Raw genomic sequence first — 288,358 nt, forward strand, 5'->3', positions numbered from 1 at the left:
GCTCAAGGTTTCTGAGCCTCTTTAGCTAGTGCTCAAGGTTTCTGAGCCTATTTAGCTAGTGCCCAAGGTTTCTGAGCCTATTTAGCTAGTGCTCAAGGTTTCTGAGCCTCTTTAGCTAGTGCTCAAGGTTTCTGAGCCTCTTTAGCTAGTGCTCAAGGTTTCTGAGCCTCTTTAGCTAGTGCTCAAGGTTTCTGAGCCTCTTTAGCTAGTGCTCAAGGTTTCTGAGCCTCTTTAGCTAGTGCTCAAGGTTTCTGAGCCTCTTTAGCTAGTGCTCAAGGTTTCTGAAGATGCATACATACAATAGAAATAAATAAGCACACACACATACGAAAACACGCACACATGCGCCTCAAATGCACACACACGCATAATGTACTCTCTCCCCTCTCTCCCCCCACACAAAATACTGTACGTTTTACTCCATACATTTCCCCTGACACCCAAAAGTACTCGTTACATTTTGAATGCATAGCAGGACAGGAAAATGGTCCATTCACACACTTATCAAGAGAACATCCCTGGTCATCAGGTGGACTCACTAAAAACAAGTGCTTCATTTGTAAATTATGTCTGAGTGCTGGAGTGTGACCCTGGCTATCCGTCAATAAATAATAATTGTGACATCTGTTTTGCTTAAATATAAGGTATTTGAAATGATTTAAACTTCTACTTTTAACAATTAACAATTACATTTACTTTTGATACTTAACTGTATTTAAAAACCAATACTTTACTGGGTGACTTTCACTTTTACTTTTACTCATTTTCTGTTAAGGTATCTTTACTTTTACTCAAGTATGAGAATTGGGTACTTTTTCCACCACTGTTATGTTCTAATCTTGCTGGTCCTGGACCCTGTACCATGTCAGTGGGGCAGAGAGAGACGCAGATCCCTACTGATAGTCTCACACATGCACGCACACACACATTCAGGAACGCACACATGCACAGCCCTGAGCGCACAAGCATACACACTTGCATGGAAGCATACATGCATGCACACACATACACGCACGCACGCACACATACATAATACATACATACATACATACATACATACACATACACAGACACACTCAAACACACACACACTTGCACGGAAGCATACACACACACACACACACACAGTAGGTCTCCGTTGACGACCCTTGTCTGAATAGATCCTTGCTCTCATTACCATGCCTTTGTGTGAGCCACATTCATTCCCACATTGTTTTGTGTGTGTGTGCATGCCTGCGTACACGTGTGACTGCTTGTGCGAGTGTGTGTGTGTGTGTGTGTGTATGCGTGCTTCGCAATGTGTCCAGAGCCCATTAGGGGACTCCAGTAGACAGACTGTACTGTGCTGATACGGAGAGTCTTTTGTCTGCCTTAGCGGGATTCCATAATAAAAATCAAAAAGGTGCAAATCTCTCTGAGTCAGTTCATTACTCTGCACTCCAACTGAAAAATGGGGACCTAATCCATTAGCCATAACGGTTTTGATACATTCTGAATTTACAAGCAACCTTCATAGTATGTTTGTGTAAGGCTGTAGAATATGTCAAATCTCTTAGAGAGCTGAGTGGCTTTATATTATATTCCCAGTTTTCTTTAGCTTCTTTTATTACGCTCAATTCAATTAAGTATAATTGAACAATGGATTTTCAGTTTTGTTCCTCTGTGTTTTAATAACAGGGTATTTATTGTGTGTGCTTTTCATACCCTGGGTATTCCCCGCAGAGCGGAACAGCAGTGTGGATGAAACTTTGTCTTAGAGCTCTATTTAATCGCTGAAGCATTACAGATTGTGTGATAGAAACGTTAAGGTCATTTCCAATTGAGCCTGCGTAGGCAGCATTTGCCGTGAGAGTCTCCGCTAAACGCAGGAACATTCCTTTTAAATGTCAATCACGCTGTAACGTTGAACTTCCCCCGTACGGGTTGAATAGAGCCCCTTACATTACTCTCAAAAATCAACATCTAGTCATGTTCAAATCAACATTCCTGTGTCCCTAACCTCGATACAGAAATCAACATCTACTCATATTCAAATCAACATTTCTGTCTCCCTAACCTCGATATAGAAATCAACATCTACTCATATTCAAATCAACATTTCTGTCTCCCTAACCTCGATACAAAAATCAACATCTACTCATATTCAAATCAACATTCCTGTCTCCCTAACCTCGATACAGAAATCAACATCCACTCATATTCAAATCAACATTCCTGTCTCCCTAACCTCGATGAAAAAAATGTTATTTGAGGCTGACATTTACTTTCTTTTCACTGCCTTTCGTTGTCCCTACGGTGCAAAGGCAGACGGTCTGCTTATCGAGGACAGATCTTGACGGGAGCGACGGGTTTCTCCTCCTCCACTCTGACTGGACCTTAACAAATTGACCTCATTACCTGGTTGACCATTGGAGTGCCTGTCAGAAAATCGCAGGTATAGACTAAGGGTTCCCAAACTTTTTCACTTAGGGCCCAACTTCCAGCAATGGGGAACATCCCGCGCCCCCACCGGCGTGCGCACACATGCACAACGTCTATTTCCTTGGGCACAAGCACCGCTCATGACACAAACTGTTCACACCCCTCTTGTTGGTGGAGAAAATTTTGCAGGTTTAAGCTTGTTTCCTGCAATTCTACACATTTGTGTTCATCGGGTGCAAAGAAAATGTTGCAGTTTAAAGCAAAGTTTCTTGCAATTCTATACGATTTTACATGTCTAATGTGTATTCATGTGATTTGAGTGACAAACAAATTACAACAAAAAACAAAATAATGAAACGTTAGCTGACATGGGCTAGTTGATCTAGACATTTCTGACAAGTTATAAATAGCTCTCTACGGTATGCAATGACTGACATGAAAAGAGGATAACTACCCAATTTCGAAATTGCAGCTTGTGCATTTTACCATTACAACAGTCAAGAATAAGTTTGAAGCTGGATCGAGTTTCAGACTGAAACACTGGAATAGACAACGGCCTAGCCATTTGTGTGTGCTCGTGTGTTCAGAGCGTACAGGGGTGGGGCCTGCTTGTGGGCCAGGATGTGGACATGAAGCTAGGGTAAGGGTTAGGGTTCCAAGCTCACATCACAACTTCGTTAGTGTCTTAAAGGACCCAAACTATGCCACTGCTTTTACTCTTTGCGCTATTGTCAATTGTTTGTTCATGTTGTTTTGTCTTTTATTGCATGAATCTGTTGTTTGTCCCCCACCAGGTGGAATGGTCTTACACAAACAAAACAAGAAAAACGTCAACAAAAGATATGAAAAGAAAATAGGATTAGGGTTATGTTTGAGGCTAGGGTAGCAGCTGAACTGAGATGTGGACATAAAGCTAGGGTCAGGGCTAAGGGCTAGGTAGGGTTATAGTTAGAGACGATGGCCTTGTGTACTCTCTTCCTTCTCATGGTCAGTGCTGCCATTTTCCATCCTTTCAGCAATCCGCAACCTATGCTGTCGGTGACAGGGGGGGAAATCATTAGCATCCAATCTATCTGAATGTCACATGGCAAATATAGTGCTTACTCAAACAAATGCTGCTGTAGATGGCAGCTGTTTATGTGTTTGCGTGATCATACATATGCATGTGTCTCCTGGGCCAGTGCTGCCTAGATTGACTGGTGGTTTGCCCTCATGAGGAGTGGGTGTAACCAGACTGTAACAGGCAGGCTTGCGTCCCAAATGGCACCATTTTTAGTGTAGTATACCCTGGTCAAAAGTGGTGCACTAAATAGGGAATGGGATGGCATTTGGGACACATTGCAGCCTCCTGTTTGCCTGACGCACAATGTAACCTTTGAGATGATGGATCCTGACACAGCGGGCCATATTTGACTTCACAGCCCGGGAATGTGAGAATCCAACTGTCAGCAGCGAGAAATCATCAGCACAGCCAAGCTTGCTTCACCGCAGACACTGCCCTGAACACAGACGCACACACGCAACATGCGCCACACACTCACACACAACATACACCACACAAACACGGCCGACACTCGGAAGGAGTTTTTTTTTTAGCATGCCATGTTGGAGAAGTGAGGTGAATGATTGCTCTGCTTCTGTGGGCCAAAATGTTTTTGCTGTTTAGGTTCAATCATATAATTAAGAGAATCTTAATGGAAGGCTGGACCTGTTGAATATTTATTGCTTTGTTCTTTTCAATGATTCTGTTAAGTTAGGGCCTAAATGAAAGGAGGACTTGAGGTTGGGCTGGGGCTTAAAGAGATAGTTATAGGACTCAATGTGGATATAACCCGTTTTTTGAATGGACCTTACCATTGAGGGCTTCCACCATTTTAAAGTAGTCGACTGGGTGGGGATTCCTATGGGTTGGAAGCAATCAGTCAATGAGTAGAGCATTGTCTTCTTCAAATTGGATGCTATGGTTTGTAAATGGCTTTAAGATATATCACCGCCGTCTAGTGGCCACAATAAATGAATGAATAATGATTTGGTACAGAACTCCAGCACTGCAGATGGCAGTATATCACCAATATTAGCTTTACACTTTTTTTCAAACACAGAAGAAGAAAATATACTACTTTAAATGGAGAAAGCCTCAATGGCACTGCCCATGCCATCACAGACGCCATAATGCCACAGATACAAGTTTAGACCTCTTTCCATATCTATGGGCTGGGGTTAGATGGTGGAGAATGGATGTGTTTCATAGGTGGATGAGTTACAGGGGGAACCATCTTGCTGGCCGTAACTGAAATAAGAGCAGGTTAGAGAATTATGTCTGTTCTGCACAAACTGTTTCTGTCTGCAGTGGTCTTTAACATTTCAACCACATGAATGCACCCAAGGTATGAGGGTATCTGCAGTGAAGAGGAGGTGGCACACAGAGTCATCTGCATTCAAATCAAATCAAATGTTATTTGTCACATACACGTGTTTGTCATGACACTAGGCGAGACACAAATGCAGACACAGGAGGCAGATGGTTGGAGTTTACGATGTTTAATAAATCCAAAGGGAATAGGCAAGAGAATGGTCGTGGACAGGCTTGATTGTGATTTCAATTCTATGCATAGGGCAGCAGCCTCTAATGTGCTAGTGATGGGTATTTAACAGTCTGGTGGCCTTTTCAGTCACTTGGTCCCAGTATTATCGCTTCTGGATAATAGCGGGGTGAGCAGGCAGTGGCTCGGGTGGTTGTTGTCCTTGATGATCTTTTTGGCCTTCCTGTGACATTGGGTGCTGTAGGTGTCCTGGAGGGCATGCCCCTAACGTTAGGCAGACCGCGCCACCCTCTGGAGAGCCCCTGCTGTTGCGAGCAGTGCAGTTCCCGTACCAGGCGGTGATATAGCCTGACAGGATGCTCTCAATTATGTATCTTTGTGAGGCCCTAGTGTTGAGGATCAGCGAAGTGCAGGTGTACTTTCTTGCTGCTGTTTGGGGTTGTATAGCACTTTTTGACATCTGCGGACGTAAAAAGGGCTTTATTAATACATTTGATTGATTGACTGGGCCTTGACGATGGTCAGAGCGACCACCCTTTGGGGACCACTGTGATCAATGATGCCATTACCTGTCCTCAGCAGCCTCTCCGGACCAGTACACCTCTAGTCCATCTCAACCCCCCCACACACACTTAGGGAATACATGAGTGTGGTCAATGGTCTATGAAATAAGTAGGTCAGTGCTGTATGATATAGTATATGCCAACCGGGATCTCATCCATTAACCAGGCTGCAGAAGATGTTGACATCTGAACACACGGAGGGAGAGAGGGAGAGAGGGAGAGCGAGAGATTTACTATTTTACAAAGGGAATCCAACAGAGAATGGCACTATGATTCCCTGTAGACATCATTACAGACATGCATGCAGGAGCAAGGTCAAATATTAGCACCCCAGCAGGTGTAGAAATAGTCTACTGTTCCAACAAACCTACCTGTTTACCGTCCCAGATGGTACGCAGTGACCTGACAGAAGTGTTATCATTCCAACACTGTGTGTGTGTGTGTGTCACTAACCACGTATCCATTCACAGTTTTTAAGTAAAGTCATACCGTATTTAAAAAAAAAACACAACGGCTGTGATGGAAACAGGAAGTTTCGGTACAATTTTAGAAATGCCAACAGATCATTTGTTAGTTCGACATGGTGGGATCTTTTTGTGTGGTAAATTGAATTATGCGAGAAATGGCTAATATTAACCATCATATTGAAGTAAACTTGGAGTCACGCAATGATATGGTGTGTGGTCCTCCCACTACGACTCAGGAAACCATGCAGTTTATGCTACAGACGAAACAACTTATGGTGAACTTCGAAAGTGCAGTGTGATCTTGATGCTCCTTTCCCTCTTATTTTCCAATAAATATTGAGGGTCTTTTCCTGGTGACATGATGGTCGATTCTTGACGTGTTTTGCGCTAAACTATATTGAATGTTGAACCTGTTGCAAACTACAACTCCCTACTACATCACACAGTTCAGGCTTCATCTGATTTATCTCTACAGAAACTCCACATCTAGCTCACAGAAAAAACCCTAAAGAAATGGAATTTAAATCATTGAACTGACATTGGTCAATTAGTTGTTTAACAACAAAAAAAAAAGGTCAGTTACTCGTTCAGCACTATGTTTGACAAATTGAAACATTCTTATCCATAATAATATGATTATGTAGACTTGCCTGAGCGCGCACCCTACCTGCACTGTATAGGTACATTTAGCTATTTAACGCAACCGTTTTTGTGACCAAACTAGTTGAAAATGCGATGGAAACACATTGAACTTTAGATTTTTTTATTCGGTACACGGAATCTTAAGTGAAAAAAGTACATTTGTGTGCACTACATCATCATGCACTGATTTTCATCCGCAACAAGTCTGTTCGGTGAAAAACACAACACTGGCAGGAAAATGTGCAGATTTTAGAATATTCACATGAAAGTCTGTCGCCAATTGGATTGGAAACCTAGCTAGTGTTATCATTCCGTGCTGTGTTCACACTCCAACACACCTAGCTAGTGTTATCATTCCATTCTGTGTGTTCACACTCCAACAGCCGCACAGTATTTGTGGATCTGGATGTTCTCTTTGCTCATTTTAATGGGTTCAAAGGCACGGCTCCAGGTGCATGATAAAGGGGGAAAGACTGTAGAGAGACAGGGAAGGAGGGAGTGAGACGTAGGAGAATGAGAGGGAAATAGGCAGGGTAAGAAAGAATGAGAAAAGAACGGGATTGAGAGAGGGTAGAGAGTAGAAGGGGGAGATACACGAGAGAGAGAGAGAGAGAGAGACGAGTGTCGAGAGAGAAGAGAGAAAAGAGAAAGTGACAGGACAACCTGAGGGGGGCACTGTAGGACCATCTATCCTCTTTCCTCTTCTCTCCTCCTCTCTCCTCTTCTTTGCACAGACAGTTTAACAAATGGGGACGGCAGACTCAGGGACATGTCCTCTCTCTCTCTCTCTCTCTCTCTCTCTCTCCATCTCTTGGAGAGCCAGGTTGGGATGATTTATTGTGCCGTAAAGAGGAATAGGATGTGGCTGCTCTCTCACAACAACGCTTCTTCCCTTCCCACAGACAATGTGTGTGTTTGAGTGTGTGTGCCCTTGCTTGTGTGTGTGTGCGTGCTTGTGTGTGTGTGTTTTCCTCCCCGACACAGATAAAAATGTCTCCGTCCTGGAGGTAACGTCAGTTTAACCCCATCAGATAATGACAATATTTGTTTGTCATTGTCATGCTGTGCTTCCAACAGGGACCTTTCCACTGACGCAATGGCCCATGATCCCCATCAATGACAAACAGGAAGAGAGTCATGTGAAATAAAGTGACACAGGAGGGGGGAAGAAACTAATGTATTGTAAACTTCTAATCAAACATCCCCAAGCTCTATGAGACCAATGGAGAGACAGAAATTGAGGCAGGGGAAGAAGTACACTATACATACAAAAGGATGTGGATTCTCTGCCTCTAACCCTATTACAGGGGCTGAGTCACTGGCTTACTGGTGCTCTTTCATGCCGTCCCTAGGAGGGGTGCGTCACTTGAGTGGGTTGAATCACTGATGTGATCTTCCTGTCTGGGTTGGCGCCCCCCCCCCCCCCCCCCCTTTGGTTTTGCCGTGGCGGAGATCTTTGTGGGCTATACTCGGCCTTGTCTCAGGATGGTAAGTTGGTGGTTGAAGATATCCCTCTAGTGGTGTGGGGGCTGTGCTTTGGCAAAGTGGGTGGGGTTATATCCTTCCTGTTTGGCCCTGTCCGGGGGTATCATCGGATGGGGCCACAGTGTCTCCTGACTCCTGACTCAGCCTCCAGTATTTATGCTGCAGTAGTTTATGTGTCGGGGGGGCTAGGGTCAGTTTGTTATATCTGGAGTACTTCTCCTGTCTTATCCGGTGTCCTGTGTGAATTTAAGTGTGCTCTCTCTAATTCTCTCTTTCTTTCTCTCTCTCGGAGGACCTGAGCCCTTGGACCATGCCTCAGGACTACCTGGCATGATGACTCCTTGCTGTCCCCAGTCCACCTGGCCGTGCTGCTGCTCCAGTTTCAACTGTCCTGCCTGCGGCTATGGAATCCTGACCTGTTCATCGGACGTGGTACCTGTCCCAGATCTATTATTTGACCATGCTGGTTGGTCATTTATGAACATTTGAACATCTTGGCCATGTTCTGTTATAATCTCCACCCGCCACCCCTCATAGCCTGGTTCCTCTCTAGGTTTCTTCCTAGGTTTTGGCCTTTCTAGGTAGTTTTTCCTAGCCAACGTGCTTCAACACCTGCATTGCTTGCTGTTTGGGGTTTTAGGCTGGGTTTCTGTACAGCACTTTGAGATATCAGCTGATGTACAAAGGGCTATATAAATAAATTCGATTAGATATGATTTTGATTTGATGTGGACACCCCTTCAAATGATTGGATTCGGGTATTTCAATCAAGCACACCATACACACACATGCAATCTCCATACACACACATTGGCAGTAGAGTGTCCTTACTGAAGAGCTCAGTGACTTTCAATGTGGCACCGTCATACCATGCCACCCTTCGAACAAGTCAATTCGTAAAATGTTTGCCTTGCTGGAGCTGCCCCGGTCAACTGTAAGTGCTGTTATTGTGAAGTGGAAACGTCTAGGTGCAACAATGGCTCAACCTCAAAGTGGTAAGCCACACAAGCTCACAGAACGGGAGTGCCTAGTGCTGAAGGGCGCAGCACATAAAAATTGTCTGTCCTCGGTTGCAACACTCACTACCAAACTGCCTCTAGAAGCAACATCAGCTCAACTGTTCATCGAGAGCTTCATGAAATGGGTTTTGCATGGCCGAGCAGTCGCACACAAGCCTAAGATCACCATACGCAATGCCAAGTGTCGGCTTGAGTGGCGTAAAGCTCGCCGCCAAATGGACTCTGGAGTAGTAGAAACACGTTCTCACGCTTCACCATCTGGCAGTCTGGTGGACGAATCTGTATTTGGCATACACCAGGACAACGCTACCTGCCCGAATACATAGTGCCAACTGTAAAGTTTGGTGGAAGAGGAATAATGGTCTGGGGCTGAAAATGTCTCTATTTCCTCCAAGGTAGCCTCTAAGGTTGTGGTGATGAATGTATAACAATGCACAACATATCTTATATCAACTGCCTAATGACATAAATCCCTTCTAACCAATTGTTATGCTGTAGTTGTTTTCTATCCAACCATGGAATCTTTTAGATAAACCTTGTATCCGGTCAATTAAACTCTCAGTGAACCGAGCCTCATTTGAGTTCAGTTGCCTGAGAGTCAGCAAATGCAACATGGTTAATAGCGTCATTTAGAGGGGAATGGAAGACATTGAGTGTGTCTCAAATGGCACCCTATTCAACTTTTGACCAGAGCCTTATGGGCCCTGGTCAAAAGTAGTGCACTAGGTAGGGAATAGCGTGCCATTTGGGATGTATACATTGTTCCCATTGGATTGGGCTGATCTGATGGGGCTCGGTGAAGGGGAAAAAGGAGGAACATTACGAAGTGTAATTACTTTAAGCACCATTAGGAATGCAATAACTTGGAGTGTCTCGCTACAAGTTCAGCTAGGCTGGTCTGAATTGGACGGAGAAAAAGCTACGTTGTTTCAGTATACACACAGTCCTAATCAACTGACTAACTGTCTTCAGTTTACTTCCTGAATTGACTGCTTTCAATAAAACATTTACCTAAACCCTGGTACCTGCAGTAGCCTGTTACTACACCTGAGGGTAAATTGCTACAGGCAGAAAGGTCTCTGCTCACCTTGCCATGTCATGCATCATCTTCTGTTTCGAACTAAATAGGAAGTAAATGACAGCAGCAAATATCAGTGTTTTGGGAATGACATCTGACAGCTGATTATTGTGGATGACAAATCATTCGACTGCAATGAAGCATGGCTCCAATCGTAGACAGAGACCGGTTCTTTACCAATACAGTCATTTACTCACCACACTCTCTACAGTGTTCACTCCTGTCTGTGACCTCCCAGTAGGTAACATTCTCCCCAGCCAGTCCTGTGAAGCTTTTATTAGTGTCCCACTGAGAGGCTATGAAGGGTTACACTGTGAGGGCCGGTGTAGGCCCAGCAGGCACTGAGAGCTAGGGGTTGGGGTAATTGGGTTTACACGGCTCTCATAGCAGGCTGCCTAGACTGGCACAGTGGTTTTTGTGTGTGTATGTACTTGTGTGTCCGTCTGTGTGTGTGGATGCGTTTTTGTTTGTGCGTGTGTGTCTTGTATGTGTGGTCAGTCCTCTCATGGTCTGCTGTGATGGGGGCAAGGTATCATGGTGTTTGAAGTGAGAGTGTTATAGACTCATTGATCTGTGGCAGTCTCACAGGAGTTCATTGCTGAGACATGGAAACGGGAGGACTGCTACAATCAATAGACAGATAGAGCCCTGTGGCAGCCAGCAACAGTTTGGGTTCACTCTTCTGATCCCGGTTCTCTCTCCTCTGCTCACAGCCACCACCTCAGGAAATACAAAACACTCTTTCTCCATCTCTCCCACTCAGAGGCGGTGGCAGTTGGCCCTGTAACTGAAAGGTTGCTGGTTCAAATCCACGTGCAGAGCAAGGCTGTTAACCCCCAACAAGTACTCCCCTGGTGCTGATGATGTTGATTAAGGCAGCCGCACCTCTCTGATTCAGAGGGACTGGGTTAAATGTGGAAGACTCATTTTGGTTGAATGCAGGTTTGCTTACCCAGTTCTGCGTCACATGGCCTTATGATTCCTTCCACATCGCTGCATTGGCTCCTTACCCAGAGTGGCTGTTTCTCTTGCCCATTAGAATGCATTACCTGATCCCAGCTGTGGCTCTTTAAGACCCGAGACCAGGGATCAGTGTAGACAGGTACTATCCTGGGATCTGACAGAGCGGAGCGGTCTCAAGGTGGATGGGAAAAGTAGCTCATCGACTTGATAAAAAATGCAAGTGTAATCACACTCACAAAGAGTTGTCACCAATCTCCATCCAGTTTAGGTGTGAGCCGAGGACAGGAGCTGGCTGTGTGTGTGTTTATTGTGGTGTCTCAGAACAGGTTCTTAATAAGGAGAATGGGACAGTGGGTCCCCACGGAAGGCGACCCGCAACCGCCTTCAATGAAGACACAGTTAAGCCTGAAAAACGGGAGAGAAGGGAGGAAACCGAACGTACTCTGCGGGTTGGAAAATCGGACAATTACCTTGCTTCATTGCCATGCCGGTCCAGATAGCACCATAATGTATGGGCCATATCAAAACAGTGAGCGAGACTGGGTGGATGAACAAATGTGGTCGAGGCAAAATATCTCTCCATCGGATGCCAGGGGAGAAGAGAGGAGCCAGAGACAATTTTTTTTTATCTCACCTGCAGTCATTTTTATGTAATAAGCCTATTAAATGCTGTGGGCGTCTCATTCGTCCCTTGCCCCAGTGACGCACATTTGTCAGCGGAATGGGCTTTGCGGCGCATCCGGCATTATGGAATACCCTTAGAGAAAACAGGGAAACATGTATTGGTTTCATGTGGTATATTTGTAATTACATCCTGTAAACAATGCCAAGAGAGGATAGGGTTGCCTGCCACAGACAGGGCTGAGTCTGGGGCCTGTTTTTTCGGACTGTGCTTTTGTGTGTGGAAAATGTCCTTCCCTGTTAAAGGAATAACAAGAGAAGACACATTGAGAATAAATGAACAAGCAACATACATAAACCCACTCCAAAACCTTCACAGGGTTGATGAAGGCTTTACGTTTCTTCAAAGTCTCAAAGACTACTATAAAATATCTCACTTGCACTTGACACCAAAATCACAATCTTCAAAATGCCCTCCCCCCATTTCTAGAAAAAAGAAATCATGCTAACAAGCTAATATTAGTTTAAAACCACTATATCCAAACATTCATACATATTCAATGTTTATCAATTCCTAATCCACATCACAGGTTAGTTACACACATCTTGAGACCTGAAATGGATTACATAATATTCAGTCATTATAAACTCATATCCATACAAGACCCATGTGCTAGTCAAAACGTTCCCCCTAGTCAGCTGGCTTAGTGAGTCAGGGTGGTACTGACATAGCACCTTTTGGTTCCACACAGATATATGTATTATACAGCAAAGAGACTAACCTCAGCCAGTTCATCAGAATCTGACAGCCACAGACACCTTACACCCACAGGGAACATTATAGCACTACCTGATTCACTCACAGCTCAGAGTTGAAATATAATCATGGCCATTCACAGCAACCACTAATGATCTTGGAGAGGTTTCTAAAAGAAAAGGCAGAGCCTCCCACGGTGTTGAGAGTTTAGGTGTGTGTGTGGTTTCACAGTGGCAGATGATGGATGAGTGTGTGTGTGTGTGTGTGTGTGTGTGTGTGTGTGTGTGTGTGTGTGTGTGTGTGTGTGTGTGTGTGTGTGTGTGTGTGTGTGTGTGTGTGCATGGATTGTGTGTGTGTCCTAGAGTTGGCTGATGTTTTGGCTGTAGGAAGCAGCATCTGTCTGATGGCAGTCTGGTGCATAATTGTAACGGAGCTAACTCATTATGATGGCACTCTCACAAAGACATTACCCTACACACAAAGGACAACCCACTGGCAGCATCCCACCCCGCTAGTGAGGGGGGCTACTAGTCTTAACTAAATAACTTCTAAATAGACAAACTGTTGCTTTGTGCCACAGGTGTGACACTTCCTGGGGAAGCAAAATCACTCAACCTCTGATTGCCCATGAGTCTCTCTGCCCTCACATCGTATCACAGTGATATGCGGAAACAGTAATGCAATACTGACAGTCTAGCTAGGTGATTTCTACTTCCTCACATTGTCTTCGGATGTCCACACAGAATATCAGTCACGTACTTGATTGAGAAATATAGAACAGATTCCTTCTTTTCTTTCATCTCATTGTGGGTATGGGTCTCCATAATCTCGGAAACCTGAACTAAAATATTGCATAATTGTGTCAGAAATCAGATACTCGCAAACAGTAAGTTCTGGGGGGAGATGCATCAAGCAAGATACTTGACTGAGAAGGGAAAGCACCATGTGATAGCCTATATATCTTGTCAAAACCGCAACCTGATGCTAATTCTCATCAAATAAATGGGAAGTCAAATACGTGACAAATTGACTTTAATTTTTTTTATGTTATACTTAAAAAAATGAATTAAATGCAGGACATGCATGTGTGGTTAAAGGATGAGGGCTAAAGGGCCCAAATGCAGGACTATCTAGCACAATTCGGGACAGTTGCTTGCCACGAGAGATTTGATCCTATTATGGTCCCTCTTTCAACACCTCGGGCAAATAGTCTGATCAGCAGGCAGTGAACACTGTGGAGAGACACACAAAAGGACAGCTACACATTTATCAACATAATGAGTGTTCGTTTCCAGTCTGTCTTTACGGTCCATATCACAGATGTAAAACTAATGGAATGCAGATCAAGTTCTAAGTTCAGAAACTTTATTGCCCATTTTAGAGTAAAAATGGAGATTGGTATTTAGATTTCACGTGGTTTGGTGACAGAAACACTGGTGATGGGACTTGGAATGGTCCGTTAGTAGTGAGACAGTTGTTAATGCAGTATGGAGACCCCGACTTTAATAAAAACTAAACTCAGATGATGCTGCAAGGACCATACAGATTTTAGTTTCCAGTCAGTCACACTGTTGATTCAAATAATATTTGAACAGGCCCAACTGTGCATGCACTGCCCATCAGGCAATCCAGACAGACGCAACCAAACACTTAACCATATTTACTTAAACAAATATACTATTGAAGTCACCTACTAATATTGTGTCTAGCAGTGAAAGAAAGCAGCCAACTTCTCTCCGTCTTCTTTTTTTCTTCGTTTTTTGGGGGGAGATCGGGGTTATCACCATCAATTATCTCAGCCGCTCATTTGCTGACTCATTCCAATAACAATTACTAGAGAGGAAAAAGCAATAAATGAATGGACTTGTATTTTAATTAAAAGGGAGTAGGCTCTTAACAGTGGAAGGGATATTAAATTAGATAAACTAGAATTACACAGCCATGCCTCATTGGCAAAGTATAATGGAGCATAAAGTAAATGATGTGTTCAGGAGGAAAGCCACTGTTGTACTATATAAAGACCTCTACTGAAATGGTGGTGGTGGAGGGAGAGCCACCATCATGCTATAAAGAGATCTCTACTGATGTTGTGGTGGTGGAGGGAGAGCCACCATCATGCTATAAAAAGATCTCTACTGATGTTGTGGTGGTGGAGGGAGGGCCACCATCATGCTATAAAAATATCTCTACTGATGTTGTGGTGGAAGATATGGGACCACTGTGTGTGTGTGTGTTTGCGCGTGGGTAAACCTCAAACTCCTAAATCTCTTAACAAAACCAACAGATTCAAATTACGAATAGCGTACCTGACATGTATAGCCGCATGAGGCATGATCTCTCCATCAGAGTTCCAGTTGTTATGGCCTGTGTCGTAGCTGGGATGGGCCATACAGACCTGGTTACAGATCTTCTTCCCGCTGGTCTCACTCGGGTCCACTTCTGAGATCACATGGCTGTGCTTCGGAACAAACCAGAACTCCCGCACACGGTGCACCTACATGAAGGACAAACTGTGGAGGCAGAGAGGGAGGGATGGAGGGAAGTTAGGGCAGGGAGGAATGGAGAGAGGGAGGGATGGATAGAGGTAGGAATAAGGAGAAGGGAGTAAAGACAAGAGGGGATGGATAGAGAGTAGGGAAAAGAGGCAGAAAAGAAGGGGTCAATCAACAGTACCAAAGATCTCAATCTTTCACTGCCCCAGAAAACAATCTCTTTATCCCCCCCATCACTACTCAGTTCTACTCCACAGACTGTCTGAGAGGAGAGGAGCGATTTATTCTCCATCAGACTTACTTTATGACTGGACCTGGTTAGTATTTCTACCAAGTTTCCCCTAAAAAGTTTTCTGTCAAAACGATGAACACACTTAGTGGCCTCTCACTCCTTGTTTCTCTCCTTGGTGGATGGGCTATGCAGATATTACAGAGGTATTATGCAATGAACATCCTACCATCCCGCGTGTGCGTGTGCGTGTAGGAGGATGATGCAAGCTATCCAGAGCACTTTGTAGAATTGGGATATCACTTAGTAGAATTGGGATATTTACGAAAAGTGAGAGCGCAAGAGTGGGAAGCAAGAACATGTCTGATTTGAGGTATACCCCGATTTAGAAGGAGCTGTGTCAGCAAACTAAACCATGAGGTGTGCAAGCAAAGTACAGGGAAACTCTCTCCCACTCAATCTCCATCTCTCTGTGAAAGCTGAGTAACCCATGACATGCAGTACATGGGAGTGACTGAGTGAGTAAGTGACTGAGGCATTCTCCATCTCCTCCTGAACTCCTTGTGACTTTCAAAAGTTTTACTGGCTTGATCCATAATACATTACCTGAGATTAATATGGTTTGGAAAAAATGTGTACTTACTTAGCAAGTAACTTTGCTAAATCTTCTAACTTTTGGGGGGGGGGGGGGGGGGGGGGGGGGGGGGGGGGTGATATCCCCCTCTGATTGAATCATCTTACATCTAATTATATTTTATGATTGCCTATGTCAAAATCAATAAATAATAGCAAAATAATTATCATTAACAACTCAAAGAGTTCCCTACATGGTCATCCTTGTTGGTGTGTCGTATAAGGTGTCGGAGGAAGTCGAGGCGGGAAGCCTCGCGTACTAGGATGAGGTCCGTGGTGCAGAGGATGAGGTCCGTGGTGCAGGGCAACAGGCAGAGCCGGTCCTGGCCTCCCTTGGGCCTTAAACAAAAATTCTGCTAAAGGGCCCTCCTACCTGAACCGTGAGCCATGTCAACCATTTGCCATTGCCACACAGTCACACCTGACCCCCCCCCCCCCCCCCCCCCCCAGTGCTCCCACTACAATCCCCCCTCCTTTAAAATAGTTTCCACCTGTCAATCTAAGAATAAGTAGACCTATACAGACAAAGGTATAAACAAACCATTTTAATGAATAGAATATTTTCTATAGAATCTTAAGATAAGTGAATGTTAACGTGAACATAAATAAGAAATTGTAGAAAATATCAAACGTAGAAAATAATCAAATATAACACTGAGCTTTGGCTCTGCTGCCTGGTAATTAGTCCAGTCCTCACAGTATTATACAATTAGCTTTGTCTATACAATGTAAACATAAGCCTATAGGCTCTGGCTGCATCTGTATGTCTTAAAATAGTAAAATAAAACCTATACAGCTGTGTGATTAACTTTGGTTCCCTCTGCAGTCTGGGCATTTCCAGCCTCAGCACCAGTCTATCTGGACTGTCTGGAAGAAATTGAGAAAGTATGTCACATAGTTAGTTAAGCAGTCATTTACACAAATGCACTTCTGCCATACAATCTTAAATGTCACGAAGAATGTAAACATTTCAATGTTTGAATTAAAATCTTACCATTAAAATATTCCTCTTCTGCACTTTGAGAAAAATCATCAATGATGTCATCATAGGACATGTGTTTCCCCACGTCGTGGTTTATGCTCATGATGGCCAGACCACTCAAACGTTCCTGTGACATGGAATACCTCAGGTTGTCACATTGAATGACGCTGGAGAGACGAAGCATGTATGGGGAGTAAAACTTTTAATAAAGAATGGACATGGAACGAGACAGTAACAGCGTCAGCAAACTAATAATACAGACAAAAAAAACAATTAATGCAGAAGCGGGGAAAAGAGGGGGGAGCGGGAGCAGACGTGACAGTATCCCCCCCTCTAAGGGCGCCACCCGGTGTCCCACCTGGGCGAACCGGCCGAAGCATGGGCGCTGGGCAAGACGGTTGGGGCTTGGAAGCGTGAGAGTCTGGCGAGCCGTGTGAGGCATGGAAGCCCGATAATCCGGCTAAAGCAAGACGCCTGTCAACCCCGCTGCAGAGGGGGAGCCCGAAGATCCGGTGGAGTGTGAAGTTTGATGGGAAGCCGCTGAGCCAACCGAGGCAAGGAAACCGCTCGAGCCAGCCAGGGCGTGAAAGCCCGACGTGCCGGCTTAGGCACCCCCGGGTCCATCGACTGCGGAATCCACCCCGACGTCACCAACAAAACAAAAAAGACTCCTGGACCGGCCGGGCGAACAAGAACTGACAATCCGGCTGAGGCCCGACGGGAACAGACGTGTCACAGGTAGCTTTTGATGAGCTTTAATTTTGAAATGCTCCTCTCTGCTGATGCAACTGTTACTGGTAGGGTGACTGCAATTCTTAGGGCTATCCAAAGGTTAGACTAGAGTTCCTCCAGGTTTTTCTCACAGAGAAAGGAAAGCAGCTCAAGGCAGTCATCTTATCTGATGGAAGATCAGGTAAATTCTGAATCTCGTGTGCCAGATCCATTCCACTGATGTCACAGTTGTCTCTGAAGGTTAGAGTGTTTTCAGCTTCCATGCAGTGAACCTTTAAAGATTCACTGGACATCTGAGAGGCAGTGCGGAAGTTCAGCAGCACTCCATATTTGGTTTTCACCTGGTTGAGTGTTTCAAAACTCTCATCCATGAATATCACAGCAGTGACATGAAGTAGTTGACTTGAAGGTTTTTCAGTGCATCAGTCACTGGTTCATCAGCGACCTCATAGATGAAATGCCTCTTGCTGTTTCTCAGTCTCTTCTGTTTCAGAACATCCTCCACATTCATTTCTTCAAAAATGCTTTTGGCTGTTGTCTGGGTCACAGAGAATCTAGTTTCCCGGTATGTATTGGGGGAGGCCTTTGCATTTGAGATTAAATTCACTGCGAATTTACTGAATTGAGACATATTGGAGGAGCTTGTTCACCTTGTTTGTCATTGTCAGTATCTCACACCATACGACACAGCAAATCAATAAGCGGTAGGACCCAACTTCCTCTGCAAGTGCTTGTGCTTCCACTTTGGCCACAGGATCGTTGATCATCTGTCTGGCTTCCAGTAATGCCTCCCGAACCTCAGAAGCCTGATACCTGATTGCATGAACACTTTGTAGCCTACTCTCCCATCTTGTGTCACTCCATGACTTCACAGTTATGTTCACGTGTTCCTTAAAAACACTCTTAAGTGTGAATCTCTGAATGCTAGGCTTCTGCATCTTTTGAAGATTTGGCAGCATCTGTAATGATAAGGTTTAGAGTATGTGCTCCACATGGGACGATTTCTTTGAGCAGTCTGGCTTGTACTCCTTGGTGCTTGCCCTTCATGTTTGGCCCCATTATCATAAGCTTGCCCTCTGCAATCTTCAAATGGAATCTTCAGCTCGTTCAGCTTATCTAAGATGACAGTGGACAGGTTCAAGCCTGTTGTAAACCTCAACATTCACAAAGCCGAGGAAGTGCTCCTTGATCTCTGGCTTTCCCTTTGAAGCCACACTTCTCAGAATAATTTACATTTTCTCCTGGTGACCAATGTCAGGTGTACAGTCCAAGATGATGAAGAAGTACTTTGAGTCTCTTACTTGAGTCACTATTGCTTCCAGAATCTTGTCACTCACAATCTATATCAGCTCATTCTGTGTGCGCTTCCCAAGGTAATGAGCATGTGTCTCTCCATCTTTAATTTTGCTGAGAAGATTTTCCATAATGGGGTCAAATTTGCTAGCAATTCAACCTCTTTTAGGAAGTTTCCATTATCTGATTGGAAGAGTTTGTCTGATGAACCCCTGAATGCTAGGCTTCTTTCAGCCAGAGACTGGGTGATACGTATTAAACGTGTAAAGACATCTCACCATCTCTTTCTTTCAGCCTCCAAAATGGTCAATTGTATCTGGTCGAGAGTCTGTCCCGACTTCGGCGCTCATCAAGTTCTCTCCACTTAATCATATTGTTTGTGTGTTCAGGACGACCCCCATGGTGTTTCAGAATGGCGTTGATATTTGAGCAGTCATTCACGCCTTCCTTAATTATTTTGTAGTCTTTTGTAGAAAAAAGCTTACAGCTAAAACAATACACAACTTGCTCAGCTCATCTTTCCCCCATTTGACAGCTGTCTCTGTAATAAGCCTGAATGGAAACCTCTTCTAGACTTGTCTTTAGGGTAAGAAAAATCCAGTCCTGGTTTGAATGGACGACTGAGCACTAACTCAGTCCTCATAAAGTCTGTTAAGACTGGGGGCCAATCTGCTGGGGCATTTTGTGGAGCAGCAACTGTTCTATTGATGTGCGCCTATGAGGAGTACTGTCACTCCCATATATTTTCTGGACTGGTCCCCACAGAGGTTGCTGCTGGAAAGCGCGAGGTTAATTTCGTGCACGCACATATGAACGCATGTTCACGCGCAACGCGGTTATCTTTTCCGAGCTGCAGTTTATAAACACCATTGTCCGTTGGCGTTTGTCAAATGTAATAAATAGTTTTATTTCACTCTCACTTTTGTTAGGCACAAGGTCACAGAACACAGCCTTGGAAGTGGCTAGCAAGCAAGCAAGACACAGACAGATCAAGAGATGCACTACCCAGCTAGGTTAGCAAGACAGACAGACTAGAGAGAGATGCACTGCAAGCTAGCACATCAACTGAACGTTACTGTTATTTGCTGACATCAAACTTGGAGAGGAGAGAACACAAGTTTACCTGATTGCTGTTCCCACAATTCACTCTCATGGTGTTTTGTTCTCTCTTTTCGTGAACAGAAGGATACTTCCACTTCATCCTCTCATCGAAGTTGTAAACATTGACACCCCCTTTGATACAAGGGGGAGGCGGGCCCTAGCGTAATTTGCAGGGTTCTGGCAACAGGCCTCTTGGGCTGCAAGGACAGGCACAGTTCATGCCGGCAGCGTTGATTGCTAGGAACTTCCCCCGGATCAACCGCCATACACAATCACCGCTCGTCTCAATAAACACAAGGAGTTGATCGATTAAATGTGTCATTCCTTTGGGGAAATTCTTCCTGCATTGCTGTGCCTGTAATACAGGAAGTACCAGCGACTCACTCAATACGGAAGTATTGATAACGTGGATGCTACACTACAGGACTGTTTTGCTAGCACAGACTGGAATGTGTTCCGTGATTCATTTAAAGGCATTGATTAATACACCACCTCAGTCATCGGCTTCATCAATAAGTGCATTGATGATGTCGTCCCCACAATGACTGTACATACATATCCCAACCAGAAGTCATGGATTACAGGCAACATCTGCATCGAGCTAAAGGCTAGAGCTGCCGCTTTCAAGGAGTGGGAGACTAATCCGGACGCTTATAAGAGATACCGCTATGCCCTCAGACGAACCATCAAACAAGCAAAGCTTCAATTCAGGATTTAGATTGAATCCTACTACACCGACTCTGACGCTCATCAAATGTGGCAGGGCTTGAAAACTATTACGGACTACAAAGCGAACCCCAGGCGTGAGCTGCCCAGTGACGTGAGCCTACCAGACGAGCTAAATGCCTTTTATGTTCGCTTCAAAGAAAGCAACACTGAAGCATGCACAAGAGCACCAGCTGTTCTGGATGACTGTGATTTCGCTCTCGGTAGCCGATGTTAACAAAACCTTTAAACAGGTCAACATTCACAATTTCAATCACACTCCACACTGCCCTTTCTCACCTGGACAAAAGGAACACCTATGTGAGAATGCTGTTCATTGACTACAGCTCAGCATTTAACACCATAATGCCCACAAAGCTCATCACTAAGCTCAGGACTCTAGGACTAAACACCTCCCTCTGCAACTGGATCCTGGACTTCCTGACGGGCCGCCCCGAGGTGGTAAGAGTAGGCAACAACACGTCTGCCACGCTGATCCTTAACACTGGGGCCCCTCAGGGGTGTGTACTTAGTCCCCTTCTTTATTCCCTGTTCACCCACGACTGCGTGGCCAAACGCGACTCCAACACCATCATTAAGTTTGCTGACGACACGACAGTGGTAGGTCTGATCACCGACAACCATGAGACAGCCTATAGGGAGGAGGTCAGAGAACTGGCAGTGTGGTGCCAGGACAACAACCTTTCCCTCAACGTGAGCAAGACTAAGAAGCTGATCGTGGACTAAAGGAAAAGGTGGGCCGAATAGGCCCCCATTAACATCGATTGGGCTGTAGTGGAGCAGGTCGAGAGTTTCAAGTTCCTTGGTGTCCACATCACTAACGAACTATCATGGTCCAAACATACCAAGACAGTCGTGAAGAGGGCATAACAACAGCCCAGTACATCACTGGGGCCAAGCTTCCTGCCATCCAGGACCTATATAATATGCGATGTGAGAGGAAAGCGCATAAAATTGTCAGAGACTCCAGACACCCAAGTTATAGACTGTTTTCTCTGCTACCGTACGGCAAGCGGTACCGTAGCGCCAAGTCTAGGACCAAAAGACTCCTCAACAGCTTCTACCCCCAAGCCATAAGACTGCTGAACAATTCATCAAATCGCTACCGGACAATTTACATTGACACCCTCCCTTTTGTACACTGCTGCTACTCGCTGGTGGTTTGTTACCTATGCATAGTCACTTCGCCCCCACTTACATGTACAGATTACCTCAACTAGCCTGGTACCCCCGCACACTGACCGGTGCCCACCGCCTTGTTATTGTTATTCTTATTGTGTTACTTTTTATTATAGCCTAGTTCGTAAATATTTTCTTCTTCTTGAACTGCACTGTTGGTTAAGGGCTTTTAAGGGCTTGTAAGTAAGCATTTCTGTCACGGATCCCTTCAGAACTTTCATTGCGCACACCTGTCCCCTATTCCCACTGATTTGTACTGGCATAAGTGTGCCCTTTGGTTTCCACTGGGCTGTCGATTATTGTTACAATGTCCGTTGGTGTGTGTGAGTACCTGTGCTGTGAGTTTTGGGCTTTCGTGCCCTTGTGGATTACGCATATGATTACGTGTCTCGTCCCATGTGTTAATCATTGTGCGCGTGTGTCTTTATTCGAGGTACTCCTCGCTCTATTGTTTGGGTTTCAACCCTGTGTTTTGTATACGTGTTTGTTTGGTCTTTGTCCCCGTGCCCTTACACGGCACGCCGTAATTTGGGACGTAATTTTCAAAAACTATCACGCATTCCTGCGCCTGTCTCCTGAATCATTGTTATCAACGTGACAATTTCACTGTAAAGTCTAGACTTGTTGTAATTGGCGCATGTGACAAATAAAGTTTGATTTGATTTGTAAAATGCTAGTAAAATATAAACACTCTTGTTAACTCTTTGGGGTACTCTAAAATCAGGAACGAGGCTGGACAAAATATTATGTGTTATTACACTCTTGTGATGCCACTAGGTAACACTCAGGTGAATCAAAGTCTTCTGCCATTCAATTAGTGGTTGAGTGGTTTAATGGGGGATATACAGTAACTCCAAAATGCCTGAGTGTTTTACAATATTATATCTGATCGCAGGGGGAATATTATGTGATCCGAGGCCATAAAAGCTTAATTCTTCTTCTTCTTATCTCATATAACAAAATCACAGGAGCTAAAACCTGAACCAACATGAAGTCCACGGGGATTAAAAAACAAATCATTGGGTATGTGTCCCATTTAATTGGAGGGTAAATGATTAGATGTCTTAAAAACGACCAATCTGATTATGATGAGACATTTACAAACTTTATTGTGGGACTTGGCATTGTCTTAGCTCGGGAACCTCTCAAGTGTCCCTTACACATTAGTATTTTGGGAGGCTTGTTTTCAACGAGGCACCCAGCCGGTGTCTTGCCCCATTGTTTAAGCAGTTGTTGGAGATTTCCTTGCCAAAATGAGCGCAGCAAGTTCCCCGCCAACTCTGATTAGTGGGGTTCGGTCTCCCTCTGTGTGTTTTGTGTGTGCGCGTGTGTGTCCCAGCTCCACAGGAACCTGTCGCCTCAGCCAGCGCTCCAGCCAGCCTCGACAGAGAAGCCTGAAATTAACACCAATTAGAGTCCCAGGAGAGGAGAAAGGGGATCTCTCTGTGGCTCTCAGTAAACATGACTTATCCTCCTATCTGCTGCTCGGAATAAACAAATGCTGGATGAGAAGAGAGTTTCCAATTTCCCAATAGTGGGGACTGTAGTGTGTGTATGTGCGGTGTTAGTGAGTTTGGGGGGGTAGATAATGGTTTGTGTTGAGAAGAGTGGGCTGTGAGGAGTGTGTGTGTGTGTGTGTGTGTGTGTTCAACACCAAACTGTCTACTCTGACTGTCTGTAGGGTGTCATGGCAGTGAGGGAGAGACAGACAGACGAGGGACAGACGTGGGGACAGGAAGGACATCATGCTTATGACTGGATAATGGGCAGCTTTATTAACAGACATGGCAACCGGGAAAAGATTACACACAGCACAGACTTACAGAGGGATATAACCTCTTACCCTTGTCAGAGTCCTCTTCAGCCATCTAGCAGACATGATCCCCTAAGAGGGGCTGCCTATTGTTGGCAACCTGCTCATAGATATGGCACCCAGTTCTGCACTTGACCTTGTCTCTAAGGTTCCCCAGGTTTGTCCTCAGTGGGCAGGAAAGCGACAGTCCCTTCATAACAGAAGCAGTTGTGTGGCTTTGGAAATCATGATGGTGACATTGTGTGAAATATTTAGTTTTATCCACTCATTCCTCCCTTCCTCTGTTGGTCATATTTGGAAATAGATTTTTTTTTCAATTACATAACATAGTAACTAATAATAATACCATTCTTACATTGTTTGACTGCAATTGTGACTACATTTTAATAATGTGGTAATTACATTGTAATAACAATTATAACTCCGTTATTTACCTGAGAGATCGTATCTGGGAGGCCCCATCCAGCACTTCCTTTCGCAGTCCGTCAGGAGGTCTCCGTAGAAACCGTATCCGAGCAGCGAGACTTACCTGAGGAAGGTGTTGTTGTGACGGACAGAACACACGTCCATGAGTTGGGAGTCACCTGGAGGAGGAACAAACAGAACAGACAGAAAGACCGACAGAAAGGGCCTTATTCAACGGAATGGAATGGAATACTGTCACAGAGCACTCAAAATAGAATAGTATTGGAGTCAGAGTCGGGGTGAATTCCAATTCAATATCAGTCACCCCCCTCCCCCCGTAACACTGCTGCTAATCTCTGTTACTTTCTATGCATAGTCACTTTATAGTCACTTTAATAACTCTACCTACATGTACATATTACCTCAAATACCTCGACAACGGGGCCCCCGCACATTGTATATAGCCCTTCTATTGTTATTTACTGCTGCTCTTAAAGTTGTTATTTAAGTTGTTATTCTTATCTCTTACTTTGTTTTAAGGTATTTTCTTAAATCTGCATGGTTGGTTAAGGGCTTGTAAAGTAAGCATTTCACTGTAAGGTCTACACCAGTTGTATGTGACAAATAACATTTTAATAGATTTTTTATTAGCCAGAAAAGAGGTGATATGTATCAGAGCCAAAGAAAGATATCATAGCCAGTGGGTCTGTCTGGGTCTGGTCAATTAGCACTCACTACACAGTAAATGAGGGGAAAGTGAGACGCAGACCCTGCCTGGCACTTGAGAGAAATGTTCAGTTTTACTTTGAAATCTCTGATTTTATATTATGGTAATAGGTCTCTATCGACCGTGCACTACCGTTTAGCCGGGGGACAGTAATTTCAGGCATATCTGTCACAGTTTGATAATTCACTATCTGTTGAGACGCACCAACGACACCAAGACAGACTGGTGAGGAGACAGACTTATTTCCTATTTCCATCTCTACAGCTAGACAGCAGACTGATGCTAGGTGTGCTTCCCAAATGGCACCCTATTCCCTAATAGGCCCTGATCCAAAATATTGTACTATATAGGGAATAGGGTGCTATTTGGGATGCAAGCTAGATGTTTTCAGCTGACTCAGTGAACCGTGACAGAGCAGAAAGCAGCCAGGGAAATCAGCCCTGCCATTTACAGATGGACACAGAGATAAGTACGAAGATGAGTTATCTTCCTCTCTTCATCATTGCTTAGTGATCACACTCCTCCCTTTTCATATTGCTCTTATGAAGAATCTTTGACAATGACACAGCAGACTGACTGGTTTGCTTCTCCAATACTTTCTGAAAAGTTCTTGAATTTAAATGAAAACTTACTGTAGTGCTACAGACTGGTTTACACTTCCTTATTTCTTACTCAAGTGAAGACATCTGAATGAAGGAAGCCTGGCTGCCTTAGGTGTGTAACTGTGTGAGCCAAGCATGTATTCATGATCAAACAACAAATCTTAACAGCCAGCCAAAATATTCACAGAAGAGAGGAAACTAGCTACTCTCTCAGCTAAATATATCCCTCTGTGGATTTCCAGATTCTTATCGAAGAGATATTTTCTGCAGTTTTGACTCACTTCCTCATTTGAATCTTTCTAAAGCTTCTCTCACTATCTCTGTCTGCCTAACTAACAGACTAACAGTCAAGGTTCAGTCATTTACCTGAACATAGTACCTAGAAAATATGTGATAAGACAATGTGTTGAATTACACACAGCCACTAGGTATCTAAGTAGGTTACCTGATAAAACTGGGGGGACTTGGATACTCTAACCAAGGCTGTATGTGTGCTGTGTTGCTCATATTAGTCAGTGAATGTCTATTTGATACTGAGAGGTTTTGTTCGCTATCTTACGACATGTCTACTTAATACATCATTATTACTTTGTGTTATTATTATCAGCCTCAAAAATTATATAATGATTGATTGATAGGTAACAATATTTAAAAGGTTTATACAGCCTGAGCAGTGGCAGCAGAAGAGGCCACACTTGACCTCATGAAACCTGTCAGTGAGAAACCAACCAAGGCAAATGCACAACAAAAACTGTGATACTGTGAGTCCTTTTCTCTAGATAAAGATGTCAACTGGCTTGTACTTTGGTGACAAAAAATGATTTCACCTTCATCTGACTGACCGGGAAAAGGCTGTAATTCTGGACCCCAGCAGCAGCAGGCACTTGATGCTAAGAAGTAGCATTAACCTATAGAATCACTGAAGCTATAGGAAAGGGAATGGGGGGATACCTAGTCAGTTGTACAACTGAATGCCTTCAACTGAAATGTGTCTTCCGCATTTAACCCAACCCCTCTGAATCAGAGACGGGGGCTGCCTTAATCAACATCCACGTCTTCGGGGAACTGTGGGTTTGTCACGACGTCTGCTGAAGTCAATGCCTCTCCTGCGCTGGGTTATGTTAACCCGTATTGTTATTTCGTGTTCACTTTGCTGTGTTTTACGTTCGCCTAAATAAAAGGCTCCGTTGGCTACCCAATATCTGCTCTCCTGCATCTGACTCCCTTACAGCCATTTACGCATACCTGACAGGGTTAACTGTCTTGTTCAGGGGCAGAATGGCAGATTTTTACCTTGTCAGCTCGGGGTTTCAATCCAGCAACCTTTCGGTTACTGGCCCAATGCTCTAAGGCCTAACCAGCTGTGATTGATTCTCCTCCTCTATCTTCAACCTTAGGTATTGTGAAGTAATGGATTTTACGGTGGTGAAATATATTATTTTAAAATGTGTCAGGCAGCACAACAGGCCCCCTCTTAATGCAGTTTTGAGTGATAGAGTCTTCACAACCCCCTGTAGGACTCCGTGTCCCGTTGCTATTGGGATTCCTTCCCGTAACTCAGCAACAGCCAGATAACAGAACATGGGAGCTGAAGTTAGCCACTGTGAGAGTCAATCATAGCCATGGCCACTAACAGTTGTAACACAGTCTATGGGCTATAGCTGGCCTTTACCTTACCTTCTCCCCTTCTTTCCTCTTCTCCATTTCTCTCCTCCCTTCCCCTCTCTTCTCCCCACCCCTCCTCTCTCACCTGCAGGGATGATTCCAATGCGGAACACACATGGAACCAGGTCCTGGTTCGATTGGTTCTGGTCCACTCTGGAATCACTCTGGGCCCAGGCCGTGGACAACCTCACTGAACATCCCGTCCCCTCCCACACACACCACCCTGATCAGGGACACACACACCCACGATGCATGAAAACCCTACTTTGAGACCAGCCTTAGAGTGCCTGCTGGTTTTTGTTATTTCCCTTCAATTTGTGTCCTATTAAGACCTAGACAACCAGGTGAGGGGATTTCCTAACTAATCAGTGACCTTAATTGATCAATCAAGTACAAGGGAGGAGTAAAAACCCGCAGACACTCTGTCCCCCTAAGCTTTCGTCTTAATGTTGTTGTTGCATTGATGCTGCCATTAATGTCCACTTTGCTCTCAGCAGTCCCCTTTCCTCAGATATGAATGCATTGTGGTTGGACATGGACTGTTTTGTACGGAGATCTTCACTTAGTCTTTTGCACCAACAAAGTCATTTCTGACCGAGATAATAAAGTCTATGCCAGGTGATTGAAGTGTCTTCCTGCAAGGTCTAAAACTCACCCGTCACATTGCTTCAGATCTACCTCCGTCTTCAAGTGATCCCTGGCATGATTGGCACTCTCCGTAACTATGGCAACAAGTTATATGGTCAGTATTAGAAACCCATGACGAATATCTCACAAGCTTGTCAAGATGTTGCACATACAACACAAAATAGTTAAGCCAAGAATCCTGCACACAGTATTTCTCCTCCCATTGTCTAAAAGGAAAAAAAGGTGTTCCAACTAATGGTGAAATGCCCACACCAATTAAAACACCTTGAGCTATGGGGCTGGGTCCAGACTTAAGCCCATGACGGTTCTATGGTCGGGAGATGCCAATACACTGGCAACTCCAGTTCTCGGGGCCTGATTGGTGTCACACTTTTGCCCCAGCCCCAGCTAACACACCTGACTCCAATAATCAACTAATCATGATCTTCAGTTTAGAATGCAATTAGTTTAAATCAGCTGTGTTTGCTAGGAATGGGGAAAGGGTTAAACACCACTCCAGCCCCTGAGGACTGGAGTTACCCATCCCTGCCCTAGACGATCCTTGATCTTCCCAACTTATGTGATGCCTCCCCCTGCCAATACCCTAGACCCGTCAAACTCAACTCTGGACCTCGAAGCCAGTTCCAGTACTCATTTTCATTATTCCCCTCTAATCAGGGTTCACAATTTAGACCTGGCATAACAAGTGGGTGCAATTAATTATCAGGTAGAACTGAAAATCAGCAGGCTCAGGACCTCATAGGGTGAGTTGAGTACGCCTGCCCTAGATGATCCATGATCTTCTCAAAGCATCCCACGAATCATAGATGTGTTTGGAATGGATTCTCATGTTTATCGACTATCACAGCTTCCATTAGTGTTCCCTTGATGGATGGTGCTATAAATAAAACCATATTCTTGGGAGTGGTTGGCGGGTATAGGCTGTTTGCCAAGTCAACAAATAAATATTTGCCGGCCATAAATGCTCATTTGTTATTTAAATGTTAATGTAGGCCCTATGACAGTAAGTCACTGATCACGTCGGTGGAGATGGAGGCTCGGGAGAAGAGTGGTGCTGCTCTCTGCTCGTAAAGCCACTTCCCACGCTGTTTTCCACCGTAGGGATTGATGTACACTAGCAAGCGTTTCGGTCGGCTGCCTGCAAAGTGAAGAAGAATCTGGTTTGGTCATTAAAACGGAGGACTCAACATTTAGTTTAACGGATGGTAGTCTGTGACTGTCTGACAACTTCATGAAGTTTTCATTAACCAACAAAACTTTACAGAAATGCTCCGTCATCATCAAACGGAATTCCTCTGACTGATTCTCTCAATGTTCTATGGGAATAAATTGTTGGGATATTGAAGGCTAGATGAGCAAAAAGCATTGGAAAGGTACTTCTTTGTAAGATGCTAAATAGTATGCTAATGGTTTGGGTAAATGGTCCCACTTTACACAGACAACCCATTTATAGGGTTAGGCCTTCATAGATGTTTCACAAATTATGAACCTTTAAAGTTGGCGTTTGTTCAAAGTAGAGCCAGTAAAACAGTCTGCATTGAAAGAGGACATACTGAGTAGTGAGAGCTGGTTTTTGATGGTCTGGACCCACTGTTGACGCTGTGCCTCATCCAAGCAATGGAAGATGATGTCTACACCGCCAGCAGGGATGTTTGGTCCTCTCCATGTAGGACACTATAATTAGAAAAAGGTAAGAGAAATAGAGAAAGAGAGAGCGATAAAGACAGAGACTGAAAAACTGTAAAAAGTCCAGAAGGATTCTATCATTCCAACAAAAAAATGAATTTCTGTCTTGTTAGGGTAGATTAAACAAAACAAAGATTTCTGCCTCCACAAACCATCTCATGACAGATGATGTATCCCTCCCCTACCTGTGAATGCAGATGGATACAACAGAACTTTATGCTTCTTTCGACCATTTTAGTTTGTTTGGTCGTCTTCTTTGGTCTCTCTGGCACCAACTATCTCAGACACCAGGAGAAAATGATGGTCTGCTGTAAATGTTAAAAAACAACCCAGAAAAACAGTTTAGTGGCCCATAATAACACATCAATTACAGAAAGGACAGTTTACCTGCGGTCAGGATTAACAATTCAACGATAATAGAGATATGATATTAAAAGGCAAAGATAACCTGGGGTTAACTTGGGCATATTTTTAGGGTCTTATTCCCAGTGGTTGTATGACTTAAATCAAGGCACATTGTATCTGTCTTGGGACCATGTGAATGCTTGGAATGAGCCTTCCTGTTTTGTTGACCTTCCTATGAACAGGCTGTGGGCACTACAGTTTGCGTCACTGGATGCCAGTAAACATCTCATGTGACTGTGACATACTGGGGGAAGGGTGACAGTGGTTATGGCTTTGCTCAAGGGAGTGGAGGGTTTAGACCAGGCACTAGGTGACGTTAATCATCTACCTCATAGTCATACACAGTTACCACCTAACGCTGACATACATAAACGTCTAGGTCTACAGTACAGCCTAACCTGCGTCATGATGAATGCTATTGGAGGAAGTTAGCTGACACCATGAAAATGATAGAGGGCAGCAAAACAACACTTGAAGAATGGGTGCCCTCTGGATGAATTTGCACTGCGGGTGATTTTGTTTGGCCCCCAAAGTCCTGACCCCCCCCCCCCCCCCCCCCAAAAAAAAGTGTTTAATTGTTGTTGTTGTTGGGCATAAAATACAATAAAACACCCTGAAATAAAGAGATATATGTGAACGTACACAAATGTAAGCAAGGTTTGAAATCATTGTTTTAGTCAAAAGTTATATCTGTTTGGGAAATATGTTCTGACCATCCTCTCAGGAATCTAGTTGATTGAAACCTGACATTTGTGTGTGTTGTACCTTTTAGTGTTGTGATATATGCAGTCAACCAACTTACACCCGCTTGGTCAAGTAGTATAACAATTGGTTATATTTTTATTTAGCCTTTATTTAACTGGGCAAGTCAGTTAAGACGGAATTCTCATTTACAATGCCGGCCTACACCGGCCAACGCTGGGCCAATTGTGCCCAGCCCTATGTGACTCCCAATCACGGCCGGTTGTGATACAGCCTGGATTCGAACCAGGGTGTCTGTGCCTTAGACCGCTATGCCGCTCTGGATAATATCACACATTATTCTCAACATAAAGAACAATGGAGCTTTTGAAACATTCCAGTACTGACAATGCTAAACAATGTGAAGGGCGGTATTGCTTGTACATTCTCCAGTATATTAGCAACAGTATATCAACAGGAGGGGTTATTCTTTAGTCACATGTGGACTCTGATTAGTGATAGCAGAGAGATGGGACGGGTGACTCAAGGTTTACAGCCCGTCATAATCATAAGGTCTTGGGCTGAATCTGTTGTATCACTGTGACGCTACGACTCTATGTATGACATGATGGAATAAACCAAACTTTGATTCACTCCACTAAAAATATAATTAAATACATTGATCAAACACTATGCTAGGCTCCTATTTTTTTGTTCAAATGGGTCAAATAAGAGAGGTGCCTGAGAATCAGTCAGGCCGTCTCTGGGGCACCCCAGTATGAAGACGACAACCCTCACTAAACTGGGTAAGTGGAAAGTTCCGCTGGAACAATGGCTGACATTCCAACGGACCCAAAGATGCCATAACGCCTAAGAACAACAAAAAAATCTGGTCAGCAAGAAACTGTCAAAGTGAGGATAAGTGAACTACAGTGTCACGTGTGCATTGCCTGGCCTCAGTCTTCTGTGACTGGGTCTTCCTCTTCAAGATATGTCAGCATTAGGAACTGATGATTATAGAGCAGTAAAGCCTCTAAAGCAGGCGGCTAAGTAAGCACGGCCTTGAATCACTGACTCACCTACCAGCACAACTGACTCACCTACCACGCTGAACACACAAAACAATTACTGTTGCTGGACAGTATGTGACCTGACCTGATGGTGTGACACAGGTTAGAAAACACAGGAGCTTTTTACACACACAATTCACTGGTCTGGCACAGCTATAACCAAGAGAAGTTGTCTGACAACTACTGTGTATAGAATGCACAGGATTTCGAGATTGTATTGGCACCAAGACCTAACTGGGACCCAGAGTTTTTATAGTCAGGTCATATGGTCAGGAAAAACAACTTAGTCCTAATGAGTACAGTCAAATATAACCAAGGGAAGAAGTGTGAATATTATCTCATAATATCTGGCTTATACAAACATCCCAAAGGGGGAATTGGCAGTCCTCCAGCTACAACTAAAATAAAGAACAAATCCATAAAAAGGTGAGCTGTGTAAAACAAAGCATGGGTTTTTTATAAAGTACCAACAAAGCAGTTTTTAACCTCAAACCCATCTAGGAGCAACAGTTGCAACGCTCACTACTGAGTTCCAAACTGCCTCTGGAAGCAACGTCAGCACAATAACGATTCGTTGGTAGCTTCATGAAGTGGCCGAGCAGCAGCACATGATCACCACGCACAATGCCAAGTGTTGGCTGGAGTGGTGTTAAGCTCGCCGCCATTGGACTGAAGCAGTGGAAACGCATTCTCTGGAGTGATGAATCATACTTCACTATCTGTCAGTCTGACAGATAAATCTGGGTTTGGCGGATGCCAGGAGAACTCTACCTGCCCCAATGCATAGTGCCAACTGTAAAGTTTGGTGGAGGAGGAATAATGGTCTGGGGCTGTTTTTCATGGTTTGGGCTAGGCCCTTTAATTCCAGTGAGGGGAAATCTTAATGCTACAGCATACAATTACATTCTAGATGATTCTGTGCTTCCAACTTTGTGGCAACAGTTTGGGGAAGACCCTTTCCCGTTTCAGCATGATAATGCCCCCGTGCACAAAGCGAGGTCCATACAGAATTGGTTTGTCGAGATCTGTGTAGAAGAACTTGACTGGCCTGCACAGAGCCCAGACTGCAACCCCATCAAACATATTTTGGATGAATTGGAACGACAACTGCGAGCCAGGCCTAATCGCCCAACATCAATGCCCGACCTCACTAATGCTTTTGCTGCTGAATGGAAGCAAGTCCCCACATCAATGTTGCAACATCTAGTGGAAAGCCTTCCCAGAAGAGTGGAGGCTATTATAGCAGCAAAGCGGGACCAAATCCATATTAATGCCCATTATTTTGGAATGAGATGTTCGACGAGCAGGTGTCCACATACTTTTGGTCATGTAGTGTAGGTTCAGATTTGGTCCAGTCCGGTCAGTCTGTGGACGTTAACATCAAGGCCAGGGGAACTGACCAAATCTCAACTACTTTTAACGTCAATCGGTGCTCAGTGGGTGAGGATGCTGGTTGAAATAAATGGAAAGACAGATGGCTAATGGGTAGGTGTCAGTAAGAGCTGGGAGAGGTGACATTAACGAAAGAGAGATTGTCAAACTCTTGGTTTGACCACCAGACAACAGAAAGATTAAAAAAACAGTTATGAGCTGAACATAACAGTATGGCAGTGGAAGGGAGGACAGTAGAAGGTGACTCAACTGTGGTTTGTGATTTCCCATTAACCAATTCAGTTGCAGTAATTCCGTTTAGGATTTTTTTGTAATTCCGTTACCAATTTTGGTAAAATAATTATGAATTTTAATCACTTAATGATTAGTAAACAAAGTTAATATCCGTAAAATCACTATAACTAAATGGTTATAGTCTACCATTATTTGTTATTTTCATTATCCTCCCTCCTCTTGAGGGAGAGAAAGTAAAAAATATACTAAAGGTATGTGTGTTTTTGGTAACGGAACTACACGGCACAAGGTAAACAATTTCTACAAAATGACATATAAGTGTTGATGTTAGTTGTCAGGGGTTTTACATCAACATTATTGTGTTTGGATGTATTTCTGAAACTGTTTAATACTTTTTCTGGTAGATGTTTTCTATGATCCCTTTCCCCTCTATTCATCCAGAAATCAAAGCCTTTACTTATGCTTAGTTTTACTGGATGGAAAATGGTTGAAAAATGTATCTATAGGCCTCCCGGGTGGCGCAGTGGTTAAGGGCGCTGTACTGCAGCGCCCAGGCTCTGTCGTAACCGGCCGCGACCGGGAGGTCCGTGGGGCGACGCACAATTGGCCTAGCGTCGCCCGGGATAGGGAGGGCTTGGTCGGTAGGGGTGTCCTTGTCTCATCGCGCACCAGCGACTCCTGTGGCGGGCTGGGCGCAGTGTGCGCTAACCAAGGTGGCCAGGTGCACAGTGTTTCCTCCGGCGCATTGGTGCAGCTGGCTTCCGGGTTGGATGCGTGCTGTGTTAAGACGCAGTGCGGCTTGGTTGGGTTGTGTATCGGAGGACGCATGACTTTCAACCTTCGTCTCTCCCGAGCCCGTACGGGAGTTGTAGCGATGAGACAAGATAGTAGCTACTACAACAATTGGATACCACGAAATTGGGGAGAAAAAGGGGTAAAATTAAAAAAAAAAAAAAAATGTATCTATGCCTGCATTTTCGAAACAATATAGACTCTCAGCTTTCATTTGACACACAATTTGATATGCACCTATGAACTTCATCTGTTGGTGCTCAGGGGTCCTTTTCAATGGAAATGCCCTAATGAGTTATTAGCCAGGTTAACACCCCGACTCCCCAGGCCCTTGTTTAGTTTACAGATAAGGACAGTGACCCTTATCGTCAGTGTGCTGGTCGAGGGTATGAATCTGTGTGTTTGATATTGCTAGTTGAATATTGACCTAAGAGCTTTAGAGGGTTATTAATGGACATTTGGTTCCACTTAGAGAAAGGCCAATGGCAGTGTGCAATGTGCACAGATCCCGTTGAAGGGATCAAAATCGACAACATCCGCTGAAGCTGGAGCGTGCCAAATTCAAATGACAAAATCGCAATATTAAACATTCATGAAAATACAAAACACAGCTGGGAAAAGGCTACCTAAGTATGGTTCTCAATCAGAGACAACGATAGACAGCTGCCTCTGATTGAGAACCACACCTGGCCAAACACACAGAAATAGAAAACATAGAACACAAAACATAGAATGCCCACCCCAACTCACGCCCTGACCAAACCAAAATAGAGACATAAAAAGGATCTCTAAGGTCACAACATTGAGACTGGTGTTTTGTGGGTATAATTTAATGAAGCTGCCAGTTGAGGACTTGTGAGGAGTCTGTTTGTCAAGCTAGACACTCTAATGTACTTGTCCTTATGCTCAGTTGTGCACCGGGGCCTCCCACTCCTCTTTCTATTCTGGTTAGAGCCAGTTTGCGCTGTTCTGTAAAGGGAGTTGTACACAGCGTTGTATGAAATCTTCAGTTTCTTGGCAATTTCTCGCATTGAATAGTCTTCATTTCTCAGAACAAAAATGAGAACAATGAATCAGCTGTGCTAACATAACTATAAACAGGGTTTCTAATGATCAGTTAGCATTTTAAATTATAAACTTGGATTAGCTAACACAACGTGCCATTGGAACACAGGAGTGATGGTTGTTGATAATGGGCCTCTGTACGCATATGTAGATATTCCATTAAAATCCTGCCGTTTCCAGCTATAATAGTAATTTACAATATTAACAATGTCTACACTGTATTTCTGATGAATTTGATATTATTTTAATAGACAAAAAAAATTGCTTTTTTTTTTTCAAAAACAAGGACATTTCTAAGTGACTCCAAACTTTTGAATGGTAGTGTAATTAGTTTATTCGATAAATAACAGTCAACAGATTAATGAAAGTAAAGTCACGACAGAGCCTTTGCATGGTAGGCTAGGGCACATATCAAACTTCTCATCCGGTCTTGCTTGACTGATAACCAACATTAGGCTGTGTATCTCTGAAATATGCCACATCTCATCACATTTAGATAAGGAGGAAGGTTCACAGGTTTGCGAGGGCAGGATTTATCAGGCCATCAATGGTCGAGAAGAGTATTCTCAAATGAGTCTGATTAATAGTGATCACGTTACAAAAATGTGCCTGTGCCTTCTAATTGCTTTGTAATATATGCCAAGTTTCCCTCTCAGAATATCATAATGGACCTGCAACTTTGACCTTCTCTACTTCCAGTCTGCCTTTCTGCAATTTCTCTTTAATTGATTAGTTTCCTCACTCATCCAAGGCGCTCTCCATTTTTATGTGGCCTTTTTCAACTTTGCTGGAGCTATGGCATCAATGGTTGCCCTTAATTTGCTATTAAAGTTATCAACCAAATCATCACAAGAGAATTGCAGAATAGGTGGTGGAGTATTATTCACACACTCAAAATCTGTAGCAACTTCAGAGGTAAGATTACGTTTTAATAATGCGTTCAGTATTACACTGTGCTATGGGCAGCAAGGTACTAAAAAATACAGTGGTGATTAGATAAAGCAACATCAACAATAGAGGATATGTCAGTAGAAAGCCCCTTGGTAATAACCAGGGCCAGAGTATGGCCGCGTTATTGGTAGGCCAAGTAACATGTTGGATAAAGTACATAGAGCTCAAAAGATTCATAAATTCAATGGCCTTAGAGACAGTCTCTTTGTCAACATGAATATTAAAGTCGCCCAACACAATGATTTTATCATAGTTCTCAAGGACATGCAATCAACTTTGCGCTCAGTAATGAGGTAATTTACGAGAAAGAACAATCACCAAATGATTAACATTACAAACACGTTTTCTGACCGTCTCCAATCTATCAGAATGGTAGGAGATGACAGTTTGTACCGTATAAACTCAATAGAAGGAGGAGTTAAAGGAACGTAAATAAAATTACTCACAATAACCATAGTGCCATTTCTAAAGGAGTTGATATGCTTGCCAAGTCCTCTCTTGATTTTTCTGACAGGGAGAACTGGAGTACTACCAGACCCTGTCTGTCTCTAAAACTCGATGTTGCTGGAAAAAATCCTGGAACCCCATGCAGTTAGGATGAGCCTCTTTTAAAAAGTGCTGGTTGCTCCCACATCAAATCAAAGAGACATTCCTGTCGTTGGAAAGTTTCTATAGGTACTCTTTCAGGGCAAAGAATCGGCTAAAATGTTCCGAATCCCTTCAGTAGCACTGGAGGGGGCCAGAGATAATTATTATCTTCCCTGTGCTAGCGAGGGTGTTTAAAAATGTTTGCAGTCCTCCCTCAGTTCCTCAGATCGCCTAAAACGAAGATCGTTAAAACCTACGTGAGTGAGGATGGTGTCAATATTGGGGTAGTTGGCCAGAACCGTGGGCAGGAGGGAGTTGACGTCATGGACATGGGCTCTTGGGTGACAGTGGACCTTCGTTGATCCACAGTTCAATAGGCAGGCCAAAATGTCTCACCATCGAGTTTCCCATGATGGTGGTCGTGATGGAATCCGATGGGGAAGAGACCTGCTGAACTGCGGTGGCTGTTGTGGAGGGTGCCACTGGGCGGCCGCCGGCTGTTGGTATATACCCAGGATCCGTGCTGACTCCCGGGGCTAGTAGATCCGTCTCAAGTGGGGGAAAGCTGTTTGATAGCTGGGTCATATCTTCTCGGATAGATGAAGAGTGGCCAGACTGCCTCCCCGATCTCCTACGCCTTGTGAGTTTCCAGTCTCCCATGGGCTGCGGAGTTGAGCTTAACATCTGTCCGTTGGATTGGGACAACGCCACCCGACTCGTCAACAGCTTTGCTATAGGAGGCATTTTAAAACTGAGATTCGGTTTGCCTGGATTACAGCAAGGTCGGTGTACTTAGAAAGCAGTTTATCCTTTTCTCACAGCCGAGCGAACAGCCAGAGGATCTCTTCCCTAAAGCTGCTTGATGGTGGTGCATTTTGGGCAGACAAATCCATGTCTATTTTCCAGTTCCACCTTATCTTCATTGTGTAATTGTGTGGAAAACATCTGACACCTGATACATTTGTGCCCAGCTGTGGAAAAAACACCGGTGGGCTAGCACTGCTAGCGTTAGCCTGATCTGTTTTCATGATGCCTAGCAGCTAACTGCTACTTAACAGGAATCCGGGAGAAAAACTTGCGGTTCCAGCCATAAAGCCTGACCGCATTGCAGAATTGGAAACTTGCGGAAACTTTAGCTATGATTAAAAATGTTTTAATTAAAACTATTTCATAAAAACAACAAAGTAAGTTTTCTGCAATTCTACAGATATTGTCATGGGGTGGAGAGAAATAAATAGCAGTTTTAAAGATAATTTCCTACAATTTTGCAATGACTTATGACATGTTAATGATATCAGTGAGAATGACTGGCAAAATACATGGCATGGCTGACAGATAATTGAGTGACTGTCAGTGACTGAGATAAGAGAAAAACTCCTGAGGCACAACCAAATTTCGAAATTGCACCTGGTGTATTTTACTATTCTTTCTCTCAAAAGTAAGTTGAGACCCCGACTGATTTCACCCACCCCTGTCAAAAATGTGCTCATACACAAAGGAAAGTATGTGGACAGCTCAGTAACTCTCAACCTGGCACCGACATGGGATGCCACCTTTCCAACAAGTCAGTTCGTCAAATTTCTGCCCTGCTAGAGCTGGCCCTTTCAACTGTAAGTGCTGTTATTGTAAAGTGAAAAAGTATTGGAGCAACAACGGCTCAGCCGCGAAGTTTCCAAATAAGCTCACTAAACAGGACGGCAGAGTAATGAAGCAACTAGTACGTAGAATTTGTCTGTCCTCGGTTGCATCACTCACTTCCGAGTTCCAAACTGCCTGTGGAGGGAACATCAGCACAGGAACTGTTCATCGGGAGCTTCATGAAGTGGGTTTTCATGGCCGAGCAGCCGCACAAGCCAAAGATCACCATGCGCAATGCCAAGGGTTGGCTGGAGTGGTGTAAAGTTTGCCTCAATTTGATTCTTGACCAGTGGAAGTGCTTAATCTGGAGTGATGAATCACGCTTCACCATCTGGCAGTCCGACAGATGAATCTGGGTTTTTGCGGATGCCAGGAGAACACTACCTGCCCCAATGCATAGTTTCAACTGTAAAGTTTGGTGGAGGAATAATGGCTGTTTTTCATGGTTCTTGCTGGGCCACTTATGATTTCCCTTCACTGGAACTAATGCTACTGCATACAATGATATTCTAGACGATTTTGTGCTTTCAACTTTGTGGCAACAGTTTGGAGGCCCTTACCCTTTTCAGCATGACAGTGCCCCTGTGCACAAAGCGAGGTCCAAACAGAAATGGTATGTCAAGATCTGTGGGGAAGAACTTGACTGGCCTGCACAGAGCCTTCCCCTTAACACCTTTGGGATGATTTGGAATGCTTGAATGCGAGACAGGCTTATTCGGCCGACCTCACTAATTCTCTTGTGGCTGAATGGAAGTCCCCACAGCAATGTTCCAACATCTAGTGGAAAGCCTTCCCAGAAGAGTGGAGGTTATTATAGCAGCAAAGGGGGGACCAACTCCATATTAATGCCCGTGGTTTTGGAATGAGATGTTCGACGAGCAGGAGTCCACATACTTTTGGTCATGTATATCCAAGATGGTGTAGCAGTGGGATGTCTGTTTTGATTGTTTTGTCCCGTCCAGTCTATATATAGTTTTTCTTTGTGTGTATTTCATATATATTTTTTATATTTTTAATCTCAATTTCCATCTACGGACTGAACATACTCTCATGCAACCCGCCTCACCCAATGTGGTATGGATCTGCAACCCGCCTCACCCAATATGGAACCCCCTTCAGCCAGCTAACTATCTACTAGCTAGTAGTCAGTTAGCCACTGCTAGCGGTCATCATCATTAACTCAAACATCTGCCAGCCTCAGCCAGGTCAATTCCTGCCAGTCTGCACAGCGCGATATCAACCCAGAGCACATCGGACTGCTTTTCTCTACCACATCTCTGTATTCCTACTGCAAGCTCTGAACCTTTACTCCGGATCATCGCAGCTATCTAGCTGCTATCCGAGTGCCTACTCCTGGCTGACGTCTCTTTCCTGAAGCCAGCACTAGATAGCCTGGAGATAGCCTGGAGCTAGGCCCATCTCCCGGCAAGCCGAAGAGATCCATCAGACAATTCCTGGGCTTCAATTACCTCTTTTGCCAAGGGGCCTGGACCTTTGCTGCCAACACGGAGCCCCGCCAATCCATCTTGACTGGTCTGCTGACGTAACCGTCCGAGGGGTTTTCAACAGGCTCTCCCGTTGCGATGTCCCCTGAGGCTCATCTGCTAGCCTGCTAGCTGTCTGAATCGCCGTGCCTCTAGCTCGCCTAGCTACTCACTGAACCTATGATCACTTGGCTACACATGCCTCTCCCTAATGTCAATATGCCTGGTCTATTGTTGATTTGGTTAGTGATTTTCGTGTTATTTCCCTGTAGAGCCTCTAGCCATGCTCAATATACCTTAGCTAGCCCTGTTGTTCCACCCCCCACACATGCAGTGACCGCACCTGGCTTACATGGTGCCTCTAGAGACAAAACATCTCTCATCATCACTCAATGCCTAGGCTTACCTCCACTGTACTCACATCCTACCATACCCTTGTCTGTACATTATGCCTTGAATCTATTCTTCCGCGCCTAGACCAGTTCTTTTAGCCTTTAGTCGTACTCTTATCCTACTCCTCCTCGGCTCCTCTGGTGATGTAGAGGTTAACCCTGCAGCCCCCAGCATCACTCCCATTCCCTTGCGCTCTCATTTGTTGACTTCTGTAACCGTAAAAGCATCGGTTTCATGCATGTTAATATAAGAAGCCTCCTCCCTAAGTTTGTTTTATTCACTGCTTTAGCACACTCCGCAAACCCGGATATCCTAGCCCTGTCTGAATCCTGGCGTAGGTAGGCCACAAAAAATCCTGAAATGTATTTCCCTAACTATAACATTTTCCAACAAGATAGAACTGCCAAAGGGGGCGGAGTTGCAATCTACTGCCGAGATACCGGGACATGCTTAACACCCCGGCCTTCTTACAATCTAAGCTAGATGCCCTCATTCTCTCTCAAATCATCAAGGAACCTACCAGGTACAACCCTAAATCCGTAACCATAGGCACCCTCTTAGATATCATCCTGACCAACTTGCCCTCTAAACACACCTCTGCTGTCTTCAACCATGATCTCAATGATCACTGCCTCATTGCCTGCATGCATAATGGGTCTGCAGTCAAAAGACCACCCCTCATCACTGTCAAGCGCGCCCTAGAACACTTTAGCGAGCAGGTCTTTTTAATCGACCTGGCCCGAGTATCCTGGAAGGATATTGACCTCATCCCGTCAGTACAGGATGCCTGGATTCTCTTCAAAAGTGCTTTCCTCTCCATCTTAAATAAGCATGCCCCGTTCAAAAAGTGTAGAACTAAGAACAGATATAGCCCTTGGTTCACCCCAGATTTGACTGCCCTTGATCAGCACAAAAACATCCTGTGGCGTTCTGCATTAGCATCGAATAGCCCCCTGCGATATGCAACTTTTCAGGGAAGTCAGGAACCAATATACTCAGTCAGTTAGCAAAGCTAAGGCTAGATTTTTCGACAGCTGGCCATGCTTTCCACCTGGCTACCCCTACACCGGCCAACAGCTCAGCTGTTTCGGAGCTGAACATGGGTGCACCTCAGCCACGCTCAAGGTCCTAAACAATATCATAACCACCATCGATAAACGACAGTACTGTGCAGCTGTCTTCATTAACCTGGCCAAGACTTTCAACTCTGTCAATCACCGCATTCTTATTGGTAGACTTGATAGCCTTGGCTTCTCAAATGACTGCCTCGCCTGGTTCACCAACTACTTCTCAGATAGAGTTCAGTGTGTCAAATCGGAGGGCCTGTTGTCTTGACCTCTGTTAGTCTCTATGGGGGTGCCACAGGGTTCAATTCCCGGGCCGACTCTTTTCTCTGTATATATCAATGATGTCGCTCTTGCTGCTGGTGATTCTCTGATCACCTCTACGCAGATGACACCATTCTGTATACATCTGGCCCTTCTTTGGACACTGTGCTAACAAATCTCCAAACAGGCTTCAACGCCATACAATACTCCTTCCGTGGCCTCCAATTGCTTTTAAATGCTGGTAAAACAAAGTGTATGCTCTTCAACCGATTGCTGCCAGCACCCTCCCATCCGACTAGCATCACTACTCTGGACGGTTCTGACCTAGAACATGTGGACAACTACAAATACCTAGATGTCTGGTTAGACTGTAAACTCTCCTTCCAGATGCACATTAAGCATCCCCAATCCAAAATGAAATCTAGAATCGGCTTCTGATTTCGCAACAAAGCCTCCTTCACTCATGCTGCCAAACATACCCTCGTAAAACTGACTATCCTACCGATTCTTGACTTCGGCGATGTCATTCACAATATAGCCCCCAACACTCTACTCAGCAAACTGGATGTAGTCTATCACAGTGCCATCCATTTTGTCACCAAAGCCCAATATATTACCCACCACTGCGACCTATATGCTCTCGTTGTCTGGCCATCACTACATATCCGTCGCTAAACCCACTGGCTCCAGGTCATCTATAAGTCTTTGCTAGGTAAAGCCCCGCCTTATGTCAGCTCACTGGTCACCATAGCAACACCCACCCGTAGCACATGCTCCAGCAGGTGTATTGCACTGGTCATCCCCAAAGCGAACACTTAATTTGACCGCCTTTCCTTCATGTTCTCTGCTTCCAATGAATGCTTCTTAAATCTCCCTCTCTAACTTTAAGAATCAGCTCCTGTATGTACCTGTACACAGCCAATCTGTAAATAGCACAACCATTCAACTACCTCATCCCCATATTATTACTTACCCTCTTGCTATTTTGCACCCCAGTATCTCTACTTGCACATCATCATCTGCACATCTATCACTCCAGTATTAATGCTAAATTGTAATTATTTCGCCAAAATGGCCAATTTATTGCCTACCTCCCTACTCTTCTACGCTTGCACACACTGTACATAGATTTTTCAAATGTATTTTCTATTTTGTTATTGACTGTACGTTTGTTTATGTGTAACTCTGTGTTGTTGTTTTTGTCGCACTGCTTTGCTTTATCTTGGACAGGTCGCAGTTGTAAATGAGAACTTGTTTTCAACTGTCCTACCTGGTTACATAAAGGTGCATTTTTTTTGTATATATCTATATCTATATATATATATATATATATATATATATATATATATATATATATATATATATATATATATATAGATATATATATATATATCTATATCTATATATATCTATCTATATAGCAAATATTTGTGTGAACATAAGTTTCAACAACTGAGACAAAAACTGAACAAGTTCCACAGACATGTGACAAACAGAAATTGAATAATGTGTCCCTGAACAAAGGGGGGTCAAAATCAAAAGTAACAGTCAGTATCTGGTGTGGCCACCAGCTTCATTAAGTACTGCAGTGCATCTCCTCCTCATGGACTGCACCAGATTTGCCTGTTCGTGCTGTGAGATGTTACCCCAGTCTTCCACCAAGGCACCTGCAAGTTCCCGGTATTTCTGGGGGGAATGGCCCTAGCCCTCACCCTCCGATCCAACAGGTCCCAGACGTGCTCAATGGGATTGAGATCCGGGCTCTTCCCTGGCCATGGCAGAACACTGTCTTGCAGGAAATCACGCACAGAGGAGCAGTATGGCAGGTGGCATTGTCATGCTGGAGGGCCATGTCAGGATGAGCTTGCAGGAAGGGTACCACATGAGGGAGGAGGATGTCTTCCCTGTAACGCACAGTGTTGAGATTGCCTGCAGTGACAACAAGCTCAGTCCGATGATGCTGTGACACACCACCCCAGACCATGATGGGCCCTCCACCTCCAAATCGATCTCACTCCAGAGTACAGGCCTAGGTGTAACGCTCATTCCTTCGACGATAAACGTGAATCCGACCAGCACCCCTGGTGAGACAAAACCGCCACTCGTCAGTAAAGAGCACTTTTGCCAGTCCTGTCTGGTCCAGCGATGGTGGGTTTGTGCCCATAGGCAATGTTGTTGCCAGTGATGTCTGGTGAGGACCTGCCTTACAACAGGCCTACAAGCCCTCAGTCCAGCCTTTCTCAGGCTATTGCGGACAGTCTGAGCACTGATAGAGGGATTGTGCGTTCCTGGTGTAACTTGGGCAGTTGTTGTTGCCACCCTGTACCTGTTCCACAGGTGTGATGTTCGGATGTACTGATCCTGTGTAACGATCCTTACATGTGGTCTGCCACTGCGAGGATGATCAACAGTCCATCCTGTCTCCCTGTAGCGCTGTCTTAGGTGTCTCACAGTATGGACATTGCAATACATTGCCCTGGCCACATCTGCAGTCCTCATACCTCCTTGCAGCGTGCCTAAGGCACGTTCACGCAGATGAGCAGGGACCCTGGCATCTTTCTTTTGGTGTTTTTCAGTCAGTAGAAAGGCCTCTTTATTGTCCTAAGTTTTCTTAACTGTGACCTTATTTGCCTACCGTCTGTAAGCTGGTAGTGTCTTAACGACAGTTCCACAGGTGCATGTTCAATAATTGTTTATGGTTCATTGAACAAGCATGGGAAACAGTGTTTAAACAATTTACAATGAAGATCTGTGAAGTTAGTTGGATTTTTACAAATTGTCTTTGAAGACAGGATCCTGAAAAAGGGGCATTTCTTTTTTTGCTGAGTTTATATATAACGCTAGTAAAACCAAATGCATGCTTTTCAACCGTTCGCTGCCTGCACCCGCACGCCCGACTAGCATCACCACCCTGGATGGTTTCAACCTAGAATATGTGGACATATATAAGGCATGTGGCAGGGTCTACAGTCAATCACGGACTACAAGAAGAAATCCAGCCCAGTCACGGACCAGGATGTCCTGCTCCCAGGCAGACTAAATAACTTTTTTGCCCGCTTTGAGGACAATACAGTGCCACTGACACGGCCTGCAACGAAAACATGCGGACTCTCCTTCACTGCAGCCGAGGTGAGTAAGACATTTAAATGTGTTAACCCTCGCAAGGCTGCAGGCCCAGACGGCATCCCCAGCCGCGCCCTCAGAGCATGCGCAGACCAGCTGGCCGGTGTGTTTACGGACATATTCAATCAATCCCTATACCAGTCTGCTGTTCCCACATGCTTCAAGAGGGCCACCATTGTTCCTGTTCCCAAGAAAGCTAAGGTAACTGAGCTAAACGACTACCGCCCCGTAGCACTCACTTCCGTCATCATGAAGTGCTTTGAGAGACTAGTCAAGGACCATATCACCTCCACCCTACCCGACACCCTAGACCCACTCCAATTTGCTTACCGCCCAAATAGGTCCACAGACGATGCAATCTCAACCACACTGCACACTGCCCTAACCCATCTGGACAAGAGGAATACCTATGTGAGAATGCTGTTCATCGACTACAGCTCGGCATTCAACACCATAGTACCCTCCAAGCTCGTCATCAAGCTCGAGACCCTGGGTCTCGACCCTGCCCTGTGCAACTGGGTACTGGACTTCCTGACGGGCCGCCCCCAGGTGGTGAGGGTAGGCAACAACATCTCCACCCCGCTGATCCTCAACACTGGGGCCCCACAAGGGTGCGTTCTGAGCCCTCTCCTGTACTCCCTGTTCACCCAAGACTGCGTGGCCACGCACGCCTCCAACTCAATCATCAAGTTTGCGGACGACACAACAGTGGTAGGCTTGATTACCAACAACGACGAGACGGCCTACAGGGAGGAGGTGAGGGCCCTCGGAGTGTGGTGTCAGGAAAATAACCTCACACTCAACGTCAACAAAACTAAGGAGATGATTGTGGACTTCAGGAAACAGCAGAGGGAACACCCCCCTATCCACATCGATGGAACAGTAGTGGAGAGGGTAGTAAGTTTTAAGTTCCTCGGCATACACATCACAGACAAACTGAATTGGTCCACTCACACAGACAGCATCGTGAAGAAGGCGCAGCAGCGCCTCTTCAACCTCAGGAGGCTGAAGAAATTTGGTTTGTCACCAAAAGCACTCACAAACTTCTACAGATGCACAATCGAGAGCATACTGGCGGGCTGTATCACCGCCTGGTACGGCAACTGCTTCGCCCACAACCGTAAGGCTCTCCAGAGGGTAGTGAGGTCTGCACTACGCATCACCGGGGGCAAACTACCTGCCCTCCAGGACACCTACACCACCCGATGTCACAGGAAGGCCATAAAGATCATCAAGGACATCAACCACCCGAGCCACTGCCTGTTCACCCCGCTATCATCCAGAAGGCGAGGTCAGTACAGGTGCATCAAAGCTGGGACCGAGAGACTGAAAAACAGCTTCTATCTCTAGGCCATCAGACTGTTAAACAGCCACCACTAACATTGAGTGGCTGCTGCCAACACACGGACACTGACTCAACTCCAGCCACTTTAATAATGGGAATTTATGGGAAATGATGTAAATATATCACTAGCCACTTTAAACAATACTACCTTATATAATGTTACTTACCCTACATTATTCATCTCATATGCATACGTATATACTGTACTCTATGTCATCGACTGTATCCTTATGTAATACATGTATCACTAGCCACTTTAACTATGCCACTTTGTTTACATACTCACCTCATGTACTCGATACCATCTACTGTATCCTGCCTATGCTGCTCTGTACTATCACTCATTCATATATCCTTATGTACATATTCTTTATCCCCTTACAGACAGTAGTTTTGGTATTGTTAGTTAGATTATTTGTTGGTTATTACTGCATTGTCGGAACTAGAAGCACAAGCATTTCGCTACACTCGCATTAACATCTGCTAACCATGTGTATGTGACAAATAAAATTTGATTTGATTTGAGGTGTCTGGCTAGACTGTAAACTCTCCTTCCAGACTCATATCAAACATCTCTAATCCAAAATCAAATCTCAAGTCGGCTTTCTATTTCGCAACAACGCCTCCTTCACTCACGCCGCCAAACTTACCCTAGTAAAACTGACTATCCTATCAATCCTTCGACTTCGGCGATGTCATCTACAAAATAGCTTCCAATACTCTACTCAGCAAACTAGATGCATTTTTTTGTTTTACCTTTATTTAACTAGGCAAGTCAGTTAAGAACAAATTCTTATTTTCAATGACGGCCTAGGAACAGTGTGTTAACTGCCTGTTCAGGGGCAGAACGACAGATTTGTACCTTGTCAGCTCAGAGATTGAACTTGCAACCTTTCGGTTACTAGCCCAACACTCTAACCACTAGGCTAACCTGCCACCACCGTTTATCACAGTGCCATCCGTTTTGTTACTAAAGCACCTTATACCACCCACCACCGCGACTTGTATGCTCTAGTGGGCTGGCCCTCGCTATATATGGAAGGAAAGGTGGTCAAAAGAGGTGTTGGCTTTAGGGATGATCAGTGAGATACACCTGCTGGAGCGCGTGCTGCGGGTGGGTGTTGCCATCGTGACCAGTGAACTGAGATAAGGCGGAGCTATATACTCGTTGCCAGACCCACTGGGTCATCTACAAGTCCATACTAGGTAAAGCTCTGCCTTATCTCAGTTCACTGGTCACGATGGCAACACCCACCCGTAGCACGCGCTCCAGCAGGTGTATCTCACTGATCATCCCTAAAGCCAACACCTCTTTTGGCCACCTTTCATCCCTAAAGCCTTGACTTTTTCCACATTTTGTTACAAATTCTAAAATAGATTAAAATAAAATAAAAGTCCTCAGCAATCTACACACAATACCCAATAATGACAAAGTGAAAACAGGTTTATAGAACTTTTGCAAATGTATAAAAAAAACAGAAATACCTCATTTACATTAGTATTCAGACCTTCTGCTATGAGATTTGAAATTGAGCTCAGGCGCATCCTGTTTCCATTGATCATCCTTGAGATGTTTCCACAAGTTGATTGGAGTACACCTGTGGTAAATAAAATTTGATTAGACATGATTTGGAAAGGCACAGACCTGTCTATTTAAGGTCTCACTGTTGACAGTGCATGCCAGAGCAAACACCAAGCCATGAGGCTGAAGGAATTGTCCGTAGAGCTCCGAGATAGGATTATTTCGAGGCACAGATCTGGGGAATGGTTCCAAAAAATATCTGCAGCATTGAAGGTCCCCAAGAACACAGTGGCCTCCATCAATCTTAAATGGAATAAGTTTGGAACCACCAAGACTCTTCCTAGAGCTTGCCGCTCAGCCAAGCTAAGCAATCAGGGGAAAAGGGCTTTTGTCAGGGAAGTGTCCAACAACCTGATGGTCACTCTGACAGAGCTCCAGAGTTCCTCTGTGAGGATGGGAGAACCTTCCAGAAGGACAACGATCTCTGCAGTACTCCACCTTTATGGTAGAATGGGCAGACGGAATCCACTCCTCAGTAAAAGGCACTGGGCAGCCTGCTTGGAGTTTGCCAAAAGTCACATAAAGGACTCTCAGATCATGAGAAAGAAGTTTCTCTGGTCTGATGAAACCAAGATTGAACTCTTTGGCCTGAATGCCAAGCGCAATGTCTGGAGGAAACCTAGCACCATCCCTACGGTGAAGCATGGTGGTGGCAGCATCATGCTGTGGGAATGTTTTTCAGCGGCAGGGACTGGGAGACTAGTCAGGATCGAGGCAAAGATGAACTGAGCAAAGTACAGAGAGATCCTTGATGCAAACCTGTTCCAGAGCGCTTAAGACCTCAGACTGGGGCGAAGGTTCACCTTCCAACAGGACAATGACCCTAAGCACACAGCCATCACAATGCAGGAGTGGCTTCGGGACAAGTCTCTGAATTAGGGCTGGGGGATATATGGAGTTTCTTTTATATGTTCCAGTTTATGTTTTAGCGCGATATGGAAAATGCCTGTATGCAAGAATCGAGGTTCTGTTATAATGTTGTAACATTTTACAAATGCAGCATCTCTTCTCTGTCAGCCCAATGTTGAATCACGAATCACGAGGTTATCCACCAATCACAACCCTAGACAGCCTGTCACAAATTGTAACCTTGCTGGAGAAGTGTAGCGGCGGTAAGAGTTCCACCAAAATGGAAAGTGAGGAAGCCAGCGCAAATCAAATCCAATTTTATTGGTCACATACTCATGGTTAGCAGATGTTAATGCGAGTGTAGTGAAATTCTTGCAGCTTAGCCTCTCATGAGGATCAAATCACCCCCAAAAAGGGCAGCAATGTTTTTTCAGTACTATGGAAGTGGTTCGTTCGGGTTGAAGAGGTCTGATGTTCAGCAAACGAATGTGTCAAAAGACAAGAAGCAGCGCAACCAACCTCTTCCATCACCTGGGAGGAATGCGTGAGAATACACAATGCCGATTCTAGTCGCCCGATTCCCAAAATGTCTGCTAAAAGACAAACTACCATTGCTGCATCCTTTTCAAACGTATTCCCTTATGGCAAGAAATGTTTGAGGTGGAAGGAGATAACGGATGCAGTGACCTATTACATAGCGAAAGATATGGCTCCAATCTTTACAGTAGAAAGCCAGGCTTTAAATAGCTGTTAGGTACAGTTGACCACAAATATCAGATGCCAAGCCACAAGTATTTCACTCGATTATCCACTGCTAAACCCCGAAAGAGTCGCAGAGAAGCTGGCTAGTGTTTCTTATTTTTTCACCACAGCCAATCTATTGACGAGCAGTACGGCAGAGCCATACCTAAGTTTGACAGTCCACTACATAATTGACGACTGGAAATTGCAAAATGTCTGCCTCCAGACGTCTTACTTCCCCGATGATCAGGACCCTAGGTATAGTAGCTGTTGCAACAGCTAATGGGGATCCTAATCAAATACCAAATAAGTGATAGCCCAGGGTCTCAATGACTCTCTGGCATCGTGGAACCGTGCTTCTACACCTGCATTTCTTGCTGTTTGGGGTTTTAGGCTAGGTTTCTGTACAGCACTTTGATATACCAGCTGATGTAAGAAGGGCTTTATAAATAAGTTTGATTTGATTTTGATTTGGAAGATGTGCGAAGACCGACAGGTGCGCATGACAACTGACAGCTGGAGCAACATGATAAAAGCATTGCGGTTGATCAACTGGACCAGCCTGCTGTTCTTTGGGCACAGGCTTCACCTCGCCATTGATAAGTGTGACATTGGATAATTAAAGTGCATTAAGAAAAGTTGTGTGCAGACCAGCTGTAGGCTAATGTGTTAGTAGTTGTGTTATTCTGCCAATCCAATAGCAAATAACCACAGGCTGTTTTAATTATAACAAATTAACTAAATTAATATATTTTCAATCAAAATGATGATATAAATTACATATTCAAACAGATAGTGGTCAAACATTCCTAAACAATTGAGTAGACGTGTGGGTGTGTGTTGTCCATTTGTTTTGCATAAATAGGCCTCGAGGCCTTGTATATTTGTTTTATTTTAATAAAGAAAATTCAATTAAGCTTTATGTCTTGGCCTTTTTTATTTTGTTTAGAGAAAAACAAGAAATCGAGATATACAGTTGAAGTTGGAAGTTAACATACACCTTAGAAAAATATATTTAAACTCAGTTTTTCACAATTCCTGACATTTAATCCTAGTAAACATTCCCTGTCTTAGGTCAGTAAGGATCACCACTTTATTTTAAGAATGTGAAATGTCAGAATAATAGTTGAGAATGATTTAATTCAGCTTTTATTTCTTTCATCACATTCCCAGTGGGTCACAAGTTTACATACACTCAACTAGTATTTGGTAGCATTGCCTTTGAATTGTTTAACTTGGGTCAAAGGTTTTGGGTAGGTCTTCCACAAGCTTCCAACAATAAGTTGGGTGAATTTTGGCCCATTCCTCCTGACAGAGCTGGTGTAACTGAGTCAGGTTTGTAGGCCTCCTTGCTTGCACAAGCTTTTCAGATCTGCCCACATGTGTTCTATAGGATTGAGATCAGGGCTTTGTGATGGCCACTCCAATACCTTGACTTTGTTGTCCTTAAGACATTTTCCAACAACTTTGGAGGTATGCTTGGGGTCATTGCACATTTGGAAGACCCATTTGCAACCAAGCTTTAACTTCCTGACTGATGTCTTGAGATGTTGCTTCAATATATCCACATAATTTTCCAACCTCATGATGCCATTTATTTTGTGAAGTGCACCAGCCCCTACTGCAGCAAAGCACCCCCACAACATGATGCTGCCACCACCGTGCTTCACGGTTGGGATGGTGTTCTTCGGCTTGCAAGCCTCCCCCTTTTTCCTCCAAACATAACGATTGTCATTATGGCCAAACAGTTCTATTTTTGTTTAATCAGACCAGAGGACATTTCATTTGTCCCCATGTGCAGTTGCAAACCGTAGTCTGGCTTTTTTATGGCGATTTTGGAGCAGTGGCTTCTTCCTTGCTGAGGAGCCTTTCAGGTTATGTCGATATAGGACTCGTTTTACTGTGGATATAGATACTTTTGTACTTGTTTCCTCCAGCATCTTCACAAGGTCCTTGCTGTTGTTCTGGGATTGATTTGCACTTTTCACACCAAAGCACATCCATCTCTAGGAGACAGAACGCCTCTCCTTCCTGAGCGGTATGATGCGTACTATTGTTTGTACAGATGAACATGGTACCTTCAGGCATTTGGAAATTGCTCCCAAGGATGAACCAGACTTGTGGAGGTCTACAGTTTTTTTTTTTTAAGTATTGGCTGGTTTATTTTGATTTTCCCATGATGTTGAGCAGAGGCACTGAGTTTGAAGGTTGGCTTTGAAATACATCCACAGGTACACCTACAATTGACTGAAATTATGTCAATTCGCCTATCAGATTCTTCTAAAGGCATGACATCATTTTCTGTAATTTTCCAAGCTGATTAAAGGCACAGTCAACTCAGTGTGTGTAAACTTCTGTGATACAGTGAATTATAAGTGAAATAATCTGTCTGTAAACAATTGTTGGAAAAATGACTTGTATCATGCACAAAGTAGATGTCCTAACCAACTTGCCAAAACTATAGTTTGTTAACAAGAAATTTGTGGAGTGGTTGAAAAACGAGTTTTATTTACACCATCCTAAGTGTTATTAAACTTCCGACTTCAACTGTATTTCGTGAATCGTCCAAACCTCTGATATTTATTTTTATATATTACTTTTAGGCCATTTTAGGCCACTTGCCCAACGCTCTTAACCACTAGACTATCTGCCTCTATGTACAGGAAATTATCATCGCTCTGACTGTTCATATTATTCCGTGTTCAAGTGCTAGTCTGAACTAGGAAACTAGGAATGTCCGACTTGCTAAGTGCTTTTCGTTAATCACGTACTGCGTTCAATGATGTCGGACATTTCCTCTTATTAAAAAACCCCAGAAGAAGCTAAATCAACGGCTATAGATGGACTTATCTTTAAAAGGAAGCGTCCTAATAACCAAGGCTGAAAGTATCTCTAGGCTAACATATGGCGCTCTGTTTTTAGATCTTGACAGTAAAATAAACAAGGAGATAGACCAGATGCTTTTCAGCTTTCTGTGTAGAAACCGTACCCATTACACCAGGAAAACTGTTGTAATGAACACTTGGTGGACTGAATTTTCTGGACTTTACTACCTTAAATAATACTTTTAAGATCAATTTAATAAAACAATTCCTAAGAAGACCTACTTCTATGTGGAATTTTATTCCTCACCATGTCTTCTCTACTTTTAAGTGGCCTTAACTTCATATTGGTTTGCAATTATAATATTGACAAAGTTCCAATGAAACTTTCTGCTTTTCATCTGCAGGATTTCTTGTCATGGTCCTTAATTTATAAGCATAATTTTTCTCCACACATATATTATATACGGAATAATTGGGATATATTGCATAAAAATACTTATTTGTTTTTAGAATATTGGTTCCGAAATAATATCCTCTTGGTGAGCCAACTTCTAAATGCAGAGGTTGTTTTACTTAGTTATATGGAATTCTTATCACTTTATAAGTTCCCTGTAACACCTAAAGGTTTTGCAATTATTTTAGATGCCATTCCCTCATGTGCTGCTTTATTATTCAGGAACGTGTCAAGACCTATCCCTCAAAGCCTACCTTCCATTAATCCTGTTGATTCATCAGTAGGAAAGATTTTTTTTATATTTTGGTCCGTTCAACAACAGAGCGATACAAACCTTGTTTCAGTAGGATGTTGTATCCATGACCTTATGTCATGCCTTATTGGAATGGTTTCATTGATAATATCTGTTGGAAAAAAGTTTGGATGTTGCCACACATACCTACTTGTTAACAAAATTGTTCATAAATATTATCCTGCCAACCACTATATGAAGAAGTTTAAGGAAAACAAACTCAAATTGTACCTTTTTGTAATCACAACCAAGAAACATGTTGCATCTTTTTTGGCATTGTGTTCATGTAAGGAAACTGTGGCAAGACATCCGTAGACTTATAATTGAACACATTTATGAAGAGTTTACACTATTATGGAGAGATGTAATGCTTGGATTCTTTACCTACGATAGAAATAAGATGAAACTATTTTATGCAATTAATGTAATTATTATTTTGGCCAAATTTCATATTCACAAATGTAAATTTACAAACAAAACACCACATTTTCTTACCTTACAAAAATACATTGAACTATATTTTAAGACAATTAAATACTCTACAAACAAAAAAGCTGTTAGAATTATAAGTGTATGTATGTCCCTTAAGGTCCTTGTGTAATGTGATATTGTACCCCCTAGCCCAATTGTCCTTTGTATATTATTCATAAAAGCTTGTGTTCCCTACATGTACTTCCTGTATTGATTTGTTGTTAATAAAAAAATAAAAGTCGGACATTTTCCGAGTTTCCTATTCCGACTACCATGATAACGCAACATTATACCTCAGCGACATTTGCCGCGTTCACAAAGCCATAGTCGGAACTATGAACCTTGGAAATGCCCGATTTGCTGAATCGTTCAACGCGGCACGTAAATAATTTAAACCAGGAAAGTAGTCGAACATTTCCGAGTTTCTAGTATCGATTAGCACATAAAAAAATGTTATTCATTTTTAAATTTGTTTTATTTAATACCAATGTAGAAAAGTCTGTATACATACAATAAGTACATAGACAATGATACCATGTGCTAGGGGGTAACGTTACAACAAATTACAGATTCTACAAAGACCTTAAAAGAAACACACATATTGATTGTTTTAACAGCTTTCTTATTAGAAGAATGTAGAATGGTCTTAATGTACTGCTCGAATTCCTTATAGAAATCACGGAAGAGTGTTTTTTTTAATGAGTGAATTTACATGTATGAATGTGAAACTTTGCCATTAGCACAATTAGATTTATGAGGTAAAATGCTAGTACGTGAATTCAGCAACTGACAATAGTTGAAACTGACGTCAACCGCGTCTCAAATCACATTCGGTAGATCGTACTTGTGATTGGGCGATGGCTAGGAAATGTGAAACGGACCAATCCCTGCAGCGCTTGCTCAGAGGAACCCAGATCCAACATGGCGGAGGGAACTGGGTGTAAATAAACACTCGTTAGACGTTTTAAAAGCTATAGCTAACAACACTCGCACTTTTGTGTATATGACATATTGTACCGGGGAAGTAAAATGTCAACTGACGGAAACAAGAAACAATTCTGGAAAAGAAACACAGCTAAGGTCCCTGGCAGGTTAGTGACGTGTTCCTTCTTGTTAGCTACATTTACCCAATGCTTGAAAGCTAGCTACGTTGCACTATTGAATCTGAAAATGCATATCACACTGACTGTAACGTTTAAACATTAACATTTTCACATACCAAGAATGATTTCTTGCTTTATGTTATACTTTATGGGGTTGTCAAACGTGTGCATGTGACAGTGAGTTCAGAGAACATATCAGCAGCCATTTGCTAGCTTAAGGCTAGTATAATTTAGTCGGATAGGTAAACAGCTAGCTTAGCTAACCAGCCTAACATTCCTTGCTAGCCAGTTCGCTAACTTGCAAGGGTTTTCATTTAGCTAGCTAGTAGCCTTTTCTGATTGAACTGACTGACACCAACAATGAAATAAGACGACTTATTGAACTTCTTTCTGATGTGTAGCCATGTTTCAAGTAACTTCACATTTAGGTTAGCTAGCTAACTTACATGCTCATCAAATAATGAAATGGGGCATCACATTGCCAACTTCTGTTGTTTTCAAATGAAACCTGAGTAAACCAAAGTTAGTCTGCTCATTCATGCTCTACGACTTTGCTCCTTATTGGAGTGCACTTTAACTGAATCAAGGCATTAGTTGACAGAGACGTGTTGTCCACTGTTCACTATAACACACTGTAATACAGTAATACATTCATTCAATAGATTTCTTGTCAAAGCATAGCAATTGGTCACTGTGTTTTCTTTCCTCTCCACAGCATACAACATGTGTATGGTGCTCAACATCCTCCTTTCGACCCTCTTCTGCATGCTAAGTAAGTGTCTGATTAGTTGTACTGTATAGGCCCAACAGTATGTCTGAGTCACAGATGGCACCCCATGTCCTTCTAGTAATGCACAATATAGGGAATAACGTTGGGACATATTCTATAATATCTATAATATTGGGACATATTCTATAATGGTGAATGTTGGTCCTTTGGGGATTTAAGATGGTCATTCAGGTTGAAGTAGTGAACGTACCTGAAAATCCAGTCAATAAACTGGGTGTGTTTAGCACTTTCAGAAAATACTGAGGCCGACATTCAATGCTATTGTAACTTCCTTAAGCCTCATACAGCGACATTGCATTTTGGTACACCAGAAGTACATTCATTTTCAATGGATCGCTGTGTTTTCCTTGCAGCATTGCATTGCAGAGACAGTTTCAGTGCATTCTGTGTGGTGCATACATTGTATTTATCGAACATATGCATCAAATTGTATGGCTTGACGGAAATGGTAGCAGAAGGTGAATGTTGAACTTTTGCACAGATATCCAGATGATGCTTCATACCATTTTGCACAATGACGCTGTCAGTGTGATCTATGCGTTAGGGCTATTGTAATTACAGAAACACTGCATGTCCTAGTTTGACTGTCTTTTTAAGCACCCGTTTGACTTGATTGAGAATAGGGAATTATGTCCGCTCCACTTTAGCCTGGCTATCTAACAGTTTAATCAACACTAGCTAAATCGTTGCCTTGCCAAGACAACAGCAGATTGGCTAAAGGGCACTTCCACGGTAACAGAATTATGCTTTGACTGAGTTTTTTCACTTTCAGATGTATGCCAAACAAAAAACATTGATTCAGAGTTGACCTGACCATACAAATCTATGCACAATGACTATGGTAATGGAATTACGGTAAAATCTCCCTTAGGTTTTTATGAGACCACATTTTCCAAGAACTCTGAAAAATATCGGTTCTGAATTAAGATTCAAAGATGTCTGCAGAAAGATTGTGGTGTCAGCTATGACATGGCACCTAGTTTGATTTTTTTTAAATGTTGGTTATTGAACTACAGTCAGTGAGTTGGATTTACACCCGGTAATATAATTATGGTAATGGCATTACAACATGGCTCCTTGATCTGTACTACACAGAAATGCATAATTATGGATATGATGTTATTGTCCTCATATTTTACGAGTTTGAACAGCACAGAAGATGACAGTCCAATACAGCAGAGTAGAGTTCAGTAAAGTATAGTACTGTATTTTACTGTCCTATATTATACTGTACTATTGTATTGGACTGTACTCTACTGTGCTCGTCTCACTGTACTGTGCTCTACTCACTAATCTGCACTGTGCTATTCAAACTTACGTCTACGATACAGTAGGTTCAGATTTGGTCTAGTCCGTTTTGTCTGGGTGTTAACGTCAAGGCCAGGGTGTCCTGACCAAATGTGAACTACTTTTCAATGTTCATAAACGTCCGGTGCTGGTCAGTGCTCAGTGGGTGAGGATGCTAGTTAATGTAAATGAAAATAGGGAAAGAGAGAGGGGTCATCGGTAGGTGTCAGTAAGACATTAACTGGGACTCAGACTGTTTTAACACTCTTGGTTAGACTACCAGACAACAGAAAGACAGAAATTCATTTTGAGCTGAACATAAGTATGCCAGTGGAAGGGAGGACAATAGAAGGTCACTGTGGTTTGTGACTTATTATTTCCCATTGTAGCCAATTCAGTTGCAGGTATTCCATTACTGATTTTTTTTTTGTGTGGGGTTATTACGAGTTTTAATTACATAATAATTAGTAAACCAAATTTATATCAGTAAAATCACTAACTACTGGTAGGTCTACCATTCCTTGTTACTTCTGCTAACTTTCATTGTCCTCCCTTATGAGGAAGAGTAATTTGAAAATATCTTAAAGGTATCCGTTTTTGGTAACAGAATTACAAGGTACAAGACAATATTTCTTAAACGTACTGAAGGTAAGCAATTTCTCCAATACCAATATGATATTAGTTGTCAGGGGTCTATACATCAACATTATGGTCTTTTGATTTATTTCTAACACCGTTGACTACTTTTTCTCGAAGATTATTTTTTCTAAGATCCCTTTTCCATTATAATTATTATTTCACTTTTTACCCCCCAATATTTGTGATATCAAATTGGTAGTTACAGTCAAGTCCCATTGCTGCAACTCCCCTACGGACTTGAGAGCCATGTGTCCTCTGAAACACGACCCTGCCAAGCCACATGGGTCTCCCTCATGGGTCTCCCGGTCGCGGCCGGCTGCGACACATCCCGGGATCAAGCCCGGATCTGTAGTGACGTCTCAGGCACTCGGGAGGCCCTTTTCCATTTGATTATCCAGAAATCAAAGCCTTGACTATGCTGAATTTTTAAGATGGAAAATGGTTGAAAAATGTATCTATGCCTTAATTTTCCCTAAATATATAGCTTTCATTTGACACAATTTTATATGTGCCTATGAACTTCACATGTCGGTGCTCATGTGTCCTTTTCGATGGAAATTCCCTAAAGCAGAGACAGACTGATACCTAGAAGGGCTTACTTCTCAGGCTGCCTGGCACCGACTATATATTTGTTTATGATCTGTCTTATCACCATTTGACATCTGTTTAGATTAACACACACAGATCCAAGTTAGGCCTAAATATAGGTAACAGTATAATATTCTCTCTGCTGGCTCTCTGGGCTGTGCAGTCCAGTCTAGCACAGTTCTGAATCTCCACCCATCTGCTCACATACCAGTATACCAAGTATATTCTCCCAACTGTTGGTTGTGGGTTGACAAGGAGGGAGTGGAAATACATGAAGCAGCTGATCTTCAGTAATAGGCTTTTGTTGCTTTGCCATTGAGATTAAAGTGCAGCAAGTTTAATCATGTGGTTGATGTCCACAGAGGGGTTTATTTCAGTTACTTGTTATTGTTAGGCTGAGTTCCATAGTTTTATCACCTGTCAGGAGTGGGCTAGTGACAGGCAGAGTCATATTGAACTTGGCTTTGCTTTTGTTATGCTAATGCTTGGTTTTAAATTAAAATAATTAGATGGAAAGGAAGGGTCCCCCCTCCCTCTCTTCTTCCACGTGTGCTGTTTTTCAATCTTTGGTGCACACCTGAGTTTCATGGACATGAGAGGAAAAAGGATACATTTAAATTGACTTTTTATTACATTTTCCCCCTGAAGAAAACATCTCTCATACACAAAGGAAGGTTTTCTGTGAGATTGTATTTTTAATTGATTTCATCTCTGCGCAATGATTGTGTACCTTTTACAATAACCATTTTGAAATAATTTAAATAGATGCGGACTCGTTGATTGTCCTTGTGGAATGTTTTTGTGGTTGTCTAATTTCTTTCATTATCGCCATTCAGTTTTTTCCAACATTATTGTCAGTTAGTTATTTTCAACATTGGCTCGCTGCGTCAACGTGAGAATATCCATCCGTAGCCTGTCGATATCAAGGGCACACCTGCAGTCTGACTAATATAAATTAAAAAGGACCCATGCATTTTTTGAATTTAGTACAAGGTTATGCTCTTTGGCTGAAGTAGGCACTTTGTGACAAACCGTATTTGGCATTTGAATCTTTATGCCATCTAATGGACAGTTGAAGGTTGTTTGAAGTTTCCTTTCCAGGGTGAATTTGGCTCCCTGTCCTAATCTTTCATGGCCCTTCTGTTCATCCTTTCTAGGTTTTACACCTGTCCTTCAAATCACCATTATTACCAACCCCTTCCACCTTCCTCAAAAAATAACATGAATTTGAAAATACATGAATCTTTTTGGTGCTTTTTGATGTCTTCTTTAATGTTTTGGATGACTTCTAGTACCCTAAACCTCTCCTTATGTTTCTCCCTCTCAGTCTAATCAAAGCGGGCAACAAGCCCCAGACGACACCGGGAGGGAAGCCAAAGAAAGCCACCACCTTCCAGGAGTTTGAGAGCATCACCAGCGATGCCTGGGACGTGGGGGACGACGACGACGAGCTACTCGCCATGGCCGCACAGAACCTCAACATCGAGGTCGTCATGGAAACCGCCAACAAGGTGATGTAAACATATACAGCAGTCAGTCATCCTTGGGTGTTTCAAAGGCGCTTATTATGCACTCATAAGACCTTTTTATGTTAACATATAAGCCCTTATAATACATTCAGCTGTTTGTAAGGAGTTCAAAAATGTAATGTATCGTTATTATCATTATGCAGGTTATCGAGAACCACAGCAAGCAGCAGGAGAAGCAGAGACAGGACGATGCCGGCGCGGCAGAGCTGGAGGAGAGAGAGGAAGAGGACGCAAATGAAGAAGAGGTGGAAGAAGAGGAAGAGCAGGGGGAGGAAGGGGAGGAATCAACCCCTGAGGTGTCGTTTGCCTCTGAGCCCAGCCCGCTTGGTGATGGCAGACTTGTGAAGTCACTGAGTGAGGCCCCCATCGGATCACCTAAGGGTAAGTTGACATCTGTTGCACGTTTCTCACTTCTCAGTCTCGCTCTCCCGCTCTCTCTCTCTTCCTCTCTATCCATCAATCAATCAATCAACAAAAAGACAAACAAACAAATGTAAGCTACAGGTGTGGTGACAGATGCGACTATCAACTTCCTAACTGTCTCCAGTCTCCACCCACTCCTTCTATACACAATATTTCCTCTCTCCTTGCCTCTGCTCTGAGCCTGTTAGGCTTTTCATGTTAATTTGTAAGTGTGGTAACAACAGCAGAGGTTGGTGTTTGTGTTGCGCAGTAGGGAATGCCTGCCTGCTGTCTGTGGTGGTGCAGGAGATAAGAAAGCAGCCCGTAGCCGCCCTAACACCAGTAGTTATCTCCATGGATGAGACACTGGCTGAGCAGATACTGTCTCGTGTCTGCTCCATTCACCTGTGTTGTTCAGTACACACACACACACACACACACACACACACACACAGATACAGATGCACGCGCACACACACACATACTGCCCCCTGCTCACACACTCTTCTTCCTCCTGTGAGAGACGACATATTATCTCTGATTGTTCCGCTCTCTTGAGTCAACTGTAGTGTTTGGGTAAATTATAAATCATGGTGATAATGCAGTGCCTGTTGAGCTACCCCCTCTCTTCTTGTTCTTTGTCTGCATGAAGTGATAGTACTCACACACTCCCCTTTGCATGCTGTGTTCAAACAAAGGTGCCACCTTGAGCTCAACTCATCACATAAAACCTCAGTGTTCATTTTCCTTTAGTCACATCACTATAATCTTGTTGTGTCTATTTTGTAGCTCCTCTCTACCCCTTTCTATGCTCTCCCGTCTGTCTAACCTGGCACTCCCCTGCCTCCCTGCCTCCCTACCTTCTGATGTGTTGTTGTTGTCTGCTGCTGTGGTCTGTCTCTGTGGACCCAGCTGCCTAGTCCTATATTAGATACTGGCCCACTGCAAGGCTTTCATAAGGCTTCAGCACTCAGGCTGCTCTCTGCTAATGGACACACAGACCGACAGACAGACAGACAGACAGAGAGAGCTGACCTTGACCCCGCAGCACTCTACACCCTCTCTGGGTGTCCTCCACTGTCCTCTACCTTCTGCTGCTGGGAAAAAACTAGACTCTTCCCTGTAATTGCCTGTATTCAGGGTTTTCTGTTGCTGGAATGGAGAATGGTGGTTGGGTTACACAGTATTTGTGTGTGTCTGTTTGACGTGTGACTTCAATGGGTGCTCTCGGAGGAAAGGTGCTTGCAACAGGTGTGTGTGCGTGTTTGTCTGTGTGTTTTTGCGTGTGACCAAGTGTGTGTGCATCTTTGTGTGTGTCTGCGTGTTTATTGTTCTCAGTATCTGTCCCCTCTCTCTGTTTATCCAGATGTGTCGCTCCACAGACAGCAGTCCCTGCCCCACCGGCCCACCATCCCCATGGTGGCTCGTATAGCTGACCAGAACACATCCGGGACCCCAGCCATGACGGAGAGAGAGGCCTCTCGCCTGGACAAGTTCAGACAGGTCCTGGCTGGACCCAACACTGACCTTGGTATGTTTCTGGATATTGATTACAGATCTAAGATCAGACACCTGTAGGAATGGTGGTCATAGGGATCATTGAAGCCACAATGTTTGAAGCTCTGATATGTGCTTTGTGTAGGAACGTTATCACTTAACCACACAGGTTCACCCCAATCCTGAACTAAACCATTTTTTGGGGAAAAGATATCTGATCCTGTATCATTGCTTTGGGTTACAACACCTCCCTGTCTCACCTTGCTAAGATAAAGACATCCTCTTTTAAATTTTGAACTCCATCTGAGAAAACAAGCAGTGAAACATCTGCGGTGTTCTAACGATGCCATATGAATAGCTGAGGGGGAACTAAGCTCTGCCATCTGGCCAGTGGCCACCGTGCATAATCCAAGGGATTCAAATGATGATTTTAGTTTTTACTTGCTCGTTCTTTAGCTTACTTCTACTGTACTTCTTTGAGATGTTTTTTTATTTTATTTATCCTTTATTTAAGTAGGCAAGCCAGTTAGAGCAAGTCTTATTTACAATGACGGCCAAACCCCAGACGACGCTGGGTCAATTGTGTGCCGCTAGATGTGATGCAGCCTGGATGAGATGAGATGGTACTTAACTTGTGATCCAAGGCCATAATGGGGTAACGGCAGTAGCTTTGGTATAGTTCTTCTATGGGCATTTATATGGCCGATTTGAAAGTTTTATGGGTTATGCTTTCAACTTCTATGGGCTATTCTGTGGAGGATTTTAAACTTCTATGGGCGATTTGAAGGAGTCTATTCACCCTTTGACTCCCACTTGGTCTCCTATACGTTTCAAGGTCTTGTTCTTTGTCAGTCCCCTAATCTTGCAGCATCTGTCTGTCTTATCAGCTCCGTCCTGGAAAGGCATGGGGGCAGATCGCTAGTGAGCTGCATTGGAGCTGCTCAGGCGTGTGCGCGAGTGTGTACGTGTTGTCAGACTCACTCTTAGCACTCTTGTACCCTTGATGATTTTCCCTGCAGTCGTCTTTCGTAATGCTCTGAATGTCCTGTGTGATTGTGTGTGTGCTGTCTGTTCCGCCTCAATGATTCCAGCTTCCGTCGTTGTGCCTGAGCCAGAGGTGAAGGTGTCTTGGTGAGGTTATACCTGTGAGGGAGTCAATGCTATTGAGTCATTGTGATAGCGCTGATTCAACCCACTAGCTGTATCATTTAGTGAGGCTTAGTGTCACCGGCTGTCTGTCTAGTCTATACAACCGGAGGTGAGCTACAAGTCATGAGGTGGTTCAGGGTCGTGCAGAGACATATGAGGGCGTAGGAGTGTGGTAAGTGACGCGCTGAATGTCAAAAGACCACGTCCGATTTTGAAAGGCGAAGACCATAACAGGTTCACCTTTTTTTTGCCACCTGTTCCTTTTCAATAGACACATTTAACCTGGACAGCTCATGACTAAAGAATGGACCACTATATAGAGCTCAGTTGATACACAAACAGTGGCGAGTTTTTTTCAAGTTTTAATGTCACATGTACAAGTACAGTGAAATACCTTTCTTGCAAACTCAAAACCCAACAATGCAATAATCAATACCTGGAGAAATAAGAATATGAAATACACAAATTAAGTAAGCATACTATATACTGGAAATATTTAAGTCAATTCTAATACCATATTTACATGGGCTGGGATACTGGAGTGATGGAGGAAGATATGTAAAGGGATTAGGCAACAGGATGGAAGATAAGATAAACAAAGTAACAGCAGCTTGTATGTGAGCGGGTGTGTAGAGTCAGTATAAATGTATGTGCATATTATGTGTGAGTGAGAAAATCATGGAGTGAGTGTGTGTGTTGGGGTGACAGTGTGTGTGAGTGTGCATAGAGACGGTGCAAGATTGAAATAAAAGGTCAAAAAAGATAGTCTGTGTAGATATTTTGTTAGCTATCTATCAGTCGTATTGCTTTGGGAGAGAAGCTGTTCAGGAGCCTGTTGGTGTCAGACTTGAAAATAGTCTATGGCTTGGGTGGTTGGCGATTTTCCTAGCCTTATTTTCACACCGCCTGATAGAGGTCCTGGATGGCTGGGAGCTCGCCCCAAGTGATGTACTGGGCTGTCCACACAACCCTCTGTAGCGCCATGCAATTGAGGGCGGTGCTATTGCCATACTAAGCAGTGATGCAGCCAGTCAATATGCTCTCAATGGTACAGCTGTGGAATCATTTGAGGGCCAATGCCAGACTTTTTTTTTTACTTCCAGAAGGGGAAGTAGCACTGTCGTGCCTTCTTCACGACTGTGCGTGTGTGTGCTTGGACCATTTTAAGTCTAGTGATTTGGAAGCAGAGGAACTTGAAGTTGTCTACCTGCACCACAGACGCTCCATTGATGTGGATGGGCGTGCTCACCCCCCCCCCCCCCCCCCCCCCCCCCCACTCTGTTTCCTGTCCACGATCAGCTCCCTGGTCCTGCTGATGTTGAGGGAGCGGTTGTTGCTCCGGCACCACACTGCCAGGTCACTGACCTCCTCCCTGTAGGCTGACTCATCATCGATGGTGATCAGGCCTACTACCGTTGTGCTGTCAGCGAACTTGATAATGGTTTCATGCGTGGCCACACAGTTGTGGGTGAACAGGGAGTACAGGAGGGGACTAAGCACACACCCCTGTGGGGCACCTGCATTAAGGGTCAGCGTGGCGGAGGTGATGTTGCCTACCCTCACCACCTGGGGTTGTCCCATCAGGAAGTCCAGGATCCAGTGACCTTGGGTGTTCAGACCCAAATTCATAAGCCTGGTGACGAGCTTGGAGGGGACAATGGTGTTGAACGCTGAGCTGTAGTCAATGAACAGCATTCTCACATAGGTATTCCGCTTATCTAGGTTAGTGAGGACAATGTGGAGTGCAATTGAGATTGCATCATCTACGGATCTGTTGGGGCGGTATGCAAACTGGAGTGGGTCTAGGGAGTCTGGGGTGAGGGAGTTAATGTGTGCCATAACCAGCCTCTCATAGCACGTAACGATTACAGAAGTGAGTGCTACAGGGTAGTAGTCATTGTGGCATGAAGCCTTAACGTTCTTAGGAACAGGATTGATTGTGGTAATTTTAAACATGGGGATTACAGACAGGGACAAAGAGATTTTGAAAATTACTATGAATTTGCCTGCCAACCTTTCTGTGCATGCTCTGAGCACGCACCCTGGAATACCATTGGGGGCTGTGGATTTGAGAGTGTTGACCTGATTTAAAGACCCTTCTCACGTTGGCCTCGGTGAGCGAGATCACCAAATCCTCTGGGTCAGTGACACCAGGCTCAATGTTGTTGTCAAAGCGTGCATAAAATGCATTGAGTTCGTCTGGTAAAGCGGCATCGTTGGGCAGACCATGGTTGGGTCTTTCTTTGTAATCCGTAATGGACTGTAACCACATGCGGCGGGCAGCAGAGTCTGTGTAATAGGATTCCACCTTATTCCTATATTGTTCTTTTTCTTGTTTGATGACTCTGCATAGGTCATAGCGAGCCTTCTTGTACTTATTCCTTTCTTTGACCGTAGCATCAGGGTTGTCTACAATAGCTCTGTGTGCGGTAGCCCTGTTTAGTTTAACGACAACCTCTGTGTTAATCCAGGGCTTTTGATTGGGGAAGCAGCAAACCCTCACCGTGGGCACAACGTCGCCGATGCATTTTCTAATGAAGCCGGTGACGGAGGTGGTTATCTCGTCAATCAGCGCTAGCAAAGCAGTCCTGTAGCATAACCTCTGATTCTGGTGACCATTTCTCAACAGAGTGAATCACGGGTACTTCCTGTTTGAGCTTCTGCTTGTAAACAGGAAGTAAGTCACAATCTGATTTGCCGAATGGCAGACAAGGGAGGGTCTTGTTGCTTTCTTGTGGGTAGAAAAGCAGTCGTCTAGGACTTTATCGCCCAGAGTGGCTTTGGAGATGTGTTGATGGAAGTTGGGCATCACGTGTCTTCGTGACGGCAAATTAACGATAACAGCTGAAAACTCCCTCGGGAGGTAGAAAGGTCGGCATTTGACCATCAGGTATTCCAAGATAGGTGAGCAGTGGGTCAACACTTCCACCGAGCTGGAATTAACACATCAGTTGGACTTGATGAAGAGGCAACCTCCCCCCATCGATTTCCCCGACTCCACTGTCCTGTCCTCCCTGTGAATGGAGAATCCATCGAGTTGGATAGCCGCAAGGGTATCTTGTCCGAGAGACATGTTTATGAAAAACAAAGAATATTGCAGTTCCCCCTTACAAAAATGTTCAATGGGAAAAAAAATTGTAGTACAGTTAAAAAACGACAATGGCACGAAAATACCATGGTATTTGCACAAGTACCATGGTATTTTCCTGCCGTGGTAGTGACCAAAAAGCATGACATTTTTTTAATTGGACTTGCTACCTTGGTACAAATGTTAACCATGGTAGTACAATGAAAAAAAGACTATGGTTTTGTACTAGCATACATGAAAGCATGGTAGTGGAGTAGGAATAATGGTCTGGAGCTCTTTTTCATGGTGTGGGCTATGCCCCTTAGTTCCAGTGATGGGAAACCTTAACACTACAGCATACAATGACATTCTAGACGAATCTGTGCTTCCAACTTTGTGGCAGTTTGGCTAAGGCCCTTTCCTGTTTCAGCATGACAATGAACCTGTGCACAAAGCGAGGTCCATACAGAAATGGTTTGTCGCGTTTGTTGTGGAATAACTTGACTGGCTTGCACAGAGCCCTGACCTCAACCCTATCGAACTCCTTTGGGATGAATTGGAACGACGACTGCGAGTCAGGCCTAATCGCCCAACATCAGTGCCCGTTCTCACTAATGCTCTTGTGGCTGAATGGAAGCAAGTCCCCACAGCAATGTTCTAACATCTCGTGGAAAGCCTTCCCAGAATAGTGGAGGTTGTTATAGCAGAAAAGTGGGGACCAACTCCATATAAATGCCCGTGATTTTTGAATGAGATGTTCGACGAGCAGTTGTCCACATACTTTTGGTCATGCAGTGTATACATTCTTATATCATAGATACATTTTAATTATGTAATTCTTATTATTCACTGGGTTGTTAAAACCATGAATGCTGATTGGCTGACAAAACATTTATTTTTACTGCTCCAGTAACGTTGGTAACCAGTTTATAATAGCAATTAGGCACCTTTGTGGTATATGGCCAATATACCACGGCTGCGGTCTGTATACATGCACTCCGCGTTGCGTCGTGCTTAAGAACAGCCCTTAGCCGTGGTATATTGGCCATATACCACACCCCCTTGGGCCTTGTTGCTTAAACATATCCCTAAAAACACCAAGTTACAATGTTTCCCTTTGTGTATACTATGTGTGAAAGTTCGTTGGTCCTGTCACCATGACTATGATAGGCTAGCTTGACTGAAGCTAACTTTACCTGACGTTATCTTTTATGCTAACGGACTTTTATTAATTAATTAAACTATCAAAACGTCATCGGAAAATGACAATTAGCTATATTATTACAATCCGCTTAACTTGGTGTTTCATACCCTATGCTTTATAACTCTCTCTCACCGTAATGGTAACATTTAAAACATTTTGTTTTTCTGGTGGTTCTCTCACTGACTCACTAACTAGGCAGTCTAGCAAAGGAGCCACTGTAGCGTGAGAGCGTGTGAAGAAACCACTAGAGCGAGCGGCTCTCTCTGTGGGCCAAAACAAGCACAGCACCCCTTGACTATAACTACTGTAAATTATTCCAAAATTCCAAAGATAAGGCTACCAGATATCTCACATTCTCCCACATTTCAGGTTGGCAACACAGGGAACCAAAATATGAGCAAAAAAAAAACAGTACTATTAATGCAGAAAGTATTTACCCTTTTTCACAGCAACAGTTTCCCTTTTTCTTTGACGTTACAGACAAACTAGGACCAACAATGGTAGCCTGCCTCTGACTTTATTAGAAATTTGCCCATACAGGTAAATAAATTCATCAAATCAAATCAAATTTATTTATATAGCCCTTCGTACATCAGCTGATATCTCAAAGTGCTGTACAGAAACCCAGCCTAAAACCCCAAACAGCAAGCAATGCAGGTGTAGAAGCACGGTGGCTAGGAAAAACTCCCTAGAAAGGCCAAAACCTAGGAAGAAACCTAGAGAGGAACCAGGCTATGTTGGGTGGCCAGTCCTCTTCTGGCTGTGCCGGGTGGAGATTATAACAGAACATGGCCAAGATGTTCAAATGTTCATATATGACCAGCATGGTCGAATAATAATAAGGCAGAACAGTTGAAACTGGAGCAGCAGCACGGTCAGGTGGACTGGGGACAGCAAGGAGTCATCATGTCAGGTAGTCCTGGGGCATGGTCCTAGGGCTCAGGTCCTCCGAGAGAGAGAAAGAAAGAGAGAATTAGAGAGAGCATATGTGGGGTGGCCAGTCCTCTTCTGGCTGTGCCGGGTGTAGATTATAACAGAACATGGCCAAGATGTTCAAATGTTCATAAATGACCAGCATGGTCGAATAATAATAAGGCAGAACAGTTGAAACTGGAGCAGCAGCACGGCCAGGTGGACTGGGGACAGCAAGGAGTCATCATGTCAGGTAGTCCTGGGGCATGGTCCTAGGGCTCAGGTCCTCCGAGAGAGAGAAAGAAAGAGAGAAGGAGAGAATTAGAGAACGCACACTTAGATTCACACAGGACACCGATTAGGACAGGAGAAGTACTCCAGATATAACAAACTGACCCTAGCCCCCCGACACATAAACTACTGCAGCATAAATACTGGAGGCTGAGACAGTAGGGGTCAGGAGACACTGTGGCCCCATCCGAGGACACTCCCGGACAGGGCCAAACAGGAAGGATATAACCCCACCCACTTTGCCAAAGCACAGCCCCCACACCACTAGAGGGATATCTTCAACCACCAACTTACCATCCTGAGACAAGGCTGAGTATAGCCCACAAAGATCTCCGCCATGGCACAACCCAAGGGGGGGCGCCAACCCAGACAGGATGACCACATCAGTGAATCAACCCACTCAGGTGACGCACCCCTTCCAGGGACGGCATGAGAGAGCCCCAGTAAGCCAGTGACTCAGCCCCTGTAATAGGGTTAGAGGCAGAGAATCCCAGTGGAAAGAGGGGAACCGGCCAGGCAGAGACAGCAAGGGCGGTTCGTTGCTCCAGAGCCTTTCCGTTCACCTTCCCACTCCTGGGCCAGACTACACTCAATCATATGACACATGAGTCTTCAGTAAAAACTTAAAGGTTGAGACCGAGTTTGCGTCTCTGACATGGGTAGGCAGACCGTTCCATAAAAATGGAGCTCTATAGGAGAAAGCCCTGCCTCCAGCTGTTTGTTTAGAAATTCTAGGGACAATTAGGAGGCCTGCGTCTTGTGACCGTAGCGTACGTGTAGGTATGTACGGCAGGACCAAATCGGAGAGATATGTAGGAGCAAGCCCATGTAATGCTTTGTAGGTTAGCAGTAAAACCTTGAAATCAACCCTTGCTTTGACAGGAAGCCAGTGTAGGTAGGGAGGCTAGCACTGGAGTAATATGATCAAATTTTTTGGTTCTAGTCAGGATTCTAGCAGCTGTATTTAGCACTAACTGAAGTTTATTTAGTGCTTTATCCGGGTAGCCGGAAAGTAGAGCATTGCAGTAGTCTAACCTAGAAGTGACAAAAGCATGGATTAATTTTTCTGCATCATTTTTGGACAGAAAGTTTCTGATTTTTGCAATGTTACGTAGATGGAAAAAAGCTGTCCTTGAAATGGTCTTGATATGTTCTTCAAAAGAGAGATCAGGGTCCAGAGTAACGCCGAGGTCCTTCACAGTTTTATTTGAGACGACTGTACAACCATTAAGATTAATTGTCAGATTCAACAGAAGATCTCTTTGTTTCTTGGGACCTAGAACAAGCATCTCTGTAATGCCAACTGTAATGCCAACCAACCTCTTTTGACCCTGTGGGGTTTATTTATTTAAAGCATAATTATATTGTACAACGGTAAATCACAATTAATAAAGATGGTACCGCATGATCATTTTTGGTTGAATTTGTAATGCAGTTTAAAACCATGCTATTTCAATGAGGCAATACTATGGTATTATTTAAGATCATTGCATTACCATCATACTTCAAAGCTAAAACCATGGTACATTTCCATGATTGACTATATCATGGTATAAGTGAAAGTAGGACCATGGTACATTTTTGTAAGGGCCGAGAGTCTCGTTTGTAGCAAATCTTAGATCGGAGGTCATCTATCTTATTATCAAGTGACTGTACATTAGCCAGTAGAATGGAGGGAAGAGGTGGCCGGTTTTCCCTTCGCGTTAATCTCACCAGGATCCCCCTCTCTTGCCTCTGTAACGCCGGCGTTTTCCCTTTCGGGTAGCCCGAAAATTACAGAGAGAGCCCAGGGCAGATGAGTCGAATTAGAAGCCGGAATTGGGGTAAGTAACTGCCGATCTGATGTTCAAGAGTTCTTGTCGGTGGTAAGAAATAATAGCGGATACATTTCATGAAAATCGATTAAAAATAAATGACAAAATAATCACAAAATAGCAAAGTTGGGTCTAAGCTTGCAAAACGGTAGCAATCAAGGATGGCGAGGTCATATGAGGATTTAAAGCTATCCATATACCTATGCATGTCTTCATCTGTCTCTCTATTATTCTAGTGTCCTGGGAGGAGGATGAGAGAAAGAGAGATGGATGGAGGCTGGGTCAGGCAGCAGGGTACAGTCAGTGATTCTAAGCCTGTCAACATTGATTATACCAGGCCTGCAGTCGGGATCTGCTTTTTAAATGGAGTTGTCGCTGCTTTATTACATATCCAAACTGACTAGTGTTAGCAATTTATGTTATTCTTCAATAACACAAACTCCAAAGCAAATCAGGGGGAGAAGAATAGGTTTATTTGAGAAGGACAAATCAAGATGTTATGCTGGGAGGTAGATGTTCAGTCTCCCCTCTCCTCAGCTTTTCTCCACCGAACAAAGGAACATAATGCCATTTATAGCCCCCCAGCCTAGCCTGGGGTTGACCAATCAGAAGTCCTTGCAGTACCACTGGGCCAATGGCCAGATAACCATATCCTGCTCCAGACTCAATGTACAGAACGTAGCTCTGAGTTCAGGAGTGACATTCCACAGATTCTAAACAGCTGTTTAGAACTGAAAACCAACTCCTATTTACATTGACAATTCCCTATTGACCATTAGTGTTATATTTAGTTTAAAGTACTCTCGTCCTCTCATTCTCTGCATTGTGTATTTATCTTCAAAATAGTCTTATACTAGCCAGACACATGGTGCCAGCGATGAACTTAATTCAGATGCCATAATTAAGAGACAGAGAGAGAGGGAGATGGATTGATTGACGGAGAGAAAGAGAGAGCCTATAGGGAGCGAGTGAACAGACAGCGAGAGAGGTGTTGACAGAGACAGATGGTTGTGTTGTCCAGTGGTTGAGGTGGCCGACCTGGTTTTTGTCCTGGTCTCCCCTCTGACATCACAGCATCTGTAGCACTACATAGCCATTTATCAGTCCTTTCACCACCAACGGAGCTCGCTTAAACCTCCATCTCTCACACACTGTCGCTCTTTCTCGCTCAAACCTTATCTCCTCATCCCTTTCTCAATCACACAGCTATCTATCGGGGAGACTCTGCCCTCTAGTGTAGAACGACTGCTATGACTCTTGTCCTTGATGTTGGGGGGGAAGTGTGTGTGTGTGTATGTCAGGGAAGGTGTGTGCGTGCGCTTCTTTCTTCAGCCTGATCGATTGCAGCCTCGTTTGTGGGTCTAGCCCTCCATCATGTTGTGATTTGTCTCCAGAGTTGTGTGTGAACAACTGACTGACTGCTCCACTCTCACCTGTTTAATGATTAGTAGATGAGTCATGGGAGAGAATGAGGCTGAAACCCTTAGGCCTAAAAAAGTAATCATTATTTTTCTTGTCATTCCCAGTTCCCATGCTCCTAATTTTATTTTCTTTGTGACAATCAGGTACTTTAGTTTTTCCAGATGTAATATTTAGTTTTTGTATCTAATTCAAGCAATCATCAGCCATCTGTGTTTGTGGGTGGGTGTGTTTTGATGTTTAGCACTAGTGCAGTCTGTCTATGTCAGGATTTCTGGGTTTCTCCAGACAGAGCAGTGAACCTTGCAGAGGTAGGCAGGCTGACAGCGGAACAGAGCAGGCTTTACAGCACTAAGGCCAGATAGACCATGGCAAGAGCAGGCAAAACCCATTTATCATCACTGAGAGCAAGAATATGAATGGATCTCATTCACAGCCTCTCCTCTCAGCCTCTGTCTCCCCTTCTCTCTCCCTTTTGCTGTCACTTTCTCTCTCATTCTCGCTATGTCACCTGTTTCTGTCTCTCCCTCTTTCTAAAGAGATTCGATATGACATTTTTTGGGATTATGTGGCTGCAATACTTCCAGTTGATTTGGGCATCCAATGTATGGGACATTGCACCTTAATATTTGCTAGTCAGCCTGCAAAATAAACACTTTTACGATAAATATGACTAATCTAGAAAATACAGTATATATTTCCTGAAAAACTGTGGACTTAATTCAGCTGTATAAAAAGATTTGTAGCCTAACATAGTCGTTTGATTTTTTATATATACTGAACAAAAATATAAACAACAATGTCAAAGATTTTACTTTTACTGTTCATATAAGGAAGTCAGTCAATTGAAATAAATAAATTTGGCCCTAATCTATGGATGTCACATGACTAGGCAGGGGCACAGCCATGGCTGGGCCTGGGAGTGCATAGGCCCACCTGGTCGGGAGCCAGGCCCAGCCAATCAGAATACGTTTTTCTCCACAAAAGGGCTTTATTACAGACTGAAATACTCCTCAGTTTCATCAGCTGTCCGGGTGGCTAGTCTCAGACGATCCCGCAGGTGAAGAAGCCGGAGGTGGAGGTCCTGGGCTGGCGTGGTTACACGTGGTCTGTGAGGCCGGTTGGACTTACTGCCAAACTCTTTGTGTTGTGACAAAACTGGACATTTTAGAGTAGCCTTTTATTGTCCCCAGCACAAAGTGCTACTTGTAGGCAAAATGAAAATCTGACCCACTTCTATTCATAACTACATTGTTGAATGTAAGTGACAACTTTATACTACTACATTACTAACTAGCCAGCTAATTATTCTGTGTCTTAACCAGTCTGATTTCATTGATCTGTTGCACGTTATCTTGAATGGGCCACGTCAGCTGCAACACTTTTCAGGTTAGGGAAGTTGGAGCTAGCGTTTTCAAATTGGGCATGCTGGCTAATATAGAAAAACCTTCAAAATCTACTATTTTCCTTAAGTTATCAAACAACATTTGTCCATTACAATAAAGTAAATGGTTTAAAGTGTCAAAAACAATCAATCAGATTTTTGTTGAATTTTGGGTTTTTCCCCCAACAGAGTTGGTGCGACATCTGAAGGGTTCTCGTTGGCCGCCTCACATATTGAATTATTTTAAAAATGTTACAATGTTTTACATCAAGGGTGGTCAACCATTTTTAGAAAGCAGTTGCTCAACCTGACCTTGATAAACTGACTCTGACGTTTGAGCAGGGCTGAATCAAAAGCCTGAACACCCAGTAGCTTTCCAGACCGAGGGTTGAACACGTGTTTTATACAGTTGCCTAACATGTATTTTACTGTGTGGGGGGGGGTTAAGTGCCTTGCAGAACGACAATAGGCTACATGTGATTAGAGATTAGCTTCCCAGTGTCGATACCCCAGGGTTGTGTGAACGGAAAAAAGTATGAGCATGTATGCACTCACTACTGTAATTCACTGGATAAGAGCGTCTGCTAAAAAAAGAAATGTATACTTGCGTAGAGATGCCTCCAATTGTTGGTCTTGGTAATTTGGTTAAAAATAATGGAAAAGTCATGAAATTCCATCTGTCAAAATGTTTATGTACCCTGTGCTTTACGTAGTAGGTTGAATGCAAAGTTAGCATTGAAAATAGCCTAATTTTGGGACCCAATGAGGTCACAGAAGTCACCAGGCTAGGTTTCTTCTGAACCGTTGGGGTATACTACAAAGCAAAGTCCATGGGGTTAGCAAGCAAACTAAATATTTTGATTTGGTTTTGGAAATATAAGCTTGAAATGGGTGGGCACGGTCTAATTCAGGGGTTCCCAACCTAGGGGGCACCAACGTTTCGTGTGTAGGTGCGGGGCCTTCCTTGATTTGCCCGAGGAAAACGCGACTCTGCACATGGGGATATCTTTTTGATTTGTCTCTGACATTCAGAATCGGAGATACGACTCTATAAAGTGGAGGAGTAAAAACAAATTGACTTTGCATGGGAAGTATTGTAATACAATGTGTGACTCTGTCGCTATCAATTCATCTAGTCAATATCTGTAAAACATCATGTATAATTAAATTGAGGGTTAATATAAATGATCATAAAACATATTTGGTAGCGGAATACAATTTGTTTAAATCTGGTCTGCACTTTATTTTTCTTATCCATTTATAATTGTAATGTATGATAGCCTACCTAAAATAAATCATGAGTCTGTTTAGACTATGTACAATTGCATTAAATTAGCTTCAAAACAAAAGTTTCCTACGTCCCTCGAATTAAACAATCAAGCTGAAAGTATTTTTAATAAAGGCTATCTCAATAAACATTAATAATAAGAAAGCTGGGAGGGTGTGACATTTTTCAAAGGTGAAAAAGGGTGCCCTGGGGAAAAAAGGTTGGGAACCCCTGGACTAATTGATTCAACAGCTTAAAACGCATATCTAAGTTGAGCTTTATTATCAAAGATAGCTGGCTAACTCATTGATCCTGCTTTGGAGTTTACCCAACTGAACCTCCCTGGCCTCAGGCAGGGGTCTAGCTAAGCACTGATTGATAACTGATAAAAATACTGTGCATGGGGATGTGTCTGAAATGGCACCTGGTCAAAAGTTGTGCAATATAGGCCTATGAAAAATAGGCTGCCATTCCAGACACAGACATGAATCATTATCTTAATCTAACCTCCTTTTTTTTGGGATAAAATATATCCTCTTTGGAAGAGGAAAGTTAGGCTAGTTCTGCCCCTCCCTGCCTTCTGACAGAAACATTTGTATTTATTATGGATCCCCATTAGCTGCTGTCAAGGCAGCAGCTACTCTTCCTGGGTTCCAGCAAAATTAAGGCGGTTTATACAAATTTTAAAACATTACAATACATTGACTGTGTGCCCTCAGTTGACATCAGAACTCAAAGTGGGCATCTAATTCAACTCAATTCTGACATTTTGTTGAAAATCTGTACTGGGACTGCGTTTCTGATGTATTTCTCCAGTGTGTATGAAAATTAGATGAAAGTATGATCCTCCAAAATATGGTTTTCTATGAAAAAGTCTCAGAGTTTAGTTAAGTTGTCTATTAAGACGATCATCCAATGATGAATACCCTGGAGAGTGGACCGTAGAGTAGGAGCGAAAGACACTCATCCCGCAAAAACATTAACAGCATCTCAATTTTGCAAAGTTGAACCACTATAGTAGCTCAAGTTTCTGTCTGGTGTGGTACAGCATTTCACAGACCTCAGTGTTCATTTCAGACCAGAGGCCAAATGACAAGTACTGTGATGATTATGTCTCTCATGGCGATGCCCTAGGCCGAAAGCTGCTCAACTGTAGCTGGTCTCACCAGGCAGGCCCTCAAGTGCCAGTTGTCTCCCTCTTCTGATTGCTAATTCCTTTGTGCGTTATTACTTAGCACACAAAGTCAGGCGTATGGTAACCAATACAAGTTGTTTTTACCTGTCCAGGCCAGTAATATGTTAAGGCTACTCTGAAGTAGGCCTAAGTTCCTAACTGCTGTAGAGCACCAACTTGAGTTGCTTTTAGTGTGTTTGTGTCCTTTCGACTTTATCAACAGCTTTTCATCCCATTGGAGGAATCCAGACTTGAAAGGCCTCTGGCCACCAAAGATGGAATTTTTCCCCAGTTGAACTTATGCAGTACTCAGTGGCTGACGAGCTTCTTAGGAAAGTGTGTCTAAAAGCTGCTGCCTATTGGCGAATCGAACTGGTGTGCTCGCATATTACCTTAAAAGACCTTCGCTTGAGAAACGAGAAAAAAGCGGCAATAGTACTGTTTGTCCATTTTGAGACGCTGTATACATACACTTCCTCAAAATAGTCTGAATTAATCTAAGATGACTCTTTTTACATTTTAGCCGAGCAGATAATAGTCGCACAATTTTACATCTAACTGAGATGTTTGTTGCAGTACCTCTCAATGAAAAAGTTTGCATGAAAACCAGTCGTCATAATATACAGTGCATTCGGAAAGTATTCAGACCACTTGACTTTTCGCACATTTTGTTACGTTACAGCCTTATTCTAAAATGTATTAAATACTTTCCCTCCCTCATCATTCTACACACAATACCCCATAATGACAAAGGGAAAATAGGTTTTTAATAATGTTAAGACATTTTATACAAATAAAAAACAAAAATACCTTATTTGCATAAGTATTCAGACCCTCGGCAATGAGCCTCGAAATTGAGCTCCAGTTCATCCCGTTTTCATTGATCATCCTTGAGATGTTTCTACAACTTGATTGGAGTCCACCAGTGGTAAATTCAATTGATTGGACATGATTTGGAAAGGCACACACCTGTCTATATAAGGTTCCAATGTTGACAGTCAAAGCAAAAACCTAGTCATGAGGTCGAAGGAATTGTCCTAGAGCTCCGAGACAGGGTTGTGTCGGCACAGATCTGGGGAAGGGTACCAAAACATTTCTGCAGCATTGAAGGTCCCCAAGAACACAGTGGCCTCCATCATTCTTAAATGGAATACATTTTTAACCACCAAGACTCTTCCTAGAGCTGGCCACCCGGCCAAACTGAGCAATCAGGGAGGTGACCAAGAATGTTCACTCTGACAGTGCTCCAGAGTTTCGCTGTGGAGATGGGAGAAACTTCCAGAAGGACAACCATCTCTGCAGCACTCCACCAATCAGGACTTTACGGTAGAGTGGCCAGACGGAAGCCACTCCTTAGTAAAAAGCACATGACAGCCCGCTTGGAGTTTGCCAAAAGGAACCTAAAGGACTCTCAGACCATGAGAAACAAAATTTCTCTGGTCTGATGAAACCAACATTGAACTCTTTGGCTTGAATGCCAACCGTAAGTTCTAGGGGAAACGTTGCACCATCCCTACGGTGAAGCATGGTGGTGGCAGCATCATGCTGTGGGGATGTTTTTCAGCTGCAGGGACTGGGAGTCTAGTCAGGTTAGAGGAAGAGGAAGAGATGAACAAAGAAAAGTACAGAGAGATCCTTGATGCAAACCTGCTCTAGAGCGCTCAGGACCTCAGACTGAGGAGAAGGTTCACCTTCCAACAGGACAACAACCCTAAGCACACAGACAAGACAACGCAGGAGTGGCTTCGGGACAAGTCTCTGAGTGTCCTTGAGTGGCCCAGCCAGAGCCCGGACATGAACCCAATAGAATATCTCTGAAGAGACCTGAAAAAAACTGGTGTGCCAAGCTTGTAGCGTCATACCTAAGAAGACTCGAGGCTGTAATCGCTGTCAAAAGTGCTTCTACAAAGTACTGAGTAAATGGTCTGAGTACTTACGTAAATGTGATTTTTAAGTTTTTTATTTTGAATAAATAAGCAAAAATGTCTAAAATCCTGTTTTTGCTTTGTCATTATGGGGTATTGTGTGTAGATTGATGAGGGGAATAAAAAAAAAAAAAAATTTTTTAGAATAAAGCTGTAACGTGACAAAATGTGGAAAAAGTGAAAAAGTATGATTCACTAGATTACTGTGTGGTTCAATGGCAGCCATGCAGAACTTGGTCTTCCCATAGTAGAACAAAGACTGACTGTGAACTCCCCATGAGCCAAATCACAACCAATATAGAGATCTGGTGGCTTCCTCATAATCCCTGCCTCAAAACTGGCACTAAAACTTTTGATTTTACTCAACCTCATTAAAAAGCTGGCATCACACACACTTTAGAGACTAGGGAGAAGTTCAAAAAAGTTTTTTAAAAGTGTCATCTGAAATTAGAATATTGTACGTTGTTAACATCATGAGAGAAGTAGGATCATTTATAAGAAGTAGGGGAATTTATAATGCAATCAGTTTAAGAAGCCGACCACCTCTCTCTGCAGTGACTTTGAGAGGCCGGGCTAGGGGGGAGTTGACAGGGTCCTTACTGTACCATTCACTCCCCAGTCATCTGCACTATATCTCACCATGGCTACGTCCCAAATGGAACCCTATACCCTATATAGGCCTAGTGTGCTATATATGCTTGGGTCAAAAGTAGTGCACTTTATAGAGAGTAGGGTACCATTTGGGATGTAGAGTACATTCCATCGTCCAGAATCCAGGTGGTAATATGGAGGAGTATCTTTTTACAAGACTCCTATTAGTTCACGAGCCTGTCGTCACCAGCTGCTTGTCTCTTCGTCCTTTACCTGAGTTAACAGCACTGTACTCTGCCTCTCACACAGACAGACATAGTGCTTAAGGTTTAGAGCATCAGCTAAAACTTTTACAGCGCCGCATAAATGCGTCAGGCCGGATGACATCCCTGTTAGCCATGATAGTGATGATGTGGAGATAGGCCCTAGTTTATCTGCTGGGGATGTTGTCTTGGGCCCCTGCGTTTGAAGAAAAGGGGATCTGCCTGCCACTGAGATTGTAGCCTGTCCACCTTTAGTTTTACAGGCCTATACAGGCCTATACAGGCCTACATCGGAGTGTATCGGGATGTTGCTGGGGATGTTTCTTTATTGGGTTGTTGTCGGCCGTGATAGAAATAGGCCTACGGGATCTGCTGTCGCTGTCTGATATTATAGCGTATCACTTTATTAAGTAAGTGTTTGTTTTGTGTTGTTGACATGTTTTTATTCAAGAGAGGGCTATGTTTTGGTATTTGTTGAAAATAGGGGGCTGTAGTGGATTTGTGGCAACAGGGGAGTCAGTCAGAAGAAGTTGAGTGAGGTGTTTGCTTATTGATGGGTGTTTTCTACGCTTTTTGGTTGTGTGTGAGTCTGTGAATGTGAGCTGTGTGTGAGGACCTCTTGGCTGTCTGTCCGCCCCATTGCCCCCTCTCCGTCTGAGTAGTGTTTGAATCGTGCATGGCTCCAGCTTCCCAACTGACTACCTCACTCAGTCAGCACACAGACTGACAGCTCTCATCTTCCTTGATAAATGGCCTGTCTTGCCTTTTCTATATATTTTATTATATTCCTCTTTTTGGACTCAAATCCAAGCACTTGACTCTCCAGCTGGAGAATGAAACAACACAATCTGTGTTGGGATTGTACAGTACATTATAAACATGGCCATATTTTTAAGGTATTTAGCATCCATTAATTCAACTTCACCCATAGGGATACAGTTGTCACAATGCTTAAACGGGAGGTACACGATGTTACAAAGTACCGGCGTGGCCACAAGTGAAACTGTACTGTAGCCAAGACCTGTCCGGTGTGAGCTCATGAATAAACCATTAACTCTAGTCTAAGGACTGGGATATGATAGGAAGTGGTCTCAGGGAGAGAGAGAGTCTATGACATAACATAGTGTTTCCCCTAGGATTTTTCAGCAGTGGTGGAAATGTTAGTGTGGGGGGGGGGGGGGGGGGGGGGGGGGCATGGCCAGTGGTGGTTGTTTTAAAACTCATTTTATTCTGCAATTCTACAACCCCCCCTTTTTTTTTCTCTTTTTCTGTTGTTGTGTTTTGCAGTTTTAAAGCTAATTTCCAACCAATTTTACACATTTTGCATGGGGCAGAGTATTGCTGTTTTTAAAGGTTATTTCCTGCAATACTACACATTTTCCATGTCTTAACTATCTGTGTTTGTGATTCCAGAGTTCGTAGCCTGACTGAGTCACCCCCCCTCTCTTTAGAATAAATAGGCCTACAGTATATTCTATTTGTCATTCGTAGTCTGTGCTGGCATTTTCATTTGACTTGGCCTTTATCACCCTGTCCAGGATACGCCTTTCCTCTGTTTCTCTTAGACTAGCCTCATAGCTCAGACACAATCACAATGCTGACTGACGTGCTTCACACTGTGCTTTCCCCTCATAATCTCACACAGGGCTCTGAGACTTCTGATTTGATTTAGCTCTGGGTCCACGTCCCCAGAGACCTTGTTTCACGTCCCCAGAGACCTTGTTTCACGTCCCCAGAGACCTTGTTTCACGTCCCCAGGGACCTTGTTCCACGTCCCCAGGGACCTTGTTCCACGTCCCCAGGGACCTTGTTCCACGTCCCCAGGGACCTTGTTCCACGTCCCCAGGGACCTTGTTCATCTAGTGCTTCAGGCTTTGCTATTTTATTCTAATGAACATGTGATACATTCTTGAAAAAGCCCTGTTTTCTGAGAAACAAGACAGCTCCGGCCAGTAATGAAACAGCATTTGCAATTTTAAGACCTGGCTCTAGGAAACTGAGCAAGGTCGTGTTGTTTCCTTCCCCATGTAGCAGGAGCTTCAGATGGAATTTCCTCATCAGTTATCTGACTGAGTCAGCTAGGGAGAGGATGTTAAAGGGACATGCAGACCGCATCTTAAATTACATTCTATAACCTTTTATAGTGCACTCATTTTCAACTGTTAGTGCACTTCTTTCAATCAGAGGGGACCCATGTAGTGCAGTACTTTTGACCTAATCCCTATGCGTGAACAGAATGTAATTTGAGATTTTCCCAGTTTGGATTTTTCCAGCTGCGGCCACCTTTGTCAGTTTCGAGTAGTGTTTTTAAAATGCAGCGAGCACAGAGGGTGTGTTCCGTCATGTTCGGTGATATTCCTCCTGTGATGTATGGCTGCAGCAGGCAGATGCTCTCACACTGCTGGCCAGCTGGTGCCAGGTAAATGTCTGGCCTCCAGCCCTCCCAAACACTGAAGCCTTGCACGTATGGCCATGAGAACGGTTGTCTTTGGAGATCATCGAGGAGAGAAAGTGTATAAGGCTGTGTACAACTCTCTCTCCCCACCGTGAGGTTAATGTCAGTTACGATTGCACACTTCAGGAGGAAGGCGAGATTATTGGGACGCGACCATAGTGTTCTGTGGGCTGTGATTCACTATAGAATCTATGTCAGTCGAGACCCTGGAGATACAGAGAGGAAATATAGATCAATTGCTATGTCCTATGGCCTTTATCCTATGCCTACCGTCACTGTGTTGTTGATTTTATATGGTGTATATCTAATAAATGCTTGATTTCTTGCTCCCTTCTGAAAAACGTTATCTTTTTTTAATTTAATTTTTTTACCCAGTTTTCTCTCCAATTTAGTGGTATCCAGTTGGTAGTTACAGTCTTGTCTCATCGCTGCAACTCCTTTATGGACTCGGGAGAGGCGAAGGTCGAGAGCTGTGCGTCTTCTGAAACACAACCCAACCAATGCCCACTTAACCCGGAAGCCAGCCACACCAATGTGTCGGAGGAAACACCGTACGCCTGCACTGCACAATGCCCGCCACAGGAGTCGCTAGTGCGCGATGGTACAAGGACATCCCTGCCGGCCAAACCCTCCCCTTACCTAGACGGCGCTGGGCCAATTGTGCACTGTCTCATGGGTCTCCCGGTCAGCTGCGACAGAGCCTGGACTCGAACCCAGAATCTCTAGTGGCACAGCTAGCACTGCGATGCAGTGCCTTAGATCTCTGCGCCACTCAGGAGGCCTTGAAAATGGTTTTGAATCTCAATGGGAATGAAAATAATAAATAAAATGATAAATAAATGTAAAAACGAACATGCTCAGAATGTTGTTTAGCCTAAGTGGCGATGGTATACAAAGCATTAGTGATAGGCTATACAACGTATTAGTAATTGTATAAGTGGATGCTTGATTTAGCCAATGGACTAATCTAGGCCTTTCCTGTTTAGAACATGCCAACATTTCCCATTGCAATATCTGTCAGTAACACAACACTCTATTGCGTTTGTTTTAGAACTGCCGGGCAAAGTAATTTGGAACTAATCAATATGTCTGCTGTGTTGTACCAATTTCATGCCAGCGTTCTGAACAAGAGTCGAGGTTAGGCCTAAGTCGGAGATGCTTCTGTTTTTACATGGAGGGAGGTAGAGTGGGAGGGATGGATGGATGGGGAGGTGTTGTGGGGGAGGGGAAGAGGAAGCGGTGTTTTGCCTGCCGGTGTCATCTCATTTACACTCAAATCAGTTTCCCCCGCTCTCCTAACACGAGTGAAACAATGCACAATATGCAATTACACTGAAGAGATTCTTGTTGAATTTGGATTGGAATAGGCAAGCGGAATGTTAATGATACAGTCCTAAACTTTAGTTAGGCTGAAGCGAGGCTCGATGCATGGCCATTTATGAATTATGGCTGAATGACACCGGTGAAGGTCTTGTGTGCGTCCCAAATGGCATCCTAGTATTCCATTTTATAGTGCACTACTTTTTACCATAGCCAACAGGGCTCTGGCTAAAAGTAGGGTACTGTATAGGGCAGGGGTCGGCAACAGTTGGCCCGCTAGCAAAACCGTACCGCCAGTGATTTTATTTAGATTTTATTTAGCTTTACCGTCCCGCCAGTAATTCAGCCCAAAATTTGTTTAGTTTAGGAAATCAAGTATTCTCAAGTATTTCCACGAATACAAAAAGAGTTATCGTGTGTCAATATAAGCAAGCTATGAAATTATTATTTTAAAATAAAATCTATTTTTAGGTTTAGTTGTGTTCAATTTGCAGAGCGTAAATTATTTTAATTATGTTCCATCCACTCCAACAAAAATCTTCTCACAGCTGAATCTAGTTGCAAACTATAGCAATACTGAGAATTCACTGCAATTCAATAGGATCTCCATATCTCTCTCTCTCTCTATATATATATATATATATATCTACAAGGGCTCTCTGAGTTGAGAGATGGTTCAATGTCATATCTCTATCTAAAGGTTCCTATAGTTTAGTGCACAGACTAATGCAAACAATTGTTGTACCTCATGTGCATTCACTGCTATATGCATGTATGTTCAAGGACTCATCAAGTGAAGAGAAATTGTTCATGGTCATATTTCTTTAGGTTTCTGTAGAGTAGTGCACAAACCATAGAACTATAAAATTATGTACAAAGCAAAACTATTCAGCTAGCAAGTCCCCAATCAATGTCATGCTTTTATTTTGTGATAGGAACGCTATCTAGCTCATTTCTGATTGTCCTGTTCTGAATATGTAAATGTTCCTCTGCTATGTACTCAGCCAGTTTCCTCAGTCAGTCTTTTTGTTATGATAATACTCATCATATCTACAGTAGTCAATGGGTAGAGTAGCCAGCATAGGTGTCCATGTTGTCAACAGGAAATGGAAATAAAGACCTTTCCTCTTCAAATAGGGGTGTTTTTATGCCCAATTTAGCACTGTCCACTCTCTCAGAGTTTGAAGTATGCAGTGGACATATTGTGAAAGTATCCAGCGTTAAACCATGGCTGCATCCATCCCAAATGACACCCCATTTCCTATATACAGTAGTACACTGCTTTAGACCAGTGCACTAATGGGCCCTGGTCAAAAGTGCACTACATTGGCTGTGTCCCAATTTGCAACCTATGTGAAGAATCCAGCATAAACAATTTTTTTGGTGGTTTTATAGTCCCAGAGGGAGCTCATCTTTCCCAATTTAAAAGTCCAATTTGCACCTCTCTGTGAGATTTATTCACATTAACGCTCGTGGGCCCCAGACCCCGGCCTCCTGACAATGTGGTGGGAAACCTCTTTAAACCCATCAAATTCTAATGTTATGGAAGTCAGAGACAGTGAGGAGAAGCTTTGGGTTTGGAATTCATTTCCTGGCACCCCAATGCCTGTATGTGTTGGATATCAGGGAATGTGGGAAAAATATACAGCAATTCAGAAATCTGCATGCTAGCCGTCTTTCAAGGAAATATGTTTTCCTCTAGAGCGACCATATGTTTTGGGTTCATTTTCTGGCATCATGATCTCTGTAGGTGTTGGGAATTCTGAATATTTGGGGGAAATAGGCTATACAGTAAATATGGGTGTCGCTGTCTTTCCAGGAAATATGTTTCCCCCCGAAGCAAACATGATAAATGCATTAGGCTGATGCTGTAGGCTTATCTGTATCCTAAGGCTTAGTAGTGGAATATGGAATTGTTGACATTTGTGTTTATTTAATTATTCTCTTTTCTTTTGCTTTCTTCAGGCAAAGAATCTCAGTGGTCTTGAATATTCTTTGAAAGTGTCATAATGTAATTCTCTGCCTGTTCCCCTTTCAGAGGAATTACGAAAGTTGAGCTGGTCTGGAATTCCTCGCCAGGTTCGTCCAATCACGTGGAAGCTCCTATCGGTAAGTAAGGGTGTGTTCACACACAGTCCTCTTTTAAAAGAATGTTCTCAGTCGTCTTTAAGGGTGTTTTCACCCTTGATCCCTTTCAGACAATTTTTGTGAACTCTGTCAATTTTCTGTGTGTAGTTTGAACACTCATAAAGAACTCAGACCCCTCAAAAGAGAAGAGCCCCCGATGCAAACCGAACTGAGACCATCTTCGAGAGGGGAGGGGGGGGCTTAGCCTACCTAAGGTGTCTAATCAAATGTACATGTTAATAGTATCTTCTGATTACAATTATTATGTCTCATATTTTAACTAAACGCAATCTATTAGCTTCCAAAATGTAAGTAGGTATATCTAGCTGCCCGATAGCACATTCTGATTAAATGGCTTGTTCAGCACTTTGCATTGAGTAAATGTTGGAAAATGATCTTGGTTCCTTAACATAACAATGTGAATGCAAAGAGGACTCACAAAATAGGTGAAGTGAACTGGCAAAAGAGTTGAGTCCTCATTCAAAGTTTTTACCCCAGAGTTCACATTAAAGAGGACTATATGTGACCCCCCCCCCCAAAAAAAAAACAATCTCAGTCCAATTTAATGATCTTTCCCTTGTGGCTATGACCACATCACAGCCATGATACAATTGTCATAACACATGACGTCTCATGTATTATTGCTTAGTTACTACAGGTGGTTTGGAATTCCCATTGTTAGAGCCTATCCTGCCCATGATATACAAGGCAACATGCACATGGCCACATTCATAAAAAGTGCCATTGTTTACGTTGTTACCTAGCAACGCACTACTACTTTTACAGATCCACTTTTTCCTCTGCCTAGCCGTGCAACTTATAAACTTTATCTCCACTGTAAAAAGCTTCTAGACATTTGCAATATTGAAATTCGATCTTCACTGTGCTATAATAATGAACCTGTTGGGAGTCTGGACGAGACAGACAGACACCTTTTCTCAGCCAGTCGAAATCATGGAATCTGCATAGTTTTTATGGATATACAGTGCCTTGCGAAAGTATTCGGCCCCCTTGAACTTTGTGACCTTTTGCCACATTTCAGGCTTCAAACATAAAGATATAAAACTGTATTTTTTTGTGAATAATCAACAACAAGTGGGACACAATCATGAAGTGGAACGACATTTATTGGATGTTTCAAACTTTTTTAACAAATCAAAAACTGAAAAATTGGGCGTGCAAAATTATTCAGCCCCCTTAAGTTAATACTTTGTAGCGCCACCTTTTGCTGCGATTACAGCTGTAAGTCGCTTGGGGTATGTCTCTATCAGTTTTGCACATCGAGAGACTGAAATGTTTTCCCATTCCTCCTTGCAAAACAGCTCGAGCACAGTGAGGTTGGATGGAGAGCATTTGTGAACAGCAGTTTTCAGTTCTTTCCACAGATTCTCGATTGGATTCAGGTCTGGACTTTGACTTGGCCATTCTAACACCTGGATATGTTTATTTTTGAACCATTCCATTGTAGATTTTGCTTTATGTTTTGGATCATTGTCTTGTTGGAAGACAAATCTCCGTCCCAGTCTCAGGTCTTTTGCAGACTCCATCAGGTTTTCTTCCAGAATGGTCCTGTATTTGGCTCCATCCATCTTCCCATCAATTTTAACCATCTTCCCTGTCCCTGCTGAAGAAAAGCAGGCCCAAACCATGATGCTGCCACCACCATGTTTGACAGTGGGGATGGTGTGTTCAGCTGTGTTGCTTTTACTCCAAACATAACGTTTTGCATTGTTGCCAAAAACTAAAATTTTGGTTTCATCTGACCAGAGCACCTTCTTCCACATGTTTGGTGTGTCTCCCAGGTGGCTTGTGGCAAACTTTAAACAACACTTTTTATGGTATATTTGCAGTGGTCTGATACTCCTTCCATTTCAATATTATCGCTTGCACAGTGCTCCTTGGGATGTTTAAAGCTTGGGAAATCTTTTTGTATCCAAATCCGGCTTTAAACTTCTTCACAACAGTATCTCGGACCTGCCTGGTGTGTTCCTTGTTCTTCATGATGCTCTCTGCGCTTTTAACGGACCTCTGAGACTATCACAGTGTAGGTGCATTTATACGGAGACTTGATTACACACAAGTGGATTGTATTTATCATCATTAGTCATTTAGGTCAACATTGGATCATTCAGAGATCCTCACTGAACTTCTGGAGAGAGTTTGCTGCACTGAAAGTAAAGGGGCTGAATAATTTTGCAAGCCCAATTTTTCAGTTTTTGATTTGTTAAAAAAGTTTGAAATATCCAATAAATGTCGTTCCACTTCATGATTGTGTCCCACTTGTTGTTAATTCTTCACAAAAAAATACAGTTTTATATCTTTATGTTTGAAGCCTGAAATGTGGCAAAAGGTCGCAAAGTTCAAGGGGGCCGAATACTTTCGCAAGGCACTGTATACAAAGAAATGTCAATAAAGGAACTATTGAAATGAAATGCAGCTACTTTGCTATCTTTCCTGCTTCAGTCTAAAGTGATTGTGTTAGCTGTGTAGTTGGCCAGCTAGCAATGGTGGGGAGGAGCCTCCATATCAATCCTTTTTTTGCCATAGCAACCTGCAAAGTTCTGGAATGTCAACCAGCTCTCGGGTGACTTTGCTTTACATGGCAGTCAGTATGAATAGAGCTAATGACCAGAGAATGCTAAAATTGCACTTGGAGAACTAGCGTTAGTGAATATAGCATCACATTTTGTTGAACAATTTATGGTTTGGGAAAGAATCTTGTTTTTTAATGCTAGTAACCTGTTGTATAAAAGCAATTCTACACTCGAGTCCATGTGTTATGATATTTTTACCATGGCTCTGGTGGCTATTGTGGCCTCGTATTATTGCTTAATTACATAATGCTGTAATTGAAAATGTAACACCCAATGTAGGCTACTGCCCCTTTAAGAGCCTGCATTGATTATGTACCATATGTTGTGATTGTCACCAAATATGTTCTCTTCTCACACTATTCAAACCTCACAATCAAATAAACAGCTCATGAAGCTCTATAGATAACATATTGCAAAATAATTATCTGAACATTGTGTCAGTACAAAACTCCACACACATTTTGGAATTTCTGTGCATTCATGACAATCGCTAATCAATTTTCAAAAACGGCACACGTTTCTTCTGTGAACCTGTACATCATCGTCTCTGGCACCAATGTGAGGGGTTATGGCAGGGAAAACGGTGTTGCAGTAGCCGAGTCAAGAATAATTACGAGAGAACGTGTGGAGCTTTGTGTTCACATTCAGAGGCTCTTTTGAGTTCCTTTGGAGTGTTCACAAATTGTCTGAAAGGGACCATTCATTTTGTTAACAAAAATGGTCTGAAAGGCACCATGTGTGAAAACACCCTAAAACCATCTTGTCAGTTTTCTCCCAGGCGCTCTCTCTGGCCCTCGCTCGCTCTCTCTGGCCCTCACTCGCTCTCTCTGGCCCTCGCTCGCTCTCTCTGGCCCTCGCTCGCTCTCTCTGGCCCTCGCTCGCTCTCTCTGGCCCTCGCTCGCTCTCTCTGGCCCTCGCTCGCTCTCTCTGGCCCTTGCTCGCTCTCTCTGGCCCTCGCTCGCTCTCGCTCTCTCTGGCCCTCGCTCGCTCTCGCTCTCTCTGGCCCTTGCTCGCTCTCTCTGGCCCTCGCTCGCTCTCCCCGGCGCTCGCTGTCGCTCTCTCCGCCGCTCGCTCTCGCTCTCTCCGGCGCTCGCTCTCGCTCTCTCCGGCGCTCGCTCTCACTCTCTCCGTCTCGTTCCGTCTCGCTCACTCACGCGCTGTCTCCTCTCTCTTGCTCTCTCATGCGCTGTCTCGCTCTGTCTTTCTGTCTCGCGTGCTCTCTTCTGTCTCTCTTCTATGTCTCTCTTCTGTCTCTCTCGCGTGCTCTCTACTCTCTCTCTCGGGTGCGCTCTCTCTTTGTCTGTCTCTCTTTCTCTCTCCCTGTGATTCATGGAGATTAATAACGCTCTTTACCTCCATTTAGAAATTAATTGCCAGGCACAAATAATGTATTCACGATACAGAATGTTTACTCATTAAGCTATTGTTGCAGTTTACAGTGACCCAACTAGTGAGTGACTTCAGTCTGGTGATCACTTCAGTGTGTGGAGCATTACTTTGAGTGGTGTGACTTTCACATTAATTGCTGTGTGTAGTTAATGTCCCACAGACAATAGCTCATTAAATTGCCTAGGGGTACGGCAAAGATTTTTGTTGTCAACACAAATTAGTGTCAGAGGTCCCCAGTTCGGTTCTGAGGGGCTGAGATGCAGTGGTGTAAAGTACTTTAGTAAAAATACTTTAAAGTACTACATAAGTTCTTTTTTGGGGTGTCTGTACTTTACTATTTTTCACAATTTTTACTTTTACTTCAACACATTCTTACAAAAAAAAAGTATTTTCCCTGATACCCAAAAGTACTCATTACATTTTGAATGCTTAGCAGGATAGGACATGGTGTGTATTGGAAACTTTAGGGAAGTAATGGGGTTACAGTACATTGCACTCTATCTGTGCTTTGCCTCTAAACGAATCACCTATTATTTTGCTGATGATGGTGGCACATCGCTACAATATGGCTATCAGATTCAGATTAGTCATCAATATCCCAATCCAATATCAGGTTGTGCTGTTAGCTCTCAACGGCTTGGGTTTCTGGGATAGTTGATAGGTTCCCTTAGACCCCCAGCCTTGTCCCACCAAATTTTTAATATAGGCCTATACTGCACAACAGACACACGAGAGATGCAAGTGTTTGTGGTTTGAAAAAAAAATGGAAAGGGAGGAGACAGAAAGAGATGCCTAATCCCTGCAACATGCCATCCCTATCCTCCCCCGAAGGATCCTGGGATATCTGAACACTCCCCTGACCTTTAAATCCTCTCTGTCAAGATGCGGTCTGCGATAGACAGGAGAGGCTCTGAGAATCTATTCTCCACCCTCTACCGCTATTCCATAAACTTGGAGCCACATAATAAAACTTCACTCTCGGCGCGTCCCCTGTGACCTTCTCTGCTCCCGACCGTGCCGTGGATATTCAATTTATTCCTTTCCAGAGGCTGGTTAGTGCTAGCTGTATTACCTCCTCTGAAAGAGACAATCAGGCATTCTAGGTTGTTAATACATTTTAATGCAGCATCACCACCCATACTATCCCCCCCCCCCAGTTGCATTTTATCACCTGACTGCACAAATTATACATAACTGTCTCAATCATTATTAGGAAACGGAGGTAATTATAAGGTAAGAAAACAGTGAATGAGCCCTTTTTATATTCTCGTCATTCTACCTCTCCCTGGGTGATATCTCTATACGCTACAGTTATGTTTAGACTCGTCTCTGTCTGTCTGTACCATAAGACACAGAGAGAACTTCAGCTTCCGGCTCTGTGAAAAATAATAAGTGTTTCTGGAATAATGAATAAGAAGCTTTTTAAAGAAGAATCGTCCACTTGCGTTCCAGTGCCTGGAGGGAGTCAATTAAGTGGATTTTCGGTGATAAGAATGGCTAAGCCGCCCGTGGCAATGTGTACACTTTCCTAATGGAGCAGAATTGTTAAATGTTAAGTGCTGGTAAAGTAGCAGCTAACTGGCTTTGTGGTATTGATGTGGCTGCAAGGCCAGATGTGATATATAGCCTAGTGTAGGCCCCATAGTCAGCACAGCATGTTAGCTGTAGCATATAGGCCTATGGGTCATTCTATATCAAATCGAGGGTCTTTTTCCTAAGCCATTTTTTTTATTAGTTGATTTTCATATGCAATGACCCATGTAGAAACTGTATATAGAAAATCATATCTCTGCACTCAAAATAACTCAGTGCCACTAAGCCAGAAAAGTAGCAGATATAACAAGCTTAACTCTAGTACAAACACAACTTTATGACCATTTAGATGCATACCATTTTTGAGTCATTTAGTGTCTTGCTTGGGTGGGCGAGAGGCACCATGCCATTGAGTACTTCTCCCCTCAGGCCAGGACTATGTCCCATTTCAGGCTACAGGAAGCCCTGGTGCCTCAGTGTTTGCCATGTTGAGACTGGCACACTGATGATGGAGGTGCCAATGAAGGACAGGGTAGACAGCAGGTGATAGAAAGGTGCTATCACGGCCCGTGTCTCTGAACGGTCTCTGGTGAGGGACAAACGCCTCTGATTTTTATGTAGAAAGACTGAGAAGCTCAGTTCAGGTGGCTTTTTAAAAAGGACTACTCCAAACCGAATGAAAATAAAATTGTACTGGCACCATCTGAAATATAATTTCCACCTCCAGAAATGAGCCTAACATATTGAGAAAATTATTTGGTACAACATGGTCCATATTATCAGGTATGCTATTAGCAATAAGCATTATCATCTGTAGCACAACTGATGCAGCATAGTGGCTATAAATAAATAAGCTGAAGCATGGGGTTGCCTATTTGCATTTACCCTATTGGGCTAATCATTAGCTAGATTCGAAATGTAATCTTTTAACTAGTTAAAATTCATAAATAGGATGCTATGTCCCAAAAAAACTTGCATAATCACAGTGAATTTAACCTAACAGGTAGGCCTACATTAACTTGGTAACCCCCCACCTGGGCTATCATGCCCACTGCCTGTACTTCTCACAGAAACCACTAAAACATGCAACATGTAAAAAATGTAAAGAAAATAAATAAAATCACTCCAAATAAACTGATTTTGAGGTAGGGTGGCGTTCTACGCGCTGTGCCACAATTAAATTACTGCACAGAAAACTCTGGCACACACACACACACACAGCCATATCTAGTTCACCTGTCTCACCTTCATCTGCTCGCTCATCTGTCATCCTGACTCAGACCCAGAGCTCGAGCTCACTCCACATCGATGCACGCTATTGAACCCCCTGTGTGGTGAGGGTTGGTATGTGCGTTTCTGTCTGTGTTCTTGGTATCCTTCTTTTGTGTCTTTCTGCATCTAGTCCTGTGTTTGTGTATCTGTGATTTTGACATAAGAATTAAAACAGCAGGGAATCATCTTTAAACTAGAGCGATGACTCGTCAGGCCTCTGTGGGAGCAGAGGGGGCTGCCGTCACCGTTTGAGGCGCAATTGTTTTCCTGCAAAATCAATTCTCTTCATCCTGCTGACTTCTCACAACCTACTGCGCACACACACATACTGTTCAGACTTGAGCAACCCTCCCCAGCACTCTACTAAGTAGACATTTTTTTTGTTTGTCAGTTCCTCACTAGAAAATAAAGATTTAATTTAATCCCTAAATTGATTCCATAGGCTTCTTTTTTTCTGAGGGAGAGCGGTGGGAGAACAGGTTGTTTGTGTCAGGTGCCAGCCCATGGATTCACAGAAAGATTAGTGGTGAAAGGAATCACCAGCAAGTTAAAGGGATCTTTAGATGTTTCTCGGCTGGCCAGCTGTAATACAGTAGCTTACTGACTGTCAGCACCTCATAGTTTTACTCTCTCCTCTTCCAAAACTTTCGCAAGGGCCTGGCTATTGATTCTTCTAATTTTCACAAGTACAGATGTAGTCAAATATATTGGCACCCTTGAATTATTCGGTTCTGTTCTCGAAACCAGTTCCAACCCTTGGCACAGATACCGAACACAACCATAAACCCCCCCAAGTAGCTCCCCCTGCCTGTGTTTCTTACTGTGTAGTTTTAAAGACTGCGGCATGCTGTAGGAGACATTTACAGGCCTATAAAAACCTTGATAAAGTGCAGTGCCTCCCTCGGCTGTGTGTGTGTGTTCTCCCTTGTTGACCCTCAGTTCACCCTCCATTAACCTTGGTGGAGGAAACTTTCTCTTCCCTTTATTATGTAAAGTCTGGCAGCAGCTAGGGAGACAGCAAGGTGCTCCAGCTCATCTCACAGCCTTATCTATTATTCTCACAACATCCTCTCCAAAAATAACACCTACAAGGCTATGTACAAACACTCACAAAATAAAAAAAAGAGCACAAATTCACACTTTATAGTTCGAAAAGTAAGTTTGATGAAGATTTGCTTGGATTTGACCACTCTCCTCTCCCATCTTCACTAATGGGGTTACATGGTAGGATTAGGGGTCGATTTTTAATTGGACAGGAGGACACCTCATTTTAGGAATGACACTTTCATTTACCTACCTGTGGTTTGTGTGCCTGCCTGGCTGTAGAGAACATCTGCTCACAACTATGACAGTACTGACTCCAAAGGAAGAGGCAATCCTCCTGAACCTGCTTGGAACTGACAGCTCGCGCTGATCAACATTTTATTACTGTTGACATATATTTTTGTAGGTGAAGAGGAGAAAATTCTAATATTTGATATGCTCTCTACTGTATCCAGCAAACATACTGCCAGCCCACCTCCAAATTACTATAACCCGTGTGTGACTCACTCAAACTGTGTTTGTACTGTATCACGGAGGGGTTTCAACTTTCGAAGGACTCCTATTCATGTTCTGACTTAACCACTGCTGGAAAGTCCAACATGTTCCATCAATAAAGTAACCCATTTCTCCTCTCTCGATTCACGAATCAAACTTCCACTCGCATCCTGATTTAATGGAGTTTTCAAAGGGATTTGACCCCCACCAAACGTAGTTATGCACTGCATATCTCACAGCAGTAGCACTCGGATAATACTTCCGAGTCTCTTCAAATACTTGACCTTCCACTGTCACCAACAATAGAATACCAACCCTCACCTCCTTCCTTTACAGCACATTATAAAGTCAGTGTGATTACATGGAAATATGGTAATGGCCCTTACAGCCAGTGCTCAGGGGGCTGCCTGGCACACATACGTCTTGTTAGAGCCATTTTGTTGGGCCGTGGGAGTGAAGAATGGGCACAAGCCTCAACTGCTCCAGAGATGAATGGTTTTCTGGGGCTGTAGATTTCCAGGCAATCAATTACTGAATCACTATAGGCCTAGTCTACACCACCAGGACTTGTCTTTTCTGTCCCAGACATATGGTGTATACTGTAGCTAGATACATTCTCACTGGAGGAGAGGGAGAAGTGTGTGTGTGTTCAATGTTATGCCACTGTTAGGACATTAACCCTCTCTGCATTAATCTCTGCCCATCTGTTATTGAATGTGGGTTGATATTATTCTCTTCATATGGCCAACAACCAGAACAGTTCCCTTTTCAAGTTCTCCTGGCATACTGAAACATTTGCTCATGCAGTGGAGTGTGTCAGTAGTACAGTGCTCTAACAGGCTGTGTCCCAAATGGCACCCTCATCCCTACATAGAGTAGTGCACTACATTTGCCCAGCGTGAGGCCCACTGGAGCGCAGTCCATTTAGCAGATTTAAAGTGATTGGAAGTTACTGTATCCCTAACGTAGTTCTCACGATGTGTGTGGATGCATGGGTGTGTGTGCGTCTAGCCTAGACTAGTGTGTAAGCTGGGCTTGTGAGAAGTAATTCTCAACCACACACAAGGCTAGCATGCCTAGCGTGGGCTGTTTTTTTTTTCAGAGTGAATTGATTCAAAGCTGTATGTTTGATTCAGTCTAGTTATTAGGCTTTAGCTTGCGTGGTATCCAGATTGTCATACCTTCACACAGACCTTGTGGCATACTGAGATATCGGGTAATACTGCCACTGGACATAAAGGGAACTGTTTTTAAACCTCACTGAGGCGCTGTAATCCAAAGGTGAGCAGTTAGAGAGGTACATTTAAAAATCCATAGAGAATGACAACTAAATGCTAACGAGTGCATTGCAAACATTTTTTACAGTCTCTGAACTAAACCATACAAGTAAACAAGCAACTAAAAAAAGTTACTCACAGTTTTCGCCATGCACAAAACAAATCTAAGACAACAAGGCTCTTGATCGAGCAGGGGTTTCTCTGCTGTTACCAAGTGAAGCTTGATTTTGGAAGAATCTAACTATTTAGCTAGATAGATAGCTAACTAGCTAGTACATTGTCAAATCAAATGCACAACTGCAGAGCTTTTAGCACATTTTAGTGCAAACATGAAAGTTGTAAAAATTCTGTGCGACTTTTGGCACACTTTTACTGTGAACACTGACACTGTACCCACTTTAAGTTACAGGTATAACAGTGGCCAAGTAGGCTACTGTGGCTATTTGATCATAATATGGGCCTATCAGAGTGGCCTAGCATAAAAAACAATGGAGAAAATGCATCACAGAATTTTAACATGGAAATAGCTGTCCTGTATTTCATCCTACAGTAGCAGCCAATATGTGGTGTTCAATGTAGGCCTACATTCCATCAGACTTTTGTAGGGATTGATATTAACCTGTTTATCCACTTGTCTTTCAGGAGGTGACTGAACATGTTGTGTTTGATTCAAGAAACCACTTTACAACATAAAATGCAATGTTTTTCTCATACCATTATTACGGAGATTCAGGCAAATTATGCTGCCTATTGGCCATAACTTATTCAAGCCTGTCTAAAAATACAACACTGCCCCTTGCAGAACAAAAGCTCTTTACCTGACTTGCTTTTCAAAGATGGCAAAAAATGCACTTGTTGTGCTCTTGTAGGAAGCAACCACTCCCCCATTGCTGACTAGCAATGAGCTATAACTGGGCTAATAACTCACTTACTTGCAAAGAATATGAACAAATGCACACACCTGGCTACATGCAGCTGTTGGTTTGATCGCAAAACAAACACATCTATTCACTACCACTCATGCTGTAAACACAGTCCATTGCAAAGTGAATGGCACAGATCCATATATGTCAATGGTCTATTTGCATATAGGGATACTGCAGCTCTGATTGGTTATGGTGCACCGGTCTGTGTAGAGTATGGGCCTGAGTTGTGCCAGTTACAGAGGAGGAACTTCCTGATGCAATTAAGACCTTGAAGTCCGGGAAAACTCGAGGGCTAGATTGCATACCGGTTAAGGCAAGCTAAGGTATCAAACATTTTTTGATGTGCTCAGAGGACCGTTATTAGCATGTTTTAACCACTCCTATAAAAATGGTAGATAATCAGATACTGAACAAGGTCTGATTTCACTAGTACTGTAACAGGACCCATGTGGTAAATACAGTGCATTTGGAAAGTATTCAGATCCCCTGACTTTTTCCACGTTTTGTTACTTTACAGCCTTATTCTAAAATGTATTCAATTGTTCCTCCCCCCCCCCCCCCCATCAATATAGGAATAATACCCCATAATGACAAAGCGAAAACAGCTTTTTAGAAATGTATTAAACTTAAAACACTGAAATATTGCATTTACACACTGTAAGTATTCAGACCCTTTACTCAGTACTTTGTAGAAGCACTTGTGTCAGCGATTACAGCCACGGGTCTTCTTAGGTATGACGCTACAAGTTTGGCACACCTGTAATTGGGGAGTTTCTCCCATTCTTCTCTGCAGATCCTCTCAAGCTCTGTCAGATTGAATGGGGAGCGTCACTCCACAGCTATTTTCAGATCTCTCCAGATATGTTCGATCTGGTTCAAGTCCGGGTTCTGGCTGGGCCACTCAAGGACATTCAGAGACTTGTCCCGAAGCCACTCCTGCATTGTCTTGGCTGTGTGCTTAGGGTCATTGTCCTGTTGGAAGGTGAATCTTCACCCCAGTCTGAGGCCCTAAGCGCTCTGGAGCAGGTTTTCATCAAGGATCTCTCTGTACTTTGCTCCATTCATCTTTCCCACAATCCTGAGTAGTCTCCCAGTCCCTGCCGCTGAAAGACATCCCAACAACACGATGCTGCCACCACCATGCATCACCGTAGGGATGGTGCCAAGTTTCCTCCAGATGTGACGCTTGGCATTCAGGCCAGGTCCCCCAATTTATATTTTTAGCTTGTTTGGCTATCTCAAGGATGAGTCTTGGTGGTTCCAAACCTCTTCCATTTAAGAATGATGGAGGCCACTGTGTTCTTGGGGACCTTCAATGCTGCAGACATGTTTTTGCTATCCTTCCCTAGATCTGTGCCTTAACATAATCTTGTCTCGGAGCTCTATGGACTATTCCTTCGACCTCATGGCTTGGTTTTTCCTCTCACATACACTGTCAACTGTGGTACCTTAGACCGTTGTGTGCCTTTCCAAATCATATCCAATCAATTGAATTTACCACCGGTGGACTCCTTTCGGGCAGCAGGTAACCTAGCTTATAGGAATCTTAGGGCATTAACCAAAAGGTTACTGGATCGAATCACCGAACTGACAAGCTAAACAGCTGTCATTCTGCAAGGCAGTTAACCCACTGTTCCCCAGGAGCCGATGACGTGGATGTCGATTAAGGCAGTCCCCCCCCACCTCTCTGATTCAGAGGGGTTGGGTTAAATGCGGAAGATACATTTCAGTTGAATGCATTCAGTTGAATGCATTCAGTTGAGCAACTGACTAGGTATCCTCCTTTCCAATCAAGTTGTAGAAACATCTCAAGGATGATCAATGGAAACAGGAGGCACCTGAGCTCAATTTCGAGTCTCATATCAAAGGGTCTGAATACTTATGTAAACAAAGTATTTCTGTTTTTCATTTTTAATACATTTGCAAAAATGTTGAATCCTGTGTGAAGATTGATGATTAACAAAATGTGTTTAATCCATTTTAGAATAAGGCTGTAACAGAATGTGTAAAAAGTTCAGGGGTCTGAATACTTTTGAATGCACTGTATAAAGATCCAATCCATAAAAAAAATTGGAGGCCCCATACACTTCTGTGTTGTGATGCAAAACATTTGCATGGCGCATAGAATTTAAAAGGTATTTTCGGATATTATTCATCCCAATCAGGAAGTTTTGTTTTTACATGGACAATAGATTTGAGATAATATAAGACAAGTACTGGAACAATTGAACACAATGAAAAATCAGGGGAACCAGCCTGGTATTCGAAGCTGACAATGAAAAAGCTTTTGGTAAAGTACGACTGGAATTTATATATAAATGCCTGGATTTTTTCCATTTTGGAGAATCTCTTATACAATGGGTTAAAGTTATGTAAAATAGTAAATATTGTCTACTTCTCAGAAAGTATTAAACTAACGAGAAATATAAGAAGGTTGTCCATTATCGGCATATTTTTATTTTTTTTGCCATTTGAAGTATTAACTATTTAAAACAATAATATCAAGGTGCTAGAAATCCAGGGCTTAAATACAAAGGTGTCATTGTACGCTGATGATTGTTTTCTGACTGTGTACCGGTACCCCCTGTATATAGCCTCGCTACTGTTATTTTATTGTTGCGAGGCTATATTCCTATTATTGTTATTTTTTTAATTTGATTTATTTTAGATTTTGTTTATTTTTAGTAAATACTTTCTTAAGAAAACTAGTGTTAACTGCATTGTTGGTTAGGGGCTTGCATTTCGCTGTAAGGTTGTATGTGACAAATAAAATGTTGATTTTGATTTTCATTGATATCCACAATAGAGGGTCTAGATATTTTTTCTAACCTCTGACGAAGGCCTTGAGTCCGATATGTCCGATATATAAAGCTTAATAAAAGGCAGTGATACTAGCAAGAGCAGTGTGCAGGTTTCTTATTTTTTCTCATGTTATTCAATTGTTACCATGCACCTGCAACAAAGATAGCGCAGATGTGCGAGTGCCTTTTGAATAGAAAGTTAGCAAAAATAGATAAGATATTGCTACCATGGAACGGAAATACCCGTCTCTTTGTGGTAAAATCACCCTGATTTAACTCTTTAGTCATATCCCAGTTTACCTATTAGCTTATGGCCCTGCCTATACCTAACAACTTGTTTTTTAAATTATATGAGCAAAAAATTAAATTTTATTTGGAATTGCAAGCCAGACCAAAATAAACCGGTATGTTTATATAATGAATATGAATTCGGAGGGCAGACATTGTTAAATATTAAACCATTAGAGGCTTCAGTCATCCAAAAGTTATACTTGCATCCAAACTGGATCCCTGGCAGACTAGTAAGAATGGCTCACCCCGTGTGGCCTTTTCCCCTTTATTCATATTACAACCTCTCACTTTCGGTTATTTGAAAATGAAATCATCTCCAAAATATCTGTATTTTTAAACAAGCCATAGAAAGTTGCAATTTCAGTTTAATACACTAGAAAAGACAGTACAATTATTTCAACAAATATTATTGTTAAAACTCAAATATGCTAACTGATTAAAAAGAATCGATCAAAACAGTCACATTTTTGTAAACGATGTCTCACATGCAGCTAACAAGAATATATGGAAATGTCTGCTCTATCAAAAATTGCGTCCAACTAATTGCAGCATTACTTCAAAAATGGAAGAGGGAAGATGGTAAGGAAATTGGTTAAAGAAAACTGAGATAAATAAAAAGTATGCCAGCTTCATTTAAGGACCAAAAAATTGGCAGCTGTGCCATATAGATTTTCGATGGACTGGTTCCATGGTACATGGTTTATAAACATATTATTTTTTATTTCATCTTTATTTAACTAGGCATGTCAGTTAAGAACAAATTCTTATTTACAATGACGGCCTACCAAAAGGCAAAAGGTCTCCTGCGGGGACGGGGGCGGGGATTAAAAATAAAATCAAAATATAGGACAAAACACACATCATGATCAGAGAGACACTACCGTACATAAAGAGAAACACAAAACCAGATTGAAAACTTAGTTTTTCTATTTGAATTATTATACAAAATTATTTTAACCAATAGAATGTTATATATGTGGGGAGATGCAGCCATCCCACCTCTACAGATTTAGCTGCGTAGAGACAGAATCATTAGATCATTTTTTTAGTACTATCCATATGTAGCTTGTTTTTTGTCGCAGGTCCAGGAATGGCTGAATAATTGAATTTACCTGGAGTTAACTCTGCAAATAGCACTGCTGGGTGATCTGAAAAGTCAGTCAATCGATCAATAATATAATAATACTCTTACCAAAAATATTTATCTTTAATTTACAATCTGTAGAAACTATGAGAATAGAAAGGTTCAGAACTTTTGTTGAACATCACATCACAGTATATGGCAAATAGAAATCAAAACTGGATGGTGTTCAGAGATAGATAGGAGGGGTTGAGGGTAGCTGGAGGATGGGACTAAAAACAAACAAAAGATAAGTAATGTAAGATATACTGTGTCTGTAAAATATTTATGGTATGTTTAATCTGGAAATAGAATCCTAAGTGTTGTCCATTTAGTTTACTCCAATTAGGGGAGGGGCTAGGGGAAAGTACTAAAGGGAAAAATATTTTTAAAAAGAGTGGAACTGGCTTCGCGGTACAGTGTTGAGTTTGAAGGACCCTATGCTATCCTAACAGTTCTGGTGTACTCTTCCCAGGGTTACCTTCCTGCCAACACAGAGAGGAGAGAGAGCACGCTACAGAGGAAGAGACAGGAATACTTTGGTTTCATAGAACAGTACTACGACTCGCGCAATGACGAGCACCACCAAGACACATACAGACAGGTAAGGATGCTATCTATGACCACACACACATACAGTCACATTCTCTCTCTCTTTCTCAGTCCCTCTTTCTCTTTCTCTCCTCCTCCCCCATGTCTTTCTGTATTCCTATATCCACTGAGCCATGCACTCATATATTGAGAGCAGTCTGTCTGTCCTAAGCTCAGCTCCTCCATAGTTCATCCATTCCAGTGGTGGGTAAATATAATTCCTCAGCCATCTACAGTTCGAATGGGCTATCCTGTGGGTGTAAATCCCCAAGCCCTCTTACCAGGCCCTTCCCTTTGTCCCTGATGTGTTCGTTCCCCCGCAGCCCAGACTAGCCAAGCCACTGCCTGTCGGTGGTCACGAGTCTGCATTTCAGATCCAGTTATACGGTGATAAGTGGTTTTCCATGCTGCTCTCTTCTCACACATAGCAGTGCCACTATGGAGGCTAGACAAGAATGACCCTCTCGCTCTCCCTCTCAAAATTCTCTCTTCCCCCCCTCCATCCCACCTTTGGTGTCAGTCTCTCTCTCTCCCTCACTCTCTGTTTATCAGGGTAATCACTTCTGCTGACACACACGTGTTTTACTACCTTGAAAACAAAATCTATTCAAAGTACAATTTTCCCTAACCCTAATTGTATAACACTAAACCTAACCCCTAATCTTAAAATAACCTTTTTCCCTAAGAAGGGGGAATTGTCCTTGTTTTAATATCCTTTTGTAGATTTCTGGTACCCACGAGAATAGTAATACGCACCGCATGCACGCATGATATTTACTATGAGGTGTATTGTCGATATTTACTTTGGTGCGTCAATATTTACTATGCTGAGATATACACCCGTTTCCCGCTAGAGTAAGATGAAGAGAGAAAAGTCCTCTCTTTGCCTTTAAGAAAATGACTGATATTTACTTTAAAATGAGAGTTTTAGGCTTCCAGCAAACCGAGTAGAAATGTAGTCTCAGCAGGGAGTCTTGAGAGAGTCCTTCTCTCCACTGATCTCAGTTCTGTGCTCAGTGGCAGAGGATGTTTTCTGGCTGATCACAGGCTCCCTGCTGTTCCCGAGTCAGCGCTCAACTTCCTGACATTGGCATTGCAAGACCTCTGTCTGTCTGTCTGTCTGCCTGACCTGACGGTCAGCCTCCTGTGACTGTCTGTTCCCCAGTCGCTCTCTTCTGTAACTCCTCTCATCTCCCTACAGTAGTCTGTCTGTCTCTCTGTTTTTGTACATTAATCTCTCTCCTTGTCTGTCCCTCTCTCACTCAAGCTCTCCCTCTTGCTCTAACTTTCTCTTTCAATCAATCAATCAATGAAATGTATTTATAAAGCCCTTTTTACGTCAGCGGATGTCACAAAGTGCTTATATAGAAACCCAGCCCCAAAGAGGAAGCAATGCAGATGTAGAAGCACGGTGGCTAGGAAAAACTTTCTAGAAAGGCACTCCCCGCCCACACTCTCAGGAGGGTACTGTCAGGCACTCTCTCACACATCTACAGTAGTTTTTAGTGTTGACATGTTCGAATCTGTCAGAGTTTTCATATTTTCATTTTCAGTCAGACTTCTGTACTGTTTCCTGTTGAATTGTCTCATGTTGTTGTGCGTTTAGCGGTATGTACTGTTTGTGGAAAAACAGCAGTTTTTTTCCCCCTCATCTAGGGCTGGGGAAAAACTCCACTGGATATCTGATCAATTGAGTGTGTTGACTTATTTCCTTAGTGTGGGTGTGTTGTGCACGGTCCGTGTGTGTATGCGTGAAGACTGAGTATGCGTGTGGGTGTAATGTGTTTGTGTTAACTGTTTTCTCCACGCCACCAGATTCGTATAGACATCCCCCGGATGAGTCCGGGAGTGTCTATTGCTGCAGCCTATGGTAACAGAGGTAAGACTGGTTAAAGGGGCTGCCGACCAACCCTCACTCGCCAGAATGACACCGGTCCGGTTCCTGTCTGGTCTGCCCTGTCTGTTTTTGTCCGTCTGTTTACAGACTCCAAGTTCTGAACTGGTTGCCGGTGGTTCTCTGGTTTGACGAAGCTCTCCTGCACACATAAGTGATGACATGGTGTATTTGCTTGTGCCCTGCACTGACCCACTGTGGTTCTGTAGAGAAAACAGGGTTTGGTTTGGAGAGCTTGTGAGACACACTACCCCGCCACCAAGTTCAGAAATATAGCCTAGGAGCTCCAGGTCTCTTCAGTTCTCTGCCATGAATACATGCCCTGGACCCTCGATCCAGTGAATCCACTAACCAGCTCTCTCTCTCTCCTCTCTTCCCTCTCTGTGACGGCGTATGATAACCTCGGCTTCTCTTCTGTTTTGTGTTTCCTCTCTCCTCTCTGCAGATTCACATTGACATCCCGAGAACCAATCCCCTTATTCCTCTCTTTCAACAAGCTTCTGTCCAAGAGGTGAGACCTTCTATACAGAACACACTGACTGCCCTGCCTCACCTAGACGTAGCTAGTGTATGACATCCTGTTCGTCTTATTATACATACATACACACACTGCACCATGCATGCATGCACGTATACTCAAGCATCCTCTTGACTACTGAAGAGTGGAAACAATCTGGTGTAATGAAAGGTTCTCCCGTGTGGTTTTGCTGTTTTGTTTGCATTCTGGTATGAGTCGTTTTTGCACTCTGCAATGAGTATTTTAGAAAACAGATCGTTTTTGTCGTTGGCTATAATGGACCGTGTTTGCTTGTGTGTCCTGGATAAGTTTGTTCAGTATTTGCGAGTCACACCCCTCTTCCTCCATGTCCTCTATTGGTCTCTACCTCTGTTCCCTTCCCAGACCACACTCAGTGCTATGAGAGAATGCTAATGAATGGGCCAACCGTCCTCACACACACCCACCCCAATATCTATTTTTCCTAATTTAAAGTGTCTCCCTCTTTCTTCGTATACCTCTCTTTCTCTCACTCACTTCTTTGCCTCTTTCTTTGTCCCTCACCTATTTCTCTCTCTAGCTGCCCCTTTCTTCCCCTCTTCCAACTCTCCTCTTTCCTTCTTCCTACTGTTTTCTTTTGTAATTCCTCAGACACTCTCTCCCTATGCTGCTCTTTTTCCTCATCTCTCTCCCTTTCCTTGCATGCTGGTGTATCTGGCCACAGGCCTGCGTTGAAATATTTAAAGAATTTAATTGGGGATCATTTTTTATTTCTGTCCCGAAATAACTTGTGGTGGTGATGCATGCTACCGCAGAGCTGTCTAAAAATCACACATTTCAGTCTCTCTTAGTCTGTGTACATAGTGCCTATAGAAATCTACATCCCCTTTGCATTTCTTCACATTTTATTGTGTTATACAGTGCATTCGGAAAGTTTCCATACCCATTCCCTTTTTCCACGTTGTGTTACATTACAGCCTTATTCTAAAATGGATTAAATAAATAAAAATCCTCGTCAATCTACACACAATTACCCAATAATGACAAAGTGAAAACAGGTTTTTAGACATTTTTGGAAATGTATCAAAAATAAAAAAACATACCTTATTTACAAAAGCATTCAGACCCTTTGCTATGAGACTCCAAATTGAGCTCAGGTGCATCCTGTTTCCATTGATCATACGTTTCTGCAGCATTGAAGGTCCCCAGAACACAGTGGCCTCCATCATTGTTAAAAGGAAGAAGTTTGGAACCACCAAGACTCTTCCTTGAGCTGGCCGCCCAGCCAAACTGAGCAATCGGGTAGAATGGCCTTGGTTAGGTAGGTGACCAAACCCGTTGGTCACTCTGACAGAGCTCCAGAGTTCCTCTGTGGGGGTGGGAAAACGCTGGCTGAGGACAACCATCTCTGCAGCCACCACTAATCAGGCCTTTATAGTAGAGTGGCCAGACGGAATCCATTCCTCAGTAAAAAGCACATAACAGCCCGTTTGGAGTTTGCGAAAAGGCGCCTAAAGGACTCTGAAGACCATGTGAAACAAAGTTCTCTGGTCTGATGAGACCAAGATTAAACACTGGTCTGAATGCCAAGCGTCATGTCTGGAGGAAACCTTGCAGCATCATGCTGTGGGATGTTTTTCAGCGGCAGGAACTGGGAGACTAGTCAGGATCGAGGGAAACATGAATGGAGCGAAGTACAGAGAGATCATTGATGAAAACCTGCTCCAGAGAGCTCAGGACTTGGTCGAAGGTTCACCTTTCAACAGGACATGACCCTAAGCACACAGCTACGACAACGCAGGAGTGGCTACGGGACAAGTCTCTGTATGTCCTTGAGTGGCTCAGCCAGAGTTGGACTTGAACCCGATCGAACATCTCTGGAGAGACCTGAAAATAGCTGTGCAGCGATGCTCCCCATCCAACTTGACAGAGCTTGAGAGGATCTGCAGAGAAGAATGGGAGAAACTCCCCAAATACAGGTGTGCCAAGCTTGTAGCGTCATACCCAAGAACACTCAAGGCTGTAATCGCTGACAAAGGTGCTTCTACAAAGTACTAAGTAAAGGTTCTGAATACTTAAGTAAATATTTCAGTTTTGTATTTTATTATAAATGAGCAAAAACCTGTTTGTGCTTTGTCATTATGGGGTTTTGTGTGTAGATTGATGAGGGGAAAAAAATATTGAATACATTTTTGAATAAGGCTGTAATGTAAAAAAAAAGTGGAATAAGTCAAGGGGTCTGAATACTTTCCGAATGCACTGTAAGTGGGATTAAAACTGTAACTTGGCCACTCAACTCAGTCTTCTTGGGAAGCAACTCTAGTGTAGATTTGGCTTTGTGTTGTAAGTTATTCTCCAGCTGAAAGGTGAATTCCTATATGTGTGTAGTGTGAAGCAAGCAGACTGAAGCAGATTTTGCCTGTGTTTGCCTGTATCTCCATCCCGTTTCTTTTCATCCTGAAAAACTCCACAGTCGTTGCCATTGTCAGGCATACCCATACCATGACGCAGCCATCACCATGTTTGAAAATAATTCATTTTTTTATTTAACCTTTATTTAACTAGGCAAGTCAGTTAAATATTAAGAACAAATTCTTAATTACAATGATGGCTTAATCCGGGCGACGCCCTATGGGACTCCCAATCACGGGCGGATGTGATGCAACCTGGATTCAAACCAGGATCTGCAGTGTCTTGGACCACTGCGCCACTCCGGAGCCTATAAAGGCACCTAAAGGACTAAGGAGGCAGTTACTCAGTGATGTGTTGTTGGATTTGCCACAAACATAAGGCTTTGCATTTAGGCTATGTGTTTTGCATACTGATGCATGTTTTGGAATATTCTTATTTTATATATTTATATTATTCTTTGTGGAATAACTACAATGTTTTTGATACATCCTCAGTTCTCTTTTCAAAGCCATTTAACTGTAGCTGTTTTTAAATCGTCAATGTCCTCTTAAAGACATTCCTATGCAGTTTCCTATCTGTCTTGCAGCTCAGTTCAGAAGGACGACTGCATCTTTGTGTCATTAACTTGACCATGCTTAAAGATACAGTACCCTTTGTCACGATGACAGCTTTGCACACTCTTGGCATTCTCTCAACCAGCTTCACCTGGAATTATTTTCCAATGGTTTTGAAGGAGTTCCCACAAATGCTGAGCACTTGTTGGCTACTGTTCCTTCACTCTGTGGTCTCAATCATCCAGGGTAGCCTAGTGGTTAGAGCGTTGGACAAGTAACCGGAATGTTGCGAGTTCAAACCCCCGAGCTGACAAGGTACAAATCTGTCGTTCTGCCCCTGAACACACAGTTCCTAGGCCGTCATTGAAAATAAGAATTAGTTCTTAACTGACTTGCCTAGTTAAATAAAGGTAAATAAATAAAATCCCAAACCATCTCAATTGGGTTGTGGTAGGGTGATGGTGGAGTCCAGGTCATCTGATGCAGCACTCCATCACTCTCTTTCTTGGTCAAATAGCCCTTACACAGCCTGGAGGTGTGTTGGGTCATTGTCCTGTTGAAAAACAAATGATGAGTCAAATGATAGTCCCACTAAGAGCAAACCAGATGGGATGGTGTATCGCTGCAGAAAGCTGTGATAGCCATGCTGGTTAAGTGTGGCTTGAATTCTAAATAAATCAGTCTCACAAAGACATGTTGGTTGGAACCAAAAATCTCAAGTTTGGACTCATCAGACCAAAGGACAGATTTCCACCAGTCTAATGTCCATTGCTTGTGTTTCTTGTCCCAATCAAGCTTCTTATTATTATTTGTGCCCTTTAGTAGTGGTTTCTTTGCAGCAATTCGACCATGAAGGCCTGATTCACGCAGTCTCCTCTGAACAGTTGATGTTGAGATGTGTCTGTTACTTGAACTCTGAGGCATTTATTTGGGCTGCAATTGCTGAGGCTCATAACTCTAATGAACTTATCCTATGCAGCAGAGGTAACTCTTCCTTTCCTGTGACGGTCCTCATGAGAGCCACTTTCATCATAGCTCTTGATTGTGTAAGCGACTGCACTTGAAGAAACGTTCAAAGTTTTTGACATTTTCAGCATTGACTGACCTTCATGTCTTAAAGTAATGAAGGACTGTCATTTCTCTGTGCTTATTTTAGCTGTTCTTGCCATAATATGGACTTGGACTTTTACCAATAGGGCTATCTTGTGTACCACCCCTACCTTGTCACAACTGATTGGCTCAAATCATTAAAAAGGAAAGAAATTCCACAAATGACTTTTAACAAGGCACATCTGTTAATTGAAATGTATTCCAGGTGACTACCTCATGAAGTTGGTTGAGAAAATGCCAAGAGTGTGCAAAGCTGTCATCAACGCAAATTTGGCTAATTTGAAGAATCTCAAATATCAAATATATTTGGATTTGTTTAACACTTTTTTGGTTTACTACATGATTCCATATGTTTTATTTTATAGTTTTGATGTCTTCACTAAATCAAATCAAATCAAATTTTATTTGTCACATACACATGGTTAGCAGATGTTAATGCGAGTGTAGCGAAATGCTTGTGCTTCTAGTTCCGACAATGCAGTAATAACCAACAAGTAATCTAACTAACAATTCCAAAACTACTGTCTTGTACACAGTGTGAGGGGATAAAGAATATGTACATAAGGATATATGAATGAGTGATGGTACAGAGCAGCATAGGCAAGATACAGTAGATGGTATCGAGTACAGTATATACATATGAGATGAGTATGTAAACAAAGTGGCATAGTTAAAGTGGCTAGTGATACATGTATTACATAAGGATACAGTCGATGATATAGAGTACAGTATATACGTATGCATATGAGATGAATAATGTAGGGTAAGTAACATTATATAAGGTAGCATTGTTTAAAGTGGCTAGTGATATATTTACATCATTTCCCATCAATTCCCATTATTAAAGTGGCTGGAGTTGAGTCAGTGTCAGTGTATTGGCAGCAGCCACTCAATGTTAGTGGTGGCTGTTTAACAGTCTGATGGCCTTGAGAAAGAAGCTGTTTTTCAGTCTCTCGGTCCCAGCTTTGATGCACCTGTACTGACCTCGCCTTCTGGATGATAGCGGGGTGAACAGGCAGTGGCTCGGGTGGTTGATGTCCTTGATGATCTTTATGGCCTTCCTGTGACATCGGGTGGTGTAGGTGTCCTGGAGGGCAGGTAGTTTGCCCCCGGTGATGCGTTGTGCAGACCTCACTACCCTCTGGAGAGCCTTACGGTTGAGGGCGGAGCAGTTGCCGTACCAGGTGGCGATACAGCCCGCCAGGATGCTCTCGATTGTGCATCTGTAGAAGTTTGTGAGTGCTTTTGGTGACAAGCCGAATTATCTACAATGTAGAAAATAGTAAAAAATAAAGAAAAACACTTGAATGAGTAGGTGTCCAAACTTTTGACTAGTACTGGATATTAAATATCTGATTTGTTATTGTTACCCACCTACCAATCACTTTTTTATGAAGCTTTTGAAAAACTCTCTGATCTTTGTTTGAATCTGTGCTTGAAATTCAATATTTGACTGAAGGAATTTACAGATGTATGTATTTGGGATAGAGGAAGGTGTATTCATTCAGAATCATGTCAACCTCTATTATTTCACACAGAGTGAGTCCATGTAACTTGTGATTTATTAAGCCAATTGTTACTCCTGAACTAATTTAGGATTGCTTAACAAAGGGGGTGAATACTTATGCAATTACTATTTTAGTTATATAATTTTTGTGTTCATTTGGAGAAAGTCATTTTATTTTCACTTTCACATAATGGAGTATTTTGTGGAGATCAATTACAAAACATTACAAATAAATACATTTCAATTCCACGTTGCAATGCAACAAAATGTGATTAAAGTTCAAGGGGGTGTAGACTTTCTATAGGTACTCTGACTCTCCTGAGACTGTACATTACTGAGTAATGCAACATTTCGTTTTTTACACCTTGTGGGGCGAGGTCTCTTCCTAAGGGACCTACAGCACTGGACATAAACTTGGCCTCGGTGCACCACTATGGCTGTAGACATGCTGTTCACACATTAGCAGTGATGCTAGCGCCAGAGAGAAGCGCACGTGTGTCCATACATACATTTCTGTCCTCATGATTTCCCTTGAGGAGGCAATGTAGCAGCGTGGGTGGAATGAGGAGAAGGATGCAGAGGGTGACGGAGGGGTGAAAGCCTAATGCTCATCCAAGCAAGTTGTGCTTTTATGCATGATCAAATTAAAATAATTCTGTGATGGTGCACTGAATTATGCACAAGCTATTGGATGAAAACATAACTCATCAGTCCTATGATTTTTAGTAGCCTTTTGTCCCTTTTTTAAAATGTTTTTTTCATCAGCGCTGTATTGTAAAGCTTGCCTTGTCCCAGATCTGCAATAGCCAAGCCAACTCCTCGCTACTACATTTTTGGGCAAAATAACATGGAGACCTGGGACCAGGCTTACTGACCACTCACTGTCCTTTATTCCCTGTGCTTGTGGCTTGATGGGCAGCCTGTTCACTGCATAAACATAACACACTAATGTCTGGACCTAACCCTCACACACTGACACTGTTCAACACGGTCCTCTTCTGATCACACCACTATCTAATCAGTTACCACCACGAGGTCAACATACCTCATCTGTTACTCTGCTGCGTGTCATTTTTTATTGTTGTTGATCCATTTATTTTTAATTACAATATTTTATTATGTTGGCAGAGTCTTTCAGTCTCTTGAATCTGCTATTGGCCTCTCTCCCTAACTCTCTTACACTCACTCTCTCTGGCCATTGATTTCCTCCACCTGGTTTAGTGTCTATTTTCCACCCTCTGATGGGCTTCTGACGGACTGTGGGTGCTCTGGCCATGAATTCTAGCTGCAGGGAGATGATGGGTGAGCGAGAGATGAGGAGCAAGAACATGGGTTGTTTCAGGGAGTGAGAGGACAAAAAGAGAAGAGGGACGGTGGGTGACTAGCGGGGGGGGATGAGGAGGGGAGAGCATTAGCGTGGGAAGGAAAGGGAGGCGAAGGGGAAGACATGGATGGGGAGGAGAGAAGGGAGGGTGGGCTGTTAAAGGGAGAAACTCACATTAGCACTCCGCCTTTACTCCCCCTCCTCCTCCTCCCCGCCCCGCTTTGATAGATGTGACTTTGATGATGAAAGCGGGGGGACAGCAGTAGGGAGATGTGAATGTCCATGTAACAGCATTTTAAAGGGACACCGCCAAACCATACTAGCTAGCATAACGCGCCAGCATCCCAGGCTGCCTACCAACATGTTTTTGGAAGCCGGGGCGATCACAATTTTGAGAAATGTGTTTATTTAGAAAAATGACAGAAACATGGCGTCCGAGAAAGTGCTCTGCATGTGTAATGCATCGCCTGACATGTCAGAACTCAGGCACAGACATTCAGGGGCCAGACTAGAAGAGGGATGAGAAAGAGAATGGAAATCCAAGGTTGCGTCCAAAATGGCACCCTATTCCCTATATAGTGCACTACGTTTGACAGGAATGCTATGCGACCTGGTCAAAAGTAGTGCACTATTTTTGGGGAGGAATAGTGTGCCATTTGGGACGCAGGGTGTTGTGTGGTTGATTTGTGCTGAACTTCAAGCCTCCTTTAATTCTTGGGGGATGACAGCAGCAAGGTGGAACATTAAAACCGAGGCTGTAACGAAGATGGAGGTGTTTGCCTTCCAGAAAAAGATTAGAGAAAGAAGAAAAGAAGGGAGAAAATTGAAAAGTTTGTGAGCGTGTTCAAAGTTCTCGATCCAGCAGTAGTAGAGAGACAGACGGGTCCAGCACGGCGACGAGACATTTACATTGATGTTGTCGTGTGCACGCTAACCGCACATGCATGTCCTATGACTAATTTCCTCACTTCTCTAACACGATCAAACCTTTGTCAATTTTTAGAATTGAATCTGATATTGCTCTTTGATTGACTGGTGGGCATGGGATGGGGCTTTTCTCGGTTGGTTTGAAACCGTCATGTGACCTTGTTAAAGAAAGTCAAATATAATAAGTCTACATTATTCACTGTTTTACATGGATGTGTCATCTGTATTGTGTCTGTTCCTATTTAGGTATGTCTTAGATGGAGAGATGGCTAGATTGACTTTATCGTCCTTGAGAGGGACTTTGACTTTCACATTAAAACAAGCAAGCTTACTTATTCCTCTCAGTTTACAAATATTAACAAGATAGCTTGCGCATACTGATTCTAGAAGTAGCTTCAATTTTCTTCTATGTACTGTGCTCTATACATAGTGTGTGTGCTGACCTGTGTATTCCTCCGTCTGTCCGTCAGATCTTTGAGCGTATCCTGTTCATCTGGGCGATCCGCCACCCGGCCAGCGGCTACGTGCAGGGCATCAACGACCTCGTCACGCCTTTCTTCGTCGTCTATGTCTTTGAGTACATCAGTGAGTCCCTCTTCCTCCGTCTTCGTCCTCGCTCTTTGTCCTCCCGTTTCTTCCTCTGTCCTCTTCCTCCCTATTCTTCCTCCCTCCTCTCTTCCCTTACTCAAGGGAATTGCCAAAGCCAAAGACTAGATAGTATGCGTTTGTACTTTGGTGAGTCCCTCTCTTCTAGCCGCTTCTCTCATTTAAGGGAATTGTCCTCTTTTTTTCTTCAATCACTGGAGTAGATAGCCAAATACTAGATAGTAGCGTCCACTTCCCTCACTCGAGAGAATACCAAGCCATGAAGAGATCCTAGTTTAAATGTTTTAATAGGCTCTCCTCTCACAACAGAGCTTGCCTGGGTCCCTGCTGTATGAGTTTATGTGGTGTAAATTATTTGTGTTATGAATGTTTCATTAAATCGATGACTATGTTCTCTTGTGCTGTGTAGACTGAACTGAGCCGCAAACATTGATTTGCAGAGAGTAAAGCATCTCAAATGACGTTTGTGTGTGTGGGGGGATTGTGTGTGTGTATGCACGTGCTTGGACTCTAGTGTGTTTGTGCTTGAATAAATGGCTCCTCTGCCACTCCAGGGGTTGTTCTAAAGGCATGGTGAGAAGTTGGGTTGTGAACCCGGGGGATTGCAGCTGTTTTGTATGCTGAAGCGTGAAACAGAAAATAGTTATTTCTGTTGCTTTTGACTCCCCTCTCTTTCCTTGTCTCTGACTCAGACCCTGTCTCTCTGTCGGTCTGTCAGATCCCCAAAGTCTCCTGGCCTGCTTCGCTTTGTTTATATGCATCTTCATGTGCTGCTACTGATGAGCCTTGGAAGCTTACAAAGCCAACAAACCTTCAAACGTGCTCCGCCTGACACGTAACACGATGGTTTGATGTGCTGTCTGTTGCTTTTCGCTCGTGTTTTTTTTGAGAGGTTAAGAGAAAGAGAGCGAGAGGGATAGAGCGATTTTTGGGCGTTCATGCCGGGGAATGAGCAGGCTAATTACCCTTCTGTCTGAGGCTTTCTCTCATGCGCTCGCTCGCTCACTCATTCAAACACACACTCTATCTTGTATACGCACACACAAACTCAGTTCAACTTTTGATGGTGCTGCGTCACAGCTAGCTGGCAGCCATTTGTTATTTCCCAATATTCTACAGAGCCTAATGAGGGCTGACATTGGAGTGATTGAAAATGCACGTTAAATAAAGTTTGATTTTATCCCTTTCATTCATTTGTCAGACCGCATGAACATCGCAGTCTGACTGAAATGAATGAAAGGGATCAAATCTCAACTTTATTTAACGTGCTCCCTCTCTCTATCACTTTGGGAAGAAAAGAAAGAACTCTCCATCACTAGAGAGAGAAGAAAGAAGTCAGAGGGTTGGGGATTTCAGAGTAATTGAAAGCTGTTAGTGTAGGACATCTCTCTCTGAGTCAGATTCTCGCTGCCTGTGTGTGTGTTTGTGTGTTGTTGGACTTGGCTTTAGTCTCCTGATCTTGTCAGAAGGCTCCACTGACTAGCAGGCCCTGTCTCTCTTTAATTGAAGTAGATGGGTTTGTACACTCCTAATCACTTTTTCTTCAGTAGCATTTTACAAGGTGTTAGTACAAACTCTTGGGGGACATTACTGTTGAAGGTAATGCTGCTTTCTGTTTTAGCTGATTCTCTCTTATTAAAGGAGGAGGGTGAAAGGAGGTGTGCTAGTGTGTGTTTGGATCTGTTTGTGTGTGTTGTTTTTCAGCAGAGATTTTTACCTTGTCAGCTCGGGGATTCAATCTTGCAACCTTTCGGTTACCAGTCCAACGCTCTAACCCCTAGCCTACCTGCCGTCCCATGATGACAGGGATGTAATAGAAAGGCCAGTAAGTCATGCTGTGTTGTGCCTGCTGCTGTCAGGTACCATGCATTATAGTGCTTGTCAGCTTGTAGTCCTAAAATCCGGAAATGAGTTACCTCATTCAGCTGCTCCTTCTGGGAAAATGTATGCGGAAAGATTCAGGTTTTTGGGATGAATGCAGAACATAAGGGCTTAAGTTCACACAGGCTTAGGAGATCTACGTTTTGTTCTATGAGATATCAGTCAGTTAGCATGACCTTTATAAATTATGAAGCCTTTATGTGCTTTATGTACTTTTTTAAATTACATAAATGCTTCAACATTCACAAAAGGGGATTTTAGCTGAAGAAGATTCTCATAGAACAAAATCTCCTAAGCCTGTGTTTGGCAGACCTTCTGCGTTTATCCAAAAACTCATAGGCTTTGCCCAAAAAGACACCATTGCTATTGCTCTCTATAGAAGAACAAACCTTTTTTCCCCCTCTGCTACACACACACTCACGCACACTTATGCACATACACTTTTGAGAGATGTGTGTGTATGTTTGTTTGCGGTAGTCAGTAGGCCTACACAATGTAGCTGTAGCATGTTGGCTATAGGCTTTTGAAGTGTACTGTAATACACTGCTTAACCTGTCACCCTGCTTGACCACTGGGGGCAGTATTGACTCTGTTTAATCTACCTTCAGAAAGTATTCATAGTTAGAAAATTGTACATCATACACTACAGGTGGGGAACTATGGTGAAGTAATTCTGCTTTGAAAGTTTATAAACTTTTGATAACCCCACTTTTGAGAAAATGGCTATTGAATGTTTTGGTACACCTACTGGAGAGCTTTTCTTTGTCTACACCCATTCAGTATCGTTCACACCCTCTTAAGCTTTAGCCCCACTTACCTATTTAAGGATTCACATGTGAGGCCATGTGCTAAACAGAGTAAGGTAGTGTAGGAAACAACCAAAGATTTCAAGAGTGAAAGTAATAGCAAAAATACACTTTATCTAGTCCAATAGATGACTGTAATCACCCCCAACTAGGTTCAATGTTATCTAGCTAGTTTTGTATTCTGTACAGGCTTTCTTTTCACTCTGTCAATTAGGTTAGTATTGTGGAGTAACTACAATGTTGTTGATTCATCCTCAGTTTTCTCCTATCACAGCCATTCAATTCTGTAGTTGTTTTAAAGTCACCATTGACCTCATGGTGAAATCCCTGTGTGGTTTCCTTACTCTCCGTAACTGAGTTAGGAAGGACACCTGTGTTTCGTAGTGGGGTACAGAAATGGGGTACTCATTTAAAAATCATGTTAAACACTATTAATTATAATTATTATGTTTTGTGCTGCTGCTATGTTGTGCTGCTGCTATGTTGTGCTGCTGCCATGTTGTGTTGCTACCATGTTTTCTTGTTGTGTTGCTACGATGCTGTGTTGTCATGTGTTGCTGCCATGCTATGTTGTTGTCTTAGGTCTCTCTTTATGTAGTGTTGTGGTGTCTCTCGTGTCCTGATGTGTGTTTTGTCCAATATATATATATATATATTTTTTTGCCCCGGTCCCCGCAGGAGGCCTTTTGCCTTTTGGTAGGCCATCATTGTAAATAATGATTTGTTCTTAATTGAATTGCCTAGTTAACTAAAGGTTAAATACAATACATTGTTACTTGTTAAGCACATGTTTACCCCTGAACTTATTTAGGATTGCCAAAACAAAGGGGTTGAATACTTATTGACTTCAGACATTTCAGCTTTTGAAGGATTTTGTAAAAAATATTGAAAAACATGATTCCACTTTGACATTATGGGGTATGACAAAATAATTTAATTCAAGCTGTAACACAACAAAATGTGGAACAAGTCAAGGGGTGTCAGTACTTTCTGAAGGCACTGTAACACCAGAGAGAGGTGTTAAAGATGTGAGGAAGTTGAGTGACATGCTGTGTCAAATGTGAATCACAGTTTCCTCTGTCAGGGAAATTATTAAGATGGCCACCTGCACTAGGTGTTTTTCTCTCTCATCAACACCATCTAAATACGTCTATCAGACAGGATCAAGGCTGCCGTTCCATCTCTGTCTTCTCGCCTTGCCTTCGCTCTGTAACAACGCTAAGCTATCGCTTTTTTTGTGTCTCTATTTTTGTTCCTTTGTTGCTGCTAGTTTTCAAACAAACGTCTATCTTCCTTCCTTTGATGATGCAAGAACTAAGACGTTGTGTTTCATGCAGAAACCAGTGGGTTGCTCAAGGGGGGTGGGGGGCGGGGGTTCATGCAAGAACAATGGGATGCAACTGCAGCCCCGAATTGGTGGCTGTAGTTGCACACTAATGCTTTGGCTGCTTCCAAATCCCACACACCAAGCCCCACCCCCTGTCACTCAACCAGGCAGTTCCTAATACTCAAGATTTACTCTGCATTGAACAACAGCATGCAGTTAAAATATTTTTCTGACAAGAACGACACTGCTTTCCTCTTTGCATCTTAATAAAAATCCACCTTTTCTATATTATACTATTTGTTCAACAGTGATAGCTGGAATCAACATAATGCATAGGCTATGAAAGTATCTGCCTGTCCCTGTTTTGCCCGTCGTCTGCTGACTCTCTCCCTCTCCCCATTGTGCGCACGGAGTAGGGAAAGATGGGTTCTGAGAAGCACAAGCATATTACCGTTGCTCAAAATGCTTTCGAGAGAAAAATACAGTTTTTAAAGCAACTTCTGTCTAGTTACAGAGAGGATAGTCATATAATGTATTTCTCAACATTGAGTTCATGGCACCACTTTGTCACTGGTGTAGGCTGTAGTTAGTATGGTTTTGGTGCGCCTGCGGAGCGGAGTATGCCATTTGCAGTGAATAGGCCTACAATTAAGTAGCTTATAGGCCTAGGTCTGGAACGTTTTTGTAGGAACACTAGCCTACATTTACTGATAGATGAATCAATTAGCCTACATGGAAATATAGCTACAATATCATATTTAGAGTTAGCTAGATAAGTGTGCTGAGTTCCCACTTCTTCAGGTGGTTACAAATATCCCCTACAGGCCAATATGCTCTCAAAAGTGTAGGTTTGTTTTGCGGTAGTCAGTAGGCCTACATAATGTAGCTCTAGCATGTTGGCTATAGGATTTTGTAGTGTACTGTAACACACTGCTCAACCTGTGTCACTCTGCCTTACCACTAGGGGCAGTATTGACTCTGTTTAATCTACCTTCACAAAGTATTCATACCCCTTGACTTATTCCACATTTGTGACTAACCGGCTTGTTTCGGTCCTATGTAGCAAAATTTGAAGTTTTATTTTATTTTTTATATTGGATAAAAGTAGAGACTCGGAGCTACAGTGCCTTGCGAAAGTATTCGGCCCCCTTGAACTTTGCGACCTTTTGCCACATTTCAGGCTTCAAACATAAAGATATAAAACTGTATTTTTTTGTGAAGAATCAACAACAAGTGGGACACAATCATGAAGTGGAACGACATTTATTGGATATTTCAAACTTTTTTAACAAATCAAAAACTGAAAAATTGGGCGTGCAAAATTATTCGCGTTAGCGTTAGCATTCAGCAGGCAACATTTTCATAAAAACCAGAAAAAAAATAAAATAATAATTGACCTTTGAAGAACTTAAGATGTTTTCAATGAGGAGACTCTGTTAGATAGCAAATGTTCAGTTTTTCCTGAAAGATTATTTGTTTAGGAGAAATCGCTCCGTTTGGCTACCAAAAAAAACCCGAAAATCCAGTCATCAAAACGCCAAACCTTTTTCCAAATGAACTCCATAATATCGACTGAAACATGGCAAACGTTGTTTAGAACCAATCCTCAAGGTGTTTTTCACATATCTCTTCGATGATATATCGTTTGTGGAAGTGTGCTTTCTCTCCTGAATCCCAGGAGAAAATGCCCGCACCTGAAGATTACGCACCAATTTAGACAAAGGACACCGGGCGGACCCCTGGAAAATGTAGTCTCTTATGGCCGATCTTCCAATGATATGCCTACAAATACGTCACAATGCTGCAGACATCTTGAAGAAACGACAGAAAGGCCAGGCTCGTTCGTGGTGCATTCACAGCCATATAAGGAGACAATTGAAAACAGAGCTTCAGAAATTCTGCTCATTTCCTGTTTGAAGTTTCATCTTGGTTTCGCCTGTAGCAGTTCTGTGGCACTCACAGATAATATCTTTGCAGTTTTGGAAACGTCAGACTGTTTTTTTTCCAAAGCTGTCAATTATATGCATAGTCGAGCATCTTTTCGTGACAAAATATTGCGCTTAAAACGGGCACGTTTTTTTTTATCCAATAATGAAATAGCGCCCCCATAGACTCAACAGGTTAACTTTTGATATCCCCACTTTTGAGAAAATGTCCCTTGAATATTTTGGTACACCTACTGGAGAGCTCTTCTTTGTCTACACCCATTCAGCATCGTTCACAACCTCTCAACCTCTCTGGGATATGTGGGAGCGTCCCACCTGGCCAAAAGCCAGGGAAAATGCAGAGTGCCAAAGTCAAATAAATTACTATAAAAATCGAACTTTCATTAACTATATCTCTTCGATGATATATCGTTTGTGGAAGTGTGCTTTCTCTCCTGAATCCCAGGAGAAAATGCCCGCACCTGAAGATTACGCACCAATTTAGACAAAGGACACCGGGCGGACCCCTGGAAAATGTAGTCTCTTATGGCCGCTATTTTAATTTTTGGATGAAAAACGTTCCCGTTTTAAACAAGATATTTTGTCACGAAAAGATGCTCGACTGTGCATATAATTGACAGATTTGGAAAGAAAACACTCTGACGTTTCCAAAACTGCAAAGATATTGTCTGTGAGTGCCACAGAACTGATGCTACAGGCAAAACCAAGATGAAATTTCAAACAAGAAGTGCCCCAGATTTTAAAGGCGCTGTGTTCCAATGACTCCCAATATGGCTGTGAATGGGCCACAAATGAGCTTACACTTTCTGTCGTTTCCCCAAGGTGTCTGCAGCATTGTGACGTATTTGTAGGCATATCATTGGAAGATTGACCATAAGACACTACATTTTCCAGATGGTCGCTTGGTGTCCTCCGTCGCAATTATTGCGTAATCTCCAGCTGCAGTACTTTTCCGTTTGCTACTGAGGAGAAACACAACTGCCACGAATGACTTATCATCGAATAGATACGTGAAAAACACCTTGAGGATTGATTCTAAACAACGTTTGCCACGATATTATGGAGTTAATTTGGAAAAAAGTTTGGCGTTGTAATGACTTAATTTTCTGGTTTTTTTCTTCGCCAAATGTGATGAACAAAACGGAGCGATTTCTCCTACACAAATAATATTTTGGGAAAAAATGAACATTTGCTATCTAACTGAGAGTCTCCTCATTGAAAACATCCGAAGTTCTTCAAAGGTAAATTATTTTATTTTAATGCTTTTCTTGTTTTTGTGAAAATGTTGCCTGCTGAATGCTAGGCTTAATGCTATGCTGGCTATCAATACTCTTACACAAATGCTTGTGTAGCTATGGTTGAAAAGCATATTTTGAAAATCTGAGATGACAGTGTTGTTAACAAAAGGCTGAGTTTGTGAGTGAATATATTTCTTTCATTTCATTTGCGATTTTCATGAATAGTTAACGTTGCGTTATGGTAATGAGCTTGAGGCTATGATTACGCTCCCGGATACGGGATTGCTCGACGCTAGAGGTTAAATCACACATGCAAGATAGAAAATTAAAGCTACACTTGTTGTGAATCCAGCCAACATGTCAGATTTCAAAAAGGCTTTTTGGCGAAAGCAAACAATGCTATTATCTGAGGATAGCACCTCTGTAAACAAAGAGAGAAAAGCATATTTCAACCCTGCAGGCGCGACACAAAATGCAGAAATAAAAATATAATTCATGCCTTTGACGAGCTTCTTTTGTTGGCACTCCAATATGTCCCATAAACATCACAAATGGTCCTTTTGTTCGATTAATTCCGTCTATATATCCAAAATGTCCATTTATTTGGCTCGTTTGATCCAGAACGACACCGGTTCCATCTTGCGCAACGTGACTATAAAATATCTAAAAGTTACCTGTAAACTTTGCCAAAACATTTCAAACTACTTTTGTAATAGAACTTTAGGTATTTTTTAACGTAAATAATCGATAAAATTGAAGACTGGATGATCTGTGTTCAATACAGGAGGAAAACAAACTGTAGCTAGCTTTCTGGTCACACGCCTCTATCTAACAGTACACTTCAAGTGACCCTCGTTCAAGATGGCCGTACTTCTTCATTACACAAAGAAAAAACCTCAACAAATTTCTAAGGAAGGTCCCTTAGAAATCTAGATTCCCCATTGAAAATTGTGACCTTAAAAAAATCTGAATGGTTTGTCCAGAACTTTCGCTAAATAAGGTCTGTTATACTCACAGACATGATTCAAACAGTTTTCTATCCAAATCTACTAATAATATGCATATCTTATCTTCTGGGGATGAGTAGCAGGCAGTTGAATTTGGGCATGCATTTCATCCGGACGTGAAAATACTGCCCCGTCACCAAGAAGTTAATCTTTAGCCCGACTCATCTATTTAAGGATTCACATATGAAGCCATGTGCTAAACAGAGTAAGGTAGTGTAGTAAACAACCAAATATTTCAAAGGTAAAAATGTAAAAGTAGTAGCAATGTGTCAATACGTGTCAAATACTCATGAGTTCAGAGGCCTCGCTTTAACAAAGTTAACCATTTTCACTGTAGTGTCCAAAACGTCTTTCAAGCTGTCAGGCATTCCCTTGGCTGCAAGAACCTCTCGGTTGATGCTGCAGTGTACCCAAGTGGCGTCGGGAGCAACTGCTTGCACGCGTGTTACCAGTCCACTATGCCTCCCTGTCATGGCTTTTGCACCATCAGTACAGATACCAACAGGAGCAGCAGCTAAATACGGACCGTTAGTGGAATTCCCGTGAGAGAGTAACGGTTAATGTGATTGGATGTTAATTATTTGACTAGGCTACCTGTATTGTGTTTCGCTGAACACAAGATGGTTTAATTTTATCTTTGGCAGTGAAACGAGGCTATTCAGGCGAGGAAGATTTTGTGAAGATATTTAAAAAAAAATATGTTATAAAAACAAATGTGTATCACATTTTTTATTTGGATTGGATGAAGTTCAGGAGGAGAGGACAGAAGAGCTCTGGTCTTTTTCTGATGGTCAGTGTGGAGACTGTAGAGAGAGGATCCGTGCTGTCAGAAGGAAGCTGCACGTGTTTCCTGGAAGATGACCTATGATAGTACTGCTGGGCTTTATACAGGAGCAATAGTGATGTCAGTACAAAGTCGATGGAAAAGGATAATATAACTTGTGACTGCGTCTGTGTGAGTGAGTGTAGGGGTCCGGTCAGGAGTAATAAAGGGGGCTGCAGCAGGCAGTGTGCCAGTGGGCAGCAGGCAGTGTGCCAGTGGGCAGTAGGCAAGAACACCATGATGGTGTCACGGCCAAGGAGTTATGGTGGAGAGGTGAGGGGAATGAATGTAATAATAAAGGGAGGAATGAGGTGGGCATTCAGTCCTGTCTGTCCAGAGCTCTCAACTACCTCAAGTCCTGCCTGCTGGTCCTGGCATTGAGGGGAAATAGAGGGACAGTGAGTGACTGAGACGGGCTAAGAGAGGAGCAGAGGCAGGGATTGGAAGAGGCTGTGAGAAGGATAGAGAAGGGGGGAAAAGAGTGGAAGTGAGGAGCTCAGAGGGAGAAATCCCCCTTATTCGGATCCCCATTAGCTGTTAATTTTTATTTTATTTTTATGTTTCTACTTATACTTACTACCATGATTAGGGATAATCCTGAATGAGTTGTGAATAATAATGAGTGAGAAAGTTGCAGACACAAATATCCCCCCAATAATGCTAACTTCCACTGTTATTGTAGTTGTGAGAGGTTCGCATGTCTTGGGGGTATGATATTTTATTTACAATAAAAGTTACTACAAAATTACGCTTGGGTGCAAAATAATCTGAAACACAACCAAAAAAACAGAGCAAATGCATCCAACAAATGTGTAGAGTCCCAAGCTTGATGAAGTCATTGCGTGCTATGAATATGGGACCAAATACTTAACTTTATACTACTTTAATTCACATAAGGGAATTTGTCCCAATACCTTTTTTTCCCCTAAAAGGGGTGGACTATATACAAAAAGTGGTGTAAATACCCTCAAATTAAAGCTGACAGTCTGCACTTTAACCTCATAGTCATGGTATAATTTCAAAGTGCTGAAGTAAAGAGCCAAAACAACAAAAATGTGTCACTCTTCCAATACTTTTGGAGCTCACTGTGTCTTAAGTGAACCATCACTTACATTTTATTGGTCACATACACATATTCAGCAGATGTTATTGAGGGTATAGCGAAATGCTTGTTTGTGTTCCTAGCTCCAACTGTGCACTTCTTAAGAAATTGAAAATGATACATTGTGACAGAGCTGGCAAATACATTACTTATCAGGTTTTTATTCAGAATAATAAACCAGACGTATAGCCAAGCTCTGACGGAGTCTACACTGTAAGCCGACGCATAGACATGAAGGTTGGTTTTAATAACAGCAACAGAACAGTGTGAAAGAAGACCAAATAAGCTAAGTGAAGAGAATCTATCTGCTCTGTTAGCTGTGCTATCCTAGCAAGTTGTTAGCATGGCTGTTTGGTTTACAGTCTGAGACCTAGCTGACACTGGGCATCTCTGACAAACTCTAAGCAGTGCTAATGTTTAAAAAAAAAAAAAAATGTATTGTGTGTGTCACTCTCAGCATCTGACAGAGGGATGGGGATTGTAGGCGGAGCAGTCAGGGAAAAAACATTTTGAGTGGGGAATAGAGGAATTCCCCCTCAGCCTAAATTATAAACTATGTAGACGAGAGAGAAATACACATATTGAGCTTGTACAACAGCCCTATTGGACTACTCCCAGCAAGCTAAAGATGATCCCTTCCTACTAAGCAGAGAAGCGACTGAAGTCAACACGCTGTGATTGTGAGTAGTGGGCCTATATTTTGTGTTTACACCATGTGATTAAAACGGGAGACTTTTGATGTCATGAATCGCAGTCAAAATGTCACTCTTCTGTTTTACTTGTCTCTCCATCAGAGTCTTGTAGCTTTAGCCAACTACTTTGTCAGCTACTACCAGGCTGGTTTAGTTTATCCATGTTTAAGTGGTCCGTATCGACTGTGTGAGGATCACGCCTACTGTCTAAAGACACACCACACGGATCCCCCGCTCAATCCACAGACAGCGCAGACACAGACCACTGACCCTCTGCTCAATGAACAGACAGAACGACAGAGAATCACGCTTACTGTCTGTCAGTTTGGTCTGGCTGTGGGTTGAGCGGAGGGCCAGAGGTGTGTGTGTGTGTGTGTGTGTCTGTCTGGTGTCTGTGAATGGAGCACTGGGTCAGTTGGGGGTAGTCTATCTGGTGTCTGTGGATTGAGCGGAGGTTCAGCTGGCTGTCTGTCATTTGGTCTGTGGATTGAGTTTAGTGTCAGTGGGGTGTGTTGGTTCTCTGTCGTGCTGTCTGTTGATTGAGTGGGGGATCAGTGTGGTGTGTCTTGTTGCTGAGTATTTAATGAGTATCGGTTTGTTCGCAGTCTCCCATCGCCAGGCGCTGATTTTAACGCTTAGCTGATTAACGTTCTTTATTTGCTCTAACGAGTCATTAAGTAATTGCCTCTGCACGGCCACTGGCATTCACTGGAGGTTTCCCTCCCTCTTTCCTCCTCTGCTCTCTCTTATCCCCCTCTTCTATCGTTCTCTGATGGAGTTCCCCATTGACCCAAGTTTGTGTCTAGTAGACTGATGTGGAAGGCAGGGAACAGTGCACACACATAGTACTTATTGGCAGTAGTAAAGAAATGTGCATCTGAAGTAGGCCTAGCAATTAGAAAGAAAGACTCTTAACTTTAGTTTTGTTTTTGCCTCTTGCTCTGTTATTTTAAATAGGGTTATTTATAATCTGTTTTGGCTTGAGCCACTTCTTTTTCAACTTGGGCTTTTCATCGATATTTATTTATTACACACATATTTCTAGTTTATTTAAATTTTAAATCATTGTTGTGAAATATAATATACACTATCATACTAATAAGTACAGTACTTGGAATAGTTCGTATCACGTCTTGAAATATTTTCTTCTTTAAGATGATGGAGAAGCTGACTCATTATTCCAATGGCCAGGAACTGAAACACTAGATCTATTTTGAGACTTTCTCCACACATTTTCTCATCATTCCTGATTCCATAAAATGCACTGGAGCCGAGAATGGTTCTGATAAAACTCCTTGTCAAGATGTAATACATTTTCCATGAATAATAATCACGGTTATTGAATATTTTGGTATTACGTTAATTCCTCTACTATAAAAAGGCATAAATTGGATTTCTCGCCATGAAAAATTGCTCCTTTATCATTTTGTCACCCCGCTAAAATGCACTTGACATGATGCAATTGAGTGTCATCTTTTTTTAAGATACACATTTGTTGTTGAATAATCTTCCACTCTTCTGATAGTAATTCAGATTGTAGCTACTCCACATAAAATCAGCAAAAAAAGAAACGTCATCTCACTGTCAACTGCCTTTATTTTCAGCAAACTTAACATGTGTAAATATTTGTATGAACATAAGATTCAACAACTCTGACATAAACTGAACAACTGAGACATAAACTGAATAACTTCCAGTGATGTGACTAACAGAAGTGGAATAATGTGACCCTGAACAAAGGGGGGGGTCAAAGTGTCAGAAGTAACAGTCAGTGTCTGGTGTGGCCACACACTGCAGTACTTAATGCAGCTGATCTCCTCCTCATTGACTGCACAAGATTTGCCAGTTCTTCCAGTGAGATGTTACCTCACTCTTCCACCAAGGCACCTGCAAGTTCCCGGGCATTTCTGGGGGGAATGGCCCTAGCCCTCACCCTCCGATGCAACAGGTCCCAGACGTGCTCAATGGGATTGAGATCCAGGCTCTTCGCTGGCCATGGCAGAACACTGACATTCCTGTCTTGCAGGATATCACACACAGAACGAACAGTATGGCTGGTGGCATTGTCATACTGGAGGGTCATGTCAGGATGAGCCTGCAGGAAGGGTACCACATGAGGGAGGAGGATGTCTTCCCTGTAACGCACAGTGTTGAGATTGCCTGCAATGACAACAAGCTCAGTCCGTTGATGCTGTGACACACCGCCCCAGACCATGACGGACCCTCCACCTCCAAATCGATCCCGCTCCAGAGTTCAAGACAAAACTGCGACTCATCAGTGAAGAGCACTTTTTGCCAGTCCTGTCTGGTCCAGCAACGGTGGGTTTGTGCCCATAGGTGACGTTGTTGCCGGTGATGTCTGGTGAGGGCCTGCCTTACAACAGGCCTACAAGCCCTCAGTCCAGCCTCTCTCAGCCTTTTGCAGACAGTCTGGAGGGATTGCACGTTCCTGGTGTATTTCGTGCAGTTGTTGCCGTCCTGTATCTGTCCTACAGGTTTGATGTTCGGATGTACCGATCCTGTGCAGGTGTTACACGTGGTCTGCCACTGTGAGGACGAGCAGGTGTCCGTCCTGTCTCCCTGTAGCGCTGTCTTAGGCGTCTCACAGTACAGACATTGCAATTTATTGCCCTGGCCACATCTGCAGTCCTCATGCCTCCTTGCAGCATGCCTAAGGCACGTTCACTCAGTTTTCATAGCTGTGACCTTAATTGCCTACCGTCTGTAAGCTGTTAGTGTCTTAACAACTGTTCCACAGGTGCATGTTCATTAATTTTTATGGGTCATTGAACAAACATGGGAAACAGTGTTTAAACCTTTTACAATGAAGATCTGTGAAAATTATTTGGATTTTTACAAATTGTCTTTGAAAGACAGTGTCCTGGCTGAGTTTATTTATCAATTAACATCCCACTCAGCCTCGTAGACCAACACTACGTCCCAAATGGTGCCCTATTCCCTAGATAGTGCACTACTTTTGACTGGGTCTCATAGTGCACTACTTTTGACCAGAGCCCTATGTAAGGGTGCCATATGGGGGTAGAGCATCTCCCATTCTTACATTTATATATATATATTTACCTTGTTTTTCTCCCCAATTTCGTGGTATCCAATTGTCTCATCGCTGCAACTCCTGTACAGACTCGGGAGAGGCGAAGGTTGAGAGCCGTGCGTCCTCTGCAACGCAACCCAACCAAGCTGCACTGCTTCTTGACACAATGCCCACTTAACCCGGAACCAGCCGCACCAATCTGTCAGAGGCAACACCGTGCACTTGGTGACCGTGTCAGCGTGCACTGCGCCCGGCTGGCCACAGAAGGTGCTAGTGCGTGATGGGACAAGGACATCCCTGCCGGCCAAACCCTCCCCTAACCCGGACGACACTGGGCCAATAGTGCGCCGCCCCATGGCTCTCCCGGTCGCGGACGACTGCAACAGAGCTTGGACTCAAACCCAGAATCTCTAGTGGCACAGCTAGCACAGCGAAGCAGTGCCTTAGACCACTGCGCCACTCGGGAGGCCCCCATTAACTATACTTCTAATGATTTCTGTGAGACTGCAAATTCATTTCTTAATGGATTCTTCCATATTTCACACTCTAGAAATGATCCCTCTTCTTTTCCTCTTCTTATCCTCCTCTTTTCTCCGTTAGTGGCAGCTCATCTAGAGTGATGACTCTCTGTTTATCTCTGCCTCAATAACAGGTGAAGTCGGTGGGGATAGTTAGTGTTCTGTTATGTTGTGGTAAGTTTCAAGTTTTGTCACGTGCACAATTACAGTCTTTCTTGTAAGCTCTTTCCCAACAATGCGGTAATCAAGTACGCGGTAAGATGTTCACATTGTGTGTAGACTATAGTATAGCTTTACTATAGCCTTCCCAGACATACAGTTAGAGCCTAGTTCTCCCCACATTGTCTTCACGGGACTCGTTCGGAAATGTGCCTGGGGCTTTCCCATCCGTACACATTTTTCATAAATACATTTTTAAAACCTAGAGAACCGTTCCGAATGGACTCGTGGACAACTAGAACCGTTCCATATAGACCTGGTCGGATCCAGATCCAATCCGAGTCAGGGAAGCAGAAGAAAAGTCATCTTTTAAGCTACTTTTTTAACCGGAGCTGATACAGAGCGAAAGGAGGGAGAGAGAGGTGCCTCTCTAGCAGATGGGGGAAGGGCCATACTGTGAGCAAGTGACACGGGGAGCAGGGAGGGAGAGACGAGAGACACCAACCAACCAAGCACACTCGTGCTTTAGTACGCTAATAGCTGTCATACAGCTAGATTATCAGATATATGATTACGTAGTACCTGTCTTGACTGCATCAAACTGGGAGAAGCTAGTTAAGATAGCCTGCTAGGCTAATTAAGGCAGCATCCCACAGTTACAAATGACAACCAGTCAATTCAGAATATTAAGTAGCAGCCTACCTGTTGGCTTTTGGTCGTTGTAGCCTATCCTTCTCCTTTAACTTATTCCGTCATTTTAATTACATCTTCCATTGATTCGATATCTCAAAAATTATGCAACACACGAGGCTCTATGACTATAGCCTATTTCCGCTTTGATGACTTATGATTGGCCAACAACAACAACAAGCTACACGCGCCATGCTCCTCTCTCGTGAAAAGCAATAGCAGCAGCATAAGTTATATAATTTCTCTCTCTCTACTGCAGCAGTCGAGGTTGGATCTCTACGGGCCCTTTTGGACAAGTCAGTTACCCAAGACCCGTGACAATCATATCAGCTCCTACCCAGACCTGTGAAATGATTTAGAATTCTGGATCCAGATCTGTTCGGGTCCCGGATCGGGTATAGGTCGATCCACGAAGACCTGTACCCCACATCTGTCCAATTGATATGTCTATCATCTATGGCTCATGTATTTCTATGTGGCAGTGAGAGCCCTAGATACAGTACTGGACCACTAGCCAAGCAACCAGCAGGCCGCAGAGACAACGGCAACAACATCTCTGTGCATCTTTAATGGCACCCAGTGCCAGGCCATTTCAGATACAGCCATAGAAACCGATCTGAAATGCAGCTCTGCTCTCCTCTGCTCTGCTGCTGTACCATCGCCATGGTTACATGATTGCGGAGCAAGCGTTGGACGTTGGTAGGTGGGTCGTACTGCTGGGTTGGTTGGGTGTAGAGGAGAAGCAGCTGTGTGTGTTGGCTGACTGCGTGGGCTGGGCTGGTGCTAGTCTAGTCCAGTGCAAAGCCTATGGCCGCAGGCAGTTATTTTCATCCTCTAGCTTGTGTCCTCTGTAGGCCATCATATGTTTACTATAGGAGGAAGACACGCACACACACAGAGTGCATATCTATGTGTTTATTACCGCACAATGTGTATTTCCATAAATCACAGATGGATTCACAATGCTCTCTCGCCTCTTTCTCTCACACTGTGTAATTACGCTCCCAGCATCACTTGTTTCTCTCTACTAAAACAACTTTGCCAGATTTTACTCTCATATTAATTATCCACTGTTTCAATTATCTACCTGATAGGACTCTATGTGATAATCATTAACCAACACTAGGTTTAAGGATAGTTGGCATGTGTTAGTCAGGTTGGGTTAATCTAAGTGAGATTACTGATATCTGTGGCTTGTGGCCACTCTTGGCTCTGTGAAGACTATACAAGATGATATTGACACATCTAGATATGACATACAGGCTTTCATAGACTCCAAAACCATCTCTCCACAATGTTTTCAGCTAAGGGAAGCCTGATGAAGAAAATTCAGTTGTGAATGTAACACATTTTGGGCAAAAATTTATTGCGAAAAACAAATGTTTTTAGACAAACAATCTGGGTACTCGGACTAGGTTGAAGATATACAGTATCAGTCAAAGTTTGGACACCTACTCATTCAAGGGTTTTTCTTAATTTTTACTATTTCCTACATTGTAGAATAGTAGTGAAAACATCAGAACTATGAAATAACACATGGAATCATGTTGTAACCGAAAAGGTGTTAAACAAATAACAAAATATATTTGAGATTTGGTTCTTCAAAGTAGCCACCCTTTGCCTTGATGACAGCTCTGCACACTCTTGGCATTCTCTCAACCAGCTTCACCTGGAATGCTTTTCCAACAATCTTGAAGGAGCTCCCACATATGCTGTGCACTTGTTGGCTTTTCCTTCACTCTTGTCCAACTCATGCCAAACCGTCTCAATTGGGTTGAGATCGGATGATTGTGGAGGCCAGGTCATCTGATGCAGCACTCCATCACTCTTGGTCAAATAGCCCTTACACAGCCTGGAGGTGTGTTGGGTCATTGTCCTCTTGAAAAACAAATGATAGTCCCACTAAGCACAAACCAGATGGGATGGCGTATCGCTGCAGAATGCTGTGGTAGCCATGCTGGTTAAGTGTGTTTTCAATTCTAAATAAATCACAGACAGTGTCACCGTCAAAGCACCATCACACCACCGCCTCCATGCTTCACGGTGGAAACCACACATGCGGAGATCATCCATTCATCTACTCTGCATCTCACAGAGACACGGCAATTGGAACCAAAAATCTCAGTTGAACTCATCAGACCGAAGAACAGATTTCCACCGGTCTAATGTCCATTGCTCATGTTTCTTTGCCCAAGCAAGTCACTTCTTCTTATTGGTGCCCTTTACTAGTGGTTTCTTTGCAGCAATTCAACCATGAAGGCCAGATTCACGCAGTCTCCTCTGAACAGTTGATGTTGAGATGTCTGTTACTTGAAATCTGTGAGGCATTTATTTGGGCTGCAATCTGAGGTGCAGTTAACTGTAATGAACTTATCCTCTGCAGCAGAGGTAACTCTGGGTCTTTCTTTCCTGTGGCGGTCCTCATGAGAGCCAGTTTCATCAAAGCGCTGGATGGTTTTTGCGACTGCATTTGAAGAAACTTTTAAAGTTCTTAAAATGTTCCGGGTTGACTGACCTTCATGTCTTAAAGTAATCTTTGCTTATTTGAGCTGTTCTTGCCATAATATGGATTTATAGGGCTAATATGGATATCTTCTGTGTACCACCCCTGCCTTGTTACAACACAACTGATTGGCTGAAATACATTAACTTCTTCGATATAGGGGGCGCTCTTTTAATTTTTGGATAAAAAAACGTTCCCGTTTTAAACAAGATATTTTGTCACGAAAAGATGCTCGACTATGCATATAATTGACAGCTTTGGAAAGAAAACACTCTGACGTTTCCAAATCTGCAAATATATTATCTGTGAGTGCCACAGAACTGATGCTACAGGCGAAACCAAGATGACATTTCAAACAGGAAATGCCCCAGATTTTGAATGCGCTTTGTTCCAATGTCTCCTTATATGGCTGTGAATGCGCAAGGAATGAGCCTACACTTTCTGTCGTTTCCCCAAGGTGTCTGCAGCATTGTGACGTATTTGTAGGCATATCATTGGAAGATTGACCATAAGAGACTACATTTACCAGGTGCTCCGTCTGGTGTCCTCCGTTGCAATTATTGCGTAATCTCCAGCTGCGTGCATTTTTCCATTTGGTTCAGAGGAGAAACCAAACTGCCACGAATGACTTATCATCGAATAGATATGTGAAAAACACCTTGAGGATTGATTCTAAACAACATTTGCCATGTTTCTGTCGATATTATGGAGTTAATTTGGAAAAAAAGTTTGGCGTTGTAATGACTGAATTTTCGGGTTTTTTTCTTAGCCAAACGTGATGAACAAAACGGAGCGATTTCTCCTACACAAATAATATTTTTGGAAAAACTGAACATTTGCTATCTAACTGAGAGTCTCCTCATTGAAAACATCCGAAGTTCTTCAAAGGTAAATTATTTTATTTGAATGCTTTTCTTGTTTTTGTGAAAATGTTGCCTGCTGAATGCTAGGCTTAATGCAATGCTAGCTATCAATACTCTTACACAAATGCTTGTGTAGCTATGGTTGAAAAGCATATTTTGAAAATCTGAGATTACAGTGTTGTTAACAAAAGGCTAAGCTTGGGAGCCAATATATTTATTTCATTTCATTTGCGATTTTCATGAATAGTTAACGTTGCGTTATGGTAATGAGCTTGAGGCTATAATTACGCCCCCGGATACGGGATTGCTCGACGCAACAGGTTTTAAGTACAGGCAAATAAATTCATTAAAAATCCTACAATGTGATTTTCTGGATTTTTTTTCTCATTTTGTCTGTCATGGTTGAAGTGTACCTATGATGAAAATTACAGGCCTCCCTCATCATTTTAAGTGGGAGAACTTGCACAATTCGTGGCTGACTAAATACTTTTTTTGCCCCACTGTATACAATGTGGGTGAATGAGTGGGTGTGTCCAAATGTTTGACTCTACATGCCATCCAAGTTGTCACAGACTCCAAAATAATTACTACACAATTTTTCCCAGTTAAGGTAAGCCGGATAAAGCCTCCTGCAGGCTGCCATTAGCAACTAAATTATCCTTATGTGTTCTGTGTGCAATTTTAAAATAATTGGTTCAGTTACATCGCTATGCATATGATCTATTAGAAGCAATTATTGGTTCCATGATTGTTTTCCCCAACAACAAAAAAATTCACACGAAGATTGCAGACTGGAAGCTGTGGTATTTCAACGGCCAATAAGAAGCCACTTGGCTCGGGCTTGGCAGATGTAGAGGAGGGGAGGACCTGTGTTAGGCTGATAGTGGAACAGACTCATGGAAACACACACACGCACACACACTAAAATCCACCCTTCCACACTCGATTTGCATGGGGAAAATCACCATGTACAATGCCTTGCAAAGGTATTCACCCCCTTTTTGGTGTTTTTCCCTGTTTTGTTGCATTACAACTTGTAATTTAAATATATATATTTTTGGATTTCATGTAATGAACATTCAGAAAATAGTTCAAATTGGTGAAGTAAAAAAAATATATAATAATTAAAACGGAAAAGTGGTGCATGTATTCACCCCCCTTGCTATGAAGCCCCTAAATAAGATCTGGTGCAGCCAATTACCTTCAGAAGTCACATAATTAGTTAGATTGCACACAGGTGGATTTTATTTAAGTGTCACATGATCTCAGCATATACAGGATATCACAAAAGTAAATATTTGAGTATATATTTGCATGTGACAACACTGAAGAAAAGACACTTTGCTACAATGTAAAGTAGTGAGTGTACAGCTTGTATCACAGTGTACATTTTCTGTCCTCAAAATAACTCAACACACAGCCATTAATGTCTAAACTGCTGGCAACAAAACTCCACAGCGTAGATTGGAGTATCTGTCCATAGGACCACTTTAAGCCATACACCCGATAGAGCTGAGCTTTACTGAAGAGAGGTGAGAAAAAAGCCATTGATTAAAGACAAAAAATAAGCAAACACGTTTGGTGTTTGCCAAAAGGCATGTGGGATACTCCATAAACATATGGAAGAAGGTACTCTGGTCAGATGAGACTAAAATTGAGCTTTTTGGCCATCAAGGAAAACGCCATGTCTGGCGCAAACCTAACACCTCACATAACCCCGAGAGCACCATCCCCACAGTGAAGCATGGTGATGGCAGCATCATGCTTTTGGGATGTTTTTCGTCAGCAGGGACTGGGAAACTGGTCAGAATTGAAGGAATGATGGATGGCACTAAATACAGGGAAATTCTTGAGGAGAAACCTGTTTGTCTTCCAGAGATTTGAGACTGGGACGGAGGTTCATCTTCCAGCAGGACAATGACCCTAAGCATACTACTAAAGCAACACTCCAGAGGTTTAAGGGGAACCATTGAAATGTCTTGGATTGGCCTAGTCAAAGCCCAGAACTCAATCCAATTGAAAATCTCAATAATTGCTGCAAAAGGTGGTTCTACAAAGTATTGACTTTGGGGGGGTGAATAGTTATGCACACTCAAGTTTTCAGTTTTTTTTGTTTGTTTCACAATAAAAAATATTTTGCATCTTCAAAGTGGTAGGCATGTTGTGTAAATCAAATGATACACTAGCTGCAGCACTAGTTTTACCAGCCCTCTCTTTCTAATCTGTAGGGAAAAGGTTAATGAACCCAGATGATCACAACACCAGGCTCTAGGGATCTCTCTGTGTGTGTGTGTGTGTGTGTGTGTGTGTGTGTGTGAGAGCAGGAGCGTGAGCAAGCGCGAGAGAGAGAGAGCGATGGCTTGTGCGCTGCATATATGTAGGGCTGTCCCTGACTTTATAAATCTTGGTATACCGAGTGTCATCTGTTCTTTCGACCAATCAATCAATTGGTCAAAGTTGTATCACTTGTAGGTTTTCATATACCGTGCCTTGCGAAAGTATTCGGCCCCCTTGAACTTTGCGACCTTTTGCCACATTTCAGGCTTCAAACATAAAGATATAAAACTGTATTTTTTTGTGAAGAATCAACAACAAGTGGGACACAATCATGAAGTGGAACGACATTTATTGGATATTTCAAACTTTTTTAACAAATCAAAAACTGAAAAATTGGGCGTGCAAAATTATTCAGCCCCCTTAAGTTAATACTTTGTAGCGCCACCTTTTGCTGCGATTACAGCTGTAAGTCGCTTGGGGTATGTCTCTATCAGTTTTGCACATCGAGAGACTGAAATTTTTTCCCATTCCTCCTTGCAAAACAGCTCGAGCTCAGTGAGGTTGGATGGAGAGCATTTGTGCTTGTGTTCCCTGTTTATCTTATTTCTGTAGATATAAATATATATATATATGGATTATTTATAAAGCCAGGCACATTTAACTGCAACAGCTATCCAACACGGGAGAAAGCGCATTTGTATAATATTTTTTATTTGTGTGGCACCATTGTTCTTTCACAATTATAACCATATACAATTTCAGTAGCACATGTCTTAGACTGATGGACCGTGCCACCCAACAGCCTCCACAGTGGATCAGTACACTCGAATCAGACAGGTGCCTTGTAGGCTACACCATGACCATTTTCTTTCTTTTTTTCCCTAATGCTCGCAATCTCGATTGACCAACAGCCTATCGACTAAACAATCGACCAGTTGACTTATTGGGGTTCAGCCCTAGTGTGTGTGTGTGTGTGTTTGCTTGTTCCTGTGTACTAGTGTGTGTCTAGCCATACACCTGTATCCCGCTATTAATGGTCAAACACCTTTATCTCACCCTCCCATGGACTGGGCTTCACCTCGTATGGCTGCATCCCTGTTCTCTGGTCCTCTGTTCTCTATTGTCCCTCTTTCTCTCTGGTTCCTGTGTCCAGTCAGTGTGATGTTCAGTGCCTGTGTCCTCGCTCTCGCTCTGTCTCTCTGTCTGTGTGTTTGTGATGCTCAGTGGCCATGTCACCTTGCCTCTGTAGTGGCTGATCACAGGCTACAGCCCCTCTCTTTCTCCTGACGATACGCTTCGACAGATGGCATGGTCCTATCGTTCGAGAGGGAGGGAGAGTGTGCGTTTGTGCAGAGCTTGAGACTTTTTTCTCTGCCTATTTAACCCTCATAATCTGACTGCTCACCTATAATGCCTGTAACACACTCTTACTGACAGGCTCTTATTATTGCATATGAACTACACCTTGGGTTTGTGTGTCATGTTGACTCAGAAATAGAACTCATTCTAGCTTTGTGGCGTCTACTACTGATGACATCAGAAACTGAGTGGTGGCCCAGTGACTTGTCTTAGTAAAGAGTGTGTAGGGGAGAGAGGTAGAGTGAGTGTGTGGCTGAATAAAGCAGAGAACACTGTGTAGGTGACTCAGATCTCCCAATATAACAAAGGAAATCATTTGCTGTGCTTCCCTCGCAATGGAAATTCACTTCTTTAGCATTGTCCTATCAGAGCAGGCTTCAGTTCCTCCAGGGACCACAGGGGGAGCTGTTGATTTGTGGAACAAGTAGCACAGACGAATAGAAACACAGCGCCTTCTTTCTTGTACCCTTGTTCATGCATACTCTGAGTTAGCCCCAATTCCACATCAACCCCAAGACACTTGTACACACTCTTATACAAGTGTCTCCCCTACCCTCACCTCACTTGAACAGAACAATGTTAAACTGGCAGTTAAGATGACTTGGGGAGGGTCTGATTTGTATTAAGGCAGTGGTCACCAAGTCGAGATCTACCACTCGGATAAAAAAAAAAAACGACTTAATAAAAATAGCTCTGTAGGAATGAGGTTTGTGCAGCAGGTCTAATACATTATCACAGCATATTGGCTATGATTGGCCTGCCAATATTGTTCTTCTCGGACCATATTATATTTCAAAACTCGTGCTTTGATAACAAAATAGATCAGTTGTTGCATCACTTGCTAGGCACAGCTGAGCATAAATTGAAATAATTTGCTTTTTTATTTTACTGGACTTGATCTGTATCTGATGGTCAGTCTCAGCGGAGGAAAGGAGAGAGCAGCAGAGTGTCTGCCTCTCATGGCCCCTGCTCTCTCTTTTCCTCTGGTGAGACTGAACAGAGGGGACACAGTCTTCCACCTGATGGGGCAACTCGAGTCGCACCACTTTATTTCTGCCTCATGCACGAATTCATGGTGTTCGCATGACCAGAACAAGTAAAATATTCTTCGATATTAAAATGGACACGACAAGCTGCTAATAATAAAAACACAACATATTGATACACTTGGCTACTTCATTCTTTGCAGCTGCAGTGCTGCTTGTAGCACGAGTGGAAGTAGGGATAAGCGTATTTTATGTTTTGTAAAAGTGTTGGAGAAAGAAACTGTGACAAGGCTAAATTCTTAGATAGTTTCGTGGAAGCTGTAGGCACGTTGATATGAGCTGTCCGATTGGCCAGCACAGTAGGCGCACTTGATTTAGCTCTCCTGGTCAGCCGGGTAGACGGAGTTTGTCCCTTCAGACAAATTAAACGGTTAAAAATGGGAAAACTTCGCCCACCCGGGGTGCAGGGCTTCTGAATCAAGTGGACCTACCGCCAGCAGCGCAAGACGAATACAAATAGAGAGGAGCGCAAGGCTATATCGTTGGCTTTTCGATCACAATCGACCGGTTGGTGACCACTGTATTAAGGGCTCATGAAAAGGCTCTCCACAATCTATCCATCCAGCCATTCCTTCTCCCTGTCTATATTAGAGCCTGTCTTCAGCAGTTTGTCTCTTCTCTCTTCTCCCTATTTACCTGAGGGCGGCTGCTGCTCACCTCCCCTGGTGTTACCTGTCAGAGTAGCCACTGAGGACACACAAACGTAATAGGCGGCTGGCCAGTGATGTGTATAAAGAGAGAGTGGTTCGTCAGGTGTGTGAGAGTAGTAGAGTGTGATTAATCAGTATCATCTCTCTCTAGTGTTCCACTCTGTTGCAGTTGTCAAGAATGTGTCAAACCCTACATACAGCCCTCCCTAAAGCCCACACCATATCTGTCACACACACCTCATGTTCCCCACGCCTCACCTAATCAATCGGGTTATATGTTCATGATCCCATATGGCACCCATCAGCGTGATAACAAATTATATTACACCTGGTCTATATTAAACCAGGTCGACACATGATGGACATGTAGAGGTAATTAGAAGGACATATGGTTAACAAGGCAACAAATTATTGTATTTTTTTCATTCGCTGTATGTATGGCTTATAGGTCCTTATGGGAAACATGTTGCGCATGAGAAGATGCATATACAGTTGAAGTCGGAAGTTTACATACACTTAGGTTGAAGTCATTAAAACTAGTTTTTCAACCACTCCACAAATTTCTTGTTAACAAACTATAGTTTTGACAAGTCGAATAGGACATCTACTTTGTGTATGACACAAGTAATTTTTCCAACAATTGTTTACAGACAGATTATTTAACTTATAATTCACTGTATCACAATTCCAGTGGGTCAGAAGTTTACATGCACTAAGTTCACTGTGCCTTCAAACAGCTTGGGAAAATTGCAGAAAATGATGTCATGGCTTTAGAAGCTTCTGATAGGATAATTGACATTTTTAATAATAAAAAAAAGGAAACCTATTATTCTGACATTTCACATTCTTAAAATAAAGTGGGGATCCTAACTGACCTAAGACAGGGCATTTCTGCTCGGATTAAATGTCAGGAATCATGAAAAACTGACTAACACAAATGGGACAGGAGATATGCTTGTTCAAAGTCTGGAATTTGGTGTCTGCGATATCATATGTGACTAAAAGAACATAAGTATTAGGGTTTAATATTTTCCAGGTATTTTACAAATGTTACATCCCGAGAATAATTCACCTTTCTTCCGGGTAACCCGGTATTTCCCACCAAAACCGGAAGTGTCATTGAAAGCATTATAAATCATATAAATATGTCTGGATTTTATTAGAGCTTTGATCAGCATGGAAATTTTAACCTGATGCTTCCCGAGTCTGATGAGACTTATATATTATATATTAAATAATATATTAAATATATTAAATACACTGCATATATATTATATATTAAATATATTAAATACACATATATATTAAATACACTGCTCAAAAAAATAAAGGGAACACTAAAATAACACATCCTAGATCTGAATGAATGAAATATTGTTATTAAATAGTTTTTTCTTTACATAATTGAATGTGCTGACAACAAAATCACACAAAAATTATCAATGGAAATCAAATTTATCAACCCACGGAGGTCTGAATTTGGAGTTACACTCAAAATTAAAGTGGAAAACCATACTACAGGCTGATCCAACTTTGATGTAATGTCCTTAAAACAAGTCAAAATGTAGTGTGTGTGGCCTCCACGTGCCTGTATGACCTCCCTACAATGCCTGGGCATGCTCCTGATGAGGTGGCGGATGGTCTCCTGAGGGATCTCCTCCCAGACCTGGACTAAAGCATCTGCCAACTCCTGGACAGTCTGTGGTGCAACGTGGTGTTGGTGAATGGAGCGAGACATGATGTCCCAGATGTGCTCAATTGGATTCAGGTCTGGGGAACGGGCGGGCCAGTCCATAGCATCAATGCCTTCCTCTTGCAGGAACTGCTGACACACTCCAGCCACATGAGGTCTAACATTGTCTTGCATTAGGAGGAACCCAGGGCCAACCGCACCAGCATATGGTCTCACAAGGGGTCTGAGGATCTTATCTCGGTACCCAATGGCAGTCAGGCTACCTCTGGCGAGCACATGGAGGGCTGTGCGGCCCCCCAAAGAAATGCCACCCCACACCATGACGGACCCACCGTCAAACTGGTCATGCTGGAGGATGTTGCAGGCAGCAGAACGTTCTCCACGGCGTCTCCAGACTCTGTCACGTGCTCAGTGTGAACCTGCTTTCATCTGTGAAGAGCACAGGGTGCCAGTGGCGAATTTGCCAATCTTGGTGTTCTCTGGCAAATGCCAAACGTCCTGCATGGTGTTGGGCTGTAAGCACAACCCCCACCTGTGGATGTCGGGCCCTCATACCACCCTCATGGAGTCTGTTTCTGACCGTTTGAGCAGACTCATGCACATTTGTGGCCTGCTGGAGGTCATTTTGCAGGGCTCTGGCAGTGCTCCTCCTGCTCCTCCTTGCACAAAGGCGGAGGTAGCGGTCCTGCTGCTGGGTTGTTGCCCTTCTACGGCCTCCTCCACGTCTCCTGATGTACTGGCCTGTCTCCTGGTAGCACCTCCATGCTCTGGACACTACGCTGACAGACATAGCAAACCTTCTTGCCACAGCTCGCATTGATGTGCCATCCTGGATGAGCTGCACTACCTGAACCACTTGTGTGGGTTGTAGACTCCGTCTCATGCTACCACTAGAGTGAAAGCACCGCCAGCATTCAAAAGTGACCAAAACATCAGCCAGGAAGCATAGGAACTGAGAAGTGGTCTGTGGTCACCACCTGCAGAAGCACTCCTTTATTGGGGGTGTCTTGCTAATTGCCTATAATTTCCACCTGTTGTCTATTCCATTTGCACAACAGCATGTGAAATTTATTGTCAATCAATGTTGCTTCCTAAGTGGACAGTTTGATTTCACAGAAGTGTGATTGACTTGAAGTTACATTGTGTTGTTTAAGTGTTCCCTTTATTTTTTTGAGCAGTGTACATTTTTTGAGCCCAACATTAATGACATTTAACGAGCCCGATCCCCAAAAAATGCCCAAATGATGTTGCTGTTATCCAATACATATATGATATAGGCTACTGCACATTACGCACGACAGAAAAACTGAAAATTCCATAGATGTAGCCAGCAATATGCTCTCTTGAGTACATAAATGAAACCTGCTCCAGCACCAGGAATTGCGCACATCGTTCAAATAATGCTAAAGCAGAAGATAACATGAGACTCTGGTTCAGCACGTGGCCTACAAAGTTACAAGTACAGGCTAGCGAATTGGGATTTTAATTTGGAATTTGGAAATATATTAGGGCCTAATTTGTATAATTAGTAGGCTTACGCATACAGTATATAGCTTTAATAATATTTCCCCTAATGTTATTAGCCTACCTCTTTCTGTCTCTATCGTTGCTTCATTCATTCCTCGCCTTTCAACAGGTAAATGCAATACGTTTTGTTGTCCTTATCTTCATCATTCTAATAACGTCCTTTAATAATATAAGACTAGAATTAGAGGCAGATGGCTTTCACTTCTCTTCACAAACATTGAATGTTTATGGGCCTGAATAAATAACTGCTATAGCCTACCGCCATCGCAGGTTCGCTCTTCTTTTGGCTACCGTGTTTAACATTCATCAAAAATGAGCTTGTGTCCCTCTTCGAATTGTCTATTGGTATAAGAAATGCAAAATAGCTAAGTAGTGTTTTTTTAATGAGAGGCCAGCGGAGCACAGGTGCTTGCGTATTGCGCATGAGACAGAGGCTATAAGCTTATTATGCATAATCCATCATAATTTAGCTAAATTAAAGGCTAATACTGCATTGAATGTATTACCCGAAAGAAGTAGGCTAGGACATCTATATATAGGATTGTATATCAATCAAGAACAGGATTATCGATTTTGGATGCAATTTAAATAGAGTTTATTGGAGAGAGAGAGAAAGACTGAAAGTGCTCACACATGCATTGATTCAAAGCAACGATTTTCAAGTGATAGGCTGATTAAAAAATCTGCAGCGGCAATTAAAAAATATATATCTTTGCAATTAAAAAATAATATGATCCCCCGAAAGCCAGATGGAGATGGGTAAATTAAACAAGACTTCAGTCTTTATATTACCTATCACAAGAAAATAAAGTTAACATGATGAGATGATTGGTCTACATGCATTGTGAACTGCGTTGCATACGGCGATGGGCTGTCTGTCCCCACCCTGAGTGTTGATTCATCATGCAGAGGCCGTAGCAATGCCAGATTTAGACATCACATATCATTTAGCAGGTCCATTTCAAGCTATGCTGTTCATATAGATAATTTACTGGTTTCTCAGTTATTTATCCTGGTCAAAGGGAGTAGTTTTGGGCAGTAAATCTCGGTAACCGGGTTCCCACCATTCAACCCTTGTACGTATGTACACTACCTTTCAAAAGTTTGGGGTCACTTAGAAATGTCCTTGTTTTTTAAAGAAAAGCAAATAACATCAAATTGAAAAGAAGTACAGTATAGACATTGTTAATGTTGTAAATGACTATTGCAGCTGGAAACGGTAGATTTTTTTTATGGAATATAAGTGTACAGAGGCCCATTTATCAGCAAACATCACTCCCGTGTTCCAATGTCACACTGTGTTAGCTATTCCAAGTTTATCATTTTAAAAGGCTAATTGATCATTAGAAAACCCTTTTGCAATATGTTACCCACGGATGGACTTCATTGCTGATGTAGAGCTTCATAATCTGTACTGTATTTCCATGGCTTTTGAAGATATTATGCATGGTTTAGATGATAGGTATATGTGCAGAGAACATACTGAAAGAGTAAGATGGCACTAAAATTGTTATCAGTATTTAAAAAAAAATATAGATTAGTGCTGTATATTTGAATGACTGTGGAGAGAGATGTAGTTGAATGACTATGGTTGTAGATGTAGTAAGAAGCATCAGTCTGCATAACCACAGCAACTCGCCCAAGCCTCCCCCATTTCTCCTTCACCCAAATCCAGATAGCTGATGTTCTGAAAGAGCTGCAAAATCTAGCCCCCTCAAATCAGCCGGGCTAGACGATCTGGACCCTCTCTTTCTAAAATGATCTGCCAAAATTGTTGCAACCCCTACTACTAGCCTGTTCAACCTCTCTTTCGTGTCGTCTGAGATTCCCAAACATTGGAAAGCTGCCGCGATCATCCCCCTCTTCAAAGGTGGAGATACTCTAGACCCAAACTGCTACAGACGTATATCTTTCTTACCCTGCCTTTCTAAGGTCTTCGAAAGCCAAGTTAACAAACAGATTACCAACCATTTCGAATCCCACCATACCTTCTCTGCTATGCAATCTGGTTTCAGAGCTGGTCATGGGTGCACCTCAGCCACGCTCAATGTCCTAAACGATATCAGAACCGCCATCGATAAGAGACATTACTGTGCAGCTGTATTCATCGACCTGGCCAAGGCTTTCAACTCTGTCAATCACCCCATTCTTATTGGCAGACTAAACAGTCTTGCTTTCTCAAATGATTGCCTCGCCTGGTTCATTAACTACTTCTCTGATAGAGTTCAATGTGTCAAATCGGAGGGCCTGTTGTCTGGACCTCTGGCAGTCTCTATGGGGGTGCTACAGGGTTAAATTCTCAGGCCGACTCTCTTCTCTGTATACATCCATGATGTCACTCTTGCTGCTGGCGATTCTCTGATCCACCTCTACGCAGACGACACCATTCTGTGTATTTCTGGCCCTTCTTTGGACTCTGTGTTAACTAACCTCCAGACGAGCTTCAATGCCATATCTTTCCTTCCGTTACCCTCAACAGCTCTTAAATGCAAGTAAAACTAAATGCATGCTCTTCAACCGATCGCTGCCCGCACCTGCCCGCCCGTCCAGCATTACTACTTTGGACGGTTCTGACTTAAAATATGTGGACAACTACAAATACCTAGGTGTCTGGTTAGACTGTAAACTCTCCTTCCAGACTCGCATCAAACATCTACAATCCAAAATTAAATCTAGAATCGGCTTCCTATTTAGCAACAAAGCCTCCTTCACTCATGCTGCCAAACATACCCTCGTAAAACTGACCATCCTCGACTTCGGCGATGTCATTTACAAAATAGCCTCCAACACTCTACTCAACAAATTGGATGCAGTCTATCACAGTGCCATTAGTTTTGTCACCAAAGCCCCATATACTACCCACCACTGTTACCTGTACGCTCCCGTTGGCTGGCCCTCGCCTCATACTCGTCGCCAAACCCACTGGCTCCAGGTCATCTACAAGTCTCTGCTAGGTAAAGCCTCGCCTTATCTCAGCTCACTGGTCACCATAGCAGCACCCACCCATAGGACGCACTCCAATAGGTATATCTCACTGGTCACCCTCAAAGCCAAATCTTCCTTTGGCCACCTTTCCTTCCAGTTCTCTGCTGCCAATGACTGGAGTGAACTGCAAAAATCACTGAAGCTGGAGACTCATATCTCCCTCACTAGCTTTAAGCACCAGCTGTCAGAGCAGCTCACAGATCACTGCACCTGTACATAGACCATCTGTAAATAGCCCATCCATCTACCTCATCCCCATACTGTATTAATTTATCTTGCTCCTTTGTATCCCTACTTGCACATTCATCTTCTGCACATCAATCACTCCAGTGTTTAATTGTTATATTGTAATTACTTTGCCACCATGGCCTATTTATTTACTTTTTCTACTGTATTATTGACTGTATGTTTGTTTATTCCATGCGTAAGTCTGTGTTGCTGTATGTGTCGAACTGCTTTGCTTTATTCTTGGCCAGGTCGCAGTTGTAAATGAGAACTTGTTCTCAACTAGCCTACCTGGTCAAATAAAGGTGAAATACATGTATATTTATTTTTATAATGTAAGTAATGTGTGTGTGAATGGGGGTGGAGAGGAAATTGACACATTAACAGGTGTTGTTAGAGAGACCCTCCATGAAGCGCTGAGAACCACCATCTGTACCACTACACTTCATCAAGGAGAGCGACTCCCCAGGCTCTCTTCACGAACATCTTTCTCTTATTTTTTTCCCAGTTTAATAGAAGGCCCCTGCTGTGATGCTGGTAGACCCAATTCACTCTTATTTTCACGCTCTCTCTCTCTCTCTCTCTCTCTTGGTACAGAGGAGGAGGTGGAGAACTTTGATGTGTCCAGCTTGCAGGAGGAGACTTTGCGGAACATCGAGGCTGACAGTTTCTGGTGCATGAGCAAGCTGTTGGACGGCATTCAGGTACATGGATTCTCCTTTCCTTTCCGCTGTTTACATTCACTGTGTGCCTGTGTGTGTGCGCTTGTGTGTGTGTAGCACCGCCCCAGGAGAGAACGGTTAGGCGTGTGTATATTTATGTGGAGTAGTAGTTCCAGGGGTGCAGGTATGATGTGTGTGTGTGTTGATTTGACCACAAACATGAATATACAGGTTTAGTCACAATAGGTTCCCCTGTGTGTAGGTTAGTTGCTCCCTCCCACCTTCCCCCTCTGTTCCATCTCTTCAGAATTAGAGTGTGTGGTACATATTCTCTTTCTGCACTGTACCGTAGCCAAATACAGCCTTTTACCCATCAGCCTGGTGGCGGGCAGCGTTGAGCATATCACCCAGGGAACTGGTCCGCCTCCTCACTTTCTCGCTCTCTTTGTCGCTTATTGATTTACAGCCATAACATTAGAGCCCCGTGTGTGTGTGTGAGTGCGCCCGTATGTGTGAGCATGCGTGTGTGTTTGGCCTTGATGTAAATGGCCCCATACACAGAGTTAGCTAGGCAGTTGAAGAAGGCAGGTAGGTGGCAAGGCTATATTCTCCATACAGCCATTCAACAGTGTGTTCAGAGCGGAGTGTTGCTACTAGCCACACGCCCAACACTGCTCCCGGGTGTTGCCCGCTTTCACCGTTTTGTCTCGCTGTGTTTTTTTCTAAACACTCGCTAGGGATGAAATGTTGTGTAATTACACCAGGGTGCGGAAGAGGATTCGATTTACTTCAACCAGTACACTCTCTCGTTTTCTCTGTCTCTCTCGCTCTCGCTCTCTCGCTCTCTCTCGCTCTCGCTCGCTCTCTCTCGCTCTCTCTCGCTCTCTCTCGCTCTCTCTCGCGCTCTCTCGCTCTCTCTCGCGCTCTCTCGCGCTCTCTCGCTCTCTCTCGCTCTCTCTCGCTCTCTCTCTCGCTCTCTCTCGCTCTCTCTCGCTCTCTCTCTCGCGCTCTCTCTCGCGCTCTCTCTCTCGCGCTCTCTCTCTCGCGCTCTCTCTCTCGCGCTCTCTCTCTCGCGCTCTCTCTCTCGCGCTCTCTCGCGCTCTCTCTCTCGCGCTCTCTCTCTCGCGCTCTCTCGCGCGCTCTCTCTCTCGCGCGCTCTCTCTCTCGCGCGCTCTCTCTTGCGCGCTCTCTCTCTCGCGCGCTCTCTCTCGCGCGCTCTCTCGCTCTCTCTCTCGCACTCACTCACTCACTCGCTCACTCACACACACACACACACACACACACACAGATTGCTTTTTTGGCACTCTCGTTTTCTCTGTCTCTCTCGCTCTCTCGCTCGCTCTCGCTCTCGCTCTCTCGCTCTCGCTCTCTCTCGCGCTTGCTCGCGCTCTCTCTCGCTCTCTCTCGCTCTCTCTCTCGCTCTCTCTCTCGCTCTCTCTCTCGCTCTCTCTCTCTCGCGCTCTCTCTCTCGCGCTCTCTCTCTCGCGCTCTCTCTCTCGCGCGCTCTCTCTCGCGCGCTCTCTCTCGTGCGCTCTCTCTCTCTCTCTCTCTCACTCACTCACACACACACACACACACACAGATTGCCTTTTTGGCATGAAATACAATTTGTAGATCTTGCCAAAGCAAGATCGGATGTTCAGCATTTCAGTAAATACAATGAGGATAATTAAATGTATTTACTTAACCTTTATTTTTTATCAAGGAGTCATACTGAGACCAAGGTCTCTTTTACAGATGAGCCCTGAATGACATACATGACAGAAAATACACACATAAATAGAAAATGCAAGCAGAAAGAAGAACACGGTCATAAAAAACAAACGCTTTCATCAGTGATACGGTCCTCAATCAGCTTTCTGAATTGCCCTCGAGTCCCCAAAATATCAAATTTAAGAACATTTTGAAGATAAAAAATAAAAAATAAGATGCAAGAACTTAAAGCTGATTTACCGAACTCATTAGAGACCAAAGGAATTTCCAAAGTTATCCCTGAAACCGGGTGTGTGGTAACTAGTATGTCTAAAGTTTAGTAAAGATGTTGGGTACAGTGGGACTTTTTGTTAAAGGGATTTATAAATTAAAACAGAAAAGTATCAACCTACGTGACATCAAAGAGGGCCAGCCAACTTTCCGGTAGAGAATGCCTCGATGAGCATTAAAATTGTCACCCAGTAATATAGCTCTGTGCGCTATGATGAACTGCAACTAACTGTTTTAATGAAGTGGCAGCTGTGTTCATATACAGTTGAAGTCGGATGTTTACATACACTTAGGTTGGAGTAATTAAAACTCGTTTTCAACCACTCCACACATTTCTTGATAACAAACTATAGTTTTGGCAAGTCGGTTAGGACATCTACTTTGCGCATGACACTTCATTTTTCCAACAATTGTTTACAGACAGATTATTTCACTTATAATTCACTGTATCACAATTTCAGTGGGTCAGAATTTTACATACACTAAGTTGACTGTGCCTTTAAACAGCTTGGGAAAATTCCAGAAAATTATGTCATGGCTTTAGAAGCTTCTGATAGGCAAATTGACATCATTTGAGTCAATTGGAGGTGTACCTGTGGATGTATTTCAAGGTCTACCTTCAAACTCAGTGCAACCTCAAGTCTGTTTCATCCTTGGGAGCAATTTCCAAACGCCTGAAGGTACCGCGTTCATCTGTAAACAATAGTACGCAAGTATAAACACCATGGGACCACGCAGCCGTCACACCGCTCAGGATGGAGACTCGTTCTGTCTCCTACAGATGAACATACTTTGGTGCGAAAAGTGCAAATCAATCCCAGAACAACAGCAAAGGACCTTGTGAAGATGTTGGAGGAAACAAGTGCAAAGTATCTATATCCACAGTAAAACGAGTCCTATATCGACATAACCTGAAAGGCCGCTCAGCAATGAAGAAGCCACTGCTCCAAAACTGCCATTAAAAACCAGATTACGGTTTGCAACTGCACATGGGGACAAAGGTCGTACTTTTTGGAGAAATGTCCTCTGGTCTGATGAAACAAAAATAGAACTGTTTGGCCATAATGACCATCGTTATGTTTGGAGGAAAAAGGGGGGGCTTGCAAGCTGAAGAACACCATCCCAACCGTGAAGCACGGGGGTGGCAGCATCATGTTGTGGGGTGCTTTGCTGCAGGAGGGACTGGTGCACTTCACAAAATAGATAGCATCATGAGGACGGAAAATGATGTGGAAATATTGAAGCAACATCTCAAGACATCAGTCAAGAAGTTAAAGCTTTGTCGCAATGAGTCTTCCAAATGGACATTGACCCCAAGCATATTTCCAAAGTTGTGGCAAAATGGCTTAAGAAACAAAAAGTCAAAATATTGGAGTGGCCATTGCAAACCCCTGACCTCAATCCGTTAGAACATGTGTGGGCAGAACTGAATAAGTGTGTGTGAGCAAGGAGGCCTACAAACCTGACTTAGTTACACCAGCTCTGTCAGGAGGAATGGGCCAAAATTCACCCAACTTATTGTGGGAAGCTTGTGGAATCAAACCTGAAATGTTTGACCCAATTTAAACAATTTAAAGGCAATTCTACTAAACGCTAATTGAGTGTATGTAAACTTCTGACTCACTGGGAATGTGATGAAATAAATAAAAGCTGAAACAAATCACTCTACTATTATTCTGACATTTCACATTTTTTAAATAAAGTGGTGATCCTAACTGACCTAAAACGGGGACTTTTTACTATGTTTAAATGTCAGGAACTGTGAAAAACTGAGTTTAAATGTATTTGGCTAAAGTGTATGTAAACTCCCGACTTTAACTGTAGACTTTGCCACTGTAGTCTAGGACTGATAGAAACATCAACTGAATATTCTGTTTTCTACTGTTTAGCGGTTGGCAGTGCCTATTTCTATAGAAGAAGACCATTTTTATTTTGTTTTTATTTATTTATCTTCCATTTTTGCAGGTATTTTGTTTTAGGTGGTACTCTCAGCTTCTTAACTTACTCATCAATATGCTTTAAAAAAAATGAAATACAGTTCATTTGAGTAGTAATAATAATTGTACATATAATCATGTATACAGGTACAACACTACTGCTGTTGTATTGTGTAATCTTCAATAGATACCTTTTAAGATTATAAAAGAAAAAGACGGAATGGGAAATAAATAAACAACAAAATGTACATGCATGATGGTTACACTATTTTTTACTTATAAGTTATATACAATGTAAATACTACATGGAATTAATGGTCATGGGATGACTCTTAGGCTATGGCAATCATATACATACTGTATCTCTCGTTCTCTCGCTCGCTCTTCTCTCTCCCGCTCTTTCTCTCACCTCTCACCTCGCTCACCTCGCTTACTTCTATCATCTCTCTCCTCTCATCGTCTTTCCTGGCGTCTTTGTATCTGTCATTCAGAAGGCGGTCTCTCCTCTCCTTCACTCCAGTCTCTCTCTACTCCAGAGAGGGCCATTTGTATGCTGGTGACTCACCTCTCTTCAGAGGTAGCAGTGCATTAGGATGCACTCCCAGCCAGCTACCCTTTTGTGCTGTTTTGTCCCTAATTACCGCAGTAACTTGTGTGTACAAAGCTGATTCGCACAGGCACTTCTGATTTTCTTCATAACTTCACAGTATACTCAGTTATAACCCAGGAATATTCGTACTTCACTTTTACACAGTGCTTAGAGGTGTTTGTGTGTATCTGTGTGGGGCTGTGTCTGTGTGAGAGAGAGAGACAGGGACTGCCTCTGATTATTGCAGTAGAAAGGAATGCTTACTTTGAAGTAAGCATTACTACATCTCCACGGAATGATATAAGATCGTGATGAACATATCATAATAGGTATTAAGCAGTAAACAACATTTTGTATCACAGCAAATTGCTTTTTTGACCTTGATCTTTGGACATTCAAGGACAATACAAAGGATGGCTAACAACACTAAGGATATGTCCCATATGGCACCCTAGTCCCTACATAGTGCACTACTTTTGAAGTGAACTATATAAGAAATAGGGTGCCATTTGCGATGCAGCCTCAATGAGGCTAACAACTCTAGATGGCATTGCTCCTAGTATAGAAAGCAGACTGCTATTATTGAAATCTTGGTTTCCTAAAAACTCAAAAGTAAAATTCACAATAACATCCAGCTTTCAGACAGCTTTCTACAGCTTTCTGCCCTGAAGGCAGTACACTACAAAAACATTGCTTCATATAGCAATGTACAATACTCAATGTGTATCACTTGTCATATTCTCTTTCATTTTGCACCAGCATGCATCAGAATCAAGCATGAGACTAGCTAACTAACCCCATCTTCTGTTTAGCTGTTCTTCTATTGGTCTCCGGCACCACTTGATGCCGTTTACATGTCACAATGACCTGTGTGGAAGCTAACATGCATTTCTTTAATCCTTGCTGTTTATGTTGAGCATTAGGTTTAGAGACAGATGGAGAGACTTTACAGGCTTTGATTCTGCTCCCTAGAGGCTCTTCGTATGGCACTCAATCAACGACACAACAAGACCACTCCTCTCTCTCTCACACACACACACACACACACACACACACACACACTTGGTGAACTCACACAGCTGTGGGTACACTCACACACATCACCAGCTGTTGTGTTTTGATGACTGATATGTGAGCGGTGCAGCCTAAACCCCTGTGATTCGCCGAAGCAGGACACGGCACCACGCTGCCGTTTGCTTAACGCCGACCTCGGACCCCTGTGTTGGGCCCTGGGAGACCCCATCTCTGATTAGCACGGCTAGGTGATCTGTAAACAGATGTATGGTGTCATAGAGAGGAGAGCAGCTCTCTCAGGGAGGGAAGGGGCCACACAGCTTGCTTGTGAAGCTGGTTATCAGAGTTGGAGTCTTTTAGTTGGTGTTTATTTGACCAAAAGACCAATAAAGGTGCTCTAGTGAAGTGCACTCACCTACAAACACTTGGATTTTCTCTAGGAATTGATCATGTAATTTTATTCAGTAGCAAGACAAAAGAACTGACATACATCCTTTGAAAACACCCTTTAAAACATCTGCACCCAAAGAGGGTAATGGCTTTCTAGACCCCCCACTCCTCTGCTATTTAACCCCTGCACTCCCCGTCTCCTCTGTGGCTATTGTAGTCGTGGGTATCAGAGAGAATAAGTTAACGGCTGGGACAGGATGGATAACAAACTAGCTAATTAAGGTGCTAGAGGTGTTCAGGCCCGTAAAGACTGTTTAGAAACCATTAGGGGCAAAATGACGTGCCCCTACCCCTCTCTGCCACACACACATAATTAGATATAGACAAGGTCACAGGAACCACACACAGACACACACACATGCACACGCACACCCTCTCTCTGGTGCTCCTGTAGGAACTGCTGCTGTCGACAGAATGTAGTAGCATTTACGCTGGGACAAAGGAGCCGAAGCACGCTTTTATTAAATCTCCTAAATAAATAGGTCCCTTATGGGGCCTTGTCGCTAAAACACATTCAGTGATATTAATGAGCCACTTGTTTATATAGCCTATTTTTAACGTGCTCTATAGCTAACTTAACAGAGAAGGAAATTGGAAGCATTTACCTCAGAGCCCCTAGAGATTAGTGGTATAAAACACTGTGAAAGCCACTGTGAGAGTAGTATCAGATCTGGAATAGAAAAGGCTTTTCTTTCCGTAATATATTAATAAATTCCTCTCAGCTTGAACTTTAAATGGAGCTTAAATGATTTTCCAGCAACTAGGTTACTTGTCGTTACAATGGCCTTCTTTTTAATTTAGCTTTTCTGTTGTTTTATAAAACTAGTATTGGCGTCTAGTTTTACATGGTTGTTTAAAGTGCCATTTGTTCTGTTGTCTCAGTCTTTCCGAAATCTTCTTGTCTGTCTGGATTAGCTGTTTACAATTTTTTCAGTAATCTGCTGCACTACTTAACTAGATGCAGACAGACACACAAACATACAAAGAGGTTAAACACTGGCTAGCTAGCCCCACACACTAGGGTTGGGCGGTATCCAGATTTCCATATCTTCATACTGTCCTTCTCTCACCCCGGGATTTACAGTATTAATGGATTAATACACAAGTAATATCGCATTTTCATGGTGGCTGCTAGCTAAATATGCTAACGAGTGCAAACAAAAATAAAGAATTGTAAAAACAGGCAATCCAGCTCATAAATGTGTACATAGGTTTGTACATAGAAGCTACCAAATTATATTTTTTGTGAGTTTGGACATTTACAAGCGAATATGAACAAGAGGCATTAAAAATGAACAAAGTTTTGACGCATGCTTGTCTGAAGGAAGAACATTACTGGCTCTGGAGCAGCATGTGTGCACGCTGTGTCTTTGTCAAGATGGCAACGGCAGTTATACAGATATAGCATCCAAAGGGCTTTGACTTCGCAAACACAGCAGAAAGCTAACACAATATGAGGCTCCGTCACCTTATTAAATCAGCAACTTACTTGCTAACGTGACCCCTAAGTTTCACTTGCTCGTTAATGCAGAATTCAGCTTTTGTCACGCAGGAAAGAAAGAAATAAACACACAAGAAATATCTTGCTGCGTTTTTTAAACGCAGATCTAAAATTCTTCGTATTGTAATTTCTGCTCGGCATCACACAAATGTTGTGCTTCAGTTGCACTTCTCCACGACGATGAGAATTCATTCATGAACGGGCATTCTATCAGCAGACAGCGCTCTAACTGATGTGTAGCTACTTTTCTCCAGTACTTTTCTCAGTGTAGCCAGCCCACCTTTCTCCAGTTAAATGCAAGATTAACTTTAAACAAAACATTAGGAAGTGTATCTGGCTACATTCTTTCTATGAAAAACATTAGAAACAGGATGACCATACATCATTTTTGCAACAAAAAAAAACCTTGCCTTTTCATCATTAGCTCATTTACTTGTGTGGCTGCCAGCCAAATAGCGTTGCACTTCTGTTGTCATCTGTTGAAAATGAAGCTATTTTCTGCCGAATGTGTTGCGCTTATGTATTTTTATAGCAGCGATCTACCTCCCCAAGCAAAGTGAGAAGAATTAGAGCACCACATTGAAGCTGCCCATCAACACCCGTTCGGGGTGGTGTTGTCATCATGTTTGACAGTCTCCTGGAGGGGAAGATGTCTTTCCAAGAAATGGCCTTATCACAGCCTGCCGATATGGACAGCCCCATCAAGAGGATCCTCTTGGATGATGTATTTTGGGAGAGAGTGGTAAGCAGCCCGAAACTCCTGAAACCTATAGCGTTAGCCATTGCACGAATTGAGGGAGACTTCCTGTCTGATGTTCAGACTCTGCTTGCAGATGTAAGCGAAGAAATCCGTACTGCCCTACCCTCTTCACTGTTCCTCCAAGCAGAGGAAACGTGAAGGAAATGTGAAGACCTCTGCCTGAAGCCCATACATGCCACAGTGTCCATGTTGGACCCCAAGTATGGCAAGAGCATCTTGTCTGGTGCAGAGATCAACAAGGCCTATTGTGTTATCACTACTGTGTCTCGTCACCTTGGACTGGATGAGGGCAAGGTTCTTGGCAGTCTGGCGAAGTACACTTCCAAGCAAGGGCTTTGGGATGGAGATGCAATATGGCAGTTGTGCCAACATATAGTATCTCATCACCCACCTGGTGGAAGGGACTTTGTGGATCTGAGGCTTTTTCCCCTGTTGCCTCCATCATCCTCCAAATCCCACCAACATAAGCCGCCTCAGAACGCAACTGGACCTTTTTAGGGGAGCACACACACCAAAGCACGCAACAGGGTTGAAAAATTGGTGGCCATCCGGACAAATTTGAGGCTTTTTGAGCCTGACAATGAGCCATCCTCAACAAGGTTGGACACAGTTGACAGTGAGAGGACATTTCTTATTTTGCTGAGTTTTAATCAGTAATATCTACAGGTGAAGTCAGAAGTTTCCATACATATAGGTTGGAGTCATTAAAACTTGTTTTTCAACCACTCCACAAATGTCTTGGTAACAACTATAGTTTTGGCAAGTCGGTTAGGACATCTACTTTGTGCAATAATGGGGGTGCAATAATTGAATAACATGTATGTTTAAATTTAAATTTATTTTGTAACGCACGCTATGCAAGCGGCATGTTAGGCTCAAAATCCGTTTGACTCCAAATCCATTATGGTGTACAAAATTCAATATGGCTGCTACAATGCCATTAAATTGTGGTTTTAATCACCTGTATATTCAGTTGAAGTCAGAAGTTTACATACACTTAGGTTGGAGTCATTAAAACTCGTTTTTTAACCACTCCACAAATTTCTTGTTAACAAACTATAGTTTTGGCAAGTCGGTTAGGACATCTACTTTGTGCATGACACAAGTCATTTTTCCAGACAGATTATTTCACTTATAATTCACTGTATCACAATTCCAGTGAGTCAGATGTTTACATACACTAAGTTGACTGTGCCTTTAAACAGCTTGGAAAATTCCAGAAAATGATGTCATGGCTTTAGAAACTTCTGATAGGCTAACTGACATAATTTGAGTCAATTGAAGGTGTACCTATGGATGTATTTCAAGGCCTACCTTCAAACTCAGTGCCACTTTGCTTGACATCATGGGAAAGTCAAAAGAAATCAACCAGACCTCCACAAGTCTGGTTCATCCTTGGGAGCAATTTCCAAACGCCTGAAGGGACCACGTTCATCTGTACAAACAATAGTACACAAGTATAAACACCATGGGACCACGCAGCCGGCATACCGCTCAGGAAGGAGACGCATTCTGTCTCCTAGAGATGAACCTTCTTTGGTGTGAAAAGTGAAAATCATTCCCAGAACAACAGCAAAGGACCTTGTGAAGATGCTGGAGGGAACAGGTACAAAATCATCTATATCCACGTTAAAAATAGTCCTATATTGACATAACTTGAAAGGCTGCTCAGCAAGGAAGAAGCCACTGCTCCACAACCGCCATTAAAAAAAACAGACTACAGTTTGTAACTGCACATGGGGACAAAGATGGTACTTTTTGGAGAAATGTCTTCTGGTCTGATGAAACAAAAATAGAACTGTTTGGCCATAACGACCATCGTTATGTTTGGAGGAAAAAGGGGGAGGCTTGCAAGCCGAAGAACACCATCCCAACCGTGAAGCACAGGGGTGGCAGCATCATGTTGTGGGGGCAAAGTGAGAGGAATGTATGTATGGTGGACATTCCTGCAGTCAACATGCCAATTTCACACTCCCTCTTGTGGCATTGTGTTGTGTGACAAACTGTACATTTTAGAGTGGCCTTTTTTATTGTCTACAGCACAAGGTGCACCTGTGTAATAACCATGCAGTTTAATCTGCTTCTTGATATGCTACACCTGTCAGGTGGATGGATTATTATCTTGGCAAAGGATAAATGCTCACTAGCCAGGAGAAGCTTTTTGTGCATATGGCAAATTTCTGGGAACTTTTACATTATGGGACATATCATGTTTATATTTTTGTTCAGTATGATTTGGCAATCTAAAATACTTTTGCTGACATGGGCTAATTGGCTGACTATCAGTGACTGACATAACAAGAGAGAAACTGTTGACGCACAAATAAATGTTTACATTGCACCTTGTGTATTGTACTATTTGAACTCGCAACAGTAAGTTGAGACCTGGGGGGAATTGGTCCTTCAAAAGGAGGCCCATCCCTGACATAGCTAGAGCGGTGGATTAAGAGCAAGGTTTGTGTAATGTCTGTCTCACAAGCAACTGGAGAGACCACACAGACACTCACTTGACTATCTGCTGGTTTAGCTGAGAGCTAAAGGGTCCCTGCTGTGGGAGGCTGGTGCAGCCTGCTGGTGTAGCCGGTGTTGAGGCGATGTAGTGAGAGGTGCAGTGGTTTGCTATCCTGTTATTACTGCTCCGGGATGTTTAAAATGAACCGTGACTCATAGCTTCTGCCCGGGTTCAGCTTGCTCCTGTGTGTGTGGTGTGTGTGGGGGTGGCTGTGGTTGGAGCCCAGGGAAGGGTGATTCCAGTCTTTGTTTGGGGGAATATCTCACCCTAGCGCACCCCTGCCAATTAGATTCATTCAACTGTGCCCAGGAGGAGGCGGGGGAGACATGGAGAAGAGCCAGGGAGAGGGGGAGAATGAGAGTAAAGGAGAGGGAGAACAAGGCTCCAAACATTTTCAGTTGGTGGCACCAGTCCATAATTTGGTTGCACCCATTTTTCTTCGCAGCGTCACGTGATAGAGCAACATTTAACATCTTATAAAGTTATTCACTTCTTTATTAAAACGTGTAATCGACTACTGAGATGGTATTCAATAATACCATTTTTTCATATCTATTCATGTTTCAAAATATTCTAATTTGCAAACTAATCCAGTGGGTCATGCATTTTGGGTAGACAATTAAGCTGTTATATTTTACTGTTAAACCAACTCTAAATATACTGTAATACCCACTAATAGCCATGTATTAATCTAAAAGTTAATGTAATCTCCAAAAACCTTTGCAGTTGTAGCCTACCACCCAATGAGGCCTATGCAATCGCAATGGCCAATAGGCATTTATCACACTCTATCTCAAAGCCATATCAAATGTCTTGGTTGTAAAATAGTTGCTATTGAGCTCAAAATTGAGTTGATTCTTTTTAAAGTACAGAAAGCTGAGAACCTCCTTAACTGTGACAACAGGATCACTGTTTTCCCCGATATTGGATTTTAAAATGTTATACAATCAGAACCACTTTTTTTTCCTCCCAGAGCAGGCAGACACTTTCATTATAAGAATCATGAGGATAATTTACTTTTCTGTTTGACCAAATCCTGGTTTTAGCCTCCTAAAAATAGGAGGTGACCATGTAAAAATGTGCAGCTCGGCCATTTCTAAATTTAGGTAGGATAATGAAACAATGGGGATTTAAGGAGAAACATTGGGAGCGAGACTCAGGTTGAGGGAGGGGGAGGGAGAGTGGCAGGCAGGAGGGAGGCAGAGGCAGGAGAGACTGAGAGAATGGAATGAGACGGGGAGGGAGTGATGGGGACCTGGGGAGGCAGGGGGAAGAGGGAGTTTTTCTGGCTGACTGCGGCTCTCTCCCCTACCTTTTTATTGACAGCTAGATGCCTCTTTTTCAGCTCCGCTAGCTACTCAATCACACAGCTGATAGAGAGGCCTGTCACTCATATTCTCCTTGTTTCTGACACACACACACACACAGCCAGCACTTACACTCTCTATTCAGTCCTTTTGCTGACACATCTAACAAATACTCAAACTATAAGACCCCATTCACATGCACATTTAAGTACCTTGCAGACCCCGTTAAAATATGTGAGAGCACTCACAATCAATGAGTCCTAGATTTAGAGAGGTAGGGGGAGAAGAGAAGAGGACAGGTTGTCAGTGTGAGTGAGATCTTTTTCAGTTAAGCCCATGATTGCTGATTGTTCCCACACAGTGAGGAGCCAGGTTATCCCTGAACACACACACACACACACACACACACACACACACACACACAGCCATCTGCCAGTCAGCAGAGGGAGCGATAGATGGAGAGAAGGTTGATGGAGGTGCGTCAATATGGCTTTGTCCTCCTCAACACGCCTCCTGTGTGTTTGTAGGGGTGTGTGTGTGTGTGTGTGTGTGCATACAGCCCGGTGTTCAGCAGGTCTATTGTGACTCAGGGTTATCTGTAGCTGTCATCTCTGTAGCAGACGCCTCCAGCGACAGACAGACAGACAGCCAGGCACACTTTCTATGTTGTTCACTTTGTTGATAGGCAATAAATAGCCTCAGTCTCCAAAGATTGTGTTTTACATTGTTTAGCCACTAACAGAATAGAAAGGGGAAGAAATGGCTGCCCTGAAAACCTCATTAGCCATGCATCGATCGTGAGAGTCTTGTCATTCCTGGGATGAAAAAGGGAATAGTTGTCATTGTTGGTGAGGGCAGAGACGTGACAGAGACAGACATTGACCCAATGGCTCAGTTTCTAGTTGAGAATAACAGAACAGCGAGAAAATAAAAGAAGAAGAACAAAGTGTGGAATGTGGATATTTCCTGCCATTGCCTCAGAGGATCAAAGCTACGGTCAAATACTTTATCACAGACTATGGCTTTGTGGAGATATGGGGAGCGAGAAAGGGAGGAAGAGAGAAGAAGAAGCGAGGGTTGGTGTGATGGAGAGAGTGTGATTGAGAGCGAGGGCAGTACAGAGAGAGAGAGGGCAATAGATGTATTTATTTGTATTTGTTATTTTACAAGGTAAGTTGACTGAGAACACATTCTCATTTGCAGCAATGACCTAGGGAATAGTTACAGGGAAGAGGAGGTGGATGAATGAGCTAATTGTAAACTGGGGATTATTAGGTGACCGTGATGGTTTGAGGGCCAGATTGGGAATTTAGCCAGGACACCGGGGTTAACACCCCTACTCTTACGTTAAGTGCCATGGGATCTGTAATGACCTCAGAGAGTCAGGACACCCGTTTAACGTCCCATCCGAAAGACGGCACCCTACATACACAGGGTATTGTCCCCAATCACTGCCCTGGGGCATTGGGAGATAAAGTGAGAGAGCGCTAGGGAGGGGAAGAATCAGATATGAGAGACAGCATCACACTGTCTTCATACTGAGCTGGACAGTTTAGATCACAGGGTATCATCTGAGTGCTATGGGTCAGGTTAAGTGTACCATAATCCTTACACTTGCGCTGTGGCCTCACTCCGTACTTCCCCAGTGCTCTGCAGTAGGCCAGGTATTAAGCATGCTTAGCCTGTTACAGTTACTAGTTACCTGTCCACAATTGTAATCGGTAAGGTAACTTTTGGACTACCCAAACTCAGTAATGTAATCAGATTACTTTCAGTTACTTTTAGATTACATTCCCCTTAAGACAAAACATTATATTACTAATTCAACAACATCTGTTGCAGGATAAATCAGTGTTTAGAGTTTACATAGCTGGCCATAAATGGATTTTGCATTTTACTTTATGGGTTGGTTATGTAGACTTCTTCTAACCCATTGCTTTATTCTGCAGATATTAATACGATTTGGCCATATCTTTACATTAAAAACCAAAGTCTGTCAGATTTCCAGTCATTACAATTAATTTAATACCTTGGAAATATGGAATTATAGATTACCCCAATTGTTTTACCTGCGCATAACCCAAAAACAAAAGACTAATTAGCCAGCCCTACTCTGTTGTTTAGTTTTTATTTTTTTGGTGACACTTTGATGTCTCTCTAATTTGCAGCTGTTTAAGAGTTTGTGCATGTGTCCGTTAGGCCCTCCCTATTTACGACTCTCTGCATGAAGCAGTGCTTAGAGTGGACCAGAGAGACCGGTACAGTAGCTACTTCATTAAAGCAGGGGATCTTAAAGCTGATGTACTTATTGGTGCCTGTGGGCTCTGGGTTAGTCTTAATATATGCTTCAAACTGGCCTACTGCTCACTCTCTTAACAGGTAATTGCATTTAGGGACAGAGAAAGAGGGAGGGAGAGCGATTAAGCGTATTATGGCCTGTTGACCCGGGGACATGGCTACTGCACGTGTGCAGATGGAGCCAGAAAGTCTCAATAAGTCAGACCGTAGCCCATCAAACTAGATATGATCTCACTGTAGTGATTTCAGGGGATTCAGAACACTCACTGTTAATGTGGTTAGGTTAGGGAGATTACTGTCTAGTCTGGCCCTGTAGCTCTACTATAGGAAAATGGACTGACTCCTGCTGAATGGAGTTAGATGAGGAGGAGAGGTAACTCTAGGGATCAAGGGAGGGAGCGAGGTAAGGAAGAAACAAAGGAAAATGCCTTGACCTGGTACTGCTGTGTACTCCTGAATCCATGCCAGCCATTGAAATATCATTTATATGTGTCAGCCTATGTGAAATCCTTGTCACATTTTACATAGTGTATTATTTTCTTGAAGTAGCTTCTTTATAGCTGGGCTGTACAGTAGCACTGGAAGGTCACAGTGAAGGGAGAGGTGATGGTAGGCCAAGGTTTCTATCTCTCTCGCTCTCTATCTCTGCCCCCCCACCCTCTCTATCTTTCTCCATCTCTCCATCTCTCTCCCCCTCTGTCAGTAGTGTGTTGTATCCAGAGGCACTCCTGTATTCATGGCCACAACACTCAGGCACCAGAACGCTCACTGCAGGATGCACAGCTGAGCCTGAAGGTCGGGCAGCAATTGTTTATCGGTTAATGTCTCTCGCTCTCTGTCTAAAATGTCTCGCGCTCTCTGTCTAAAATGTCTTGCGCTCTCTGTCTAAAATGTCTCGCGCTCTCTGTCTAAAATGTCTTGCGCTCTCTGTCTAAAATGTCTCGCGCTCTCTGTCTAAAATGTCTCGCGCTCTCTGTCTAAAATGTCTTGCGCTCTCTGTCTAAAATGAATTGCGCTCTCTGTCTAAAATGTCTTGCCTTCTCTGTCTAAAATATCTCGCTCTCTGTCTAAAATGTCTCTCGCTCTCTAAAATGTCTCGAGCTCCCCCGGTCTAGCTCCCCCGGTCTAGCTCCCTCGGTCTAGCTCCCTGGGTCTAGCTCCCTGGGTCTAGCTCCCTGGGTCTAGCTCCCTGGGTCTAGCTCCCTGGGTCTAGCTCCCTGGGTCTAGCTCCCTGGGTCTCGGTCTCGGTCTCGGTCTCGGTCACACACACACACACACACACACACACACACACACACACACACACAAACACAAACACACAAACACAACAAACACAACAAACACAAAACATTTGTAGTAACTTAAACTTAGTGCCCATGATTTTAACATTTATAATTTCGTAAATGCATGGTTGATCCAAGGCCTGTTGTGAGGTTGCTGCTTTCTGTCCCCGAAGCCCTTAAATCAAATAATACATTATTTGATTACTTAAATGTACATTAGGATCAAAACTGGGATTGTATGTACATGTGACTTGCTCCACTATGTTAAGTCCACTTCCAATGACAATTTGTACATTAGGACAAACCTCAAACACATGTGACTTTTCAATTTCCAATTACTGTTCGCCTATGTTATTAGCACACCCATATGCACTCTCTAAATGGAGCTTGTTATATAAAGTTGATCGTACATGTGCCCATTAGATGGATACCCTCTTCACTATGCTATAAGGAGACATCATTAGCTCTTCAAGAGCTGTCATCTATTCATACTGTGGCTAAAGGCGACATCAATGGATGTATAATAGTCTCAGTACTTTAAGAGGAACTGAACCAAAAAACGACTTCTTTGGTTGAAAAGCGGCCTTTGTGGCATCGGTAGTAGTTGTCATGACTCTCCAGACAGTGGATGAAAGGACCCATCAGCTAGGCAAATGTTTGAAGATAGCCAGACCCCCTCTCTCCCACAGAAGAGGGGAAGGGGGGCTGTGCCGTGCATGATACATTAACACTGGATCGTAAATTTAAGTAGGAGGGAACTTTCCCTCTCTGCCTTTCAGTATTGGGCTCCCGAGAGGCGCAGCGGTCTAAGGCACTGCTTGTCAGTGCTAGAGGGATCATGACAGACACCCTGGTTCGAATCCAGGCTATATCATAACCGGACGTGATTGGGAGACCCATTGGCCTAGCGTCGTCCGGGTTAGGCCGGTGTAGGCCATCAATGTAAATAAGAATTTGTTCTTAACTGACTTGCCTAGTCAAATAAAGGTTAAATATATTTAAAAAATCCACCAAAGAAAGGCCTTTGTGAACAGAAGACCTTTGCCGCCAAAACTCGAACGGCCAAAGAATGAACTTTGGAACAATATTCAATAGATAGGAATGTTAAGAATGGTTGGTGGGGATCTAAAGAATAATCATGCCATATTGTTTATTATTTTGTGACGTCGTTAAGGGTGGTATAACAAAGTAACTAACTCTGGACGTGTACGCTTTCTATGTATCAAGTTTACATCTAAATGTTGTATAAAAAATGTGATTAAATATGAGAATACTTTGTGAAAATAGAAATGTGATTTTAGTCTTCTAAATTAGAATTGTTTGTCATAAACTTTTGGTCAGTCAGTAACCATGCCCAAGTGAACACAGACATTGTGTAGGCGTAATGGAATGCCCCCATTTTACCCGAGGATAAAAGCCTTGGTAACAAAATTTACATTAGACCAAGTAGACGGACAGTGAGACAGATGAATGGTTGAACCTACCAGAGCAGAAAGTGTTTAGCGGTGGCTACATGGCTGAAAATGGTGAGACCAAAACATGCCTGCCTGCTTGCTGCTGGCGTGTAAAATGGTCGGGAGCCTGAACCTGAATAATTAACCTTGAGACCAAGCAGACGGACGGTGTAAGCTGGACGTCACAAATGGTTAAAACTACAAGAATAGACTGTGTGGAGCGGGGCTACACGCTACTGAATGGTAAGAAACTCAGAAACTCTCCAACACGGGTGAAGAAGAGAAAGACCAGAAACATTCAGTCTGCGGCTGTGCATCTAAAAGTGGTCCTAGAACTTTGACTGAAGACATGAGGTGGGAAGGAAGAATCCCTCTCAGACAACTGTTGGTACATCTGAAGTATCTCACCTAACAAACACTCCAAGACCAGCTGAGTCTCACAATGAAGTGGGATAGGACACCCAAACCCTTTTTGAGAAAGTGGTTCAACAGAGAGACGGCAATCAAGGACCGCTATGTGTAAATATACAGAGGTACAGAGGCCAATTATCAGCAACCATCACTCACTGTGTTCCAATGTCACACTGTGTTAGCTATTCCAAGTTTATCATTTTTAAAAGGCTAATTGATCATTAGAAAACCATTTTGCAAATATGTTAGCACAGCTGAAAACTGATTAAAGAAGCAATAAAGCTGGACTTCAGGCTAGTTGAGTATCTGGAACATCACCATTTGTGGGTTCAACTAACCTGTACCCCCGCACACTGAATCGGTACCCGTGCCCCCTGTATATAGCCTGGTTATTCTTATTGTGTTACTTTTTATTTTTGTCTACTTGGTAAATATTTTCTTAACTCTTCTTGAACTGCACTGTTGGTTACGGGCTTGTAAGTAAGCATTTAACTGTAAAGTCCACACTTGTTGTATTCAGGGCATGTGATAAATAAAGTTAGATTTTATTACAGGCTCAAAATGGCCAGAAACAAAGACTTTCTTCTGAAACTCGTCAGTCTATTCTTGTTCTGAGAAATTGCCAAGAAACTGAAAATCTCATACAACGCTGTGTACTACTCGGACAAGTACATTAGTGTTTAGTTTGAGAAACAGATGCCTCACAAGTCCTCAACTGGCAGCTTCATTAAATAGTACCCGCAAAACACCAGTCTCAACGTCAACAGTGAGGAGGCGACTCTGGGATGCTGGTCTTCTAGGCAAAGAAAAAGCCATATCTCAGACTGGCCAATAAAAATAAAATATTAAGATGGGCAAAAAAACACAGACATTGGACGGAGGAACTCTGCTAGAAGGCCAGCGTCCCGGAGTTGCCCCTTCACTGTTGACGTTGAGACGGGTGTTTTGCGGGTACTATTTAATGAAGTTGCCAGCTGAGGACTTGTGAGGTGTCTGTTTTATCAGCCACCAATTGTGCAAGTTCTCCCACTTAAAAAGATGAGAGGCCTGTAATTTAGGTACACTTCAACTATGACAGACAAAATGAGAAAAAAAATCCAGAAAATCACATTGTAGGATTTTTTATGAATTTATTTGCAAATTATGGTGGAAAATAAGTATTTGGTCAATAACAAAAGTTTATCTCAGTACTTTGTTATATACCCTTTGTTGGCAAGTCTTCACAAGGTTTTCACACACGGTTGCTGGTATTTTGGCTCATTCCTCCATACAGATCTCCTCTAGAGCAGTGATGTTTTGGGGCTGTTGCTGGGCAACACGGACTTTCAACTCCCTCCAAAGATTTTCTATGGGGTTGAGATCTGGAGACTGCCTAGGCCACTCCAGGACCTTGAAATGCTTCTTACGAAGCCACTCCTTCGTTGCCCGGGCGGTGTGTTTGGGATCGTTGTCATGCTGAAAGACCCAGCCACGTTTCATCTTCAATGCCCTTGCTGATGGAAGGAGGTTTTCACTCAAAATCTCACGATACATGGCCCAATTCATTCTTTCCTTTACAGTATTTCAGGTCCCTTTGCAGAAAAACAGCCCCAAAGCTTAATGTTTCTTTGTCCTCCAAACATGACGAGTTGAGTTTTTACTAAAAAGTTATATTTTGGTTTCATCTGACCATATGACATTCTCCCAATCTTCTTCTGGATCATCCAAATGCTCTCTAGCAAACTTCAGATGGGCCTGGACATGTACTGGCTTAAGCAGGGGGACACGTCTGGCACTGCAGGATTTGAGTCCCTGGCGGCGTAGTGTGTTACTGGTGGTAGGCTTTGTTACTTTGGTCCCAGCTCTCTGCAGGTCATTCACTAGGTCCCCCCGTGTGGTTCTGGGAGTTTTGCGATCATTTTGACCCCACAGGTTAAGATCTTGCGTGGAGCCCCAGATCGAGGGAGATTATCAGTGGTTTTGTATGTCTTCCATTTCCTAATAATTGCTCTGACAGTTGATTTCTTCAAACCAAGCTGCTTACCTATTGCAGATTCAGTCTTCCCAGCCTGGTGCAGGTCTACAATTTTGTTTCTGGTGTCCTTTGACAGCTCTTTGGTCTAGGCCATAGTGGAGTTTGGAGTGTGACTTTTTGAGGTTGTGGACAGGTGTCTTTTATACTGATAACAAGTTCAAACAGGTGCCATTAATACAGGTAACGAGTGGAGGACAGAGGAGCCTCTTAAAGAAGAAGTTACAGGTAGGTCTGTGAGAGCCAGAAATCTTGCTTGTTTGTAGGTGACCAAATACTTATTTTCCACCATAATTTGCAAATAAAATCATTAAAAATCCTACAATGTGATTTTCTGGATGATTTTTTTTCTCATTTTGTCTGTCATAGTTGAAGTGTACCTATGATGAAAATTACAGGCCTCTCTCATCTTTTTAAGTGGGAGAACTTGCACAATTGGTGGCTGACTAAATACTTTTTTGCCCCACTGTAAATTAGCTAACAACTGTCATTGGAACACAGGAATGATGGTTGCTGATAATGGGCCTCTGTACGCCTATGTATGGGGTGGCAGATAGCCTAGTAGTTAGAGTGTTGGACTAGTTACCGAAAGGCTGCAAGATCGAATCCCCGAGCTTACAAGGTAAAAATCTGTCGTTCTGCCACTTAACAAGGCAGTTAACCCACTGTTCTTAGGCCGTCATTGAAAATAAGATTTTTAAGAATCTTAACTGACTTGCCTAGTTAAATAAAGGTACAATGTTAATGTTGTAAATGACTGTCTCCACTGTATTTCTGATACATTTTATGGTATTCTAATTGACAAAAAAACGATATTTTCCTTCAAAAACAAGGACATTTCTAAGTGACCCCAAACTTTTGAACGCTGGTATATATATTTCATTTCTTATCCGAAAGAGCGGTGGTTCATGTGCAAATTATATTCCTTTGAGCGTAAGTTCCATTTAAGTAGGAGGGAACTTTACCTACCCCTCCCTCTCCATGTGTAACAAGCCGTCATATCTTGTTAGTCCACTAGGGACTTTTATCTCATGTAGGTGTATTTTGTGTATTCTTCGTTAATATTTTGTTGGTAAATAAATTATTTAAATCAATTTGTTTAGTACTGAATATTCAGAAGGGCTAGGGTTCTTCCGGATCCAAGGATTATGCCACGTTCAGAGTGAGACTGAGGTAATAATTGACTGTTATTGATGTAAGATATCTAAATATCTTTTGAGTTTAATTCGGGCGAAGGTAACTCGTTTAACAACTTCTTCCGTGGTGCCCCAAATTCCTAATGAGTTAATTGCTACATTATTAATTTAATCAAATAACACTTAAACATAGTTAGTTGATAAGGTAAATAACAGTCATCACGTTAATGATTGTCACATCACGACATAGTTATAAACATACATTCTAGTCTCAAAACAGTCAAATGTAGTAATGAGGAGGAGAAAAACAGATGCCAAATCAGTGAGTTCAGCCACCCTTCAAGCCCTGCTGTCTGATATTTGCATTTAGACTGTAAATGTTGCATTTAATCCCCTGTCAGCATATGTTTATTGGTTGAGAGGACAGCGCAACTCCTGATCTCTCCTGTTCTTCCTCTCCCCATCTCTCTGTCTCTCCGTCTGTCTGTCTGTCCGCCCCCTTCAAAATGGCCACAGGGTGATCACGAGCTGTGGTAGCTAGCCCTTGAGATGAGACTGTGTATGCTCTGTGTGCCAGTGTCCCTCAGCTAGTATACACAGATGTTTGTTCATATGTCATCATTACTATTCCTCACACACATCTTCTTTTTCTTTACTGAAGTACAGTTTGGTACAACAGCCTTGTCTCTGTTTTTAAGTCAAATCAATAATAGTGCAGGCCTCACCTTACTGTCAAATGCATCTCTCTCTTTCTCTCTCCTCTCTCTGCTCTCTCACACACTCTCTTCTCTCTCACATTCTCACTCTCTCTCTCTTCTCTCTCTGCTCTCTCTCTCTCTCACATTCTCTCGCTCTCTCTCCAATCAAGGACAACTACACATTTGCACAGCCTGGGATCCAAAGAAAAGTCAAGGCTCTGGAGGAGTTGGTCAGCAGGATCGATGGTGAGTGCTTTCTCTACCTTTCGCTCTTTCTCCTGTCCTCTCTTGTGGTCCTCTACTCTCCTGTGGTCCTTTCCCTCTTCCTCTCCATCTTTCTCACCCCTCCCTCCCCTTGGCTTGTCCTCTCCCACTTTCTATCTCCCTCTTTCGATCTGTGTGGTTTCCAGAAGGGAAATCCTGTCTCTGAGCACACCCCTGCATCATATCTCTCTCTCTTTGTCTGTCTGACCATATCTCTCTTCCTGTCTGTCAGAATGATGATTAGTCTGTCCTTCTGTCAGAGTGATCACGCACGCACGCACGCACGCACGCACACACACACACACACACACACACACACACACACACACACACACACAGACAGACCCTGACTGCTGTGTGTCATCACCAATCAGTGGCGGGTCAGTGTGGCTTTTAAGAGTGGTGGCTGGCTGGCGTCTGGTCCGCCGGGGGGAAGCAGGAGCCACCAGAGCATGAGATCCTCTCATTACTTTAAATTACTGAGGTGTAATCAGAATTCACTGGCCATCCTCTCCTCCCGCCATCTCCTCACAGAGCAGGAAAAGGCCAGGGTGGAGGGAGACCGGTCCCTGCACAGCACAAAGCCAGACCAGGACCAGATCTAGACTCTAGTCCTAGTCCTATACTCCTATACTTTCTTAATATTAGAGAGTTGTAATCAGGATTCAGTGGACATCTTACAGAACAGGGACAGAAACCGAGCCCTGCACTGCACATAGTCAGCCCAGTTCTAGACCCAGATTCAACACCAGACCTAGCGCTATACCCTATTGTCAGATCCAGCCCAGACCCAGGCATTTGTATTCCAAAACGGTCTTATATTTTCTTTCTTCCTGACGTCTCTGCTCAGTTTGGACTTGGCTATATTTAACAACCAAATTTATGCAGGGAGGGAAATTGAGTTGGTCTTTTTGGACTAGATAAATGTCTTTAGGTCGCAGGTTAGATTTACCCTCTCTGGAGTAAGAGACTGTTCTTAAACAGATATTGAACTTTACCAGTCCTCCTTGAGAACTTCAGTTATTTTTCTCTTACTTTATCATTTTGAGTTTCCAGTTTTGTTGCCTTCTCCATTTTCTTGATCCTACAGTACATGTCTACTGTAAATTACCGGTAAATACTGATTAATGAACCATAACTTGCCAGGTATTTATTTCTGTGATATTTTTAACAGCTGTTGGGTGGCCTTTTCTCTGTTGATTTGTAACAGAGAAGGTAGCCTAGCGGTTAAGAGTGTTGGGCAAGTAACCAAAAGGTTGCTGGTTCAAATCCCTGAGCCAACTTGGTGAAAAATCTGTTGATGTACCCTTGAGCAAGGCATTTAACCCTAATTGATCCTGTAAGTAGCTCTGGATAAGACCGTTTGCTAAATGACAAAAACATGTTTTTTTTATTATTCAATTTATTTATTTTTTACAATTTAACATATTGCTCATTAATTCAACACACAACTCCTTAAAGGTTTGAACCATAAAGACACACCTATACATGCACACACTTATACGTTCACAGGTCTCCTTATAGGTAGAACCAACACTACAAGCAAACTCTGTACTCATTGTAATTAGGGACAAACATTTTCTCCTGGGAATTCTTCTAAGAATCCCAATGTGTTAATTCATCTGATATTAAAATGGCACCCTATCCTCTATATAATTCTTCGGACCAGATTTACTCCAGACACCCGAACAGGCCCCCATCCCCGTCATTCCAGGAGAAAGCGACGGAAAAGGTATCGCGGAAGGAGATCAGGGTGCCTTGTGAGGATCCGCCGACGAGTGGCTAATCTGCCTTTGCCATCGGTACTATTGGCCAACGTACAATCACTGGATAATAAATTGGACGAACTAAAAGCACGTTTATCCTACCAACGGGACATTAAAAACTGTAATATCTTATGTTTCACCGAGTCGTGGTTGAACGATGACATGAATAACATACAGCTAGCAGGTTATACACTGTATCGGCAGGATAGAACAGCAGCCTCTGGCAAGACAAGGAGTGGTGGTCTATGTATATTTGTAATCAACAGCTGGTGCACGATATCTAAGGAAGTCTCAAGGTTTTGCCCGTCTGAGGTAGAGTATCTCATGATAAGCTGTAGACCACACTATCTGCCTAGAGAGTTTACATCCTCTACTTTTTGTAGCTGTCAACATACTACCACAGACCGATGCTGGCACTAAGACCGCACTCAACAAGCTGTATACCGCCATAAGCAAACAAGAAAACGCTCATCCAGAGGCGGCGCTCCTAGTGGCCGGGGACTTTAATGTTGGGAAACTTAAATCAATTTTTCCTCATTTCTACCAGCATGTTAAATGTGCAACCAGGGGGGGAAGAAAATCTAGACCACCTTTACTTCACCCACAGAGACTTGTACAAAACTCTCCCTCGCCCTCCATTTGGCAAATCTGACCATCATTCTATCCTCCTGATTCCTGCTTATAAGCAAAAATTACATACCCCAACCAGATGCCATGGAATACAGGCAACATCCACGCTGAGCTAAAGGGTAGAGCTGCCGCTTTCAAGAAGCGGAAGCTTATAAGAAATCCCGCTATTCCCTCCGGCGAACAATCAAACAGGCAAAGCGTCGATACAGGACTAGGATCCAATCGTACTACACCGGCTCCGACGCTCGTTGGATGTGGCAGGGCTTGCAAACTATTAGAGACTACAAAGGGAAGCACAGCTGAGAGCTGCCCAGTGACACGAGCCTACCAGATGAGCTAAATTACTTCTATGCTCGCTTCGAGGCAAGTAACACTGAAACATGCATGAGAGCATCAGCTGTTCCGGACAACTGTGTGATCACATCACACTCTCTGTAATTTTATTTTCCCTTTATTTAACTAGGCAAGTCAGTTGAGAACAAATTCTTATTTTCAATGACGGCCTAGGAACAGTGGGTTAACTGCCTGTTCAGGGGCAGAATGACAGATTTGTACCTTGTCAGCTCTGGGGTTTGAACTTGCAACCTTCCGGTTACTAGTCCAACGCTCTAACCACTAGGCTACCCCAATAACATGCAGACCACCATAGACCCTGTGCACAAGAGCACTAAGGTATTTGATATTGTATTAGGATCCACATGTGAGTAAGACCTTTAAACAGGTCAACATTCACAAGGCCGCAGGGCCAGACGGAATACCAGGATGTGTACTCCGAGCATGCGCTGACCCACTGGCAATTGTTTTCACTGACATTTTCAACCTCCCTGTCTGAGTCTGTAATACCAACATGTTTCAAGCAGACCAACATAGTCCCTGTGCCCAAGAACACTAAGGTATTTGGTATTTTATTAGGATCCCCATTAGCAGCTACTCTTCCTGGGGTTCACATAAAACGTAATACAGAATGACATAATAAAGAACATCAATAGACAAGAACAGCTCAAGAACATATCTACATACATTTATTTTAGCTTACATATCAATGCATACACACAAACTGTCTAGGTCAAATAGGGGAGAGGCGTTGTACCATGAGGTGTTGCTTTGCCTGTTTTTTATACCAGGTTTGCTGTTTATTTGAGCAGTATGAGATAGAAGGAAGTTCCATGCAAAAGGCTCTATATAATACTGTACGCTTTCTTGAATTTGTTCTGGATTTGGGGACTGTGAAAAAACCCTGGTGGCATGCCTGGTGGGATAAGTGTGTGTCTCAGAGCTGTGTGTAAGTTGACTATGCAAACAATTTGGGATTTTCAATACATTAATGTTTCTTATAAAAAGAAGTGATGCAGTCAGTCTGTCCTCAACTTTTAGCCAAGAGAAACTGGCATGCACAGTATTTATATCAGCCCTCTGATTACAATGAAGAGCAGAATGCGCTGCTCTGTTCTGGGCCAGCTGCAGCTTAACTAGGTCTTTCCTTGCAGCACTGGACCACACGACTGGACAATAATCAAGATTATACAAAACTAGAGCCTGCAGAACCTGCTTTTTGGAGTGTGGTGCCAAAAAAGCAGAGCATCTCTTTATTATGGCCAGACCTCTCCCCATCTTTACAACCATTGAATCTACAGTGCCTTGCGAAAGTATTCGGCCCCCTTGAACTTTGCGACCTTTTGCTACATTTCAGGCTTCAAACATAAAGATATAAAACTGTATTTTTTTGTGAAGAATCAACAACAAGTGGGACACAATCATGAAGTGGAACGACATTTATTGGATATTTCAAACTTGTTTAACAAATCAAAAACTGAAAAATTGGGCGTGCAAAATTATTCAGCCCCTTTACTTTCAGTGCAGCAAACTCTCTCCAGAAGTTCAGTGAGGATCTCTGAATGATCCAATGTTGACCTAAATGACTAATGATGATAAATACAATCCACCTGTGTGTAATCAAGTCTCCGTATAAATGCACCTGCACTGTGATAGTCTCAGAGGTCCGTCAAAAGCGCAGAGAGCATCATGAAGAACAAGGAACACACCAGGCAGGTCCGAGATACTGTTGTGAAGAAGTTTAAAGCCGGATTTGGATACAAAAATATTTCCCAAGCTTTAAACGTCCCAAGGAGCACTGTGCAAGCGATAATATTGAAATGGAAGGAGTATCAGACCACTGCAAATCTACCAAGACCTGGCTGTCCCTCTAAACTTTCAGCTCATACAAGGAGAAGACTGATCAGAGATGCAGCCAAGAGGCCCATGATCACTCTGGATGAACTGCAGAGATCTACAGCTGAGGTGGGAGACTCTGTCCATAGGACAACAATCAGTCGTATATTGCACAACTCTGGCCTTTATGGAAGAGTGGCAAGAAGAAAGACAATTCTTAAAGATATCCATAAAAAGTGTCATTTAAAGTTTGCCACAAGCCACCTGGGAGACACACCAAACATGTGGAAGAAGGTGCTCTGGTCAGATGAAACCAAAATTGAACTTTTTGGCAACAATGCAAAACGAGCTGTGTTGCTTTTACGCCAAACATAACATCACCCTGAAGACACCATACCCACTGTCAAACATGGTGGTGGCAGCATCATGGTTTGGGCCTGCTTTTCTTTAGCAGGGACAGGGAAGATGGTTAAAATTGATGGGAAGATGGATGGAGCCAAATACAGGACCATTCTGGAAGAAAACCTGATGGAGTCTGCAAAAGACCTGAGACTGGGACGGAGATTTGTCTTCCAACAAGACAATGATCCAAAACATAAAGCAAAATCTACAATGGAATGGTTCAAAAATAAACATATCCAGGTGTTAGAATGGCCAAGGCAAAGTCCAGACCTGAATCCAATTGAGAATCTGTGGAAAGAACTGAAAACTGCTGTTCACAAATGCTCTCCATCCAACCTCACTGAGCTCGAGCTGTTTTGCAAGGAGGAATGGGAAAAAATGTCAGTCTCTCGATGTGCAAAACTGATCGAGACATACCCCAAGCGACTTACAGCTGTAATCGCAGCAAAAGGTGGCGCTACAAAGTAGTAACTTAAGGGGGCTGAATAATTTTGCACGCCCAATTTTTCAGTTTTTGATTTGTTAAAAAAGTTTGAAATATCCAATATATGTCGTTCCACTTCATGATTGTGTCCCACTTGTTGTTGATTCTTCACAAAAAAAATACAGTTTTATCTCTTTATGTTTGAAGCCTGAAATGTGGCAAAAGGTCGCAAAGTTCAAGGGGGCCGAATACTTTCGCAAGGCACTGTATATGTTTTGACCATGACAGTTTACAATCTAAGGTAATGCCAAGTAATTTAGTCTCTTCAACTTGTTCAACAGCCACACAATTCATTACCAGATTCAGCTGAGATGCTCTTAGTTTTAGAGATGTTCAGGAGTTTATTACTGGCCACCCATTCCAAAACATACTGCAACTATTTGTTAAGGGTTTCAGTGACTTCATTAGCTGTGGTTGCTGATGCGTATATGGTTGAATCATCAGCATACATGGACCCACATTCTCTGTTTAATGCCAGTGGCAGGTCATTGGTAAAAATAGAAAAGAGTAGAGGACCTAGAGAGCTGCCCTACGGTACACCACACTTTACATGTTTGACATTAGAAAAGCTTCAATTAAAGAAAACTCTTTGAGTTCTATTAGATAAATAGCTCTGAATCCACGATATGGCAGAGGTTGAAAAGCCATAACACATACGTTTTTTCAACAACAGGTTATGGTCAATAATATCAAAGGCTGCACTGAAATCTAACAGTAAAGCTCCCACAATCCTATTATCAATTTCTTTCAACCATTCACCAGTTATTTGTGTCAGTTCAGTACATGTTGAGTATCCTTCTCTGCTGAAAGTCTGTTGTTAATTTGTTTACAGAGAAATAGCATTGTATTTGGTCAAAACCATTTTTTTCTAAGTTTGCAAAGAGCTGGCAGCAAACTTATAGGTCTGCTGTTAGAACCAGTAAAGGCCGCTTTACCACTCTTGGGTAGCGGAATTACTTTGGCTTCCCTCCACGCCTAAGGACAAAGACTTCCCTCTAGGCTCAGATTGAAAATATGACACAGAGGAGTGGCAGAAGAGTCAGCTACCATACTCAGTAGCTTTCCATCTAAGTTGTCAATGCCAGGAGATTTGTCACCATTGATCGATAAGTCATTTTCCCACCTCTCCCACACTAACTTACTTTACACAATTCAAACCTGCAATGCTTTTCTTTCATTATTATTATTATTTTTTGCATGAATACAATTGCTCACTGTTCATTGTTGGCATTTCCTGCCTAAGTTTGCCCACTTTGCCAGTGAAAATATCATTAAAATAATTGGCAACATCAAATGGTTTTGTGATGAATAAGCTTTCGATGAAAGATGGAGTTGAATTTGTCTTTCTGCCCATAGTTTCATTCAAAGTACTCAAGTTTTTTTTCATCATTCTTTACATCATTGATCTTGGCTTCATAATACAGTTTCTTCTTCTTGTTGAGTTTAGTCACATATTTCTCAATTTGCAGTAAGTAAGCCAGTCAGATGTGCAGCCAGACTTATTAGCCACTCCTTTTGCCCCATCTCTTTCAACCATACAGTTTTTCCAATTCCTCAAGCTATGGAGCCTTACCAGTTCTAACAGTCATTTTCTTAACAGTTTATCAATAATTGGAAGAAACTATTTAATAAATTAATCAAGTGCAGCGTCTGGATGCTCCTCATTAATCACATCAGACCAACTGATATTTTTAACATCATCCACATAAGAGTCGCAGCAAAATATGTTGTATGATCTCTTATATACAATTTTAGGCCCAGCTGTTGGAACTTTGGCTTTCCTGGATATAGCCACAATGTTGTGATCACTACATCCAATGGATACGGATACAGCTTTAGAACAAAGTTCTACAGTAATAGTAAAAATGTGATCGGTACATGTGGATTATCTTTTTCATGTAGTGTTTGTAAACACCCTGCTAGGTTGATTAATAACAGGAACCAGATCACAGGCACTGGTTACAGTAAGAAGCTTCCTCTTCATCGGACAGCTTGATGAAACCCAGTCAATATTCAGGTCGCCAGAAAGTAGATGTCTCTGTTTACATCACATACACTAGCAAGCATTTCACACATATTATATATAGCACTTGATGGCCTATAGCTACAACCCAAAAGAAAAGGCTTCAGATGTGTCAAGTGAACCTGCAACCACAACACTTAAAAAACACTTGACATAAGATCTTCTCTATGCATGACAGGGATATGGGTCTGAATAAATAGAGCAACACCCCCCCAATAAGCATCTTCTATAGATGCTATAGCTTTGTATTGCTACTGCTGTATCATCAAATGAATTATCTAAGTGAGTCTCAGAAATGGCTAATATATGAATGTTATCTGATGTTAGCAAGTTATTGATTTCATGAACCTTATTTCTAAGGCTGCATATATTAATATGGGCTATTTTCAGTCCTTTCCTGGGTAGCTTATCAGAGACAGACATAATACTGAAAAGAGCAAACAAAGCAAGAGAAAAAAATATACATTCAGCAGTCCATTAATCAATTGGTGTGTGTGTGTGTGTGTGTGGTGTTGGGTTGAAAATACGAGGCTCTCTCATCCCTGCCTAAATGACTACCGACCCATAGCACTCATGTCTTTAGCCATGAAGTGCTTTGAAAGGCTGGCCATGGCTCACGTCAACACCATTACCCCAGAAACCCTAGACCCACTCCAATTTGCATACCGCACCAACAGATTCACAGATGATGCCTTCTCTATTGCACTCCACACTGCCCTTTCACACCTGGACAAAATGAACACCTATTTGAGAATGCTATTCATTGACTACAGCTCAGTGTTCAAATCCATAGTGCCCTCAAAGCTCATCACTAAGCTAAGGACCCTGGGACTAAACATCTCCCTCTGCAACTGGATCCTGGACTTCCTGACGGGCCGCCCCCCAGGTGGTAAGGGTAAGTGGCATCGCATCCGCCACTCTGATCCTCAACACGTTGGCACTTTGGGTGCCTGCTCAGTCCAATCCTGTACTCCCTGTTCGCTCATGACTGCACGGCCATGCACGACTCCAACACCATTATGAAGTTTGCCATTGACACAACAGTGGTAGTCCTGATCACCAACAATGATGAGGGAGGTGGTCAGAGACCTAGCCGTGTGGTGCCAGGACAACAACCTCAACGTGATCAAGACTAAGGAGATGATTGTGGACGACAGGAAAAGGAGGACCGAGCACTCCCCCATTCTCACCATTGCTCTGGTGGAGCAGGTTGAAATCTTCAAGTTCCTTAGTGTCCACATCACCAACAAACTAACATGGTCCAAGCACACCAAGGCAGTCGTGAAGAGGGCACAACAAAACCTATCCCCCCTCAGGAGACTGAAAAGATTTGGCATGGGTCCTCAGATTCCCAGAAGGTTCTACAGCTGCACCAACGACAGCATCCTGACTGGTTTCATCACTGCCTGGTATGGCAATTGCTCGGCCTCCGACCGCAAGGCACTACAGAGGGTAGTGCATACGGCCCAGTACACCACTGGGGCCAAGCTTCCTGCCATCCAGGACCTCTATTCCAGGCGGTGTCAGAGGAAGGCCCTAAAAATTGTCAGACTCCAGCCACGTTAGTCATGGACTGTTCTCTCTGCCTCCGCACGGCAAGCAGTACCGGAGCGCCAAGTCTAGGTCCAAGAGGCTTCCAAAAAGCTTCTACCCCCCAAGCCTTAAGACTTCTGAACATCTAATCAAATGGCTACCCAGACTATTTGCATTGCACTCCCCCACCTACATGTATATATTACATCAATTACCTCGACTAACCGGTGCCCCCGCACATTGACTCTGTACCGGTACCCCCTGTATATAGCCTTGCTATTGTCATTTTACTGATGTTACTTTTGTTTATTTTTCTTTTGGTATTTTTCTTAAAACTGCATTGGTGGTTAAGGGCTTGTAAGTAAGCATTTCACTGTAGGTGAATACCTGTTGTATTTGGCGCATGTGACAAATCCAATGTGTTAATTGGCTGTGGTTAAATACTTTGCACAGGGTTCGTTCGTGAGTCCTGGGTTCAAATACTATTTAGGGTATTTTTAAATTACTTTTAAAGACATTTGGAAGCAAGTATTTTGATGTTTTGATTTTTTCCAAAAATATTATTTGTGTAGGAGAAATCGCTCCGTTTTGTTCATCACGTTTGGCTAAGAAAAAACCCCGAAAATTCAGTCATTATAACGCCAAACTTTTTTCCAAATTAACTCCATAATATCGACAGAAACATGGCAAACGTTGTTTAGAATCAATCCTCAAGGTGTTTTTCACATATCTATTCGATGATAAGTCATTTGTGGCAGTTTGGTTTCTCCTCTGAACCAAATGGAAAAATGCACGCAGCTGGAGATTATGCAATAATTGCAACGGAGGACACCAGACGGGGCACCTGGTAAATGTATGTGTCTTATGGTCAATCTTCCAATGATATGCCTACAAATACGTCACAATGCTGCAGACACCTTGGGGAAACGACAGAAAGTGTAAGCTCATTCGTGGCCCATTCACAGCCAAATAAGGAGTCATTGGAACACAGCGCCTTCAAAATCTGAGGCATTTCCTGTTTGAAATTTCATCTTGGTTTCGCCTGTAGTATCAGTTCTTTGGCACTCACAGACAATATCTTTGCAGTTTTGGAAACGTCAGTGTTTTCTTTCCAAAGCTGTCAATTATATGCATAGTCGAGCATCTTTTCGTGACAAAATATCTTGTTTAAAACGGGAACGTTTTTCATCCAAAAATTAAAATAGCGCCCCCTATATCCAAGAAGATAAGGCTTGTATGGGGTAAGTAAAACATTTTTTTACAAAAATTGTTGGATTACCAGAATATAGATTTCAGTAGAAAATCACTATCAAACTATTACTCCCATCAGAATTGGATCAAGCAGCGCCGCAGTGCATGGTTTACATTCTGAGTAAATTGCCTATATTCCAATTTGCTATAACAAATTTCTCTAAATAAGTTATATTTATACAAAACGAGAACAATGTAGACCGAGCTAAGAGCCTCACCAAAGCACCACAAAATATCCGGTCAGAAAATGTAGTTTTGAAATGAATATGATCTGGCCTATTAAGCCACTCTTCAATATAATTCATCCTAGATTTCTCCTGCCATGCTTTTTCATGATCAAGGTGCAATAAATTAATGTAACAGAGTTCTGGACTTTCTCAGAAAGTTTTATTGTTTTTGAATAACCCCAAGGCTTATGGTAATAACCCCAAGGCTTATGGTAATAACCCCGTGGCTTATGATAATAATGAGAGAGAGAGAAGAAACGATAGCAATATATACACATCTAATGAGAAATTTGAACAACACCTTCTTGTTGAGCAAAGCATTATAAGACATACTTTATGCAAACGATGTCCCCAAAAAATCCTTCCTTGCCATTGTGAACCAAACAACCAAAAGCTTTATAAACCAAATAAAATATCATAAAAGCATTAAGACAAATTAAAGTTATGAAGAGTATTTTCCAAAATATTTGAGTGTTTAATGTCCTAAAGTTGCAGCTTTTAAATGAGATGAATTATGGAAGTCGGAGTCTATGCTATTCTCAATCCAATGAGGAGTCAAAAACTGCTTATGAAATGAAATGAGTAAGTGACCTATGCCTATTTCCATATTATTCTAGCATAGTGCAACCTACTTACAATGCATATAGTAGCCTAGGTTTAATAAGAGAAGAGGAAGAGGATGAGGAAAAAATGCTAATCAGTTTATAATTTTCCAGTTCTGAGGATAGCAGAGTTGCTCTGCAGCCCGTGATGACAACCCAGCACAAGACGCACTGCTAGCGAGGCTCGTTGACTGTGTCACTTGCTCCATCTGCACACTTTGGCAGACAAAGCTAGCCAGATAGGCATAGGCTACTACACATCTCTTTCGTGTCACAGCTCCACCAGAGTGAAATAAGCTATTCGAAAAGATTTGGCTCAGCTAAATGTATTTTGCCAATGTCATGATTCTTCTCGTCCTTCCAATAGCATGCCAGCAAATGCGTAGCAGTCTTTCTTTCTTTAAAAAAATCAAATAAATTAGTTCAAATCAAATCAAATCAAATTTTATTTGTCACATACACATGGTTAGCAGATGTTAATGCGAGTGTAGCGAAATGCTTGTGCTTCTAGTTCCGACAATGCAGTAAAAACCAACAAGTAATCTAACTAACAATTCCAAAACTACTGTCTTATACACAGTGTAAGGGGATAAAGAATATGTACATAAGGATATATGAATGAGTGATGGTACAGAGCAGCATAGGCAGGATACAGTAGATGGTATCGAGTACAGTATATACATGAGGTGAGTATGTAAACAAAGTGGCATAGTTAAAGTGGCTAGTGATACATGTATTACATAAGGATGCAGTCGATGATATAGAGTACAGTATATGCGTATGCATATGAGATGAATAATGTAGGGTAAGTAACATTATATAAGGTAGCATTGTTTAAAGTGGCTAGTGATATATTTACATCAGTTTGTACGTTATTTTGGATGGCTGCTAGGGGGAGATAACATTGTCTATGGCAGGGGTGTCAAACATTCCATGGATGGCCTATCGTCTGCTGGTTATAGTTTTTTTCCCCTTTCAATTAAGACCTAGACAACCAGGTGGGGAATTCCTTACTAATCAGTGACCTTAATTCATCAATCAAGCACAAGGGAGGAGCGAAAACCCGCAGACACTCAGCTTTCCGTGGAACGAGTTTGACACGTGGTCTATGGGCAAGCGCATCATTTTTTTTCATATCACTACTATGTACTTTACACATTTTCTGTCACGCTTTTGACTGATTTTTGACATTTTCAGTCACACTTTTGACTGACCTTTTATTTTGTGACTTCAGCTTTCGGACAAGTAAAAAAAAATCTGTCCTACTTGTTCAAAGGACAAGTGGCTAAAAAAGTTAATGTCAAGCTCTGGTTTTTGAAAATGAAAACATATTCACTAGAAGTTGACTGATCTTCCAACGAGCCAAGTGGCGGCTGGGAGAGGGAATAGTAGTCGACTGACTGCCCAGGGTCGATTTAACCAGCATTTCTTAAAATAAAAAGCCTGGAGAGATAAAATGGTGAAAGCATCACTTGTCTTATTTTTCTCAGTAATGATGCCAGTGTCTGACACAACTTGCTTATGCAGTGAAGGAAATGAATTGCCACGCTTCAATGCATTAACTATTTTCCAAAATGTAGATGGATCACCAGCAGTGTCTGTGATATAACTTAGAGAAGTAGCTTGATTTAGCTTTCTTAATTTAGGAAGTACACCTATTTTTACATTCCACATTTATTTCTACATCTAGGAAGTATATGCACTTAAACCACTTCTGTTTGTATTTTACATTTTAAACAATGTATTTCGAAATATGTTTGTGAAAATACTTTAAAGTAGTAGGCTATTTGTAGGAAAGTATTTGAAAATACTTTTGAATACTTCCAATATTCCAGTTGATTCAGGCCACAACGACTTAAATACACAGGAAATAACAAATAATCAAATACACGTGCGTGTGCATATCAGTTTGTGTGTTTGCCCATGCATGTTTATGTGTGTGAGTATGTCCTTGTGCATGTATGAGTTGGTGTGGTTTGATTTCCACCTCTGCGTAACTAGATCCATTAGGGCTGTTCCAGGGGAGATGTTATGCAGCACCACTCTGCCAGCTCTCTGCTAGCTGATTAAACCTGACACAGGACATGGCTCCAAGGGGGTCATTTTGGGATAATGGCACAGTGTAAGAACAGTCCTACAAAGCCCAGAGTGACTTAAAAATAACCACCTAACCACCATTCCACACTGGAATTTACATCTTGAAAAGAGGAAATTGTTCAGAGTGCAGAGAACAGCAGGGCACAAGAAAGAAAAACAGAGAAAAAGGGGAAGAGAAAGGAAGAGGAGGACATGGAGCCAGTGAAGAAGAAGAGAGAGAAAAAGGGAAGATGGGAAGAAAGCATCAGATGCAACAGCTGCGGTGAAGAGATAGATCAGTGCACTTGCTACATTCCCTTCCTTCAGAGACACATATCAGCCTTAGTCTCTTGCTCTATGTGGTACACAAACCAGGTTGTATTTGATCCTATTACGACAGTGTATTTTTCCCCTACCACAGTCTGCTGTTATACGGTGTGTGCTAGCCAGGGCTGGAGGTGTCCCACTGAAAGATGGCCTGCCAAGATTGGTGCTACTTGATGGGCTGTGGCCCTGATGTTCAGACATGTTCCTGAAGCACACCTCTGGCTCCTCAGCCATATGGCTCTGCTCTGTCAGGTGACAGAAAGGAAGGAGCTATCTTAGCACCACAGGGACATCACAGAATCTGACCAGCCTGCCAGCCTTCCCTGACATAATGTCTGTAAGCACAGCGGAGCGTCTGGACGCGACAGAGAAAGATGGGAGTGGAAGGAGGGCGTGGAGATGGTGTGAGAGAAAGACCTAAACTGTCCCTCACTTGTGATGCCATCAGCAAAGACACATTGTGGTCATACAGCTGAATAGCCACATCATGCTGGAACAGCAACCACAATATCTGCCCAGACTACACTGTATGAAGAGGTATTTTCTAATGTGGCCCCTGTAATTATTTTAGATACTAATGATGCTGCATTTTGTAGGGCTTTTCAAGGTGCCTTACGAGTTGACAGTGTAATGGTGAATTGATCTCACCTTGCATTGTCCTTTGCAGTGATGCTGATATATTAAATTACATGCATAGCAAATATGTGATGACATGAGAAACTGATCCCCACCTGATGATGATAATACAGAAACTGATCTGTGTTGTTGTGTTATAGGGCCTCCACAGAGTCTTGTAATTCCTCATACCTTGGCTGATCCAGTCCAATTTGACCACCTGTGACGGAGGGGAGAGGTGGTGAAGTGGTGCTGATCTCACCCCAGTGTCTGATTGCATTAACGCTTCGTCCCGTCCTACCCTGTGACTCGTCTGCTCTGTATCAGCGGCTCAGGTCTGTCCTTCAGTCTCTCCCTGCCTGCCCTTCAGCCCAAACACTGCCAGCTCACCTGCCTTTATCTCCCTCAAACAGAGAGCAAAGGAGAGAGAGAGTAGAGCGAGCGAGTAGAAAGAAAAACACAAACACACCGTGGGGAAAGAGAGACCAGAGAGAGAAGAGGAAAGAGAGAGAAGAGGAAACAGAACAGAGTGGAATAGAGAGAGAACAGAGGGGAATAGAGAGAGCGGGAGGGTACAGCCCTCCCTGGACCCTCAACCACCCACACTTGCCTCTCAAATCGGCAGGGGTGGAGAGAGGAAAACGGTTTGGCATGATGCCTCAAGAACTCTCTTTTCTCTGCCTCTGTGTAGCACTAGGTCCATAGAGTACAGTAGCCTATATAGCAGAGAGCATAGTCTAGGCTCTCTGACCAATCCCTGATGAATTTAGCAGAGGAGTGAATGTTCAAGCTCCAATAGGCCCCTGACAAATCACTTAACACATTTTGGTGCACGACCCGTCTCGGGTAAAAACAACCACCCTGGTTATTTTAGTACAGGGGTAGGCGACCCTAGTCCTGCAGTGCCGCAGGCACTAGATGCTTTTTGATTTAACCGACCTGGAAGACCAGGTGTGTTGAATTTAGGCAATCACTGAACTGATCAATTAGCTCAGTTGGTCAGGTGTGGTGCCTAGATGGAACAAAATCATACAGTACCTGCGGCACTCCAGGAACAGGGTTGCCTACCCCTATTCTAGTATAACCAGGTCTCTGCTTACCGTACCATCTCATCTGTACATCTCCGAGCAGAGAGGCAGTGGGAGCCAATGGGTCCTGTCCCCCTGTAGCAGTTTCCTGCTTCCTCTAGCTCTGTTATTACGGGGGAGGAGAAGTGGAAGGATGAAGGGATGAGGGGTACCTGCTGTACTCCCCCCTCATTGAATATCTAACTTTATACTATATTATTTATTGCAGACTTCCACAGAATGTTTCAAAGAATGTTCACTTTAGCTCAGACCGTGTAACTGAACTAGTGCAGGGAGCGTATACTTTATAGGCGCACTGAGGCAGATGAGTATGTTGGAGATTCGCTCCGATTCCGTAATGTGTTAGAGGTTATTCAAGCTTGGTATATTCAAGGACAGACAATTGTATAATAGTTGATATGGCGATAGCTGGTATGACAGACGTCTGCTTTTGAAACAGCCTGGCTGCCGCGTGACCCATGTGACTACACAACGAGCTGTGTCTTTGAGAGCTGGTGTCAGCCATGCTACTCTTGTAAGGGTTCGAAAAGAACATTGCATGCCATTCAGACATTCATGCCTTTGTACGTGTGCATTACATCTAAAATATATGCTACAGTGTGTAGAGATATATAGATTCCAGCTGAAGAGGCTTACAGGGTTAAAACGGAATATGAAGAGTACATTTTACCACTTCTGACTAAGACCGGGGTTGCGTGCACCCTAACCGTGTGTGGGACTGTGCGTCCCTCAAATCTCCTTTTCGTCCTCCACATGGCATTCCTCTCTTCTCTCTCAGGGCCTAATCTCCTCTCCACACAACACAGCAGTAGTAATACACACCTCTCCTCCTTTATTTCCTCATCCTCCTTTGTGTGGGCCTGTGTTTCTCTAAAAGACAGAGGCTGGTGTGAGGCTATTACAGAAATGGGAATCAGATCACACACAAAGCCCCCCCCCCCCCAGCATCGATCTCCCTCTGTTCCATTTCCTTTCCCCTTCTCTCTGCCTCTCTCTGGGCTTTGTTTACGTTTGACCGACTGATGCAGGGACGCGGCAGCTCGTCTCCTCTCTTCTCTCTCTGCTCTTTAGAAAAACACTCCCGTGGATGGATGGATGGCCTGGGCCGTGTGGAGCTATAGAAAGGAGTCGATGCCAATGTGTTCACTCACTATAGCTTTAGAAATCAGTCAGTCATGCCATTGTGTTCACTCACCGCACAGTAGCCGCCTTAGGGTCACTGCTGTCTGTCATTAGCTGCCTGACCAGGGTGTCGTGGTGGTCGAGATTGCAATTTTTTTTATTTTTTTTTAAGAACGGGGTTCATAATTTGATTGATGTGTTGATTAGATGGGTATTAACATGTTATATGCTACAAGGAGTTTGTGAAGAGTAGAAAGATGGCCTCCTGTATGTGCAGTACAGTATGGAAGCTATGTACTAATTGAAGTTATCTATATCTCTTTGAAGCAGAGATAAGGTGGTGTGTGTGTGTGTGTGCATATAGATGTGTGTTGAGTTTGTCCCTCCACGTGATCGATGACAGCCCCCTATCTCGTCCTGTAATCCCCCATGTTCCCCTGCTCCGTCACGGCCCACACTACCATCCTAGCTCTCAAGCCCTTTAAACAGAACCAGGCATGGAGATGAGTGCATTCACAGTTCAAATGAATGCGCTGAGGTGGTAGTGCACAGGGTGTGCTCTAGATAAATGAGGAGGAGAAAACGGTCACCTTCAATCCAGGAGAGTGGGACGGGAACAAAACCTAGTTTAAGCCAAAAGGGGGGGTTCGTTTTTTTAATGCGTTTAGCCTACCACAGCTAAAGATATCTTTTATGCTCACTTTTAATTTTTTTCTACTCGAGTTGATGTACAGGTGACATTAGTCAGTGAGTTAGACACCATTTTCCGGAAGTGTTGAGAAATGCAGACAGGTATTTAGGTGTATGTCCATTTAGTTATGATGGGCTGCTCTATCAGTTGGACCGTTAGGCTGTTGAGTGGTAGTGTAGCGTTGAGATGACTCTTGTCGGACATAGGACACAAGGTGAGTTAACTCTCTAGCCACTTAGTCCTGATCTGGATGCGGAGATCCTCCTAACCTATTGATCTTCTCTCTGAGGCCCTGGGATTCCCCCCTTTGACTCTATAGCTAAAACAGAGTCGTCTCTAATCTGTGGAACTCTTCCCCTCTCCACCCCTGGCTGCCCCTGCTCCCCTCATTATGCAATTCATTTAATCCCCTATAGTAAGGAACCAAAAGGCAGATCCGTCGCCGGGTGCTTTTAGCAACAATCAGGGGCTTCGCTCTAACTAACGACACAGTATTAAACGATAGCCCCGTTTTCTTATCGTGACACTAAAGCGTGTGATTTCTACCGGCACGCCAATGTTCACCGGAAGCTACAATCTATCTGAAATATTAAAGCTGATCTACCCCCTAAAATGAATTTCAATTTGTATTTTTTATTTTTTTATGTGTCTCTCTGTAAGGTTGGTACATTTTTCCTCATCTCTCTGTTCTGTGTGAATACAGAACACATTCAGGGTTCATCAGCATGGAAATTGCTAAAGGTGAATTTATTTATGCAAATGAAGGAGGGAAACAGCATGGTTTCTGCACTCTGAATCATGTACATGTAAGACTCCCATGGTTCGATTGTTGAGGCAGAAGTATGAATAGAATTAATGGAAAACAGTTGACTAGTGTATCTATGAAGAAAAACCTTGTATGTTTCCCTTGTTTGAAGATGTTAGTTGGTATTATTCCGTGTGTTTGCGCATGATTGTGTTTGTGTGACTGTGCGTGCTTCCCTGCGTGTCTTTCACACTCTCTCTTAACCTCTCTGGGATATGTGGGACGGTAGCGTACCACCTCGCCAACAGCCAGTGAAAGTGCAGGGCGCCAAATTCAAAACAACAAAAATCTTATAATTAAAATTCCTCAAGCATAAAAGTATTTTACACCATTTTAAAGATACAATTATCGTTAATCCAGCCACAGTGTCTGATTTCAAAAAGGATTTACAGCGAAAGCACCACAAACGATTATGTTAGGTCACCACCAAGTCACAGAAAAACAGCCAAAGAGAGGAGTCACAAAAAGCACAAATAGAGATAAATGAATCACTAACCTTTCATGATCTTCATCAGATGACACTCATAGGACTTCATGTTACACAATACATGTATGTTTTGTTCGCTAAAGTGAATATTTATATAAAAAAATCTCATTTTACATTGGCACGTTACGTCCAGTAGTTCTAAAACATGCAGTGATTGTGCAGAGAGCCACATCAATTTACAGAAATATTCATCATAAATGTTGATGAAAATACAAGTGTTATACATGGAATTAGAGATATACTTCTCCTTAATGCAACCGCTGTGTCAGATTTAAAAAAATAAAAAAAGCAAACAATGAAATAATCTGAGTACAGCGTTCAGACAACAAAGCAGCCAAAAAGATATCCGCCATATTGTGTAGTCAACATTAGTCAGAAATAGCATTATAAATATTCACTTACCTTTGATGATCTTCATCAGAATGCACTCCCAGGAATCCCAGCTCCACAATAAATGTTTGATTTGTTCGATAAAGTTCATCACTTATGTCCAAATAGTTTCTGTTTGGTAAACACATCCAAACTCGCGTTCAGGTCAAGCCGTACGTCGGATGAAAAGTTCAAAAAGTTATATTACAGGTCATAGAAACTTGTCAAACTAAGTATAGAATCAATCTTTATGATGTTTTTATCATAAATCTTCAATAATTTTCCAACCGGAGAATTCCATTGTCTGTAGAAAAGCAATGGAACGAGAGCTAACTCTCTCATGACTGCGCCTCACGAGCCTGTGGCACTCTGCCAGACACATGGCTCAATCCCCTCTCATTCGCCCCCACTTCACAGTAGAAGCCTCAAACAAAGTTCTAAAGACTGGAGACATCTAGTGGATGCATTAGGAAGTGCAATATGACCCATTTACACTGTATATTGGAATGGCAAAGAGTTTAAAAACTACAAACCTCAGATTTCCCACTTCCTGGGTGGATTTTTCTCAGGTTTTCGCCTGCCGTATGAGTTCTGCTATACTCACAGACATCGTTCAAAAGGTTTTAGAAACTTCAGAGTGTTCTCAATCCAATACCACTAATAATATGCATATATTAGCATCTGGGACAGAGTAGCAGGCAGTTTACTCTGGGCACCTTATTCGTCCAAGCTACTCAATACTGCCCCCCTGTCACCAAGAAGTTAAGTATGCCTGTGATTACAGGTCCATGGCAGAGCTTTATATTGTTCTGACATCAAGTCTCTGCTGTGAGGATTCAACCTGCAGTCACCCCACCTTTGATCTCTCTGCCTCTCCTCTGAGCTCCTCTCATCTCCTCTAGACCTCTCAATCCACCTACACATAACCTATTGATTCACACAGGCCCATAGAGCTTGGCTTTCCTATACCGTCTTAGCAGCTGTATGCATATTGCTATATTGTTGACCATAAAAGCAACTCAAATATGCATTAATTCATTGGCATCAAAAAATAATGTGTTTATTGTGCTTTGAAGAGATTTGTAAGTGAGAGTATGAAGGAGTTCTTCTTTATAGCTGGATTTGACTTTGATCTTGGACACTGGAGTCCCTGGTCGATGGTTTAAATCATAGTCAACAGTGCTGTAGCCCTGTGTGTGATTGAAGGATGCACTGAATGACGCGTTCCTGATGTTGTGACAAATGCCATCACTAAGAGCACAGAGAGAAAGAACTGGTAGCCTGGCATACAGACACTGTCATCCTGGGATATATAATACAGACACACTCACACACACACTCAAGAATATAGGATGCACAGTTTTGTGGTGTGTCTTATCAATCTCCTTATGTAATCAACTTTGCCTGACACTGAAACATGACAAGGACTACGTCAGAGCTGTCACAGATGCAAAAAGACACGCTGTTTGTATGCCATGGAAAATGATTTCTATAGAGTACTGGAGGTCTGGTAAAGTAATAGAAAAAGCTCAGCAGAGAACCCATGCAGACAGGGCATGCACACGGAAAACGTAGCTAAGAGGGAGGGAGAGGGGGGGAAAGAGAGGAGTAAAGAAAGAGAGAGAAAGAGGAGAGAGATGAGGGACAAAGAGCGTGCACGAGAGCGTTAGAGAGAATGCGGAAAGAGAAAGAGGGTCACTGCGCAGATGTAATTATTGGATAGATGGAGGAGAGCAGAAGTCAGGGAGAAGTGTGGAGCTCAGCAGAATGCATCTCAGCGCCATCACTTGTCTTTTCTCTGACCCCTGACCTCCAACTGTCCTCCCGCAACCCAAATCTACCTAGCAGGCCATGCGCTGCCAGTCGGAGTCTGCCCAGATACTAAATTCGCTACAAAACTCTCTACTAAACAAACAGTCCTGCTAAAACTTGCATCTTCTTTACCATATTATAGTCTGACTACTCGCAAACAGAATTCATGAGTTAATTACCACTGACTTTGATTTTGATCTGGTAAAGTACTTTTTGGGGCAAACAATTTCAACCACAGGCTTGACTGAATTCACCCTCAACCAAAAAAAAAGCAGGTGCTTCCCTCCTCCCTGGGTTTGTAACGGAGTAAAATAATGTTCTCTATTGCAGAAAGAGAGGGAGCAGAAAGAGTGGTTCCGTAGTACTGAAGCAAACACTAATAATCTTACTCTCTCGGTCTTCCTTCCCCAGCTATGGCAGCTGTTCCTCTCTCCTACTGGCACTAGAACAGATAAACAATAACTAACTAATTAACTTCCAGGGGACCAGGAGGAACTCAGACAACTCTCTCTCTCTCACTCACTCACTACTCAGTCTCTCTCTGTGTCTCACTCACTCACTCACTCACACTCTCTACACTCTCACACACACATAGTAGGATGGTTTCTCTACTCTTCTTAACATGAGTCTTAGTCTGGTACCAGATCTGAGTGTACTTTAGCCAAGCCAACTCCTCTGACTACATGTGAGAAGTTTAATTTCAAGATGTTTTATTTATTTATTTCCTCTAAAGTGTTTGTTGCCTCTTATTAGGGAAGCTGTTTGGAAGTGATATATTACTGTGATTTATTCACTGTTAATGAGGGTAGGCCTAAGTTGTTTACGCAGGAGCATAGCTATGTGATAATTAAACTGTGGAGACGAGAGCGAAAAAGGGGAAAGTGTTCACTGTTTACCTCACCCTCTGAGAGTGTTTGTGTGGGTGTGCGTGCGAGAACGAACTAATGTGAAGTGTTGATGTGTCTTGACATGTGTCGGGTGACAAATGAAGTGGATCGTGATGGGTACACCAGGGGTCACGTTAATGCGTACTTTTCTCCGGGTAGTTAAAATGCAAGATGAACTTCAAGCAAAACTTTAGGAAATGTAGCTGGCTACATTCTTCTATGATAAACATGAGGAATCGATGGCCCTGAATAGTTTTTGCAAAGAAATACCTTGTTTTTTTTCCCCCTGTAAGCTAATGTACTTATGTGTGGCTGCTGGCTAAATAGTGTGGCACTTCTCTTTTCATCTGATGAAAATGAAGCTATTTTCTGCTGAATGTGTTGCATTCATTTATTGTGTGTCAAGAAAAACTAGTTGCACTCCCCTGGTCACTCTGTTGATGCAAACAAACTGATTAGCTGTGTCAGAGTCTCAGATTTATGCACACTAGAGGTCTTCACAAAACCACCTGTACCCAAGACCTAATCCGGGACACGAGTTGTTCCGGACACAGAACTGTAAATAATGTAACGGGTCGGATCTGATATGATTGTTGCGGGTCTCGGGTATGTGTCATTTTAACTGACTAGTCCGGAAGGGCCTGTACAGATCCCGAATGTGACTGCTGCAGTAGAGAGAGAGCGAGAGACATTTTATAATTTATGCTGCTGCTCTTGCTTTTCACAAGTGGAGTGTGACGCTTGTAGCTTGTTGTTGGCCAATCATAAGTCATCAAAGTGGCAATAGGCTACAGTCGTAAAGCCTCGTGTGTGGCAAAAGTTAGGAGATACTTTTGGTCATGTAGTGTATGTGAACACCTGCTCCTCGAACATCTCATTCCAAAATCATGGGCATTAATATGGAGTTGGTCCCTCCTTTGCAGCTATAACCGCCTCCACTCTTCTGGGAAGGTTTTCCACTAGATGTTGGAACATTGCTGCGGGGACATGCTTCCATTCAGCCACAAGAGCATTAGTGAAGTTGGGCACGGATGTTGGGTGATTAGGCCTGGCTCGCAGTCTGAGTTCCAATTCATCCCAAAGGTATGGGGTTGTCCTTGGGGTTGAGGTCAGGGCTCTGTGCAGACCAGTTCTTCTTGACAAACCATTTCTGTATGGACCTCGCTTTGTGCATTGTCATGCGGAAACAGGAAAGGGCCTTCCCCAACTGTTTGCCTCAAAGTTGGAAGCACAGAATAGTCTACAACATAATTGATGCTAGTCCATGGAAACCCATTTCATGAAGCTCCTGAAGAACAGTTATTTTAATGACGTTGCTTCCAGGGGCAGTTTGGAACTCATTAGTGAGTGTTGCAATCGAGGGCAACACTTTTTACTCGCTACGCGCTTCAGCACTCGGTGGCCCTGTTCTGTAAGCTTGTGTGGCCTACGACTTTGCGGCTGAGCCATTGTTGCTCCTAGACCTTTCCACTTCACAGTAATAACACTTACAGTAGACTGGGGCAGCTCTAACAGGGCAAACATTTGACAAGCTAACTTGTTGGAAAGGTGGCTTCCTATGACGGTGTTACGTTGGAAGTCACTGAGCTCTTCAGTAAGGCCATTCTACAGTGTTTGTCTATGGCTGAAATAGCCGAATCCACTAATTTAAAGGGGTGTCTCATACTTTTGCGTATATAGTGTATCTAATCAATGGAAGATATAATTAAAATTACGGAATTAAAAGTTAAAAGAGAGGTATAGAATACAACGACCAAGAGCCAACAGGTAAGGCTGCTACTTAATATTCTGAATGGAGTTATTTTTAACTGTTGGATGAGAAAGCGCATGTACTGTACCCTCAATTTTGCCTAGCTAGCTAACTTTAGCTAGCTAAACTAGCTTCTCCCGGGTTTGATGCAGTCAAGACTGGTACTACGTAATCATATCTGATGATAAATACCCTAGCTGTATGACAGCTATTAGTCTACTATAGCACAAGTCGGCTTGGTTGGTTGCTGTCTTTCGTCTCTCCCTCCCTGCTCCCAGTGTCAATCGCTCCCAGTAATACGCACGCTTGCACGCAACACACACTGTTATAATGCTGTCTTTCTCCCTAGCGCTATAGGAGCTTTAATGTTCTTTGAGAGGTCCACTAACAGCTATGCAATTACTGCTGTATTGTCTGACCGCCCAGCCATCATCGGTGGAAAGAGAATTGTGTGTGTGTGTGTGTGCGCTGTGGATATCAGAAGATTATCAGCGGCTGTCCATGTGAACCGCGCATGTGTGTGTTCATCAGTGTCTGACCGACGTGTGTGTGCATACTGTATGTGCGTGCGTTGATCATTGTTTGACGGAAGTGTGTGTGTGTTTCAGTTTAACGAGTCTGTGTGTATATGGGTGTGTTTCAGAAACGGTGCACGTCCACATGCAGCAGTATGAAGTGGAGTATCTCCAGTTTGCCTTCCGTTGGATGAACAACCTGCTGATGAGAGAGCTGCCGTTACGCTGCACTATACGCCTCTGGGACACCTACCAGGTACACACACACCACAAACGCGCGCGTACGTACGTACGCACACATACTGTGCGCGCGCAGGAACAAACACAAAACACTCACATGCATTCACACAAATTGTCACATTTCACTCACTCACAGTGTGTGTATTATTCTCCCATTGTGTTCCTTCGTAAGACCCTATCCAGCGGAGGTCATCCATCTCTGTCAGTCCTCTCCTCTGTGGCCTGTGCCTCTGGCTCTTTATCTCTCAATCTCTCTCTCGGTCTGTCAGCAGCTCAGAGCAATGAGCCCGTGCCTCAACACCACTGAACTATTACTAAACAAAAGCCTTGTTAACAAACCATCCTTTATAACTCCCCGACTTCTTCCCATCCCTCCCCTCAGATTGTACGACCTAGCTAGCCTCTGAAAGGCTGCAGTAGGACAATGGTGCAGAACTCTGTGGCTTGGCCCTGAAGGGCCACAGCGTCTGCTGCTTTTCTGTCTGACTATAACCTGCCGGTTGACTTCTATAAACTGGCGGTTCGTCAATGACATGAGTTGATCCGTGAAGTATCGCAGAGATAAAAATGACTGCGGCTCTGAAGGACTGGTTCCATGTAGGAAGCAGGTGTATGTGTCCTGCATTGTGTTCCTTTGCCTCAGCAGTGCATCATCTAAGGTAGCCTGTTATCTTTTTTCATTTTCTTTTGTTTTATTGTACATGTGCTCCAGAGGGAGCTGCTTAAACGCTAGTACACCCTAGGCCACAGGTAGGTTATCTAACAAACATCTCTCCTTTGTTCCGCCATGTACGGTATAATACACCATGCTACAGCGCAGCACTGAGCCAAGGAAGGCGTTTTGTAAGGACATAAAAACACAGCACCCTCTCTCTATTCTACTTCCTAATTAAACCATAAAGTGTTACGGCCTTTGGTTATCTCCCAGATGGCACCCTACTCCCTATGTTTGACCAGATCCCTATGGGTTCTAATCAAAAGTAGTGCACTATACACTGAGTATGCAAAACATAGACTGACCAGGTGAATCCAGGTGAACGCTACGATCACTTATTGATGTCACTTGTTAAATCCACTTCAATCAGTGTAGATGGAGGGGAGGAGACAGGTTAAAGAAGGCCTTGATACAATTGAGACATGGATTGTGTTATGTGTGCCATTCAGAGGGTGAATGGACAAGACAAAAGATTTAAGTACCTTTGAATTGGGGACTGGTAGTAGGTGCCAGGCGGACCGGTTTGTGTCAAGAACTTCAATCCTGCTGGGTTTTTCACGCTCAACTCAACAGTTTCACGTGTGGATCAAGAATGGTCCAAAGAACATCCAGCCAACTTGATACAACTGTGGGAAGCATTGGAGTCCATATGGGCCAGCATCCCTGTGGACTGTTTCGAATGGGCCGTTATCATGCACCTGTCGGAACAGGGACACTTGAGTAGTGAATGCAGGACGCTTTTCCTGCAGTTCATTTTCTTGCCAGCCAGGTAGGCTACTCCAGTTGTATATTAAGCAGTGTGCTTAATATTAGGAAAGTTTCAAAATAAATGTATAGTAGGCCTAGCCTATAGGAAGCTGATGGGATCCTTCTTTTTTTAATAGAGGCCATCAAAACACTGTTTTCTCAATTGCATGGCATAGTCTATAGAAATGTTGCACAACATGGGTTTATAGGAACACTTATTTAATTCCAGGCATCAACCAGCTATGAGGAGCTGACTCGCTGCGCATCAAGTAACCCTATTCCACTCAAACTCAGGGTCTCACAAAGTGTTTGATTTGAATTGCGTTGCATTTGCATTCATGTCAGAGTGATTAGAGAGACAACAGGGTGCTGAGTACCCACAATTAACTATTGGTTGTTGGCAAGTTTGGTAGGCATATCAGAGTGCAGTTTTGGGGAAGCCTAGTTACTGTCGTAACTCCCCGGTGGCGATCTGAAGGATCAGGTTACAGTGGCTCCACACTACCACATGCTCTCTCTCTCACTCTCTCATAGAGGGGGAGAGCGGGAAGTCGGCTGTTTTATGGGCGGTCATAAAATACGCTGCCTCTATGCTCTGTAGTGTTCGAGATTTGAATGTAAACGGTGGAACACAGAGAGACACTTGGACATCAACAGCTTGAATAATTAAACAATATTTATATTTTTGAGAATGTGGGAGTGGTCCGTGGACACTTAACATGACAGTCATGTTGAGTGTGTTTCATTTGGTGATCTCATGAAGGACAGGAAACACACATACAGTTGAAGTCGGAAGTTTACATGCACTTAGGTTGGAGTCATTAATTTCAACCACTCCACAAATTTCTTGTTAACAAACTATAGTTTTGGCAAGTCGGTTAGGACATCTACTCTGTGCATGACACAAGTCATTTTTCCAACAATTATTTACAGACAGATTATTTCACTTATAATTCACTGTATCACAATTCCAGTGGGACTGAAGTTTACATGCACTAAGTTGACTGTGCCTTTAAACAGCGTGGAAAATTCCAGAAAATTATGTCATGGCTTTAGATGCTTCTGATAGGCTAATTGACATCATTTGAGTCAATTGGAGGTGTACCTGTGGATGTATTTCAAGGCTTACCTTCAAACTCAGTGCCTCTTTGCTCGACATTATGGGGAAATCAAAAGAAATCAGCCAAGACCTCCACAAGTCTGGTTCATCATTGGTAGCAATTTCCAAATGCCTGAAGGTACCACGTTCATCTGTGCAATCAATAGTACGCAAGTATAAACACCATGGGACCACGCAGCCGTCATACCGCTCAGGAAGGAGACGCGTTCTGTCTCCTAGAGATTAATTTACTTTGGTGCGAAAAGTGCAAATAATCTCAGAACAACAGCAAAGGAAGATGCTGGACGAAACGGGTACAAAAGTATCTATATCCACAGTAAAACGAGTCCTATATTGGCATAACCTGAAAGGCCGCTCAGCAATGAAGAAGCCACTGCTCCAAAACCGCCATTAAAAAGCCAGACTACAGTTTGCAACAGCACTTGGGGACAAAGATCGTACTTTTTGGAGAAATGTCCTCTGGTCTCATGAAACAAAAATAGAACTGTTTGGCAATAATGACCATCGTTATGTTTGGAGGAAAGAGGGGGTGGCTTGTAAGCCAAAGAACACCATCCCAACCGTGAAGCACGGGGGTGGCAGAATCATGTTGTGGGGGTGCTTTTTTGCAGGAGGGGCTGGTGCACTTCACAAAATAGATAGGAAAATTATGTGGATATATTGAAGCAACATCTCAAGACATCAGTCAAGAAGTTAAAGCTTGGTCGCAAATGGGTTCTCCAAATGGACAATGACCCCAAGCATACTTCAAAAATTGTGGCAAAATGGCATAAGGACAACAAAGTCAAGGTATTGGAGTGGCCATCACAAAGCCCTGACCTCCATCCTATAGAAAATGTGTGGGCAGAACCAAAATTCACCCAACTTATTGTGGGAAGCTTGTGGAAGGCTACCTGAAACGTTTGACCGAAGTTAAACAATTTAAAGGCAATTTTACCAATACAAATTGAGTGTACGTAAACTTCTGACCCCCTGGGAATGTGATGAAAGAAATACAAGCTGAAATAAATCACTCTCTCCTATTATTCTGACATTTCACATTCTTAAAATAAAGTGGTGATCCTAAGACACTGAATTTTTACGAGAATTAAATGGCAGAAATTTAAATGTATTTGGCTAAGGTGTATGTAAACTTCCGACTTCAACTGTGTATATATATTTTTACATGAATGTATATTATTTTATATATATATTTGTTAATATATTTTCCCCTAACCCTACTACCCCTCTAATTGGAGTAAACTAATGGACAACAACACTTAATCAATGTTTCATAGTGATATGGAATGACATTCTAATAGATTGACGGACGGACGGACGGGGTTATTTTATCATGCACATCTCTTTCTGTCTCTCTCTTTCGTTCACACACACACACACACACACACACACACACACACACACACACACACACACACACACACACACACACACACACACAGACAGAGTAGCTCTGGAGAGGTCCTGGCTTTTCACTTGGTTCTACTAATCAGCTACTTCCTTGAGGTCGTATGAGGACTTTAGAATTTAGCTGGTGGTCAAAACTCTCCAGCCCCATCGACGAGCCACACAGACTTCGTGCACCCTTGTGTGTGGTCTGACAGCGGCCGTGGCTTTTATTTTGTTTACCTCAAGGCGTTAGAGAGAGGGAGGAAATTATGAAGGGAGAGATGGAGGGCTTCCTCTGTAACTCTGTATCCACAACTATCAGACCCTGCCATTGATTTAGATGCTTGTTGACGTATGTACTTTGTTGTTGTGTGCTCTCTTGTTAGGATAACACTAGGATTCAATAATAGCAAGATATTACTTATTGCGTCTCTATTGATTCTCAGTTGTGTTGGAGTATAAAATGTGTGTCTACATTATGGGATGTAGAGGAAGCTGACCCTCCTCTCCTGATGACTCACTTTAATTACTGTGGCATCAATGTCTTTGTGGGGCGCTCGGAGGGTAGAGGGGTGTAATTGTGTACCTATACCCTTGTTCTCCTTCAATTACCGTTCTACCCCCTTTATTGACTGGGAGAGAACACACACACACAGGCAAAGTGAAGGTTGTAGATTCAGTCAGAGAGCATTATGACACGTAATAATATAGCAAAATGGCAGGAGAAGCCCCTTAGTGGCAAGATAAAGTCACTGACCATACAGTAAGGGGTAAGCCTGTAAACTCTCATGTCGTTGTTATGAAGTTTAATACACTCTCAAGATCACTGTTCTGACTGCTTATGAACTCACCCAGTCAAATTCCCAGGTCGTAATCCCAGAGAGCAGCAGTCAGGAAGGCCTCAATCGTTCAGCTTTTATGAAGTTAACACTGAGCTGCTGCCTACCAAAAATGAATTGCAAAATAAAACTCAATTGATTTCAACCTATGAATTATTGGTAGTAATCACATAGCCTACTTTCTCCAAAAACACTTCTGAGCCCTGGCTCTGCAGGCCCTGGCAGATATGAAGTATGTGCTGCCTGTACTATGGATCCACTGATGATGGGTTGTGATAAGGAAAACTGTCTACTTCATTCTTGCTGATATGAGTTTTTGGAGGTTTGAGTGGTGAATGAGTGGAGTTTTTCTAATCAATGGTCGGGCCTGCAAGGAGTGACCGCGACATGAATTAAACCCTGAGTGGTTGACCTTTTGGGCTAACAACCTCGGTTGTTCCCCTCAGTTATGACCGTAAGATCACTGCCAACAACCTGTCTACAGGGACCTCTCAATCCTCCACTTGGCTCTTCATCTCCAACCCCCCTACACACACACATACACACGCACGGTACGCATACTCAGCACACACATGCACGCACGCACACGGTACACACGCAAGTCTCACACCCACACACACTCTAATACGTAGCGAAACGATAAAAAGCTGTATGTCTTCTCTCTCATTGAGAGAAAATGTCTGATACTGCATCAGTGATTAAAGACAGATGTGTGGTTCTGCCATAGTGGGGGTTGATATCCAAGTAGGGTCTACAGTGTAGAATTGATCCCTTCCCCAATCATTTTGAGTAGGAGGAAAACCACTCGTAAATGGGGCCATTTTATGTCTGGTCACAAAGGTAATGTGCAGTGCCTTCAGGAAGTATTCACACCCCTGAACTTTTTCCACATTTTGTTGTGTTACAGCCTCAAATTTCAAATAATTAAATAGAGATTTCATGTCACTGGCCTACACACTGTGTCCCAAAATGTTAGTGGGATTATGTTTTTAGAAATGCTTACAAATTCTAAAACATTTAATGCTGAAATGTCCGAGTCAATAAGTATTCAACCCCTTTTGTTGTGGCAAGCCTAAATAAGTTCAGGAGTAAAAATTAGATTAACAAGTCACATAATAAGTTGCTTGTACTCACTCTGTGTGCAATAATAGTCAACATAATTTTTTAGTGACTACCTCATCTCTGTATCCTACACATATAATTAGTCCAGTAGTTCATTTCAAACACAGGTTCAACAACCAAGACCCCATTGGTAAATTTAAAAAAAGCAGACATTGAATATCCCTTTGAGCATGGTTAAGTTATTAATTACACTTTGGATGGTCTATCAATAAACCCAGTTACTACAAAGATACAGGCGTCCTTCCTAACTTAGTTGCCGGTTAGGAAGGAAACCACTCAGAGAAACCACTCAGGGATTTTACCATGAGGCCAATGTTGACTTTAAAACAGTTAGAGTTTAATGGCTGTGATGGGACAAAACTGAGAATGGATGAACAACATTACTAATCCACAATACTAACCAAAATGACAGAGTGAAAAGAAGGAATCATGTACAGAATAAAGCATATTCCAAAACATGCATACTGTTTGCAATAAGGCACTAAAGTAATACTGTGAAAAATGTGGCTAAGAAATTAACTTTTTGTCCTGAATACAAAGGGTAATGTTTGGGGAAAATTCAACACATCACTGAGTACCCACTTCATATTTTCAAGCATGGTGGTTGCTGCATCATGTTATGGCTATGCTTGTTGTCGGCAAGGACAAAGGAGTTTTTTAGGATAAAAATAAAAGGACTAGATCTAACATTCCTTGACATTCCTGCTGTCAGCATGCCAATTGCACGCTCCATCAAAACCGGAGACATCTGTAGCATTGTGTTGTGTGATAAAACTGCACATTTTTTTGTTGCCTTTTATTACCCCCAGCACAAGGTGCACCTGTGTAATGAGCATGCTGTTTAATCAGCTTCTTGATATGGCATACCTGTCAGGTGTATGGATTATCTTGGCAAAGGAGAAATGCTAATATTGTACAATCCAGGTGTGCAAAGCTCTTAGACTTACCCAGAAAGACTACCAGCTGTAATCGCTTCCCGAGGTGCTTCTACAAGGTATTGACTCGGGTGTGAATACATGTAAATGAGATATTTCTGTATTTCATTTTCAATAAATTAGCAAAATGTAAAATGTTCTAAAGACATGTTTTCACTTTGTTATTATAGGGTATTGTGTGTAGATGGGTGAGAAAGTATATTGAATCATAAGTCAGGCTGTAACACAACAAAATGTGGAATAAGTCAAGGGGTCTTAATAACTTCTGAAGTCACTGTATGGTTTATATAGTAACCTAGTAACTAAATTGAAGACTAGGCACTGAGATTAACTTTGAAGTTTAGGCTACTGTAGCAAGGTGGAGAAATGATTATCAATAATTATACAACTTGAAAAAGTATACCATAAAAGAGAGTTTAAACAGATGAATTTCCTCAACAAAACCAAAAAATAGAATGTAATTCAGTCCTTTAATATTTAATAAATTTGCAAAATAGTTGAGAATGACGACACTCTCTCCCCCTTATCTGAGGGACCTATGACAGTCTGTGTCCCTCCCTCTCCTCCTTTCCTTTCCACATGCTCCTGAGACAGTCTGTGTCACAGTAAAGGCATCAGTATTCTTCAGTGCAGCTGGCGCCTAGTCGAACCGAGCGAGTGTGCTCCCATAATTCCCTTTAAAAGCCTTCGCTTGACAAACAAGAAAAAAGCGGCAATAGTACTGTTTGTCCATATACACTTCCTCAAAATAGTCAGAATTAATCTAAGAAAACTCAAGAAATCTGTCATTAAATTTAACGTTTTTGCCAAAGAGATCTTAGTCGCGCAATTTTACGTCATTTTTTTATGAGAAAATGTGCATGAAAACGAGTCGTCTCTCGTTGAATGACAACAAAGACTTTATTGAAGAATACCTACTGTTGATCAGTCACAGACGAAGGGGCGTAGACTTCGGCTCCAAACTTCGACTTGCCTCGCAATTTTTTTTGGTGTGCCTAAACAGCCGGAAAAAGACTCCCCGAAGTCTAAAACGAATAACTTCGTCAAAATCTCGTCATAATACACTATATATACCAAGGTATGTGCATACACCTTCAAATTAGTGGATTCGGCTATTACAGCCATACCTGTTGCTGACAGGTGTATAAAATCGAGCACACAGCCATGCAATCTCCATAGACAAACATTGGCAGTAGAATGGCCTTACTGAAGAGCTCAGTGACTTCCAACGTGGCACCGTCGTAGGATGACAACTTTCCAACAAAAGTCAGTCCGTCAAATTTCTGCCATGCTAGAGCTGCGCCAGTCAACTGTAAGTCCTGTTATTGTGAAGTGGAAAAATCTAGCAGCAACGACGGCTCGCCGCAAAGTGGTAGGCCACATAAGCTCACAGATCAGGACCGTCGAGTACTGAAGCGCGTAGCGTGTAAAAATAATTTGTCCTCGGTTGCAACACTCACTACTGAGTTCCAAACTGCCTCTGGAAGCAACGTCAGCACATTAACTTTTCGTAGGGAACTTCATGTAATATGTTTCCATTGGAGTGTTGTAAAGCTAGCCGCTATTGGACTTTTGAGCAGTGAAAACATGTTCTCCGGAGTGATGAAACAGGCTTCACCATCTGGCAGTCCGACGGACAAATCTGGGTTTGGCGGATGCCAGGAGAACGCTACCTGCCCCAATGCATAGTGCCAACTGTAAAGTTTGGTGGAGGAATAGTGGTCTGGAGCTGTTTTTCATGGTGTAGTTCCAGGGAAGGGGAAATCTTAACGCTTCAGCATACAATGACATTCCAGACAATTCTGTGCTGCCAACTTTGTGGCAACAGTTTGGGAAAGGCGCTTTCCTGTTTCAGCATGACAATTCCCCCATGCACAAAGCAAGGTCCATACCAAAATGGTTTGTCGTTCATTGCAGAAGAACTTGACTGGCCTGCATGGAGCCTTGAACTCAAACCCCATCGAACATCTTTGGGATGGATTTGAACGCTGACTGCGAGCCAGGCTTAATCTCCCAACATCAGTGCCCGACCTCACTAATGCTCTTGTGGCTAAATGGAATCAAGTCCCTGAAGCAATGCTTCAACGTGTAGTGGACAGCCTTCTCAGAAGAGTGGAGGCTGTTTTTGCTGCAAAGGGGGGACCAACTGCTTATTAATGCCCATGAATTTGTAATGATATTTTCGATGAGCAGTTGTCCACACACTTTTGGTAGAGATTGTGCATATACACTACATTTATCAAACTGTTTCAACTGGGAAGCATGCGGACGCCTTAACTCACCATGAGGAAATCTCAGTAGTGTCCGAATTAGCCCACTTTCACACCTTAATATTTAATCTCCTGCTGAGCCATATGGCCTTTTGACAACACAGCAGTACCTCACTGTCTTTGTCTGTTGCTCTCACTGGGGCACGTTTGTCTTGGAGACCTCTTCTTCTCGCCTCTTCTCTTCCTTTATGCCTCCCCTACATTCTCCATCAGACTGGGAAGGTTTATACTGTATTTACAAAGGCTGCTCTCGACATGCTTCCAAAGATAAATTCGGTCACACAAGGTTCAGAGGGGATTTCTTTACATTAGTGGTTATTGTGTCAGGAGGAGGACATAGTTCTACCTTTCAAACCTGAGAGTCTGTACACGTACACGTATGAGTACATGTATGTATACTTCTTGTGTTGTGAAGTCAAGGTGAGATTTTGGAGAGGTTGGCTTTGTTTCCAAGCCTGTAGAATGTAGGCTGTAGAAGGTCACGTATAGAATGTTGTCCATCGAGTGGCAGCATAAGTGTGCTGTTGCACAGTTAGTGCTTGTTTTCATGAACGCCAGAGAAAGTGCAAAGCAATGTCAGAGCATATGTAGTTATTGGTTAGGCTGGTGTGTGTGTGCGTGTGTGTGTGTGCGCGTGCGTGCGTGGTCAATGTGAGCCGCTGAGCCTCAACAGGGCTGTATTGTGCCATTAGAGCAGCAGTATGTCAGGGGAGGGTTTAACCTGTGTTGAAATTCTCTCTGCAGTCAGCCCATCTGCTCTCCAACACATCCTCCATATGTAATGCCATGTGCCCGTATGCACTCACAAGACCTTCTAATTCATTATCGTCGCCTGCTTTAGTTGCTTTGTAAATGACACACATATGCGTGTAAATTACACAGTCTAACCACATCCATGTGGGATTATTCGATTTGTATCAGGTTGGTATTGGCCATGCCATGACTGCCGTGCCATCGTGTGCGTTTGAGGCATGACTGCCATGCTGTGTGCTGTGGCCTTATTATACAGTTTAGTCATTGGTTGGGTCCTGTATCTGCTCTCACAGGTAGTTACTGTCACCACCTGGCCGTAGAGAGAGTTTTTTGTCTATTTTGGTTTGGTCAGGGTGTGATTTGGGTGGGCAGTCTATGTTCTATGATTTTCTATTTCTATGTGTTTGGCCAGGTGTGGTTCTCAATCAGAGGCAGCTGTCTATCGTTGTCTCTGATTGAGAACCATACTTAGGTAGCCTTTTCCCCCACCTGTTTTGTGGGAAGTTAACTTTGACGTTGTTCAGGGCACATAGCCCAAAGCTTCACGGTTTGGTTTTGTTCTTTGTTTTGTCGGCGTCATTTCTAATAAAGAGAAAATGTACGCTTACCATGCTGCACCTTGGTCCAGTCCTTTCAGCCAGCCGTGACAGTTACTGTGGACAGACCTGGAGGTGGAAACGCCTGCGGCCAGCCCTAGGGCTATTCCCATGTGTGTCAACGTGTGTGTGTGTTTGTGTCGCGTTAATGCAGGCAGGATCAGGGCACGGCATGTACAGCCCTTAGGGGTTCTGCTGCTGACCGCTGAAGTACGGTGGTGGTTCTGCCACACATCACAGGTCAAATGTCAAACAGGCAACATGATGCAGCGGCCTTCCACAGCTGTTCACACAGAGAAGTTAATGTGTGAATTACCATTGTATTACCAATATGACTGGCAGGACTGAAATAGAGTAAATATGATTTTTGAAGGTGGGCTTTGATTGTGCGTGCGTGCGTGCGTGCGTGCGTGCCAGAGAGAAAGACAAAGTGTGTGTTTGCATGTAATGGATTAATGGCTTCTTCTCATACCCATACCACACACCCACCCAAACCACTGTTCCTAAAACCCCTCACACACACATTCACACTGTTCCCACCCTTCCTTCCCTCCACGCTCCACTCGTCCCTGACAGAGGGGTGTCCAAATTATCCTTGTTGCACAGAGCATGAAATTAGCAAGTGGCTCTGTGTGAATGCATTAGCAAGAGGGTGTTAGGGAGCAGAAAGCACCCCCCCTCCCCTCCCCCCTTTTGTGTAACCAGGAAGATAGAAACATGGTATGCATGGTGCAGAATGTCTGCCGCTACATAGGTCTGGGAGTTGCCAGGGACCTGACAATACGATATTATCACAATATTTAGGTGCCGATACGATATGTATTGCGATTCTCCTGATTTTATATCTATTGCAATTCCATTTCCCCCCCCAAATATTTCTCACCACATGTCCGCTGCAGAGGAACAAGCGAGAGCCATGAGAAAACCATTTGTGCTCAGTCATGGAAATGAGTGCTGAAAACAAATTGGCTCTCTATTTAAAAAAAAGAAAAAGAAAAAAGGAGAACAAGCTGTGAAGGAAAAATACTGGAGTTTTGGTACGATAATGTCAAAAACGATACGATGTATGGTCAAAAATAATATCCCGATATGTTACCGTATACATTTTTGCCCCCCATCACTACTGCTACACCGCTCCATTGTAAAGAGCCCCAAAGGCAGGGAGGTAGATTCCCTCCTCTAGAACTATTCCTATGTGTGTTGTTGTCGAGCAAAATTGTTTGTGGAAGGTATCATATAGGCCTATTTGGCAGGGAAACTGTGAAGCGAGCTGTGGCCAATTGCTTGTTTCTGTTTGTTTTCTGTTTTGTTTTCTTTAATAAAAGACGCAATGTTGTCCGTTTGCTGCTTTTCATGAAATCATGCGTACCTGTTCTTTATATGGCCAGAAACAACTTTGTTCATATGGGCAGAAGAGAGTTAGGTTTAGGCAGAACTGTGCTAGTTGTTGGAACAGTTCACAGCATATCTGCCCTAATAGAAGCTTCCCCTAAAGAAAATGATAAAAATGACAGTATATAATTACTGCTGTCTTTCCAAAAATATATTACAATCCTTCAAGACACTACACCAGAGAGCATGATTTTGCCACAGATTATCATTAGCTTATTTTTCGAACAATAGCTGCAGATTCTTTGAAATCACAAGGCCAGGGCATTTCCTAAAGTCGGGAGGCGCGCAAATTGGGCACCGCGCATAATATGTCAAATAGATGATTGTTGATTTGCGGCTGTCAGCGAAATGCATCTAAAATAGGCCTAGGTCTATCGTAATATTTCAAAATACAATCGCTGTAAAAACACAAAAGAGAGGAGACAAAGATAAAACTAGAATCTGTCGTTAGTGAGGATCAGCCATATCCCCGGTGAGTGCGCAAATTCACTGTCTTTATCATTGGGTGAGTCCGTGCTCCTGAACAGTTTTCTTTTAGTGCAATTACCTCATCCAGGCTTGATGGACGTCAAAGCCTACGACATGTGTCTCCCCTTTTCATCGGCCTCAATTAGATGGATGCGTTCACGACAATGTCGTTCTCACTTTTTCAGTGTCAGCAGAGTAGTCTGCCCTGTCATTTTTGTGTATTAAAAAGGCTGCTATTATCTCCAGTCGTGGAGAGCAAAGTGTCGTAGAATGTCTGCATGAAATATCCTGCAAACAGTGAGTCAGTTATATTATTAGCCTAATTTCTGGACTATCCAATCTACTCATCACATTAGGACTAGTACACTATCTTACATGAGTCTGAAAATGCGATGATAGATGCATGGTATTCTTATCATTAAAGATAAAACAAACAAAACATGATTTTTGTTGTTGTTGCTTCCCCGAACTTGAAACTCACACGCTGCCAATGGCCCTACTCTAACTTGAAATGTGAGTGTTATCTTTGGCAATAGTATAGCCAACATTTGTCTGTTTGGATTTTTCTTTCTTTATTTTCCTATAATGTAATGTTTTACCTTATTACGTTATGTCTATCCAGAGAGAGAGAGAAGGAAAGAGAGAATGACAGACGGAGACTGCAGGGCTTAAAGAGAAGTAATGAGAGAGATGGAGAGAGCGCAACAGAGATTTTGAGGGAGATTGAGTGAGGAAGAGCGAGTGTATACCTCTGCAGGGCACAGGAACGGCAAAATTATCCTCAGGGATGTGGCCCCAGCCCCTTTACCCCTCCCCTCCAGGCCCCCAGGGGCCTCCTAATGATTGGCTGATTGGTGACACAGAGAGCCAATCCCCAGCAGGCACAGACAGGGTTAGAGGTGGGGTCAGCCACACGGCCCCAAGCATCAATACTTAATCTGTCCGGCTCTCTCTAAAAAACAGAACTCTGCCGCTTCGCTCACTCCATCTCTCTATACCTCTCCTCTGATGCACCGCTCTCTCCATCTTTCTTGTCCTCTCTCCTCCTCTACACTCTCTTTCACTCTATCCCTCTCCTCCACGGCCATGTTCGCTTCATCCCTCTGTCTCTCTGTCCTTTTTTTCCTATGCTGTAGACATACAAACACACTGGCAAGCTATGTCGGAATCCATTCAGGACTGAGCTTTCACGTGTGAGGACACACACTGACACACAGAACCCAACACACACCATAAACACCTTGCTGTGCTTTCACACTGCTCTGGTCTGCAGTATACTGCAGAATTTCGCCAAGTGCTAACCCCCTGTGTGTGAAGTGTTGCTGCTGAACTGACTCCGCTCGCACACACACACACACACACACACACACACACACACACACACACACACACACACACACACACACACACACATGTCCTTCCCATGGATGTCCTCTGTCTCACTCAGGATACAGCAACAGGTCTTTTGTAGATTTGTTTTCTCAGCAGGAGTTTTTCCTCACACACAGGCACACACACATCACCCACTACCTCAACTCTCCTGGTTACTCTCACCTTCAGGGTTTGAATCCTGGTTATCAGTTTTCCACAAAGAGCAGACGTTTTTAGTCCCACATCAAATAGGACTAGTTAAGGTTGAGATGAGAGACAAGACAGCTTGCGATACAGTTTGGAGCGCCTGACTCCCTGACTCTGCACCTCTCTCCTGATCACATAGAGAACCTCAGTACTGGACACCATGTCTGCAGGTCAGGCCCACTCAGACAAACCCATGCCTGTCTTCTCCAATACTGTGACTCTTGACACCGGGACTGGCACCAGGAATAACAATAGGGAAGGAGATGGAAGCATACTGCACACTATAGAGAAACTTGAAGTCAGTAATTATCAGAGGGTGTACTGTAGTATTTTAGTGTGAAGACTTATATGGAGGATGAGGAAGTCTGTATGAAAGGCTGAGGGTGGAAGATGGAGTTGAATGGGGGGATATTGAGCGAGAGGTGAGATATAGACCCAGAGAAATGTTGGAGAACATGGGGCTGAGGTAATCACAAGCGATTGGTGATCACGCTCTCACTCCCAGAAGTCCCTCTGTTAATAAAGTGTGTCTCTGTCTGTGTATGTGCGCGCGACTGATTCCTACCCATCAGCTGGTCAGATTAAAGCCGTGAGGGTAGACCAATAGGCAATCATCAGCCAGACCATAACTCACTCTGCAAAACACTTCACTCTCTCCCTCTCTCTATCATTCCCTCTCTTACTCACTCACTTTATCTCTGTATCTCTGTTTTTCTTCCTTCGCTCTCTCTCAGTTTATCTGTTTCTCTCTTTATGCCTCAGTCTATCGGTCTCTCTCTCTCTCTCTCGGGCTCTCTCTCTCGGTCTCTCTCTCTCTCTCTGTGTCTCTCTCTCTCTCTCTCTGTCTCTCTCTCTCTCTCTTGGTCTCTCTCTCTCTCGGTCTCTCTCTCTCTCTCTACTACTCCGCCCTGTACCCTCTCTGCCTGTCCCCTGCCTGACTGATTGACAGGGAAGATGAGGTGTGTGTTCTGCCATGTCTTAGCTCTCTCTCTTCAATCTCTCCCTCTGTTTTCTAATTCCACCACTCCTCCTCCATCTTCATCTCTCCTTCTCGAGAAGGTGAATCCCAGTCATATTAGCGTTTTATGCAAGACCTTTCTCCCAATCTAGCCTACATTCCACGCTACATGTATTGGCCAGTCTAAACTTATTTAACAGACATGTCCTTATTGAGTGGAGGGGCCGAGGGAGAGACCGAGGGGCCGAGGGAGAGACCGAGCGAGGGAGAGACCGAGGGGCCAAGGGAGAGAGAGAGGGAGAGACCGAGGGGCCAAGGGAGAGAGAGAGGGAGAGACCGAGGGGCCGAGGGAGAGACCGAGGGGCCGAGGGAGAGACCGAGGGGCCGAGGGAGAGACCGAGGGGCCGAGGGAGGGGCCGAGGGAGAGACCGAGGGAGGGGCCGAGGGAGAGACCGAGGGAGAGACCGAGGGAGAGAAGAGGGAGAGACCGAGGGAGAGAAGAGGGAGAGGCTGAGGGGGAAGAGGGAGAGGCTGAGGGGGAAGAGGGAGAGGCTGAGAGGGAAGAGGGAGAGGCTGAGAGGGAAGAGGGAGAGGCTGAGAGGGAAGAGGGAGAGGCTGAGAGGGAAGAGGGAGAGGCTGAGAGGGAAGAGGGAGAGGCTGAGAGGGAAGAGGGAGAGGCTGAGGGGGAAAAGGGAGAGGCTGAGGGGGAAGAGGGAGAGGCTGAGAGGGAAGAGGGAGAGGCTGAGAGGGAAAAGGGAGAGGCTGAGAGGGAAAAGGGAGAGGCTGAGAGGGAAAAGGGAGAGGCTGAGAGGGAAAAGGGAGAGGCTGAGAGGGAAAAGGGGGAGGCTGAGGGGGAAAAGGGAGAGGCTGAGGGAAGAGGAGGGAGCCTGAGATGGAAGAAGAGAGGAGTGGCTGAGAGGGGAGGAGAGAGTGAGTTGCTGAGAGGGAGAGAGGCTGAGGCTGAGAGAGAAGTGGAGAGGAGAGGCAGAGTTTGGCTGAGAGGGGAGAGGAGAGGCAGAGTTTGGCTGAGAGGGGAGAGGAGAGGCAGAGTTTGGCTGAGAGAGGAGCGGCTGAGAGGGGAGAGGAGAGGCTGAGAGGGAAGAGGAGAGGCTGAGATTGGCTGAGAGGAGAGGCAGAGTTTGGCTGAGAGGGGAGAGGAGAGGCAGAGTTTGGCTGAGAGGGAAGAGGAGAGGCTGAGAAGAGGAGAGGTTGAGAGGGAAGAGGAGAGACTGCGATTGGCTGAGAGGGAAGAGGAGAGGCTGAGATTGGCTGAGAGGGAAAAGGAGAGGCTGAGATTGGCCGAGAGGGGAGAGGAGAGTCAGCGATTGGCTGAGAGGGAGGGGCGGGAGAGTGGGAAGAAGAATAGGAGAGAGTGGCTGAGAGGGAAGAGAAGAAGAGTAGAGAGAGTGGCTGAGAGGGAAGGAAAGAGAGGGAAGGAGAGCGTGGCTGAGAGGGAAGACAGAGGCTAAGAAAGAACTAGAGTGCAAATATGTATTTTGGGGCGGCAGGTGGTTAGAGCGTTGGGCCAGTAACCGAAAGGTTGCTGGATCGAATCCCCGAGCTGACAAGGTAAAAATCTATCGTTTTGCCCCTGAACAAAGCCGTTAATCCACTGTTCCCCGGTAGGCCGTCATTGTAAATAAGAATTAGTTTTTAACTGACTTGCCAAGTTAAATAAAGTTTACATTTAAAAAAAAATTAAAATAAATGTTTTAAGAGAAAGCAAAGGCACAAATTTGGAAGGCATAAAGGACAAGGAAAGTCATAGAAAGAGAAGGAGAAAGAGCATCCAGTGCCTTTTCTTTTATTGTGGTCATTTATTAAGGTCCCATTCCCCCGAGGAGCAGTGAGAGAGAAACAATTAAAATGATCCACGAGTAGACGCTGCTGCAGTTAACTGACACTTAAAGGAAAACTCCACTTAAATTATCTTAGTTTTTTTTTCATTAGTCCATTGTTAATATAGTCCCAAAATGTTTTGCATGCAAGTTTTCAAGATATTGCGAAACACATCATCATGATGTGACACTTTGCTTCTTGAAAACGTGACTGCTGACATACACAACATTTTGGGACTGTATCAATCTAATTTTATTTAGCAGATGTTATTGCCGGTGTAGCGAAATGCTTGTGTTTCTAGCTCCAACAGTGCAGTAGTATCTAACAATTCACAACAATACATACCAATCTAAAAGTAAAATAATAGAATTAAGAACTAAATAAATAATAGGACGTGAAATGTCGGAGTGGCAATGCTTTCCGGTGGTGTGTAATAACACACAAAAAAAAAACGTTTTGTCAGAAATAATGAATATAAAAAATACTGCAAAGTTGCTTCGGAGCTAAAAGCATCTTACTCCGTATCAACAGTGGACTAATGAAAAAGATACCAAAATATAGTGTATATTTTCCTTTAAGGTGTACCCTGGCATCACTGCCATGTATAATTCTAATGATGTATGATTACACCCACTTGTCTAGTTTACCATTTAATACTGTCTGCTTATTGAAAGTGACCTCTAGTAGGAAGTTAGAGCGGTTGGATGATGAAGAAAGACTCAAAACTTTCTTGTATGTTTTAGTTTTATGGGGGAATGGTATGGAGTAGACTCCCGAGTGGCGCAACGGTCTATAAGGCACTGCATCTCAGTGCAAGAGCGGTCCCTGCAGTCCCTGGTTCGAATGCGTCACATCCGGCCGTGATTGGGAGTCCCAATAGGGCGGCGCACAATTGGCCCAGCGTCGTCCGGGTTTGGCGTTGGGGTAGGCCGTCATTGTGAATAAGAATTTGTTCTTAACTGACTTGCCTAGTTAAATTATAAAGGAATAATAATTGATAGTAACTCATGTGAAGCTACCATATCTCATGCTTCATAATTAGAGGTTGACCGATTAATCGGAATGGACGATTAATTAGGGCCAATTTCAAGTTTTCATAACAATCGGAAATCTGTATTTTTGGGCGCCGATTTGCCGATTTTTTTTTTATTTTAATTTTAATTTTGTATTTTTTTATATATATATATATATATATATATATATATATATATATATATATATATATATTTTTACACCTTTATTTAATCTTTATTTAACTTGGCAAGTCAGTTAATTTCTTATGGAGGTGGTCCCTGCACAGGGATCGCTCAGCGGAAATTTCAGAGCGCCACCTATAGTACTTGAGTAAAGTACTCGATAAAGCTCAAACTTTCATAAAAATACACATGCAAGGTACTGAATTAAAGCTACACTCGTTGTGAATCTAGCCACCAAGTCAGATTTGTAAAATGCTTTTCGGCGAAAGCATGAGAAGCTATTATCTGATAGCATGCACCCCCCAAAATACCAGCACGACACGTAAACAACAGATTTTGCGGTAGCCGGCGCTACCCAAAACGCAGAAATAAAATATAAAACATTCATTACCTTGGACGAGCTTCTTTGTTGGCACTCCTATATGTCCCATAAACATCACAATTGGGTCTTTTTCCCTATTAAATCTGTCATTGTATACCCAAAATGTAATTTGCTGAAGACCAGTCTGATGCTGAGAAAAGTCCATTTACAAGACGCAACGTCACTTTTTAAAATTACAAAAGTCGCCTATAAACTTTTACAAATCACTTCAAACGACTTTTCTAAACCAACTTTAGGTATTAATAAACGTTAATGATGTATCAAATTGATCACGGGGCGATCTGTATTCGATAGCAGCAAGTCTGGAAATCATCGTCCATTTTTTCAGTTTCACAACATACTGTGATGCGCCGCAAGAAAGGAGGGGTCTATTCGTGTTGTAACCAAGGATAAATAAAATTCTGATATTGATAGCAATGGCGACACCGTGTGGAAGCTGTAGGCGTTTACAGGGGGTTTGCATATATTTTCTCTCGTCTTAAAAAATTCATTGAATGGCGGACTAATATTTTGTTTTTGTTTTTGGTAAACAGTTTTACCAGGGATTTTTACTCCTAAACACGTTCTGTTATAGCCACAGACCCGATTTAACCAGTTTTAGAAACTTCAGAGTGTTTTCTATCCACACATACTTATCATATGCATATACTATATTCCTGGCATGAGTAGCAGGACTTTGAAATGTTGCGCGATTTTTAACAAAAAGCTGCGAAAATTCGCATCATCCATAACAGGTTTTAAGAACACATTCTTATTTTCAATGACGGCCTAGAAACAGTGGGTTAACTGCCTCGTTCAGGGGCAGAACGACAGATTTTCACCTTGTCAGCTCGGGGGATTCAATCTGGCAGTTAACTAGTCCAACGCAATAACGACCTGCCTCTCTCTCGTTGCACTCCACAAGGAGAGCGCCTGTTATGCAAATGCAGTAAGCCAAGGTAAGTTGCTAGATAGCATTAAACGTATCTTATAAAAAACAATTAATCATAATCACTAGTTAACTACACATGGTTGATGATATTACTAGATATTGTCTAGCGTGTCCTGCGTTGCATATAATCTGACTGAACATACAAGTATCTAAGTATCTGACTGAGCGGTGGTAGGCAGAAGCAGGCGAGTAAACATTCATTCAAACAGCACTCTCGTGCGTTTTTTTTTTCAGCAGCTCTTCGTTGTGCGTCAAGCTGTTTATGACTTCAAGCCTATCAACTCCCGAGATGAGCCTGGTGTAACCGAAGTGAAATGGCTGGCTAGTTAGTGCGCGCTACTCGCTCTGAGCCTTCGGGTGGTTGTTTCCCTTGCTCTGCATGGGTAGCGCTGCTTCAATGTGGTGGCTGTTGTCATTGTGTTGCTGGTTCGAGCCCAGGGAAGAGCGAGGAGAGGGACGGAAGCTATACTGTTACACTGGCAATACTAAAGTGCCTTTAAGAACACCCAATAGTCAACGATTAATTAAATACAAATGGTATAGAGGGAAATAGTCCTATAATTCCTATAATAACTACAACCTAAAACTTCTTACCTGGGAATATTGAAGACTCATGTTAAAAGGAACCACCAGCTTTCATATGTTCTCATGTTCTGAGCAAGGAACTGAAACATTAGTTTTCTCACATGGCACATATTGCACTTTTACTTTCTTCACCAACACTTTTGTTCTTGCATTATTTAAACCAAATTGAACATGTTTCATTATTTACTTGAGGCTAAATTGATTTTATTGATGTATTACATTAAGTTAAAATAAGTGTTCATTCAGTATTGTTGTAATTGTCATTATTACAAATACATAAAAATAAAAAAATCGGCCGATTAATCGGTATCGGCTTTTTTTGGTCCTCCAATAATCGGTATCGGCGTTGAAAAATCATAATCGGTCGACCTCTATTCATAATATGTACATAGCATAGATGTGTTGGAATTTCCATGCAGAGAAGTGATTTGCTTAGCTGTTGGCTTAGTCGATGTTCCCTACACAGCTATATCCATATTAACAGTCTGCACTCTGCAGTGTGTCAAACCTGTGTATGTTTTAACCTCAATGTGAAGGGAATGTTTCCACAGCCGTACCTCCAACAGTTAGTTACCCTTGAAGAGCACTATCCCTGTCCTGTCTGTCCTGCCTGTTTATTGGCTTGAGGAAGGAACACAGCCATTGATTTTCATTACGTTCTCTCCGTGTCTGGCATAAACGACGGCCCGTCGCCCCTCGCTGTGAATACGCAAATATCACCCTCGCCCTGTGCTTTGCTTCACTGTGCTGCGCCACTGAACTGCAGCACGCCTGCCCTGGAATGGAGAATGTAATTTTTGAACAACCCCCTCTTCTCCAGTGAGAACAGCATTAGTCCTGACTATTTACTCAGGAAAGTGGGAATAAGTTCCATTCCTTCAGAGAGTCTTTGACATGGCGCTGCGTCTGTAAAAGACGTCCCAGGGAAGTTTTGTAGAGACACTGGTGGAACTAATCATAAGCTGGCCCAGTCCGACCCAATGTGGTTATTGGGTTATTGCTTAGTGGGAGCTGCTCTCTCGCTCCCAGACACACACAGTATGCGCACACTATATCTCTCTGCTCCATCTCTCTGCTCCCTCTGTTTGATTGTTGATTTTGGCCGAGATAATATGCAAATATACATACAGTTGAAGTCGGAAGTTTACATGCACATAGGTTGGGGTCATTAAAACTCGTTTTTCAACCACTCCACAAAGTTCAAAACTATGGTTTTGGCAAGTCAGTTAGGACATCTACTTTGTGCATGACACAAGTCATTTTTCCAACAATTGCTTACAGACGGATTATTTCACTTATAATTCACTGTATCACAATTCCAGTGGGTCAGAAGTTTACATACACTAAGTTGACTGTGCCTTTAAACAGCTTGGAAAATTCCAGAAAATTATGTCATGGCTTTAGAAGCTTCTGATAGGCTAATTGGCATAATTTGAGTCAATTGGAGGTGCACCTGTGGATGTATTTAAAGGCTTACCTTCAAACTCAGTGCTTCTTTGCTTGACATCATGGGAAAATCAAAAGGAATCAGCCCTCAGAAAGAAAATTGTAGACCTCCACAAGTCTGGTTCATCCTTGGGAGCAATTTCCAAATGCCTGAAAGTACCACATTCATCTGTACAAACAATAGTACGCAAGTATAAACACCATGGGACCATGCAGCCATCATACCACTCAGGAAGGAGATGCGTTCTGTCTCCTAGAGATGAACATACTTTTCTGCGAAAAGTGCAAATCAATCCCAGAACAACAGCAAAGGACCTTGCTGGAGGAAACAGGTACAAGATGCTGGAGGAAACGGGTACAAAAGTATCTATATCCACAGTAAAACGAGTCCTATATCAACATAACCTGAAAGGCCGCTAGCAAGGAAGAAGCCACCGCTCCAAACCGCCATAAAAAACCCAGACTACGGTTTGCAACTGCACATGGGGACAAAGATCGTACTTTTTGGAGAAATGTCCTCTGGTCTGATGAAACAAAAATAGAACTGTTTGACCATAATAACCATCGTTATGTTTGGAGGAAAAAGGGGGAGGCTTGCAAGCTGAAGAACACCATCCCAACCATGAAGCACGGGGGTGGCAGCATCATGTTGTGGTGGTGCTTTGCTGCAGGAGGGACTGGTGCACTTCACAAAATACATGGCATCATGAGGGAGGAAAAATATGTTGAAGCAATATCTCAAGACATCAGTTAAAGTTAAAGCTTGGTCGCAAATGGGTCTTCCAAATGGAAAATGACCCCAAGCATACTTCCGAAGTTGTGGCAAAATGGCTTAAGGACAACAAAGTCGAGGTATTGGAGTGGCCATCACAAAGCCCTGACCTCCATCCTATAGAAAATGTGTGGGCAGAACTGAAAGAGTGTGGGCGAGCAAGGAGGCCTACAAACCTGACTCAGTTACACCAGCTCTGTCAAGAGGAATGGGCCAAAATTCACCCAACCTATTGTGGGAAGCTTGTGGAAGGCGACCCGAAACGTTTGACCCAAGTTAAACAATTTAAAGGCAATGCTACCAAATACTAATTGAGTGTATGTAAACGTCTGACCCACTGGGAATGTGATGAAAGAAATAAAAGCTGAAATAAATAAATCGTCATCCTTTAGATGAGGGCTATCCAGGGCTATAGAAGAGGGCTATCTCAGACTCGCTCTCTCTCACTTTAATTCCCCTTCTTTATTTAGCCCTGTAAAAGCCGGCCTGGAAATGTAATGAGCGTCTGAAAGAAGGCAGGAGAAAAAGTAAAGGGCAAATTTAACAGGGATTTGTCTTTCAGCTTCTGGTCGATTGTAAATTCTCTGATTGTGACAGAAAATATTTAATATCTTCTGTCTTTCTTTCTTTTTCCTGTCTTCTCTCGCTCTGCCAGGCAGTAAGTGTCCAAATTCCCACTCTGAGTGTAGATTTGTCTTCCTATCAAACATAATGTCAAGGTAGAGTAGGCCTAAGTGGAGAGATGCAGATGGAGGGCACTGGGAGGATGCTACAGTATTATCTTCGCTGTCGCTCCACTGCTGCTAACGCCTGATATGTTAGAAAATGTGTTTTGTTGTGTAATTCTCTCTCTCTCTTTGCAGGCTGAACCAGAGGGATTCTCTCACTTCCATCTCTACGTGTGTGCTGCTTTCCTGGTGCGATGGAGGAAAGAGATTCTGGATGAGAGAGATTTCCAGGTAAGAGAGAGAAGGATGGAAATGTATGTTGTCATACCTACATCACCTTTTACTGAGGTTCTGGGTGAGAAAAATACCCCACATAATAGTGATGTTTCCATCACTTTATATTGGAAAGAGTGAGTGAGGTCTCACTCTATTCCCATGTTGCTCTATTTAAGAAGTTGTGTAATTTGGGCTTTGGTCATTTGGCCACAGATGGTGCTGTTTAATAGCAGTGCACTGTTTATACAGGGAATAGAGTGTCATTTGAGACTGTGCCACTAAGTATGAATGTGAATCCCAGTAGGGCTGAACAGAGTGTGCCAGCCAGTGTCCTCTTCTCCCCCAGCACATCCCAGACCAGCACCACGCTCATCATTAACTACAGGGATCAGGGGTCACAATGGCTGCATTAGTGGGATGACAGCAGCAGCTGCTGCAAGGTGACATTGGCATGAAGCAGGAATCAGACTTTGGGCCCTTTCCCCTAGTTCCTCTCTTCTATTCTCTCCGTTTCTCTTATTGACGGATGTATCTTCTCTTGTCTTCTCTCAACCACACTCTGAAGAGTTTTAGGTCAATGAGTGCTTCTTCAACTTTAATAAGACCCGTTTCGAAGTTCTCCTTTGCTCTACCTCCTAGTCCCTCATTAACCTTCCTCTCCCTCCTTTTCCCTCCCCCTCTTCCTTCTTCCTTCTCTGTGCAAATTGAATTGAAACTGGTGTGTGGTTGAATATGCAGAGGTTCAGTGGTGCATGCCGCGAGGGGCTCTGTGTGTGTGTGTCGGTGTGTGCACACGTGTGAGCATGCGCCTGTGTGTATGTGTGTCGCAGTTGATTTATAGTGTTTACAGTGCCCACTGATTTAGTATTATCCCTGCTGCACCACACACACACACACACCTTGGCATGCAGACTGCCACCGACGTGCCAGAGGCCCTAACACTCGCATCCATCTATCCTCCTTTCCTCCTCCCCTGGGAGAGAGAGGTGGCTCTCTTTTTCTCTGTCTTTATTTCATCACTCTCTGTACCTCTCCCTCCTTCAGACCCTCAGTGTTCCTCTCTCCTCTCTCTCTCTTTATCCTTTTTCTCTCCCTTTTGCTTTTGCTCATTTTCTTTTGCTCTCTCTACCTCCATCCATCTCCCTCTCTTTAGCTGAACATGAGGTGCATTTAGAAAGTATACGACCCCTTGATTTTTTCCACGTTATGTTACAGCCTTATTCTAAAATTGATTAAATTTTTTCCCTCATCAATCTACACACAATACCGCATAATGAAACAGCAAAAAACAAACAAAAAAAAATGATATCACAACAAGTTTGGAACACCTGTATTTGGGGAGATTCTCCCGTTCTTCTCTGCAGATCCTCTCAAGCTCTGTCAGGTTGGATGGGGAGCGTTGCTGCACAGCTATTTTCAGGTCTCTGCAGATATGTTTGATCGGGTTCAAGTCCGGGCTCTGGCTGGGCCACTTAAGGACATTCAGAGACATGTCCAGAAGCCACTCCTGTGTTGTCTTGGCTGTGTGCTTATGGTTGTTGTCCTGTTGGAAGGAGAACCTTTGCCCCAGTCTGAGGTCCTGAGCGCTCTGGAGCAGGATTTTATCAAGGATCTCTATGTACTTTTCTCTGTTCATCTTTGCCTTGATCCTGACTAGTCTCCCAGTCCCTGCTGCTGAAAAATATTCCCACAGCATGACATCCCCACAGCTGCCACCACCATGCTTCACCGTTGGGATGGTTCCAGGTTTCCTCCAGACTTGACGGTTGGCATTCAGGCCAAAGAGTTCAATCTTGGTTTCATCAGACCAGAGAATCTTGTTTCTCATGTTCTGAGAGTATTTGTTAACCTGTTTTTGCTTTGTCATTGTGGGGTATTGTGTGTAGATTGCTGAGGATTTGTATTTATTTAATCCATTTTAAAATAAGGCTGTAACGTAACAAAATGTGGAAAAAGTCAAGGGTTCTGAATACTTTCCGAATGCACTGTATATATACAGTCACCACTGATTTACACCCATACCTTACACCCACTGTGAAACCTCAAGAGAACATCTACTCCTTTTTGACTATAGAGCTACGGGCCATATTCACTTTTCTTCTTACTTAATTCCATACAGTACTGTATCGAGTCTACTTGGAATGGGGTGGAGGTTTGGCATTTCCCTCTGGGGATAAGTGTGATACCCTGCAGAGAGATAGGCATCAAAGAGAGGTATAGGCAGAGAAAAGAGTGAAGTGTGATTATGAGAACTGAAATGAGTGTTCAATCTAAATGTGTGGATTGGTTATACAATGAGTCACCACGGCGACCGTGTTACAGGATGAGACTTGGGTTAATGCCGCTGTGTGCAAGTCTGTGTGTATGTGTTTGAGTCTGTGTGTGTGTGGCTGACATTCTCCCTGTCAGTGTTCTGTGCCTCCTGCTCTGACAGTTCTTTGACCATCTGCAGCCCCAGCTAGCCAGTCCCCTCCTCTGTACTGACCACTGATGTCTTCTAGGCCAAGCCTATTCTTGGCAGAAAGGCTGGTAATAAGTTTGACCTAATTAGGCAGCCAGGCAGCGGAGGACCAGAACTTGACATTAGATCCGAGTTCCCCTCCCAACCTCAGGTCCATTATTTAGCAGGCAGGCAGGGGAGGACCAGAGACCAGACCGTACCTCCTTCCATCATCTCAGGCCAACCTGCCTCAAGCAAACCCACCCCAGTAATAGGGCTTTGATCCCCCGAAAAACAATCCTACCTCTGGGCTTCTTCCCTTCAAACTCACATCCAAGACTGTGTCTTTGGCTCCAAGCTAACTAACCCACCCTAGTCTTTGGCTTTGCCCCTATTAAGTGGCTTTGGCTTTGACTTTAGCCTCCATCAAACCGACCTCAGACTCTAGTTGATAGCCCCAGGAAATCCCCCCCACAGTGGGGCTGGTCCCCACCAGCAGCCCACCCACCCTGACCCAGCCCAGCTCCAGGCCTTGGCACCATCTCCACAGGTTGGCCAGGCCTCAGTCTGCTCCATTACTCCCACACCCAGTCTGTCTCTCTCAGCAGTGACCTTTCGTCTGGGTCTTGTGATTACCATCCAGTGACGGTACAGACCACACTAACTCCCACTATTCTGCTTTCCTCTCACACTACTGTACTCTTCTGGTAGCTCCAAGCTACTCTTGCCCAAAATGTCTCAAATGGTTCTCTTTCCCCAATATAGTGCAGTACTTTTGACCAGAGCCCTATGGGCCCTCGTCAAAAGTAGTGCACTATAAAGGGAACGGGGTACCATTTGAGACATACACTCTTCCTCTCTCCTCACTGGACTACAGCAAGGCTCAGTATTGATGGAGTGAACACTAGGGCCCCCCTGGTAGGGTGTAGCAAGTCATTGACATGATGACTGATTATTAAAAGAAAACAGGCTTCAGTAATCCATTATTCACTGCTTCCTTGTTGTGTGGTTGGATTGTGGGGTCATTCCAATGCAATTCAACTCAATGCAGGATAGAACATTGAATTGACTCAGAGTCTAAAGGGTTATTGCATCCCTCCTCCACCTCCAGTAAACTGAATGACCCATAGAGGAGTTATGTAATAAGTGCAGTGCATAGTGATGCCATTGGCTCCGTACCCAAACCGGCCGCGTGCGTGCGTCATCGTGCGCAAATTTAATTTGTCCGCCCACACCAAACACGATCACGACACGCAGGTTAAAATATCAAAACAAACTCTGAACCAATTTTATTAATTTGGGGACAGGTCGAAAAGCATTAAACATTCATGGCAATTTAGCTAGCTAGCTTTCAGTTGCTAGCTAATTTGTCCTATTTACCTAGCTTGCTGTTGCTTGCTAATTTGTCCTGGGATAAATGTTGAGTTGTTATTTTACCTGAAATGCGCAAGGTCCTCTACTTTGCCAATTAATCCACACATAAAACAGTCAACCGAATCATTTCAAGTTCTCTCTCCTCCTTCCAGGCTTTTTCTTCTCTTGACTTCATATTGCGATTGGCAACTTTCATAAATTAGGTGCATTACCGCCACCGACCTATTTCGTCTTTCAGTCACCCACGTGGGTATAACCAATGAGGAGATGGTATGTGAGTACCTGCTTCTATAAACCAATGAGGAGATGGGAGAGGCAGGACTTGCAGCGCTATCTGCGTCAGAAATAGAACTGACTTCTATTTTAGCCGTTGGCAACGCAGACGCTTGTTGGCGCACGCGTGCAGTGTGGGTGCAATAATTGAATAACATGTATGTCTACATTTATTTTGCAGCGCACGCAACGCAAGCGGTGTAGTCAGCCTGTTAGCCGGGGGGGGGGGGGGGGGGGGATAATGACAGCTTCCTGTGGTTCACAGACCTTGTTCTGGTCAGCCACTCTAATCACTGAGTATATTCGTATAGCTCCCAAGAGCACTGCTTGTGACACAAAGTGCATCGGGTTTGTGTGTGGGTGTGCGCACATGCATGTGCAGACACAGAGTTAGTTTTCTTGTTGTGTGTGTTGACAGAGAGTTGAAGAGTTCACCACTCCTCTCCACTGTGCCTGCCATCTGCTCTCCTCTTTCTCTCCTCTACCCCTCTCGCATCTATCCCCTCCTGGCCCCCCTGCAGTGAGCCACCACAGGCCACAGACAGCCAAATGTCAGAGCCCGCTGGCATGTACTGAGGCCAATATGCAGCAAATGAGCCCTCATTATCTATTTGTTTATCACATAATGGGAAGCCTTTTCTCAGGCTAATGAAACAGACACAAAGGCTGCAGCCCAAAATGGTACCCTATTCCCTTTACTGTTTTTGAACAGGACTCTGGTCAAAAGTTGTGCGCTATGTAGGGAATAAGGTGCCATTTGGGATTCATCCAAAGATTGTTTTTCCTTCCAGGCTTTGATTAGCGATTACATTTCCCCTGGCCTCTGGTTCCACAGAAAATGATGTGATGATATAACTACAAATCAGGACAGAATCTAGGCCCACTATCTTGTAATGCATCCTGGACATTACCTTAAAGCTAGAATCCTTAATTGGAGAAATCCTGACATGTCCGTTTGGGATATTACAACAACAAAGAAGTTCCTGCAATCAATGAACACTGTTTTTTTGGTTTTTTTTAACCATTTTGACATCATCGCACGCGCGATAGAACAGCAGAATATGTACCGCAATATTTTCTACCATGCTGCCGGATGCTCCTCTTCTCCGTTGAATCAACACAACAAAAATTATAACAAAGGGACTGGGGCGAAATTATCTTTATTGCAGGATATAACCTGTGCTTATACGGCTTATATACAGGTGCTACTTAAACAGCTATGCTCATACAGATTCCTCAGAGCATCATTAGCCAGTCTAAAGTCAGCAGTCTACAAGCAATCTAGCGGTAGCTGCTGTCTTAGCTGTCCATTACTTGTCCGATACAGATGTCTTTGTCCTGCCATACACCAGGGGCTGGCTCACCTGACACCTCCCACACACCTTCCCTCCCAGCCTAGCCCTGTACAGAACAGAGTCGTAGGCCTCTGTCACCCTCTCTATCTCTGTGTGTCTGTCTCTTACTCTCTTGAGAAAGACACCTGTGATCTTTGTGACCAGTCCCCCTGAGTCTGAAACCAGTGTAACACATTTAAATGTGGATAGATGGGGTGAGGGAGAAAGAAAATAGAAACGGGTCTAATCAATCTTCCACTGTTTGACTTGATTTAAATTGAGTTTAGCCTCTAATGGTGAGGGCTTGTAGTTGAGACGCTGTCGTGCAGGGGTTGTTGTATGGCTGTTCCAGCATTCTGTAATCTGTATCTGTTCACAGTTCTACACCACAGCCCTGGAGCACTTACCCTGATACACACTTACAGTCGTCGAGCAATGGCACATACACACACGCACGAGATGGCCCTTGCAGCTCCAGCAGCCAATCAAACGTGTGAAGCAGAAAACTTGGAAGTAATGCACTCTTATTATCGACATCATACATGAGTGCAGGCTTTAATTAAAAAGAGAGGATGTATGGCCATGTAGTAAGCTGCATGTTAACTCACACTTACAATATCACATTATATAATACATGCCTCACTCACACTGTATCATTCATTCCCTTAATATTAGACTGCAGTTGCCATTTAAATTTTCTTCTGCCATCAGGTTTATAACACTTGGTTTATTTTTAATTGTTTAAATAATATTTGTCAACTTTTTGGACAATACAAAAATAATAGACAACTCAACATTTACATACACAAATATTAATGACCTCACACTTCACCCATCCTGCCCGTCTCACAATAACACTTTCTCATTTCTCATCCCCTGGACATCACCAGTGTTTGCAATACTTCATGCCATCTAGCTTCGAACTGCACGATTCTGCCTCTCTCTGTAGCCCACGTTTTTTTTGTATTTAGATAATAATGCATTTGATTTATCCACTGTCTTGATTTCCAGTTTTTTAGCAAAAGTTTTTAAAAATGATTGATGACAAAAGTACAGTCAGTCCAACCCATTGGGTATCTCCGCACCCTCATATGCCATGTCTTAAAATTGATATTGTAATTCATTGATATTGTAAAACAGCCAACTCTAACTCCGCCCATAACTTTTGGACTTTCTAGCACTGTTAGTTTAAGAGATGACTCTGCCGTTGTGCTGTAAAAAAAATATTTTTGTCTCTGGTATAAACAATTCTGTACATTAGTTTATACTGGATTAAGCATACATTTTTGTTAACTGTCATTTAGTTTGTTGTGTTCTAACACTCACTCCATTATGTGCCCATATCAGTTATTTTTAGGTGTTCGTTCCAATAGTTTAGTTGTATAGGCTGCAATGTTTTGTGTATCTTTTAACTAGTTTTGTGTGTATTAGTTGGTTTTGTGAGGGCTGTGTTTACCAGGTTTATTTGCTTGTTTAAAAAATAACTATATTTTGGAGATTTCGTTTTCAAATAACCGAAAGTGAGCGGTTGTAATCTGAATAAAGTGAAAAACGCCATTCTTGAACATGGGGTGAGCCATTCTTACTCATTTGTAAATAAAGCCAATTTGTTTTTTTAGAATTATTTCTATTTTTAGAGGAAGAGAAAACAAAAGCCCACTGTGCCTAATTTTCGAAAATCTTCAGGCAACATGTCAAGTGTAATTCCCCCGTTGCATTTACTCAAGTTCTGTTAACTCCAGGACCACCGACAGTTTTTTGTTGTTGTTGCCTAATGCAGGACTCTTGTGCCAGAGAAGAGAGACTCTCAGACTGAAAACGCCTCCATTAATTTACGAAAATTAAATTTGTGCCACGGTTTAGACTACCGATAGAGCAGCGTTCCTACTCCCCCTTGTGATAGTGTGGTGCAATGACAGAATGCCACCATCTACCACTAATGGTCGCGGCATAAGCTCATAACTTTTAACGGAAGAACCACTGTAGTATTCTTTATTTGAGTTTAACCTGTAGTTGTTGGCTCTCTTCAAAAGTAAAATATCATTTTCCTGCTTAAGTTAAGAAAATATATTTTCTTCTTTACCTTGTAAAGATTTTCTATGGGCTTTTTCTAAGATAGTGATTTATTTATCTTTCATTTTAATTTCTATCTCAGATTTAACTTTTTCAGAATATGAAATTATCATTCCCTAATGTATGCCTTAAAAGCATCCCAAATTATATGGCTGGTGGGGCTCTACTTCGGGAGAGTCGGTTCACCGGCACACTGAAGTGAGGTGAATGGAGGCATCACACTTACTTCAGGGAAGTTTCTGATGCCCTCCTAGACCCCTTATAGGCAGTGTAATGAAACAATAGAGACAGAAAAACAACAAAACAACAACATTTTGTAAGTAATTAAATGAGAAGAAAAAGGGTTCGATTGGTTAAGCAGGTAAATGACTAAGTGGAAACTAGCAGGCAGAACGTTCTCTGAAAATGTTCTCTACTGATCCACCTCAGGTGGCTGGGAACCGTTGCGACTGTAACTGGTATCCCGCTCTGTCTGCCTCAATAACTTACTTGACACCAACTCTCTCTCTCTCTCTCACACACACACCAACTCTCTCTCTCTTTCTGTCTCTCTCTCACGATCTCTCTCGCTGACTCTCTCTTGCTCTCTCTCCCTCTCACACACACCTACTCTCTCTCTCTTTCTGTCTCTTTCTGTCTCTCTCTCACACACACACACACACACACACACACACACACACACACACACACACACACACACCAACTATCTCTCTCTTTGTCTCTGTCTGTCTCTCACGATCTCTCTCACTGACTCGCTCTCTCTTTCTAACACATTCACAAACTCTGCCTCTACCTCTCTCACACACACACACACACACACACACACACACACACACACACACACACACACACACTCAATGTGTTGTTCAGGGCTCTGGAAGAATTGCAGAGTGCCCGAGGTGCTGTTTTCAGAAGGCTGAAGCACTCACTGCCATTCTACATTACCACCATACCCCTAGATACTCCAAAAACATTGACTAAGAGTTTGGCTCTAACTGGCTCACAGTAGCGCTATGCTAGAACTCTTGATCCGTCCAACACTCTGGCCTGTAGCTGTATCAAGGGATAAAGTGCACAATCATGTTTTGCTAAGAATTACGAGCATTCACAAAGTTGATGTCAAGGCTATCAAATTATACTCAATGGTGCCTTTCCATTTGGATCAGTCAGCTAGTGACAAAAGGTCAAGTGGACAGAAGAGTGGGGAGCCTGTTATGTTTCTTTCCTAGAATTCATCAAATTTAATTGAGGACCAAATGTTTCATGTAGCAAGAATAGCAATGGCTTCGATACAGCCGCCATGCCATTTCTCTATGATTTCATTACTATCTGGTATTGATTAAATGCTTGGAACGTCATTTGGATAGTTAATTCCGGCCTGACTGGCATGTGCACATAAAGCTATTTGTTTGGTGTAAATCAAAGATCACAATGTCACTGTGGGAAACAGACGTGGGCACACACACACAAACATAGACACTCTTAGCAGAGAGAGAGAGAAAATAGTTAGACTTTGTGTACTGAGTGTATAACTCTATACTATAGCAATATCGGTGCTACTTCAATGTCTGTAGGCCTATACTTTGTGTACACAGTGACTTCAGAAAGTATTCACATCCCTTGACTTTTTACACATTTTGTTGTGTTACAGCATGAATTTAAAAATGATTAAATATAGATTTTGTGTCACTGGTCTACACAAAATACCCCATAATGTCAAAGTGGAATTGTGTTTTTAGAATTTTTTACAAATTCATAAAAAATGTAAAGCTCTTTTGTCTTGAGTTAATAAGTATTCAACCCCTTTGTTATGGCAAATCCTAAATAAGTTCAGGATTTATGATCTTGTCCTGAATACAAAGTGTTATGTTTGGTGCAAATCCAGACGAACACATCGCTGAGTACCACTCTTCATATTTTCAAGCATGGTGGTAGCTTCTTCATGTTATGTGTATGCTTGTCATCAGCAACGACTATGGATTTTTTGTTGTTGCTGATTTTTAAAAAATGTAATAGAGCACAGGCAAAATCCTAGAGGAAAACCTGGTTCTGCTTTCCAACAGACACTGGGAGAAAAATGTACCATTTAGCAAGACAATATCCTAAAGCACAAGGACAAATCTACACTGAAGTTGTTTTCCAAGACAACATTGAATGGTCCAGAGTGGCCTAGTTACAGTTTTGATTTAAATTGGCTTGAATATCTATGGCAAGACTTGAAAATAGCTGTCTAGCAATGATCCACAACCAACTTGACAAAGGTTGAAGAATAAAAAATCTAAAAAGATATGCAAGTATTGTACAATCCCGGGGTGCAAAGAGACTGTAATCACAACTGTAATCACTGCCAAAGGGGATTCTAACATGTATTGACTAGAGGTCGACCGATAATGATTTTTCAACGCCGGTACCGATTATTGGAGGACCAAAAAAGCCGATACCGATTAATTGGACAATTAAAAAAAAATAATGTTTTGTCATAATGACAATTACAACAATACTGAATGAACACTTATTTTAACTTAATATAATACATCAATAAAATACATTTAGCCTCAAATAAATAATGAAACATGTTCAATTTGGTTTAAATAATGCAAAAACAAAGTGATGGAGAAGAAAGTAAAAGTGCAATATGTGCCATGTAAGAAAGCTAACGTTTCAGTTCCTTGCTCAGAACATGAGAACATATGAAAGCTGGTGGTTCCTTTTAACATGAGTCTTCAATATTCCCAGGTAAGAAGTTTTAGGTTGTAGTTATTATAGGAATTATAGGACTATTTCTCTCTATACCATTTGTATTTCATTAACCTTTGACTATTGGATGTTCTTATAGGCACTTAGTATTGCCAGTGAAACAGTATAGCTTCCGTCCCTCTCCTCGCTCGAACCAGAAACACAACAACAAAAGCCACCATCGAAGCAGAGCAAGGGGAACAACTACTAGAAGGTACAGAACGAGTGACGTTTGAAACGCTATCAGCGCGTGCTAACTAGCTAGCCATTTCACTTCGGTTACACCAGTCTCATCTCGGGAGTTGATAGGCTTGAAGTCATAAACATCGCAATGCTTGACGCACAACGAAGAGCTGCTGGCAAAACGCCCGAAAGTGCTGTTTGAATGAATGTTTACGCGCCTGCTTCTGCAGGCGTTGGACTAGTTAACTGTAAGGTTGCAAGATTGAATCCCCCGAGCGGACAAGGTGAAAATCTGTCGTTCTGCCCCTGAACAAGGCAGTTAACCCACCGTTCCTAGGCCGTCTTTGAAATTAAGAATGTGTTCTTAACTGACTTGCCTAGTTAAATGAAGGTATATAACACATGCACTAACACATGGACACACAGGCACCAACGCACCGACACACAGGCACCAACGCACGGACACACAGGCACCAACACACGGACACACAGGCACCAACACACGGACACACAGGCACCAACACACGGACACACAGGCACCAACACACGGACACACAGGCATCAACGCACGGACACACAGGCACCAACACACGGACACACACACTAACCACCACAGACGGGTGATTGATTGCACGCAACTTTACCAACAGCTCTATTTATCAGGAGGTCATGGGTTTTATGGATAATATACACAATGGGCCACACACATTAGCAGGAGAGAGAGAGAACGAGAGAGAAGCAGGGAGAGAAAGAAAGGGAGAGAGAAACACGCAGGGGAGGGAGAGAGAGAACGATGCAGGGAGAGAGTTTATACAATTACATCCACAGAATTATCTTGTTTTTTTTCATTCCTTTCAGTAAATGCCTGTGTTGAGTGGAATCATACTGCCGATGCGAGAGACTCTATTAACAGAGTGTTTTAAAGCCAATTTACAGGGGAGGCCCTGCCTCTAGCTCTCTCGCTCTCTCCCTTCCTCTCTAACTCCTTTTCTCCCCGTCTCTCCCTCCCTCCCTCTGAGTGAGTGAATGAGTGTGTGCCGGCGTGCATGCATGCGCACGGTGATTCAACAAGCTACACGCAGTTTAAATGAGTTTCCACTCACAGCCAAAGTTTGGACAAAATTACATGTTTTTTGATGAATGGTGGGGGCATTGTATTAATCAGGCAGAAGTTTACACCTTCTCATCTTTCAGTGTAGAGGTCTTAATAGACTCACAGCCATAACTCACAGCAGCCAGCAGCTAAACGACAAGCATCCGACACGCTCCACACATCAATCTCTACTCCCAAAAGAAATGGAAATGATGCTCCTTTTTTGAGAGAGAATTTGTACACATACTAGGCCTATAACTCGATTGGCACTTGCCGGACTTTTAGAGATAGAAGTGGGGGGAGTGGTGAGTTTTTTAAATGTAATTTATTATAAAAAAAATTAAAATGCCCTTGATTGAATGAAGGTTTTTGTATATAAACAAATTCCACAAATGTATTTTGGGAGTAGAGATTGATGTGTGGAGCTCATCGGATGCCTGTCAGGCATCGGATGCCTGGCTGAGTTATGGCTGTGAGTCTATTAAAACTTGTTAAAGATATTGGTTCCCATTTGGGAATCAACCCTCCCACGTTCAGCTGAAACGGTGGCGCATGGAACGCAAAAATATTCTTAGAAATATTTAACCTCCACACATTAACAAGTCCAATAGCTCAAATGAAAGATAAACACCTTGTTCATCTAGCCAGCAAGTCAGATTTCTAAAATGTTTTACGGCGAAAACATAGCACATATATATGTCAAACCACCACCAGACACAGCTCATTTGAATAGCCAAAACATGCAATCAACAAACGCAGGATTAAAAAATAAATCGTTCACTAACCTTTTGAAAATCTTCATCAGATGACAGTAATAGGACATGTTACACAGTACATTTTTTTTTTTCAATAATATGCCATTTATATCCATATATCCATTGAGTTCACGTTCAGAAATTACTCAAAAATGTCCGCAGGAAATCTAGGTAGCGCGGCAAGATAACGTAAATAGACATCATAAACTTTGACTAAATATACATGTTCTACATATAGTTAGAAAGATACACTGCTTCTTTATGCAACCGCTTTGTTAGATTTATTTTTAACGTTACAGAAATCGCACACTATTCAATATGCTGAGACGGCGCTCAGATACAAGCTACATTTCTCCGTAATGTTGGAGTCAACAGAAACACAGATTTCAGCATAAATATTCCCTTACCTTCGATGGTCTTCGTTCAGAATGTTCTGGAAGGCTTCATACTTACCCAATACATCGTTTGGTTTCAAGTCTTGCGTCTTTGTATTAGCTACTGCTAATAACATCAGCTGAAATGCACCCAAAATGTCCTCTGGTCCGGAAAAGTTGCGCATCAAAACTTCAAAATTACATATTATATGTTGACTAAACAGGTCAAACTAAGTGCAGAAGCAAGCTCTATGATGTTTTAAACACACAAAACAAACTTCAATTCAATCGGTCATCGTCTGTCCTTCTCTTGAGTGCTGGAACAAAGGAATGGCTGGGACCAATTCGCGCCACAACGCACAACATATTTTCTCATGGCACGCACTAATTTCACTCCCATAGGGCCAATTCTCGCGGGATTTGAACGATTTAAAGCTCTACTGAATGAGGACATCTAGTGGAAGACATAGAAAGTCTCCCCAGAATCATAACTGGTTGGGAAGGATGGGGGCGATGGCGTCAAAGTTGCTCCAACTTTCATGACCACAAAAACTAGTTTGGAAGAATGCCTGCCCTGTGAGTTCTGCTATACTTACATACATAATTCCAACGGTTTTAGAAGCTTTAGAGTGTTTTCTATCCAATAATAATTATTATATGCATATATTAGCAATTTTTGACAGATTTTTTTTTCAGTTTACTAGGGGTACCCAATCCCTCCAAAGGGGGCATATGTCTGCCATATCCTACACTGAGATGAGGAGGTGTAAACTTCTGCATGATTAAGATAGGTCTCGCCTGGTAGTTGTGATAGAACAGGTTGGGAGTGTGACTGCCTCATATGTTGCTGCCATCACAACCATATCGCACGGTGCTCGACAATATGATACACAGATTGAAGTATCGTAGCACTGGCTTTTCTATACCACCCGGAGAGAGTATACACTTAAAATGATATACAGTTGAAGACGGAGGTTTACGTACACCTTTGCCAAGTACATTTAAACTCAGTATTTCACAATTCTTGACATGTAATCATAGTAAAACTTCCCAGTTTTAGGTCAGTTAGGATCACCACATTATTTTAAGAATGTGAAATGTCAGAATAATAGTAGAGAGAGATTTATTTCAGCTTTAATTTCTTTCATCACATTCCCAGTGGGTCAGAAGTTTACATACACTCAATTAGTATTTGTCAGCATTGCCTTTAAATTGTTTAACTTGGGTCAAATGTTTCGGGTAGCCTTCCACAAGCTTCCCACAATAAGTTGGGTGAATTTGGCCCATTTCTCCTGACAGAGCTGGTGTAAATGAGTCAGGCCTCCTTGCTCGCACACGCTTTTTCAGTTCTGCCCACAAATGTTCTATGGAATTGAGGTCAGGGTTTTGTGATGGCCACTCCAATACCTTGACTTTGTTGTTCTTAAGCAATTTTGTCACAACTTTGGAAGTATGCTTGGGGTCATTGTCCATTTGGAAGACCCATTTGCGACCAATCTTTAACTTTAACTGATGTCTTGAGATGTTGCTTCAATATATTCCGCATATTTTTCATGCCTCATAATGCCATCTATTTTGTGAAGTGCACCAGTCCCTCCTGCAGCAAAGCACCCCAACAACATGATGCTGCCACCCCCGTGCTTCACGGTTGGGATGGTGTTCTTCGGCTTGCAAGCCCCGTTCTCCTCCAAACATAACGATGGTCATCATGGCCAAACAGTTCTATTTTTGTTTCATCAGACCAGAGGACATTTCTCCAAAAAGTATGATCTTTGTCCCCATGTGCAGTTGCAAACAGTAGTCTGTCTTTTTAATGGTGGTTTTGGAGCAGTGGCTTCTTCCTTGCTGATCAGGTTATGTCGATATAGGACTTGTTTTACTGTGGCTATAAATCAAATTAAATTGTATTGGTCACATACACATGGTTAGCAGATGTTAATGCGAGTGTTACGAAATGCTTGTGTTTCTAGTTCCGACCGTGCAGTAGTATCTGACAAGAAATCTAACAATTTCACAACAACTTCCTTTGTACACACAAGTGTAAAGTAATGAATAAGAATATGCACATATAAATATATGGATGAGCGATAGCCTAACAGCATAGGCAAGATGCTGTAGATGGTATAGAGTACAGAATATACATATGAGATGAGTAATGTAGGGTATGTAAACATTATATAAAGTGGAATAGTTTAAAGTGACTAGTGATACATTATTACATCCAATTTTTTATTATTAAAGTGGCTAGAGATTTGAGTCAGTATGTTGACAGCAGCCACTCAATGTTAGTGAAGGTTGTTTAACAGTCTGATGGCCTTGTTTTTCAGTCTCTCGGTCCCAGCTTTGATTCACCTCTACTGACCTCGCCTTCTGGATGACAGCGGGGTGAACAGGCAGTGGCTTGTGTGATTGTTGTCCTTGATGATCTTTTTGGCTTACCTGTGACATCGGGTGCTGTAGATGTCCTGGAGTGCAAGTAGTTTGCCCCCGGTGATGCGTTGTGCAGACCTCACTACCCTCTGGAGAGCCTTACGGTTGTAGGCGGAGCAGTTGCCGTACATGGCGGTGATACAGCCTGACAGGATGCTCTCGATTGTGCATCTGTAAAAGTTTGAGTGTTTTTGGTGACGAGACAAATTTCTTCAGCCTCCTGAGGTTGAAGAGGTGCTGTTGCGCCTTCTTCACCACACTGTCTGTGTGGGTGGACCAATTCAGTTTGTCCGTGATGTGTACGCCGAGGAACTTTAACTTTCCTCCTTCTCCACTACTGTCCCATTGATGTGGATAGGGGGGTGCTCCCTCTGCTGTTTCCTAAAGTCCACGATCATCTCCTTTGTTTTGTTGAGTGTGAGGTTATTTTCCTGACACCACACTCTGAGGGCCCTCACCTCCTCCCTGTAGGCCGTCTCGTCGTTGTTGGTAAGCCTACCACTGTAGTGTCATCTGCAAACTTGATGATTGAGTTGGAGGCGTGCATGGCCACGCAGTCATGGGTGAACAGGGAGTACAGGAGAGGGCTGAGAATGCACCCTTGTGGGACCTCAGTGTTGAGGATCAGCGGGGTGGAGATGTTGTTTTCTACCCTCACCACCTGGGGGCGGCCTTTCAGAAAGTCCAGGACCCAATTGCACAGGGCGGGGTCGAGACCCAGGGTCTGCTTACTGCCCCAATAGGAGGTGATATAGATACGTTTGTATCTGAAGATGCTGTTTCCTCCAGCATCTTCACAAGGTCCTTTGCTGCTGTTCTGGGATTGTTTGCACTTTTCGCACCAAAGTACGTTAATCTCTAGGAGACAGAACGCGTATCCTTCCTGAGCGGTATGACAGCTGCGTGGTCCCATGGTGTTTATAATTGCATGCTATTGTTTATGCAGATGAACGTGGTACCTTCAGGCGTTTGGAAATTCCTCCCAAGGATGAACCAGACTTGTGGAGGTCTACAATGTTTTTTTCTGATATCTTGGCTGATTTCTTTTGATTTACCCATAATGTCAAGCAAAGAGGCACTGAGTTTGAAGGTAGGCCTTGAAATACATCCACCGGTACACCTCCAATTGACTCAAATGATGTCAATTAGCCTATCAGAAGCTTCTAAAGCCATGACATCATTTTCTGGAATTTTCCAAGCTGTTTAAAGGCACAGTCAACTTAGTGTATGTAAACTTCTGACCCACTGGAATTGTCTGTACAGTTGTTGGAAAAATGACTTGTGTCATGCACTAAGTAGATGTCTTAACCGACTTGCCAAAACTATAGTTTGTTAACAAGAAATGTGTGTAGTGATTGAAAAACCAGTTTTAATGACCCCAACCTAAGTGTATGTAAACTTCCGACATCAACTGTACAGTATAAGTGTTGAGACTTCTTTGCAGTATGATAGTGACTGCCCCTGCATTCTCCATAAGTGATATGCAGTATATGTGTTGAGACTTTGCAGTATGATAGTGACTGCCCCTGCATTCTCTATCAGTGATATACAGTATAAATGTTGAGACTTCTTTGCAGTTTGATAGTGACTGCCCCTGCATTCTCCATCAGTGATATACAGTATAAGTGTTGAGACTTCTTTGCAGTTTGATAGTGACTGCCCCTGCATTCTCCATCGGTGATCAATAAACACCGCACCAGGGTGCCACACGGCTCTGATGCTGACGAGGGGCTCAGTTTTTCATCCGTACTCACAAATGTCCTAAAAGCAGTTATCACTCCCCACGCCAGCGGCCTGTGGTGCGGCGGTCTGCCTTGCTGCCAGACCTGTCTTTGGCCCTTCAGTTTATCAGTGTGCGTGGCTGCGTGTCTGGCTCGGCCCGGACCCACCACAGTGAGCCAAAAGCGCAGCTAAATAATTAAACTGCTTCTTTCTGGCTCCTGTTCGCTATGTGCCGCCTGCGATACGGACAGGACTCAATAACCATAGCCGCCTCATTTCAGTGATTTCAGAGAGGCTAAATAAATAAATGTCATTATTGCCTTACATAAGAGCCAATCAGAAAGCAGTGAGAGCAGCGGAGATAGCTCCTCAGCCAAATCTATCTTAGGAGGTGATTTGGGGAAGAGAGACCGGGACACAAGGACAACTTGGAGAGACGGGGTTGTGAACTTTTACCTCTACTGGGCCTGTGACGTTTACTCTGGGTCTGTGACTTGGCTTTGCGTCTGTGACTGTGCCTTGCGCCTTGCGCCTAATCTCGGTTAAACCAAAGATAAAATCTTGCGTAATGTGTTAGTCCATTATGATCCCCTGGAGCACTGTCACACACACACACACACACACACACACACACACACACACACACACACGCACAGACATACGCTAAGCACACACACACACAGTCCACCCTCTATCCATCTATCCAATTTGATATCTCGTTAGCTCTGTGGGGAGAAAAGATAGCAGAGTCCTTTTGAGACATACCAGGCTTTTCATTTAACTTAATACAATCTGAGCACCATCCAGGAATGTCCTATTCAGTGTGAGGAGAGCATTTTCGTCTTCGTACAATTTAATCAATGGGTCTTTGGTTTACCTTTTGTGCAGGTGCTTGATTCCATAGAACTGTACTTTGCGTAAGCGGTCGGCTTGAAAGGCCTTGTACTTCCTGAAGAGGATGCTTTAACAAACGGACCCGTCATTTTCTAAACATTATGCATTTCTGCCCCTGGCCTTGCTTCTTTAGAGAGGCTGTTAATTGTTCAGATGTTTTTGAGTCTTCTGGGGGGCCTCTTTTGATGCTGTTTTGAATGTGACTTAAAAGATTTAGACACACAGACATTGTACCCCCTTCATTCTGAAGTGCCCCTCCTGTGTTAGTAAAGTGATTTCTGCAGCAGCTTGTGAGATGTGTGGAATTAAGGTCTATTAAGCTCATTAGCGGAATATAAATGATAGCCAACAGCTGGTCATTAGAATGTTTAAGTCATTAATGAAGGACTCTCACCAGCCAGTCACCAGGGAGGTGGTTTTGACTACTGGCTTATTCTACACATTAGGTAGGACACTGAATACCAATGAGTTGTCCTATTGAATATTCTCTGGTCCATATACTCAGTGAGGTTGGGCATTAGGCCTGGCTCGCTGTCGGCATTCCAATTCATCCCTAAGGTGTTCGATGGGGTTGAGGTCAGGGCTTTGTGCAGGCCAGTCAAGTTCTTCCACTCCAATCTCGACACACCATTTCTGTATGAACCTTGCTTTGTGCATGGGGGCATTGACATGCTTAAACAGGAAAGGGCCTTCCCCAAAGTTGGAAGCACAGAATTGTCTAGAATGTCATTATATGCTGTAGTGTTAAGATTTCACTTCACTGGAACAAAGTGGCCTAGCCCGAACCATGAAAAACAGTCCCAGACCAAACTTTACAGAGTCCAATGCCGGAGATCTTTACACCACTCTAGCCAATGCTTGGCATTGCAGATGGTGGTCTTAGGCTTGTGTGCGGCTACTCGGCCATGGAAACCATTTCATTAAACTGCTGACTTACAGTTCTTGAGCTGATGTTGCTGCCAGAGGCAGTTTGGAAGTGTTGCAACTGAGTGAGTGTTGCAACTTGAGGACAGACGATTTTTACACAATGTGCGCTTCAGCACTTGGCGGTCCCATTCTGTGAGCACTTCGTGGCTGAGCCTTTGGTGCTCCTAGTTTCCACTTCACAATAACACCACTTACAGTTGACCGGGTCAGCTTTAGCAGGGCAGAAATTTGACGAACTGACTCGTTGGAAAGGCGCCACGTTGAAAGTCACTGAGCTACTGCCAGACCTGTAACTTCTTCTTTAAGAGGCTCCTCTGTCCTCCACTCGTTACCTGTATTAATGGCACCTGTTTGAACTTGTAGCAGTATAAAAGACACCTGTCCACAACCTCAAACAGTCACATTCCAAACTCCGCTATGGCCAAGACCAAAGAGCTATGAAACGACACCAGAAACAAAATTGGCTGGGAAGACTGAATCTGCAATAGGTAAGCAGCTTGGTTTGAAGAAATCAACTGTGGGAGCAATTATTAGGACATGGAAGACATACAAGACCACTGATAATTTCCCTCGATCTGGGGCTCCAAGCAAGATCTCACCCCGTGGGGTCAAAATGATTACAAGAACGGTGAGCAAAAATCCCAGAACCGGTGGGACCTAGTGAATGACCTGCAGAGAGCTGGGACCAAAGTAACAAAGCCTACCATCAGTAACACACTACGCCGCCAGGGACTCAAATCCTGCAGTGCCAGACGTGTCCCCCTGCTTAAGCCAGTACATGTCCAGGCCCGTCTGAAGTTTGCTAGAGAGCATTTGGATGATCCAGAAGAAGATTGGGAGAATGTCATATGGTCAGGTGAAACCAAAATATAACTTTTTGGTAATAATTTGTCATGTTTGGAGGACAAAGAATGCTGAGTTGCGTCCAAAGAACACCATACCTACTGTGAAGCATGGGGGTGGAAACATCCTGCTTTGGGGCTGTTTTTCTGCAAAGGGACCAGGACGACTGATCCGTGTAAAGGAAAGAATTTATGGGGCCATGTATCGTGAGATTTTGAGTGAAAACCTCCTTCCATCAGCAAGGGCATTGAAGATGAAACGTGGCTGGATCTTTCAGCATGACAATGATCCCAAACACACCGCCCGGGCAACGAAGGAGTGGCTTCGTAAGAAGCATTTCAAGGTCCTGGAGTGGCCTAGCCAGTCTCCAGATCTCAACCCCATAGAAAATTTTTGGAGGGAGTTGAAAGTCCGTGTTGCCCAGCAACAGCACCAAAACATCACTGCTTTAGAGGAGATCTGCATGGAGGAATGGGCCAAAATACCAGCAACAGTGTGTGAAAACCTTGTGAAGACTTACAGAAAACGTTTGACCTCTGTCATTGCAGACAAGGGGAATATAACAAAGTATTGAGATAAACTTTTGTTATTGACCAAATACTTATTTTCCACCATAATTTGCAAATAAATTCATAAAAAATCCTACAATGTGATTTTCTGGATTTTTTTTCTCATTTTGTCTGTCATAGTTGAAGTGTACCTATGATGAATTACAGGCCTCTCTCATCTTTTTAAGTGGGAGAACTTACACAATTGGTGGCTGACTAAATACTTTTTTGCCCCACTGTATATACTGAACAAAAATATGAACTCAACATGTTAAAAACTTCTCATGGCTAGGGGCTCCGCTAGCATTCCACTGAAAAGGCAGCGTGCAAAATTCAAAAATATTTTTTTGAAATATGTAACTTTCACACATTAACAAGTGCAATACACCAAATGAAAGATACACTTCTTGTTAATCTACCCATCGTGTCCGATTTCAAAAAGGCTTTACAGCAAAAGCACAACATATGATATGATGTTAGGTCAGAGTCACAAAAACACACACAGCCATTTTTCCGCCAAAGATAGGAGTCACAAAAAGCAGAAATATAGATAAAATTAATCACTAACCTTTGATGATCTTCATCAGATGACACTCATAGGACTACATGTTACACAATACATGTGTGTTTTGTTCGATAAAGGGCATATATTCTTATCGGCAGACTCAGTAGCCTCGGCTTTTCTAATGACTGCCTTGCCTGGTTCACCAACTACTTTGCAGACATAGTTCAGTGTGTCAAATCGGAGGGCACGATGTCCGGTCCTCTGGCAGTCTCTATGGGGGTGCCACAGGGTTCAAATCTCGGGCCGACTCTTTTCTCTGTATATACAGTGCCTTGCGAAAGTATTCGGCCCCCTTGAACTTTGCGACCTTTTGCCACATTTCAAGCTTCAAACATAAAGATATAAAACTGTATTTTTTTGTGAAGAATCAACAACAAGTGGGACACAATCATGAAGTGGAACGACATTTATTGGATATTTCAAACTTTTTTAACAAATCAAAAACTGAAAAATTGGGCGTGCAAAATTATTCAGCCCCCTTAAGTTAATACTTTGTAGCGCCACCTTTTGCTGCGATTACAGCTGTAAGTCGCTTGGGGTATGTCTCTATCAGTTTTGCACACCGAGAGACTGACATTTTTTCCCATTCCTCCTTGCAAAACAGCTCGAGCTCAGTGAGGTTGGATGGAGAGCATTTGTGAACAGCAGTTTTCAGTTCTTTCCACAGATTCTCGATTGGATTCAGGTCTGGACTTTGACTTGGCCATTCTAACACCTGGATATGTTTATTTTTGAACCATTCCATTGTAGATTTTGCTTTCTGTTTTGGATCATTGTCTTGTTGGAAGAGAAATCTCCGTCCCAGTCTCAGGTCTTTTGCAGACTCCATCAGGTTTTCTTCCAGAATGGTCCTGTATTTGGCTCCATCCATCTTCCCATCAATTTTAACCATCTTCCCTGTCCCTGCTGAAGAAAAGCAGGCCCAAACCATGATGCTGCCACCACCATGTTTGACAGTGGGGATGGTGTGTTCAGGGTGATGAGCTGTGTTGCTTTTACGCCAAACATAACGTTTTGCATTGTTGCCAAAAAGTTCAATTTTGGTTTCATCTGACCAGAGCACCTTCTTCCACATGTTTGGTGTGTCTCCCAGGTGGCTTGTGGCAAACTTTAAACAACACTTTTTATGGATATCTTTAAGAAATGGCTTTCTTCTTGCCACTCTTCCATAAAGGCCAGATTTGTGCAATATACGACTGATTGTTGTCCTATGGACAGAGTCTCCCACCTCAGCTGTAGATCTCTGCAGTTCATCCAGAGTGATCATGGGCCTCTTAGCTGCATCTCTGATCAGTCTTCTCCTTGTATGAGCTGAAAGTTTAGAGGGACGGCCAGGTCTTGGTAGATTTGCAGTGGTCTGATACTCCTTCCATTTCAATATTATCGCTTGCACAGTGCTCCTTGGGATGTTTAAAGCTTGGGAAATCTTTTTGTATCCAAATCCGGCTTTAAACTTCTTCACAACAGTATCTCGGACCTGCCTGGTGTGTTCCTTGTTCTTCATGATGCTCTCTGCGCTTTTAACGGACCTCTGAGACTATCACAGTGCAGGTGCATTTATACGGAGACTTGATTACACACAGGTGGATTGTATTTATCATCATTAGTCATTTAGGTCAACATTGGATCATTCAGAGATCCTCACTGAACTTCTGGAGAGAGTTTGCTGCACTGAAAGTAAAGGGGCTGAATAATTTTGCACGCCCAATTTTTCAGTTTTTGATTTGTTAAAAAAGTTTGAAATATCCAATAAATGTCGTTCCACTTCATGATTGTGTCCCACTTGTTGTTGATTCTTCACAAAAAAATACAGTTTTATATCTTTATGTTTGAAGCCTGAAATGTGGCAAAAGGTCGCAAAGTTCAAGGGGGCCAAATACTTTCGCAAGGCACCGTATCAATGATGTTGCTCTTGCTGCGGGCGATTCTCTGATCCACCTCTACGCAGACAACACCATTCTGTATACTTCTGGCCCTTCCTTGGATACTGTGCTATCTAACCTCCAAACGAGCTTCAATGCCATACAACACTCCTTCCGTTGCCTCCAACTGCTCTTAAACGCTAGTAAAACCAAATGCATGCTTTTCAACCGTTCACTGCCTACACCCGCACGCCCAGCATCACCACCCTGGATGGTTCCGACCTAGAATATGTGGACATCTATAAGTACCTAAGTGTCTGGCTAGACTGCAAACTCTCCTTCCAGACTCATATCAAACATCTCCAATCCAAAATCAAATCTAGAGTCGGCTTTCTATTTCTCTACAAAGCCTCCTTCACTCACGCCGCAAAACTTACCCTAGTAAAACTGACTACACCAGTATCTCTACCTGCACATGTTCATCTGATCATTTATCACTCCAGTTTTAATCTGCTAAATTGTAATTATTCACTCCTATGGCCTATTTATTGCCTACCTCCTCATGCCTTTTGCACACAATGTATATAGATTATTTCCTACTATGTTATTGACTTGTTTATTGTTTACTCCATGTGTAACTCTGTGTTCTTGTCTGTTCACACTGCTATGTGTAATGGATGTGAAACGACTAGCTAGTTAGCGGTGGTGCGCGCTGAATAGCGTTTCAATCGGTGACGTCACTTGCTCTGAGACCTTGATGTAGTGGTTCCCCGTGCTCTGCAAGGGCCGCGGCTTTTGTGGAGCGATGGGTAACGATGCTTCGTGGGTGACTGTTGTGGATGTGTGCAGAGGGTCCCTGGTTCGCGCCCGGGTATGGGCGAGGGACGGTTTAAAGTTATACTGTTACATATGCTTTATCTTGGCCAGGTCGCAGTTGCAAATGAGAACTTGTTCTCAACTAGCCTACCTGGTTAAATAAAAGTGAATTAAAAATAAATAAAAAATTCAAATATTTATTTCCAAAAATCTGAGTTTACTGAGCGTATCGCGCCAATGTAATGTTTTGCTTCCAAAACATCCAGTGATTTTGTTTTGCTTCCAAAACATTCGGTGATTTTGCAGAGATCCACATCAGTTTCCAGAAATACTCATAATAAACATTGATAAAAGATACAAGTGTTATTCACAGAATTAAAGATAGACTTCTCCTTAATGCACCCGCTGTGTCAGATTTCAAAAAAACTTTTCACCATGCAATAATCTGAGTACAGCCAAAGAAATATCCGCCATGTTGGAGTCAACATTAGTCAGATATAGCATTATAAATATTCACTTACCTTTGATGATCTTCATCAGAATGCACTCCCAGGAATCCGAGTTCCACAATAAATGTTTGATTTGTTCGATAAAGTTCATAATTTATGTCCAAAATCCTCCCTGTTGTTAGCGCGTTCAGCCCAGTAATCCATCTTCATGAGGCATAAGCACTAGGTCCAGAAAAAGTCAAAAAGTTCCGTTACAGTCCGTAGAAACATGTCAAACGATGTATAGAATCAATCTTTATGATGTTTTTAACATAAATCTTCAATAATGTTCCAACCGGAGAATTCCTGTAGAAAAGCAATGGAACAAGAGCTACCTCTCACGTGAACGAGTGTCACGAGTTTGTGGCACTCTGCCAGACCACTGACTCAAAGAGTCCTTATGAGCCCCTCCTTTACAAGTTTCTAAAGACGGTTGACATCTATTGGAAGCCTTAAGAAGTGCAATTTGACCCCATAGACACTGTGTTTTCGATAGGCCAAGCTTTGAAAAACTACAAACCTTTTTCTCCGGTTATGTTATACTCCCAGACATCATTAAAACAGTTTTAGAAACTTCAGAATGTTTTCTATCCAAATCTACTAATAATATGCATATATTAGCAACTGGGACTGAGTAGCAGGCAGATTACTCTGGGCATGCTTTTCATCCAAATGTGAAAATGCTGCCTCCTATCCCAAACAGGTTTTAAGTGTTGGTCCCATGTTTCATGAGCTGAAATAAAAGATCCAAGAAATGTTCAATATGGACAAAAAGCTTATTTCTCTCAAATTCTGTGCATAAATTTGTTTACATCCGTGTTAGTGAGCATTTCTCCAAGATAATCCATCCACCTGACAGGTGTGGCATACCAAGAAGCTGATTAAACAGCATGATCATTACACAGGTGCACCTTGTGCTGGAGACAATAAAAGGCCACTCTAAAATGTGCGGTTTTGTCACACAACACAAAGCCACAGATGTCTCAAGTTGAGGGAACGTGCAATTGGCATGCTGACTGCAGAAATGTCCACCAGAGCTGTTGCCAGATAATTAAATGTTCATTTCTTTACCGTAAGCTGCCTCCAATGTTTTAGAGAATTTGGCAGTACGTTCAACCTGCCTCACAATTGCAGACCACGTGTAATCACGCCAGCCCAGCTTCTTAACCTGCGGGATTGCCCCTACCACGCCTACCATCTGACCCCTTTCAGATACAGAAATAAAACCTTGGAACAGAAACACATTTGTTATTTGCAGAAGGGTCCTGATAGGCCTACTAAAATCCTAAACACATTGTAATGCATTAATTGTATTAAATAAAATAATTTCCTACCAGGGACTGTAGTGACGCATCTTGCACTGAGATGCAGTGCCTTAGGACGCTGCGTCCATGTTTGTGTGTTAACTGTTTAACTGTACTAGAAAATGTAAAATCGGTTATTGGTATCGTTTTGTTGGGCAAGGAAAATATCCTGATAATACCAGGTTCTGACCAATAGATGACACTGTTCTGCTATTGGGTGATAATTTTTTAAAGAATACCCCTCCATTGTTAAAGGGATAGTTCACCTAAATTACAAATACATGTTGTTTTCTAACTGTAATCAGTCTATGGAGCAGGTATGACAGCAACCCATGCTTTGGTTTTGTTTACCTGGCCATTGTTTCAAATGCTAACTTTTTAGCGTTAATGGCACAGATCCAATGCAAGTCGGTGGTACTTATATTAGCATTTTTGCGCTTCATATCCAAATCATGGGAACCGGTTAATAACATTATTTTAAATTTCAAACATTTTTTTCAGTCCCACAAAAAAACGCCATCAAGGCGCCTATGCAAAAAAACTTACTCTGTCACTTAGAAGCTTCTCTTTCCTGTGTCTGCCTGCCATCTGCTTTTCTAGGCTATTTAAAAATGCTATAATTATTCCGTTTCACATTGGATTTATTTACAACAATAAGGTAAGATGTGATTTGAATTCTGGTGCCGCTGCGCACACAAGGTTGTTAGCTAGCTCTGGTCCAAGGAGTTGAGCTAGCCTCAGCGTTGAGCCAACTTTCCGACGTTCGTCCTTGTTAGGATATACTTATTTGATTCAGTGAAGTCATTACTCAGGCCTACTAAAATACTAAACACATTGTATTGCATGTCTTATCATGATGCCCAGCGCTTTAAGCCAAGCCTCCATGTCCAGCCCTATCTCTTGCGCTCCCCCAACCCCGCTGCATTTCAGTCACATCTCACTCCCTACACTTGTCTATCGAGCATGCAAACAGCTAGCTTGTCTGGTTCATAGAAACCTGCTCTATCTGCACACATTTTTGAGTAATTTAATGAGCTAAATGTAAAAACTGTTGATTTCACAAGTTAAGAAAGGAACTATATGAACCAGTACTTTTTTATTCTGGTTCAAACCGGTTCAGAATTGTATTATGCTGGTCAGAACAGTGTTCAGAATGAAATGACATACAGCAGATTGTTAAATAGAATTACTCGCTGATTAAAAGTGTAAGTGTGTTCCTCTTGCTCCTCTGAGCTGATGGTTTCACTACTGTTGCCCCTGGCGACACCTTCACATTCACACACTGTAATGTTCAGAGTGATGTGTCCTTCTCTCTCAATTGGTCCTCGCTGTCTTTCTGTCTCACTCTCTCTCTGTGGCCATATCACTTATTCTCTGTCTCACTGCACTCCCCTCTCTCTCTCTATCTGTTCCCCTCTCTCTCTCTCTCTCTCTCTCTCTCTCTCTGCCCCACAGGGTCTGATGATCCTGCTGCAGAACCTACCCACCATGCACTGGGGCAACGAGGAGGTCAGCGTGCTCCTGGCCGAGGCCTACAGGCTGAAGTTTGCCTTCGCTGACGCCCCCAACCACTACAAGAGATGAGTCTGGCCCATGTGGCCCCTGACAGTTAGCTACTGAACCCCTGACAGAGGCCCCCTGGAGGACGGATGGACCCCCTCCTCGACTTTCTTGTCCCTCGGCAGTCCACGACCATTGCTAATAGTAGATTAAAACAAAAACCACATTTAGGTCCCAAATGGCACCCTATTCTCTACAAAGTGCATTACTTTTGACCAGAGCCCCAAGTAGTGCATTATGTAGGGAATAGGGTGCCATTTGGGAAGCATCCAACCAGTGCTTCTTGGTATGTGTGTACCTTTCCAACCGACTGTTCTTCTTAACTCCTCTTCTCTTTGTTCTTAACAATGAAATTACATTTGTGCAACACTGCAACAACATCAATGCCTGTCCCATCGAAGTAGACCCCAACCAAAAAAGAAAGACCTCCAGTCAGTATGATAATGGAGATCTTGCTGCAGACCCACGGATGACTGTTCTAGACTGTCCTGTACTGTACTGTTTGTCCCTGACTGGCCACAGCAGCCTCAACATGTCCCGAGACCTAATGAATTAATTGTAGTCCTGAACTAACCCAGTGTGTGGGGGGGGGGGGGGGGGGGGGGGATAGAGAGCGAGACCTTCTGTACTAGGTTGATATCTGTCACTTTTAATTCCTAAGGGAACTGAGGACACACACGTCATCATTCTAGTCATCCCTAGTTGGCATCGAGCTCTTCTCTCATCTCCACGCTCCATGCTTTCAGTTTAAGACAAGCGGTCAATCCCCCAGAGACAAGTGGGTTTTTTAGTTAAAAACAGAAACACATTCACATAAAAGTCAATAATTAGCTAATAGGGAAATCATAAAGTATGTATTATTATGGATGGTTTCATTCTGACTCTGACATGGTCCGCAGGGCTGGTCTAATAATTTAAGGTCTAACCACACTCTCTGAACTCTATTGTATTATGTCAGATATTTGTCGGTTGGCTGAGGGAGGGACGAGTGTCGCGTGACTCTGCCTGACTAACTCGATCAGTCTATCAGTTAGACACGTTGGCACAGCACCATGCAGTGGTGAGCAGTCACCTTTTAGGCCAGGAGATTTCCCAGTTAGGTCACATGGTCTGAAAAAAAAAAACAACTCCAGGCCGTAGGCCTTTACACTCGTAACCATATACGGGTTGATAATGGCAGATTTGGGCACTAGTAAACAACTAAATTGGAACGCAGTGGCTGTACAGTAACGTGCTATACATGTCAGAGGTCTTGCTCTGCGCTTCACATCGCTGTATGGGTTTTTGACTGACAGCCGTTCTGAACTTGAGCACCTCGCGTGACCTTGTTGTGAATGAGAATGTGTTTTCAGTCAATTTACCGGGTAAAACTGAAAATTGCTGTACATTTTTTTGAAAGGTGAGGCATAGAGGATTATAATAAATACCGTTTTGTCATGCAAGCAAGACAAACACCCATGAGTTCAAATATGCACTTCACATTTCATAAAACTCATGTCATATATAGTGTCAACGTTTATGATCACTATGTTTGATATACAGTTACAAGATGGCATGGTGTCATACACTGCGTTGTTCTGAACAGAATGAGCCTATGTTTGTCTATTGTGAAGAGAATTTGCCACGGCAGACGCACTTGAATGCACTCAAGACTCCTTTCTTTGCGCACCAAGATTATCATCTGTTTTCCTGAATTGCATTGTGAAAGCAAGTAATATCACATTTTATAACTTAGCTAGTCAGTTTTGGCAGTAGAACAAGCTTTCAAATGAGGCCCACCTGACCCAGATTGCGATTTATAATGGACCGTTTTTGGACTGCGTAAACAACAACAGTAATTGTGTGATGATGCGAATGCAGGGTTGTGTTCCAAACAAAACAACTACAAGTGTATTTGCGCTAGTTCCTCAACGGCACAGCTAGGAGAGCTCATAAAGGCACCTTATAGTTGAAGACAGTGCTTTGAAATGACCTAGGAACTGTGGACACTGGAGAGGTATGTGGCCACAAGGAGACACCAGTTAGTCCTCGCTCTCAAACCCTTGTAATCGTTTTGTCTTATGTTGCACCTACCCCACATTTTCCAGGAATGTTCCTATCATGTTACTGAATATATCCAGAGTATTTTCAGATTTTGTTACCAACAAATGCAGTGAAAGTACAGTAAATGTAGAACGCACATAAAATCATGTGTAATCATTTTCCCATAAACTCCTAACTGTTCCCTTTCAATTGCTACCATGGTCATGCATATGTTTTTCATATTTCTTCTGTAAGAAACATTTCAATTTAGCCCTATCCATATTGTCCGATTTCAACGAGTGTAAAGGGTTAAAAATGACTCCCCAAAACACAGAAATAGGACCACGAGTTTTGTTTTTTTCTGGTCAGGCTACTTGGTCAGGCAAAACTCCTGGACTACGACAATTTGTAACTGCTCATAGCCCAGAACTAGGGCCTATAGTTAGATTTTTGGAAAATATTAACTAAATTGCTGACATGGGTCATTGTATCCAGTCCAGTAGCTTTGTTGGTTATTCAGTCTATTCATAAACACTTACTGACTGAGGGCGTTAGGGTGTAATACATTAACTCTCTCCGTTTGCCTTCATTTGACTGCTCAAACTCAACTCAGTTCCACTCCTGTTTTTCATTGTTCCCCTCTAATCAGGGACTGATTTAGACTTGGGACAACAGGTGGGTGCAATTAATGATCAGGTTGAACAGAAAGCCAGCAGGCTCTGCACCATGTGGGGTAAGAGTTGTATACCCCTTGTGTAGAGGATTGATATATGATGTAAATTAGATGTTGAAATAATATGTACAACTTGTATCATCAAAAAACATCCTGTCAGGGAACACTGAATATCAATAATTGTTGCATGAGCCCCTCGATGATGTGTGTTGTTGATATGTGGGGTTGGGAGTGTATGTATAGATGGGGCAGCTTAATACTCTCAGTATTTGAACTTCCTCAGCTTCTTTTGATCATGTCGGTAACGTTTTTGCGCTCCATGTCAGTTCCAGGCCCAATTTCCTATTCTCACATTGATTAGAAATTTAAAAAACTGCACTTGATAAAAGTACATTTTCTTCCCTTTTTTTGTGCGAAATATATTATTTGCAATCCGCTTTAAAAATCAGTCTCTCTCCTCCCTTTTTTACATACTGTTTACATGAGCCTGTTAAGTTGTGCCTAATGTAGAGAGAGCAGATCATCATAGATATTTATTTTACCTTAATTTAAGCTCTGCAAATGAAACGAGGATGTTTATTCAGTTGATGTGTTCACTCTCTGTGTTTGCTAAGCCATGACAGTGACTGCATCCAAAATGGCCCCCTATTTCCTATATAGTGCACTACTTTATGGGCTCTGGTCGAAAGTAGTGCACTATATAGGGAATAGGGTGCCATTTGGGACGCAACCAGTGAGTACACAGAATCACATCGGTAAGTCTAGCAGCTGCCTTCTCTGGTATCCTTATGTGTTTCAACTTGGTTTGATGCTCCCAACAAACCTTTACAGACACACCTTCTGTAAAAGTCACAAGCCCTTGGTTACCATGGTTACTGTGGTGACCAGGTGTCCGTCTGCTGGCTGGAGCCCTCGGACACACATACTGGACATTGCGGTCAGCATCTCATGGGGCATGACCTAACATGTTTGGTCTCCCTACTAAAGCTTTTTTTTTAAGGGTTGAATTTCACTCTTTCTTTTGTTCTGTTTCTTTTCAGAGATGTTAAAATGTTTCTGACCAAACTAAGACTGGTCCTCTTTCCCTTCTGACTTCTGAAGAGTTAAGACATCTGAAAGTGTGAATCTCATACAGCGGAGAGGGATTGTGATTATTATTTTTTTAAATGTATGTGTACAGAGCAAATGAATTTTGAAACAAAGATCTGTAAATAGAAAAGTGTAAATAAATGCTATATATGACCAAACTGTTTGTATATATTCATGGATGTAAACACATTGTACTATTATATCAAATCTGAATATCATGCTTCAATATATACGACTCTGCGTTGCGTCTTGCATAAGAACAGCCCTAGCTGTGATGTATTGGCCATATATACCACACCCTCTTGGGCCTAATTGCTATTATAAACTGGTTACCAACGTAATTAGAGCAGTAAAAAGACATGTTTTGTCATACCCGTGGTATACTTAAGCAATAAGACTTAAGTATGTGGAATATGGCCAATATCCTACGGCTTATGGATGTTCTTGGGCACGACGCAACGCCCTTTGCCATGGTATATTGGCCATATACTACAAACCCCTGAGGTGCATTATTGCTATTATAAACTGGTTACCAGCGTAATTAGAGCAGTAAAAATAAATGTTTTGTCAAACCCGTGGTTTACGGTCTGATATAACACAGCTGTCAGCCAATTAGCATTCAGGGCTCAAACCAACAATTTATAATATCAAATAAGATTAGAACTGTATATATTCAACACCAGAATTACCCAGTGGTTTCAAGTCTCCATACCACACAATGAAAACATGAAAATTACAAGTATTTACGTTGTTATTTAAATGACTTTCACCTCGGTTGAGGGCACTTCAACCCAGGCATGCCTAGCAACTGCATAAATAAGGGCTGTAATAGCTTCTGCATTGTTTGCCTAGACTGTTGTATTAATAACTTCTGTATTATATGCGTGTGGCGGCTGCTCCCCACACAGACGCCTTGGCTGGTAAACGGGTTTGTTGTGATCCTGTGGAGTGGTGGTGGTAATTAGGCCCTTTTCTTGTGTGGAGGGAGTCCCTCGTTCTCTATCTCTCCTTTTCCCCTCCCTCTCTCTCATTAAGCTAACTGATGTTCACAGTAGCAGGAATTTAAAAAGTCATTAGAATCACCTGGACTTCCTGAGTATCTCACACTTGGTACAGGTGGCATGGGCCGAGATGGGACTCGCAATGACCCCCTTTTACGGAGGTAGATTCGGCTGTAGGGCATGTACACTGCTGTACAGAGCAGAGAAATATAGAGTTTGGCAAACATTGTTTGAGATTGATGATGGCTCAAATACCACCCTACAGTGGTACTAATTTGTACAGTGGTAAATAGGAAGTCATTTGGGATTTTGCCTTCGAATTATAATGGTGGCCATGTTCCAAGAGTGTTTGGAGTGTTTGTAATGGATTAGTCTGAACTCTGTAGCTGCTGTATGTCTATGGCTCTACATGCTGTAGCTATGTCTACAGAATGTCTCCATAGAGAGACCGCAGTTCACAGAGAGCTGTCCATACTGTACAGTACATAAGGTTGCCATGGTTATCATTAGTGAACTCTGCTTTAGTGCTCCTCCAGTCTATAATGAAAAATAATATTAAATATAGCTGTGAGCAGCAATGAACAGGGTTCACAGGATGACAGAAAGGACATGCGATTAAATGGTTAATAAAGCAAGCCCTCTATCATGTAGGAATTATGTTCCTTTATGTGCAGTCATGGGTGCATTCGGAAAGTATTCAGACCCCTTGACTTTCTCCACATTTTGTTACAATACAGCCTTATTCTGAAAATGTACGAAATGTTTTTTTTTTATCGTCAATCTACATACAATACCCCATAATGAAAAAGAAAAAACAGGTTTTTACACATTTTTGCAAATGTTTATAAAAAATAAAACTTATTCACGTAAGTATTCAGACTCTGCTATTTTACTTGAAATTGAGCTCAGGTGCATCCTGTTTCCATTGATCATCCTTGAGATGTTTCTACAACTTGATTGGACATGATTTGGAAAGGCTGTCTGTATAAGCTCCCACAGTTGACAGTGCATGTCAGGACAAAAACCAAGCCATGAGGTCAAATTGTCCATAGAGCTCCGAGACAGGATTGTGTCTGGGTAAAGGTACCAAAACATTTCTGCAGCATTGAAGCTCCCCAAGAACACAGTTGCCTCCATCATTCTTAACTGAAAGAAGTTTGGAACAACCAAGACTCTTCCTAGAGCTAGCCGCCCGGCCAAACTGCAATCAGGGGAGAAGGGCCTTGGTCAGGTAAGTGACCAGGAACCCGATGGTCACTGACAGCTCCAGAGTTCCTCTGTGGAGATGGGAGAACCTTCTTAAAGGTCAACCATCTCTGCAGCACTCCACCAATCAGGCCATTATGGTAGAGTGTCCAGACAGAAACCATTCATCAGTAAAAGGCAAATGATAGCCCGCTTGGAGTTTGCTAAAAGGCACCAAAAGAACTCAAACCATGAGAAACAAGATTCTCTGGTCTATTGAAACCAAGAACGCAGGAGTGGCTTCGAGACAAATCTCTGAATGTCCTTGAGTGGCCCAGGCAGAGCCCAGACTTGAACATCTCTGGACAGACCTGAAAATAGCTGTGCAGCGACGCTCTCCATCCAACCTGACAGAACTTGAGAGGATCTGTTGAGAATAATGGGAGAAACTCCCCAAATATAGGTGTGCCAGGTTGTAGCATCATACCCAATAAGACTCAAGGCTGTAATCTCTGCCAAAGCTGCTTCAACAAAGTGCTGAATAAACAGTCTGGATACTTATGTAAATGTAATAAATAGTTTTTAACATTTATGAACCTGTTTTTGCTGAATCATAATGGGGTATTGTATGTAGATTGAGGGGGGGGGGAGGCACTGTGGAGTGGATTTACAGTGGTTTAAATGGGCACATTTAAAAAAAAGTTAAGACATGTACCATGGGCCTACATTCCAAATTTGGTGTAATTTGGTCCTATGGTTCATGCAAATAAGATTTTAGAAGTATTTTTAGCATATTAACGTCTGTCTTAATATGCATCTACAGTGTGGCAATCTCTTAATGCATCAACGGTATTATCTCAAACTCTTTAGGGACTATTGTGATGAGTCCAAATATCACATTTGGCGTGAATTTGACTTAGTCCATGAAGGTTTTTTATTGTTATTTTAAGCATTAGCGTTACTTAGTGAAAAAAAATGAATTGTTAATAGTTTCCTGAAACTTATCATGGTAAAGTATTTGATTAGCCTACAACGTTTCTAGTTGATAAGCCATTGTGAAGTGGATTTAAAGGGACATGTAAAATCGGCTTTCCAGATTTATCAAAAACCAATCCTTTAGCTTCTCTCGAACTATGTTAAGAGATGTACAAGAGATGGGCCTACAGATGGAATTTGGTATTATTTGGAATGGCTTATGGTTCATAAGGCATTTGTCTTATGAAGGCCAGCATCCCGGAGTCGCCTCTTCACTGTTGATGTTGAGACTGGTGTTTTGTGAATACTATTTAATAAAGTGGCCAGTTCAGGACTTGTGAGGTGTCTGTTTAGACACACTAATGTACTAGACACACTAATGTACTCAGTACTACACTAATGTACTCTTGCTCAGTTGTGCAACGGGGCCTCCCACTCCTCCAGTTTGCGCTGTTCTGTGAAGGGAGTAGTACACAGCGTTGTACGAGATCTTCAGTTTCTTGGCAATTTCTCACATGGAATAGCCTTTATTTCTCAGAACAAGAATAGACCGACGAGTTTCAGAAGAAAGTTCTTTGTTTCTGGCCATTTTGAGATTGTAATCAAACCCACAAATGCTGATGCTCCAGATACTCAACTCGTCTAAAGGCACGTTTTATTACTTCTTTAATCAGCACAACAGTTTTCAGCTGTGCTAACATAATTGAAAAAGGGTTTTCTAATGATCAATTAGCTTTTTAAGATGATAAACTAAGATTAGCTAACACGACTTGCCATTGGAACACAGGAAAGATGGTTGCTAATAATGGGCCTCTGTACGCCTGTAGATATTCAATTTTTAAAAAACAGCCGTTTCCAGCTACTATAGTCATTTACAACATTAACTATGTCTACACTAGATTTCTTATCAATTTGATGTTATTTTAATGGACAAAAATGTACTTTTTTTTACCCCAAACTTCTGAACGGTAGTGTAAATACAGGCATTATAATTCTGACCCATATGAGCAGCAGTTCGGGGCAAGGTGTTAGGGTTAAACTAAACATTGTTTACAAATGTATCCAGAAAATAAATCAACTCAATTTGTGTGGTACGGAATGATTTAGTGAGACCCCGGTTTGCGCAGATTTACTAATTATGCGACGTTCAGAATGAGACTGATGAGGAAATTAATGAATTGGTGACTGCTATGAAATCGATATTCTGATATTCTTTGAGTTGATTCGGGAAACGGTAGCTCATTAAACGAACTTTTCCCGTGGTGCCCCAGGTTACTGAGTTAATGGTTACCTGATTAATTAAATCATGTAATTATAAACATAGTTAATTATTTGATAAATAGCATGTCATCATATTAACAATAACAATGTCTTGACACAAGCCACTGGACTAGTAGCTAGCTACTCTTCTGTACTACCAAAATGCAGTACCCACTTGGGTAATGGTACGGCAGTCACAAGGGGCCAGAAAGCACAACACACTTCAATAGTAATTCAGGAGTTGCCTTATAACTTAGTCCTCCATACAGTTATGGCCATCTCTGTACACCTCTGTATTTGGGCTTCTCCCCATCCTCAACCTCCGTACAGTAGGTATAATCAAAACATTGCATGCTAGCTAGCTGCAATTGTATCAGTGTTCTTACGTGCACACACCCACACACAGTTTAGTGCTACTCTCCAGTCAACAATAGACTTGTATCTATGCTCTGACATCCTCCCATTGCTTCTGTCGCTCAAAGATCTGCTTCAGTGAACACTGCAGTCTGTTCCCTTCTCCTTTTTCTTTCAAGTGGAAACACAGTGCCCCTCTTGTACGCTCACAAATGTCCCTGTGACTTCAAGGCTGAAGCAAATATCAAGCCGTGACAGATATGACATAGGCTATCTAGACCCGGGGTTATCAAACCGCTCCTCTGGGACCCCCAGCCAACGTATTCCAGCGCTAGCACAGCTGACCCAATTTGTCAGCTAATTATCCAGCCCTTGATCAGGTGAATTAGTTCAGGGATACAACAAAATTGTGAAATGTCTGGTGGTCCCCCAGAGGATGTTTGAAAACCACTTATCTAGAGTGGGGCAATGTTACAATATGAAAAAGACTAAGGCCTACAAACTAATGCTCCTGATGGCATGGTATGAAGTCATAACACGGATGTTGATGAGTTTGAGTTGAGTTTAGATGTGTAGTTATTTGTAAAGTAGACGCTTATTAATACTGCTACAGAGATTGGATTAACAGCTATGTCAACACATATAGCTAAAGTAAGCACACAAACACTCTCTCTCTCTCTCACACCTCCCATCTTCCCCTATGCAGTGATGTCTATTTTTACTGAGAAATGATGAAGTAAGAAAGGCTTTACAAAGAACAATGTAACATTCCATCTAACTAGCTACACATCAAAGTTTTGTCCTTGAGATTCTGATCCTTTGCCTCACGCTATAGGCTATATATCTGCTGCTGTGCTGGCTGGAATTGTTGCAGGCTTGGCAGCCCTAAGTCTTGCAGTGATAAAGACAGAATGGTTTGATGCTGCCCAGCCAGCTCATGTGGAACACATAATTGCCTTCGAGGGATAAGCCCCAGCCCCGGTCTGAGCCCTGGACACTCATTCCCTCCTAACGCCAAACGTCACAACCACTTATTCAAATGACAGCTCAATGGAATAATAACATGCTAGCTTGGCGCATTTACCCCTAAAGAACCGCATGCTTGGACTATATACACACACACACACACACACACAACTATGATGATAATGTGTATGTGTAGCAATGGTGGGCTGCTCAAACATATTCTCATATTCTCTTCTCTCTCACACGCATAATGTAGGCTACAGTAGAAGCTCCAGCAGCCACGTTTGAATACGGAGAAGCTAATTATTAGCGAAGTGCAGACGTAATTTATGACTCAGCAGCCCGGCTTTCTGAGTCTCTGCCTGCGTACCAAGTGGCACCCTATTACCTATATGGTGCACTACTTTGACCCTGGTCAAAAGTAGAGCACGAAATAGGGAATAGGGTGCCACCTGGGATGCAGCCTAGGACAAAGTGCTCAAAGGCATGAGCCTGCATATACTTGGGCGGGCAGAGTGAGTGAGTTGGTTGGTTGGGCTAAGTTGTCCAAGGAAGGTGTGTCATGTCTCAGCATGCCCTCTCGATCCTCTATCCCTAACACCCCTCCCCTGCCCTTCCTTGTCCTGACCCATCAGACTACAGTGAAACAGTCCCCCCCCCTCCCTCCACACACACACACACACACACACACACACACACACACATGAATCTAGCCTGGGCTGTCCTATATCCTCCAGAAATTGCAGTATTATTTATCAGGAAGCGCTGGGAGTGAATCAGAGCCCTTTTGTCTGCTTATTATGCAGTCCGCCTCGTTAGCAGACGTGATTTAATATTAATCTTGTTTTCAGAGCAGAGCTCATACAGGCAGGGAGAAGCATGGCGGCCAAGGAGAGGATAGGGAGCTTAGGAAGAAGCTGAGCATCCAGTGTTTTTTAACCTTCACAACGAACCCAAAACACAAAGCGTAAGAAGGCTGATGCCCACTGAAACAGCTAGCTAAGCATCTGTTTGTATACTGTACAATGTGTGTTGTAGAAGTAACCAAAGGCATATGCAACGTTTTGCAATGTTGCACCCCAATGAATAAGCAAGTGGTGTTTGACTGATTGTAAGGTCAAGGGCCATATAAGAAGCTCAAAGTGCTGTTTCCTCATCAACACATAAAAAGTGACTTTTTGGGCCAGGCCTCGGAGGTGGAATCACAAAAGGAAACATCTTTGGGCCAAAACACTGGTGCAAAGTCTGACAAGGGAAACGCACCATAATATTGCCAAGCATTTGTTTATTATTGTAAAAATCATTGTTGATGTAATTCAGATTATTCCCCTTCTAATCAGGAGGCTCTGAAAGCCCCTGGCAGTCTCTGAACTCCCTGGGTCCTCAGTGCCATGGTGGTGATGAGCTAATACACATTAGCCTAGTTGTGAGTGTGGACTACACGGTTCCTGTTTAAGACCCCTCACTGAGCTGAACAAGGCACTGCGTTTTCCAGTTGCATTTCATTGTTTTACTGCTAATTGACTTAAACAGATGCCGAACCCCCAGTCGAGTAACTCTGCTCTACTTAGCTTTAGCCCGCTGTTTGTAGTTGATTGTTATTGTTATTTTGAGTTGCAACTCTCCCCCTCTCCTTTTATAGCAAATACCACGCAGGTATTCTCTCTCTCTCTCGCACTCACTCACTCACTCACTCACTCCCTCCCTCTCTAGCCACAGAACGTTTCATGCGTTGGTAGAATCATAGACCTGCCTACCTGTTACCGTGGTCCAAGTCTTGGAGTTTGTTGTTATGGCGACCATATAAAGATGCCTTACTGTCTGTATTGATTTAAATGCTGGATGAATAGGAGTGTGGTCACTGCATCCTCCTTTCAAAGCACTCTTACCATCTTAGGCCCTGTTAAAAATGTCAAGATGTATTGATGAATATGTGTGTCGGTCTCATGAAGTATAGATTTTCTGATTAGTTTAGCTGCCTTGTGAAGCATCTCACTTAGCAGTACATGTTTGTGTGTGTCCCAATTGGCACTCGTTTAACCCAAAGTAGTGCACTATATAGGGAATAGAGTGTCATTTGGGATGCATCCTCTATAAATCTGGGAATCCTCTGGGACAGATTTCTCTGTGACGGACGCATCACAAAAGCATCCCGCTGACAAAACCATGTATCTCACATGTAGCACAGCTGGGAACATCCTCCCACAGGATCAGATACTTGAATCATAATACAAACCCACTGATCCAGAGGAGCTCAGCTTACCCACATGCCTTTACGTCTAGCACATAGACATAGGTCTATTAGCATGTTGTAGTGATAGAAGTCTACACATATGTTGCTATTGAAGTTGGTTTGCACTTTCGCAATCTAAATTGTGTATGGGAAGATCAAATTTGCCACCAAACCGATTCCATCACTATGAATTGCATCACTATGAAACTAATACACACAGTCAACAACCATTTTGGATCATGTGTTTATTCATAGAATCCTTAAGTGGTGTGTGTGCAGTAGGCCTAAATCAGTGTAGTCATTATTCAGCTGTCTTACAACACACGCACGCATCTGTAATACATATTATGCATTAATATGGGTAAATCACATCTCTGATCCATGCAGCAGTAGAATCATGTAAAAATGTATGTCATCTCTGTACTCAGTGTGGGGCCTATGAATGTTGTATATGGAATCACTTCTTCTGAATTAACATTTCAATAGGCTGTGTAAATTGAGGATGAATGCAGGGAGGGCTGGGTGGATCCGTCTCCTCCTGACTCAGCTCTCCTGTGCCGCTTTACCCAGGGAATGAAACAGGATTAGCTAGATAGCTCGACCGAGTACCACAGCAAAATAGCTAACGCAAGGCCTGATTCATACAGAGGTGCTCACACACACTTCAGACTGAGAAGAGGCATGTTTCTAGAGGTGCAGAGCCAGAGAGCAGCGCTTCATGGTGTCATCCATGCTTCATTCATAATAAGAGCAGAGGCACGCTGCATGAGGCACGCTGCATGGGGCACGCTGCATGGGGCACGCTGCATGAGGCACGCTGCATGAGGCACGCTGCATGAGGCACGCTGCATGAGGCACGCTGCATGAGGCACGCTGCATGAGGCACGCTGCATGAGGCACACTGCATGAGGCAGCGCGGCATGAGGCACGCTGCATGAGGCACGCTGATGTAGAGGGGCTGTTGAACTCCCACTCATGTAGACAATGAAATGTGAAAGAGAGCTACTGTGTATTGATGTCACAGAAAGTGGGGCACTTAGTTTTCTATAAATGTACTTTTCCATTCATAAAAGTAAGTGTTCACTTTTCTGCTCCACATTTATTTTATTTTTTTTTATATACGTGGCCTTCACTTGCAACCATGTAACCATGCTTCAGAGGTGGCCTGTGTTCCAACATGCAACCCTTGTGGGGTGAGATTCTAAAATCCGAGCCACAGACTTCTGCATATCACACACTTCATCATTTTATGTATATAATGTACGTACATAAAGGCCGTGTTCAAGAGTATCAAACCCATGATGTATCATGGGTAAATTGTGACTGACTGATCTACAAATAATATTGAGTAGATATTTATGATGCAAGATGATTTGTAGATTAGTCAGTCTTGACTTTAAAATCGGCTGCAATGTGGAACGCTCCCAAAGTATACAGTAAAACATTGAGTATCGTCCCTAGGTAAATATGTAACATACAAGGTCCCATTGTGTCATTAAGAGATTCTCAGTTGGTTTTGCTAACTCCTCCTACCTCTGTCCTCTCCTCACCTCTTTTTTTAAAGTTCAAAAGTGATTGAGGAGAGGAGGCAAGGAGAGGAAATGTGGAAACAAATGCGCTTGTATGAAATTAGACTTTCCTTGTCCACTAGCACATCAGGCAAATTATGTTTACAGAGGATATTGGGGAGAACGGGCTCGTGGTAATGACTGGAGCGGAAGGGGTGAATTGGTGTCAAATACATCCAACACATGGTTTCCAGGTGTTTGATACCATTCCATTTGCGCCATTCCGGACATTATTATGAGCCGTTCTCCCATCACCAGCCTCCTGTGAGAGGGGGAATCCCAAAATATGTGTAAAGTGGTCAAAAATTATTTTGCTAGTTGTACTGCAAAATTAGTTAAATTGGTAGATATTGTGGCACACCCACTAACCTCAATGTGCAAATGTACTCTATGGTCCTGCCTGACAACAAAAATAACAGTTACACGTGCCTATTTTAATCAGCTCTAAAGGAAACATTCTAAAAACTCAATAAGTGCAGAGTAATGCCTGGCTAAAGGGGGGTAGGCCGCATAAGCTCATGTAAACGAATATCCCAAACTCTGATATTGCTAAAATATTGAATGCAGGTAGTCAATTGTCTGCACTACATACACAATGAAACAGAATTAGGATATCTTAATGCGTCTTGGAATGTAGACCAATAACACAGAGATACAATATGCAGAACTTTCAGAGTCAAATTTGCTCTCATTCAGTGATGTATGATCCTACCTGCCAAAAATACATACAGTTACACATGTTTTATGCCGTTGTGGCTATTGTAATATAATCGGCTCTAAGGAAAAGAAGTGGGTTGAGAGTGAAAACTGTCATTTATTTTCAGTCAAAGGTTCCTCTGTAGATTTGATGTTACACTGTACCCAAACCGACCGGGTGCGTGCGTCATCGAGCGCAAATAGATTTTGTTTGCCCACACCAAACACGATCACGACATACAGGTTAAAATATCAAAACAAACTCTGAACCAATTATATTAATTTGGGGACAGGTCGAAAAGCATTAAACATTCATGGCAATTTAGCTTGTATTTGCTAGCTAATTTGTCCTATTTAGCCAGCTTGCTGTTGCTTGCTAATTTGTCCTGGGATATAAATGTTGAGTTGTTATTTTAAATGAAATGCACAAGGTCCTCCTACTCTGACAATTAATCCACACATAAAACGGTCAACCGAATCGTTTCTAGTCTTCTCTCCTCCTTCCAGGATTTTTCTTCTTTATGGTGATTGGCATCTAACTTTCATAGTTACCATGACGACCGACCAAACTAGTTCATCTTTCAATCACCCACATGGGTATAACCAATGAGGAGATGGCACGTGGGTATCTGCTTCTATAAACCAATGAGGAGATGGGAGATGCAGGACTTGCAGCGTCACAAATTGAACTGACTTCTATTTTAGCGCTTCGCAACGCAGATGCTCGTTGGCGTGTGCGAGCAGTGTGGGTGCAATAATTGAATAACATGTATGTTTACATTTATTTTGTAATGCACGCGATGCAAGCGGCATGTCAGGCTCAAAATCCGTTTGACTCCAAATCCATTATGGTGTACAAAATTCAATATGGCTGCTACAATGCCATTGTGGTTTTAATCACCTGTATATTCAGTTGAAGTCAGAAGTTTACATACACTTAGGTTGGAGTCATTAAAACTCGTTTTTTAACCACTCCACAAATTTCTTGTTAACAACTATAGTTTTGGCAAGTCGGTTAGGACATCTACTTTGTGCATGACACAAGTAATTTTTCCAGACAGATTATTTCACTTATAATTCACTGTATCACAATTCCAGTGAGTCAGACATTTACATACACTAAGTTGACTGTGCCTTTAAACAGCTTGGAAAATTCCAGAAAATGATGTCATGGCTTTAGAAGCTTCTGATAGGCTAACTGACATCATTTGAGTCAATTAGAGGTGTACCTGTGGATGTATTTCAAGGCCTACCTTCCAACTCAGTGCCACTTTGCTTGACATCATGGGAAAGTCAAAAGAAATCAACCAGACCTCCACAAGTCTGGTTCATCATTGGGAGCAATTTCCAAACGCCTGAAGGTACCACGTTCATCTGTACAAACAATAGTACGCAAGTCTAAACACCATGGGACCACGCAGCTGTCATACCACTCAGGAAGGAGACGCTTTCTGTCTCCTAGAGATTAACCTTCTTTGGTGCGAAAAGTGCAAATCAATCCCAGAACAACAGCAAAGGACCTTGTGAAGATGCTGGAGGAAACAGGTACAAAAGCATCTATATCCACAGTAAAACGAGTCCTATATCGACATAACTTGAAAGGCTGCTCAGCAAGGAAGAAGCCACTGCTCCACAACCGCCATAAAAAAAGCCAGACTACGGTTTGCAACTGCACATGGGGACAAAGATCGTACTTTTTGGAGAAATGAAACAAAAATTGAACTGTTTAGCTATAATGACCATCGTTTTTTTTGGAGGAAAAAGGGGGAGGCTTGCAAGCTGAAAAACATCATCCCAACTGTGAAGAACGGAGGTGGCAGCATCATGTTGTGGGGGTGCTTTGCTGCAGGAGGAACTGGTGCACTTCACAAATTAGATGAGGGATGAAAATTTTGTGGATATATTGAAGGAAAATCTCAAGACATCAGTCAAAGCTTGGTCACAAATGGGACTTCCAAATGGACCATGACCTCAAGCATACTTCCAAAGTTGTGGCAAAATGACGTAAGGACAACAAAGTCAAGGTATTGGAGTGGCCATCACAAAGCTCTGACCTCAATCCTATGGAACATTTGTGGACAGAACTGAAAAAGCATGTGCGAGCAAGGACGTCTACAAATCTGCCTCAGATACACCAGCTCTGTCAGGAGGAATGGGCCAAAATTCACCCAACTTATTGTGGGAAGCTTGTGGAAGGCTCCCCGAAACGTTTGGCCCAAGTTAAACAATTTAAATAACATCTGAAATAAATAATTCTCTCTACTATTATTCTGACATGTCACATTCTTAAAATAAAGTGGTGATCCTAACTGACCTAAGACAGGGAATTTTTACTAGGATTAAATGTCAGGACGCGCTCCAGCCGGTGTATCTCACTGATCATCCCTAAAGCCAACACCTCATTTGGCCGCCTTTCGTTCCAGTTCTCTGCTGCCTGTGACTGGAACGAATTGCAAAAATCGCTGAAGTTGGAGACTTTTATCTCCCTCACCAACTTCAAACATCTGCTATCTGAGCAGCTAACCGATCGCTGCAGCTGTACATAGTCTATCGGTAAATAGCCCACCCAATTTGACCTACCTCATCCCCATACTGTTTATATTTATTTACTTTTCTGCTCTTTTGCACACCAGTATCTCTACCTGTACATGACCATCTGATCATTTATCACTCCAGTGTTAATCTGCAAAATTGTAATTATTCGCCTACCTCCTCATGCCTTTTGCACACAATGTATATAGACTCTCTTTTTTTTCTACAGTGTTATTGACTTGTTAATTGTTTACTCCATGTGTAACTCTGTGTTGTCTGTTCACACTGCTATGCTTTATCTTGGCCAGGTCGCAGTTGCAAATGAGAACTTGTTCTCAAATAGCCTACCTGGTTAAATAAAGGTGAAATAAATAAAAAATTAAAAAGGAATGGTGAAATACTGAGTTTAAATGTATTGGCTAAAGTGTATGTAAACTTCCGACTTCTACTGTACACGTTTTAAATGAGAGACATCTTTTAGATTTGTGTACTGTACTCAATACTATTTTTGTGTAATTTAACTATGTTGGAAATCCAATAGGCCTGTCACAATTACACTCAAACACCATTGTCTGGATATGGCAGACTGCTTGGCATGGCAACACTGAGTATTCTAAGTCACAAGCCACTTTGAGGATCAATTAGGCAACTCGGACTGTGGTACAGCTTGTAGCTCCAGGATTGGGCTCTTCTGTCACCTCCTTATTATTTAGAAGTAAGCTTTGGTTCATTGCTCGTCCAATATGGCTGCTTGAATCCAACATGACCTTCCGCTGGCTCACTGCATTCGTGATGCACATTGGGATGTTCCGGTGCACTCTTATGCTGTTTGGGTTGAGCTGGCATGTTCACCAACCTGGCTGTCTGCCCTGGAGTTAACTTATATGTTGACTTGGGGACATTATGGTGTATGGGGTGGATGCAACCACATATGATGACAAGCAAATAAGGCAGGTATTCACTACAATAAAACAACATAACCTGACACGCGTTGACAAGAAATGCAATCAACTTAGTGGGCCTTCACATGTCATAGGTATTGTGCCTATGCAATGTCAATGCCATCCTGAATCTCCCAGTCTGCCCTGGAGTTGCCGTACATGTTAACTTGGTAACATTATGGGGAGGATCCAACCACGTGATGATAAGCTCATATGGCAGGTGTTCACCACATTGAACCAACACACCTCTCCAATTAAAATACCATCCTGCATCTCCCAGAACTGTCCTCGATAGGCCGACTCCACCATCAGTCCCCCTCTGGCAGTTAATTTACATTTACAGCACTCACTGTCAAAGGAAGGCCAAGAAGATCATCAAGGACATCAGCCATTCGAGCCACGGTCTGTTTACTCTGCTACCATCTAGCAGACAGAGACGGTACATGTGCATCAAAGCCGGGACTAAGAAACAGCTTCTATCTCCAGGCCATCAGACTGTTGAACTACCCAGCTACTTGCCCAGTACACTACCCTACACCTCGAGACAACTGCCCCATGTACAGTGCCTTGCGAAAGTATTCGGCCCCCTTGAACTTTGCGACCTTTTGCCACATTTCAGGCTTCAAACATAAAGATATAAAACTGTATTTTTTTGTGAAGAATCAACAACAAGTGGGACACAATCATGAAGTGGAACGACATTTATTGGATATTTCAAACTTTTTTAACAAATCAAAAACTGAAAAATTGGGCGTGCAAAATTATTCAACCCCTTTACTTTCAGTGCAGACCTAAATGACTAATGATGATAAATACAATCCACCTGTGTGTAATCAAGTCTCCGTATAAATGCACCTGCACTGTGATAGTCTCAGAGGTCCGTTAAAAGCGCAGAGAGCATCATGAAGAACAAGGAACACACCAGGCAGGTCCGAGATACTGTTGTGAAGAAGTTTAAAGCCGGATTTGGATACAAAAAGATTTCCCAAGCTTTAAACATCCCAAGGAGCACTGTGCAAGCGATAATATTGAAATGGAAGGAGTATCAGACCACTGCAAATCTACCAAGACCTGGCCGTCCCTCTAAACTTTCAGCTCATACAAGGAGAAGACTGATCAGAGATGCAGCCAAGAGGCCCATGATCACTCTGGATGAACTGCAGAGATCTACAGCTGAGGTGGGAGACTCTGTCCATAGGACAACAATCAGTCGTATATTGCACAAATCTGGCCTTTATGGAAGAGTGGCAAGAAGAAAGCCATTTTTGCCACAAGCCACCTGGGAGACACACCAAACATGAAGAAGGTGCTCTGGTCAGATGAAACCAAAATTGAACTTTTTGGCAACAATGCAAAACGTTATGTTTGGCGTAAAAGCAACACAGCTAAACACACCATCCCCACTGTCAAACATGGTGGTGGCAGCATCATGGTTTGGGCCTGCTTTTCTTCAGCAGGGACAGGGAAGATGGTTAAAATTGATGGGAAGATGGATGGAGCCAAATACAGGACCATTCTGGAAGAAAACCTGATGGAGTCTGCAAAAGACCTGAGACTGGGACGGAGATTTCTCTTCCAACAAGACAATGATCCAAAACAGAAAGCAAAATCTACAATGGAATGGTTCAAAAATAAACATATCCAGGTGTTAGAATGGCCAAGTCAAAGTCCAGACCTGAATCCAATCGAGAATCTGTGGAAAGAACTGAAAATTGCTGTTCACAAATGCTCTCCATCCAACCTCACTGAGCTCGAGCTGTTTTGCAAGGAGGAATAGGAAAAATGTTCAGTCTCTCGATGTGCAAAACTGATAGAGACATACCCCAAGCGACTTACAGCTGTAATTGCAGCAAAAGGTGGCGCTACAAAGTATTAACTTAAGGGGGCTGAATAATTTTGCACGCCCAATTTTTCAGTTTTTGATTTGTTAAAAAAGTTTGAAATATCCAATAAATGTCGTTCCACTTCATGATTGTGTCCCACTTGTTGTTGATTCTTCACAAAAAAATACAGTTTTATATCTTTATGTTTGAAGCCTGAAATGTGGCAAAAGGTCGCAAAGTTCAAGGGGGCCGAATACTTTCGCAAGGCACTGTATATAGTCATTGAATGCTGGTCACCCCATATTCTGTTTATATACTGTTGTTTGTTGACTGTGTATATACAGCAGTGGCGGTCCGTGCTGTTTAAATCTCTACGGGATCAGTGTCCCTTCACCGGGACTGTTGAGCTAACGTGCGCTAATGTGATTAGTATGACATTGTAAGTAACAAGAACATTTCCCAGGACATAGACATGCCTTATATGGGCAGAAAACTTAAATTCTTGTTAATCTAACTGAACTGTCCAATTTACAGTGGCTATTACAGTGAAAAAATACCATGCTATTGTTTGAGAAGACTGCACAAGAATAAACAACTTTAATCACGGCAACTGGTTTGATACCTTCACCTCTGAAGTTAATTGACATGCAATAATCTTACTCTGATTTGTCATCCTGAGGGTCGCAGAGATAAAATGTAGAATAGTTTTGTTTGATAAAATCCATTTTATATTCAAATGTAGGAACTAGGTTCTACAGTTTGAACCCCTGTTGTGTCTAGCTCCATACCCACCCTGCCATCGAGATGTGTGAAAGTTAGTGTATGAGCTAATGATCCATCATGTATGACATTCCTGGGTGTATAAACTTAAATGTTGTATTACCATATAATTGTTGTATGTTCTCTATGGCACATTTGGGCAGACTTGATACAAAATATTGTCCAGTATTGAAATGCTTCACTGGATCAAAATGAAACTTTGCACACACACACTGCTAAATTGCACCTAAACTGCAATAATACATTATGGCCTTTCTCTTGCATTTCAAAGATGATGGAACAAAAAAAAACATGTTTTTTTGTTTGTATTAACTTTTACCAGATCTAATATGTTATCTTCTCCTACATTAATTTCACATTTCCACAAACTTCAAAGTGTTTCCTTTCAAATGGTATCACATGCATATCCTTGCTTCAGGTCCCAAGCTACAGGAAGTTAGATTTGGGTATGTCATTTTAGACGAAAATATATATTTAAAAAGGGTCTGAGCCTTATTAAGATGAGGGAAGACATTTTTTTTTCATGAGCATGGACTAATTTCTATTACAGAAATTGGATGAGACTCAATCATATCCCATTCACCCAGTTCAATGTAACAGCGATAGGTTTAGGCTACATGATTCTCAAATGTTCCCTATTACCCATCATGAGGTTGCTACAATCCATCATGAGGTGACAGACAGTGACGCATGGACAGACAGTGACATTCAATACCGCCTTGCACACTCTTGCCTGCATCTAGATGATATAGGATGTAATCAGTTGCAAACAAGAGTTTCTATTGGACAAATTGGGGTATGTTGTTACTGTAATTTAATTATGCCAATGTGCTTTCATCAATTGAAAACCCTTAATCTATTTTATGGGAATTTATAATATTCTTGTTTGCATAAAATAGACGCAGACCAGTCTTTCAATAATAGGTAACAGAATTTATTCTCGGAGCGCGCTGACACTTAACCATGAGCAACAGTTTATATACAGATCACGATGTCATTTCATTGCTTTAACAGAATCCCCTCCTCTCGACCAGGACAAAGTGAGGTGAAAAGTTCATTCTAACTTACTAACACACTCCCAGATAACTTTTGACCCCTCAACATTATCGATCACCACTGAGCTGACAGTTCTAATTAACAGAAAACTTAGGAATGCACTCACTGTCTTATCTAAAAAACCCAGAGCTAAGTTTCTGTAGGGTCAACCATAGGCTAACGACCTTATGTGTTTACACAGTCCCCTACCATTTCTTCCTAGTTGGAATGGTGTTCATTAACTTTAATTACTCCTTGTCCGTATCACACAATCCCTTCTTATGAACTCATATTGTTAATCAGATATAATAAAACAGAGTATAAGTTTTACTTAGTTACAGTTCCATTTAAAATGATTTGTTCAGTCATCTAATCATAATTTTCCCAACATATGTTTATCCCCGTTTTGTTCCATTTAGAGAATCCTTTTTCAACAGAATCGGTGGAAGGAGTTCCCCCCTGATCACGTGTAAATACAGTTCACCAGGCGAAAAAACATTTCCAAGCCAAACCGCTACACACAGCCTGCGTCGTTTTTTCCATATTGGCTAAAGTAAACTCATAATTAGCATAGCTAATAGAGCTAACATGTTAGTAAACCAGCTACAATCATGCAGTAAGGCTACTGTGTACAGGTCAGAAAGCAGTTACACCGGCGTGCCCCTGAGGCAATAAATTAGTAATACCAATAGCTTACCTTGACTTGGAAGAGTTCCAGTGTTGTGTTGGAAAGTCATAACCAGCTAGCTAACATAACATCCCTATGTTTGAGAAGGGTGTCTCAGTGGGCTAAACTAGCTAGCTGAATTTGCTAGCTAAGTAAGTGAAACTGAAAGTAAAAAAAATGACAATATTTATCTATTTCTCTCTTGCTTCCCCCTTCATATTGAAAAAAATGACTTTGTTCAAAACTGTTCAACTATTGTCTCTTTCTCTTTGAGTCAAATATTCACCACATTTTATACACTGCAGTGCTAGCTAGCTGTAGCTTTTGCTTTCAGTACTAGATTAATTCTCTGATCCTTTGATTGAGTGGACAACATGTCAGGTCATGCTGCAAGAGCTCTGACAGGCTGGAGGATGTCCTCCAGAAGTAGTCATAATTACCATGTAAGTCTATGGAAGGATGTGAGAATCACGATCCTCCTAGGTTTTGTATTGAAGTCAATGTACCCAGAGGAGGACGGAAGCTAGTTGTCCTCCGGCTACACCATGGTGCTACCCTACAGAGTGCTGTTGAGGTTACTGTAGACCTTTGCAGAATAGTGTGTTTTAATCAATTATTTGGTGACGTGACTATATTTAGTATAGTTTTATCTAAAAATTATAACTTTAAAGTTTTACCATTTTAATTTTTATGAAATTCACTGAGGAGGATTGTCCTCCCCTTCCTCTGAGGAGGAGCCTCCACTGATGTACCTGCCACATTAAGGAAACACCAACATAAAGTGTTCCTAATAGGGTGTTTTTCCACCACAAGGCAGAACAGCTTCAATGTATCTTGGCATAGATTCTACAGGTGCCTGGAACTCTATTGGGGGGATGCGACAACATTCTTACATGAGAAACTTAAAAAATGTGGCTAGGCACCACTCCAGAATCTCCCATGAGTGTTCAATTGGGTTGAGATCTGGTCTGAGATCTTGCACATTGTTTTCATGCTCATCAAACCATTCAGTGACCACTCATGTCCTGTGGATTGGGGCATTGTTATCCTATGGGGGCATAGCTATGGTAGCCAAAATAATGGCCTGCCTAGCATTTTTACACATGAACCTAAGCATGATGAGATGTTAATTGCTTAATTAACTGAGGAACCACTCCTGTGTGGAACCACATGCTTTCAATATACTTTGTATCCCTCATTTACTCAAGTGTTACCATTATTTTGGCAGTTCCCTGTATAAACTGTATTCTTGACATATCTCATCCTAATATTCCGACTACTTTACATACCATTTTCTTTCCAAATTATATACTGTATAGTATTCAGACCCCTTAACTTTTTCCACATTTTGTTATGTTACAGCCTTATTCTAAAATAGATTAAACGCTTTCCCCCCTCATCCATCTACACACAATACCGCAAAAACAGGTTTTTAGAAACTTTTGCAAATGTGTTAAAAATGTCAAAACTGATATCACATTTACATAAGTATTCAGACCCTTTACCCATTACTTTGTTGAATGACCTTTGGCAGCAATTACAGCCTTGAGTCTAGGATGCTACAAGCTTGGCACAACAGTATTTGGGGAGTTTTGCCCATTGTTCTCTGCAGATCCTCTCAAGCGCTGTCAGGATGGAGGGGGAGTGACGCTGCACAGCTATTTTCAGGTCTCTCCAGAGATGTTCGATCAGGTTCAAGTCCGGGCTCTGGCTGGGCCACTGAAGGACATTCACAGACTTGTCCCGAAGCCAGTCCTGAAACTCCAAGTGGGTTGTCATGTGCATTTTACAGAGGAGTGGCTTCCGTCTGGCCACTCTACCATAAAAGCCTGATTGGTGGAGTGCTGCAGAGATGGTTGTCCTTCTGGAAGGTTCTCCCATCTCCACAGAGGAACTCTGGAGCTCTGTCTGATTGACCGTCAGGTTCTTGGTCCCCTGCCTGATGAAAGCCCTTCTCCCCCGATTGCTCAGTGTGGCCCGGGCGGCCAGCTCTAGGAAGAGTATTGGTGGTTCCAAACTTCTTCCATTTAAGAATGATGGAGGCCACTGTGTTCTTGGGGACCTCCTATGCTGCAGAAATATTTTGGTACCCTTCACCAGATCTGTACCTCGACACAATCCTGTCTCGGAGCTCTACGGACAATTCCTTCGACCTCATGGCTTGGTTTTTGCTCTGACATGCACTGTCAACTGTGGGACCTTATATAGACAGGTGTGTGCCTTTCCAAATAATGTCCAATCAATTGAATTTACCACAGGTGGACTCCAATCAAGTTGTAGAAACATCTCACTGATGATCAATGGAAACAGGATGCACCTGAGCTCAATTCCGAGTCTCATGGCAAAAGGTCTGAATACTTATGTTAAGAAGATATTTACATTTTGAAAAACCTGTTTTTGCTTTATTGAATCCATTTTAGAATAAGGCTATAACATATCAACATATGGAAAAAGTGGCGTCTGAATACTTTCAGGATGCACTGTATATTCTTGATTCTGACATGCTCACACTAAAATATCTACTTTGGATTGTTAATTGGACTTGTTATGTCATTTCCTTTTTAGATGTTTTGTTATTTGTGCATTTGTATTGTATTTGCTAGACATTCTACTGCACTGTTGGAGATAGTAACATAAGCATTTCACAACACCTGCTATAAGGGCACAAGGCGAGACCCAGATGCAGACACAGGAGGCAGATGGTTAGAGTCCAAGATGTTTATTAACAATCCAAAAGGGGTAGGCAAGAGAATGGTCTTGGACAGGCATAAGGTTCAGAGTTCCGGAGCTACAGAATGGCAGGCAGGCTCGAGGTCAGGGCAGGCAGAATGGAGTACAGAAATACGGGCAAAGGTCAAAACCAGGAGGACTAGTAAAGAGAATAGAACAGCAGGAGCACGGGAAGAACATGCTGGTTGACTTGAACATACAAGACGAACTGGCACAGACAGACAGGAAACACAGGGTTAAATACACCAGGGAAAATAAGCGACACCTGGAGGGGGTGGAGACAATCACAAGGACAGGTGAAACCGATCATAGCGTGACAATAACATCTGCAAATCTGTGAACGCGACCAATAAATGTTGATTGGATCAAATTATTTCAGGGATCATTTATTTCAGTTCATGAAACATGGGACCAACACTTTACATGTTGCAGTATTTTTGCTCATTGTAGTACAACCAAATTATAAAACGACAATAAGATTTTACCTTTCTTATAACTGTTAAAAACATATTTGTAATTTTGTGTTAGAGAAAATGTGGATATTTTCTAAAGGTCTCTCTCTCAATGCTTCTGTCCCCATCGCTGTGAACATCTCACCAAGGTCAGCTTGGCCTCCTTAACTTGTTAGGAACTCACCTTTCATCTCATATTAGTCTATGACAAACATAACGTTTTTTTATTTTATTTAAAATCTCTGAAATATTTTAGATTAATGTCTATAAATCTATCCCTGAATGTGTTATGGAGAGGCAACTACTCTCTCCTGCTGCGCTGCGATGTATGGATTGCAGGCATGTGCTTGGCCAGTGGCTGTGATGTAGGGTTCAGCCAGGAGTTGATGGACAGTCGAAAGAGCGAATTAAATCGTAGGAGGGACATCCCAGTTTCAAATGGTTTCAGATTTCACAACCAATATCACACAGGCTCAGAAAATATACTACTATGTCCGTGGGAGCCAGGGCTATCGCTCAATGCATTTTGATCTACGGTGTCCACAGATCGATTTATAAGCGGAAATGTCGGTCGGAACCGGTACCAGAACCACAAAGGTCCCCTGAACAGGGGACTTTACATCTAAAAGATTTTAAGACATCCTAATGCTGTTTGTTTGTGTATGTAGGGCAGACAACTAACTACTTGTATTCCAAATTTGTGCAATATTAGAGCTTGCAATATTGGGTTACATACGTTTATGTGGCCCATCTCCCCCTCTACCAAGGCATTATTCTGCACATTTTTTTGTTTAGTGGGTGTGTCACAATATCTATCAATTTTACCACTTTTGCAGTAAAACATATTTTTCACAGTCATCCATTTCATAAATGGGAGACATTAGAAATGTGAAAAAACATGGTTGTGTTTTTTTCTAACTTGGGTGGGAGTATCTCAAAATGTTGGAAGCCTTGCCACTAGCCTAATATTGCATTCATTCTTCTAAACATGACTTTCCTTTGGATTATAATGCAGACTAACCCCGAGCAGGGAACATCAACCCTTATTTGATTTCTTGCTGCTGGGTTATTAAAATTGTCTGCATATTTCTTTATTTCTTGCTGGATTTTGGGTCTGAACTGAATAAAACATTTACTTTTATTTGAGTACAAAGATATTGTTGCTCAACTTACAGCAGACTTAATTTTGCCTCCCTTGTGTTTCTATTAACAGTGTTGGGTGCTAAGTAAACTCAACTAGTGAACCACATTCTGTCCCATCACTATTACCAAAACAAGACTAGCTGTCCCTTTAACATGCTGGCTTCGTCCTAAACTCTAGCTAATTGTGTCAGAGTGTGTTCTGGCAGTGTTTCAAAGCGCTTTTCACGTCCTAACCTTCTCTGGCTGAGTTGACGACTGAGTAGTTCAGGAGAGCCACAGCCCAGGCATCTCTCTGGTGAGCCCTAGCTCTTCTTGTTTATTGGAGAGAAAGAATTGGGCTCCCATTGAGTCTCAGCTCGCTACAGAAATGTTAATTAGGCATTAAACCTTGTTCCGGGCAACAGACCTCTCTTTCCTGAAGCTTCTGCCGCTCCGCTAAGCTAAGCGTGGTGGGCTGTGGGGACTGTGGGGATGTGTTTTTATAAAGGCCATTACTTCTACCACACACAGGCTGTGGATACTGGTACACATAGAGGAAAATACACAGAGAGAGGAAAGGAGGGGATGGGATATTCTAATGCTTTGGTTGCTATGGTCCCACCTGTTTACTCATTACACAGAGAGAGAGCTACACTGAGTGTACAAAACATTATGAACACCTGCTTTCAATGACAGACTGACCAGGTGAATCCAGGTGGAAGCTATGAACCCTTATTGATGTCAGTCAAATCCACATCAATCAGTGTAGATGAAGGGGAGGAGACAGGTTAAAGAAGGATTGTTAAGCCTTGAGACAATTGAGACATGGATTGTGTTATGTGTGCCATTCAGAGGGTGAATGGGCAAGACAAAAGATTTAAGTGCCTTTAAATGGGGTATGGTAGTAGGTGCCAGGCAACTTGACACAACTGTGGGAACCATTGGAGTCGTGTGGAACGCTTTCAATACCTTGTCGAGTCCATGCCCTGACGAATTGAGGCTGTTCTGAGGGCAAAAGGGATGGGTGCAACTCAATATTAGGAAGGTGTTTTTAATGTTTTGTACACTCAGTGTATTTTGATAAACTCCGTTGTACAGATCAGTGAAGTTGTTTGAGCAGTTACCAAACTTTTGTTGCTCCACCTGTTGTTTTCTTTCTCTAGCGGTTCACCGGCATCCCTCTCATCTCCTCCCTCCATCTATAGAGCATCTATGCTGAATTGACTTCTCTCAACGAAAAGATTTAAAAGAGCATTTTGCAAATGTTCCACTTGGCAGCCTACTAGGCAAAACAAATTAGGAGTTCACAACTTCAAAAGAGCTCCCCACAGCAACCCCCTCGCCCCAGCCAACGGTGGTTCTTTCCAAAGACAGACAGGCAGCCAAGCAGTGAGAGGGTTTTTAATAAGGAGGAATCTCAATCAGAGCCCCTGTAGAGTAAAACGGTGGATATGAATCTACTGTGTGGGATGCCCGCATTTATGGGTAAGCATGCCCAGCACTCGCCAACATACAATATTTCCAGTTTTTAAGATGTTAATGGTGAAAACCTTAGTAAAAAATGTTGTGAAGTGATAACAAGCTACTATTACATTGAAGAAAAATATAAACGTAACATGTAAAGTGTTCGTCCCATGTTTCATGAGCTGAATGTCCACCAGAGCTGTTGCCAGAGAATTGAATGTTCATTTCTCTACCATAAGCTGCCTCCAACTTTATTTTAGAGAATTTGGCAGTACATCCAACTGGCCTCACAACCCCAGACAACATGTAACCATGCCAGCCAAGGACCTCCACATCCGGCTTCTTCACCTGGTAGAGACTGAGACTAGCCACCTGGACAGCTGATCAAATCAAATTGTATTGGTCACATACACATGGTTAGCAGATGTTATTGAGAGTGTAGCGAAATGATTATGCTTCTAGATCTGACAGTGCAGCAATATCTAACAGGTAATATCTAACAAGTCCACAACAAAACCTAATAGCTAACAAATTCCACAACAAAACCTAATACACACAATCTAGTAAAGGAATGAGATAAGAATGTATAGATATAAAATATATGGATGAGAAGTGACAGAGCGGCTAAGATACAATAGATAATATAGAATAGATAGTGTAGGATACAGTATATACATATGAGATAAGTAATGCGAGATATGTAAACATTCTTAGTGGCATTGTTAAAGTGATGAAACTGTGGGTATGCACAACCGAATAATTTCTGCACAAAGTGTAAAAACTGTGACAGGGAAGGTCATATACATGCTTGTCGTCCTCACCAGGGTCTTGACCTGACTGTAGTTTGGCGTCGTAACCAACTTCAGTGTACAAATGCTCACCTTCAATGGCCACTGCCATGCTGGAGAAGTGTGGTCTTCACGGATGAATCGTGGTTTCAACTGTACCGGGCAGATAGCACACTGTGTATGGCGATGTGTGGTCACGTTGTGAACTGAGTGCCCCATGGTGGGGGTGGGGTTATGCTATGGGCAGGTATAAGCTACGAACAACAAACAAAATTGCATTTTATCTATGGCAATTTGAATGCACAGAGATACTGTGAAAAGATCCTGAGACTCATTGTCGTGCCATTCATCCGCCACCATTACCTCATGTTTCAGCATGATAATGCACGGCCCCATGTCGCAAGGATCTGTTCACAATTCCTGTAAGCTGAAAATGTCCCACCTCTTCCATGGCCTGCATACTCACGAGACATGTTAGGGATGCTCTGGATCGACGTGTACGACAGTGCATTCCAGTTCCCACCAATACCCAGCAACTTCACACAGCCATTAAATAGGAGTGGGACAACATCACACAAGCCACAATCAAGAGCCTGATGAACTCTATGCGAATGAGATGTGTCACGCTGCATGAGGCAAATGGTGGTCACACCATATAATGACTGGTTTTCTTATCCACGCCCCTACCTTTTTTTTAAGGTGTCTGTGACCAACAGATACATATCTGTATTCTTAGTCATGTGAAATCCATAGATTAGTTCATAATGATTTATTTCTTATATGAACTGTAACTCAGTAAAATATTTAGTTCAGTGTGGTATAAGTGTTAGAAGTCTTGAACAGGTGTCTATATAGAGAAAGGCTGAATAACTTTCATTTGATTGATATGTCTCTAAAGCATTGAAGCGCAGCATTTCCCAAAGTGTAAATCTTTACTCTTACACAACAAGCCTGAGAGTAAAATGCCTGCCATTACTCATGTTTGTCGTTACCTTGTTTACTTTAAGACTTTACTCTGGTATTATCTATCTAACTCTCTGTTAAAAGGTCAGTGATTCTGGGATGACAGGGCATCGAGCATTGTGTAGCGACACGAAAAGGAGGTCTACTCTGAGCGATTGGCATCGCTCTACATTGCCTGTTGACCGTGCACAGGGAGTCATTGAACGTTTAAATGTTTGTCTGACGTCATCGAGGTTCATTCACAGGATAAAGGTCTATTTTTAATCTGCTGTAGATTATCCATCTATATATGATCTAGCCAACGCGACTGTAGTGGTGTATGCTTTTCCCATACTTATATTGTTGTAAGTTATCCACAATTATGCCCTGATGCATTCTGGGTGACTCATGAACCCTTGCCATATGAGCCATATACAGTATGAGCCATATCATTCCCATGGTCAGACCTCCAACCAAGGCCATTGGCCCAACCCATCCAACCAAGGCCATTGGCCCAACCCATCCAACCAAGGCCATTGGCCCAACCCATCCAACCAAGGCCATTGGCCCAACCCATCCAACCAAGGCCATTGGCCCAACCCATCCAACCAAGGCCATTGGCCCAACCCATCCAACCAAGGCCATTGGCCCAACCCATCCAACTAGGCAGGGCCACTCTGGAAATAAGTCCTTACTTTATTGTTATCCTTGAGCGTTTTGTAATAGTGCTTTTTTATAATGTAGCTTGGAACCCTGTATTTTCCCGAGCATTTAAGATATATATTACCTTCAATGTTATCTGGTGATCAAGCCGTCACTGTTTTGTGATTATTAGTGTCGTAAAATGTTAGCTATCCGGTTAGCAATTAGCATGGTTGACATTTCAATGGAAATACTACTATTATCAGCATTTTGATGTCTCATAATTTATTTTACAGATAAAATGTATGTGTTCAGAAAGTAGATAACTGTTTAATATTAAAATATAAATGAATAATAACATCAAATAAAACTTTCAGTGATGTGCATTGACAAAAACAAAGAAAACACTGTGTTGGAGTTTGTGTCAGAGATGCACTTGCAAAGTAAAGGAAGAAACACAGAAGGTGGGTTGAATAAATATACAGTACCAGTCAAAAGTTTGGACACACCTACTCATTCCAGGGTTTTTCTTAAAAATATGTATTTTCTACATTGTTAGAGTAATAGTGAAGACATCATAACTGTAACCAAAAAAGTGTTAAACAAATCAAAATATATTTTATATTTGAGATTCTTCAAAGTAGTCACCCTTTGTCTTGATGACAGCTTTGCACACTCTTGGCATTCTCTCAACCAGCTTCATGCGGTAGTCATCAAGTCATCAAAACCATCAAGCACTATAATGAAACTAGCTCTCATGAGGACCGCCACAGGAAAGGTAGACCCGGAGTTACCTCTGCTGCAGAGGATAAGTTCATTAGAGTTACCAGCCTCAGAAATTGCAGCCCAAATAAATGCATCACAGAGTTAAAGTAAAAGACACATCTCAACATCAACTGTTCAGATGAGACTGAGTGAATCAGGCCTTCATGGTCGAACTGCTGCAAAGAAACCACTACTAAAGGACACCAATAATAAGAAGAGACTTGCTTGGGCCAAGAAACATGAGCAATGGACATTAGACCGGTTGAAGTCTGTCCTTTGTTCTGATGAGTCCAAATTTTAGATTATTGGTTCTAACTGCCGTGTCTTTGTGAGACACAGAGTAGGTGAACGGATGATCTCCGCATGTGTGGTTCCCACCGTGAAGCATGGAGGAGGAGGTGTGATGGTGTGGGGGTGAATTTCTGGTGACACTGTCAGTGACTTATTTAGAATTCCAGGCACACTTAACCAGCATGGCTACCACAGCATTCTGCAGCAATACACCATCCCATCTGGTTCGCGCTCAGTGAGACTGTCATTTGTTTTTCAACAGGACAATGACCCAACCAGGCTGTGTAACGGCTATTTAACTGAGAAGGAGAGTGAAGGAGTGCTGCATCAGATGACCTGGCCTCCACAACCTCAACCCAATTGAGATGGTTTGGGATGAGTTGGACTGCAGAGTGAAGGAAAAGCAGCCAACAAGTGCTCAGCATATGTGGGAACTCCTTAAAGACTGCTGGAAAAACATTCCATATGAAGCTGGTTGAGAGAATGCCACAAGTGTGCAAAGCTTTCATCAAGTAAAGGGTGGCTACTTTGAAGAATCTCAAATATCAAATATATTTTGATTTGTTAAATACTTTTTTGGTTACTACATGATTCCAAATGTGTTATTTCATAGTTTTGATTTAAATTAATAAAAACCCTTGAATTAGAAACTTTTGACTGGTACTATATATACTGTATTACATTTCAGAAATGTATTTTTTTAACAAATGAAAACAAACAATTCAATCTCAACCTCCATCCCAATATTGTCACAGAAATCACGATAAACATCCAGCTCCATCGCCAACTCTGGATCCCACTGCACACACCTGTAGTTGAACTAATGCTGGCAGAAGTCACAGCACTCCCATGGCACATCAGACTCACAGTCCAGCGGGGAGCTTACAGATGGATCATGCAATAAGATTGATTAACATGGTTTGCAAATGTAGAAGTACTAGAGCAACAATAGTAATTGATAAAGCTGAGCGAGACAAAAACAAACATATGATGAAGTACCTGAGGGTGGTGCCATGGGTGGCGTGACAAAGGTGGCCGGTGGCGCTTTCCTCTTCCCTTTCTGTGCTGCAGTTGAGAGTAAAAGTAGTGTCAGACAGAGCATGTTTCTTTTTTCTTTTTTTTTTACATCATCCACTGGGTGAAGCTGCAGAAGTTTTGGAGGAGGTGGACCTGACTTGTGGGCTGGTGATATCGATGGTAGATACTATATGTAAAGATAATACATATTTCTTTTAACATAGCAGTTTTATAAAACAAGTAACAAACAGTATTTTTTTCAGAATTTAACATGTGGCGGTGGCTGTATTCAATATGCAGGGGGCAGGGACACAAGACGAGCCTGCTGTGGTGGCGACCAGGTGAGATGGAGGAGGCAGTTGGTCCAGAGGAGGCCGCTTTGGTGGTGAAAGACAGGGGGGGCTGGTGTGCATCGTGGTGGTGGTGGACGAAACCTGACACCGTCACACATATTCCTCCCCAGAGATGCATGTGGCGACCACAGGGAGTTTTCTGTATTGGTCTGGGCCGATACTTCAGGACGGTAATGATGTGCCCCAGGTCCTTCGCTATCAGCACCCCCTCTATTATGGGGTGCTCTTCTACGGCTAGGCCTGGAGCAGGGGCTGAGGATGGGGAGGGTGTGCTGGTCGACGGCACAGTGCTTCTGGTTTCAGGAGAGGCTGTGCTGTGACCCGGAAGGGACCGAAATGGGATTAAACAGGATCCTTCAATGGCTGAAGAGTCCAAAGGGAAGAAGTCACACTTCTTAATCCCTTCCATCACATAGAGCATGTCCTGGCAGCGCTGGTATGGGTAGCGGAATAATCTGGTAAATTCTGATTTGTTTACCATGTCGGAGTAGTCGAAATGGCTGAGGTTTCCAGCTACCTTGGAGAGCCAGTCTTTAAAGGGACAAAGTATCTCACGTCCAGATGCTGCAGGACATGGGGGTGTGTGGTGGTAGACAAAGAAGCATGACCCCTTCCCCTAGTGCCGCCCGGAGCACCTCCGGGTCCATGTGGCTCCTGTGCCCATTGAAGAGGAGAAGGAGAGGGCGTTCCTTTACTGCATGTTTAATGAAGTGCTGAAACCACTTCCTGAAACTGGTCCCTGTCAATGTAGCTACTGTTGGACCTTCCATACAAGGCTTGGGGGGGATGTCCTCCCCAGCTGTGTTGCAGCAGGCTAGCACTGTGATGTACTCCTTGGTCCCCGGAGCCTGCTGGTACACATGTTTTGCTCTTCGGTGAGCCAGCACTTTGTGCCTGCTCTGGTCGCTACAAAACACAGACTCATCACAGTTATAGATTTGTCTGGGTTTTTCCCTCAACCCACTCTCCTCCAAGTGCTTCTCACAAGAAGTGGAGGTGTCCAATGTTGGACGGGTGGCACACTCATCTTCTCCCTATCCAGGGTGTCCGGCCTCCTCATGCTCAGGTTCTTGTGCCTCCTCAACATTTCCCATCACCTCTTCCCCAGTGGTGGGATTGCTCCCCTGGATGCCTAAACCTGGAATAGAATAGGAATTGTCCATCCAGGATGAACATTTTAATTTTGTGATTACCATACACATCCACCTTTACGTCACACACATTAAGAACAGTCAGTCCAGCATTCTACATGCGTGTACACATAGAACACCAAATACCTGCTTATTTTGTCTGTGTATTTCATCAGCCTCTGTCTGGTGAAGGGGAACCCCATGGCAGGCACAGCAGATACAGTATTGCACTATTTAGTTATTTTCCAGTTCATTTACATTTTGAGCTCAAGGTGATTTAGTCCTCCAACAGCTAGTGTGTCCGAAGTTAAGGGGTGTCTGATGTTGGGGGGAAATGTGCTATAATTCCTGTTTTCACTCTTTGTACAGTATATCTATTTCTGTATTCCTTGTGCTCATTCACTTTACCAAACCAGCTATAGCTTCAATTGCTTACAGCTAATGCATTACTGAGTACATGGACATTCATAACCTACGACCTTTAGCAATATGCTAATGCATCCTAGCTGACACATCATGAAATTACATAAACGAATCATAGCCATCATTAACAAGGCAACATCTCTGTAGCCTATTTGCTGCAATTTGTGTCTGTAATTTCATCCTTTCATGTGAAATACCCACCATTTCAGCAGGGCTTAGTGTTCAGTGATCAGAGACGCGTTACATATTCCCCTCATCAGTGAGCAGCCAGCCAACCATTAAGTGTAATGTGCAATTAAATATTTATTTGAACTTGGCTAGCTAGGTTCTATTACATTTACATACTCAACCCATTGTCAGCCATCCAGTGAAGTGCGTTTGTCTGCTTATGAATTCATATTTTCATGACAGCCTCTCTATTCTTCTTTTCACACTACCACCAGTCCATTTATATATATATATATATATATATATATATTGGGGGGGGGGGGGGGGGGGTGTACTGTACGCCTGTGTGGGTGGTAGTGTGGTAGTGGAGAATAAGTGCTGTTGGAAGCCATGCTGTTTGTCTGGACTCACGCTGAGAGAACGGATGGAGAAAGAACGAGCTTAACAGACAAGCTGAGAATATTGGGCATAAAACATTCATGTTTGACAGTGTAATAACTAACAGACTTTAAAGAAAGGATTCATTGCCAATTTTCTTGGAAAGGGTTAACAAAGATTTCAATTAAAGCAGCCTTTCTACAACAGAATGCCAACAACAATATCTCAGCTCACTTGAAAAATAGATTCACAATGCAAAGATGCGACACAGATTCATAAACATTGAGATCAGCTAAACATACAAGAGGCTTTGGTCTGAGCGGGTTCTTGCATCATGTTGTTTGTACACTGCAGTCTCACAAAGTCAACCGTTCTACGCACACACATTCCAGTAGCTCTAGAGCTCAGAAAACCCTTTGGCTTGACTACTGTAGGATCCCAAGTGCAGCTTATGGGGTACAGTAAGGTTACAGCCTTCCCATCTCTCTCTCTCTCTCTCTCTCCCTCTCTCTCTCTCTCTCTCTTTTTTCTCTTTCTTTATAAATGTATCACACACACACACACACACACACACATACATATATATATACACACACACACACACACACACACACACACACACACACACACACACACACACACACACACACACACAGCGGGGTGCCATTCAACCCCTCCCAGCCTGCTTTGCTCTGCTCAGGCTCATTCTCATGCATGGCTCCACTGGAGCCCCTGCTGCCTAGCTCAGCTGCATAAGAGGCTCTCAACACATACACTCACTCACTCCCACTGTGCAAAAGAGGCTGTGACTGCTGGGTGCCCCTTCCATCACACACACAGTCACAGCGAGCGTCAGGCTCCCCTGCCTGTACACACACACACAGCGGCCATTGGGCTCCCCTGCCGGAGTCACAGGAAGTCACTCTCAGCTCATTACCACCAGACCTAATGGAGCACAACACACACCCTGGGATCACACTGGTAAATCGACCAGTGCATTGAGTACCTGGGAGGTGTGTGTGTATGTGTGAGGGGGGATGAATGTGTATATTTTTGCCTGTGTGTGTCTGATTTTCAGCTCTCAGGAGGACAGTTCCCCGGGTCCCGAAGACGTGAATGTCGATTAAGGCAGCAGAGGGGTTGGGTTAAATGCGGAAAACACATTTCATTTGAATACATTCTGTTGGACAACTGACTAGGTATCCCCCTTTCCCTGTTGTTTGATTGATATGGATGTCTCCCCAAACCCTGTATGTGTTATCTTAGTGTGTGTGTTTGTGTTCAATACACACCCCGTCCTCCTCCCTTTCTCTCGCCCTATCGCTCTCTCTCTCTCTTCTCTTCCTCTCACACAAACTCTAGGTTAGGAATCAGGAGATGGGAGTGATTATTGACGCACACACACACACACACACACACACACACACAGGGGTTAAATTGGGTCGGATCCTGATGTGTCCGTGATCAAATGAGAGCTAGGAGGAGCTGATGCACCTTTTGCTGAAAAATTGTTGTCCACATTTAATTTTCTTCAGCCAACAAAATGAGTAAGCAACAGCAAAATCAGAGGTGCATTCAAATTACAAGTGCCGCACAGGGAGAGAAGTATGCATGCCCAGTTACTGTACAATATTCTTAATGCAGTAACGGGAAAATATTGCCAAGATGCAGCCCTTTCTCTCTCAGGCTGATACAGAGAGACTCTGTAATGCTCTCCTGTCTGGTCTACCCAAGAAAGCCATTGGTCAAATGCAAAACATACAGAATGCTGCAGCACGGGTTCTGACCAAGACCAGGACGGAGAGCACACATACACTGGTTTGGCAAATCTGACCATAATTCTATCCTCCTGATTCCTGTTTACAAGCAAACATTTAAACAGGAAGCACCAGTGATTCGGTCTATAAAAAAAGTGGTCAGATGAAGCAGATGCTAAACTACAGTACTGCTTTGCTAGCACAGACTGGAATATGTTCCGGGATTATTCCAAAGGCATTGAGGAGTACACCAAATCAGTCACTGACTTTATCAATAAGTGCATCAAGGACGTTGTCCCCACAGTGACTGTACGTACATACCCCAACCAGATACATGGATTACAGGCAACATTCGCACTGAGCTAAATGGTAGAGCTGCCGAGTTCAAGGAGCAGGACTCAAACCCGGAAGCTTATAGGAAATCCCACAGTGCCTGCCGACAAACCATCAAACAGGCAAAGTGTCAATACAGGACTAAGATCGAATCGTACTGCACCAGCTCCGATGCACGTCGGATGTGGCTATTACAGACTACAAAGGGAAGCCCAGCCGAGAGCTGTCCAGTGACACGAGCCTCCCAGATGAGCTAAATAACTTCTATGCCTGCTTTGAGGCAAGTAACACTGAAACATGCATGAGAGCATGTGAATAATACCTTCAAACAGGTCAACATTCACAAGGCTGCAGGGCCAGACGAATTACCAAGACGTGTACTCTGAGCATGCCCTGACCAACTGGCAAGTGTCTTCACTGACATTTTCAACCTCTCCCTGTCTGACTCTGTAATACCAACATGTTTCAAGCAGTCAACCATAGTCCCTGTGCCCAGGAACACTAAGGTAACCTGCATAAATGACTACCGACCCGTAGCACTCACGTCTGTAGCCATGAAATGCTTTGAAATGGCTCACATTAACACCATTATCCCAGAAACCCTAAACCCACTCCAAATTGCATACCACACCAACAGATCCACAGATGATGCAATCTCTATTGCTCATCACTAAACTAAGGACCCTGGGACTAAATAAGGACTTTGGGACTAAGTACAGGAGGGGGCAGTGCATGCCCCCCTGGGACTAATCCCTCTGCAACTGGATCCTGGACTTCCTGATGGGCTGTCCCCAGGTGATAAGGGTAGGTAACAACACATCCGCCACGCTGATCTTCAACACGGGGGCCCTCAGGGGTGTGTGTTCTGCTCCCTCATGTACTCCCCGTTCACTCATGAGTGGACAGCCAGGCATGAAACCAACACCATCATTAAGTTAGCTGATGACACAAATGTCAATAGGCCTGATCACTGACAATGATGAGACAGGAGGTCAGAGACCTGGCCGTGTGGTGCAAGGACAACAACCTCTCCCTCAATGTGATCAAGACAAAGAAGATTATTTTGGACTTCAGGAAAAGGAGGACCGAGCACGCCCCCATTCTCATCGATGGGGCTGTAGTGGAGCAGGTTGAGAGCTTCAAATTCCTTGGTGTCCACATCACCAACTAACTAACATAGACCAAGCACACCAAGACAGTCTTGAAGAAGGCATGACAAAGCCTATTCCTCCTCAGGAGACTGAAAAGATTTGGCATGGGTCCTCAGATCCTCAAAAGGTTTTACAGCTGCACCATCGAGAGCCTGGTATGGCAACTGCTTGCCACTACAGAGAGTAGTGTGTGCGGCCCAGAACGTCACCGGGGCCAAGCTTCCTGCCATCTAGGACCTCTATACCATGCGGTGTCAGAAGAAGGCCCTAAAAGTTGTCAAAGACTCCAGCCACCATAGTCATAGACTGTTTTTTTCTGCTACCGCACGGCAAGTGGTGCCTGAGCGTGAAGTCTTGGTCCAAGAGGCTCCTAAATACTGTAGCTTCTACCCCCAAGCCATACGTCTCCTGGACAGATCATCAAATGGCTACCAGAACGTAGCTGCTACTCTCTGTTATTATCTATGTATAATCACTTTAATAACTATATCTACAAGTACATTTAATTTTTTTAATTATTTAAAAAAAATTATATTACCTCAATTACCTTGACACCAGTGCCCGCCGAACATTGACATTGACTCTGTACTGGTACCCCCTGTACATAGCCCTGCTATTGTTATTTATTGCTGCCCTTTAATTATTTGTTATTATTATCTCTTACTTTTTGGGGGTTATTTTCTTAAAACTGCATTGTTGGTTAGGGCTAGGCCCCTTTTTTTTTCTCAATTTCCGCCTGAATGACATGTCCAAAGTAAACTGTCTTGCTCAGGCCCTGAAGCCAGGATATGCATATAATTGGTACCATTGGAAAGAGAACACTTTGACGTTTGATGAAATATTAAAATAATGTAGGAGAATATAACACAATAGAAATGGTAGGAGAAAATCCAAAGAAAAATCAACCAGAATTTGTTTTGAGATATCAAATCAAATGCATTTGTCACATACACATGGTTAGCAGATATTAATGCGAGTGTAGCGAAATGCTTGTGCTTCTAGTTCCGACAATGTAGTAATAACCAACGAGTAATCTAACTAACAATTCCAAAACTACTACCTTATACACACAAGTGTAAAGGGATAAAGAATAAAAAACATGTACATAAAGATATATGAATGAGTGATGGTACAGAGCGGCATAGGCAAGATGCAGTAGATGGTATTGAGTACAGTATATACATATGAGATGAGTAATGTAGGGTATGTAAACAAAGTGGCATAGTTTAAAGTGGCTAGTGATACATGTATTACATAAAGATGATATAGAGTACAGTATATACGTATACATATGACATTAATAATGTAGGGTATGTAAACATTATATTCAGTAGCATTGTTTAAAGTGGCTAGTGATATATTTTACATCAATTCCCATCAATTCCCATTATTAAAGTGGCTGGAGTTGAGTCAGTGTGTTGCCAGCAGCCACTCAATGTTAGTGGTGGCTGTTTAACAGTCTGATGGCCTTGAGATAGAAGCTGTTTTTCAGTCTATCGGTCCCAGCTTTGATGCACCTGTACTGACCTCGCCTTCTGGATGATAGCGGGGTGAACAGGCAGTGGCTCGGGTGGTTGTTGTCCTTGATGATCTTTATGGCCTTCCTGTGACATCGGGTGGTGTAGGTGTTCTGGAGGGCAGGTAGTTTGCCCCCGGAGATGCGTTGTGCAGACCTCACTACCCTCTGGAGAGCCTTACGGTTGTGGGCGGAGCAGTTGCCGTACCAGGCGGTGATACAGCCTGCCAGGATGCTCTCGATTGTGCATCTGTAGAAGTTTGTGAGTGCTTTTGGTGACAAGCCGAATTTCTTCAGCCTCCTGAGGTTGAAGAGGCGCTGCTGCGCCTTCTTCACGATGCTGTCTGTGTGGGTGGCCCAATTCAGTTTTTCTGTGATGTGTACGCCGAGGAACTTAAAACTTACTACCATGCTCTTACAATGGAAAGTATACAGTGGGGCAAAAAAGGATTTAGTCAGCCACCAATTGTGCAAGTTCTCCCACTTAAAAAGATGAGAGAGGCCTGTCATTTTCATCATAGGTACACTTCAACTATGACAGACAAAATGAGAAAAAAAATCCAGAAAATCACATTGTAGGATTTTTTATGAATTTATTTACAAATTATGGTGGAAAATAAGTATTCTGGATTTTTTTCTCATTTTGTCTGTCATAGTTGAAGTGTACCTATGATGAAAATTGCAGGCCTTTCTCATATTTTTAAGTGGGAGAACTTGCACAATTGGTGGCTGACTAAATACTTTTTTGCCCCACTGTAAGGGCATACTGGCAATTAGCTCCCTGGCTGCAATTCCCATGGCTTCCAAGGGGTGCCAGCAGTCTATGTTCAAGGTTTCAGGCTTGTAACTTCAGAAACGAAGAAGAAATATCAGTTTTAGTACATGGACACAGTCTTCGAAATTCATGTTTGCGTGCACTATGAAGCATCTGCTACAATCGGTTTCCTATTGAACATACTTCTTCCGTAAGAAATATTATAGTTTAATTACATTTTAGGGTATCTGAGGAGTACATAGAAACGTATTTTGACTTGTTGAAACAAAGTTTAGGTGTAGATTTTTGGATTCCTTTCTCTGCACCTTGAACGAGTGGATTTCTCAAATCGGTTGCGCGAACAAACTGACTTTTTGGGATAGAAAGAAGGACATAAGTTTTGAAAGTAGGGATGAAGCTGACCGTTTGCTTCATTTTTTAGGCATGTCGGCATCATTTTATTTTGAATTCATTTTGTTGTAGAATGTCCTTTTAAAAGGTCACCAGAACTGACCTTCTCACAGTCATTCTCTCCCTCAAAATTGTAAGTCCCTTCATAACCTGTAATATGCATTATGTGCATATGTGCTTTTGTCAGTATATATTGCCTCACCTCCCAAATCCCAATTTATCCACTGCACACGCACACACAGTGCTGTAGGCCATTTCACAGCAGTCCAAAGCAGCCTGTCAAACCCATGAACCCAGGGCCCGGACAGATATCTATATCTCTTACATCACCCATTCCCTACAGCCGAATGAGCGATATTTACATTAAACAACAATCTTGTTGAAATTCTATCAATATTTCCCCTGCAGCCAAAACGTTTCCAGGAAACATTTTTAAAAAATGTGAATGCATCATAACTGGAACATTGGATCTCCTTAACAAATATAGCTACCTCACATGGTTTATGGTTATTGCCTACCGATGTTGTGTTGTGTCCATTATTGCGGCGCCTGGCCAGTTGGCTGGCCTCTGGCTAGGTGGCCACAGGAAGAGAAAAGAAGGAAGATATCAGGGAACCAGGAGCCTCATTGATTAATCACTTGAAGGCACAAATCTGTGGGGAAATCATGCGTGGGTGGTATCATTTCCACGCAAGTGTGAAAGTTATCAATATGAACGTTTGCTTGAGAGTGTGCGTAAATGTACTTACAGTGCCAGGTGGTAGAATAAGGGAACTGCTTGTTAAGCATAGAATGGGGAAAAAAACCTTCCTAATATTGTTGCATCCTCTCAGAACAGCCTCAATTCGACAGGGCATGGACACTACGAGGTGTCGAAAGCGTTCCACAGTAATGCTGGCCCATGTTGACTTCAATTCTACCCACAGTTGTGTCAAGTTGTCTGGATGTGGTGGACCATTCTTGATACACACAGGAAATTGTTGAGGTTGAAAAACCCAGCAGTGTTGCAGTTCTTGACACAAGCTGGTGCCCCTCGAACTACTACCATACCCGGTTCAAAGGCACTTACATTTTTTGTCTTGCCTATTCACCCTCTGAATGTCACACATACACAATCCATGTCTCAATTGTTTAACCTGTCTCCTCCCCTTCATCTACACCGATTGAATAAGGGATCATAGCTTTCACCTGGATTCACCTGGTCAGTCGATGTCACGAAAAGAACAGGTGTTCTTAATGTTTTGTGTACTCAGTGTATGTTGAAAATGTGTAAAATTGTGTGAGAAATCATTAAATCATTTTTAGATTGAATTGTATATCCATTGTGAATTGATGCAACATATCTTGCTTGACATGCTATATAATTTGACCACATCAGTGCATTTTGTAAGATAATAATATCAAGTACGGTAATTTGTTAAATTAGAGGTACGTGTGAAAGTGAAACCATTGGTTAAATACTATAAAAGACTGCGATAATGGGAAATTGAATGAGAGATGGCTGATTTTGCTATGTTTGAAGGCACGCTGCATTTCACAGAGAGCAGGATTTTAGAGACAGGTGCTACTTTTGCTGCAGAAAGTACAGATTGGCTCAAAAGATATTGTTTCCCAAAACCAATCTTATAGATTTTTTTTGTATGGATTTAAGACTTTAAAAAGTCAAAACAGTGCCCTTCCGGTGCACATCCAAGTGCTATCCACCCTCGGGGTTTTTGGCAACGGGCACTTTTCAGAGAGAGCTTGCTGGTCAGCATCTCACAGCCCTTGATAAACCAATGCTTTGGATGCAATCATCATCAACACGAACAGTAACACACAGTTTCCATACAGCATTGCACAACAGGCTAAAGTCAAGAGGGGTTTCTTTGCCATGATGCATTCAATGGGTTCACAAATATGAACGGAGCAATAGACGGCACCCACATCGTCATAAAATCAGCATCCCAAAAACTCTTTGTGTGCAGATGATAGGTTATGTGATGCGCAAAAGACGCTGCTGAATGTGGTGGAAAGGTGGCCAGGTGAAAAGCATGACTTTTTCTGCAGAACAGCAATGGTGGCTTATATGCCTTACAGGAGGGGGCTGTTGAGGGCGGATGGCTTATTGGCGAGTGTTGTCTACTCATTTGAAACACATTTTCCATTGCTAAAGCAACTCGAGTTGTCCTAATGGTTCTCTCCTTGTAGCTATGTTTTTATTTTTACTGGTCAAGCCACAACTGAGCTAGCAAAATACAACCTTTTGGTTGTAGTGTCAATCTCTGACACTTGTACCTCTTAGCTTTTTTTGTTGTTGAGCTCTTATATTCCATTGTACAGCGTTGCATATTCCCCACAGGCTTTAAAGGGATTATTTTGACGATATATGGTTAATTAGGGGCGTTTTGAAATGCAAATAGCCAAGGTCGTACATGAGCACTGAGGCTGAGAACAATTGATATTTATCAATGGTAATCTCCTTCCGGTGTACGTAAGAGGCTAGTAGAATTGTTTGATAAATCACACTTTTTCTATGCGTATAAACATTCTAAACTCCATTTGTAAGTCGTATTTTAGGATAGTTTCTAAGCAATATTGATAAATGTGTCCCTTGGAGAGGGTAGCCCGAGCTCTGAGTAATACCCATGCCATGCACTGTATACCCATTTCAGCCATTGTTGACTGTTGTGTTACTGGTAGACTATACATGTCGCCGACCCTGTACCCTACTGTGTCTTACCACCATGCTACGAGAGGACTTCTGTCTGTCCATTCCAGACCACAACAAGAGACATTAAAGTGGTTGTCAATGTCAATCACTCAGCAGACATGCCGAGTCCCTTTCCAGCTCCCTATATCCATCTCTCTCTCTCGCGCGATCTGTACCTCTCTCTCCCTCTCTCTCTATCCCCCCCACAGTATCTTTAATGTATGTGTCTATTTCTATGCGGAACTGTTTACATTATGTAATTATTATGTTTACTCAGTGTGTAATACATATGTATCTGTGCATGTGTGTTAATGTGTGTCAGAGATTTGATGTATGTGCATATGTTTATTATTATACATGCATGTACTGTGTGTATATCTGTCTGTGTGTGTTTGTGTATGGTTTCTGTTCAGTTAACCCTGCAGGCCATATCAGTCGTTTCTCTGTCTATCTATATCTGCAGTGGCCCGTCATATCTCCAGGGTCCTCTTCTCTGCATCATCAGATCAATAGGGCTTAGCACCCATCTTTGCACAACAATACACTGTAAAGGTCGAGTTTGCACTGGCAGGTAATGAAGGACCTTCAAAGGCAAACCCACCGACTGCTCTGCAGACAGGGAAGCAAACATACTGTATGTCATTACACAAAGGCACATTTTTGTATGAGTGGCCAAAGCGGGAATCGAACCCATGATCCTGTTGGGGAAATGTGTTTTTCTGCTATACAATAAATGATACAGTACAATACAAGCTTCCCTCCTTCCAAATAACCCATGTCAGCATCTGTACAGTATCTCCTGCATGCGGGGGGATTCATCTCTGATCTCTGATGACTGGCCTTCATTTTCTTTTATCACACACCTCATTCTCGCATTCTCTAATTCTCTCTTTCTCTCTCAATCAAACCCAGTAGCCTGCCAGATACAGTATCTACAGTACATATTTGTCACCATCCATTACTTACAGCCAAATGAGCAATAGTCACATTAAACAACAATCTTTTTAAAATTATATCAATATCTCCTCCTGCTGCCCAAACATTTCTAGGAAGCATACAAAAACAGTGAATTCATCATAACTGGTACATTGTTTCTCCTTAACAAATATAACTACCTCACATGGTTTATGGTTATTGCCTACCGATCTGTGTTGTGTCCGTTGTTGCGGCGCCTGGCCAGTTGGCTGGCCTCTGGCTGGGTTGCCACAGGAAGAAATCAGGAGAAAGCAGCCTTAGCTCGAAGCCATAATCATGTCATGCACTGTATACCCATTTCAGCCATTGTTGACTGTTGTGTTACTGGTAGACTAACATGTCGGCTACCCTGTACCCTACTGTGTCTTACCACCATGCTACGAGAGGACTTCTGTCTGTCCATTCCAAACCACCATCTCTCTCTCTCTCTCTCTCTCTAAAAACCGGACGACGCTGGGCCAATTATGCACCACCCTATGGGACCCCCATCACGGAAAGTTGTGATAAAGCCTGGAATCAAACCAGGGTCTGTAGTGACGCCTTTAGCACTGAGATGCAGTGCCTTAGACCGCTGCACCGCTCGGGATTCCTACACACAGTATCTTTAATGTCTACGTACGTCTATGTCTATCTATTTCTGGGCATAATGTTTTACAAATATGTATCTGTGTGTTTGTGTCAGAGATTTGATGTATGTGCATATGTTTATTATTAGATTTGCATGTACTGTGTGTATATCTGTCTGTATGTGTATGGTTTCTGTTCAGTTAACCCTGCAGGCTATATCAGTCATTTCTCTGTCTATCTATATCTGCAGTGGCCAGTCATATCTCCAGGGTCCTCTTCTCTGCATCACCAGAACAATAGGGCTTAGCCCCTATCTGGGCACAACAATGCACTGTAGAGGTCGAGGTTACACTGTCTGTCACTGGCACTGGCAGGTATGAAGGACCTTCAAAGGCAAACCCACTGACTGCTCTGTAGACAGGTAAGCAAACATACTGTATGTATGCCATTACATTAGGGCACATTTTTATATGAGTGGCCAAAGCACAATCCTGTTGGGGATATGTCTTTTACTGCTATACAATAAATTATACAGTACAATACAAGCTTACCTCCTTCCAATGTCAGCATCTGTACAGTATCTCCTGCCTGCATGTTTGACACTCCTTGTGTCATAAAATATAGAGTGAACTTCATGTTTGTCTGAGAAAAGCCCCAAGAGAGACAGAGAATCAGGTTTCTGCTATGTGCTCCTGTAATGCACAGCCAACATGCTCCTCAGCACCTCAGAACTCCTACGAAAAGTATCTAATTCTCTCTCTTTCTCTTTCTCTGTCTCTCTCTCTCTCTCTCTCTCTCTCTCTCTCTCTCTCGCTCTCTCTCTCTCTCTCTCTCTCTCTCTTTATATTAAGCTCTCTCTCTTTCTCTTCGTCTCTCTTTCTCACACACACACACACACACACACACACACACACACACATACATTACAACCCTCCCCCACCAACAAAATCACACACGAGTAGAGCAAAGGCTGTGCGCAAACTTTGGGATCTTTAGCCATGGGAAGAAAGGTTCAGTAAAAGTCAGATCCGCAGCCACTCCGTTGGGGTTATTACCTGTGGACCAGGCCACCACGGCAGGGTTGCTTCAATAGCTATGACATTTAGCAGAGACCCTAGCTCCATGTCTCATACAAATGCCATCATGCGCTGGGCGACGGGGATATTACTGCTGGCATGTGTGGAAAGGTTAATAAAGTCTATAAGTGGGCTCAGATCCCTGATCATATCCTATAAGCGGGGTATTTTTCATAATGCTCTCTAATTTGATATTAGCCCAATGTCAGGGGATCCCACATGAGGTTGGTTGCACCTTAATTGGAGAGGATGGGCTCGTGTTAATGACTGGAGCGGAATTGGTCGAATGGTATCAAATGCATCCAACACAGGTTTTTCCATGTGTTTGAGGCCATTCCATTCGCTCCGTTCCAGTCATTATTATGAGGCGTCCTCCCCTCAGCAGCCTCCGCTGGTGGATCCCCAGCTGAAATAACGCTAATTAGGGAACATCATGTAAGGAGGTGCTGGGAAACTACAGGAAAGTTGTTAGACGTTGGTGAGAGTATAGGAGCTAGCTACATCTACAGCCACTCCATTGGGGGTTATTACCCGTGGACCAGGCCACCACGGCAGGGTGGCTTCAATAGCTATGACATTTAGCAGAGACCCTAGCTCCATGTCTCATACAAATGCCACCATGCGCTGGGCGACGGGGATATTACTGCTGGCATGTGTGGAAAGGTTAATAAAGTCTATGAGTGGGCTCAGATCCCTGATCACATCCTATAAGCGGGGTATTTTTCATAATGCTCTCTAATTTGGTATTAGGCACAGTGTCAGTGGATTCCCATCTGAAGTAACACTAGTTAATGAACATTGTGGTAGGAGGAGTTAAATACAGGAGAGAATTTAGACGTTGGTGAGAGGAGAGGAGCTAACTAGAGGTAAAGAATGGCTGGATCTATCAAGATGTATTATTTTCACAGTAGTTTCACCGTGTTAGTGTGTGCGTGTGTGTGTATGTGTACGTGTGTGCGCATATCTGCATGTGTCTGTGTCTGTAAACATCCCCTCATCTGGGAGAGCGCAAACAAGCTTGCACAAAGCAATGCCATCCCAAAAGCTCTGAGTAACACATCATAACAACACCGATTGTTCCCAGCCAGTCACACTGCTTCAGCGCTCTCAAAGAGAAAATGACAGCATAATCAGATGCAGTAGTGATATATTAATAGTTAAATGTATAAAAATGTTCTATCTTCTCTGGTGACACGAAGCAGCTACAACAGTATCATGAACTACAAATATAGTATAGTGGTGTAACCCCTTAGCTGTGCTAAACGATGTAGAACCCATCAGGACATACAGGGAAAGAAGCATGGCGTTGACCTAGGACATTGATCTAAGGTCAGTTTTGTTGTTTTCCCTCCTTAATAGTTAAGGTTAGGGTTGGTGGAGGGGAAACTGACCCTAGATCTGTGCCTAAGGGATCTGTGCCTAAGCAGGTCAGGTCTGGTAGAGGAGGAGAGGAGAGGACTTTTCTCATGTCCTACTGGCTATAGGGAAAGATTACTGGATTAGGGCTGCTAGTAGAGACCCAGTGTTTACAGTATATTTGTTCAATGGAGGAGAAGAGAATGAAGAGAGGGAGATAGAGGAATGGGGGGTGGGAGGGGTTTAGGCATGGATGTTGGCTGAAGCGGAAACATTTGAGCCTCTGGCAGAAGAGAGAGAGAGCCATCAAACTGCCTGGGTTCTATCTCTACCCAGTGACTCACCAGTGCTCGAGCAGGCCTCAGAGTGGGAAAGGAGGCGCTGAGGGGAGAGAGACGCAGTGGAAACAAGGAGAGACCGGGGAGAGGTGTAGGCAGGGATGTGGGTGGAGATGGGGAGACAGGGAGAGAGGGGGAGGTGGGGAGAGGCATGTACTGTATAGTCCCTGTCTTACTGTTCTTAGTCTGGTGGCTTCATTTCACTAGGAATTCATTGTGGGAGAAGAACAGAGTTTCAGATAAAAATAAGGAATCCAGCTTTAATTTTTCCTTTTGTGAGGCTGAAAACAAGTCAGTTACTCAACTCAATGTCCATTCACTTATATTGTACAATAGCCCTTTTCTAAAAGTCTCTGGAGGCTGTCTGGATGAATGCTGTGTTGTTGAGTTCTGACCTCCATGCTCAGCCATAGCAAACAGGATTCTCTGCAGGTGATGGCACAAACGTACATAGTGCAGCTTTAACTACTCTTGAATCAGAATTACTCTACCCCTATAATCTAAAAGCTGACCTTAGATCAGGCACAACAATCCGAACCTCTAAACCAATCCAAATATTTTTTGAGGCCAGCACTACAGACGACTATATGGGTCTAATAAATACAGGACTAGTAAAGGCCCGGTGCACTACTTTTGTGAGAAAAAAATATAAATTTTCAATTATTATTAACATTTTTATATATAAGCAAAAAAATCAACTGCATGAACGTGCCTTAGGCATGCTGCAAGGAGACATGAGTACTGCAAATGTGGCCAGGGCAATAAATTGCAATGTCCGTACTGTGAGACGCCTAAGACAGAGCTACAGGGAGACAGGACGGACAGCTGATCGTCCTCGCAGTGGCAGACCACGTGTAACACCTGCACAGGATCGGTACATCCGAACATCACACCTGTAGGACAGGTCTGGATGGCAAAAACAACTGTCCGAGTTACACCAGGAACCCTCAATTCCTCCATCAGTGCTCAGACTGTCCTCAACAGGCTGAGAGAGGCTGGACTGAGGACTTGTAGGCCTGTTGTAAGGCAGGTCCTCACCAGACATCACCGGCAACAACGTTGACTATGTCGCTGGACCAGACAGGCCTGGAAAAAAGTGCTCTTCACTGACGAGTCGCGGTTTTGTCTCACCAGGGGTGATGGTCGGATTCGCTTTTACCGTCGAAGGAATGAGCGTTACACCGAGGTCTGTACTCTGGAGCAGGATCGATTTGGAAGTGGAGGGTCTGTCATGGTCTGGGGCGGTGTGTCACAGCATCATCGGACTGAGCATGCTGTCATTGCAGGCAATCTCAACGCTGTGCGTTACATTGAAGACATCCTCCTCCCATGTGGTACCCTTCCTGCAGGCTCATCCTGACATGCTCATTCTGTGCGTGATTTCCTGCAAGACAGGAATTTCAGTGTTCTGCCATGGCCAGCGAAGAGCCCGGATCTCAATCCCATTGAGCACGTCTGGGACCTGTTGGATCGGAGGGTGAGGGCTAGGGCCATTCCCCCCAGAAATGCCCGGGAACTTGCAGGGGCCTTGGTGGAAGTGTGGGGTAACATCTCACAGCAAAAACAAGCAAATCTGGTGCAGTCCATGAGGAGGAGATGTACTGCAGTACTCAATTCAGCTGGTGGCCACACCAGATACTGACTCTTACTTTTGAGTTTGACCAACCCTTTATTCAGGGACACATTATTCCATTTCTGGTAGTCACATGTCTGTGGAACTTGTTCAGCTTATGTCTCAGTTGTTGAATCTTGTTATGTTCGTTACACATATTTTCACATGTTAAGTTTGCTGAAAATAAACGCAGTTGACAGTGAGAGGACCTTTTTTTGCTGAGTTTATATACATATTTTATTCTGATTTTTTAGGGAGTACTTGTCCTGACCTTAGTTCCTTTTTTATGTCTCTGTTTTAGTTGGGTCAGGGTGTGAGTTGGGGTGGGCATTCTATGTTTTGTATTTCTATGTGTTTTGCCTGGTATGGTTCCCAATCGGAGGCAGCTGGCAATCATTATCTCTGATTGAGAACCATACTTAGGCAGCCTGTTTTCCCACTATGGGGGTGGGTAGTTGTTTTCTGTCTTTGTGTGTCTGCACCAGACAGAACTGTTTTGTTTGTTCCGCTTTGTTGTTTTTTTGTTCTAGTGTTCAGTTTCTTTATTAAATTTACCATGAACACGTACCACTCTGCACCTTGGTCCTCTCCTTCCAACAGCCGTTACACTACTGCAGCACCCCCAGCACCCCTACTTCTTGCGGCTATGCTCAGAGTGGAGTAGGAAGAGGTTAAAATTGCATGCGTCTGTCTGGGATGCTAGGTTGTCGGGTCTGATTTGAGGTCTGATTCACTGTCTTAATCATGATCCCTCAGGGCTGGACTTCATGTTACCAAAATAACCTTCTAACTCCATGATGCCTTCTGTTGACTCTCAATCTGGCACGCATGCACACACACACACACACAGAAATCCCTCTCAGAAAACATCATTATCCACTATCTCTAAGTGATTTATTTTGTTTGATTTTGTGTTAAATCAAATTCCGTAATAAATCAGACAAGCAGGATAATTCATAAATTCATTTTAGGACTGAAACCTCTCCGGCCCTTTTCTTCTATCTTCACAGGCCACTAACTGAGCCCCAAATGGCACCCTATTCCCTGTATAGTGCTCTACTTTTGACCAGGGCCCATAGTGTATTATAAAAGGAATAGGGTGCCATTTGAGACGGATCCTCTATGTAAATATGAGCCAATGGGTTTGGAGTTTTCCCATTACCCTCAGCTCACCTCCCATCATCCTCCATTTGGACTGAAGATGCTCAGACGGCCTGTCTTATAAAGATGTAACACACACCACACACACACACACACACACACACACACACACACACACACACACACACACACACACACACACACACACACACACACACACATACACCTGAGCTCCTTGAATATTTCTTTCACTTTCTCTTACTCTAACTATAATCATTTACAGGCCATGTTCTGTGGCTTATTGAGATTACCATTATGCAGCTGTCCGCTCTCACTGCTCTCACTGCTCTCACTGCTCTCTCACTTGTCTAACCTCGCTAATACAATGGAAAACGGTGGGATTGAGCTGTAAATTTCTACTCCATACCCGTCAGACTCAGAGACGCTAATAGATACATTTTTCTGGAGCTCATTCATTTAGATTTTATGACTTCAGGTCATCGGGTCATTGTGGAGGGTTGGTTGTGGAGGTCGACCGATTATGATTTTTAAACGCTGATACCGATACCGATTATTGGAGGACAAAAAAAAGCCGATGCTGATTAATCTGCCCATTTTTATTATTTATTTGTAATAATGACAATTACAACAATACTGAATGAACACTTATTTTAACTTAATATAATACATCTATAAAATACATTTAGCCTCAAATAAATAATGAAACATGTTCAATTTGGTTTAAATAATGCAAAAATAAAGTGTTGGAGAAGAAAGTAAAAGTGCAATATGTGCCATGTAAGAAAGCTAACGTTTCAGTTCCTTGCTCAGAACATGAGAACATATGAAAGCCGGTGGTTCCTTTTAACACGAGTCTTCAATATTCCCAGGTAAGAAGTTTTAGGTTGTAGTTATTATAGGAATTATAGGACTATTTCTCTCTACACCATTTGTATTTCATTAACCTTTGACTATTGGATGTTCTTATAGGCACTATAGTATTGCCAGTGTAACAGCATAGCTTCCGTCCCTCTCCTCGCTCCTCCCTGGGCTCGAACCAGGAACACAACGACAACAGCCACCCTCGAAGCAGCGTTACCCATGCAGAGCAAGGGGAACAACCACTCCAAGTCTCAGAGCAAGTGTCGTTTGAAACGCTATTAGTGCGCACCCCTCCAACTAGCTAGCCATTTCACATCGGTTACACAAGCCTATTCTCGGGAATCGATAGGCTTGAAGTCATAAACAGCACAATGCTTGATGCACAACGAAGAGCTGCTGGCAAAATGCACGAAAGGGCTGTTTGAATGAATGCTTACGAGCCTGATGGTGCCTACCATCGCTCAGTCAGACTGCTCTATCAAATCATAGACTTAGTTATAACATAAAAACACACAGAAATACGAGCCTTAGGTCATTAATATGGTCGAATCCGGAAACTATCATCTCGAAAAGAAGACGTTTATTCTTTCAGTGAAATACGGAACTGTTCCGTATTTTATCTAAGGGGTGGCATCCATTAGTCTAAATATTCCTCTTACATTGCACAACCTTCAATGTTACGTCATAATTACGTAAAGTTCTGGCAAATTAGGCCGCCCAAACTGTTGCATATACACTGACTCTGCGTGCAATGAACGCAAGAAAAGTGACAAAATTTCACCTGGTTAATATTACCTGCTAACCTGGATTTCTTTTAGCTAAATATGCAGGTTTAAAAATATATACTTCTGTGTACTGATTTTAAGAAAGGCATTGATGTTCATGGTTAGGTACACATTGGAGCAACGATACGCACCGCATCGATTATATGCAACGCAGGACACGCTAGATAATATCATCAACCATGTGTAGTTAACTAGTGATTATGGTTGATTGATTGACTGTTTTTTATAAGATAAGTTTAATGCTAGCTAGCAACTTACCTTGGCTTACTGCATTCGCGTAGCAGGCAGTCTCCTCGTGGAGTGCAATGAGAGGCAGGTGGTTAGAGCGTTGGACTAGTTAACTGTAAGGTTGCAAGATTGAATCCCCCGAGCTGACAAGGTCGTCTGTCGTTCTGAACGAGGCAGTTAAACCACCGTTCCAAGGCCATCACTGAAAATAAGAATGTGTTCTTAACTGACTTGCCTAGTTAAATAAAGATTAAATAAAGGTGTAAAAAAAAAAAAAATCGGTGTCCAAAAAAGCGATTTCCGATTGTTATGAAAACTTGAAATCAGCCCTAATTAATCGGCCATTCCGATTAATCGATCGACTTCTAGTTTGTTGAGTCAATGTCACTCAACAGAAGGGGACTGGTAAGAGAGAGGAATAAAGGTTCATATCCGCATTAGTGTGAAGAAATGGCTCTGAATTTTGATTTCAATAACTGAGGTGTTTCAATATCACTCAGATAATATATTCTGCGTGGATGATGGGGTTGAGCTATTTTCCTCCTCAAATCACAATGTGCATTATCATATGCAGTAAGCTGTAAAGGTACAATCTGTTTTTCAAAACCCTGAACGTGTCACTTGGTAAGCTTGGAGGAATGTCTGTTTTCTTTAGTTTTCTTTAGAGGTGAGAATAATATCAATATTTTAGGTTATTTTTTTACCCTGGCTGAGAAAGTTTCCCTCAAGCCCCATACCTCACC

General features: G+C 42.9%; 1 protein-coding gene and 1 long non-coding RNA gene across 2 annotated transcripts; one reads left to right on the top strand and one right to left on the bottom strand.

Annotated features, from left to right (window-relative positions):
* Positions 1–23,785: 23,785 nt before the first annotated feature.
* Positions 23,786–27,936, bottom strand: LOC118942783. The gene is made up of 4 exons (XR_005038435.1): positions 27,794–27,936; positions 27,224–27,361; positions 24,174–24,323; positions 23,786–23,929 (listed from the first exon to the last, which is right to left on the bottom strand). It is a non-coding gene; the product is annotated as an uncharacterized LOC118942783 (long non-coding RNA).
* Positions 27,937–53,496: 25,560 nt separating this feature from the next.
* Positions 53,497–239,558, top strand: LOC110500284 (TBC1 domain family member 22B). The gene is made up of 14 exons (XM_021577578.2): positions 53,497–54,266; positions 54,994–55,050; positions 58,910–59,093; positions 59,255–59,492; positions 60,880–61,044; positions 83,284–83,354; positions 98,590–98,718; positions 101,045–101,110; positions 109,400–109,514; positions 140,502–140,608; positions 162,081–162,156; positions 185,934–186,061; positions 208,942–209,037; positions 235,512–239,558. Exons 1-14 carry the CDS (start codon positions 54,205–54,207, stop codon positions 235,638–235,640), a joined length of 1,623 nt encoding a protein of 540 aa, XP_021433253.1. The 5' UTR covers positions 53,497–54,204; the 3' UTR covers positions 235,641–239,558.
* Positions 239,559–288,358: the final 48,800 nt, after the last annotated feature.

This window comes from Oncorhynchus mykiss, chromosome 21, assembly GCF_013265735.2.
Source record: "Oncorhynchus mykiss isolate Arlee chromosome 21, USDA_OmykA_1.1, whole genome shotgun sequence".
NCBI classification, from domain to species: Eukaryota; Metazoa; Chordata; class Actinopteri; order Salmoniformes; family Salmonidae; genus Oncorhynchus; species Oncorhynchus mykiss.

What these genes read in the sequence shown, in the direction of transcription:
- LOC110500284 (XM_021577578.2), top strand. Translation starts at nt 54,205, where the DNA reads ATGTCAACTGACGGAAACAAGAAACAATTCTGGAAAAGAAACACAGCT. An exon ending in ACAGCTAAGGTCCCTGGCAG is followed by an intron (nt 54,267 to 54,993) that starts GTTAGTGACGTG and finishes TCCTCTCCACAG; the next exon opens with CATACAACATGTGTATGGTG. An exon ending in AACAAGCTTCTGTCCAAGAG is followed by an intron (nt 101,111 to 109,399) that starts GTGAGACCTTCT and finishes TCTGTCCGTCAG; the next exon opens with ATCTTTGAGCGTATCCTGTT.